The sequence below is a fragment of the Durio zibethinus genome, chromosome 4 (genome assembly GCF_047325235.1).
Source record: "Durio zibethinus cultivar Kanyao isolate XHJ-2024 chromosome 4, ASM4732523v1, whole genome shotgun sequence".
NCBI classification, from domain to species: domain Eukaryota; kingdom Viridiplantae; phylum Streptophyta; class Magnoliopsida; order Malvales; family Malvaceae; genus Durio; species Durio zibethinus.
In genome coordinates this window covers 2,681,041-2,969,398 of record NC_143165.1, presented here as the reverse complement: position 1 = coordinate 2,969,398, position 288,358 = coordinate 2,681,041, and the positions used below count along the sequence as shown (strand labels likewise).

The window sequence follows — 288,358 nt, the reverse complement described above, 5'->3', positions numbered from 1 at the left end:
GGATCCCAAAACTATACCATCGCTATGATAAGTGAGTAGTCAAACCTCTACTAACAGGAGATATGCTATATGTCTAAACTTCTCACAAAAAGCCTCACGTCTTGAAGAGGTCATACCATTCCATGTGTCTGATAAGCTTTTCAAGTTATTGTGCTTGAGGAGTAAATGGAATTCTCATGATAGTGTAAGGACATGACCAAGTGGTAAACAATCTCTTTCTTCCAGCTGCCTCTTTCCTAATTCAATCTTCACTTATATGGAAGAATCACATTTGAACAACATAGATGAGGTGCAAACCTAACATTCTATGGAATCCATGAGGACTTTTGTTGAAATAGTTTTGGGGTAAAAATACTATGCAATCTATAAACAAGTTTATGAATGTGTGCAAAAATAAAAGAAGATAAAAAAATTAGTTAGTCATTTCAATATAGGGAAAACATAACAGTTAAGATAACAATATAACCTAGAATTTTAAATTATCTACAGAGGGTGGGAAATAAAGCTCTACTACGGTTGGGCTTTTAGAGTCAACTATATATGGTTTGGGTCATTTCTAAAAAGTTCCCAAATTGTTCCCTACATCACAATTCATTATAGACTAGTGAGGCACCCAAATACTTACCCACATAAATTTTAAGTGGAAAGGGTTAAATCTGAGTAGAAGTGTTTTCTAAGCCCATGCGAAGACATGAAATCTAACGAGGGCATAGGTACTTCACTCCCTCCTAAAGGTAGAGCCCGAGTGGAGAGCTTATATTATGCACATGTAAATGAATAATAGATATAATAAGCAGATATTTATACAAATATAAATACTGAATAATAGGGTAGATAAATAAACAGTAATAAAGTAGATATAAGAAATGGAAATAGGTAATTTTAAAATTGTTAAACAAGGCTTGAATAATAAGAAATCTTTTACTGGCTTAACTTTCTAATAGATCCCCAGTAGAGTCACCAAGTTGTCATAACGTATATATCCGTAGACCTAACACTAGACTTATAATAAAAAGAAGTCGCCACAAATCTTTTTTTGTTAGGTGTAATTGGCCACCTGATTGAAGTTGATCTGCAAAACAGAGGTTAGGTTTGGAAGTCGATTGCACATGAGGAAGGTTGTAGCACCCCCAAAATGTATATTTAAAGAATGGTACCAGTTTGATTTTGAATTATCCAAGCCTTGCTCATTTTTATAATTTACCAGATAACTTATGAATTTTATTAGAACAGTAAACCTTTTCAAAATTTTTGTTCATTTATTTATTATTTTGAAAACATTATTTTCAATTTTTTTTTCTTTTTTGAAGTATAATTTTCAGGAAAAAGATATCAATGGAAAAAGTAATCTTTTTGTTTTTTTTATTCATTTGTTTAAAAAAATAAAAAATAATAAAATAAGAAATGGGTTAGAAATAAAATAAAATCAAATCAAAAATAAAAGAAAAATGAAAAAAAAAACCTATAATCGGGTTGGGTCAAGATGCAGGTCAGCGCGCAGGTCTTCAGGTTAACGCGAGGATCCTGACTTACCAAAACTGTGTCATTTCAAGCAACTATATAAGCCAATTCTAACGCCTTTGCTTTAGAATTCCTTTTGCTCTCTCTCTCTCTAGGTCGAGAAGCTCTGCCTTCTTTCTAGAAATCTCCATCGAAACTTTCAATCATGATTGAAAAACCTATCAATTTTTGAAAAAGGTGCCAAAAAATCCAATCAAAAATTGAAAAACCATTGATTTCTAGGAAGTTGGTTGGAATGTGATAAAAAAATTCAATTGGTCGTCGAAAATTTCATCGAAAAATTCATACTTCAGCAAAAAATTCAACCAAACCCAAAAAAATTTTAGAAAAATCCAAAAAAAAATTTTAGATGGTTCTAAATCTTCCCTAAACCTTCTAGAACCCTGAACTCACCCCAAAAACCTGAATTCACTCCCAGAGTCACAAATTAACCCCAAAATCTTAAGATCAAATTCTAGAACCCTTTCTGCTTGAAATTTTCTCAAACTTCTTTCAATGATTTTCTCTCTGTTTTTTTGTCTATCTTTTATGTGTTTTTGCTCTACAGAATAGGTCCAATTTATAGGCAACCTAAGATCAATTCAGGAAACGGACAGAATCAATCTCAGGCTTGATTTCTAGGATTGCATTATGTCTAGACGAGATTTTAGGTACAAAATTTCAGTAGTATTAATTTGATTCTGTGTTCACCCAAAATTATTGTGATCCTGATCTTCATTCACGTGCGAATTGAGTAAAAAAGGAAACAAATAATAATAATAATAATAATAATAATAACAATAAAAACCTAATTGGACAAGAATGGGATGTAATGGGCCCAAACCTAATATTGGTGTGATTAAAGCTCTCAGAGTCTCAACCTTGTATGCCATCTTACCTACTTGGATCATGACCTTGCCTATCTAAGCAGTGAGGTGTTCTATGACCCTTCTCTCTTGCTTCACCATACCTAATAGGATAATTTTTTATGTCTTTCTGTAAGGAACCTAATACGATTTTTTGTTCACTTAACTTTGATGTCAGAGTCAGAATGTGGTATGAAAGCCATTGGTTTTTCTGCTCAACCTCTATGAAAACACTTTCTATATGGTCATGCTCTTCTTTTAACTCTTCATTTTCATGAGCCAACTCAGTATTGTTTATTTTTTTTACTTGTACCTGTATGCACAATCTCTTATGCTCATGTTGTAACTCCTTTAGCTCTTTTAGGGCATTGTCCCATTTTCTAACAATTTTTTCAACCTTAATGTATTCTTTGAAAATTCTGTGGGCTTGGACCTCTAGTTTCTCTGCTTTGTTTTGACATTGGTCTTTTTTTTCTTGTAGCTTCAAAACCTTTTATCTCAGTTTCTCCTTCTCCATCTCATGCTTTAATTCTGAAAGCTTTTTATCAGACTCTTAACACACTGGTAAATGACGATCCTGAGGCCCAAGTGTAATCTTTTGACCTCTTATTTTTTCAAACCAAATACCCCTAAGTAACTCGATCAGTGAATAGCTTTGGGCTTACCTTTTTGGGTTTCTTCTAGGCTTTAATCATATTATTAATCTTTTAAAAGGTTTTGGGTTCCCCATATGAGCAGTCAAACTGGCCAAGTTTACGGGTCATAGGAATAAACTATTCAGTTCCATGCTACCTCTTTACCATTAATGGGGCATAAATTGTTAACCCCTATAGGCCTAGAAGTGTGACCTCTATCTCATATTCACATTGGTATAGCATAGGTTCTTTGCCTATCCATGGAGCCAACCATCTTACCTGACTAGCTGTGAGTCCTTATAGCAAATATTTTCACTCTTTTAGAGTTTTTACCTCTCGTTAAGTACTCTGATAGAATTCTCTAATCGAACTCTGAGTATGGAGATAAAGTTTGGTAAAGGCACTTTTTTTGCATCTAAAATTGCTTTTTATCCATACATATAATAATGGTATGCAACCCATGAAACATGTTTTATCCATATGCCTATAAAAACTTAAAGATCTTATAGTTTTTGTCAAGATAATTGGTGAAGGGTTACAACCTCTTTCAATTTGCTCAAATAGATCCACCACTTCTATCTCAATGTATCCTAAGATCTTGGGAAAAATGACCAACCCATATATGGCTAGAGTAAATGCATTCATTCATCGATCATCATCTGGATGCTTGATAATGAAATCCCAGAGGACTTCTCATAAAATACCTTTGTGATTACCTTTCTTTCGAATGTATGAATCTATAGTCTCTTTTCCCACCCCTAACATCTAACTTAATTTCCTATGACTCCTTGATTTGTGTTTCTTCGTGTATATTCTGTTTGGATACAATAGATGCATACCCATCAGAGTTGAGTGCTCCTTAATTATTGGTACTAGATCGACCTCATTAAAGATGAAACATTAGTAGGAGGGATCCCAAAACTATACCATCGTTATGATAAGTGAGTAGTCAAACCTCTACTAACAAGAGATATGCTATATGTCTAAACTTCTCACAAAAAGCCTCATGCCTTGAAAGAGTCATACCATTCCATGTGTCTGATAAGCTTTTCAAATTATTATGCTTGAAGAGTAGATGGACTTCTCATGATAGTGTAAGGACATGACCAAGTGGCAAACAATCTCTTTCTTCCAGCTGCCTCTTTCCTGATTCAATCTTCATTTCTATGGGAGAATCACACTTAAACAACATAGATGAGGCGTAAACCTAACATTCTATAGATCCATGAAGACTTTTGTTGAAATAGTTTTGGGGCAAGAATACTATGCAATCTATGAACATGTTTATGAATATGTGCAAAAATAAAAGAAGATAAAGAAATTAGTTAGTCATTTCAATATAAGGGAAATATAACAGTTAAGATAACAATATAACCTAGAATTTTAAATTATCTACAGAGGGTGAGAAATAAAGCTCTACTACGGTTGGGCTTCTAGAGTCAACTATATATGGTTTGGGCCATTTCTAAAAAGTTCTCAAATTGTTCCCTATATCACGATCCATTATAGACTAGTAAGGCATCCAAATATTTACCCATTATAGATTTCAAGTGAAAAGGGTTAAATATGAGTAGAAGTGTTTTATAAGCCTATGCGAAACATGAAATCTCACGAAGGAATAGGTACTTCACTCTCTCCTAAAGGTAGAGCCCGAGTGAGACCTTATGTTATGTACATGTAAATGAATAATATATATAATAAACAGATATTTAGGCAAATATACATACTGAATAATAGGGCAGATAAATAAACAGTAATATAACAGATATAAGAAATGGAAATAGGTAATTTCAAAATTGTTAGACAAGGCCTGAATAATGAAAACTCTTTTACTGGCTTAACTTTCTAATAGATCCCCAGTAGAGTCACCAAGTTGTCATAACGTATATATCAGTAGACCTAATACTAGACTTAAAATAAAAAGAAGTCGCCACAAATCTTTTTTTTTTAGGTGTAATTGGCCACCTGATTGAAGTTGATCTGCAAAACAGAGGTTAGGTTTGGAAGTCGATTGCACATGAGAAAGGTTGTAGTACCCCCAAAATGTATATCCAAAGAATGGTAGTAGTTTGATTTTGAATTATCCAAGCCTTGCTCATTTTTATAATTTACCAAATAACTTATGAATTTTATTAGAACAGTAAACCCTTTCAAAATTTTTTGTTCATTTATTTATTATTTTGAAAACATTATTTTCAAAAATTTTTTTCTTTTTTGAAGTATATTTTTCAAGAAAAGGATATCAATGGAAAAAGTAATCTTTTCATTTGTTTTATTCATTTGTTTAAAAAAATAGAAAATAATAAAATAAGAAATGGGTTAGAAATAAAATAAAATCAAATCAAAAAATAAATGAAAAATGAAAAAAGAAAAACCTATGATCGGGTTGGGTCAAGATGCAGGTTAGCACGCAGGTCTTCAGGTCAACGCGCAGATCCTGACTTACCAAAATGGTGTCATTCCAAGCAACTATATAAGCCAATTCTAACGCCTTTGCTTCAAAATTCCTTCTGCTCTCTCTCTCTCTATGTTGAGAAGCTTTGCCTTTTTTCTAGAAATCTCTGTCGAAACCTTTAATCAGGATCAAAAAACCTATCGATTTTTGAAAAAGGTAACAAAAAATTCAATCAAAAATTGAAAAACCATCGATTTCTGGGAAGTTAGCTGGAATGTGATAAAAAAATTCAACTGGTCATCGAAAATTTCATCGAAAAATTCATACTTTAGCAAAAAATTCAACCAGACCCAGAAAAATTCAAAAAAATTTTAGAAAAATCCCAAAAAAATTTTTAGATGGTTCTAAATCTTCTATAAACCTTCTACAACCCTAAACTCATCCCAGAAACCTGAATTCACTCTCAAAATGACAAATTAACCCCAAAATCTTAAAATCAAATTCTAGAACCCTTTTTGCTTGAAACTTTCCCAAACTTCTTTCAATGATTTTCTCTCTGTTTTTCTATCTATCTTTTATGTGTTTTTGCTCTGCATAATAGGTCCAATTTATAGGCAACCTAAGATAAATTCAGGAAACAGACAGAATTAATCTCAGGCTTGATTCCTAGGATTGCATTATGTCTAGACGAGATTTTAGGTGCAAAATTTCAATAGTATTAATTTGATTTTGTGTTGACCCAAAATTATTGTGATCCTGATCTTCATTCATGTGCAAATTGAATAAAAAAGGAAACAAATAGTAATAATAATAATAATAATAATAATAAAAACCTAATTGGACAAGAATGGGATGTAATGGGCCTAGTTGGGTTTAACCAAAATGGGCTCAATTAGGCCTGAATAAAAATGGATGTTTATAACAATTTTGATAATTTCACCTACATATATGATGCTTGATCTTAAACTAAGCACATACTTCTTGCATTATCTTGCTATTCAAATTTTTTGCATTATCAGATATGATTATTTTTGAAAGCCTATATCTGTAAATTATTTCATTTTTGATGAATTTACAGATGACCGATCTAGTCGTCATTATGAAAGAGTCAGCCTCGATCTATTTGGTGAAGTAATCAATCATCACAAAAATGAATCTATTCTTATTTGAAGTCTTTGGTGTGATGGGGTCAATGACATCCATGCCCTATATAGAAAATGTCCAAGGTGGTGCTATGACATACAAAGCATTGGGTGGAGTATGAATGTTGTTAGCATAAATCTGGCATTTATGGCACTTTCGAGCATAATTGATGCAATCTTTTTTCATTGTCAACTAGTAATATCTAGCCTATATAACTTGTCTTACCATTATGTATCCATTTGCATGTGCTCCACATACGCCACTATGCACCTCTTCAACAATTCTTTTAGCTTTAGATGCATTTACACAACGTAGTAACACTTGGTCCTTACTTTTTTTGTACAAAATTTTCCCGTCTAAAAAGAATCTCATGGCCAATCTTTTCAAGATTCTTTTATCATTTTCTGTGGCTAGGTCTGGGTACTGTTGGTTCTTTAGATATCTCATAATATCATGATACCGGGGATGACCATCTTTCTCTTCCTCCAAGTTGGCATAATGTATTGGTATTTCTTTGATATCTAATTTGATAGGTTGAATCTCTACAGTGTCACCAATATGTACCATTACGGTCAAGGTAGCCAAGGCATCTGTAATTTGATTTTTTTTCAAGGTAAGTGTTCAAACTAAATTGTTTTAAACTATTTGCTCAACTCTAAAATGTACTTATGATAAGGGATAAGTTTAGAATCTCTTGTCTCCCATTCACCTTTCAATTGATAAATGACTAGAGTTGAATCCCCAAACACCTTTAGTATTTCAATTTTTCTATCCAAAGCCACGTGTAACCCCATGACACAAGCTTCATATTCAATGATATTATTGGTGCAGTTGAAATTCAATATTGCTATAATAGGATAGTAGTGCTTCATTAAAGATATCAAAACTACTATAATCTTATACCCCATGGCATCAGTGGCCCTATCGAAATACATCTGCCATGTTTCTCCTTCATCGTCATCTTTTTCTAGTTTTGAGATGGTCATTAATTTCTTATTTGGGAAATCAAGCTTTATGGGCTCATAATCATCAGTGGCCCTATCTGCTAAGAATTTAGCAATAACACTTTGATTACTTTTTCATTCACATATACTTTGTCATATTAAAAAAACATCACTTGCCATATTGTGATTTTTTCTGATAGTGAAAGCTTCTCGAAGATATATTTGATGGGATCCAGTTTAACTATGAGCAAAGTTATATGGTATAGCATGTACTACCTGAGTCTTTTAGCTATCCAAGCTAAAGCACAACACATTTCTCTAGTGATGAATACTTGAACTCATACTCTGTGAATTTCTTACTCAGATAATAAATAACTTTTTCTTTCTTGCCATATTCATCTTATTGGCTGAGCACATATCCTATCGAGCCCTCATGTACCATTAGGTATAAAACTAATGGTTTTTTAATGACAGAAGAAGCTAATATTAAAGGTTTTGATAAGTACTACTTAATTTTATTGAGGGTTTTTTGGCATTATTCATTCCACTCTCTGGGATTATTCTTCTGAAGGAGTTTAAAAAGAGGGTTGCATCTAAGGGTGAGCTGAGAAATGAACCAAAAAATATAATTTAATCTGCCCAAAAAATTGGAAACCTCTTTTTATGTACTTGGTGGAGACAAATTATGGATTGCCTGGATTTTATCTGGATCCACTTTTATTCTTTTTTCGCTGACTATAAATCCTAGTAATTTTTTTTGACCTGGCTCCAAATGTACATTTAGCCAAATTCAATTTAAGCTGAAACTTTTGTAACCTTTCAAAAAACTTTTTGAGGTTAACTACATGATACTCTCTTTTTTTGGGACTTGTTAATCATGTCATCATATATACTTCAATCTCTTTATGCATTTTATCATAGAAAAGTGTTACCATAACCTTTTGATAAGTTGTCTCAACATTTTTAATCCAAAGGGCATAACTTTATAGCAAAAAGTTTTCCACATGGTGATAAAAGTAGTCTTTTCCATGTCGTCTTGGGCCATTTTTATTTGATTATAGCCAAAGAATCCATATATGAAAAATAATACTAAATGTAAAGCTGTATTATCCACCAAAGTATCAATGTAAGGAAAAGAAAAATTATCTTTAGGGCTAGCTCTGTTCAGATTTCTATAGTCTACATACATATGCACCTTACCATCTTTTTTAAGAACAGGTATGATATTAGCCACCAATTCAGGATATTTGGTCACTTATAAAAAACCTGTATCGAATTGCTTTTTAACCTCCTATTTGATTTTCAACAACATCTCCCATTTCATTCTTCTTAGTTTTTGCTATTCTAATCTATATTATGGCTTCAAAGGTAACTTATGCTTTACTATTTCGATGCTAAGTCTAGGCATATCTTGGAAGGACCAAGCAAATACATCTATAATTTTTGAAGCAAATCATCTAATAGCTATCGATCAACAATCGAAAGTGAAGCACCAATCTTAACTTCTTTTTTATTTTTGACATCACTCAAATCGACTAATTCAACCACTTCTTGATGAGGTTCAATGGATTTATCTTCCTATTCAACTAGTCTTTTTAAATCTAAAGATAAAGTATATTCCTCATAATCTTTTTCAGTATCGAGTTCATTGGTATTAATCAAATTTTTAAAGTTAAACCCTACATTTTTGTCATGATTACCTTTGCATTCATTTAAGGATCTGAAAGTTAATAGAATAGGAAATATTAGTAAGAAATTTTGATGGTGAAATGAATGGAATGGAAAAAATGAACAAAATGTATGCTCCTATTTTTTATTAAAATAATGAAAAATAAAATGTCCAAACATAAGATTTCAACCTAATGCTTTGGACATAAGTGATCAGGAGATGTAATTATGTTAAAAGAAAATGAAAAATAGTAGGCATTTAGGTGACCCTCTAATTTTTTAATTCATATCCTGATCGACAAGGATAAACCAGGCCTTTCTCATTTTGGCTTCCATCATCCACCATGTGAATGAATAATTTGACAAAAGCTTTTTCTCATTTTGGTTCTTCTTTTGTATCCTCTTCAGCTTTTGAAAGCATGTATCTTCCAGGAATGAAAGTTTTATTTAAGTGAGGAACAACCGTCAACTCATTCCTTACCCTTCTGCTAAGGCTTGGTACTTCTTCCATCTCATAACCTAATCCTACTCTACCGCTATTATCTTCAAGCTTTGGGAATTCTCTCATCCTTTGAAGGTTCTTACCCTGATCGAACCCAATACTCTAACCCTTGTTAACCATCTAATTAATCATAATCTAACTAAATTTAAGCCCTCCACCCACTGTATTAATAGGTTTAAAAGATTTGTATGAGCGTTCCAATGATTCTTCTGTTACTTCTACATATAGGGCATTTATGGTTTGGGTTACCAACAAATCTTCCTCCCAAGCCATAATCACCAATTGTCCTTCTATAATGAATTTGATTGTTTAGTGCAATGAAGAAGGAACAACACCTGTCATGTGAATCCATGATTTTCTTAATAGGCAGTTGTATGATGAAAATATATCTATAACTTGAAATTTTATATTGAAAATACATGGACCAATCTATATCGATAGCTCAACATCTTTCAATACTTTTTGCTTAGTTCCATCAAATGCTTAGACCACCATTTAACTATCTTGGATATGAGACATATCAAAGGGTAACTTCGCCAAAGTGGACATAAACATAACATTAATGGCTAACCCATTATCAATAAGGACCTTAGCTACTATATGGCCCTTACATTTAATAGTGATATACAATGCCTTGGTGTTTCTTTTGCCTTCCTATAAAATCTCATCATCACTGAAAAAGATATGATGTGGCACCATTAAATTACCTATCAAATGATTCACATACTCTATGAAGACATTATGAGCCACATAAGCTTGATTTAATACCGTTAACAAGGTATTATGATACGATTTAGAGTTTAAAAGAAGCAATAATAGAAAAATTCTAACTGATATCTTATTCAATTGCTCCATCATATAATACTTACTATGCTTGATTAGTTTCAAAAACTTACAGATCTCTTTTTTATGTACAGATTTTAATGTATCTTTCTCTGGGAACTCTGGTTCAGTTTACTTCTCTTTTTTATTTATTTATTCAAAGTCTCTAAAGTGTAACATCTCCCACATTTAATTATGCCCCCTACTTCTGTTATATGGACAGTTTCAGCTTTTAGCACATCTTTTTGTTGCCCTTGAATTGTTACCCCACATTCATAATTTTAGGGTATCACTTTGTTATCTTTATATGGAAATGGGCGTGAAACTTTAAAGGCTACTGGTTTGGGAACAAACTTATTTCTAATCAATTATGGCTTTTCTTTACAGCGTATAGTGACAGGTTTTGGCACTTATTTATCTGTCATAACCACTTTGGTGTTTTTCAAGGCTCTTAACTCTTCATATAGCTCTATTTGATAGGAGTTCATCAGTTTTTGGACTTCACCATGAAATTGTTTATGGACATCAATTTAATGACCTAGTGCCCTGCTATGATATTTATATGTTTGACTTGGGCTGTGTTTTCCCACATGAGTGATGGAGTCACTGGTTGTATCATTTTGGCTTTACATAAGGATTCATATAATTGGTCAAGTGGCATCTTAAGCTATTCTACCTTTTTTTTCACTTGTTTTTCACTCGTGTCCAAAACATTGATTGTATGATTGGGCAAAAGATTTCCATTGACATTAGGTGCAGAGCTTTCACTAGTATCAAAGCTTATCAGTCATTGCTTAATCAGACTTTATACCATATGTTTAAAGATAACGTAGTTTTCAATAGAATGTCCTACTACTCTAAAATGGTAGTTGCAATAGGCATTGAAATCATATCATTTAGGGTAAAGAGGTTTAAGTTATTTTACAAGGATAAGGGCTATTAAATGGGTTTTGTAGAGCTCTTGATACAGCTTCTTGTAACTTATGGGTATAGGGTCAAAGGTTGGTTTTTCTCTAGTTTATGATTTTTTGGTATTGCTTATGGTGGTAACTGGGTGTGCATGGGATCTTGGAGAAGATGGATAAGATGATCGAGTGGTTGATTAGTATGGAGATACAGAAGTTTGATTTACTATGTGGTTGTATGTAGGTAAGTAAGTCAAGTGTAACTTTTAAATTACTATCCTTCAAAACTCACAGCTTAAGTCTCGCTTTTCTTCTTCTTAAGTGCTTTTTTTGAAAGATTCACCTCTTTCAAGCTTATCATTCTTGATGACATTTTCAATGATCTATCTTAAAATCACTATGTCTGTAAAATTCTTAGTCGTATTTTCGATCATACTCTTATAATAAGGCGACTTTAGAGTGCTCACAAATAGCACGACAATTTTTTTATTTGTTAATAGGGGTTGTACTTAGATAGCCATATCTCGTCACCTTTGAACATATTGCTTGAAAAATTCAGACGCTTTCTTTTTTATTGTTTGTAGGGAGAGACGATTGGAAGCTATGTCAATGATATGCTAATACTAGTTAATAAAAGATCTGATCAGATCCTTTAATGTCTTAATATGAGTCTTATCTAATTAGATGTACCATCTTGTCATTAATCTAATCAAACTATTTTGAAACACATGCATAAGCAGTTTCTCATTACTGACATGTGCAGCCATTTTACAATAATACATAGTGATATGCGTAATAAGACACTTGGTATCATTGTACTTTTTAAACTTTGGTACTTTAAATTTTGGGGCATCACTACATCTGGTACTAGGTAAAGTCCCACTGTATCCATGAATCCATAAAAATCTATTCCCTCTACAACCTTTAGTATTTCTTCAAGCCTATTCATAGCCTGATCAATTTTAAAATTTTTCAAAGGTATATTGCCTGTGGCTATTCTTTCTCTTTTACCTCATCTGTAGTAGGGAATTGAATGGGCTTAGCTACTTTTTTAGCAAAAACAAGATTATCATAGCTTTGGACATTCTTATGACTTGGTGCATAGGTCATTCCTAGGTAGTTGTACTTAAAAAAAACTACCTTTTAAAGCTAGAAAAATGGTGTGATTTGATTTTATGGTGGGCTAAAACCTTAAGGATATGCCAAATTAGTAACTTCTTATGAAGTATCTTTTTCCACTAATTTCCCCCTATTTATCTTTTTCAGGTCCTCTAGAATTTTGCTTAGCTTTCTCTCTAATGCTTCTTAGGGTTTCTTTATCCTTTCAAAGCTACTTGTATTATCATGTTTCATCTTTCTAGCTCGAGCATGAGTATTGTATTGATGAGTAGCTATTCTTGCACTTTAGTGCCACGATTAAAGATTCAATAATAATGTTATGATAATGAATGCATAAGTGAATGTGATGCAAATGAAAGAAAACATAAAGTAAAGGGAAAAATTTATCCTTTGAAAAAGGTCCAATAAAAAAAAACTATCATTTATTTCACAGAAGTTCGTTTTACATTAAATCTAATATTGTTCCTTTATAGAAACATCTAACTTACTCATACTAGTTCTTAGCTTTCTCAATGAAGTTCAACAATTTCTGTCCATGCTCCCCTGTTGGTGTGATTAAAGCTCTCAGAGTCTCAACCTTGTCTACCATCTTACCTGCTTGGATTATGACTTTGCCTATCTGAGCAGTGAGGTGTTCTATGACCCTTCTCTTTTGCTTCACCACACCTAATAGGATAATTCTTTATGCCTTTCTGTAAGGAACCTAATATGATTTTTTTGTTCACTTAACTTTGATGTCAGAGTCAGAATGTGGTATGAAAGCCATTGGCTTTTCTACTTAACCTCTATGAAAGCACTTTTTATATGGTCATGTTCTTCTTTCAACTCTTCATTTTCATGAGCCAACTCAGTATTGTTTATTTCTTTGACTTGTACCTGTATGCACAATCTCTTATGCTCATGTTGTAACTCCTTTAGCTCTTTTAGGGCTTTGTCCCATTTTTTAACAATTTTTTTGGCCTTAATGTATTCTTTGAAAATTCTGTGGGCTTGGACCTCTAGTTTCTCTGCTTTGTTTTGGCATTGGTCTTTTTTTTCTTGCAGCTTTAAGACCTTTTATCTCAGTTTCTCCTTCTTCATCTCATGCTTTAATTCTAAAAGCTTTTTATCAGACTTTTGACACACTAGTAAGTGACGATCCTGAAGCCCAAGTGTAATCTCTTGACCTCTCTTATTTCTTCAAACCAAATACCCCTAAGTAACTCGATCAGTGAATAGCTCTCGGCTTACCTTTTTGGGTTTCTTCCAAGCTTTAATCATGTTATTAATCTTTTAAAAGGTTTTGGGTTCCCCATATGAGTAGTCAAACTGGCCAATCTTACGGGTCATAGGAATAAACTATTCAGTTCTATGCTACCTCTTTACCATTAATGGGGCATAAATTGTTAACCCCTATAGGCTTAGAAGTGTGACCCCTATCTCATCTCCACATTAGTATAGCATAGGTTCTTTGCCTATCCATGGAGCCAACCATCTTACCTGACTAGCTGTGAGTCCTTAGAGCAAATATTTTCACTTTTTTTGAGTTTTTACCTCTGGCTAAGTACTCTGATAGAATTCTCTAATTGAATTCTGAGTATAGAGATAAAGTTTGGTAAAGGCACTTTTTTTGCATCCAAAATGGCTTTTTATCCATACATATAATAATGGTATGCAACCCATGAAACATGTTTTATCCATCTGCCTATAAAAACTTAAAGATCTTATAGTTTCTGTCAAGATAAATGGTGAAGGGTTACAATCTCTTTCAATTTGCTCAAATAGATCCACCACTTCTATCTCAATGTATCCTAAGATCTTGAGGAAAATGACCAACCTATATATGGCTAGAGTAAATGTATTCATTCATCGATCATCATCTAGATGCTTGATAATGAAATCCCAAAGGACTTCTCATAAAATACCTTTGTGATTACCTTTCTTTCGAATGTATGAATGTATAGTCTCTTTTCCCACCCCTAACATCTAACTTAATTTCCTGTGACTCCCTGATTTGTGTTTCTTCATGTATATTCTGTTTGGATACAATAGATGCATACCCATCAGAGTTGAGTGCTCCTTAATTATTGGTACTAAATCGACCTCATTAAAGATGAAACATCAGTAGGAGGGATCCCAAAACTATACCATCGCTATGATAAGTGAGTAGTCAAACCTCTACTAACAAGAGATATGCTATATGTCTAAACTTATCACAAAAAGCCTCATGCCTTGAAGGAGTCATACCATTCCATGTGTCTGATAAGCTTTTCAAGTTATTATGCTTGAGGAGTAAATGGACATCTCATGATAGTGTAAGGACATGACCAAGTGGCAAACAATCTCTTTCTTCTAGCTGTCTCTTTCCTGATTCAATCTTCACTTCTATGGGAGAATCACACTTAAACAACATAGATGAGGCACAAACCTAACATTCTATGGAATCCACAAGGACTTTTGTTGAAATAGTTTTGGGGCAAGAATACTATGCAATCTATGAACATGTTTATGAATATGTGCAAAAATAAAAGAAGATAAAGAAATTAGTTAGTCATTTCAATATAAGGAAAACATAACAGTTAAGATAACAATATAACCTAGAATTTTAAATTATCTACAGAGGGTGGGAAATAAAGCTCTACTGCAGTTGGGCTTCTAGAGTCAACTATATATGGTTTGGGTCATTTCTAAAAAGTTTTCAAATTATTCCCTGCATCACGATCCATTATAGACTAGTAAGGCATCCAAATACTTACCCATCATAGATTTCAAGTGAAAAGGGTTAAATATGAGTAGAAGTATTTTATAAGCCCATGCGAAACATGAAATCTCACGAAGGAATAGGTACTTCACTCCCTTCTAAAGGTAGAGCCCGAGTGAGAGCTTATGTTATACACATGTAAATGAATAATATATATAATAAGCAGATATTTAGGCAAATATAAATACTGAATAATAGGGCAGATAAATAAACAGTAATATAACAGATATAAGAAATGGAAATAGGTAATTTTAAAATTGTTAGACAAGGCTCGAATAATAAGAAATCTTTTACTGGCTTAACTCTCTAATAGATTTCCAGTAGAGTCACCAAGTTGTTATAACATATATATCCGTAGACCTAAAACTAGACTTAGAATAAAAAGAAGTCGTCACAAATCTTTTTTTTTAGGTGTAATTGACCACCTGATTGAAGCTTATCTGCAAAACAGAGGTTAGGTTTGGAAGTCGATTGCACATGAGGAAGGTTGTAGCACCCAAAAAATGTATATCCAAAAAATGATAGCAGTTTGATTTTGAATTATCCAAGCCTTGCTCATTTTTATAATTTACCAGATAACTTATGAATTTTATTAGAACAGTAAACCCTTTCAAAATTTTTGTTCATTTATTTATTATTTTGAAAACATTATTTTCAAAATTTTTTTTCTTTTTTGAAGTATATTTTTCAAGAAAAGGATATCAATGGAAAAAGTAATCTTTTCATTTTTTTATTCATTTGTTTAAAAAAAATAGAAAATAATAAAATAAGAAATGGGTTAGAAATAAAATCAAATCAAATCAAAAAATAAAAGAAAAATGAAAAAAGAAAAACCTATGAACAGGTTAGGTCAAGATGCAGGTCAGCGCGCGGGTCTTCAGGTCAGCGCGCGGATCTTGACTTACCAAAACAGTGTCATTCCAAGCAACTATATAAGCCAATTCTAACGCCTTTGCTTCAGAATTCCTTCTGCTTTCTCTCTCTCTAAGTCGAGAAGCTTTGCCCTTTTTTTAGAAATCTCTGTCGAAACCTTCAATCAGGATCGAAAAACCTATCGATTTTTGAAAAAGGTGCCAAAGAATTCAATCAAAAATTGAAAAACCATCGATTTCTAGGAAGTTGGCTGGAATGTGATAAAAAAATTCAATTGGTCACCGAAAATTTATCGAAAAATTCATACTTCAGCAAAAAATTCAACCAGACCTAGAAAAATTCAAAAAAATTTTAAAAAAATCCCAAAAAAATTTTTAGATGGTTCTAAATCTTCTATAAACCTTCTATAACCCTAAACTCATCCTAGAAACCTAAATTCACTCCCAAAATCACAAATTAACCTCAAAATCTTAAGATCAAATTCTAAAACCCTTTCTACTTGAAACTTTCCCAAACTTCTTTCAATGATTTTCTCTCTATTTTTTTATCTATCGTTTATGTGTTTTTGCTCTGCATAATAGGTCCAATTTATAGGCAACCTAAGATCAATTCAAGAAACAGATAGAATTAATCTCAAGCTTGATTCCAAGGATTGCATTATGTCTAAACGAGATTTTAGGTGCAAAATTTCAATAGTATTAATTTGATTCTGTGTTGACCTAAAATTATTGTGATCCTGATCTTCATTCATGTGCAAATTGAGTGAAAAAAGAAACAAATATTAATAATAATAATAATAATAATAATAATAACAATAAAAACCTAATTGGACAAGAATGGGATGTAATGGGCCTAGTTGGGTTTAACCAAAATGGGCTCAATTAGGCCTGAATAAAAATGGATGTTTATAATAATTAAAAAATAAAAGTTGCATAAAAAAAGAAACATAGTAAATATTGACTTTCTTACTATAAAACAAAAAATTTTTACAAATTTCACCTACATTGGTGAAATTTGAAAAGAGAATTTGAGTACTCTAAAATTCTTCATTTAAATTTCAACAATTTTGATAATTTCAATTTTTATTTTGTCAAATAAAATCCTTTCTTGAAATTGCTCGTCCAAATATTATAGAATTTTACCTTGTTTTATTATAAGATAAATTTTGTTTTACATATTAAAATATTTATTTTTACATATCTTAATATATGTTTATATCATTATAATCACATTTTGTTTATAACACTAATTATAAGAAAAAATTAAATTAAAAAATGGACACATATAAACTCTTTATGAAGTTCAAACAACTCTACTACTGCTAGCATGTTGAGTAATAGTCCTACATTTGTTCATATTTTTGTGAGTTTTTCATAGTATCAACCGCGAAACAAATAAGTTAAGAGGGTAAAGGATATAAAATTTAAAAGTGATATTTTTTACCAAATATATGATTTTTAATCTTAATTCTGTTCTTTTTAAATAAATACGATATTCCATAAAAAATTAATACAATATTTAATTTACCTTTGGACACTAACTTTTAACTTTTGACAAACATATCCCTTGATCTATTAAAATTAAATATTAAAAAAATATAAAATCTTTTGATGTAAGTTGATTTCTCTCTCTCTCTCTCTCTCTCTCTCTCTCTCTCTCTCTCTCTCTCTCTCTCTCTCTCTCTCTCTCTCTCTATAAATATATATATATATATATATATGATTAAACCTCTTTTCCTTCTTTCACTTGTCCCTCTCATCTTTTTAATTTATTAAAACCATTATTAAAAAAAAAAGTATAGAACTTTTTTGTATTAGTTAATCACTCTCTCTATATATAAGGGAACGATAAATTTATATCAGTTTAAAACTAAAAATTTTTACATTTTTTTAACTAATAAATTTAAGAGATGAGAAGTAAACTGAAAAATTAAAAAAATGAATTAATGTCATCTATTGGATTTATTAAAATCAATTGTTAAAAAATATGTTAAATGTTTTTGTGTAAATTGATCCATCTCTCTCTCTCTCTATATATATAATATAAAAAAGAGAAATCAACTTATTTACAAATAAAAATTCTAAATTATATTTAACTGTCCAAATTATTGTAATATTTTACTCTATTTATTTTTATAAAATTTAAAATATCAGCTGATTAAATTTCATACAAAATTTTAAGGCAGCCATCAAACACGACATCAAATCAAATTAATAAAATTGATCCAAGCTTTTCTCTATCTTTGTCTTCTTTGTTGAATTTTTATTTATCATAAAACGCAAATAGATACCCTCGTATTATTGGCTTCAGCTCTGAACAACAACAACAACAACTTGACTACATTATTTGAGACGGACAAAACCAAGGCGAATAAATCAAAAGCTGTATATGTCACCCAAAGATTCCATAAGTAGTAACATCATGATTTGGCAAATAGCAGATGGTGTTTTTCTCTTGCAATAATGTGAGAATTCTGGAAGAATTCTCATTTCAAACAAAAAAAAAATCAAAAATTTGAATTTACGTTTAGAAAAATTTTAAATAAAAAATATGAATTGTAATATATTTGTATAAAGGTGTTATATTCGAGTGCACATTATCTTATACATGTAAAATTCTGCTTTCCAAACATTTCTTACAAAAATCAATTCCTAATTGATAAAGAGAGAGTTATTTTTCTTATTAAATCGACTAATCCTTATGGTTATAATTAATTTTAATTGGAATATAACACTTATATATTTGATTTGGTTTTGTAGTTTGTTTCCTATGGTTGATTTTTATCGTTTGATTTGTAATTCTTTTTCATTTTGTACAAGGGTTTCCAACTTATTTTTGTATAAATAAATAAAGGTTAATTATCCTAAAAAAGTCAATGCATCTTTAACATCAAAATACTAAAAAAATTCACTCTAAAAAAATTAATTAAAGCACAAATAAATTTACTTTAAGAGGGTAGGGTGCCTATCAAGAATTCAGCTCATCTATACTATTTTATTGATTCTACTTCATAATTAAAACGCAAATAATTGATCAAAAGTATGATTTTTCTAAATGATTTCGTCTGACTATTTTTTTTAATAGGTTCGTGTAACTATTTTATTTATATATATATATATTATATTATGTATACAATATAATAAAATGTTAAACCTAGAAGATTAATTATATTTTCATTTATTAATTTCCTTGTCATGCTAATCGAGTATTAACTTTAATGGTATTATACAGATGAACATAAACAAATATTTTCGATGAAACAACTTAAAAAAAATTGTTCGCGGCAGCTCGGATATGCGAATATTCATCATAACACCTATACAGTATTTCCGTATGAACGGCAGAGGACAAAATAGTGTAAATGAAAGTATTGATGCTTCCAAAGTTAGCCATTCACATTTTGAAGCACAGGTAGCAATCAGCCATCAGATAAAAAATTATTGTTGGTTTTAGCCGTGACTGTTTTTTTCAGATATGGTCCATTCATCTTCTGGCCTTATCTTTTTTTATGAATTCTAGCATTTATTGTATTTAAGAAGAGAAGACAACCACAAAATCTGAAAAGAAAATAAATTGAAATCCTATAAGATTTTGGCCGGATGGATTAGATGTGTCTCACCCATAAAATTTAAATTTGATTGACTATTTTATTCAGAGATGGTACATCCATCTTCTGGCATTATCTTTTTTTTTTTTTTTTATTTATAAGATTTTGGCTGGATGGATAAGGTATATGTCTCACCCACAAAATTTAAATTAGATTTTTGAAATAAATTGTAATTTTATTTATGTCTATGATTTAAATTTATTATTATATTTTTAAATAAATTTATCATTAAATTTTTAATTTTGAGTAAGTTTTGTTAAGATGTAATATTTGAAACATATTTTGTAAAAATGTTGTTAAAAATTTTTATAATTAAGAAAAAAATAAAAAATGACATGACGAGAAAAAAAAAAAAGAAAATTAGTACTAGATAAGATTATGAATATCTACATTAATGTATATGTTTAAATGTTTGATATATGAACATTCTTTAAGATTAGAGAAAAATTACAATATAATCAAAATGTTAAACTAGAAGATTAATTATATTTTCATTTATTAATTTTCTTGTCATGCTAATCTAATATTAACTTTATTGGTATTATACAGATGAACGTAAACAAATATTTTCGATGAAACAACTTTAAAAAAATTGTTCGCGGCAGCTCGGATATGCGAATATTCATCATAACACCTATACAGTATTTCCGTATGGACGGCAGAGGACAAAATAGTATAAATGAAAGTATTGATGCTTCCAAAGTTAGCCATTCACATTTTGAAGCACAGGTAGCAATCAGCCCATCAGATCAAAAATTATTGTTGGTTTTAGCCGTGACTGTTTTTTTCAGATATGGTCCATTCATCTTCTGGCCTTATATTTTTTTATGAATTTTAGCATTTATTGCATTTAAGAAGAGAAGACAACCACAAAATCTGAAAAGAAAATAAATTGAAATCCTATAAGATTTTGGCCGGATGGATTAGATGTGTCTCACCCATAAAATTTAAATTTGATTGACTATTTTATTCGCAGATGGTACATCCATCTTCTAGCATTGTCTTTCTTTATGAATTCTAGCATTTACTGTAATTAAGAAGAGAGGACAACTACAAAATATGAAAGGAAAATAAATTCAAATTTTATAAGATTTTGGCTGGATGGATAAGAAATATGTCTCACCCACGAAATTTGAATTAGATTTTTGAAATAAATTGTAGTTTTATTTACGTCTATGATTTAAATTTATTATTATATTTTTAAATAAATTTATCATTAAATTTTTAATTTTGAGTAAGTTTTGTTAAGATGTAATATTTGAAACATATTTCGTAAAAATGTTGTTAAAAATTTTTATAATTAAGAAAAAAATAAAAAATGATATGATGAGAAAAAAATAAGAAAACTAGGATTAGATAAGTTTATGAATATCTATGTATGTTTAAATGTTTGATATGCAAACACTCTATGAGCTACAAAACCGACAGCAAAAATCAACCAAAGAAAACAAGCTACCCAATTATATGATTCTGATAGTCCAATTCTTTTATCTTGAGCTACGATCTTTTTTATAAGAGTATATATTAATTATAACCTTTTTTCATAAATATCATATTAACTTCATTAACATCTTTCCTTTTAAAATCCTAATTTTAATATAATATTTTTTAAAAATAATACAAGCAGTAAAGGTATAAGTATTTGTCCTAACAAATGTTTATGCTTAAACCAAATTTATATATAGCAAAAGACATATAGATTTAAATGTAATTAATTTCAAATTGTAAATAAAAAATTTCCTAAATGAAAATTCAGAGTTTTATTTTTTATTGTTTGCCGTGAGAATTCTTGTAGAATATTCCTCACATTATTGCACGAGAAAAACACCATGTGGTATTATTGCCAAATCAGTTTGTTACCTATAAAAGCTTTGGGTGACGTGTACAGCTTTGGGTTTATTCACCTCTTTTGTCAAATTTGGTTTTGTCCGTCTCAAATAATGTAGTCACGTTATTGTTGTTGTTGTTTAGACTGCATTGGATCAAGGCATCTACTTTTGCTAATGAAAAATTCAAGGAAGAAGACAAAGAAAAAGAAAAGCTTGGATCAACGTTATTTAATTTGATTTTATGTGATAAATTGATATGCTAGATGTGAAATAAAATTTGAGTATATCAGTCTCCACAATTATTGCCTCAATTATTATTCAAAATTATATAAAATTCATGAAAAATTTTATGATATTTATATTTATAAATAATGTATCTTTATTCTTTAAATAATTTTTTATAACAAAAAGAATTAAAAATTTATGTCTTCTACAAAATCATGCATAAGCTGCTTGTCTCGGTAAGAGACCAAGTGCACCCCGAGTTGCCGTGAGCAAATATTTTACAACTCGACCAAACATCTTGAGTTGCCCAATATTCTTACGGATCCGTCTCAAGATTTTATAATTATGATTTTAATATGCATCAAGAGGGATTCATCAAGAATACAAAAATTTTATGATTTGATAAGTATTAAATTTAAAATTAATTGACAATAAGTGAATGAATCTAATCTAAATATAAAATTATAAAAAATTATATATTTATTGGATATAAGATAATATTATTTTAGCAGACTCTTATTATATATAGATAAAAATAAAAGAAGCTTATTACGTAATAGATTTAAAAAAAATAATAGAAAAAAATTTTGATTTTGATATTATATTAAATATCAAATTTAAAACCAATTAACAGTAAGTGAATAGATCTAATTTGAATATAAAATTATAAAAAATTATATATTTATTAAATATAGAATAACGTCACTTAAACAATTTCTATTAAATTTTCGATGTTTAATTAGCAAATATATAGATAATTGTACAATATTTTAAAGCTATAGATGATAAACACTAGTTTTTTTTTTTTTTCATTTTCAAATCACGGTTGAAATTAAAATTTCCTTAAAATTTTATGGATCACATGTTAGTTTTATTTTTCTTAAAGGATGTTTAACAAAATAGCTTGTTTCTTTCACTCTGTAATAAAAAGAAATATCCCTTGTTGACGATAAGGAAAAAAAAATGAAAAATCTTGCACCTATGTTACTTGATGTGATAAATTGATAGCTATTTGTGAGGAGAAAATATTTTGATAATTATCGAGCATTTATATGCACTTTAAATCTAAATGAATATATTGCCAATTGATTTTTAGATCAATTTGTATGATATTGAAGTTGACATTTAAAGGTTATAAATTCAAGAACTTTATGTATGTAATATTTTCTTTAATCAGATAAATATAAAACAATAATAAATTATGCCTTATATCCCATAACTTTATGATTGGTTGTATGAAAAGCCAAAAAAAAAAAATCATGTTAGACCATAGTTTTGAATTTTCTTGTGCCACTTATTTTTATAAAAAACAATTTTTTCATTTTTTTCTTTAATTGTATCCATGTTTTTCATAATTTATCTTTAGAAGTTTTGGTCACTCATAAATCTAAAAGCTCATTACTTTTAACTAATACACAAATAGGCTTACATTAATTCCACATGTCCAAAATATTTCAAACTGTCCTTTTTCATCTTTTCCTTAATTCAAATTATCTTTTTTTTTTTTAAATATCTTCATTTATGATTTTATCTCTTCTAATTTTATCACACATCTATCTAAACATCCTTATCTCAATTACACTCATTGTCTTCTCGTATTATTTCTTAACGACTTAACACTCAATCCCATAAAAAATAAAAAATTTACATTTACGTTTTGAAAATTTTTATTTAAAAATTTTGAATTGTAATATATTTGTATGAAGGTGTTATATTTAAGTGCACATTATCTTGTATATTTAAAATTTTACTTCCCGAACATTTCTCACAAAAATCAATTCCTAATTGATAAAGAGAGAGTTATTTTTCTTATTAAATCACTAATCCTTATGGTTATAATTATTTTTAATTGGAATATAACACTTATATATTTGATTTGGTTTTGTAGTTTGTTTCCTACGGTTCATTTTTATGGTTTGATTTGTAATTCTTTTTCATTTTGTAGTAGGGTTTCCAACTTATTTTTGTATAAATAAATAAAGGTTAATTATCCTAAAAAAGTCAATGTATCTTTAACTTCAAAATACTAAAAAAATTCACTCTAAAAAGAATTAATTAAAGCACAAATAAATTTACTTTAAGAGGGTAGGGTGCCTATCAAGAATTCAGCTCATCTATACTATTTTATTGATTCTCCTTCATAATTAAAACGCAAATAATTGATCAAAAGTATGATTTTTCTAAATGATTTCGTCTGACTATTTTTTTAATAGGTTCGTGTAACTATTTTATTTTTATATATATTATATTATGTATACAATATAATAAAATGTTAAACCTAGAAGATTAATTATATTTTCATTTATTAATTTCCTTGTCATGCTAATCGAATATTAACTTTAATGGTATTACACAGATGAACATAAACAAATATTTTCGATGAAACAACTTAAAAAAAAATTGTTCGCGGCAGCTCGGATATGCGAATATCCATCATAACACCTATACAGTATTTCCGTATGGACGGCTGAGGACAAAATAGTATAAACGAAAGTATTGATGCTTCCAAAGTTAGCCATTCACATTTTGAAGCACAGGTAGCAATCAGCCATCAGATAAAAAATTATTGTTGGTTTTAGCCGTGACTGTTTTTTTCAGATATGGTCCATTCATCTTCTGGCCTTATCTTTTTTTATGAATTCTAGCATTTATTGTATTTAAGAAGAGAAGACAACCACAAAATCTGAAAAGAAACTAAATTCAAATCCTATAAGATTCTGGCCGGATGGATAAGATGTGTCTCACCCACAAAATTTAAATTTGATTGACTATTTTATTCAGAGATGGTACATCGATCTTCTGGCATTATCTTTTTATATATATATATAAGATTTTGGCTGGATGGATAAGGTATATGTCTCACCCACAAAATTTAAATTAGAGTTTTGAAATAAATTGTAGTTTTATTTACGTCTATGATTTAAATTTATTATTATATTTTAAAATAAATTTATCATTAAATTTTTAATTTTAAGTAAGTTTTGTTAAGATGTAATATTTGAAACATATTTTGTAAAAATGTTGTTAAAAATTTTTATAATTAAGAAAAAAATAAAAAATGACAAGACGAGAAAAAAAAAAAAAAGAAAATTAGTACTAGATAAGATTACGAATATCTACATTAATGCATACGTTTAAATGTTTGATATATGAACACTCTTTAAGATTAGAGAAAAGTAAAAAGGTACATATATACGATAAGTGTTTATTTGAATTGAAATTGATTTGTATGTTAGAGATTGAATTGTGGGTAATTGTTTATAATTTTTTATAACTAATGAATTTTTTTTATTTGTAAATATAGGTTAGTAAAATGTCGAATTATATTAAATTATTATATTTATATGAATGATTTATGGTTTAATTATATTTTTATTTATTTCAATGATTAATTGATTTAGAGCTTTTTTACGTAATAATTTTATCATCATGCATCTAATTTTGTAACAAAATTAATTAAAATCTAACAATTGGAAAATATTTTGATAGAAGTTATTTTAAATTCAAAATTAATTTTTAAAATATAATTTTGTCATTGTTCTACTAATTTTAAATAAAAATTATGATTTTGCATTATATTTAGTAAAAATGTCATGACATGTTTCGTGATTGTTTTTCTTGTCATGTCATTTTTAGTTTTTATTATAAAAATATTTTTACATGATTTTAAAATTATATGTTTCAGATATTACATTTTGATTAAATTTGTTTTAAATTAAAACATTATTGAATATTTTAAAGAAAAATATAATTTATGATTATAAAAAATAAATTTAAATTATTTGCGTAAATAATACAATAACTGTACATTTTATAAAAAAATTTTAATTTAAATTTTGTGTCTGAGTATATCCGTCCGACCATCCAAAATCTTTGCGGATTTGAATTTATTTGCTCGTCAGACTCTGTGTCTGTCTTCTTTATATAGAAAATGTAAGGTGTTCACGTTGTTGACAGCGAAAACCAAATAATGGTGTCGTTTGATATGGTGGGTTGGTTGCTACGTGTGCTTTGAAATGTGAATGAGTCATTGTGACTGTGCAAAGCATAAATGACTCATTTGGACTGTTTTATCTTCTGCCTTCCGTACGATAATATTGTTTATAGGCATTCCGATGAATATTCGCATATGCGTGCTGTCGCGAACAAATTTTTTAATGTTGTTTAATCGAAAATATTTGTTTTTTTTTTTTTCACATAAAATAAATTTTCGTACGTATTAAAGCTAATATTCGATTAGCATGGAAAGGAAATTAATAAACGAAAATATAATTAATTTGCTTAGTTTAAAATTTTGATTATATTGTATATATATCAATGAATAAAATTGTTACACCAATCCATCTAAAAAAAATTAGTTATAAACCAAATCGTTTTAAAAATCATCAATTATTTGTGTTTTAATTATAAAAATAGAATCAATGAAATGGTATTTTAATGAGCCAAACTCTTGATATGCACTCTACCCCCATAAAATTATAAATTATTTGTGTTTTATTAATTAATTTTTTTAGAGAGAAGTTTTAAATATTTGAAATTAATGATATATTGATTTTTTAGGATAATTATCTTTTATTTATTCATTTAACCAAAAATAAGTTGGGAATTGTTGTACGAGCTAAAAAAGAGCTACAAAACCGACAGCAAAAATCAACCAAAGAAAACAAGCTACCCAATTATATGATTCTAATAGTTCAGTTAAGAAACAATTGTAACCATAAGGATTCAATTATTTGGTAAGAAAAATATTTTTTTTATCAATTGCCAAATCATTTTGTTTCTATGAAGGCTTTGGGTGACATGAACAGCTTTGGATTTATTCACCTCTTTTGTCAGATTTGGTTTCGTGGGTCTTAAATAATGTGGTCATATTATTGTTGTTGTTTAGAGCTGCGGACCAAGGTTTCTACTTTTGCTTTATTATAATGAAAAATTCAAGGACGAAGACAAAGAAAAAGCAAAAAGATCGGATCAACGTTATTAATTTGATTTAATGTGATACGTTGATTTGCTGGATGTGAAATAAAATTTCAGTATATTATTCTCCACAATTATTACATCAATTATTATTCAAAATTATATAAAATTCATGAAAATTTTTATGAAATTTATATTTATAAATAATGTATCTTTATTCTTTAAATATTTTTTTATAACAAAAAGAATTAAAAATAACATGTTTCTACAAAATCATGCATAAGCTGCTTTGTCTCGGTAAGAGACCAAGCATACCTCGAGTTGCCGCGAGCAGATATTTTACGACTCGACCAAACATCTTGAGTTGCCCAATATTCCTACGGATATGTCTCAAAATTTAATAATTCTGATTTTAATATGCATCAAGAGGGATAAAATTCATCAAGAATACAAAAATTTTATAATTTGATAAATATCAAATTTAAAATTAATTGATAGTAAGTAAAGAGATCTAGCTTAAATATAAAATTATAAAAATTATATATTTATTAAATGTAAGATTAACAATTTCTATTAAATTTTCAATGTTTAATTAGTAATATATAGATAATTGTACAATATTTTTAAAGCTATAGATGATAAACATTAGTTTTTTTTTTTCCTTTTCAAATCACAGATGAAATTAAAATTTCCTTAAAATTTTATGGATTACATGTTAGTTTTATTTTTTTGAAAGGATGTTTAACAAAATGGCTTGTTTCTTTCACTTTGTAATGAAAAGTATTATCCCTTATTGACGATAAAGAAAAAAAAAAGAAAAATCTTGCACCTATGTTATTTGATGAGATAAATTGATAACTATTTGTGTGGAGAAAATCTTCTAATAATTATCGAGCATTAATATACACGTTAAATCTATATAAATATATTGCCAATTGATTTTTAGATCAATTTGTATGATATTGAAGTTGACACTTAAAGATTGTGAGTTCAAGGGGTTTATGTGTGTAATATTTTCTTTAATTAGATAAATATACAACAACAATAAACTAAGCCTTTTCTCTCATAACTTTAGAATTGGTTGTATGAAAAGTAAAAAAAAAAAAAAATCATGTTAGAACATAATTTTGAATTTTCTTGCATCGCTTATTTTTTTTATAAAAAACAACATTTTTATTTTTTTTAATATTCATATCATTTTTTATTACTTATATCCACATTTTTCATAATTTATCTCTAAAAGTTTTGGTCTTTCCTAAATCTAAAAGCTCATTACGTTTAACTAATACACAGATAGACCCACATTAATTTCACATGTTCAAACTATTTCAAACAGTTTTTTTTCATCTTTTTCTCAATTCAAATTACCCTTACTTTTTCTCAAATCTCTTTATTTTTTATTTTGTCTCTTTTAATTTTATCATACATCCATCTAAGCATCCTTGTCTCAGCTACACTTATTTTCTTCTCATATTATTTCTTAACGACTTAATACTTAATCCCATATAATAATATAGGTCTTATAGTTATTTTATATAACTTCGCCTTAACTTTAAAAGTATGTTGTGATCACACAATACAATTAACATACTTTGCTACCTCATCCATCCTACTTGAATCTTATGATTTACCTCATTTTCTATCTCAGCATCGCTCTAAATAATTGATCATAAGTATTGAAAATGACTACTTTTTGGTACTACCTCACTATCCAACTTAATCATATTAGCATTCACTTCCTAATGACTATTAAACTTACATTTTATATATTCAATTTTAGATCTACTTAATTTAAAATTTAGAGACTCTAGCGTATGCCTCCATAATTTTAATTTTTTAATAGATTAAATTTAAAAAAATTCTATATGAATACATTAATGAGTCTCATTGCTTCCATAGGTAAAGTAAGAAACCTTTTTATGCTAGTACATGTCTACGCAAATTATTTAATTGGTTTCTTAAGATTTATATATGAATATGGTATTCAATAATATTTATGCTCGTTTAATTTATAGAAAAATTGGAAAACAAAAAATGAAAATTTTGTTTTTGGTGTTTGGTAATAATGAAAAATGTGAAGAAAATTTAGTTATGGAAATTATAAGGAGAATTTTAAATTAAAGAATTTTTTCATATTCCTTCAAAAAAGCTGAGGAATCGAAGGAAAAACTTTCAAGTTGTGAAAAGCAATGGTTGGCTTTTGTTATCGTGTCTCGTTAAGCTTATCTCCTTCATGACATATTGAAGTTGTGATAATTTTTATCTTCCACCATAACGTCCAAGTAGATGTTTAAGCTGTGATAATATCTTTTCTTTGGTTTACTTTTTAGGCAATTACATAGATTTTAATTAAAGAATTTCTTTGAAGCTCTACTTGAGCTCAAAATCATAAAAAAATTGATATGAAGGTACCATTGATAAGAAGTTAGAAGACCCTAGAATTTGAGGACAAAGACAAACAAGGGAGTGTTTGTCAAACCAAGAAACTAAATTAGACCTCTCTATTTTGAGTTTGATGAAAAATAAGCTATCTTTCTTGATTTCCTCCCTTTAAAATGAGAAAACAAGTTACAAATTAAAAATAATAAAAAAAATTCACATTTTCAAAATTAATGAAAATTGACATGTATATTTTAAAAAAAAACAACGAAGATGACACAAATGAGTATACCTATATATGTCCAAGAGCAATTATTTTATACTTCTACTCTTGCATTAATTTGCTATTATATATTATGGATAATAAGACAAAAAGTAATAAATCAACAATGGTCAATTGCATTAAAACCCAAATAAAAATAAAAAAGAATCTTGCTAGAATATAAAAGAATGGTAAATTTGGTTAAAAATGGTCAAAATGGTAAATTTGATTAAAAACTGGTTATACTATACCTTGCTAAAATAGAAAAAGATATCATGTATGGAATTAAAAGAATATACAGGCAACTTAATTATTAAAAAAAAAAACCACTAGCAACTTAATTACAATAAAACCCAAATAAAGTTAAAAAATAAAATCTCGAACCTCACATATCTAATTATAGAACAAAATAGTGTTCAATAATGATGTAGTTTAATTAGATAGAAGCTGAGTTTTATTGTTAAAAGGAAAGTGCCTAAATTTCAAATCTAGAACATTTCTTACGACATGTATATGATTATATTAATTAGATCTGTTAGGGGAATTTTTAGGTTCAAAGGGTAAAATAGTTTTTTTCTCTATTAGAAACTATCAACAGATATCCAAGAGGATTTTTTATTTTTGGGTCAAGTTGATGTGTTAGATCGACTTGATTCTATGGGCCTATATCAACTTGACCACCTAACTAGTCTACCCAATAGGCTCCTTAAATGTTGACTTGTCATTCTCAGAGTGGACGATTAACGTCTAGGTTAGCACGGTCCGCTAGGTCATCTTGGGTCCTAGGGCTGACCTCAAGTAGCCTAAGCTGCCTATGTCCCACTCTTTACAGGTATAAATAGGACCATCCATGTATCATTTCACCATCTTACTTTTTTTTACTTTTCTTGTAATCTCCTTCCTATTATCATGTTCTATCGATCTCTAACTTGAGTGTTGAGTACAAATGCTGGGATCACTCTTAGCCTTTGTCTTTAATTGCTCTCTTTCATTTTTTTCTTGATTTTAGAGTTTTACCCCTCGAAAAATAACTTGGCCTAAACATTTGGCGCACTAGGTAAGGGATTTTTTTTTCTAGCTGAGCTAAAACACTATGCCATTGAGAAAGAAAATTACCAAGAAAAGAGATCTAGTTGTTGTAATTGGGATAAAACCCTAACTGGCCAACTTACAAACTGACCTTCACTAGCAAGATCGACAATGGAGCAATTTTAGCTTTAAATTAACAACTATAGTCCCTCAAAGAGATGACCCAAAACTCACTCCACCATAAATGTCAAAAGCACTTGATTTGATCACCTCAAAAAAGCTACACCAAGAAAAGCTACCAAGCTACAATGACACTGAAGCTTTCTTAACTTTAATAAAAGAACACACTACTTTAATTAGCTATTACCATACCCATATTTTGACACAAACCACTACCCAAAAATCTAAAAAATCATCCTTGAACATCAACCAAACCAAGATCTGCAAACTTGAATGCAAGCCATAGAGAAAGAATTAAAAGAAAAAGTCACTATATTTGATAACTAGTTGAAATTTTTAGAAACCTCACCCTTCACCAAGGAAATAGTTCGGACCATTCCCCAAAAAAGCTTTAAAATATTGACTTTGGAAACATATAATGGTACTGTTGACCCTTTTGATCATTTATATCTTTATCAAACTAATATGATAATGTAAGGCGTTGATGAAGCTTTAATGTGCAAAAGATTAGCCACTACACTCAATGAGGTAGCTCGATTCTAGCATTAGAGTTTAAAACTAAAGTCTATAACCACATTCAAATAGCTTAGCCACTTTTTCCTATTCCGATTTGTCTGCAGTTGATGAACAAAGAAAACTACACTCAGTTTGATGTCAATCTACCAAGGTAGAAATGAGTTTTCGAAAGACTATGTCATGCATTTTAATGCAAAAGCCCTTTAAGTGAATGACTTGGAACAAGTAACTGCTATTATTGCTCTGACTAGTGGGCTCATTGATAGAAAGTTAAGTGAATGACTTTTAACAAGTAACTGCTATTACTGCTCTGACTAGTAGGCTCATTGATAGAGAGTATCACTTTAAAGTTACCTTTTCCTTAGAGTTGCAAAAAACATTGGTCAATGTGTTACTCATTATAGAGAAGTACATCAATGCTGAAGCTATAATGAAAAATAGGTAAGGTGAAAGAGGCTCATCCCTCCTCATCGATGGTTAAGGTGAAAGAAGCTTTTTCCTTTTTTCTGCTAAAGAAAAGGAAAAAAAAGCTATAATTCCTTAAGAAGGAAAAGATTAGAGTACCCAATGGCTAGGTGTCCAAGTCGATGAAAAGATTACACTAAACTAAATGCCTCTCGAAAGAGTATTTTGATTCACATTAAAAGGAATCTCAAGCTCAAATAGCTGAAGCCACTAAGGCATAACACAAGAAAAAACCTTACAAAGATATGTATTCTCTATAAAGACATCGTTCATAACAATAAAGATTGTATCAATTTGAAGAATTAAATAAAGTCTCTGATCATAAGAGATCGATTGGGTAGGTTTGTTGATTGAACAAGACAAGATTAGGGTAAGTAGATTTCATAATAGGGAATTAGAAAAAAAAGATAAGAAAAAATCAAACAGATAGAGAAAAAAGAAATAAATGTGGTGAAAACACAAAAAACAAGTAGAAAAAGGAAAAATTAGCTATAATTAATAAGCCTATGACGTGCATTATCAATGTGATAATTGGGGAGAGCTTTACCTCAACCAAAAAGAAATTTGATCAAGGAATGGTGATAGCAATAGGGTTTTCAGCCAAGAAAAAAAGAGTTGAAAAGACAAATGGATCTTTTTCACCTTAAAAGACATGGAAATGATCCAATTTTCATATAATAATGCCATTGTAATCATTATTGTTGTGTATAATCATGTAGTAAGGAGGATTTTATTTAATAATAGGAGTTTGGTAAACTTCTTAAACTATGCCACGATGTTAAGAATAGGTAGAAAGAAAGAGATGTTGAAATTGTACACCATCACATTGATCAACTTTAAAAATGAGTAGGTACCAGTGAAAGAAACTATTGAACTATTGATCTCGTCAAGTACTAAACCAAAAAGAATCACTTTAGTTATTAACTTCATAATGGTGGACATACCTTCAGTTTACAACATAATTTTAGGTGAACCTAGGTAATTTGTTATGAGAATGATTAGCTTAACTCCTTATCTAAATATCAAGTTTTCAACACTAAACGAGGTTGGAAAAGTCAAAGAAGAGTAGTTCACATTGCAATAATGTTTTGTGATGATGGTGAAAAATAAGATTAAGAAGCAGGTTGACAATTTGACTAGAGTTGAAGAATCACAAAGTGCTAAAGTAGTAGTGGTAAAAGTCAAAGAAATTGAAGAAGTAAGGCAAGAAAGTCAAGGTAAGAAAGAAAAGAGTTATGCTTTTAAACTATTTTGAGCTTTTAAGCTCGACATTTATACATACTACAAATTTTTGAAAATTTTAAGTAAATTTACTGAAGCCAAGCTTTTAAGCTAGCACATATATGTAAACAAAACCAAGCTCTTAAGTTAGTTAAAAAAATGTAATAACTACATTTTAATAAGTTTTACATTTCTACAATGTGCCATTCTACTAAGAAATCAACTAGCTATCACGTTAGGATTCATCATTCTCGTAGGAAATGGTCTTGACCTAATCAAGCAAAATGAGATCATTGATTAAATACTTGAGGTTAATAATAACCAACCAAAATCGTTAGAAGATCTTATTTTTATGTCGTTCTATGAGAATAATTCCAAGAAACACACGTAAATTAAGGCAAAGATCAACCACTAAGAATAGTTAATTCAACTTTTGAGAAATAATGCGAACCTATTTGCCTAGACTCTATTTGACATACTTAGGATAGAAAGTAGTAATGGTCCATTGGCTACTTATTTATTCGAGCATGAAATTGGTTTTTACAAAAGAATAGGACTTTAGCCCTAAAGAGGTAAAAGGCAACAGTAAAAGAGGTTGGCAAGCTGTTAAAGGTAGGTTTTATCAAGAAAGCATATTACCCCAACTAGATTGCCAACATTGTAATGGTAAAGAAACATAGTAAAAAATGGAGAATGTGTGTAGACTTTACCAACATCAACAAAAATTATCCAAAAGACAGTTTTCTTTTGTCCATCATAGATAGATGATAGTGTCAAGCACGATTTACTCAGCTTTATGGATGCTTATTTTGGCTACAATTAGATCAAAATATTGATGGAGAAAAAAGAGATAACATCTTTCATAATAAAAAAAAAGGTCATATTATTATAAAGTAATGCCCTTTGGCCTAAAAAATGTTAGGATGACATACCAAAGACTAGTTAATAAAGTATTTAAAGATCAGATTAGTTAAAATATTGAAGTGTATGTAGACAATATGATTATGAAGAGAAAAAGCTTGATTAAACACTTGAAAGATCTAGAAGAGACTTTCAATACTCTCAGGAGATATAATATGAGGTTTAATTTGAGCAAATATGCCTTCAGGGTAACATTGGAAAAATTCTTCAGTTACATGATCAACAAAAGAGGCATAGAGGCAAACTTAAAAAAGGTTCAGGCCATCATGACTTGAAAATACCAACCTTAGTAAATGAGGTGCAGAAGTTAACTAGGAGAATTATTACTTTGAACAGATTCATGGATGAATCGATAGATTGGTACCTACCTTTATTCAAAACTTTCAAAATATCTTAGATTTTAGATAGACACCTCAATGTTAGAAAGTATTTGAAAAACTCAAAGAGTTCTTGTCATCTCCACCTATTTTTTTTTAAATTAAAAACTAATGAGGTACTATATTTGTATATTGCTATGACTAATTAGGCTATTAGTTTGGCCTTGATCAAAGAAGAAGAAAAAAGATAGAGACTAGTATATTTTGTAAGTAAAGCACTGACAAGGTCTGAGAGAAACTACTCTAAAATAGAAAAGTTAGCTTATGTCATTATCACATCAGTCAAAAAGCTCAAGCTATATGTTCAAGCTCACACAATCAATGTTTTTACAAATAAGCCACTTAGGTTAATTCTATAAAAGCCTGAGCTATTAGGAAGATTGATCAAATGGACAGTTGAGCTCAGTGAATATGACCTGTATATTCTAACCAAGTCAATTCTAATATCATAGGTGCTAGCAAATTTTATCACTAAATGTACCTTGACTAGTACCAATGAACAACCTAGAGAGGGTAATGAAATAAAAAAAAAGAAAAAACATGGAAACTTTTCATAGATCGATTAGCTACTAATCAAAGAAGTGGAGATGGCTTAATTTTAATTAGTTTGGACAACATGCAATTCCAATATGCCTTGAAGGTCAAGTTTAAATCTTCAAATAACAAAGCTAAATATGAATCACTAATTGCTAGTCTAAGATTACATGTTGAGGTAAATGTGAAGAATATCATTATGTATAATGGCTCTCAACTAGTTGTCAGTCAAATAAATGGAGAACTTAGAGCTTGAGAATAAGGGATAAGAAAGTATTTGGACAAAGTATTGGCTCACTTGGCCACTTTCACTTTTCTAAGGCTGATATTAGAAAAATATTGAGATCAAAAAATACCTTAGTTGACTCATTGTCTAAGTTGGCATCAGCAATAGTAACCAATAACTTAACTTATGTTTTGGAGGAAGAGATGATAGAGAAAAACAATAATGAAAAATTGGTCAGTGAAATTGTAGAAAAGAAGTCATGGATAACCTTAATTAGAGCTTACTTGATTTTTTATAAATTACCTGAGGATAAAGTTTGAGCTAAGGCCTTAGTGAGAAATGCTCCTCTATACATCATAATCAATAAAAAATTATATAGAAGATCTTTCAGTTTGCTCTACCTTATATGTGTAGACAAATATGAGGCAAACTATATACTTAAGGAAATCCATGAGGGAATATGTGGTAATCACCTCGAACCTCTGCCATTAGCCTATAAAGTAGTTAGACAAGGTTACTAAATGTGACTAAATTTGTCTTAGTTACTCTTTGGGACATAATAGAAAAAGGGCACACCATAAAAAAGATATGATTGACCTAGTAAAAAAATATGATAAGTGCCAGATATTCTAACATGTATAACACCTTTCATAAATCGAATTGACTCTTATTTTAACCCTTGGCTTTTCATGCAGTAGGGGATGGACATTTTTAACCCTTTCACCCCAATCATAAGGTAAAAGAGATTTGTGTTATAACAATTGACTATCTTTATTAAATGGCTTGAAGTCAAGGCACTAACTAACATAAATGAATCTTAGGTTGAAAAGTTTGTTTGAAATAATATAGTTTGTCAATTTGGTTTACCTTAAGCCATAATAATAGACAATAGGAAATAGTTTGACAATCAAAAGTTCAAAGAGTGGTGCTCTAAACTTAACATTACCTAAGGTTCACCTCGGTTGCTCATCAGTCTAATGGTCAAGGCAAGGTGGCTAATAAGACCATATTAGAAGCCCTTAAGAAGCGACAAGATGAAACAAAAGGTAAGTAGGTTAACGAGCTACCTAGAGTACTATGGGCTATCAAAAAAATCATAAAGGTTCCTATAAGAGAAACCTTTTTCAATTTGGTCTTTGGGATAGAGTTTGTCATGCCTGTAAAGATTGACCTCCTAAGTCTTCAAGTTATGCTTAGAACCAAACTGAAGAGGGGAACAAGAAGGCCCTTAGGGCTAATATAGATTTGATAAAAAAATAAAGAGATATAGTTCTGATCAGAATAGTAACCTACTAGAAAGTGTCCATTTTTTACAATAAAAAGGTTCAACAAAAAACATAAAAAAGGGTAATCTAGTGTTTAAGAAAGAGTAAGCCTCAAGAGTTAATGACTGAGGTGCAAAATTGGCCCTGAACTGAGAAGGCCCCTACATTTTCAAAAGGGTCATCTATGATGCAGCTTGCAAGTTGCAAGACATGAATGGTAATCTCATTTTAAGGACATAAAATGTGGACAACCTAAAAGTTTACTAGTCGTAAAGGCCACAAAGCTAAGCTAACACTTGTAACTCTGAAAAATGTTTGTACTTCTTATTTTTTAAGCTGAATAAAAGCTTCAACCTTATTCAAAACATACAATACTAGATTTAATGTTATGCATGAAATCTAATACTTAAGCATGAACCATGCTAACTCTTGTACATTCAAGTCAATAATAAAATTTTAATTAACAATGAAGTTTGAAGTTCAAAGTCTATTGATCTAATCAACAAAATAAATTGATCGATCTTACATTGAAAAACTGAACTTAATAAACAGATTTACGATTCGAGTAGTTACCTCAATAATAATCTTATACCAAGTTGGCACTTATGCAATTTAGATTTTTAAGTAAATTCAACTTATGTAATTATTTTGTGAAGTAATGAGCTAAGACTTGATTATTGGAATTACAGAAAGATAAGCTACAAAGTAAAAAAAGAATAAATTTAGACCTAAAACTTGTGCAAAAAATGTATTTTTCCATTTCAGCAAAAATTATTTACAACATCTTGTTAGTTTGAACAAAAATTACAAAAGTTATTAAAAAAGAAAATGAAAATCTATCTTAAGCATCCTTCTCCTCAAGATCCCCTTATTCTCTTTAAGAACTATCATTAGAGGTGACTAGCTTCGATTTTAGCCTCAGCTCTAAAGGCAGCATCAATAGCAATTTCTATTTTTGTGTCCTCCTCATTCTCAACAACATTAGTTGGTATAAAGAGCTTACTTGGACTTCAGGCTATTAAGGCTGATCCCAAACAAGTCAAAGTAAGCATAGAGAAACTTCACCTTTTCTAATGCTAAGTTGAAAAAGACAAAGATATGTTCCCGAACAAAGTTTAATTGCATATAGTAGAACTCGTCAGACATTAGGAAATATTTCAATACTTGCTGTCTAGCTCTTTTTTCAGCTTTAAACACTAACCTTAACCTCTTTACCTCGACCAAAGCCTCATTGAGCTTGAGATCGGTCTATTGTTATAGTGACTCAACTATTGCTTTTTGGACTGACATGTCATTAAGCTTAGGAGTCATGTCTTTGAGCTTCTTATTAAGCTCTTCATTAGATTTTTTCACCTCAACATAGTGGGGCTTTAAGTTTCTTGTTTGCCATTGTGGTAGCATTAAGTTCTCGAGCGTAAGCCTTGAGGTCATGCTTGGTTTTGTGGTAGTGCATAAGAGTTTGGTAGGCACTCAATAGGCCCTACTTTGCAATTTATAAGACAAAGGTTGAGAGCTACTTAGAGATTACAAAAGATAAAAACCAAGCTTAGATTTGGAAAAATCGAGTTTAGACTTAGGAAATAAAACAAATTATAAAATAAGAATAAACTGAGCTAAAAAAACATACTAACCTTTCTACAAGAAGGTAAACCATCTGATCTTTTTGACCACCTCAGGATCTTCGAATGTATCTTTCATGGTGTTGAACTTCACATTTATTACAACTTGTTTTAATGTGGGCTGCAGTCTGATAGTTAGCTTAAAAAGGAAAGCCTTATTTTTTGCTTTTTTTGAGGCCTCTACACCCTATTTTTTTACTTTTTTTGAGGTGTAGTAGAGCTAGATCAAGGTTTAAAATGAGGTGGATTAATTATTTTGATGCCCATTAAAGAAGCACTAAGCGGGATAGGGGTTACCCTTTGCCTTTTACCTTTGAGGCATGTACAAAATGGGTTTAACTGAAAGGTCTACCATGGATTGACATGTCTGTAAAGAAAAAATGAGCTGATTAACAAAAATAAATAGCATATGAAATTACCTTACACCTACCCTAACACTAAACATTTTTTACAATATTAAGGGAAGTCAACTTGTAAATATCAATAGCCAACTCTCTCTTCTTGAAGAAGTCAATTATTTTTTCTCAAGCTTCAAGTTTGTTATTGGTGAGAGGGCCATCTTGGACATTTTAAACAATGATAGGCTTATTATTTACCTCTTATACCCCTTTATTTTTTTTCTCTATGTAGAGAAAGAGTAGCTTTCAACTTTTTATTGAGCATAAGTAATCTATAATATTTTTTTTAGTGAGTTAAGTTGTCTCATTGAACCAATTCTTATCATGTGGATGCTTTTTAACTACAAAAAAATTTCCTAAATAGAAAGGTAGTAAGAACTAAGTTCAACTTTCTATAAAAAATAATAAAACCTATAATGTATCGAAAAAAATTTAAGGACGAACTGAGTGATAGTTAAATCATAAGAAAGAAGAAAGTCCACAATAAAAAAATATAATAAAAATCTTAAACCAGCAATTATGGACTCTCAATACACTTAAATTTTATCAGTGTCTAAGAAAGTAGTAACTTAATCATCAATGATCAGTGCTATGTGCTATATACCTTTTTTAAAAAGTCAAATTTAACCTTTAAAGCATTGAAATGATGCACCAAACATATGTTACAGTAGTCTTTAAGGTTAGCCTTACCCTTTAAGCTCTATATCACATCTTTTGGGGTTATACCTAAGCTACAAGGGATAAAAAATGCGGTAAGATCTTCTACATTATTGCCTTGGGTGACTTCTTCCTTTTTTTCATCTTCATCCTCATCTTCAGCTTGGTCAGACCTCATTGCCTATTATTTGCCCAAAGCTTGCTCATTTTCAAAAGTTTCATCATTGGATGACTTAATTTTTAAGAAAGAAATAAAGCCTTGCACTCGAGTAAAAGTTAAGACCTCCACTTCATCAAAAAAAGAAGAAGAAGGTAAAAAGGAGCTAGAATACCTCTTAGGCTTAGATTGCAAGTTAGAGTTAGACAATGAGCTTAGCTTAAAGGGTTTTTCAGAAATAGTAAAAATGTAAGAAGGGTGAGGACGAAAATTAGGGAGGTCTAAAAAAAAAAAAGATCAATTGGAGGAGCTGAACTAATCTCAGGCATTAAGGTTAGAGGATTTTGGATCTTGAAATCTATGCAGCAAGAATCTTACCCATCCCATGATAATCTCCCTCTCTCATTATGCAAACATTATCTTTAATTTGTTTCTGGCCCTCAATAAACATCAGATTTAACTAAAAAATAGTTTGGTTATAGTCCCTTCATGTAATAATAGAGGAGACTTCATCATTTGAGGAAAAATATTGACAGTCAAGCTAACTTCCCTTTATTTTTACCCTAAAATTTCCAAACATGATAGAATTAAAAGACATAAGGAAAAAGGATAAAAGACGTATTAAAGAGTTGGAAAAAGGAGAAGGTCAGTTGAAAGAAGGTTAAAAGTATTAGAAGTCGGTTAAATTAGGTCGGCTCGAGAGCTAAAAGGCTGTAATATAAGAAATGGAGGCCTAGAGGACCCTTTATACAACAAACATAGAAATTAGATAAATGCTCCAAATTGTGCCACATGACTAAAATGGTTATCAAGGATGACCTTTTACATTCTTAGCTTTAATTCATTTTATAGCCTAATTTTCTCTCTCTTAATTAAATACAAAAAGGGCACACCGATTATTTCAGCAAAGACAATTCACATCAACCAAACACTTGCAACATGTTAGATTAGCCATGTGTTACTACAAAAAAAAATTCAAAAACAACAAAAAGCATAAGTCTCACGTTAGTCATCATAATAACGTGTCAACAAATTACAACTAAAGTGACATCAAATGTACAAAATACATCAGCAACCGCCTATAGGCTTGCCTAATCCAACCTTCATTCACATTGGCACTCTTGGTCATTCACCTCATTGAATTTAAATTAGATTAATTGAATAAAGCTCTTAAACTACATGTTTAAGAATTTAAACTTGAAATCATTGACTACATATCAAATCGGTTCAACTAATGCTTGTCATTCTGATATTTAGACCACTCGATGAGGGATAGAATATTACGAGCATTTTAAGGTTCAAATGGTAAAATAATCTTTTTTTCCCATTAGAAACTATCAATAGATAGCTAAGGGTATTGTTGACTTTTGGGCCAAGCTGATGTGTCAGATCAATTTGATTCTATAAGGCCATATCAGCTCAACCACCTCACAATCTACCCATTAGGTCCTTTTAAATGTTGACTTGTCATTCCTAAATCAAGAAATTAACGTCAAGATCAGCTTGGTCTGCCAAGTCATCTTAGGTCCTAGAGTTGATATCAGGTAGCCTAGTTTACCCATGTCCCTTCTTTTTACAAGTATAAATAGGGCCATCTAGATATCATTTCACCATCTTGCTTTCTTTTATTTTCCTTAAATTCACATTCTTATTAACCTCCTTTGTCAATCTCTGACTTGAATGTCAAAGCACAAATGTTGGGACCACTCTTAGTATTTGTCTTTAACCACTCACTTTCTCTTTTTTCTTGATTTAGGGTTTTGCCCTTTTAAAAGTAGCTCGACACAAATAGGATCATTCTATCATGAAAGGTATCAAGGTTTTAGGCTTTCTCATATTCTTTTATTATGGCATAATTTTGTATTCCTATGGTTTCAAATTGTTTAGGAGTCTTTAATTTTTATAGAATTTAAGAAAAAAAATTTTTGACTTTAATATATTTAATATAAAAATTTAAATTTTTTAATAATTAAATTTTTATGATTTATAATATTAAAATAAAAAATATGAAAATAATTTTAAAATATATAAAAATAAGAGTTTTGGGTATTAAAAAAGGAAAGTAATAGTTTTAGGACACCTAAAAAATAAAAATGGATAAATAAAAGTGATAGAAAGAGTATATATTTATGCATTCCCCAATTTTTATTGGTTTATGATCTTAATGTATTTCAATCATTAATATTTATCAATTAATAAAACCTTAGTACTTTTATAACAAAAATAATAGTAATTAACACAACTAAATCTATATGTTGGTACATTGCATGAATTTAAGGATAAGACTTAAATGAAATTTCTTAATTAGGAAATATTCTTAAAGTTTTTTTTATTAAAAACCATCACATTATAAAATTAAAATTGAAAATCAAAACGATAAATTGAAAATTTTTGTTATATATATTAAGCGTACTAAATTTGAAAAAAATTAATAAATTTAAATATATTTTTTAGATTGTATTTTTAATAAAATTTTTGATAAAATTTTTATTACTAAATAAGTATTGATTAAATTTTGATTGTAAATAATATTTATAATAATTATTTATAATATTATTAATCTTTTTATCAAACTCTATCAATCAATAAATTCTGTAAATGATCGTTTTTAATAAAAAAAACTTCACAAACTTTATTTAAAGAATTTCATCAAAACCTAATCCTAAATTTAATGACATTTTGTGGTCGGATGTGCTATGCAATACATAATTCCTTCGTTAAAAAAAAAAAAGAAGGAAAGAAATTACAACTCAAAAATCACCAAAATAACACATATAGCAATTCTACAAATAATTAAAGCTCCATTTGATTAGTACTTTTGTTTTTTTTTTTTTTCTATTTTTCTCTTGTTTTTTATTTAATTTTTATTTTTATTCTTTCACTTTCTATTAGAAAAATAAAAAATAAAAAAAGCTCTAATAAAAAGTTCAAGAATTTAAACAATAATTTTCCCTTTTAATTATTTTTACTTTCACTTCCTTACTTTATAGATTTGATAATTCATATATTCGTATCATATAAAACTTTGATAATTTATGTATTAATATAGTGTTTTGCATAAAAATTATATGTTATAATTCATATTGATATAAAAAACACATAATATATATTTTAGTTTTTGTTAAACCCATATATTATTTTTACTAAAATTTTAAACATATTACTTTCATTTTTTTTTTTTGTATCATATTCATATTATAAAATTATATTGCATTTTAAATTATTAGATTTATTTAACAAAAAACTACTAATTCTCGATAGCCCATAGTGTTGAAAGCTTATGATGTGTGGTCACGGTCTGGTTTAATTTTTTCTGATGTCATGATTTACGTATGTCTATCAAGGTAGTCATTGCTCAAGAGACGTTTTCACAAGGGTAGTACTCTATTTGAAGTTCCTTGGAGTTTTTCCTCGAATTCCCCATTAACTCCCCTCTAACTTTTTCTGTTTTTTTATTTGTTTGTTCTTCGTTTGATCTTTGTTATTTACTGTATACACCCAAAGAATTAAAAAAGATGTGCTTGAAAAAGATTGCTTTGGGGGAGTTTTATCTTTTTTCTCTTTGTTAGTGGAATCAATAAGTTAAACATCTTAATTTGTAACAGCGGTGCTAATTAACTTTTTAGATCTATAATTATGTTATAATTCCTTCACCACAAAAGCATCAATCTTTAGAATTACTTGTAAGAAATTGTGTAATACAAACTATAAATTTTTAAACTTTCTCTATTTAGTATCTTTTTTCAGTCTAGTAGTTGATCAATCTATTATTTTATCATCATGATTTGTAGTGATATAAATAGTATGCTTTGCAATTATTATAATAATAAATCTTCTGTATTAAAAAACTTATAAAATTGTTAACAGACTATTCATTCAAAAAAAAGTTAATATAATAAGATTTATTAAAATAAGTTACTAAAATTAGACAACTTACTCTATGTTTATACCAAAAAGACTACCTTTATACCAAAAAAAAAAACATATGGGTCTTGAGTATTATCTAAATACCTTAATTTAAGCTTGAGTTATGACGAGTAGTTTAAATTCAGATTCCATTCCAAGCATGTCTAGAAAAGTTGCCGCTAAATTTTTACCAGATATATCACTTCACCTATATATTATATTATATATATATATACACAAAAGAAAATATAAGAAGAATGGGGGCCTAGGAGCCGTCCGATTTTTTCTCTTTATCTCATAAAGTAAGATAAAAAGAAAACGGTCCCACAATTGAGTATTTGATTAATTCTCACATGTATTCTTGAACCTTTTCCACTCAAATAACCGTGGTCCCAAAGTCCATTTTTGAAACGTGTTATTTGAAAGTTTGTGGCGTTCATGGATTATGATGTAGTAATAGATGGCCTCTAATCGAGGTTTCGAATCCTTTCCAGCCTCTATAAATTGAAGTAGCAAACCGAGCAACCGGCATAAAAAACAACACACATTGATCAACGTATTAACCATGAAGACCACAACTGTTTTAGTTTTGTTTCTCTTTGCCTTCACAACAAAATCATATTTCTTTGGGGTAGCCAACGCTAAAAATGAGCCTGTGCTTGACACTGATGGTGACGAGCTCCGAGCAGGGGAGCAATATTACGTCGTATCCGCAATATGGGGTGGTGGTGGTGGTGGGTTAGCTCTTGGCAGGCTTACAAATCAACAGTGCCCAGAAATTGTTGTTCAAAGACGATCCGACTTGGACAATGGTATTCCAGTAGTATTTTATAATTTGGACAGCAATGATGATACCGTCCGCGTATCTACTGATTTAAACGTAGAGTTCGTTCCCATCAGAGACAGATTGTGCCTAACATCAACCGTGTGGAAGGTTGACAATTATGACACTTCCACTGGGAAATGGTGGGTGACAACTGATGGAGTTATAGGGAACCCCGGTCCTCACACTTTGCAAAGTTGGTTTAAAATTGAGTCGGGTAATTTGGGTTACAAATTTAATTTCTGTCCTTCAGTCTGTGAGTCATGCATAACTTTATGCAGCGATATTGGAAGATACGGAAATGATGGACAAATGCGTTTGGCTCTCGCCGAGAGTGGATGGCCATTCGTGTTTAAGAAAGCAAGTTCCAATATCAAACAAGTTGTTAATGCGAAGCACTAAGTACAGTAGTTTTTATATGAACTACTGTACTGCCAAAATAGCACCGCTAGCCGGCTTTTAATTTCCACTAAATAAATGGTTGTCTATGCTTGCCAGAAAGTCGGTAAATGTACTGCTATTGTTATGTAGTAAATTAGCTTTTGCTTTGTTCGAGGGTGTATGGGACTGGGTCGCAGCCCAGTTTTGTGCTCTTTCATCCTTATGAATAAATGTTTTTTTTTTCTTTTTTTTTCTAAGCCAAACAAAGTTTATTTAGCAGCCAGATGGTTGCAAAGCTAGAACTACTAGCAACATGAACGGAAACAACTTTCAAAAAATAGATCGAATTCATGAACCCAAAATTATCCGCATACCAAAAACTCTATATGATTGAAAAAAAATGGAGATAACAAACACAGAAAATCATCCCATCAAATATCTATTGTCCTTGTCCATAAAGTAACCTCAAACATATGTCCAACAAGCCTCCAGGTCTTCAACCAAATTGTTATAGCATCTGCTAAATTTCTGTCCACGCCCACATTGGCCAAAGTATCATCCAGCCAAAAACATATTGTCCATATATTTCTTAAACAAATCCAAAAACATAAACTCTTCCATATACCATATCATAGCTAGCATTCCATCCGAAATTAGACGACCGTTACCAAATAAATCACCATACTGAAGAACTTAATGCAAGAATTACTCCAAAACGGCCATGTAACTTTACCTAGATATAAAACAAAAGCATATTTGGCCCAAATTCATGACAAAAGCACTTACAAGTGTTTTAGATCTAGAAGCTACGTTTCTTTCAATTTTTCAATAATAAGATTATCTTCATAATTCATAGATGAAAAGGCAAGACTAAAGATATAATGTACTTCACTATTTACTTAACGTAATAGCTATAAATTTATACAAAGTATAGGATAAGTTTCTAGCTTAAAATAATTCAAAATACAAGAGATAAATTCAACATATTATTTGATGTTTGACTTAAGAGAGTTAGACTTGGCTTCTATGTTCTTATCAAGAGGCTTGGCTTCTTTGTTCTTATCATTATCTTGACCCCTTGCTTGCATTTGCCCCCTCAAGATGGAGGATCCATTAGTGACTCCAATCTTGTTCAATAGATACTAAAAACATGGCTTAGGCAATGCTTTTGTTAAGCAATCAGCTAACAACTTAGAACTGGAGATATGAACAACTTTAAGAAAATTCGTAGGCATCTTATTTCGAACAAATGAAGGTCAATAGCAATGTGTTTCATCTTAGAAAGCATAATTGCATTAACACTCAAGTGGGTAACCCCAATATTGTTGTAAAAAATTATTGGAGGAGCAGTCAATTCAAAACAAAGTTCTGTATGTAAGTTTTATATCTAGGACATTTCAACTGATGTTGAGGCTAATGCCTTGTACTGAGCTTCAGTGGATAATCTCGCCACTGATTTTTGTTTGCATGATCGCCAATAAATAGGATTGTGACTTAGATAAACAAGATAAGCTAACGTGGAAGTGAATATATCTTTATCATCAGCCTAGTCAGAATTTGAGTATGAATGCAAATAAGTAGACACCTAATTTTGTTTAAGCAGAATCTAACCAGTTGTGAGATCTTTAAAAATCTATTCCAATTTAAATCCAATATTCCTTTAATTTTGACAAAATTTTCAAAATCGAATTTTTGATCAAGTTGACTTAAATACTCCATGGTCAACTTAGTCAAATAAAATCAAATATGGTCAAAATTGGATCGAACTTGGGTCATTTTTCAAAATTCACAACTAAATGGGATGAACAAGGCTTTTGATTGGAATTTGTAATTTTAATGCACTAAAAACTCCTATCACACTTTAGGAAATGTAAAATCACCGAAATGCCTTTCAACAATATTATTGTAATTTGACTTTCTTGAAGTTGATTTTCATGAAAATTTTCATACCATATTTAAAAATTTTTTGATGATTATTGGTGTACTAAAAACTTTGATCTTTGATTGAGAATCTGCAAGTGTACTACATTGTATCAAAGAATAAAGTAATAAGTTCATTCTTATGGAGACTTGTTACGAGCTCCGACTTAAGACTTAGAATCCGTGTGACCTTAGGCTTGAAATCACCTCTTTTTAATTTAAGTTAGCCTAATACGCAAGCATGTGGGGCTATAGTACCTAGAAAGGCAGAAAACACAAGTTTGAGAAAGCAAAAGAATTGTTAGAATATGCATTATATATTACTGAACCAAAATGTCTGTTGATGTACAAATGAGAGTGAGGCGACCCTCTATTTATAGTTGAGGCCCTTAGCTCTACTTATGGCTAGCTCTTAAAATTAAAGGATTATAAGATCACCTAAAAATCAAGCATTATATATTATTACACAGATTACATGAAGCTCCTCCTGATTTTCAAAGTCAATCAGATCCTTCTGAAGGCTCTTATTGATCCTAGCTGCTTTTAGAAGATTCTGGATTAGTCCTACTCCCTTAAGCCCTCCTAGGTGCTGTGCAAGCATCAAAACCAAAAATTAAATTATGCAATAACTTGAATTAAATTAAATAAACCCAAACATGCATACTGGCAAATAACTGAAATCAAATAGGAAACCAAAAATTTACTTTTAAAATAGAAAACAAAACTAACAAGCATAATTTATACCAAAATAATGGTAAAAATAGAAACTAGTCATGCGTTCATATGTAAGTCGAAACTAAAGAAAACTTTGCTAAACATAATTTAATTATAATGCAGTAACTTAAAACCTGTAAGTTAAACAGCATGCTGGAAATTTTCAAAAGCTAAAAATTGAAAATTAAAACCTAAACTCATGAAGCAAACAGAATTTTAAAAACATGCAGTAAATTAACCCTAAACTAAGAACATAAAAACTGAAAACATAATGCTGGAATTGTAGATATACAGAAATTGGAAAAAAAATAAGAACCGAAAAAATAGAATCTAACCTTAATTCCTAATGGTTTCTGAATCCTCTTTGTTAAGACGTGGTGCAGTTTTAACTTCTTCAATTAACCAAAAAAAATCTGGAATATGCAATAAACTCTTTTCTTTATTCGGTGTGAATTTCTTGGGTGGAAACAGAATACTATTATGTTTTGGTCTTCTTTCTTCTTGCCGAGATAGGACTCCACATCAACCAAGACCTCAAACAAAACTAGGATTTAGGATTTCAATCAAGAAACAGTTTTGCTGTAATCCTCCAAGTCAGCCACGTTTTTCTCCCATGCAATCTTCTCATCCCTTATCACACCACCTCCTTGTGCAACTTCAGGTCAGCTTGCTTTCCATCAGGTTTCGAGCCTTTAAAACCTCAACTTTCAAGCAAGCTATGATATCTAATTCAGTCCCAATCAATTGCCAAATCATCCCACATAATTCTATGCGTGTGCACATGTGTAAAATTACATGGAATTGCATCAAAATTGAACTTGAAAATCTGCTAGAATTGACTTCAAATCTGCCCATAAAATTTAGCCTTGATTTTTTCTTAAATTTTAGTTTCAAAACATCTTCATCAAATCTCCAATTCAGCTCATTAATGCTAGACATAATCATCGTTGCATTTTAACTCCAAAATAAAGCCAAATTGCTTTAAAATTCATCTTTTTCCAATTTTTCAAAATTTTGCTTTAAAATTCATCTTTTTCCAATTTTTCAAAATTTTTCCTACACATGCATAAATTAAACAAACTAGAGAGGGAAATTTACTTATTTTACCATGAACTAAACAAAATTAATAAAATTAAGGACTAAAAATAACTCTATTTTATAGAGTTATCAATCATACCTTAAGAAATGTGAAATTACTAAGACATCTTTTAGGGATATTTTTGTAATTTGACCTTTTTCGAGGTCTTTTTTCATGAAAAACTCATATCATTTTATGATTGCTAGTGTATTAAAAACCTTAATCACACCTCAAAAAATGTGAAATTACTAAAATACCCTTTAGGGGTATTTTAGTAATTTGACCTTCACAAGGTTGGTTTTTTGTGAAACACTCTAGATCATGTTTTGAAATTATTTTATGATTTTTGATGCATTAAAAACCTCAACCATACCTCAGAAGGTGTAAAATTACTAAAATACCTTTTAGGGGTATTTTTGTAATTTGACATTCTTATGTTAGTTTTTCACGAAAACTTTCAAATCATATTTTTATATTATTTTAGATGTTTTGTACATTGAAATCACAAAATGAAGAAGATATCATGGTTTTCTAAGAAAATCTCATAGAAAACTTTAAAAATGGCAAAATGGTCTTTTTACATTGTTCTAGCTACACCAAAAGCCTCATTTTGCGTTCGATCATCTTGAACCACTAATCGTTCAAAGGCCTTGATCTAATGATGAAAGGTGATTGCTTGAAAAATAAACAAGGAGGAGAGCTAGTGGCCTTTGGATGTATTTTGTTTTTTTTATCAAAGACTTCATGCATTTGCATGGCTTTATATTCATCATTTGGGGCTAGAAAAAGGGAAGGAGGCACCTAAGAGGAAGTGGTGTGAAAAAGAGGAAAAAGGAGAGAGATAAAAACAAAAAATTTAGGAATCTTTTCAGAGGTATAATTTATATTGTATTCTTAATACATTTGCATATCTAATTTCATACTTTTCACATTATTTTTCTTTCATTTTTTCTGTTTTTTAAGAGTAAACAACTTCTTCCATAGTTATTTGCCTTCATAACTCCAAGCTTGATAAAACATTCAATCAACTAATCAATAGTTTTTAGTTTGAAACAAAAAGAGATAAGTAAAAGTACAAGTCCATCATTGAATGTCCATTTGGAGGTTTGGACAAACCTCCATTCTCCATGGCCAAACCTCTTTTTGGTTTCCTTTATATGTTTTCCTTGCTTTGAATGATGTATATCAATAAGCTTAATGTTATAGTATATATTATTTGCATGATTGTTGATTATTTTAGTAATTTGCATGATGCGTTTAGCTAATATTTATGTTTTTATGGTTTACTCTTTTAGCAGTTTACTAATATAGATACATAATTTTGTCTGAGTATAATTTGGCCAATTGTGAAGCTCTTAAAATCTAATTGGATTCAAATTTGACATTTCTTAATTTTGACAAGTTTTTAAAGTCAAAATTGGCACTAATTTGATCAAAATACCCCAAGGTCAAACTTGATCAAAACTAGTCAAAATTGGTCAAATTGATTGAACTTGGGTCAATTTTTCAAAATTGAAAACTAATTGGATTCAATATGGCCTAGAATTGAGATTTGTGATTTTCAAGCATTGAAAAACCTGATTACATTTTGGCAATGGTAAATTAACAAAATTCCTTTTAGAGGTATTTTTATAATTTGATCTTCATGAGGTCAATTTTTCGTAAAACAGTTCATATCATATTTTTAAATTATTTGATGATTTTTTGTGTATTAAAACCTTAGTTGCACATCAAAAGGTCAAAATTACCAAAATACCCTTTAAAGGTAATTTCGTAATTTAACCTTTTCAAATTCAGATTTTCACGAAAGCTTTCAGATCATGATTTCATAATATTTTAAGATTTTTTATGCTTTAAAATCATAAAAATAAAGAAAGGATCATGATTCTCTGAGAAAATTGCATAAAAACGAAAAACTTTCCAATAATGGGTATTTGGTCTTTTTACATGATTCCAATAGTATTAAAAATGTAATCTTTGGCCATAAGGATTTTATGCTATGAAATGATCTAGGGAGCCTTGATCCAATGGAGAAAGTTGACTCATTGCAAAGAAAATAAGGAAGAAAGGATAACCATTAGATGGAAAATCAATCCAATGGCTATCATTCACTTGCACATGATTTTTTTTTCACCATTTAGAGCTAAAAAGAATGGGGAGAGCAGCTAAGAATTGGCATGAAAGTGGGAGGAAAAAGAGAAAAAATTTGAAAAAAAAAATAGAGCTCCATTGAAGGTATAATTTCTTGCACATTTTCCATTGCATTTCAAACCATTAACATAATTTTTCTATAGTTTTCATATTGTTTATCCTTTAATTTTTCTGTTTTCTTATGAGAATACAACTTTCTCCATAGTTGTTTGTCTCCATAACTCCAAGCTTGGTCTAAAAATTCAACCAACTAATTCATAATTTGGATTGAAGTAAAAGAGATCAAGATACATAAAAAGTCCACCATGAACGCTCATTTGGAAGCTCAGCTAAGCTTGTGATCCTTCATGAACGAACCTCCTATGGGTTTTTTCCTATGTTTTCCTTGCTTTATATAATATGTATGGATGTTTTGAGTGTTATACTACTTGTTGTTTGCATGATTTTTTATTATGTAAGTAGTTTATGTGATGTGTTGGGTTAGTTTTCTTGTTTTTATGATTTCCTCTTTAGTTAGTTGCCACATGCTTGATGAAATTTCTTTTATAATAAAAATGCCTCCATATCATAGTTTTCTATGTGTTTGATGAGATTTTCAATGAACAAAAGTGTTAGGTTAGTAAGCATTTAGGTGATTTTAGTTTGTTTGCATGAATTTAAAAACAAATGGTGGAACATGTCTTTAAATTTTTAAAACCCTTGATTTTGATCCATTTTTACATCCTTGTTACATGTATGTAAAGTTTGTAATATATTTGCAAATATGCCTTAGTTTGTAATATATTTGTTTCCATACATGGTCCATGCATTTAAGTTTACATTTTATTAATGGTAGTTTGGTAATTTTTGTCACCTTACATCCATACATCAATATTTACATTTTTACTAGTGCCATTTTTGTTATTTATTTTGGTCACATGCATTTTCGATAAAACCCTAAATCACTATCCAAACCAAAATCCTAAATACTAAACCCTAAATCCTAAAACCAAATACTAAACCCTAAGCCTAAACCATAAAACCAAACCATAACCCCAAATCATAAACCCCAAACCCTAAACCCTAACCTAATCCCTAAACCACAACTTAAACCCTAAACCAAATCCAAATCCTAACCAAGATCTCAAATCGTAACCGTAAACCAAAACCATAAAACCTTAACCTTAAAATCTAAACCAAACCTCAAACCCTAACCTAGACTTCAACCCAACCTAAACTCAAAACCCTAACCTAAACCATAAAACTATCCCAAATCTTAAAAAACCCAAATCAATTTTCCAAACCTTAAATCCAAACTTTGACCATATTCATGCATTTACATCTTATTTTACTTTACTGTTACATGCATTCTTAAATTTTCATGCATCACATCTTGTCATTCATGTTTAACCATCATGCATTCATCATTGTTATTATGTTTATGCATATCATGCATATAGTTTTTTAAAAATGAGTTTCCATAAAAAAATGTTATAAAAAAATAAGATGACATCTCAAATAAATACAATCTTTGAGATCTATCCTAAATATTAAGGACTCTCAATGATTATTATTTATGCAATGTGTCATTTCGATTTTGTGAAGTATTTTGAAAATTCTTAAGTTAGAGATATTTTTAAAGCTCTACCTAAATATGTGAGAGTGAAAAGAGTGTGTTGATACTTAAGATATTTTCATCTTGATCCAAAAATAAATTGTTTTGCTTTTTTTCAAAAAAAATTTATTTACTTAAAAAAATAAAAAATTTAGTTTTTAAAATAAATAAATGAAAAAAAATTAGTTAATTTTTAACTATTAGAATAGGACCTTTTTTTACCTAAATCAAAGGATAATATGCAATCAATTGATACTATCTTCGATGGACGTTATGGGGGTACTAATCATTTCCCATAAATAACCGACTATTTGACTCAATTTTATTTTCCTTAGCCATAAAAATTTTCTTTTATAAAACTTTAAACTTGTTTTAAATGTTTATCAAAAGGGCTAAATTTTTAATTAGCCAATCATACCTCAAAAAGGATTGGTGTTGATTCTTTAGTTTTATTTTTTTTATTTTTTATTTAGAAATGCTTTTTAGCACCCCATTTAATTTCCATTCTCCAAGTCTAGTATTTGGATTCCTTGAGATCGCATATCGCAACAACTACATATTTGATGAAAATTTTTTTATGATAAAATGGCTTCATATGATAGTTTTCTAAGTGTTTGATGCATGTTCTAGCTAAATAAATGAATGTGTGCTTGAGAATGGCTATGAGGAGCATTCGACCAAGCCTTTTAATTCTTGGCCGAACCTTCCATTTCTATTAATGGCTAAAGATTAACAAATTCATGTTTGTTTGCTTGTGTTCTTGGTTATTTCTCTATGTTTTTCATGTGTTTGATGAATTCCTCAAAGAATAAAAATGTTAAGTTAGTAAGCATTTTAGTGAATTTTACTCTGTTTGCATGTGTTTGAGTTAAAACAAAAATAGAGACATTTCTTTAGTGTTTGGCCAAAACAATTTTGCATGAAAATGGCCATCAAAGTTTCAGCCAAGCCTTTTGTCATGGTAGGGTAAAATCTTTCTAAGTCTTCAAACCTTTGGTGTTTGATCCATTTTTACTTTGTTGTTGCATCAGTGTTTAGTTTGTGAGTGTTTGTAAATATGCCTAAGTCTTTGTTTCCATATTCATTCATATTTCATGCATTTAAGGTTGCATTTTTATCAATCCCATTATGGTTATTTTATTACTTGCATTCTCCATGCAAACTCTAAACCACCATCCTAACCCCAAACCAAACCTAAACCCTAAACTTGACCTTAAACTAAACCTAAACCAAAACCCTAAACTTTAAACCTTAAACCTAGCCATAAACCTTAAACCAAGACCCAAAACCCAAAATCTAAAACCTAACCCTAAACCAATCCCAAACCCTAAACTAAACTGAACTAACCCCAAAATTGAATCGAACCAACTTTAAACCTAAGTCCAAACCCATTTTAAACCCTAAAAACCCCAACCAATTCCCAAACCTTAAACCAACACTTGATCCCATTCATGCATTTGCATCTCATTTTACTTTATTGTTAGATACATTCTTGAATTGTCATGCATTTATATTTTGTCGTTCATGTTTAATTATCATGAATACATTATATATTATTATTATGTTTATGCAAGCCATTCATATGTTTTATAAAGAAGTTTTTTGTTAAGAAAAACCTTTTTTAAAATAAGATAATATCTAAAGTAAAAATAACCTTTGAGATCATGCCTAAATATTGGGGGACTCTCAACTGTTACCATTTATGCAAGGTATGATCTTAGTTTTTGTGGGGCAATTGAAAACTTCTAAGCTAAAGGCATTTTTTAAAGTTTGCCTAAATATAAGAAAGTGGAAGAAAGATCTCGATACTTAAGATTTTTTCATCTTGATCCAAAAATTAATTTTTTAAAAAAATTAATTAAAATGATTTACTTTAAAAAAAAATTAAAAAGAAAAAAGATTCAACTTTTAGGATTAACAAGTGAAAGTAAGGAATTAACCTATAAATATTAAAATATGACCATTTTACCAAAATTCAAGGATAACATGCAATCAATTAGTACCATTTTCAATTAGTGCTATAGGGATACTAATCATTCCCCACGCGTAACCAACTTTGGACCCAACTTTGATTTTCATAAACTAAAATATTCTTTTAGTAAATGTTTTAAATATTTTATTAAAAGGATAAAATTTTTTGTTGGTCAATCACACCCTAAAAAATAGTAATGGTGACCCTTCAATTTTGATTTTTTTGAAAATGCTATTTACCTATTTTTCCCACATCCAACAATCTGGTTGCCAAACCTATACATTATGACAAAATATAAAGAAGAAGATTTTTGGAGAAGAGAATCATGATTCATGGTACCTTTAAGATAGCATACGAATCTCTTAACTGTTTGTCAATGAATTGTAATGGGATTATGCAAAAACTAAGTTTGCTTATTGACAAAAAAATTCATGTCTGATCTAGTGAAAGCCAAGTATTGTAAACAACCAATTGCTCTCCTATATTTTATTGCATCAGTCAACAAACTCCTATCATTGAGTTTGAGGTTATAATTTAATGATATAGGTGTAGAGATAGGTTTGGCAATATGTATTTAATGATACTCAAGTATTTCTCTAATGTACTTGTGTTGAGATAAAAGTAAGTTTGTTGATGTTGGAATTACCTTTAAAACCAAGGAAAAAGTGTAGCGTGCCAAAATTTTTATAGAAAATTAAAAAGATAATACTACAATAATTTAATTCACTATTGTTATAGAGTTGCCATTAACAATGGGATCATCCACATAAATCAAGAAATATATTCACTCCATTACGAAAATAAATTAAGAAGGATGAGTTTGAGTTGGATTGATTAAAATTGAGTGATAGCAGAAAATTTATCAAAAAATGTAATCAAGCCTTTGGTGCCTACTTAAGGCCATATAGGGATTTGCAAAGCCGATAAACATGATTAGGATAATTTTTGTCCACAAAACCAGAAGGTTACTTTATGAATATTTCTTCTTTAAGATGACTATGAAGAAAAGCATTATTGATGTCAACTTATGCTACATTGTAATTGAAACAACAAGTCGGATTGTTATGGGCTTAATCATTAGACTGTGTGTGTTTTATATTCAATAGTTGGACTTTGATGAAATCTTTTAGTAACAAGCTTGCCTTGTAGCAATCAATGCTTTCATCCGATTTCCTATTAATACAAAAAATGCATTTAGAACCAATTACATGGAGATTTGGAGTTGTTGAAACTAGCTCTCGTATATTTTGAGATGATATTGTATTAAATTCACTTTGCATGGTTGATTTTCAATGGGGATACTTCATGGCATATATTGCACATGTTGGTTTAAGAGGTTCAACAAAGGTATGCTTGGTTATAAAAAAATAAATGTTTAGGTTTGAATATGTTGTTTTAAAAGCATGTAGTCATTGGATGAGTTCTTATTGGTGGGTTTACTTATGGTAAAGGTTGGGCAAGAGATGGAGATATAATGGTTGGTGATGAATAATCAATAGTTAGGGAGAAGTTTGTTGCACAAACATGTGGCAAACTTGTAGAATAAGTATTTGGCCTATTTGGCACCCCTAAAAAATCCATGAAATTTTCAAACTTATGTTGAGGAATATCCTGCAACGAAATCTAATAAGCAGTGTTGTCATTATCAATTGAACTTATAGGTAAAGAGTTATTTGAGGCAAAAGGAAAAACTTGCTTATCATATTAAACATGTCAAGGGATAAAAATTTTATTGGAATAAGTATAAAAACATTTATAAGCACTTTGTTGTGAAAAGTATTTGAGAAACACATATGGCCTTGACATTAATTCCATTTTATTTTTGGTCTGGGATTTAGCCATGGATAACATAAACACCCAAATGTTTAAAACTTTTTGTAATTAGGGAATTAGTTGAAAAGTTTTTGACATGGAGAGATGTGATTTAAAGTTAGAGATGGTAGTCTATTTATGAGATAGATGGCATGGCAAAGGCATGAACCTATAATGTAAGTGGCATAGAGGCATGATGTAATAGTGTAAGGCCTATTTGTACTATGTGTTTGTGTCTTTTTTTATGGTGCCATTGTGTTTTTGGTGTAGGATGGTGTCAACAAATGTGCAATGCCATGATTACCAAAAAAAGTCATGAGTTTTTCATACTCACCTTCACCATTAGAGAAAATGGATACAAATTTTGTTTTTAAAACAGTTTTTAGTTAACAACTTAAATTTAGTGAATATTAAGAAAATATCATATTTTCATTGCATAAGCATTAACTTAAATAGATAGCGAATAAATCAACAAAAATGATGAAATAACGAAAACCTTCTATGAAGTAACTAGAGAAGCCCTCCCAAACATTTATGTACAAGACTCCTAAAGAATTGTGACTTTTAATAGAAAATACACTAAAAATAAGTGATGACTCTTGCAACACTGACAGGATTGACACAACTGATTACTAAAATAAATTATAGATATGGGTAGAGAAGATGTCTTAAGAATGAAATTAAGAATTCTTGGAGAAAGATGACCCAATTTAGAATGCTAATCAGTATTTGATGTTCTTTCTCTAATAAAAGCCATTGGTCACATCTGAAGTGATTTTGACAAAAAATATATGCCATATTTATTTTGTCTACACAACATAATTACCCTCATGTATCAATGTTTCACCAAAAAATGAAATGGGTGAAATTCAAGAAAACCATTATTATTAAAGCAAAACTTTGATACTGATACCAAATTGTTAGAAGTTTTTGAAACATATTAAATATTTGAAAAATCAATAGATATATTAAAGGTAGGAATTATGGTTTTTCTAACATGTGTTATATGTAAACCTAAGCCATCACCAATTTATAATTCATCTAGTCTAGTGTATTCTAAGTATAGATAAGTTGATCAAATCATTAGTAACATGATTTGATTAGCCTAAATCAAGTACCCAATCCTTGTTGATAGAAGTAGTAGACACAGCATAATTTGCAACTAGTTCTATGTCATTGAGATTTAAAAACTAAGAACAATTTCTTCCAAAATGGCCATGTTGATTACAGATTTTGCATGTAATTGATGATATATTTCTTTTGATAAAATTATTTCTTCTTTGTCCTTGAAAATTTTAACCACCATGAAGAGCACCATCTTTTGGCATGACATAGTTAGAGTGATTCTGACTCTAACTATTTCTTGAATTGTTGAATTAGTGATAATCATTGAAATTGCATTGAGAATTATAGTTATTCCTCATGGTAAAATTTGCTGTAACAAGAGTTATATTGTTGATTGTCGCTTCTCTTTCCAAATATTCTTTATAGGCAACAAGTTTGTCATGCATTTCTTCAAAAGTGAGAGAAGTATCTCTAGCACGAATAAAGGCACCAATTTCTTTAATTTTTGTCTTTAGTCCATTAAGCACATGGATTGTAATGTCTTCCAAAGCTATTGGCCTATCAATAAGTGTAAGTTCATCGATAGTAGACTTAAGTAGCTGCATTTATTCAGAGATAGACCTAGATTCTTAGGTTGTTTCATGAGGTATTTCTTTTAGGGTGATGACATGTGATTTGGATCTTATGGCATAAAGTTTCACAAGTGCATCCCAAGCTTCTTTTAAAGTTTCAATTGCCATTGAAATTATTGATTCTAATACATAAATGATGATTGGTTATCGTAATAGCTAGTCTTGTCTTTTCTAATGGAAGTAGGCTTGATTTGGTTCATTTTTGCCACCTTGCTAGTAAAAAGTGAAAGCTGTGGGAAAGTTTCATCCATGTAGCCAAGGAGACTATATCCCGCCAAAAGAGACATAAATTGAAATCACTATGTTGAGTAATTTAAAGGCTTAAGTTTGAGAAGTAGTTGGGCAACAAAGTTAATAGCAAATAGATCTGTGCTATTCACATCAAATGAAAAAGAAAAAAATGCCTAAATCATTACTAGCCATGGTGGATAGTTATTGGACTTGATATTGGATTTGTTGGTAGCCATAGATCATCTAACTCGTAAGAGCTTATCACTGCTTTGATACAATGAAAATACAAAACTAAAGAAAAAATGTACTCCACTATTTACTCAACGTAATAGCTAAAAATTTACACAAAGTATAGGATAAGTTTCTAGCTTAAGATAATACAATATACAAGTTATAAATTCAACACATTATCTTATGCTTGACTTATGAGAGTTGGAATTGGCTTTTATGTTCTTATCAAGAGCCTTGACTTTTTTTTTCTTATCATAATCCTTATTTTGGCCCATTGCTTCTATAGTAGAGACCTAACATCTTTCCTAACGTCCAAGTGTTTTGAGCTTCTTTTGTTATAACCTATAATTAATTGGTGATTTCTGCAAAGGCATAGATCGTTCAAGTAATAATAATGATTTAAGTCAAGATATTGTTCCTTCAAGGATTAGCTAAGAAGTTCTAGCTAAATACCTATTATCTTTAAACTCAATCTAAAGTAAATTCAGCCGATTAAAGGGAGCATTACTAAGCTAGTCTTAACAAGAAAGTGAAAACGAAGAATAGAAATACATATAACCTAAAACATAGTCATTAAGTGCAAGATAAGCATACTTGAAAATCTAATAAAAATAATAGCTAAATTGCATTGAATGAAATCTAACATGATTGAAAAGTAAATCTAATCTATGAAACATGAATCAGAAAGCTAAAGTAATAATCAAACTATAAATGACAATTTGAAACAAAAAGTTGAAGTGCAACAGAATATAATTACCTCAACCGAATTTAACTAACTTCTAACTTTAAAGTAAAATGTGATATTAATGTTACCTAAAATTGATCCAAACAAAATCATAAATGTGAAAACAGTAAGTAAACATGAATCATAGCACAATTGAAATGCAATTACTAAAGAAAAATCGTGAGAAGAAGTTGAAACTACACAAACTGCAACTAACTTCTAAATCTAGAAATGCAACAACATTGAAAGGAAAACTTAGATCTACAATCCTACAAAGCAAATGAACTAAATTTGAGCTAAAATATCTTAGATCTACAAGATCACTACAAGATCAAACAAAGAAATCAATCAAAACAATGCATTAACAAGCTCAATCAACTTACACAAAAATCAAGTGCACAAAACGTAAAAATAAAGCATTCAAGAGAAAATTAACCAAACAACCCTAAAAAACTTTAAATTCAAAGCAAGGAATTGAATTACAGCAAGTAAACAAGTAAAATAACAAGTGTAAAAGAGATTAAGAATCAACTAGCCTCCTAGCATAGAGAAAAGCTACCACAAATGCTGTCACCACCTGCTACCCCCTCTATTACAAGATTTTCATTCAAGATTTTGATTATTTTTAGAAAAAAAAAATTAGAAGGAATTTGATAACGAAAATTTTCAGATTTGTAATACCATAAATTAAGAGTTTTCAGAAAAAAATTTGAAGAAAAAAAAGTAAGAAATCATGGAAATCTAATTGAAAAACATAGGTAGTGTAGTGTTAAAAATAGCCAAATAACTTTGAGTAATCAATGAAAAAGCTTGAAATTATGCAAGAAAACTTAAACAAAATTAAATTACATTTCTTGAATCTTAAAATGCATGAAAAGTAAATGCAAAAAATGTAAATTTTGTTGAAAATTTCAAGGAATTTTCTTCAAAACATCCCTTTAAAAGAATAAGGAGAAAATTGCTTTAAAGAAAATGAATAAGAAAAGTAAATGCAAGGAATGTAAATCCTAAAATCTACTTTAATCTAACTTTTCCTCTTTGGCTGGTAACTACCTATTTATAGGCCAAGGATAATGTGTTCCAATTACTAAAATTACAAGAAATAGCCAGGTAGGATGCGACATGTGCTAGATATTTCCATGTCATCAAAGCTTACTTCATAAGTTTTCTAGTTTGCTTCTCTTCACTTCACTGCTTTTTAAGCTCTCTTCCTTTGATATTATGAGCTTTAAAAAGTCAAAATTCTAACCAATTAGACGCTTTTAAAATGCCACATCAGCTACTGGCTATTGGTTTCCTATTTAAATGTAAGAAAAGGACCAACTCCTTTGATTTTCATTTGACTGCATCTAGCAGTTGAGCTTGAAGGCTTCCTTTCCATTTAGGTGCCAAATGTAGTAGTTTCCCTTTTCAAAATTCAGCCAACAAATAGCCACCACCCAAATGCATAAAAAGAATATGCCAACACAAATTATATACCAACATCTACTATGACTTAAGGTAAAAATAAATATTACAAAAAAATCACTCACTTAAATCAATGTTCTATTTATGAGTCTAGGCATAAAAATTTCTAATATCAAGTCAAACTAAATAATATTTATCATATAAGCATACACATGATAAGAACAATAGATGAAGTAAGAATATATTTCATTTAAGATCAAGTAGTTCATCATACATCAATTTTAAAAGTATAAATCAAGAAATAAATCAATTAAGCAAAAAAATAAGTATATTTCAAAAATATTTTGCAAAGCCAAGACATAAATAATTTAACATTTCGAATCATATGCATTAAGGTCAAGTTGAATCCATGATCATATAAGTATATATCTTGACCAAGATTAAAGATGAACCATAAATCAATACGTTTCTTTTAAGCTTAAAAAGGTTCATCAATTTACAAACATAAAGCATATTTCAAAATTATTTCAATACATAATAATATTTAAATAAATATGGCTTAATTTTGAAATATGGCTTAATTTTGAAATAAATTGATCGATCTTAAAATGGAATTAATTAATCCTTTTGAGGATTTTAGCCTATTTTATATCTTGAAACAAATATGGATCGACCTTTTAATTTAGGAGATTGATCCCTTTTAAGGTTCCTAGTCAATTTTGTATTTTGTAGCAAAATGGATTGATCATGTAATTTAGGGTATTGATCCCTTTATCTACTGCAACAATAGAACAGTGAAAAAATTATAGCTTTTTTATTCCAAATTTGTATTTTGTTGTTTTTAGCCAAAATAAAATTTTAAACAAGTTAAAAATAACATTTTAGACTTTTGGAAATAAAACATTTCGATAAAAAATAATTTATAAACAAATTTGGCATAATTTTATAAATGTTTTAACTTTATCCCTTTTGCAACTCAAGTATGTAAATATGTTATAACAATATTTATGCATTGAAACCACTTCAAACAAGTTTGAAATAATCAAATAAATATAATCAAGCATAAATTTTCAGCAAATACATATATTTTAAATTTTCAATAATCCAAACCCTATTTATGTAATGAATAGTTCCATAAACACACTTAAAGCATTAAACCTTTATGGCTTTCATTCAAAAGACTTTGTCAAGAGTTTGTAAATATCTTTCACATAAGAAAATTTGTTTAAGTCATAAATCATATGCAATATAAACAAATTTCTCAAGCAAACTTTTTAAGCCTGATACTTATCAAATATCAATACACACACACAAAATGTATGAAGTTCATAAAAATCATATTCATGAAAACTTAAACTTACTCATTCAAACTTATTTATGCAAAACAAAGTAAGATAAACCATTCAAAGCTTAATATTTCCAAGATTTTGACTTTTAACATTTTAAAACTCATTTTTGCTTGAAAAGGATCTTAAAAAATCTCAAAACTTGTCAAGCTTATTTTTAACAATTTTGAACTACTCCAACAAATTTAAAATGGTAAAACAAATTTGTTAAAGTGATCATTTAGTCTTAATCACAGAAATAAAAAAGTCAATTCTTAAAAACTCATATTTCCTTAAAAAACTACTATAATGGGCAAATATATTGAAACTCATATTTAAGCTCATTAAAACTTTTGAAAAAGTTTGATATCACAATTTTAAGTTATCCAAATGGTTTTTTTGCCAACATTTCCTTAAAAAAAAAAAGACTTAGCTTTATAGATTCTAAACTTCTTAAAAACTTACTTGTAATACTTTAAAAATTAAAATCATTGCAAGTTATCAAATTTTTTTATTTCAGCAAGTTTGAATCATTGAACTTAAGATATTCAAATTCATTTTGCACTTAAAAACTTACTAAAACAAAATATTCCATTTTAAAACTTGACTTCTGTAAAAGTATTTTCAAAGCAAAACATAGAATCTCAAAATCATTAAGATTTGCATGCTTTCACTAAGTTTGTGTATAAATATAACTCAATCAAACAAATACAAAAACTCAATTAGATGAAGTATATCAAGCATGTGTCAAGCATTCATGTGCAAAGCCATGCTCATTCTAATGTTGACAAATTAAAGAATAAATATATTTCAATAATCTAGTAAGCACCAATAACAATTTTTAAAAAAATGATAATAACAAATATTTAAATGCAAAATCATGCTTAAGCACAGGTTTTCAAAATAAAAACATATCTTCAAGAATTAAGTAAAACATTTTCACCAATCATGAAGACATATTTTTACCAAAATCACCAATCATTCAACAATAATAGCAATTCTTATACACATATGCTCCTTAAATTTAAGTATAAATATATCTCAAACAATTAGCTATCAAAATCAAGTTTAAAAAGCATGATAATATATTTATATCTCAATCATGTACTCAAAAGCATAGACAATTACATACTTAACCCATAGTTTTTCAAGATTCTGCAAGTTATTGTTAGAAAAAATTATAAGGTTAAAAACACCAAACAATACAAACTTGATGGAATCTTCTTGTAGTCTTCTAATAACCCTCTTATAATGCAATGGAACCTTCAATCACAAACAAAAATGGCTTCAAGGTGTGTTGCAATTGTCATTTTTTTAAAGCTTATTTCACCCTCACCAATTATGGTGTGCAAAAGAGATTGAATCAAATAGCCTAAGTTTGGTTTACTTTGTATTAGAAAAACCAAACCACTAAACACTCATTAGTGAGAAATGAGAGTAACTTGTCTTTGACAAGGTTTTTTTGTAGCAAATAATGCTAAAGCAACTAGCTTTCTAAGAGAAAGTTGGGAGAAGGAATGTAATTAAGAATTAAATTGTATTTCAAATGAACCCATATCAATCTCTATTTATAGAGATTTAATCTAAAGTTGTGACTTTTTTATTTTGTTGTTTTAATCAAAGATCACTTCTTTTGTGTTAAATATGTCTTTTTGAAAGATTACAAATATATTTGTTTATTTGAATTGTTAAACTTTTCATACAAAGAGAATCACTATTCGCGTTTTTAAAAATTACAATTCTTCATAAAAAATAGTCTTTCGATTTAATTTTTTCTATTATAGAATCATGTTAATTTGACCATAAGAATTTTTCTTAAGCTATATTTTAGCTCAACATAATTTCTCTTTGATTAAGTTTCTTACTTAATCATATTTTCCTTATTTTGAAAATATTTCTAACATTTCTCAACCTATTTTCAAAACAGGGCTAAGTTTCAATACTTTCAAAAATCTAATGCATAAGTAAAGACATCTTATAATATGATTTAAAATATTTACTTTAGTGATTAATGTTGTTGAGTTAGTCAAATTGAAATTGGTAGATCTTAGATCTTTGAACTAACCAACTTAAACAACTAGCCATGCACGATACCACACTCTAAACTTCAAATCTTTACTAAAGCATAATTTAGTAATGCTTTGACACCATTTCAATTGCTATGTGTTTTGTATATTCATGAGTGTTTTCAAAATCAAGCCTTTACCCCTAAAAACAGCACCACTTTCTTATGCAGGTGAATTTCATTAAGAATGCAATCATATAAGCATTCCAATATTAATTTGTCATGTTATGGATTCTTAAAAGATAATTCTCAACCTTTCTTAAACATATGGTTCAAGTAATTATTTTCCTTAGGATTGTTTTAATAATTTATATACTTGAAACACATTCAAATGGTGTACTTTGACTTACTAAAACTCAAGACTTAATGTGCAATTAAACATTAAATTGAGATTCTATCATATATGAGTTATTTTAAAGGCTTGAGTCCATCCTTTTTGAAGTCTTAGACATATCTAGATAAACTTTTTATCAGTGGATTTGTCAATTTTTCACTTGACTTAATGAAATCTAGATCATCTCATCTAAAATTAGTTGTCTAGCATAACTATGTCTTAAACCAATGTGTCTTGACATTCCATTATGTGCTTGGCTATAAGCCCTTGTCAATGTAGCTTGACTATCACAATGGACAAAAATGGGTGACATTGGTTTTGGTTATAAAAGAATTTCAAATAACAAGTTCCTTAATTGTCTCACTTCTTTACAAGTAAAAGCTAATGCCATAAATTTTAAGATCATAGTAGAATTAATTATACATGTTTGTTTCTTAAAACTTTAAGAAATCACACCCCACCAAACATGAATATCCCTTCATTTATGGATAAATGATCTTTCATGTTTGAAATCCAATTTGCATCTGTTGTAACATTCTAAAACTGAAGGTTCACCATAATATGTAATTACATAATTCATAGATTTTTTTTTAAATATCTAAGAACTCATGAAACTACATAAGCTATATATCGTCTTGTACATGTCATTGCATACATAAAAGAATATATTACCTTTGCATATTGTAGTTGTGCAATCAAGATTCCATTATTTAAAGTTAATTTCAAACTATGATCAAAAGGTGTTGAAACTATTACACCACCTAGATAACTAAATTTTTTTATAATTTTCTCAATGTAATGTGATTTTGTTAAGCTTATAATAGAATTGTTTCTAATAATCTTAATTTCCAAAATCACATCTGCAACATTTATGTCTTTTATAGCAAAATTGTTTCAAAGAAATCTTTTAGTACTTTCAACTCATTCAAAGCTAGAACCAAAGAGTAACATGTCATCTACATACAAGCAACAGATGATATCTTCTCATTTGTTAAACTTATTATAGACACATTTATCAAATTCATTTATCTTGAATCCATTTGCTAGTATTATGTCATTAAATTTTTAATGTTATTGTTTAGGAGCTTGTTTAAGTCCGTATAATGACTTAATCAAATTGCATACTTTCTTTTCTTGACTTGAAAGTATACCTTTCAATTGTTCCATATAAACTTCTTCATCCAATTCACCATTTAGAAATGTTATTTTAACATTCATTTGGTGAATTTTAAATTTCTATATGAAAGCCAATGCTATAAGCATTTAACAGTAACGATTCTTGTTACCAATGCTAGGTGTCAAAATATCAATACCATGCTTTGTGTAAATCCCTTAGCAAAATGTCTAGCCTTGAACTTATCATAGTTTCATCGACTATCATTTTTTTTTTTGAAAATCCACTTGCAAGCAATTGTATTGCAACCAGTAAGAAGATCAACTAAGATTCACGTATTGTTTTCCATGATGGAATCATTTATTTATAGCTTTTTTGTAAAAAGCTACATCTTGAGACTTCATAGCCTCTTCAAATGTCTTAAATTTAATTCTACATTAAAGTTATATTCAATGTGCTTGTTAACATTTTCTCTTATCCCTTCAACTAGGTATATTGGAAAATCTAAGCCAAAAGTTTTAACCTTTCTTACTCTTTTACTTATTTTAGGTACAATGTTATTTTCTTTACCTATGTAAGTTTTTTTCCTTTGCTCTTGTGAGTCTTTTTAGAGTGTTTTCCTTAGATTTATATTCTAATTTGAATCTATATTCATGAAACATGACATATCTAGATTCAATCACTGTATTAATAGGTATTGAATCATTAGGTTCTATTTTTATAAACCTATATGCATTGCTATCGTACGCATATCCAATGAATATACATTTGATTCCCTTTTCACCTTTTTTTTTTTAAAGTTCAGGAACACTTAGAATAACTTTATAACCCCATACCTTAAAATAATTTAGGTTAGGCTTTTTTTTTTCCATAATTCATATGAGGATAACAATTCTTTTTGTTAGGAACCCTAATTTGGATATGACATACTGTTAACAATGCTTCTCCCCAAAAACTTTGTCCTAAACTGGAGTAGGACAATAAGGTATTAACCATTTCAGTTAAAGACCTATTCTTCTATTTCGCACCACCATTTGATTATAGACTATGAGAAAAAAGGTGGTGTAACTTCATGAACAATTCCATTATAAACAAAAAAGTTACACTACCAAAAAATAGGTTATTATTGACGAAAATTTTCATTGGTAAAATAATTACTTATGAATTTACAAATGAAACTTTGCATCGATAGCAAACATGTTGGTAATAGTATTCCATTGATAATTTTAAAATTATGTTGATAATTATCAATGCATAATTCAATCAGTAAATATTCTGTCAATAAATATTTCATCATTAATTGCGTTGGTAATTTATTGGTAAATATTTCATCAATAATTGTGTCTATAATCCGTCATTAAAATTCATTAATAATTTGTCAATAACCTATCAATAATAGTTGATAATCGGTTAGTATAAGCTGATTTTCATCAGTAATCTGTCAAGAATCCTTCACTAACCTATCAATAATCCATTGGTAAATTCATCGATATTTGGTCAATATTTTGTTGGTAATCCATTAGTAAAATGTAAATTTTCATCATTAAAAGGGGGAATTTTGTTGGTAAAATCTAAATTTCACCAGTAATTTGATTAATTCCATACGTAATTATTTAAGAAATCTTTACATTAAAAATAAAATATGTATGATTCTTTTAAAAGTTTATTTTTTGTTTATTATTTATAAAAGCATAAAAGATTGTTATCACATTTCAGAACTCGAGGGTGAGTGATCCAAAAGTTTGATGTATAGGAAAAATATTGAAAAATGATGGGATTAAAAATATTTTCGATAAAAAACAAAATCAAAGGAGTTGGCACCAATTTTTTTAAGGTGTGATTGGCTACCAAAAAATTTTTATTCCTTTAATAAAATATTTTAAAACATGTTTAAAAAGTTTTAAAAAAAGAAAAAATTTGTGGTCTACGAAATCATAAGTCTAAGAGTCGATTAAGCATGGGAAATGATTAATACTCCCATAGCGCCCATCGAAGACTGTACCAATTGATTATATGTTATCTTTTAATTTTGATTAAAATGATCTTATTTTGCTTAATGTTTAAAATTAATTCCCTTTCTTTTTTTCTCTTCTTTTTATTTTTTTATTTTTTGAAACAAAAATAATTTAAAACAAAACTCTTTTTTCATTTTTTTATTTTTATTTATTTTTTTGTAACAAAAACAAATCAAGTTTAAAACAAAACTTTGTTAATTTTTTTTATTTTTAGATAAAAAAGAAAGCACTTTAAATATTGAAACACTTCTTTCACTCTCTTATAACTAGGTGAGCTTTAAAAATATTCCTAATTTAAAGGTTTTCAATTGCCCCACAAAAACTGAGATAACATTTCTCATAAATAATAATCGCCAATAGTCCTCTTATAGTTAGGCAAGATCCCAATGACTATATTTTCTTGAGATATTATCTTATTTTAAAATATTTTACTTTGAAAACCTATTTTCGAAAATAAATATATGAGGTGCATAACCATAATAACATGTGATGAATGCATGATAATATAATATAGATGACAAAGTATGAATATATGATAATATGAAAATGCATGTAATAACAAAACAAAATGAAATGCTATGTTGGTCGAGCTATCTTTAAACCTTGATTTACTATAATTAGGGTGCATGTTTAGAATGATGTTCATGAAACCATCCAATTATGGATGGGAATAAATGCATGAATGCATGAATGCAATAAGAAGAATTTACCACATACCAATTATTAACAAAGAAATCTTTATTGAATTAAAAGTTATTTCTAATTAAATTCAATATTACATCCATGAAAAATCTAAAATTTATAAAGGAAAGAAATCCCTAATTTGTCGATATTGGCTTTGCACTTCATTGGCTTTGCACTTCATTAAGAAAATCTATTAGTTCTTGGCCATGTACTCCCACCAGCGGCAACTTTGTCTTTCATTCTTCAACTTTTTTCTATCATGTTTTATAAGCAGCCATAGTGATTTGGTTAAGCAGGGACTCCAACTAGTCATACTTTCTTGCATATGCTTCCTTTAATTGCTCACATTCTTCACTAACAGCTCTCATTTGTGTTTCAATTTTAACCACCACTCCATTTAGCATTGGGATGTGCCTTTGCACCTCAGAGAATGCCTCTTTACTTTCTTATAGCTCCATTTGTAGCTGTCCATTTTCTTTCAAAAATTGGGCTAGTTTTTGATTAGTGGATGACCATGTTGTGTTAAGGTCAATGAATAAACTTTTCCATCCATCCTTTTCTTATTCAAGTGCTTGAACTTCACTTTTTATCCTTTTGTTTACAAATTTCAACTCTTTGGACTCCCTTTCAGGGTAGTAGAGGACTTTGCTAAACTCTCCACTAATGTGACTAAGATTTTTCTTATTAAAATTATTTTGTAGCAATTACTCCTTATAATAAATCTAATGATGTAGATACATGCATAATAAAAAAAAAGATTAGTATACACATAATATAGAAAAAAAATAATAAATACAAAGAATAACATAAAAGGTTAGTATGCAAATAATATATATATATAAACAATACATAAATTTACAAGTAAAATAAATATCCCATCATATGTCCTATTTAGGATTTTCTAAAACAAGGAAAGGCATCGCTCTATCTTAGGTTCGGACCCTTAGGGTTTATTTACATACTAGGTTCAAAGGTTTGACAGTCAAAAGGTTCTTAAATTGTTCCTTACATCATCATCTATTATGGACTAGTAAGGCACCCTAATCCTCACACATTATAGGTTACAGGTGAAAATGCTTCAATTTAAGTAGGAGTATTTCGCTAGCCTATGTGAAGACATGAAGTCTCACGAAAGTATAGGTACTTTACTCCCTCTTAAGGGATGAAACTCGAGTGTATAACTCGTGTTATGCATATGCAAATGAATGACATCTATGAAATAAATAATAAATAAATAAAATACAAACAAGGAAAAAAATTTAAATTAAGTTGGGCTTGGATAACAAGAAATCATTTATTGGCTTGACTCTTGATATCCCCAGTGGAGTTGTTAAATTGTCATAACATATAGATCCGTAGACCTATCGCTAGACATAGACTTAAGAGTCGTCACCAATTTTTTTTATTTAAGTGTGTTTGGTCACCTAACTAAATCTATCCCATTTTAAGGAGGAGTTTCGAGCTTGATTCGAGTATCTTTCAAAGGTAGACTCTAGTCTACGAAACTAGATTTAGATTCGATAGTACGATTATGTGTTAAGAAGGTTATAGCACTCTCACAACACCCATCTAAATGATGCTACCAATTTGATTTCAAGTTATCCAAACCTTAAAATATTTTTATAATTTTACCAAATAATTAATTATTGAAAATTAATCCTAAAATTACTCCAATAGTTTGGCAGTAATTTAAGATAAATTTCTCACATCAAGAGTATTCATGAAGATTAGTGTCCCACTCTAAAAAAGCTTAATCGTTGGATTCATTTAATTTTTTTACAAAAAACTTTTATATGTGAAATAATTTATTTTTAAAAATATCCTTCAATATGTTTGGTAAAATTTTCTATCAAAGATTATCCTATAATATATTGGTAGGATTGTAAAATTATTTGTTTCAGAAAAACTCATTAAGTCCTTCAATAGTTTGATAAGAATTAATTCAATATTTAAATCTTTCAATAGTTTGGTAAGATTAAAATTTTTTTAAAAATTTTAAATTAAAAAAATCAATTAATATAGACAAAAATTATCATGCAAATAATATCATACAATAATAATATAATATATCATGCAATAATATTAATTATTAAGCAATTAAATATAATCATGTAATTATGCAAAATATATTTAATAGATCAGATGAAACATATATAAAATAAGCATGCAATTAAATATCATGCAATTATGCAAAATGTCATACAATTAAATAAATATAAAAATACAAATATAAAAATAATATATATAAAAAAACAAAATAGAAAAATAAAATAAAAAATAAAAATCAAACAAAAATAATCAAAGTAGAAAATAATAAAAAAAAGGGAAAATATGTACGCAAGTTGGGTTGAAGCGCGTGTCTGCATAAGGGTCAACAGGTCACATATAGGTCAGGCCCCTCCAAAATAGCATTGTTTTGCCTTGATATAAAAGGCACTTCTCAACCATTTTTCTTCAGACTTCAAACTTCCTTCATCTCTCTCTCTAAATTTGTTTTCTCTCCCTTCTCTCTAAAACCCCAACCGAAAATTCAACTTTCTCCTAAAATCGACCACCAAATATAGATTCCAGTATTAGAAAATTCAATCGATTGTTGGAAAGTTTAAATTTTCTAGAAAATCCAATAAACCTAGAAACTGACCACCATTAACCACCATGGATTCAATTGGAAAATCCAAAACTCATCGAAAAACTCAACATAAAAACCCAAAAATTCAAATAAATTCCTAAAAAATTCTTATAAAAGAAAAAAATTCCAAAAACCCCATATTAAAAAGACAAGCTCCACAATCAAAACCCTAGAATCAAACCAATCTCAGAACATCCAAACAAAACCCAAAACCCAGAAATCAATTAGAACCTTAAAAATTTCTTAATTTTGAATTTCTATGACAAACTCAAAAATCATTTAGAACCTAATAAACTTTAACACTGAATTCCCAAGTTTTGAACAAAATAACAAAATCTCAGAAAAATTAAAAACTCAAAACCTAGAAAACTCTAATTGCTCTCCTTCTTAACTTTCTATCTGATTTTTCTTGTGATTTTTTTATGTTTGGTTCTTTATGGGGATTCAATCCCTTTTTCATTTGAAAAAAAAATCAACCTAATCTGTATTTAACGTGATTTAATTTAGTTTGATTTTCTTATGAATTAATTTTGGGATTTGATTTTGCATGATTCTCAAAATCAAATTCAAGATAATAATTCCCATTTTTCCATTTATTTGATTTTCCTTTTTTTTTTTACTTTTTTTATAAGACTTTTGACCTTTTTTTTTATTTTTGACCAAATTAGATCAAAAACAAAATCAAATTAAAATAAAATCAAAGCCAAAATTAAATTAAAATTTTGGGCTTTTATCTTGTTGGGCCCAAAGTTTCCCAATCTGGCCTACTTTACGGTCAAAGGCTCATTCTCAATTTTAGAAAAAATTTTGGACAAAATAGGATGTCTACACATAATGCAAAAATACCATGTAAACAGTTAGAAGATTTTAATTTTTCGTATCAAAGTCTTTACTTTATTGTTTTAGAATTTAATTTATTTAAAAAATATATTTTTGTGATTTTTTTCACTTTAATACTTTAAATATTAAATATGATAAAATAATGTGTTAATATTGTAAAAAAAATAATGATTTCATTTTTATAAAGAATATTGTTAGTGATTTATTACTATAAATCATAAGACCAATTGTTTAATATAATAAATTTGTTACATATATATTACATATATATATATACACACATAATAACACACTTATAATTGTAAGTTTTGTTATTATATGTTTGCATCTATTTTTTATTGTTAATAAATTTGATATATTTAAAAAACTTATTATAAAATATTACTTTAGTCCCCTCAAAATTAAAGGTCAAGATCCATCATTGGAAGAAAGGTGGTTAAGCAAAGTCCTTTAATAGCTTGGTACAATTTTTCAAGTATGGTTCTTGGTGATGAGAAAAAGCTTCATTTCCTAAAGAAAACCATTCTTGCCTAAAATTTCAAGGGAGCCAAATGGCTTTATAGCAAAAAAACTACTTTCATAGAACTCAACTAAATGCTCAATTTAGAATTAAACATTTGCATGGTTGCTCAATTCAAGACTAAACATTTTAATTTATACAAATAAGGATAAAACATTGTTAACTTGTAACAGTGTAGGATTTTTTTCAACAAAAATTGTGCTATGAAATATAAGCACAATAATAATGCATAAAAAGATTAAAGCTAGTTGATCTGGCACTTTAATGCTAGTTTGGATTTTTTTAAGCATTTGATAAAAAAAATTATAAAAATAAAAAGTTATTAAAAAAAACCAAAAAAAACCCAGAGCAAACATGCTCTTTCCTAAATCACCTAGACAATATTTGGGTTTAAGGTTCATTTTTAACCCTAAATATATTTTCTATTTCAATTGTTGGTTCTGTTTTAATTGTTGATTTCAATCATTGATTCTGTTCAAAGAGTTGCATTGTTCAAACTTTGCATCTGTTTACAAATTTTTTAGTTCTGTTCTTCATATTAGGCATTTTGTAATTCTGTTGTTCTATTGTTTTTCATTGCTCGAATTTATGTTAATTATTCATTTGAATATTATAATATCCATTTTAACAAGTTTATGATGGATTAGTAGTTTTGATTACTGTATTCTAGAATTTCACTATGCCGAAGCTTATGTTGGTGATGGTCCTAACTTATGTATATAAATGAGATAGTAGAAGACTTGACAATTGATCTTGATAAGATACCTTACATTGAATTATTAGACATTTGTAATGAGGCTGGCTATAAGAATATTAGTAAACTATTGTATTTGAAACATGAAAAACCTCTAACTAATGGGTTGATGGTAGTAAATCATGATAAAAGCACTTTTGATATGATTAGGTATATCATAGATCTTGGTGTAGTTAATATAGTACATGGTATAGATGAAGTTATTTTAGCTCTTAAGCTATTAATAGGACCTAAAATAGAAGATGTAGCTGAGATAGTAAGGAATGAAAGGGTAAAAAATCAAGATGTAGTTGAGACAGTAGGGAATGAAAGAATAGGAATTGAAGATGTAGTTAAAGAAGCAAGGGTAAGAAATAAAGATGTGCATAGGGTAACAAGGGTAGAAAATGAAATGTGCAGCAAGGGTAAAAAATAAAGATGTGGCTGGGGTAAAAGTTGAAAATGTAAGTGATAGAAAGGGAAAATCATACTTACTCTGTACAAATTTAGTATTTAAGTGGTAATGATGATAAAGAAATAGTTCCTGCTAGATCTAAATTGAAAGTTATGTTAGAAAAGGGTAAAGGTAGGAAAAATGAAGTGGATGAAATAGTACAAAATAGTGTGAATATGATTAGGGATGGACTTGGTAATAATAAAATAATGGAACCAGATTCAACCTCAATAGTTGAAGGCAATATTAATGACATTGATAAGGGATATTAGAGTGAGTACTATAACTCTTATGAGTACGTAAGCCAGTTAGTAATAATAAGGAAATGGTTAGGGTTACTGGGATTATAAGTAAATTTTCAGTGCATGATCCTAATGCAAAAACCCTTATGATCCTAATGTAAAAACCCCTTATATTGAGTTAGGCATGTTGTTTGAGAATTTAAAACAATTTATCTATGATATGTCCTTAATTTTTATTAGAACAAATAGGGGTATCATTTGGGCTAAGAACCATAAAAATTTTGTTAAAGGTAAGTGCATTGTAAACAATGTCCATAAGTAATTTATGTAGCTTATGATAAAAAGTTACAGTCATTTCAAATGAAGACTTACAATAACATTGATTAATGCAACAAGGTTTTAAAAACCCAAGGATGAGTCAAGCTATTTTGGTTGAGTTGTACACAAATAGATTTATGAAGAATCATTTTATTAAGAATGCAGAAATGCAAGAGTTACTTAAGAAAAAATTTGATACAAAGGTGAATATTAGCATGATAAAAAAGGCTAAAAAAGATATGGCTAATAAAGTGACTTGTAATTATAAAGATGAGTTTGAACTTTATGGGATTATGCTAATGTAATCAAAGAAACTAATAAAGACAGCATAATGAAGATGCAAGTTCATAGGCCATTACAAACATTTCCATTTGTATTTTAAAAGTATTATATATGTTTTAGGGTACTTCAGCCCATGGCATACAACTAGTTAATTTCTTTGTCTTCTTATCATAAGCCATCATCTCATTACAATGAAATGGCATATCAGACTGTGAATGTTTTTTGGATTGGGTCTAAAAGGAATGAGCACATGGATATATAGTAGCAGTTTACCAATATTGCCAACAACTCTCTATTGATCTCTCATAATCTTTTCATTCTTATCGATGTTTAGATGATAAACTTGACCATAGCATCAACTCCATAATCAACATAAATCAATACATTGATAACTAGAAGGGAAAAGAGTTGATCATTAGAGACATGACATGTAATATTAATATGGGAATGTTATTGCACAAATTAGTAGAATTAATGCTTGAAACAAGACATATTATTAAAATTTGGCTTGGAAGGTTTGAAAGGGTACTTATTAGGGATATATCTCAATGGAGACAAACAAGACCTCACCTTCAAAAGAAATATCAGAAGGCCTACATGATGGCACCTTACCACCTAAAATGTCATCACCAACCATTCCAAACTGCATTGAGTTAAAGGCTCTTTGTTAATGCATTTGAGCTCCTTTTGAATCTTACATTTAAAAGCATTTTGGTTGTTGTTTTGCTATACATTTATTGATTTCTTTATAAGACTAGAAGATGGTGATGGTAAACCTTCTTCTGGAAATGACTTGATCTATGAACAACTGTATATACACCAACCCTTAAAGAATGGAATGAGGGAATGCAAACTCTCAAGTAGTGACTTTAAATTTTAGAACTCATAAAACCAAAACCATGTCAAATTCGAAGAAGATAATCCTCCTTGAGGACTAGATAAAAGATTTAAGTAATAGAATATATGCATAGAGTTAAAAGATGTGAAATCCTGATTAAGTCGAATTAACCTAGTAGAGGAATTGAGATCTTGGCATTAAAAGATACAGATAGTACATAGCTTGTGGAATAATCCAAATGGTAATGATTAGGGTGAATGACAAAAACCATTTAGAGATAACATCTACAGGGATTTGTATAAGGGAATTGTAGAAAACTCTTAGCCTAAAGAGCTACGAATTCAAAGTTTTTTTTTGGTACATAAGAGCTATGACTTGTGGACAGAGGAAAAAGCAGTAGGTGTTATGATTTGAATGCATGAACCAATTGAGCTAAATTTTCAAATTCAGTGCTATGATTTTTTAGCATAACTGGTAAACAGCCTTAAGATAGGGACTCGAGACAAGAATATTTAGAAAAAAACTTCTCTTCAAGACAAGTGTGGATTTGCATCATCAATGTAAGTAATCTGGCATATTAGATCATTTAATTTTCAGTTTTCTTAATATATGAGGCAATGTCTGGATCTGTACTACATCAGAATTGATTAACTCACTGTTCATTGATACTCTGAGCTTTCAGAAGTGAGTTGCCAAGCCTTTCATGATCTTGAATCCGAAGTATTGTTAAGGAAGAAGGTTAGGCAAGGTCTTTAATAGCTTAGGATGGTCTTTTCTAGTATAGTTCTTGGAGATGAAAGAAAGTTCTTTTCGTTGAAAAAAAACCATTCTTGACATTCTAGCATATTCCTAAAACTCAAAATTTCAAGGTAGCCAAATGGTTTTACAATAGAAAAACTACTCCCTTAGAATTCAGAACCGACTGTCACTAGTCTAACAAATACTTTAACATAAGGTCTTTCATTTCAATTATGATAATTACCCAAAATTAAGTCGTTCGGATTTGATTAGGTTAGATAAAATTATAATATTAAATAATATTTTTTTTCATTTTTTATATATATTATGATTTTGTCCAAGGACTCGATCATTAGATGATTTTAAAAGTACATAAAATGAGTCATCATTAATCTTTTTTTATTAAGAGTAATTAATCACCTAAAAAAAACTTATAATTTTAATATAATCTTAACATTAATTAAATTTTACCAAAAAGATAGTTTTTTTTGTTTGTAAAAATAGTTTAGATTCGAGAATACTATTATGTGTGAAAAAAAAAATTAACACCTTATAATGCATGTTTTAAAATGATATCAATCAAATACATATTATCCTTTTAATCTTGATTAAGCACTATAAGAAAAAAGGCATTAGCAATGGAATTTTCTGTCACTAATGCTCTTACTTTCTTCAATAATACTCATTAATGATGGAATTAAAAAATATAATTTGGTATACTTATTACCGAGAGTACCAATTTGTAGCTAATATTCTGTTGGTGAAAGCCTATTTTCTTGTAATGAAAATGGTTTTAAATTTGATATTTAAAATAATTTTTTAATTAAATTTTTTGCAACCAAGACATTATTTTTTTAATCTTATTTTAATTTTTTTATTTTTTATATGAAAAATAAATAAAAACATCGTATATTGATAAAATCTTGAAACACTCAACATTAAGAGAAGTTTTCTCAATTAGAGATTTATTAAAAATCATTACTCGGACTTCTTAAAATCTCATTACCAGAAACTCATGCTTATTTTCTTATTTAATATATGTTCATAATATGCAAATAATAGAACATGAAATTTATGTGTTAATTTTATTATTTCTAAAAATATATTTTTATAGTTAAATTGAAAATAAACATATGCCTTTTGTATTAAATATTTGTCTAAATATTTCAATATATTGGTGGCTTTTTAAAAAAATCTTCTCGCTCAAAGATTTCATTTCAATAATGATAACTACCCAAAATTAAGCCTTTTGGATTTGATTAGGCTAGATAAAATTATAATATTTATACTAAATAATATATTTTTGTCATTTATTTCTATATATTGTCTTAAATATTATGTCTAAAAACTTGATTGCTAGAAAATTTTAAAAACACAAAAGGGAGTTGCCACTATTTTTTTTGTTTAGTGTAATTGGTCACAAAAAAATTTTATTTTTTTAATAAAATTTTAAAATGAATTAAAATTTATCAAAAAATAAATTTTCTGTTTGCAAAAGCAATTTAGATTTGAGAATATAATTACGTGTGAAAAAAGTTTAACACCTCACAATGCCCATTTTAAAATGATACCAATTAAATATGTTTTGTCCTTTCAATCTTGTTTAAAATGATCTTAAATTTGATATTTAAAATAATTTTCTTCATTAAATTTTTTGCAACCAAGACATTATTTTGTGCTGTTTTTTAAAATCTTATTTCAATTTTATTACTTTTATTTTTTTAAAAGGAATTTTTTTATATGAAAAATAAATAAAAACCTTGTATATTTATAAATTCTCAAAATACTCTAATACTCTGATAATATTAGAAGAGGTTTTCTTATTTAGGGATTTCATAGAATCACTACTCAAATTTCCTTATCATCCAATCATCATAAGCTTATTTCATTTTCTTATTTAATATATGTTCATGATATGCAAAAAATGGAACATGGAATTTATGTATTAATTTTATTATTTTAAAAAATATATATTGTCATAGTTAAATTGAAAACAAATGGAAGCCTTTTGTATTGAATATTTCCCTAAATACCTCAATATATTGAAGATATTTTAAAAAAATTTATCACTCAGATATTTTTTATAAATAACTGTTTGAACTTTTACACAATCTCATTATCGAAAACTTACATTTTTTTATTTATTAATATTTCATAAAATCTTTATCAAAAAATCTATATCCAACGTATTCATTTTCATAAGTATCATATATTTTCAAACAAAAAAAAAAACAATTTTGACATGAACTAAAACAAATAAGCAAATAAAAAAGGTTAAAAAACAAAAGGAATTTTACCCACTTGATTTTAGCTAGAGGTTCAAGGAGAAATCCAACAGGCTAAGACTGAACGAATCTAAGAACTCATTTCTTTCAAAAGCAAGAGATAAGCCCAAATGTATGATGGGCTGGGGCTGAATCCTTGTCCAATGAGCAGCCATATTGGATCTGGCAAATCTGGTTTAGGTCAAACAGTTTGAGTTGGGTCGACCAACCAAGTCCAATTTAGTAGCAACTTTCTTTTTCTTTTTTTTTCTTTCCTTGCACTCAAATGGTGCCTTTAGCTCCCTTATTAAAACCCAAATTTTTATTTTCATTCTTCTCTCTCTCTAAAAATAATTTCTCGTTCAAAACTTTTCGCTTCCTTAAAGAGAAACTAGCAGCCACCTCTTTTGCCTAATTATCGACAAGTTTGCTGCTGGAGCCACAGCTATATCCGCCTCCAACCACCAAAGAAAAAAATTTCTTTCAACAAGCTCTTTCACGTTCTCTAGATGGATTTTTGTAAAAATCAACCAAACTCCCTATATCAATCTAAAAGCCGACGGCTTCAAACCCAAGAAAACACCAACCTTTGTTGCCCTAAATTTTTTGAAATTTTCAGTATGTTCTTCCCCTTTGTTTATTCTTCTGTCTTATCCTTTCTGATCTCCTAAAATCTCCCATTGCCATCAGCTTCTGAGGCCACCACCTCTATTGCCACTGCTAAGCCCTGAAAACGAACCATTCTCTTCCTTTTCACTTTTCAAAATACGTAAAATCACCCTAAAATCTTCTAAACCGAAAGCCTTCCTCACTTTTTTGTTTTCGGCTTTTTTGGGGTTTTTGGTGCTTTGTGTTACCATTTTTTGAATCTTGGGTGTGATTTTTTTGTTTCAAAAAAGAGAAGGGGGGGTTTTGTTTTGCTTTCAGTTTGGGTTTATTGGGTAACTAAGCTATCGGATGTGATGTTTGGTGAATGTGGCTAAGGTGGTGGTTTATGTTGGGGAATGTCATTGGTGGTAATGTGAGTTGCCAATAGGTTTGGGTTGTAATTAATAGCGGTGTGACCGTTTAGGATGCAGTGGTTGATCTATTGGGAAGTTGATTGACAATGGGGTTGGTGGTGGTAGATCTGGGTTTTGAGTGTGAGAGTGGTAGTGGCTTGGGTTTTTTTTTTTTTTTCTAATGTGAAAATTGCCTTTGACTGAAAGAAGAAAGTTGGGGAATAGGTGAAAGGGTTTTCAGGAGTTGTGTGTGTATATATATATATATATATATTGCTCTCTGAAAAAATGGATCCCCCCTCTGTTTGTGAATTTTTTCTAGTCTTTTAGAATTCAAACTCTGATAGTAAAAAGCTTGGGAACTAGTTTTTGAAAAGGTTGCAGCAACAACGACTGTTACATATTTAGGTTGTGAAGCTTTAGATGAAATTATGTTAATTGCCAAAGGTGAAAATTGGAGGTAAAAAAAAAAAAAAAAGAAGGAGCTGAAAATGGTGGTATTTAGTTGGGAGAAGAAAATAGAAATATTCATTTAATTGGATCAGCTAATTTTCAATTAAATTATTTAAAATTGAATTAATCAAAATAAAATTAACTAAAATATCTTATTTTATTTTATTAATTTGATCAGAATTTTTATTTTTAAAAATTAATTGACTAAATTAATTTATAAAAATTTAAACATTATTCTCGATAAAAATACGTGTGACTACAAGTTTCTAAACTTACAAAGAATAGAAGATATCTTTATTCAAACTATGTTACTTTTAAAATAAAGCACATTCAACATATCAGACTATCATCATTTAAAACAATTAACTTTTATATCACAAAATTTTGTAGACATCCATCTTGCGTGGCCCAACCGTTTATTATTATTATTATTTTTTTAATTTGTGTTGTAACAAGAAAATCAATCTATATAATCAAATGATTTTTAATTCAAAATCGAATCAAATTAGGCATACTTGCAAAACCTAGGCCTAAATTACATTGAATTAAATTCAATCTCCATATTCAAACCTGAATTAATTCTATTCGAATCCTAAAATCTCTATTAAGAATCGGTTATAATTGAACACAAAATCGCAAAAAAGAGTAAGGTTTAGTTTCAGAGGAAATCTCTTTAGGACTAAAATTTTTGGGTTTGAAGTTTCTAGGATTCTAGGTTTAGGTTTAAAGTTTTTAGTTTAGGTTTGAATTCTAGGTTTGGAGTTGAATTTCTAGGAAATCTGGAAAAAATCTAAGTTTGGGTTTGAATGTTTGATTTTTTTAGTTGAATTTTTCGATAAAGTTTGAATTTTTCGGTTAGATTCTGATAATATTTTTCAGAAATCAGCGAGTTACCCAATTTTCAGTTATTGGTTTGGAAGATTTCTAGAGATAAGCTAGAGAAAATTTTGGCTAGATAAAGAAGAGACTAAAAGCTTTTGAAGAAAAGCTGAAAAGTTTAGCTTTAATACTTGCACCAAACGACATTGTTTCAATCAGCCCAAGATCCATGTGAACCCATTTAGGATTCGCGCATCGCCTATGGAGCAATCTGACTCTATCGTAAATTTTTTTTCTTTTTTATTTTCATTTTCTAATTTTATTTTTTACAATTTTCATTTTTTAAGCTTTTTCTTATTTTATTTTTACTTTTATTTTTATTTTATTTATCATTATTATTTTACAAATTTTGAAAAAAGCCATTTATTACTTTTTGCAAAATTCTTTTTTTATTATTTTATTTTTGGGAAATAACCCAAAAGAAAACTCTTTTTTCAAATAAATTCATAAATCCTACCAAATTATCAAAGGATTTTTCATGAATTTAAATTTTATGGATTCTACCAAACTATTAGAAAATTTCATAAATCAATTTTTTTTAAAAATAATAATTTTTAATACAAATTTTGTATTTTATCCTACCAAACTATTGGAGGATTGCATCTTAAGTTAAATCTTGTCAAATTATTGGAAGATTTAATGAATTTTCTCAAAAATAAAATTTTATAAATATTTTACAATAAAATCTCACCAAACTATTGGGAGATCTACATCAAAATAAATCTTACTAAACTATTAGAGGACTTTACTAATTATTTTTTTATGTAAAATACATTAATAAATCCAATAATGGAGCATCTTAAAGGTGAAACACTAGTTTCCATAAATACTTCAAAGGTAAAAAAATTATCTTAAATTGCTATTAATTATCGGAGTTATATTAAGGTCATTTTTCAATAGTAAGTATTTTGGTAAATTATAAACATGTTTAAGGTTTGGATAATTTGAAATCAAGTTGGTACCATCTTTTGATGGACACTGTAAGTGTGCTATAACCTTCGTCACGTGTAACTATACTTTCGAATCTAAAATCTGATTTCATAAATCAGAATCTACTATTTAAATATACTTAAATCATCTTGGGATTCCTATTTAAATAGGATAGATTTGATTAGGTGGCCAATCACACTTTAACAAAAAAATATTCGTGATGTCTCTTTTAATCTATGTTTAGTGATATGTCTATGGATTCATACGTTATGATAATTTGGTGACTTTGCTGGAGATATCGAAAGTTAGGCCAATAAATGATTTCTTGTTATCCAAGCCTAACCTAATAAACTTACAATTTTTTTTCTTTCCTTGCTTGTATTTTTTAATTATTTATTCATTTTTCATATATATGTTATTCATTTGCATATGCATAATATGAGCTCTACACTCGAGTTCTATCCTTTATGAGGAAGTAAAGTATTTACGTCTTCATGAGATTTTGTCTCTGCATGGACTAGCGAAATACTCTCACTCATATTAAACTCTTTTCACTTGTAGCTTATAATGGGCAAAGATTGAGGTGCCTTACTAGTCTGTGATGGACAATGATATTGAAACAATTTGGGAACCTTTTAAAAATGATCAAAGCTACATATAGTTAACCTTAAGAACTTAACCCATAGGTAAAGCCATGTCCTTTTGCCCTTTATAGTTAATCTGAAATTTAGAGTCATGTTGTTATGTTACTTACTTTATAATGTTTATTCTTTATTTTATATAAAGGTGACTAACTGATTTTCTTGTTTTTGCTTTTTCTTTTTTTTTGTGTATATTCATAAACATACATGTAGATTACATATTATTCATACCCTAAAGATATTTTTAACAAAAGCTTTCATGGAACCCACAGAATGTCAAATTTGCATCTCGTCTACATTATTCAAATGTGATCCACCTATGAATGTAAAGATAAAGTTAGAAAAAAGGCAGCAAGAATAAGGGGATTGTTTACTACTTGATTATGTCTCTACTTATTAAACAAAATGACCTGAAAAACAAAATGACCTGAAAAACCTAGTAGACATATGGAATAACATGGTTCATTCAAGGTAGCAAGCTTTTTGTTGAAAGTTTAGGCATGTTGCATATCTCTTGTTAGTGAGGGTTGAAAATTCACTCATTAAAGCTATGTTACAATTTTGGGATCCTTTCTATCATTGTTTCATCTTTAATAAAGTCGATTTGATACCAACAATAAAGGAGTATTTGATTCTGGTGGGTATGCATTTTCAATATCCAAACAGAGTATACATGAAGAAACAAAAATTGGGATATCGTAAAAAGTTGGCTTACATTCTAGGGATAGAAAAGGAACTCACAGATTAACATATCCAAGAAAAGGGAGAGCATAATGGTATTTCATGGGAGTTTTTTTGAGATTTCATTATCAGACACCTTGATGATGATCAAGGAATCAATGTGTTTGCTTTAGCAATATACAGGATGGTAATTTTCCCTAAGGTCTTAGGCTATATTGAGATAGAAGTAGTGGATTTATTTAAATAGATTGAAAGAGGATGCAATCCTTCACTGATGATATTGGTAAAAACTATTAGATCTCTGAATTTTTATAGATAGAATGATAAAGCAGATTTTTTGAGTTGCATACCACTATTGTATTTATGGATGAAAAGTCATTTTAAATGTAAGAAGAGCGCTTTCTCCAAACTCTATCTTTGCAATTGAAATCCAATTAAGAATTTTTGTGAGAGTGAATGGCCAAAAGCAAAGACCCGAAAAGAGTAGAAATGTCTATTGCAGAAGCTCACAGTTTTGTCAAGTGAAATGTTTAGCTCCATGGATGAACCAAGAACCTATGTTGTATCAATGTAAAAATGAAATAGAGGTTTCGTTTTTAAGCTTTTAGGGGTCAACAAGTTATGCACCATTAATGGTAAGAAGATAATATGGAGCTTAACAGCTCATTCCTATGACACACTGGCTTAACCAATTTGATTGTTTATATAAAAAACCTAAAACATTTCAAAAAATTGATGGCATAATCAAGGCCTGAAAGAAGCCTAGAGTGTGTGCCTTATACTATTTATCAATAAAGTCATTCAAGGATTTTTTATTTAAAGAGCCAAAAGAAGCAAGAAAATTGTGTCTATGTTTTAAGGCCTTCACTAGTCAATGAATCAAGAGTTGGAAAATGTGTTCTCAAAGTTAAAACTTGCAGAGAATAAGTTTGAAGTCGAAAGAGATAAAATGAAACAAGAAATTCTAAAGCTTCAGGAAGGAAAGAGATAATGAAAAGACAAAGCAAAAAAGTTAAAAGTTCAAGTCCATAAAATTTCCAAGAAGTGCGACATTAAAGTTAAGTATCAACAACATAAGAGATTAGAGACTAAAAACAAGACTTGAAAAGTTGTAAGAGAACGTGATAATGCCCTTAAAGAGCTAATGGAGCTACGACAAGAACATAAGAGATTGTGTATACAAATGTAGGCCAAAGAAATAAATAATAGAGATTTGACTTGTGAAAATGAAAAGCTGAAAAAAAATGTTCCTAAATAAAATATGATTATGTCAAAGCTTAGCAAGAAATGAAATGTTTAAAAAGTACACTAGATGCAAAAGCAAAAATTGAATGAGCAGAGAAGTCATATCATGGCACTCATAGAAAGGCACAAGAAATTATCCTATCAGGTATGGTTTGACAAAAGAAAAGGATTGGAAAGACAAAGATATATAGAGCATCTTATAACTAAGATAGGCAGGGCAATGATTAAGGCATGAAAAATGACAAAAAAGATTGAGATATTGAGAACTATGGTCATACCAGTAAGAGAGCATGGGTAATGACTATTAAACTTTATTAAGAAAACTAAGGATCAGTACGAGCAAATTAAGAACTTTTGCAATAGAAGAATATTAGACTTAATGTAAAATAGACTTCTGTGGGATAAATGAAAGCTCACTTTTTTTGAAATCTTTAAAAACGCAAAAAAAAAAATTTTCTTTCTTTCTTTTTCATGCATTGAGTTACATTCATTCATGACCATTTCTTAATCATGTCAAAGCATATCAAGATCACTAATTCTAGATTGTGGTACTAAAGTGCAGGAATAGTTCAACATCTGTATAACACTCGAGGTTAAGCTAAGAAAATGGAATAAGATAATACGAACAATTTTGAAATGTTGGAAAAGGCTCAGAAAAAAATTGAGGGAAAATTAAGCAAGATCCTTGAAGCTCTGGAAAAGATAAATAAAGGAAAAACAGTGAAAAAAGATATTTCACATGAAGTCACTGAGCCACTATATCTTTTAGGTTATGGTCCATATTAAACCCAAGCCACTCAAAGCTTTTAACCATAACAAATCGCATTTCCAAGTTACAGCTACTTGGGAATACCTTATACACCTAGTCAAGAAAATGTTCAAAGCTACACTAATCCCATCTTCATTGAAAAAGTAATCAAGCCAGTCCAAATTTTCAATCCAAATGAGGCAAAAGAAAAATTGAAGTTAAAAACAATTGCATCTTTAGATGACTCTAAGACTAATAACATAATGAACATGATTGAGGAGAGATTGCAACCTGTAGAAGGCATTGAATTTTATGGATCTATAGATGCTGTGGGGCTTTGTCTGGTGCCAGATGTAATGATACCCCCAAAGTTCAAAATGCTAAAATTTGAGAAGTACAACAGTACTAAGTGTCTTATTACACACATTACGATATATTGTCATAAAATGGTAGTATACGCTAGTAATGAAAAACTGCTAAGTCTAACTAGATCTATTGCAAGATGGTACATTTAGTTGGATAGAGCTCGTATACGATCTTAAAAAGATCTGACTCAATCTTTTATCAACCAATACCGTTATATTATAGATATGGCTCCTGATCATCTTTCATTATAAGGTATTGAGAAAAAAGTAACTGAATCTTTTAAGAAATATGCCCAAAGATGGTGGGATATTATCGTTTAGGAGTAGCCACCATTAATAAAGAAAAAAATAACAGTGTTGTTTGTAAACACTCTAAAGTCACCATATTATGAGAAGATAATAGGGAACTCAACTAAAAATTTTGCCAATATGGTGATTTTAGGTTAGATCATTGAAAATATTTTAAAAAATGGCAAACTTGAAGAGAAAGAGCACTCTATTGCTAAAAAGATGCCTAAGAAGAAAGAAAGTGAAATCAAGCTACAAGTTTTGAAGGGTAGCAATTTAAAACTATCATCGGCTGGTCTATTATTCCATTTCTCTCTACTAATCAACTACATGACCTCCTTATTCATCTACAACAAGGCTTTTTATTTGTCCAATTAACCCAACAAATTGTGAAATAACTAAGAAAAACCTACATTTGATCTTATTCTTATAAGCTACATAAAATTGTACCAAAAGCTTTACAAAAATCACTTGATTGCTCCTATCCCTGTAAAATAACTTGAACCTTTCTATCCCAAATAGTATGATTTTATTGCCCATTGTGATTATCATTATGGGGTGGCTAGCCATTCTATCAAAGATTGCACCTGTTTGAAACATAGGGTGCAAAGTCTAATTAAAAAAGGGTTGATAAGTTTCGACACTAATGGAAACTCAGCACCCAATGTCAATGGTAACCTATTACCCAATCATGTAGTTAATGTCTTGAATGAGGACAAAAGATATAGGAAAAGAAGAGTAAAGAAAATCAAAATACCATTCAATCAATTATATGAGGCTTTTATATAAGGCTGTAATGATACAACTAGTGGATCTATATACCTATCATGAAAAATGTGTCCCTAATCAAAGATGCAAGTATCACAGCAAGGCTTCAAGGCACTCTATTGAAACATGCAAATAGTTTCATGATGAGGTACAAAAGTTAATAGATTCCTACTAGATAGAGTTACACAAAGAGAAAGAAGCCTAAAAAAATACCGAGTGGCTATGACATACAAATGGGTGCCGAAGTTAATCCCCATATGTTATGATGAGAAGTCAAAATCAGTTAAGGATAAATTTATTCCCAAGCCAATGATCTTTAAAGTCCCAAGTCCATTCCTCTACAAGGATGAAAAGGTTGTACTATAGAAGTATGATTATAATGTAACAGTCTAAGGGCAAGAAGAAGTTTTGTCTAAATTTGAAACCACAAACATAACTGGTATAAGTGGCATGATAAAAAATGGGAGATGCTATATGCCAAGAGCGTTAGAAAAAATGAAGAAGAAAAATATAAAGGTGATGAAAAACAAACAAAGCCAGAATTAATTCCAGAAAAAAGACATCCCAAAGTTTGTACTAAAAAAAGAAGCTTACAAGTTTTTGAAATTGGTGAAACATAGTGAATATTCTGTGGTGGAGCAACTAAACAAGATATGAGCCAGAATCTTTTTGTTTTCACAACTATTAAATTTAGAACCTCATTGTAACACCTTGTTAAAGGTGTTAAATCAAGCTTATATGGCACATAATATGTCTATAAAATATGTAAACCACTTAGTAAGGAACTTGATGGTACCACATTATTATATCCTTTAGTAATGATGAGATTTCTCTTTAAAGTAGAAGAAGTACAAAGGCTTTGCATATCATTATTAAATGCAAAAGCCACGTAATAGCCAAAGTCTTTATTGATAATGGTTTGGCTATTAATATTATGCCCATGTCTACTCTGACAAGTGTCTTAAATCAAAGGTAGTCTTATAGTGGTCCAAGCATTTGACGGGACCAAATGTGAAGAGACATGAGATGCCCATTCAAATTGGACTATGTGTTTTCAATATAAAATTTTAGGTTATAGATATTTTTTCATCTTATAGCTGCCTATTAGGGAGACTATGGATTCACACGGTAGGTGTTATTCCTTCTTCCTTATGTCGAAAGGTCAAATTCAATATGAAAGATCAATTGATGATCATGGCTAGAAAAGAAGACTTATTGGTGACTTAGACTATAAATGCCCTATACATAGAAGCTGCAAAAGAGCCTCTACAATATTTTTATCCATCTTTCAAACTTGATAATGCCACGGACGAAAGAATTAAGATGCACTAACCAAATTTTAATAAAAGCATAATTAGTCAAATGATTAATAAAGGTTGGAATATTGGATTTGGTTTAGGCAAAAGTCTATAAGGGATAAAAAAAACCACCAATGATTAAAAATAATAATAGAAGACTGGGCCGAGATGTGAAATGAAATGAATGCGAGATAACAGGAGAAGGGTAAGAAATATGCCAATGGTTATCCCTTACTTATATGAAACATTTAGTCTTGAAGGATATTTATACCGAAAGAGAACTAAGCTAGGAAGAAGCTTTCATTGAACTGTCCATCCAAATGGTAGATAAGGATAGTCGAAAGGAAGAAATGTTGGTTTACCCATGCCTATCAAACTTTGAACTAAAGAATTGAAATGTTATCTGGATACCTACTATCGTTGATACTCTTTTAATGTAATTTCAACTCCTAATTGCTTATGCCCAAAAGTATTAGAATGTTCTCTTATGTATAGGACTTTTATTATCCATTATTTCAATAAAAGATAGGAGGATGCATTTTATTCATTTCTTTTATTCAATCAACTTTCTCATTAAAGCATTTTACCAATATTTTTATTTTATTTAATTTCAGGTCTCCAAATGAATATGAAAATAGTCATGATAATGATCAAATATTTAACTTTAAAAATCCAACTAATACTAATGAACTTGACACTGAAAAAGACTTTGAAGAATACACTTTACCTCTAGATTTAATGAGATTAATTGAGTAAAAGAATAAATCTATTAAACCTTATCAAGAATTTATTGAGATGATTAATTTAGGTGATGTCGAGAACAAAAAAAAAAGTTAAGATCGGTACTTCGCTCCTAGTGGTGGATGGACAATGATTAGAAGATCTACTTCAAGAATTTATAGATGTTCACTTGATCTTATCAAGATATTTCTGGGCTCAACACTGAGACAATGAAACATAAGCTACCCCTAAAATTAGATGTAAGCTAGTTCAACAAGAGTTAAGAAGAATAAAACCTAAAATACTGTTAAAGATTCAAAAAAAAAGATAAAAAAATAATTTGATGCTGGCTTTCTGCAAGTGGTAAAATATCCTAAATGGGTGACCAATATAGTTCTTATCTCCAAAAAAGATGAAAAGGTACAAATACGCATAGACTATCATGATCTAAGTAAGGCTAACCTAAAAGATAACTTTCATTCACCTCATATTACTACATTGGTGGATAATATAACCCGACATACGATTTTATCTTTTATGGATGGATTTTCTGACTATAATCAAATAAAGATGGCTCAAGATGATATGGCAAAGATCATCTTCATAATTATGTAAGAAATTTTTGTTATAAGGTTATGCCCTTTAGATTGAAAAATGCTAGAGTAATTTATCAAAAGGCTATGGTGACACTCTTTTATGATATGATGCACAAAGAGATTAAGGTGTATGTGGATGATATGATCATAAAATCTCGAAAAAGAGAGGACCATGTAGCTAACCTCAGAAAACTGTTTGAGAAGTTAAGAAAATTTCAGCTCAAGTTAAATCCATCCAAATGTACATTCGAAGTCAAGTTAGAGAAACTATTAGGTTTTATAGTTAGTGAAAGAGGAATAGAAGTTGACTTATACAAGATTTGAGCCATTTAGAATTTATCCTCGCCAATTACACTAAAGGAAGTCTAAGGTTTCTTAAGTAGATTAAACTACATATCTCTTTTCATTTTTCAATTTACTTTTAAATGCAATCCCATCTTTAAACTCTTCCAAAAGAACAATTTTAATGAATGGGATACAAAATGTTAAGATGCTTTTGATAAAATTAAGTAATACTTATCAAATCTTCCAATATTAACACTACCTGTTTTGAAAAAACCATTAATTCTATATGTAGTGGTGCATAAGAAGTTAATGAGATGTGTGATGGGATAACAGGATAAATCTAGGAAAAAGGAAAGAGTTATTTACTACTTGAGTAAAAAGTTTATGGAGTACAAGTTCAAGTATTCATAATTAAAAAAGATGTGTTGTCTTTGGCTCAGATAACTAAAAGACTTAGGTTGTATATGCTTTATTACACAACTAGGCTTATAGCTAAACTAGACCCAACCAAGTATATCTTTGAGAAGTCATCATTATTAAGAAGAATTGCAAGATGGCAAGTAATGCTTTTGGAATATGACACAGTGTATATGAGCTAAAAGGCAATTAAAAGAAGTGCCATTGTCAAATTTCTTACAGATCGGGCTGCTGAAGATTATGAACCCATGAAACTTAATTTTTTAGATGAAAAATTAATGGCCATCTCGAGATTAGAAGAAGATAATGATGATGGAAAGTCATGGAAAATATATTTTGATAGGGTTGTCAATGCCATAAGACATGAAATTGAGGTAATTTTAATATCTCCAACAGAACATTATTATCCCGTTACATCAAGATTGAACTTCAGTTGCACTAATAATGTGGCTGAATATGAGGCCTATGTTATGAGATTATAAGTTGCTTTAGATAGAAATATCAAAGTATTAAAGATGTTTTGATATTCAACCTTGGTTATTTATCAACTAAAAGGTGAATAGAAAATGAGAGATTCAAAACTTGTCTCATATCATAAATACATTTTAGAGTTGTGCAAATAGTTTGAAACAATTTAGTTTGAACACTTGCCTCGATAAAAAAATCATATTGTAGATGTATTAGCCACTTTGGCTGTGATGATATGAATTAGGAATAATGCTGAAATATAGCCCATCAGTTAGATGTCAAATATGCGCCAATACATTGTGCTAATATAAAGAGAAAAGATATGGAAATCTTTGGTATTATAATATTATGCGATATCTAAGAAGTCAGCAATACCTGGATTAGGTAATGAAGAATGATAAGAAAGTCTTAAAAAGATTGGTTATGGGATTTTTCTTAGATGGTGAGGTTTTGTATAAGAAAAGCGAAAATCAGATGCTATTACACTATGTAAATATCTTTGAGACAGAAAAAATTATTGACGAGGTACACGATAGTGTATGTGGAGCACATGTTAATAGGCACATGCTGGCAAGATAGATTATGAAAGGTAGATATTATTGGTTGACAATAGAGAAAGACTATATTGATTATGCTCAAAAGTGTCACAAATGCCAGATTTATGTTGACACATTCATGCTCTGCCTATTGCATTATATGTTTTGGCACCACCTTAGTCATTTTCTATGTAGGGGATAGATGTTATTGGTCTTATTACCCCAAAAGCATTAAACGGGAATAGATTCATTTTTATAATGATTGATTGCTTCACTAAATGGGTCAAAACAGCTTCCTTTACAAATGTAACTTGATCAGTAGTCTGTAAGTTCATTAAAAGAGAAATAATATACAGATACAGACTTTCAAAAAGGATCATCTCAAATAATACAAAGAACTTGAACAACAAAATGACGTAAGAAATATGTGCTCAGTTCAAGATTAAACACCATAATTTAGCTCCATACCATTCAAAGATGAATGGAGCAATAGAGGTTGCAAATAAGAATGTCAAAAGGATTTTGGAAAATATGACTAAAATATATAAAGATTGGCATGAAAAATTATCTTTTACTTTGCATGCCTATTGAATGTTAGCGCGCATCTCTACCAGGGCAACTTTGTTTACCTTGATTTATAGAATGGAAGTCATATTGCTAGTGAAAGTAAAAATTTCATCTTTAAAAGTCTTAAAATAAGTGAAGTTAGAAGAAACTAAATTGATCTAAGAGTGCTATGAACAATTAGACTTCATTGAAGAACAGAGATTAATGGCACTCTGTCATGGGCAATTATACCAAAAAAAAATGATAAAAGCTCATGATAAAAAGGTCTGACCTCATCAATTTTAAGAAAGAGAGTTGGTGTTGAAAAAAATTCTTTCAAGTTAACATGATGATAGGAGGAAATGAACTTCAAATTGGGAAAGACCATATGTTGTGAAAAGGACCTTTTCAAAAAAAGCCCTATTTTTGTCAAAGATGGATGGAGATGACATTCCTAATCCCATAAATTCTGATGCCGTGAAGAAATACTTTGTTTAAAAAAAAGAGTTTTAGTTGAAAACCCAAAAAGACGACTTGAACTAAAAAAAAAGAGTTTAAATTGAAAACTCAGAAGGGTAGCTTGAACTAAATGGAGGTTTATCTAAGTTGAAAACCTATAAAGGCAACTTGGATAAGAAAGATATGGCATCATTCGAGAGGCACACCAAAATCAATAAATTTCAAAGAACTTCAAAGTGGTAGGGGTATTATATGTTGATTTTTAGAATAAATCCAAGATTTGTTATTATGATTATTTGATTGTTTGTCTTAAGGCATCGCTATCCTAAATAGCTGTCCCTATACGCTTTTATTTTGTTCCTTTGCCTTTATTTGTAATTTACTTCTTCTCCAAATAAATGATATTCATTCCATCATATCTGTGTCTCAATTTCAATATTTGCCTTTCCTTTTTTATGTTTTGCCATGAATTAAAGAAATGCATAATTTGCATCTTATAGTTTGAAATTTGAATAATGATTAATAATTAAGTAATGTCATAAGGAATTGTGTCTTACTTTAAAAAAATTGAAAGGGACAAGGGCCAAAGATGAAACTATTAAAGTATGATAAAATCACTAATTTTGAAAACTCCCCTTAGGATGAAGATAAATGCTTACCTTGAGAAACGAATAATAGTTTGAAATCCTCTTACGAGAAGTATGCAAAGATGAGAATATGGAAGAAAACCATCATAACCTTAGTTCCATAATTGAAGTTTCATTTGCATCCTAGATAAGGCATGCACTTGTATCGTTGTATTATCATCTATCACATGTTTTGATCTCGGCTAGGTCTAAATCATCTTTGTAACTCGCAATTTGATCCTGGTCAATTGTTTTGATCTCCACTCAATCCAATCCATCCGTCTAACTCACAATTCAATCTCGATCACTTGTTTTATATCTCGATTCAGTTCAGATCATCTTTCAAACTCATGGTTCGATCCCAATCACTTATTTTGATCTCAAGTAGGTCTAGGTCATCAATCTGACTTGTAGTTTGATCTCAATCATCCATTTTCGATCTCAGATTAATTCAAATCATATTTTTGACTCACAGTTAAACCTAGGTCATTCATCTTCAACCTTGACTCAGTCCAGGTCGATTTAGTTTTTTAGACTTGCTATTTAATCCTGATTGTTTATTCTGATATTGGCTCGATCCAAATTATTTTTCTACCTACATTTTAACCCTAGTCATTTCTTCTGATCTTGGCTCGATCTCAATCATTTTTTTGACTAGCAATTCAATCTAGGTCACTCATTTTAATCTCGGCTTAGCCCAAATCATTTCAATTATCAGACTTGTAGCTCAATCTTGGTTATTTTCATTATTTTTAATTGTTTATTTGACTTTCAGGGTCGAATAGAATGGATATCTAAGTCTTTGCATCTTTTCTATCTAACAAGGATATGCAAAGAGGGACAGCTATAGATATCTATTTACGTTTGGGTCAACTATTTTATTATTATTATTATTATTATTATTATTATTATTATTATTATTATTATTATTTATTTTTATCTTTATTGCTATTATTTTTTTCTTTCCTTTTTCTTAATCAGTGTTGAAATAAGGAAATCAATCTACATAATCAAAAGATTTTTAATTTAGACCCAAATCAAATCAGGCATACTTGCAAAACCTAGGCTTAAATCACATTGGATAAAATCTAATCCCAGGATTCAAGCTTGGATTGGTTCTATTCAAATAGAATCCAATGTCAGGATTTAAGTCTAGATTGGTTCTATTGGTTCTATTTGAGCCCCAAAATCTTTACTAAAAACTGGCTATAAATTGGAAGCAATCACAAAGGGTAGAGTTTAGTTTTAGAGGAAATCTCGCTGAGGGTAAAATTTCTAGGTTTGAAGTTTCTAGGATTTGGGGTTTGAATTTTCTAGGTTTAGGTTTGAAGTTTTAAGTTTAGGTTTGAATTTCTAGGTTTTGGAGTTGAATTTTGAGGAAATCTGGAAAAAATCTAGGTTTAGGTTTGAATGTTTGATTTTTTCGATTGAATTTTTCAACAGAGTTTGAATTTTTCAACTGGATTCTAGTAATATTTTTCAGAAATCGATGAGTTACCCATTTTTTGATGATTAGTTTGGAAAATTTCTATAAAGAAGCTAGAAGAAATTCTGATTAGAAAGAAAAGGGATTAAAGGCTTCTAAAGAAAAGTTGAGAAGTTTGGCTTTTATACCTGCACCAAATGACGTTGTTTCAGCCAGCCCATGATTCACATGAACCCGTTTAGGATTCGTATGCCGCTCGTGGAGCAATTCGACCCGATCGTAGGTTTTTTTTTTATTTTACTTTCACTTTTTGATTTTATTTTTTATAATTTTCATTTTTAAGCTTTTTTATTTTTATTTTCATTTTATTTATCATTACTATTTTACTAATTTTGAAAAAAGCCATTTATTACTTTTAAAATACTTTTGTAAAATTCCTATTTTATTATTTTATTTATGGGAAATAATCTAAAAAAAAATTCTTTTCAAATAAATTTATGAATCCTACCAAACTATTAGAGGATTTTTCATGAATTTAAATTTTATGGATTCTATAAACTATTGAAGAATTTCATAAATCAATTTTCAAAAAAAAAATTTAATAAATTTTTTGTATTTTATCCTACCAAACTATTAAAGGATTGCACCTTAAGTTAAATCTTACCAAACTATTAGAAGATTTAATGAATTTTCTCAAAAATAAAATTTTATAAATATTTTATAATAAAATCTCACCAAACTATTGGGAGATTTGTATCAAAACAAATCTTACCAAACTATTACAGACTTTACTAATTACTTTCTTGGGGAAAATACATTAATAAATCCAATAACGAAGCCTCTTTAAGGTGAAACACTATTCTCCATGAATACTCATGAAGTGAGAAAATTATCTTAAATTGCTATCAAACTATTAGAGTAATATTAAGGTTAATTTTCAATAGTAAGTATTTTGATAAATTATAGATAATTTGAAATCAAACTAGTACCATCTTTTTATGGGTGCTGTGAGGGTGTTATAACCTTCCTTACGAGTAATCGTACTCTCGAACTTAAAGTTTGATTTTGTGGATCAGAATATACTATTTAAATATATCTAAGTCAATTTTGGAACTCTTTTTTAAATATGACCGATTTGATCAGGTAGCCAATCATACCTTAACAAAAAATATTAATGACGACTTCTTAAATCTATGTCTAGAGATAGGTTTACGAATCCATATGTTATGACAAATTTAATTCATTGTCATTGCTTATAGACATCAACAAAATGTAATATTGCTAAGGTAATGTACAATATATCCTTGCAAATAATATTCTTGACACAAATATCATCCATACTTCAAACATCATCCAAAGTTATGCAAAATAAATTAAAACATCATCCAAAATTAAGTAAAATAACTTAAAACATCATTGGTTATAAACATAAATAGAATTTAATATTGTATAGGTACAACACAATAAATCCTTGCTAACACTATTCTTGACACAAACATCAAACAAACTTCAAATATTAATCAGAGTTAAGCAAAATAATTTAAAATATCATCCCAAGTTCCAAACTTTAAAATGTAAAAGTTATCAAACTTAAAACAAAATCCAAAATTCCAAACTTATCAATCATCATCCAATGCTCCATCCATAAACTCATAACTCAAAGGGTAGGCTTGGCTTTACTGCATCCAAAGATATATCTAAAGACCAAAAAGAAGAACAAATTAAGATTAACATTCATTAACTATTTTCAGTTCATAAAGTGACAGAAAGATACAAAAAAAGAAAATATATTTATACCATTTTTTATTTTTTCAAGTTCTTATAGCTCTTTCACCATATCAGGTTGGTTTGATGGTTTTCGAATCCAATATTGAGTACACACAAGGACTGGCACTATTTTTAAAGTTAAAAAACTCTTAAATGAATCAAGAACATGTCCTTTAGTACTAAGTGCAGACTCAAAAGAAATTGTAAAAATAAGAATAGCTAACAAATTTTGAGTCAAGAGGATAGGGAAACTAAGGTTATTGATTTTCCACGACCTTAAAATATCAAAATCTTTAGTATCAATCTTAGCAAACTCATTTATATACCTATCCATCTTTGATTTTAGTTCCCAACACCAGATTCAATCATGTGTATCCTATATAAAATATGGTATATAAAGACTTCATATGTTTTTTTCAATCTATGTTGTGGTTCTCCTACATTACTTATATTCAATTGGACATTATCATTTGGAAGTGAAGGTTAATATACATGATATAATTCATAAGTAACTTCCTTCACCCTTTTCACCATTAACAAGCCAAGTTCACCATCATACATACTTTTAAGTACAAATTCCACATAATTTAATTTGCATCTAGGATTAAAAACAACTATAACAAATATAAGCATATTTATATTCTCAATGTTTCCACAATACCTATCATATTTATTTTTCATTCTAATAGCTATCACACCAAACTCAATATCATTACTAATGTAGGCATCTTGTAAAGGCATTTCATTTCAATAAGTTTATCAAATAAAATGTTGGATGTGACATATAAAGTGCTTGAAACATGTAATGTGAGTTCATAGAAGTGCCCTAGAAACTGTCCTAAATTTTTAGTAATTTTCCAATCATCCTTTGTTGGCAAACCTTCCCTTGACTCAAGTTTAACCCCAAAGTTGTTATTGAACTCTTTAAATCTGTTAGAAGTTTTTTCAAAATTTTAAGCACTATCCAACATTGAGTAGGTGGAGTTTTACCTAGTATAAACATCATGCATAACAAACTTTTGCTCTTTATAAGTTTAATCTCAACAAACTTTTTAAATTTTTGTAATCTAGAAAGAGATTGCCTCACATATCTCACTACACCCTAAAACAAGGAATCAATTTATTCATTTCTTTTAGGTCTTTAATCACAATTAAATTCACATTATGTGCAATGTAACTCATATGAATGTATTGTCCATTTAAAATGCAACCTTCTCGATTCCCAAATTTTTTTCTGAAGTACCTAAGAACATCATCATTTGTACTTGCTTATCAACTATTATAGTGAACACCTTGTCAATCTCCCAACCAAGCAAGCATTTCTTAATCATCTTACCAATTAGCTTTACCTTTTAGACTTTAATTTGATAAAAGTTTAAGATTTTTTTGTTCAATTTCCACTCATTATAAAAAAAAATGAGCTATAAGACAAATAATTCATTCAATGTAAAGACATCCATGTGCTTGTGGTTATATAAATTTTTTAACATAAATGTCTAAAAAATTGTTTCATTTTCTACTTTTCATCTAAATAAAGTTGATAAATATCCCTTGTAATTATAAATCGTGAAAAAACATCAAATCTAAGACATGCAGCAGATGTAAAGTCCTTCAAACCTTCACTTTCTACAAACTTAATCACAATCATACAAGCTAAACTCTTTCTAGTTATCTCTTGATCAAACTTTCAAGTGGTGATATTTTCTTCCCCTTCAATACCCTTACTTTGCAAAACTAATTGGGTTTATGTATTGTCAAAGTTATCAGGATTTTGCTTACATAAGTTCATATGATATGTTAGTAATCCAGTATCATTTTTCTTTCCATCACAACAAAATTTCTTACTACAATAATTGCATTTACCTTTTGTCTTACCCTCATTATTAACAAACTTAGTAAAGTTAGTCCAGACTTTTAACCTTGGCTTTATAGCTTTCCTTTTCCTCCCTTTTGAACTTTTAATATTGGTAAGAAAAGTGTTGGGATGACTTGATACTTCAAGCATTGAAACTTTCATATTCATTCATATTGTGAGAGCTAAGAGTAGCAGAATATTGCATATTGGACGTCTAAGACAAGTCTTCAGTTTGGATCACTTGAAACAAAAAAAAAAAAAAATGAACTTACATTTCATGAAAAGAATGTTGAAGTCATTGTTATTTGTAAAGAAATCAACCCTTCAAGTTTAAACCAATGGCCACTAAAGTTCAACCTAAAAAATAACCCAACTAAAACCCTAAATACAACAAAGAAATTAGAAAAAATTAGTATAAATTTGAATAATAAAAATGATAGCAAAGACAAGATGGACAAAATGCTCAAACAAACCTTAAGTGAAATCAAGCATAAGATATGTTTCCAATGGGGATGTAAGGGTCAAATGTAGTCGATTGTTGAGGGAGGTTGACGATTAAGGTGAGATTTGAACAATTTTGAGAGAATGAAGTTGAAAGAAGAGAGAGAGGACTCTTAATGTGTTTCACAGTTTTAGATTTCAAACTTCAGTTTATATTGATTATCAAAAAGCAAAATAGTATAAATGAAATGCAGTAGTGCTCAGTAGGTGCTAAGCAAAAATGAAATGAGGAGTTTTACTTTTAGGGTAATAATGAGTCACAAAATTAAAAATATATATATAAATAATAAGTCATGAAATGGTGCATTTTAGTTAAAATAAATTTTGGTTAACTATTCGGTCAATTAGGTTAATTCAATTTTCAAATCGAATTAATCGAAAACCAAATTTTATCTAAAGTTATTTTAAAAAATTGAATCAATTTAATTCAGTGACCGATCAATTAATCGAATTAAATTGATTTAATTGACTAATTCAGTTAAAATTGAAATTTGAACACCTCTAAAAGAGAAAGTTGGTTTCAAGAGATAGGAAAGTGAGAAAGCCTATAAACCTCCCACCCAAATTTTTATTTTTGATTTTCAATTTTTTGATTGTAAATTTTTCTAATTTTTTTTAATTTTTAATTAATTAATTGAAAATCTAACATAATGGACATTTGCCAAATTATTTAATTAGAATTTTCATTAGGCTTTCAAATTCACATGATTGAACTTTAAATTGATCTAAATTGAATTGGACTAAACTTTGATCCATGCAAAATAACTTAAGAACAATTAATCTAACATAAAATTAAATGAGCCCAACAAAATAAATCCAGTTAAAATGCTAAATTGACCCAACTCAAGATGTTCAATTAAAAACAAAAATTGATTATAATCGATTTGTCCAAAACAAAAATACGTGTCTAAATATGTTAAAAAAATAAAAATTCAATTAAATTCAATTAAGGTCACCAATTTCTCAAATCGAGTATTAAACTACTTTAACTTAGCTTAATTCGTCACTTAAGTAACTAGAGTTCAGCTTGACAATAAATGAGTCATGCTCAAATTTATTTCAAATTGAACTCAAATAAGTCATAAATAATATAACTTGCTTACACTTCTAAATACACTAACTCACAAGAAAAACTAAATTTTTATTTTAAAAATATAATTGAAATCATTTATCCTTTCTAAAAAATAGTATAAATTTATCATTCCAATGATCCAAAATTTTAACTAATTTTTCAATTGGTGTGATTTTATGATCATATTTTTAATTTGGAACAATAAAAAAATTCAATAAAATACTATGTTAGAAATTGTTTTACAATTAAAAAATAATTTTAAAAATCATATGGTCAAAAAAAACAATAGTGAACCTAAAATTTGAATCTTTTATTTTATTTTTTATCAAATTTCTTTCAAAATAAAAAATATAGTTATAAATTTTTAAAAAAATTAAAGTATAATGATAAAATTAATATAAATTAAAAACTTAATGATAAATTTAAAACACCCAAATTAATAAAGCAATAAATTTGTGTTTTATAAAAAAAAATCAAAATTTGCCTTTTTAAGGTCGTTTGGAATTGTTTTTTATTTTATTTTCTCTATTTTTAAAATTTTTGTTTTTATTTTTTCTGTTTTCTAAATTTTGAAAACATAATTGTTTTACATTGAAAACAAATTTTATTGTTTCAAATATAATATCATTTAAATAATATTATAATTAAATAAAAATTAAATAATATAATTAAAAATATTAATTCAATTAATTTATAAAATATTAATTATATAAATAAATAACTATAATTATTTAACATTAAATTTTGTTACATAATACTAGGAATTAATATAATTTTGAATTATATTAAATAATATATGTCATAATATAATATTAAATATTATATAATATTTAACTAAATATTTGATATTATACAAATATTTAGTATTTACCTAAATATTATATTTAATAGTATTTCACAATATTTAAATAAATATTATATTTAATGTTATTTAATTAATATTATATAAATATATATTGGTTATTGATATTCAATTAAATATTATATTTAATAATATCAATATCGAATATTTAGTAATATATAACAACATTTTGTTAAATATTTATAACATTTAATAATATTTTATTAAATATTTAATAATTTTAATAGTATTTAATAATATCTAAAAATAATAATAGTATTTAATAATAATTAAAAATATTAAATTAATATTATATAAATATTTGATATTTAATAATATTTAATTAAATATTATATTTAATACTTTTTCATAATACTTAATCACATATTTAATATTTAATAAAATTTAGTATAATATTTAATACTTAATCACATGTTTAAATTTATATAATTAGGAATATTATATATCTTAATATTTAATATTATATAATATTAAATATTTAATTAAATATGAAATATGAAATAATATTTAATTAAATAGGATATAATATTTATTATTATATAATATTTAATTAAATATTATAATTTCAATATTACATAATAATAAAATATTTATTTTAATATTAAGTTAGTTAGTAAGACTAGTTATATAATATTAAATATTACCTAAATTATAATTTAAGAATGATTTAAGTTTATAATATTTTATTACAATTAATCAAATATTTTATTTTCTATATCAATTAAATTGAATCTTTAAATAGATAAAATTTAGTCAAGTGGTAAATTTTAATCAATCAACCTTCAACTTATAGTCAATGGAATCGTTAGAGGTATTTTAGAGAAAGAGAGGAGAGAAAATAAGGAAGAAAAGCAAAAAAACAAATTATTTTATTTAATTTTCATATATATTAATTGTGTTATATGATAAATTTAAATTTATTTTATTAATGTCAAATAAAATTTTATCTTAATTAAAAAAATTATTTTTTTCAAATAAGAATTTAATTGAATGTAAATAAATGTTAAAAATTAATTAATTAAGATAAAAAAAGGATTTTGATGATTTTTTTAATTATAGTTTATGATTTTTTAACCCTTTAGTCTAAATATTATATGCTAATTTTGATTTAATAAAATATTTTTTAATTTATTATGATTTTTATTTAATTTAATATTATTTTATTTTTAAATTAATTAATTATATTTATAATTTTTTTTATGAAAATAAATATAGTATTAGATTGGCTTAAAGATACTATTACTTAATAATAGTATCTGAAACAAAAACATATCTTCTAAAATAATTAAAACAATAAATTCTAGCTGCCACTAATTTTTAAAATTTTTATCTTTGTTTTGAATTTTTGAAAACGAAAAATATTACCAAACATATTTTATGGTATCATTTCAAAAAAAAAAATTGAAAACGAAAATAGAAACAGAAAACAAAAAGACACAAAACATCCCCTTGATATTCACTTCCAAGAAAAATGTTGTTTTATGGTAGTGTTTTTTTCAACTTCGAGGATGTGCCAGCCAAACCCCTTATAATGCCCACGGCACTCTTTCATCATCTTCTTCTTCCTCATTCCTGGCTTAGAACCTTAGTCTCCAAAAACCCCTTTTTTTGTATCATTACTTTTTCACTTTTCCCTATGTAAACAAGCCCTTTCCAGATTTTCAGGTAAAGTTTCTTTCATATTTATCTTTTTCTCTATTCTTTGTTTTTCGATCATGGATTTTTCAATAGTTTACACACTTTTTCTTGGCTTTCTTTTCCTATCCTGTTTTTTCCTTAATACTAGTTTTGAAGCTTCTGTTTGCACTTATCAGTCCATATCACCGTCTGGGTCATCTCCTAAATTTGCATTATTATTGTTTTTTCAATCTCTGCTTTTGCTTGGTAGGTATTTACTTTGGGTTCTTGCATGGATACTGATCTTCTTCCTATATGTACATGAAAGTAGATAGTTTGGGTTGCTTCTGTGATTTTTTTATATTGCTATGAGAGTTTAAGGTTTTTATGGTTATTTGGAATTGGTTTTTCAGGAACTGATAATGGGGAAAAGGGTTAAGAGGAATCGACGATTACGTCCCAAGGAGAAAAGGGTTGTGGCTGCCCAATCTCCAACGTTATAGCCCAGGAGAAAAATGCTAGTATTGAAAATGTTGATGATGGAGTTACAGTTGTAAAAGAGAGGAAACCATCCCACCATTTCGATAAATGTATTGACCTGGATAAAGTGTGGACTAAACTTAGGTCCTCGGAACCTATTAGATGTGAAGATTGCAGGGAAGGTGGAAATGGTAAGAGAGGAAGGGAAAGGGTAGACATGGGAAGAACAAGGAAAATATTTCAGTTGGTTCATATCTGAGTCAAAAGCCATTTGGGTTTGTTTGGAATGTGGACCTTATGTGTGTGCTGGAGTTGGTTTACCAACTGCTACCACAAATATTATTTGTCATCTTTGACAAACCTGTCACCACTTGATGATTCAGTGGGATAATCCTCAATTGAGGTGGCCTTTAGCATGCAGCGTGTTCATTCCAGTTGAGAAAACAGAAGAAAATGGTTAAAGTAAAGATGTGTTATATGAGGTTGTAAAATTGATTAAGGAACGATCATCTGAATCCTCAGCAGTTGATGTTGAGTATGTTTGGTTTGGAAGTGGCAGTTTTATAAGTGCTATCAAATCAGAAGGAACTATATCCAATTCTTTAGATGAAAAAAGTGGCTATGTGGTTCAGGGTTTGGTTAATCTTGGGAATACATGCTTCTTTAATTCTTTAATGCAGAATCTTCTGGCTCTGGATAGGCTAAGGGAGTACTTCTTGAATCTGGATCAATCCATGTGGCAGCTAACTATTTCTTTGAAAAAGCTTGTTGCTGAAACAAAACTGGAGATGGGTTTGAAAAATGTTATCAATCCAAAACCCTTTTTTGGGTGCATTTGCGCTAAGGCTTCCCAGTTTAGGGGCTATCAGTAACATGACAGTCATGAATTGCTACGTTGTTTGCTTGATGGGCTTTATATGACAGAGTTGGCTCTAAAAAAACAAGTACTGCTTCTAAAAATGTAGTTAGGGCAAATGAGGATCTTACTTTTGTCAATGCTGTATTTGGTGGTCAAATTTCTAGTACTCTCTGTTGTGAAGAATGTGGGCACTCCTCAAGATGCAGATCAGGCGCCAACTCAAGGTGTTATGACCCCATTGCCTATCAGTGAATTTCCAGGCCTATAGCTGTGCCTCTAACAGAAACCATGGTGGCATCTTCTAGTGATTATTCACTATCAGGTGCTGTTGGCCCAAGCACCGAGGCCAATGAAATCAGTTCTGCTTCACAGAATCTCTTAGATATTGCGGAGTCTCAGAAAGAGCAAGAACTGGAGAATACAGTGAAGGAAAACGCATCTGGGGCAGATGATTTTGCTTGTATGGATTACCTCAGAATGGAGAATACACTCCAGGAAAATGCCCCTGGGACAGATGATTTTACTTGGATGGATTACCTTCAACCAGGAATCATTTATTCAATATCAGGTGCTGTTGGCCCAAGCACCGAGGCCAATGAAATCAATTTCGCTTCACTGAATCTCTCAGATGTCGCAGAGTCTCAAAATGAGCAAGTAATGGAGAATATAGTGAAGGAAAATGCATCTGGGACAGATGATTTTGCTTGGATGGATTACCTCGGAATGGAGAATACAGTCCAGGAAAATGCCTCTGGGACTGATGATTTTACTTGGATGGATTACCTTCAACCAAGAACCATTTATTCAACATCAGGTGCTGTTGGCCCAAGCACCGAGGCCAATGAAATCAGTTCTGATTTACTGAATCTCTTAGATATTGCAGAGTCTCAGAACGAGCAAGTAATGGAGAATATAGTGAAGGAAAATGCACCTAGGGCAGATGATTTTGCTTGGATGGATTACCTAGGAATGGAGAATACACTCCAGGAAAATTCCTCTGGAACAGATGATTTTACTTGGATGGATTGCCTTCAACCAGGAATCATTTATTCAACATCAGGTGTTGTTGGCCCAAACACCAAGGCCACTGAAATCAGTTCTGCTTCACTGAATCTCTTAGATGTTGCAGAGTCTCAGAATGAGCAAGTAATGGAGAATATAGCAAAGGAAAATGCATCTGGGCCAGATGATTTTGCTTGGATGGATTACCTTCAACCAGGAGTCATTTATTCTACATCAGATGCTGTTGGCGCAAGCACCAAGGCCAATGAAATCAGTTCTGCTTCACTGAATCTCTTAGATGTTGCAGAGTCTCAGAATGAGCAAGTAATGGAGAATACAGCGAAGGAAAATGCATCTGGGGCAGATGATTTTGCGTGGATGGATTGCCTTGGAATGGGGAATATACTCCAGGAAAATGCCTCTGGGACAGATGATTTTACTTGGATGCATTACCTTCAACCAGGAATCATTTATTCAATACCAGGTGCTGTTGACCAAAGCACCGAGGCCAATGGAATCAGGTCAGCTTCACTGAATCTCTTAGCTGTTGAAGAGTCTCAAAATGAGCAAGTAATGAAGAATACAGTGAAGGAAAATGCATCTGGGACAGATGATTTGACTTGGATGGATTACCTTCAACCAAGAACCATTTATTCAAAATCAGGTGCTGTTGGCCCAAGCACTGAGGCCAATGAAATCAGTTCTGCTTCACTGAATCTCTTAGATGTCGCAGAGTCTCAGAATGAACAAGTAATGGTGAACATAGTGAAGGAAAATGCATCTGGGGCAGATGATTTTGCTTGGATGGATTACCTTGGAATGGAAAATACACTCCAGGAAAATGCCTCTGGGACAGATGATTTTACTTGGATGGATTATCTTCTACCAGGAATCATTTATTCAATAGCAGGTGCTGTTGGCCTAAGCATTGAGACCAATGAAATTAGTTCTGCTTCACTGAATCTCTTAGATGTCGCTGAGTCTCAAAATGAGCAAGTAATGGAGAATATAGTGAAGGAAAATGCATCTGAGGCAGATGGTTTTGCTAGGATGGATTACCTCAGAATGGAGAATACAGTCCAGGAAAATGCCTCTGGGACAGATGATTTTACTTGGATGTATTACCTTCAACGGGGAATCATTTATTCTATAGAAGGTGCTGTTGACCCAAGCACTGAGGCCAATGAAATCAGTTCTGCTTCATTGAATCTCTCAGATGTCACTGAGAGTCAGAATGAGCTAGTAATGGAGAATACAGTGAAGGAAAATGCTTCTGGGACAGATGATTTTGCTTGGATGGAATGGAGAATACACTCCAGGAAAATGCCTCTGGGACAGATGATTTTACTTGGATGGATTACCTTCAACCTGGAATCATTTATTCAATATCAGGCTGTTGCCTCAATCACTGAGGCCAATGAAATCAGTTCTGCTTCACATTATCTCTTAGATGTCACAGAGAGTCAGAATGAGCAAGTAATGGAGAATACAGTGAAGGAAAATGCATATGGGGCAGATGATTTTGCTTGGATGGATTAGCTTAGTATGGAGAATACACTCCAGGAAAATGCCTCTGGGACAGATGATTTTACTTGGATGGATTACCTTCAACCTGGACTCATTTATTCAAATATCAGGTGCTGTTGGCCCAAGCTCTGAGGCCAATGAAAGCAGTTCTGCTTCACAGAATCTCTTAGATGTTGCAGAGTCTCAGAATGAGCAAGTAATGGAGAATACAGTGAAGGAAAATGCATCTGGGGCAGATGGTTTTGCTTGGATGATTTACCTTGGAATGGAGAGTACACTCCTTCAACCAGGAATCATAGCTGATTAGAATTATTTGATTTCTCAAAATAACAATGTTTCATTTTTTCAAGATTCTGAGGACAAGGATCTGGTTCTGAATTAAGCCTTAGCAAGAAGTTGTCAGGCTTCTTTACTCGAGGGGGAGCCAAGTAAAAAATCACATGAAACTTCTGGAAACCTTGATGAAGAGGAGCTTCCCTTATTGGTTCAAGATTCTGAGGTTCTGTTGCTTCGTTGCAAAGAAGAAAGTATTGGTACTGAGGAGGGTGTGAGAGAAATTGAGGCCTCCTCATCAAATGCAGGTCATGGGCAAGAGGAAGTAGAGTTTGATGGCTTTGGTGATATGTTTAATGAGCGTGAAATTGCTGCAGGGCCCAGTATTGGGCGCTCTTTGTCAGATGAAGCTGAAACTGGTTTTTTGGCTGGGAATTCAGCGATTCTGATCCTGATGAGGTTGATGATATGATTCTCCAGTATCTGTAAAAAGCTGTTTGGCTCACTTGATGATGCTTGGAACTGTGAGAATTGTGCTAAAATTCTGCAGTGTTCGAAGTTGAAAGCAAAGAAGAAGCAGACTAAGATGTCAAAGAATTCAATCGATGTAGGTGAGACTCAAAGTCAATGTGAACCACCAAGTCTAGATAAGGAACTTTCCTGTCCTAATGGAGTTAGAACCATTGTTAATGGCAATATCAGTAGTTCTGGTGAAAGCTTGGTTTTAAATAATAATGAGATAACTGATTCTTTGAATCAAAATTGTATAAAAGTTGAAAATTGTCAAACAGGTGAGCTAAATTCAGTTTTATCTAAATGTGAAGAAGGGAAATCTCAGATAGAAGATTCAAGTCTGTTGAAATCAAATTCTTCAGTCTCCTCTAATTCTTGTTGTCAGGAAAATTTGGGGGGGGTATCTGACCTGTTGATTCTTGCAATGTTGAAAATCTTAATGTTAATTATAAATTTCAGTAGAGCAATTCTCAGACGGCCGAAAACTGTCAATCAGGTGAAAGTGATGATGAAGAGATAGACTCCGAAAATGTGAAGGTGAAGAGAAAAGCAACAAAGCGGTCATTATAAACAAGGCACCATCTATTCGGACTATTCACTTGTGGTCACTTAAGTAAATTGAATGGCCACGTCAATTTCAGATAAACATCGATCTTAGACCATATGTGGATCTCAGGTAGCTTTCCATATGTCTTAAAGTTCATAGACTTGCTTCTTGTCAAGTTGTTTTCTTTTGCTTGCTTTTTTTGCCCAACTTCCCTAATAGCTAAATTCTTATATTTCAGTGATCTCTTTTATTCTTTTGGTTCCCTCATTCTGTTTTGATTTGCAGATAGCTGGTAGTATTTACTTTTATTTGCTTCAGTCTTATACTCTTGGTCAATGTATTTCGTGTTTGTTAATACATGATTTTCTGGAAATTACATGAAACTGCCCCTTTGTAGCAGAGTTTATTTTATAGGAATGATGAACCATCTGATGTTTAAGATGGCGAGAAACATTTCTGCTTCAATACAAATGCAATATTTGGCTTGTTTAAATTACCTCTTCCCCTGTAGTGTGATGTCATTATTTTTTTGCATTTGTCCTTTTATTTAAAATGCTTTGTATGCAGGAAGTTAAAAGAGTGAGTTCAGAAAATAGAATAGGATAGTTCTGCCAAGAAAAGGATAAACCTAGCAATATCCTATTTTGACCTTATTACCTGAATGGGATGGTTTATTTCATTAAAGAAATAAGCTTTTGTTAGAAAACACTGATATCTTTTCCTCTCATAGCTTATTTTGGTCTTTAGAGTTTTATCGTATGGAGCTGTAACTTTATGCACTTATGTTCCTTTTGAAAGTGAAAGGTTGGCTATTGATCCATTCCATTTATTTTGTTGAGATTGTAAGAATGCCAACACAAGCCCATAGCAGTATCATAACTTAGCTGGGGATATAAGAACTATTGGTCCATGGATGCCTGCCTCTCTCTTGAGCTTGTAAGCATTCCCCGTAATATTACAAGGTTTCTGCTTAATAATCATTATATAACATACAAAATGACAATTGGACATTTATAGTGAGGATTATAGGTTTTTAATTGAGTTGGACAAATTTTCGAGATGCTCCTGATAAAGTAAACTTTAATTCTAATATGTTTCACCTTGAAGAGCTATCCTTTTATTATTGAACATTATCTGTAGTAATTGCACTAGTAAGCTGTCTTATGGATGGGAGAAATAATGATTTAGCCGCAAATTGGGTGAGTAGCTGAGATGGTCTAAACTCTTATAAAAGTTAGTGATCTGAAACAGTGGCCAGAGATTTTGTTTTTAGATGAAGTTCCAAAGAGGAAATCAGGAGACTTATCCTAGCTAACCCCTGCATATTTATCTTAATATGTTTTAGTTCGAAAACAACAATTCATTATATTATCTTTCTAAGTTAATTAGTTGAAGATATGCATAGGCTTCTTTGGATGCAAGCCAAAGCATCCTTTGGAAAACAGTTGCATAGGCTTCTTTGGATGCAAGCCAAAGCATCCTTTGGAAAACAGTTGTTTTTAGAGCAATAGCTCAGACAATACAGAAGCCGTAATATCCATAGGGAATCCAGGGATCGTTTTCTATGTGCATGACGTACCAAGTTTTGTTGGAGAGTTTACTTGATATAACTAGTACACTATACTGGATTGCTTATGCATCCAGTTCTTCTCAGTGCCTTTTCCATAAAGCAGCTAGACCTCCTGCGAAGTGATTTAAGGGAAAGAAATGGTGTATTCTTGGATAAAGCAGCCGGACGTCTTTTGTATGCCATGAAATAGTTGAACTCTTAATGTTGTTCATAGCAAGGATTATTTGGTTGTATTTTGAATGCAGACCAGAATGTCTCGTGCGAATATTGAAATATAGTTCTGATTAGTTCTTTAAGTTCTGTCAATTTTGATAGCAGAGTGAATTGATATAAACACATATTGTCTATTAAATCTGTTAGTCCAACTATGAGGCTATGCTAATAAAATACATTATGAATAACAAGCAAAACAAGAACATTGCTTTATATGATTTACAAACATGTTAAAAAATTGCAGGTGCGAAGACAGATAATAGTATTTACCATCTGATGGGGATTTTGGAGCATTCGGGAACAATGAGGAGGGGACGCTACATTGCATATGTGAGAGGAGGTGTGAAGAGGAAAAGGAAGGCAGAGACTAGACATGAGAGTTCTCCATAGTATTATGTCAGTGATCATTACGTGCGTCAAGTGTCACTTGAAGAAGTTCTTCGCTGTAAAGCATACATCTTATTCTATGAAACAATTTAAGAGAAGGGTTTTATTCCGAACTGGTTCTGTTTCTTAATGACACCATAGAGTAAAGTTAGTATTGAACCTGCAGACGAGAGAGACAGAAATACATGAAAGGAAGAGGTGATATACAACAACAATTACCGTATAATGATACCCAATTTTGACATGTAATAAGTTCTATGATTTATACCATGAAATTATATCCTCATCACGTGGAAGTAGCTTTACCATCCTTGTCCATTAGCCATTACGAGTGTGAGTAGGATTTGCTGGGAAAAGCTTGGAATCGGGAGAGGAGACTCATGAGACAAACAAGACGTGATCCTCAACTGTCAGTACAAAAAGGCGGACATCTATCCTAAAAGTGGGGTTGCCCCTCAGCAGCAGAATAACTCGGTAGTTGGAATTGGCAACTACCCCTGGTGATTGGAAGAAAACATGGACAGAGAACGCAGGATTGAGGAGGTGGCTACATACTGGAAACTGAGACTGGGAAGGTCGGGTTTTTGGTTTTGTGGATTTGAAGAGCGGCTCGAAATCAAGCACTGAACGAATTTTTTGTAGGAATTTACTTGTCAAATTATTACATTATTGATTGTTTTCTGTATGAATATTTTAAGTCATCCATCTTATTCGCATTCTGTGAAGGGTTTGGTCCCCTATTTATGATGAAGCTGGGGCTAAAGTTTTGGAGTATCGTTGGACGGTGACACCAACCTCAGTTTTTTGAATGGACAAATCCTCTCCACTGTGTTCAAAAGATCCGCTGATTTCTCCTGCAGAAGATTCACTGTGAAAGAGAATCCAGTTCCAAAGGAATTCGGAGCTCTAAATTATAATCTACCAAGGACAACTAAGAATCCAATAACACTTTAAAAAGAAACGGGTCATTTTGTTAATCCATTCATTAAAAATAAGATCCAAAACAGGAATAATACAATATTTTATATCTTTCGTTTCTCTTTTCCTTTTTCGCCAGCAAGGCCAATAATCAACCCATCAAAATCCCTCATACACCATCGTATAAAAAAGAAAAGTAGAAAAGAAAATAAAAGAACAGAAGTGCTCTTCCCCACCCCCTCTCTTTACTCTTCCTTCTCCTGCTTTACCAACTTAACTCTTCTCCATGGCAGTACCAGTCTTAAAGCTGGTATTGTTCTCGCTCTCCTTGCTAGTAAACAGCTTCCTGGTTGTTCAAGGAACAAGCTGGTGTGTGGTCAGGAGTGATGCATCTAACCAAGCCCTGCAAACTGCTCTCGACTATGCATGCGGCACTGGTGCTGACTGCAGCCCTCTTCAGTCAAGTGGGCTTTGTTTTCTTCCCAACACAATCCAGGCTCATGCTTCTTATGCTTTCAATAGCTACTACCAACGTAGGGCCATGGCACCTGGTTCCTGTGACTTCGCTGGCACTGCCACTGTTGCTAAAACTGATCCCAGTTTGTTTTCTTTCCCTTCAACTCTCATTTTTCGTTTTTTGGTTGGTTTTTACAACTGGTTTTTTGCTTATTCATGTTTTTCTGGTTTTGTTTTGTAGGTTATGGATCTTGTGTGTACCCATCTTCTCAAAGGTATGCATGTTTTATTCTCTTACATTATTAAAAAAACTGGTTTGTTTTACTTGTTATGTGCAAAATTAACCTGGGTTTCCACCATTTTCAGTAGTACATTGCCAACTTTTCTTTTTTCCTGTTTTTTTTTTTTACAAGGTAGTTTTAGAAAGATTTTGGTCTATTTTCTTCAGCTTCACGCATTCTTTTGATTTTCTTTTCTTAAGAGTTCAATCTTTGTATAAGCAATGCCTGTGATATTTGAAGGAAAGGGAGTCTCTAGTAATGCTGTAATTTATTAGATGTACGACACGTGTCTGTATGCATGGCATCTTGATCTCTAACCGTCCATTTTTTCCTGATTGTGCATGTCAGTTTTGCATTACTAGGCTCATGTTTCTCGGTCTCTTTTTTCAATGCCTTGGGTTTCTCACTTTGCTTGTACTGTTTTACTATTGTCATATTTTGCCCGCTCATGCTTTTTAACCGTTGGATGTAATTTCTTGTCCAAGGACATCCAATGATCGAGAAACTCTAGGTCTGGAAAACCAGAGTTGCTGGTGATAGAGCCGGAATCAGAAATTTCATTTAATATTTAATGTGATTAGTTTAAATATATTAAATTAAAAAGAAATAAACATTCATTTCTATGACAAAATCATTGGACTAAATTTGTTATGAAACTATAGATACATAGGATCAAATTAAAAAAATTTGTTACCAATAACGACAAAATCTTGACATAATTTAACTTCCAATAAAATTTTATCTATTGTTAGCTGAAATGAATTGGTAATTTTTTTTAGACAGACATGAAAGACAAAAGAAAAGTAAAGTAGTGTAAGTTAAGCTCCAACATATTGTCTTTTTCCATTAATGCTTTTATGTCTTGAAATTTAGCACAGTATATAATCACACACACACACACACACACACATATATATATATATATATATGTGCATAACTAACTTCAAAGGAGCTTGAAATTCTATCAAAGTTTGCTTGGTATAAATCACTTTTCGATTCAAGCACATGATATCTAGATAGAAGTTATAGAATGGACAAGAAGGCTATAAGGAGATATCTGCAACACTGAGATTTCTTTGGGTTTTATTTCAGAGACACATGATTTAAATTGTTTTTGTCCACTAAGCTAAAACCCACTTTTTACCTATACTCAAACTAGGATAAAGAAAAGAATCCCATGATTTGCACACCTGGTTTGTCCGCTTACCTCAAACATATCATCAGGTTTGCATGCACAAGTTGGAACCTTTTCCCTAGTTTTTCTCTATAATTTTGATTTATTTGACTTGTGCATGTTAGCCTAGATGCTTGAGACAGGCTAGTCGAGTATGCAAATAATTTTTTTTTTTTTTAAAGAAAATGTTAATGCACATTTTGAACCCATAAGAGTCTATTAGCCAAATGGGGAGGCACAGTTAGGAGGGATTTTCTTCATTTCATTGCATGTTTAATTTTTCATTAGATTTGAATTTCATTAGATCTAGTGAAAAATTAGAAATGCAATGTAGTGAGAAACTCTCCCCCACCATACTGTCTTATTGTACCAAATGGATCTTAATGATATTTAGATTGTTCAATCTCAGATATCCATGTAATATGCACATACTATAAACTGCCGTTATTAATGCATGTATTGCATGGAAGGTTGAGATTGGACAAGTTATTGGTTGCATCTTTGAGCTTTAGGTTGCAATATTCTTTTTTAAGTAAAAACAGTAATAATTGTTATAAAATTCCAAGTAAATGTTAAAGACTAATTAATCTTATCTATCCTTGCAGTACTGTACTAACATTTAGTCATGTATTGCTCAGATGGTTAGGATTGCAATAGTCAGTAGACAACAGTCCTTAACAACTTTCTTGGAGCTCTAGCAATATATATTAAAAAAAATGAAACTAATGTTTTTAACTTTTGAAAGTGCATCACACTTCAATGAAGAAAATAGGCATTTTAGAACACATGACATTAATCTTATAGGATTTATAATTTTTTATGGTTGGGATATACATGGTAATTGTAAACATGACATGAAACACAATATAAAACAAAAGCGATATAATTTAAAATTTTAACAAAAAGCATATATGGGTTTGACAAAATTGGAAAATGTGTTTTGTGTTTCTCGCCTTGACACGAATTGTAACACAGTAAATTTCTACACATATTAGACATGAAATGTTAAACAGACACCAAACATGAATTGTCATGTCTAAGTTAGGTTGGAATGGCTAACAGGAGGGAAAAAGGTTAAAAGAAAAATACTAACACTATAGTGTTTTCTTTTTCTAATAAAACTGTCATGCTGTACTTAGACAAAATGATTCGTCCATAACATAGTTCAACATGGATATCTTTTCACTTTATCAAAAGTAAATGAATGGTACAAGAATAGATAAAAATAACAGCACTTTATTTGGTCTTTGTTTTGAAAAAGCAACTAAAGTAATGCAATATAATGATTTTACGCTGTGTTCTATTTGATATACTTACTACAGCTCTAGACAGTAAAAGTTTGTCTCCTGAACATAATTTACCTCAGAGTTAGAAAAATGTTTGCATAAATAGTTTTTGTTTCATGTTCCAGTATTTACTTTTTCTTCAACTTAAGCTAGCAAGGGAAGCTTTTATTAACTTGTCAGCTTAAATGACTAGAGGGGAAGATCCTTTCTATTATTAAAAAGTAAAGGGAGATTTCCACTACTTTTACCACGAATCGACACAAATTATAAAAGTAGTGAAGATTTTCTCTAATTTTTAGTAGCGGAGAGGATTCTTCCGTGACTCATCTAAGATGGCCATACTTGGCTAATTATCCAATTTGAGTACTTCATCATTTATTACTTTAACTCATAGTCCTATGGTTAGATACTTGGTTTAAGGTGACTGCATTTGCTCTCTGGATGATTGGGCCATCAATGAGGCCAAGCTTAGGTTCATAAACTTTTCCTCACAAATCTAAGTTATCTCTGTGTGGTTTAGGAATAATAATCAAGTAAATGTTAGGTGCTCTTTGATATAAGGCTGCTAGCCAAGGGACTTTAAGGCAGATGGGAATATGGTAAAGCGTGGCATCAGGAATCCAGATGCCATACTGTAACATTTGCCTGTGCCACTTGGCTTAAAGCATGTCCACTAATGGCTTGAAATAGAATAGCTTTACAAAGAAGTTGATGGTAATTTTGATGTGTGGAAATAATATATATTAAGTATTCTAATAATCAAATCAAACAAAGTGGATTGCCCATGGGATTTTATGTTTCAATTCTCGTATTTCTAGCAGTTGCTTCATTTTTGAAGCATGTTTTTCATTATTTATGGGAAATTTGGAAGGATATACCAATGGAAAATGGGGAATTTGGAAAACTTTTCTTAAGATGCTATTGGTGGTCACTCCAAGGTATCTACTTTTGGACTAGTTTTTCTATTTATTCCCCCTCTTTATGGTCGGTTAAATAAAGCAGAAACATTCTACAATTCTTTTTCCCCCAAGCATGTTCCTACTCCCATCTTAGGTCCATTAGTTGCTTTTAGTTTTAACTACTGAAGTTCTTAGACTAACCGAAGCTAATAGTATTTGTGTTTGTTTATTTCATGTCAAACACATACAAAACATAAAAATTATTATGTCATAATTTGTTGGACACGTCAAATACAAAACATATTTTTTGTTTCTACTAAATTTATATATAATTTTTGCTAAAATTTTAAAACATGTCGCTTTCATTTTTTTTTTTTTTTGGGTATCATTTTGATATTATATCACTACATGGTGTTCAAAATTACCAGATTTATATAGTTCCTGAGCATCCTGATCCATTATAATTTTGGTTGAACTAGTCCTTTTTGTTGTTTACTGTAACTTTGCTTGGGGTAATCCATCATGCTAGGCAAAGCTCACTTGTCTAGACTCTAAATTGGTCTTTCAATGGTTTCTGATTTTCGGTAAATACCAATTAAGTTGGTTTAATGTTAGTTTGACTGGATTTATCTGATGATTCTTACGAATGTTAGAACAATTTATGTGTTGCCCTATTGTTATTTGTAGTTGTTGTCTCTGCTAGTTGTTCGATTTAACAGCTTGAGTTATGAAATTTCCAGCACAGCTGGAGGGATAGCTACACCAACAACACCAACAACAGTGATAAACAACCCGAATGTGCCGACAACTACACCAATCAATGGCGGTGGAAGTGCTGGTGTAAATAACCCTGGACTGACCCCTCCAATACCCACAACAAATGACTCAAAGGCTTCATTGGATTGTATGGTCGCCACAAGCTCAATGTCTGTCATGATCTTACTTGTTCTATCATTTATTTTGCACCCAATATGGATCTTTTAAACCCAGATGCATGACCCAATGACGGGAAGAGGCGTTTTTGTTAGAAGTCGGAGCCTTCTTTCTAGCTTTGTGGAACAACAACCAATGATTTCAATCATTTAGTTGTCTGCTTTTTTGCAAATTTTTTGGCTTCACATTGGTTAATCTAGAGATCTCAACTGGCATTATGAGCAGCAATGAGCTAGAGCTAGCACAAGGATCTCTTATTAGAAACCAACCTAGCACAAACAAATTCAATTCAATATTTAAATATTATTCTTGTATGTTTCTGGCGTATACATAAGAAGTGTAAACAAACAGCTATGCATCTATGAATTCTCTTTTGATGAATCAGATCTTTTCTGTGTTTGATAACCACATGTTTATTGGCAATCGTAGATCTGCAGAGTAACAAATCAAGCCAAATTCAAATATTAAACTTTTTTGTAATATATATAAATAAATGAAATAAAATAATAAATGATAAAATTATAATATTTAATATCAATATTAATAATTTTATCCCATCTAATTGAATCAAATTTAAATCAAACTTCGAGTTTCAAATTTTCAAATTAATTTTGAGCTTTACAATATATGGATTCGACATTACACCTTTAATACCACATCAAAAGGTAAATTTAGCCGAGGGTAGAAATCAAAATGCTCAAAAAGAGTCAAAGTGGGAGAAAAAGTAAAATGCTGAAACTGTAGCAAAACCATTAGAATACTAAACATCATGTGGACCCACTTTCATTAGATGGAAATGCAAATCGAGAACTGTACGAAATGAACATATGATTATCATCATGTTTTTCAATATCATGAATCAAGATTCCCACTCCCCCACCCTTCTATCACCATTGTTGGAACACTGGCTGTTAGAATCTGCATAAACCTGCCAACATATATCCCACCTTCATTGCTGATTATATCTCTAATACTATAGAGAAGCTTTAGAAAATAAATTGGCAAGAGCATCATACTCCTAGGTATACTCCTAGGTTTAGGACAAATGCAAAGGTAAAGAGTAAAAATTTACCATTAGTTCACGATCTTTTATACATGTATTATTTATCATTTTATAATTTAAAAATTTTAAATTTATCATCCATTAATTTTTAAAATTTTCACCTTTTATTTGAATAAAAATTAACAAAAACATCCATACAAGTACCATCACAAATGTGCGATTTGATTCACTAACATGTATAATAAATGTAGATAGAAAAAATCGTACCCAAAAATCAATCCACCTCATGTGAGCAACATGTTTTAGATTTATTGACTATGATTTTTAAATCAACACTTATCACGTATGTTAGGATTATGTCACCTCTATATCACATCATGAGTTTCAAAAGAGAAGGTAAAATATTTCAATCTCATATCGAATAAGAAAAAATTATTGTTGGACATATAAACATTGACATTGCACACACTAATAAACTAATTTTACTAAAAAAAAAATAATAATCACATGACAAGTGATATTAAAATTAATTCTTGACTCAATCAGCTTCATACTAAACATTCTAATATGGTAGATGTTAAAAATCTTTCAATATAATGAAAATATTAATTAAGTAAATGGACTCAAATCACAAGAGAAATCATATTAAATTACTTAACTTAGTAATGGTTCCAATATATAATTTTAAAGATTTAAAAGAATTATATTAAGAATGCTTTACATGAAAGTAGCTAACTTCCATGCTTGGAAGAGTCGACTGCCTTAAGATTACAGGAAGAGCAGTCGACTACGTACTTTGACAAACAGAAAGTAAACAAAAGTTTTTGTGTAAGATAGCAACCAACTGCCTTCATAGAACAATCAATTGGTTTGGTTGAAAATGAGTTGAACCGATTCCAGGAATCAACTGCCAATATATAAAAGTCTTCTGGAAGTTGATCAAAGACAATGGCAGCTGACTTCTCTTAAATAGCAATCATTTGGTTAAAAAAGGCCGAATGTGGAACTTCCTCAAGAAATTAAGAGGAGTCGACTGCTTATGCATACGATGCATTCGAACATGCGAAATGAGTCAACTGCTTTGACCCTAAAAGCATTTTCTGTATTTTCAAAGGGGCAGTCTCCTGCCTACTTTGAGCAGTCTACTTTTCAATGTGAAAGATTATAATTTCAAAAAACGTGAAAAATGATCTCTCTTTGTTTAATTAGTTTGATTATTCAAATGAATAAATATATTTGTAATATTTTGAAGAAACATATTTATAACTAAAAAAATGATCTTTGATTGAATCAACAAAATTAAAAAGTCACAACTTTAGGATTTATTCTATATAAATAAATATTTATAGGAATTCATTGGAACATACAATTCAATTCTGAATTACTCTCTTCTTTCTCCTATTTGTTTTTCACAAAAAGGCAAGTTATACTTAAGCATTATTTGTTGTATAAAACCTTGCACAGATAAGATATTTTCATTCCTATTATGGTGTATTTAGTGGTTTTTTATACTAGTGCAAAATATAAATAAACAAAGTTTTATTATGTTTTGAAGGAGTTTCGATTAACTCTTTTGCATATTATAACTAATTTAGGTAAAATAATCTTTAAAAAAAAATGACATTTATAGCACATCTTAAAACTATTTCGATCATGATTGAAGTTCTATAATTGCTCAACTCCAACCATCTACAAGTTTACAAAAGTTGCCAAGACATTCAAGTATCTACAAGTTGTGTCTTCTAACCTTGTATTACATTATTTTTCAAACAGTAGATGGGGTAAGCCAGTCGGTTCTAAGCCAAGCACCCCAAAAAAGGATAGACAAGGTGAGCCAATTCATGCCAAGCGTCCAAGAGATAGACAGGGTGTACCATATAACAATAAGCCAAACATTCCAAATGAAAGTAGATATGGTGGGTCAATTGTGATAAAGACGTCACAAGCCGCGATGAAAAACGCTTCCAAATGAGAGTAGATATGATGGGTCACTCTTGACGAGGATGTGACGAGGTTAGGTAAGAGATGCCAAGTGTCCAGAGGGTAGGTGGTAGGGTGGACCATGACACCACGTCAAACGTTCGAAGTAGATTAGGTGGTTAATCGTGATGAGATCGTCACTAAACTGGCAGAGAGAATGTCACGTGCATACGAGCATACTGTCGTATGCAAGGTGCTTCAATCTTATACATATAGGAAAAGAAGGTCCACATGAAATCTGCATCAAGCCACATTAATTGACATGTGCGCCTGTGAACATTTTCATTTTCATCTACCATATATTTGACCATTAACTAACGAAACGATGAGATTTTTTTTAAAATGCCACAAAAGATAAACATAATTCTTTTAGATCATAGATGAAAATGACACGTCAACATAGATTTAGATACGGTAGGATGTGGGTGGATACTCTTGGTATATTTGGTACTCCTATAAACCAAGCTTCAGGTATTGTATTGAATGGGTGATTTTGGATGGTACTGTAATAGCAGATGGATGCTACATTGTGAATGCTTTCTCACATTTCATGAATAAAATTTTGGCTTGGAAAAAAAATGAAAATGATATGTTTGTAAAAGTTTATGAACTATATATCAACGAATTTTATACCAGTAAAGTAGTAAAAGGTGAAAAAGAGTGCATGCAATAAAAATAAAAAAGATCTTCAAATTCTTAAGAGGTTTCTGTGACTAAAACTAATGTATCATGCAAGACAATATAATGTAACCTTACAACAAGAAAATGAAAGGGCGCTCCCTGTTTGCTAGAAAACTAATCTGAAAACAGGTCAATTAGATCATGAAGGGATGAAAACCCAGGAAGCTTCTGCATGCACTAGAATATCTTGCAAGAGCTCTTCTTCAAGGTCTCAGACCAGTAAACTGATTTTCTTGATATTCCAGCATATAATTTTATCCTCATCCTGTAGTCATGCAATATCTCTAGTCCTGGTAATTTTTAAATACGATATAAAAATATATAAAAGTGACACAATTTAAAATTTTAATAAAAGCAATATTTCAATTTGATAAAAATAAAAAAATGTGTTTTGTAATTAACGTTTCAATACAAATTATAACATAACAATTTTCATATTTTAAATATATTAGACATAAAATAGACAATCAAGTACGCAAATTGCCGGTTTTAAATATCTCAATGAACATTAATAAGAGAAAACTACGGCTATGTTTCACTGATTTAACATGAAGTACTCTATATAACCCATATATAATCAAATTAATATTAAAGTATTAACGTTGATAATAGGTAGTGTTTTTACCTGTCAGTTCCTTCATAGCAATTTAGGTGAGACCAGAGTCTGAGTGTATGTTATTTCATGGAACCAAGGCCTTAAACCATGAACTTTAAGTTTTCTAAATATGCGTTTCATCGGATTGTAAGCTTGAAATACAGATTTTGATGCTGATTCCTCCTTTTTGGTACAAGTCATCAGGACTTCACCATTCCTCATAAAGCATACAGGTATCAAATCTTTCGAATCTGGCACAGATTGCAGTTCCATAATACGCATGAGCTTTATCCAACTTTGTTTCATGCCATCATTCTTCAATGCCCATATGTGAATCATAGTCCCAAAATAACATTGAATCGCTCCAAGGCATCCTCTAAATATCCCCAACTCAAGTTCAGGGTCCTCATCAAAGTTTACATGATCATCTGGTAGTTGCACAATCTCCAATTTCTCATCTTTTAGATCCAACCCCAAAACAGCATCATCGTATTCCAAGTTATCGCGTCGAAAACTACAAGAATTTGCTTTCAAATATAGGACTCCATCAACAAAAACCACTTTCTTTGAATTGTGATCGGAAAAGGTTATTCGAGGATCAGAAAAATATCGACGGATAACTTTCTGAGTATTGCTTTTCATTGAATGGATCTCAAAAACCAGATGACTTCCCAAAGTTTCATCGAAAGTACACCGTACAACCTTGTAATCATTAGCGGATTGATCATAGCCGAATCCGATTGAAACCTTTAAATTTTCAGCCAAAGGAAAACGGAGGGGTAGTTTCTTGAATTCTCTAATGCATGGATTCCAGAGAATAAAAGAATGGTATGAATTTTCCTCATCAGCTACACATATCAAGCCATTACATGAGCCTACAATCTTGAAACGATCTGAGTTTGCTACTGCAATAATATCTATCTGATTAATGGCACTTACCTCGGATGCTTCATAATCGATTGATTGAATAGAATTTAAAGATGATGAGACCATAAGTCGCTGGCTACGAATGGAAGATATAGCTTGGTTGAGGTGCAACTTGATGAAACTAGGGCTTGAAATTAAAGTGTTCCAAGGTTTTGAAACGCACTTAAAACGAACAAGAGAGTTTGGTGGAAGTCTAGTGATTATGGCCATGATTAGCTCTTCTGGTACTCCTTCCAGTGTTCTCTTTTGTTTCTTCTTTGCTTCCATTCTCTTCTGCTCCTGCTGCTTCTTCTTCTTCTCCATTTTTACTCTGGGATCTGTGATTTCGGCTTGCAAGTCTAGGGCTTTTTTTATTATTTGTATGACTCTAGGGTTTTTATTATTATTTATATGATTAGACTTAAAAAGAAGATTTTTTAGAGGAAATTTGTAAGGTTTGTTATTAAAAACATAAAATAAAATTAATTTTAAAAAATTAAAACATATAAATTAATTAAATTTAATGAGGGATCAATAGCATATTTTTTAAAATATTATTATTTCTTTAATTAGAAGATCTTGTGAAAAATTTATTAAAAATATTATCTATCTCAAATTTAATAACGATGAAAAATACTGTTATAGTTTTTCCTAAAAAAATATATGTAAAATATTATCAAAACATATTAAAAATTTGCCTATAAGTTTTTATTTTTAAAATTATATTTTATTTACTTAATTTTAATAAAAAACCTTGAAAACTTAAGCCAAGAACCTTACCTAAGTTTTTGTATTTGTTTTTTCAAAAAAAAAAAAAAAAACTGTTTGCATTGCTATTTATACTATATTTGGCCCTCACTTTGCCGAGGCTTTTTTTTTTTCATATTTATAATTTTTTTATAGAATTAAGCTCAAAATAAAATTTAAAGAATAATATAATTTATTGAATGTAATTATATTTTATTAAATAGTTTTTTGTACATCTTTAATGTATTCATATTTTGTTGATTATGATAATTAAATATTTACAAATTAATCATTTATAAATTATATAATACAAAGCATTTGAAAAGTTTAATTTATATTAAATAGCTTAATATACATTTTTAAATTGATAATATGAAAATATATTAATTGTTCATATTATCATCTTTTACAATAAAGAGTTTTCTTAAGTAGTTTTTTATTCTAATATTTTAACTAATTACCAAGATAGCTCATGATTAGTGTTTGTTAGGCATATGCTTATGTCACGGGTCGAGATTTAAGTTTCAAACCCGCGTGACTATGAGACCCGGGTATTTACCTTTCCAACGTCTCAAATTAGCTTGATTGTCACGGTTCACACATTTGTGAAGTATTGTCTGCTTTGGCCCCCTGGTTTCACGGTTTTGTCCTACAAAAGGCGCTTCACAAGGAAGAGGTAGTGTGAACCTTTTTATACCCCAGTGACCCTCCTATTATATTCGATGTGGGATTCAGGACTCTTCTTTAGATCCATGACATTCTCCCCCACCCAACCTCATGACGCCCTTGTCATTGAGGCTGGCCACCCTACCTACCTCCCTAGAGGCGCTTGGCGTGGATCGAACGATTTAAGACTGGCTCTGATACCACTTGTCACGGGTCCAGACTTAAGCTCTGAACCCGCGTGGCTTCAGGACCTGGGCATTTACCTTTTCGGCGTCCCAGATTAGCCTGACTCCCACGATTCACACCTTTGTGAGGTATTGTCCACTGTAACCCCCTGACCTCACAGTTTTATCCTACAAAAGGTGCCTCACAAGAAAGAGGTGGTGTGAACCCTTTTATATCCCAGTGACCCTCCTATTATGTTCGATGTGAGATTCAGGACTCTTCCTTAGGTCCGTGACATTTGGACTGGGTTTACTAAACATATTGGTTACAGCTATTATGAAAACTTCAATAGATGACTTAAAATCCTAGAACTGCAATTATTAAAGTCATCTTGAACTTTTAGAATGTTATTTTTTGTATTTGTCGTATTTAAAATGAAATAAATTTTGTCTAACCATTTTTTAGTAGAATTTGAAATTTCAAATGTATGCTAACTTAGAGATAATTAAATATTTACAAATGAAGTTTGGTAGGGTCATGAATTTTTTGATAATTATAAAAATAAATTACATTAATTAATGGTTATAAGAACAATTCATGATTATATAAAATAATTTTGAAGAGGCCAAGCTGAAAGTATATAATTAGGAATATTTTCATTTTGTGGTTCCATGCATGGTGAAAGAAAAACAAAATGGCAATTCTATTTACATTAGTTGAATACCCACATTGAAATGTAAATAGCTAATTTATTCATTGAAAAGCCCAAATATAAATGGAATCTTGTTTAAAGAATTTGAAATAACTGTGGAACACAATTATAATTTTTATAGTTATCATAGCCAGACCAAATATTAAACTGTTTAAGGTTTTGGGTCATAGAATTAATGATTTAACCACCAAATTAATCGGGTCAATTATCGATTTAATAAAAAATATTATAAAAAATATAAATATTTTAAAAATTCAAAATTCAATCTTTTAACTCAAGTTATAATTTAATAATTCAACCATAAAACTATAAATTTTAAAATATATCATAAACTACAAATTTTAAAATATAAAATTCATAGAACAATTAATTACTAGTTAGAAATGAAATTATTTAACATTTTATTAAAATTATATTTTATATTTTAATAGTTAAAAATAATATTTATATTTTACTAATATATAATAAATAATAACTAATAAATATTTATAATAATTATTATTGATATTTATTTATATTTTTTAAAATATAAATATTATTTATTAATATATAATAATTAATCTTTATATAATAAAAAAGAAATATCTATATACTAAATTAATAAAAAGAAAATATTTATATTTATGAAAATTAGTAAAAAGGAAATTAGAATTATTTTTATATTTTTATGTGAATGTAGATTTTTTTTATTAATTTTACATATATACATTTTCTTATTAATTATTTTCTATCATGGTCAAATAATTAATCATTTTTATTAACAATTTATTTTTTATTAACTTTATATTTTATTATTTTTATAATTATTTTTAATTATGGTATCAATGAATAATATTTTTTATTAGATCATCTTTTTTTAAGAATTGCTTATTTTTACATATGTGTAAGTTTTTTTACAATGTCATTATCCATATATCTCAAAATATGCCAACATATCATTAATATAAAGATACAAAGGCTTTGATAATAAGAATTGAAGGGCATGTTTAGATGAAATAGTAATGTACATGCTTAATTATATTATTTTTAATACTTGAAGGGCTTTTTTCATATTTTACCTAAATTTATTAGTTGATATTAAACAAATCCGATTAAAAAAAACTATCTGGTTTACTGGTTTATTATATAAATTATCGGTTCACAATGGTTTAAAATGATTTTATTATAAAATTGATCTAATTACAGAACCGGATCAGTTTCAACATCGATTTATCGGTTCAATCGATCGGATCAACAATTCGATTCGGTTCTGATAATTATGATATTTTCAACCCTTTATCCCATAAAGGTTTTAATATTATAGTTACTTTGATAGTTATGTTTGAATGTTTACATTCGTTGATCTCAATGATAATGAGATATCAAACTTATGAAAGAACAGTTTTTTGTCATCATTATTTGATTAAAAAAAAAGTCAAGACTTGATGTATAGCAAGTGACATTTATAACACAAAAAGATAACACTACTTGCAACTCAACAGAGAGTAAAACCTAAAATCTATATTAGCTTTCCATTAGCAAGTGACAACAAAAATATAGTTATACTTGCAACACAACAGAGAAAAACCTAAAATCTGAACACAACAAGAAATGTCCACCATTTTTAAACACCAAGTAACACAAAAGAATAATTGGTCTTCACTGTTTCATGATAAGTGTAATAAAAAATTAGCAACTTATAGAGTTGTAGTGGCATATGTTCAGCTTTGCATTTTTCTTCCCTGGATAAAGCAATCAAAAGTTATGCTACGAAAAATTTCATATTTTGTGTTAAAAGCATAAAGAGACAAAAGTTTCCTAACCTGTACCTTGGTTATTTGTAAAAGATTCTTTAAAGACTATGTCTTGTGGAATTGGAGCTATTGATGGTGAGCTTAGGGTTTGTGGTTGCTCTATAGTGTTAGGTTGGTTTGGATGGTAAATGGGTGAAAGTATTTTGAGTGGTGATTTGACATTTTTTTGTTACTGTGATGGCTGGTTTGATGTTTTGGCTACTTGTTATGTTCCAAGAATTGCAATTACTGTAGTTTCCGTTTCTTTTGTTTTTTCAAAGTTAAATGAATAGCTTGTAGTCAAGCATGTTATTTTTAATACCTCTCTATGTTAATCTGATTTCAAGAGTGTTTTCTTTGTCAAGTAGTTCAATGATAGTTGTAGGAAGAGTGAATATGTTAATTTTTACCTTTTAAGTTATCTAAGTTTTTCCTTTGATGCTACTTTTTTTTTATTGTTACCAATGTTAACAAAAAGAACACAACCTTAGTAGAAAAAAAAAACTAAAATACTTGATCACCAACAACACAATTAAATAGATGTAAAAAATATGCTATTAATTAGCTTTCCTTAAAACAATGTTGTGCACATGATTAAATCCTCTTCTATCTTATCCTATTTGATCTAACTATATTTAATCTTTTAAGCCTATCAACAAAAGCAACAAAACTCATGTGTCCACTGACTTAACTCTTAATTAGTTTTTTATAAGTCAAAGCAATTAACATCTAGACATTTCATGTATTAAAAAAAAAAAAAACAATAGCAAAATTTGTTTATTAATTGTAACAAAACAAAAAAGCTCATATTAAAAACAATAAACATGCACTCAAATGCAAGACTAAAGTTAAATAAATAATATTCAAAATTGACACAATAATGATGGACATCAATTAAACTTATTCAAACTTAGTTTAAGTTTGAAATTCCATCATGGTTAGATTAAGTTTAAACCATTTTTTTCAAATATTATTACATAATACAATTAATTTTTAATAATGTAAATGTGATAGACATCAAACTATTCATATAAAAAGCAAAGAATTGTTGGAGACATACTAGTAAGATTCTTTCTTCAGATTTAATTTTTAACGAAATTGTTGCTAATGTCAAAATAAAAACCAATGCACTACTTATTGCATAAGAAAATCCCAATCCAACTTAGTAATAAACAATCCTCCATACTATCTTATAAAAAACCAAAAGTTAATTTAGTTGGATTTAAGTTTGTCATCCAAAAGGATTTAGGCATCAAAAAAATTATCTAATAGGAATAAAGTTTACTTGGTTAGAACCTATGCACCAAAAAGCACTAAATATTTAATTTTATTGAATTGAATTGTTAAAAAAAAACTTTTTTTTCTTTTTCTTTGTTACTAAAAACTTGTTATTTAGTTTTTTAAAAATTATTGGCAATTAATGCTTGCTATATTGCAAATTCAATAACTTTATTTGATATTTTAGAACATACTGATTTCAAATATTTCACACATATTTAACTCCTCTAATTTTGAAGCCAATGTTCTTATAGATGTATGCTTTGTATAAGTGTTAGCCTTGAATTGATCATTATTTTGAAATAACAAAATATTAAGCTAAATAAGCTTAATCAAGATTTTGAAAATGATTTATTTAGTATATGTTCTTAAGTTTTATATTTCGGTACTAAATAAATAATATGTTTTTCATAGTGTAAACAAACCTTTATTTGTTTTCATATTTTTTAAACCAAATCTATCCTTAAACATTATTTATTTAAGCTTAAATGAAAGTCAATTGTTGTTTTTAAAATGAATTTATTTATTTTGGACTTAATACAATTTTAATAATATTGGTTATGAGAAATAGATTAACTTAAAAAAGTTGTTTTACAAGAACAAAGTTTTTTAATATTGAATTTATTTTATTTTTCTATATTGATTCACAAAGCTTTAATATTTGAATTTTATATGGTTCGAAAGCTTTTTGAATGTACTTTTTAATGGATCAAACAAAATCAAAATCAAAATTTTCTAAGAAAAGATTTTAAATTTTTACTGGACACTTTACAATTGTCTAAAAACTACACAAATGGTAGTTTTGAAAATTCACTATAATTCATACAAATGAATTATGTTATGAATTTTATATGGATAAAAAGGCCTTTTAAGTCTAGTTTCTAAATCTTTAAACGATTTTTTATTTTGATTTGTATTACTTAAGATGCGATCAAATTAGTGAGTAGAGTACAAAACAGAAGATAATCATTTAGCTTTGACAGGATCGATCCCCTCAAGGAAGGGATCAATTAATTTTTTATTTAGAAGTAAATTTTGTTTTGAAATGGAAATAAGAGATCGATCACCTTATATAGGGGATCGATCATCTCTTTGAACCAATCGATCCCCTCATGAAAGGGATCGATTAGGTATGCGATGAAACAACTCCAACGGCTAGTTTATCCAGCTTCAACGATTATTTTCTTCTCTCAAGCATTTCCAATGGTCCTTTCTTCATTTTCTCTATAAATTGAGTACTCTAATACACCAAAAAGATTTTATAAGCAAGAAAGCAAGATCCAACAAGTTATATTTTCATTCTCTCAAAGAATCAAGAGTTGTTAGAGCTTAAAATTCATATCTTTTGTATTTATTGTATCCAAGTTATATTATTGTTCATTCATCAAATTTTTTTATACTTTATTAGGTAAACACTTAGCCTTTGAGAGGTATTCTAAGTTTGCAATTTTATTAAGTGATTTTGTAATCAAGAGGTAAGGTATCCTTTTGAATTTGTGAGATTGCTATTTAGCTTAGAAAGTAAAGAATGTAAAGTTTCTATCTTAAGCCTTAGAAAGAAAAAGATAAGGTTATATTTTCAATTAGTGGATTAAAATCTTAGTGTGCACAACCAATAAGAGAGGACATAGGTGCTCTGTGGAAAAGGATCGAACCTCTATAAATCATTGTATTTGATTTCTCTATCCATATCTTCTTACATCTATTGTTATTTATATTTGATTTCAGGTTCATTAATTGTTACTACTTGCATCATATTTTCATCAAAAGTGCTTATTGTTTTAATTCTTTATTCAATTATTTTGAAATCATTATTTAAAAAGAATTTAGAAAAATCCAATTCACCCCCTATTGGATCACCATCTCACCTAAAAAGCTAACAATAAGTTTTGTACAAAAAGTCATGTTAACCTTTATTTGAAAAACAAAAACTTCATATCAAGCAATTACTTCTAAATTTCTTGCATAAAATGCAAGAAAGCTTTATCTTTCATTCTTTTTTCTATTGTACATGTTAATATTATACTTTTAATGAAAGGTAGTTCAAATTAGAGACTTTCAAAGTACAATTTTAAACTTTTAACTATTAGAGATTCCAATGGTAAAATGTTTGTATATATCATTATAATTAAATGATTTGAAATTTACTTGTGAAATAAATGTATTCTATGTAAAAGTTTTGTAGAAAAAGTCATATAAAAGTTTATTTCAAAAAGAAAAATTCCATCTTAGGCAATAAGTTCTAAATTTTTTGTATAAAGATGCTTGAAAGCTTTATCTTTTATTCTCTTTTTTTATTATACATGTTGATATTAGACTTACAATAAAATGTAGTTTGAATTAGAGATTTTAAAAATAGAATTTTATGCTTTAAACCATTAAAGTGTTCCAATGGAAAACTATTTATATATATCCATCTAATTAAATGACTTGAAATTAAATTGTGAAATAAGCTAAGGTGAATGACAAAATTACTAAGAGTGAGTGAGCAACTATAATAGACAATCGGGTAAAAGATTGAACTCATTAAACAGAACATTAAATAGATTTTTTTTCTAAACAAAAATGTATGAACTTTATGTCACAATGGCACTTAAAAGATTAAATATAATTTAATTCACTTTTAGAGGGAAATAGAAAGATAGCTTTTTAAGAATTCTTGATATGAATATTAGACCAAAAGCACTAATATGTTTAAAATATTGATTTGTAAAAACAAATCCAAAAAATATTTCATAGGATAAAAGGATTCACAAATTTTGCATGTTACAGAAATAAATGGCCATTAACATGATGGCACTGAAAAAGGCATCAACAAAATTGTCCTATCCATTCCTGAATTTGCCTAAGAGATTTAACACCTAAACTCATCCTAAAGCCTGTTTGAATAAAGGTACCTAATTTTATGTCTGCTAAAACTAATCTAGCCTTGAATTTACATCCTAAAAGTAAGAATAAAAAGAATCCTAAACAATAAAGAGGGGGATAAGATATTAACAAATAACTTCAGTAGCCAACCTTTATTAACAATAAAGAGAAGAATAAGACTCGATCTTCAATAACAAGCAAACTTTTAAGTAAGTAGATTCACTGCCCAAAAGGAGAAGGAAACAAAAGACTTGATAATAGGTAAAGATTCTAAGTATACGAATTATACAACCCAAAAGACGAAGGAAACAAAGGACATAGTAATTGGGAAAGGTGTTGAGTACAAAGATTATGCAAAGCATAAGGCTAATGAGACGAAAGACTCTAATGCCCATAAGGTGAAAAAAGCAAAGAACAAAGTAACAAGAAAAGCCACTGAATGTAAAGACTAAAGGCTAATTTTTTTTCAAACACATGTAAAAAAATCTATAGATGAAAATAGAAAAAACTTATAACACAAACCCAAACCAAATTCACACCAAAACACACCTCTATCCACATGAAACCAAAAAAAAAAAAAACACAATTAGACAAACAAATCAAACATATTCAAACCCAGAACACATCTTTATACACGTGTTTTTTGTATGTGCGAAATCAAATTAGGCAAATGAAACAAAATTGTAAAGAACAAACAAAATCAAATATCTAGTGTTGGATATTAAAAAAAAAGAAAAAAAAAACAAATGCTCACTTTAGAAAGGCGCCAAAATATTAAAAAAAATAGAGAAAAAAAATTTCAAAATACTAAAAAAGAGCAAGTCGAGAAATCAAATCTTTAGCGACTCAATTAAATGATAAAAACAAATAAATAATCACCAGAGAAAGTCTTTTTGTCGAAACAAAAGAGAAGACAAATCTAAGAAAACACTAAAGAGAGATAAATGATGAGAGATAAATCACAAATAAAACACCAAAGTCATTTTTCTCATTCTTGTTCTCCATTCTCATCTTTCTTTTTCTTATTATTATTATGAAGTTTGCAAGAACTTTCTAAGACTCTAGAACATTCTATCTTTTTTTAATTTTTAAATGATTTTTTTCAAAAATATCTAAAATGTTAAAAGATGATTTTATCCTTAAACAAATTTTGTTTTCAAAATCACCCATTATTATTATTATTATTATTGACATTAATGATCTGTCTTTTTAATATAGTATGGGGATAGCTTTTATAGTAAGTATAGATATTGTGAGGCAAAACAACTAGCGGTAGAGCTCAAGCAATGAAATAGGAACTTAATAACATATTACATAATTAAATAAAAACAATATAGTAAAGTAGTATTTATTATTTAATATTATTAGGATATGTTTGGTATACAATATTATAATATAATAAGATAAGATAATATTATGAATATGATTGATTAAATAATATCATCTTATCTTCAGTTTGATGTGTGCCAAGATTATAATGGGATAATTTATTTATTGATCAAAATTATCTTTCCTCAAAGTTTGTACAATTAAAATTATTGATGTAATTTTTAATGGTACAACATGACATATAAATTCAATTTATAAATTAAAAATAATCCTATTCATTTTGAGAGGATTGAATCATCTTATACGAAAATGATAATTAATCATGCTTATAATCTTATTCTTTTCTTTAAATACAAATAAAATATAATATAAGATGATTATCATTATGCGCATTAAATATGGCCTTATATAATTATAACTATTAACATAATATTTTGTAATATTATGTAATTATGAAGTCAAATATAATATTAAAAATTATGATATTATAATTAAAATAATACCTAAGATTACGATATGATTATGCTAAAATAATAAAAATGCTTTTAAATTTTATAATTCTATTTCGATAGACTATTATATTTTTATTGCATTCAAATAAGATTTTAATATTTAATTTTTACTCAAATAAGCTTTTAGCCTTTGATTTGTATCCAAATAAGTACTTAAACTTTTAATTTGTATTTAAATAAACCCTTAATATACATTATTCTTTTATTTTAAATAAGAGTTTATTTAAATATAAATAAAAAATGGGTTTATTTGAATAAAACAAAAATATAGAAATTTATTTAAGAAAAATAAAACAACCTAAGTATTTTTTTAATATTTTAACCATACAACAATGAAATGATACTTTTCCTTTTTTGATTATTTGCTTTTTCGATCTTTCTTTATACTTGTAGGCTGTGTTTGGAAGCCTGAGCTCATCCTTTAAGAAAATCTTGTAGTTAACCAGCAAAATGAAAAGAAAAAAAAAAAAAAAAAAGGGGGGGGGGGGGTGGGGGAAGATGTAAGCAATTGTCCATATCTGTGATCAAATTCCAGTAAAGCAACATCATAGACTTTGACAATGACAAAATTTCTTTTAACTTGAATGACTTAAAAGCATCTTATATTTCCATTGTAAACGATCCATTTGTGCTTAATCAGTTTGTTGATTTTGGTAGGATGTATAAATTTGTAAGGGTTGGAAATACATAAGGTTTTTGCTGATTATTCTTTTGTTTGTTCCCCGGTTCTTGTTTTTGCTTTTATTTTTAAGAAGGGTTGTTTGTGAGTGTGTATTTCGAAAGAATATTATCTATAATTATTATATTATAATTAATTAATTAATTAATTATATTCGGAATTGTGTGAGTCTAACAAAATTTTATATGAAATGCATAGTTTATAAATGATGAATTTTTACATAATTTTTAAATATAATTAAATAATCATAAAATTATAATAAAAAGAATTATAAGTAAAAGCTACTCTACATATATACCACTTTCATTTAAATTATATCACATAATTACATTTTTTAAAAAATTAACTATTTAATTACAATTTACAATAATCATTAATTAGTTTGTTAAAATAGATAGTCACTATTTAATTATAACATGTTATTTTAATAAATAATTGAATTTTTAAAAAATATGATTATATGATACAATTTGAATGAAAATGATATATACTAACCTAAAGTAACCGTTTCATATAATTTTTTCTCTTACTAATTTTACGAAAATTTTTCATTAAAATTTTGCTTCCATATCTATTTCTCTTTACCAGTTACATAAAATTCAACAGTTATATTTTCGACCAAGCTCAATCTTTGTCTCGATTGATTCATGTATTTCAACTTAATTAGTAATCTAGTATTTGCATAATCATTTTAAGGATAACACATTTATTATTGGAACTATAATTAAATTCTTGACTAATTGCAGTTAATTACTCAATTTTTTTTTTTGTCCATTAGTTTGTTGTTTGCACACGAGATTAATGGGTGACATCCAAAGATAGTCACTCAATTTCCGTGCATTAATTTGATGTTTTAGGAATGTCATTCATTTAATTAATTATATTAATTTTTTGAAACTAAATTTTAATTCAATTAATTTATATAATTATATTTCATAAATTTATAATTTTAATTTTAATCCTTTTTTTATTTTTAAATTATGATATTTTATAAACTATAATAAATTAAAAAAATTCAATTTATATAAAAAATTTAAATAATATATCAAAATAATTGACATCGTATATAATTTAAAAAAAAAAAAACAAAAACTTTATATTAATCAAATACCAAATCAAAATTTTAATTTTACTTTGAGAAATCCTAGTCTTAGTGCAGGCCCAAATCTATGTCTCATTCTGGAATTAGTCTTCTTTAAGTCTTAACCCAAACAAAGGCCCATCTACGAATTCTTTTTCTTTCTTTTTCCTTCGTTCTCGGAAAGGAAAGGAAGGGAATAAACAATTCCCTGAAAACCGACGAAAAGAAAAGAAAGAAAACTTAAAAAGGGCAAAAAAAAAAAAAAAACTTTTGGATCAATTCGAGATCTTCTAAATATTTCGTCTCATTAGGAAACTTTCTCGGTTGATACTCACACTGAGAAAAGAAGAAAAAAATATAACAAATTACATTTTTTATTTTTCTTTAATTTCCACAATTTGATAAATTTTGAGAAGAGAGAAAAGAGAAAATGAATATATTCAGATTAGCAGGTGATATGACCCATTTGTTTAGTGTTCTTGTTTTGCTTCTCAAGATCCACACCATCAAATCTTGTGCTGGTATGTCCATTTTTCAAGTATTTACTTTATTTTCTTCTGGGTTCATTTCATTTTATTTTATTTTGTATTTTATCAATAATTTGCTGCTTAAGATTAAAAAATAAATGAACTTTTAAGTTATATTTGAATGTGGGTTTTTGATAATTTATTGTTTTGTTTGAGTTGTTGTACAGTTTATTGACTACCCAATGTGGAATCTTGTGAAATTTATTTAAAAGGGCAATTTTTCTTTAATATTGTCGGATGTGAATTCATGTATTTTTTTGAATGAGCTTTTAGTAATTTGAATGTATATGTATGTATATTTGAAGTTTAGAAGAACGGAGGTATGATAAGTTAGGACTTTATGTAATGCTTCTATTTTGGGTTAAGGTTTCGTTAGTTGTTGGATTTAGTGACAATGTTGAGATCAAGAGGTTTGTATTAAGTGGATTTTGGAGGTTCATGGTTTGTTAACTCGGAGCTTGCGAAATGGTGTCTTATTTTGCAATTTTTCCTTCTTTGTAGCAATAAATCTATAGGGATTTATGAACAGGAGATTTGTGGAAATCAAAAGGCTGATTACATTTTGTTGGATTATACTGTAGGTTAGTGGTTTTTATGTCTTGCTGGCCGATGATTTCAAGACGAACATTATAAACTCTGTTTATGATGAGGACCTAAAACTATAACTGTAGCTGAGGTGGTGTTTGGTTTTTTCTAACTCTATAAGGAGTTGATTAAGGGTGGCAATGCCACCTAAATTTAGGCTTTGCTTGGTATGAAGGATGGAAAGAGGTGAGGATGGAAAATTTGTTAATCTAACGGTTAAAATTCATAACCACTTTCCTACTTTATAGCTTAACCATTAAATTAATAAGTTTTCCATCTGCATCCTTTTTGATCCTCCCTACCAAGCAAAGCCTTAGAGTTGCTTGATCAGGTTGATCTGTTTTGCACAACTTGCTTATGAGAAAATTTTCTTTGGTGAGATGACTGAAGGATTCATAGGCGGCTAAAGCCATTTACTCATTGGAAGTTAAGGCAGTCGGTATGAGAAGTTAGAGATGCTATCAATTGAGGATATAGTGAGCAAAAGCTTGCTAAGATTGAGTGACCTTATGCTTACATGATTGAGGTTCTATCACATTATGCTGCAGTATCTGGAGCTTTTTCTTCATAATTTACATACACATGTGTATGCTTATATAGCATCTTGGCCATGATTACTGTTATGGGAAAAAAATATAGCATGTAATGGAACTGAAAGAGTAGGAATTGTTGATCCTTACTTGTATTCATAGGCATGCTATGGCCTTTGATTTAACCCAGGCAAGATAACCCTTTGTGCCTTGTCTCCACTGTGCCATTGTGTCTCAGCATTCTACATTCAGTTCTGTCCCACACTCCCTGAAATGTCTTATGAGCTGTTTTATGGTTCTGAATCTTTTATCTATGATATAACTTCCTATATTATCGTGCAGGCATTTCCCTAAAGACTCAGGAACTCTATGCTATTGTCTTTGCTACTCGTTACTTGGATATATTCACTGGTTACATCTCGCTTTATAACACAATCATGAAACTAATATTCCTGGGAAGCTCTTTCTCAATTGTGTGGTACATTCGACATCACAAGATAGTTCGCAGATCTTATGATAAGGACCGGGATACATTTCGCCATTATTTGCTTATGCTGCCTTGCCTATTTCTTGCCCTTCTTATAAATGAGAAGTTCACCTTCAGTGAGGTATCAACATCTTTCTTCGCATTTGTTGGAATTTAACAGCATTTTATTTCCATGTAGTCATTACAATCTTGATTCTGTATGTTAAATTTATTCCGCTTAACTTAGAAGCTAGTTACTTTGTTAATGTGTTTATATTAATTATTCTTTAAGAAATTATCAGGTTCTAATATCTTTCAGACTATATATTTTCATATATTGATATTTGTCTGAAAAAATTGGTTGAGCAGGTCATGTGGACATTTTCCTTATATTTGGAAGCTGTCGCCATACTTCCTCAGCTTGTATTGTTGCAAAGGACGAGAAATATTGACAACTTGACTGGACAATATGTGTTTCTCCTTGGGTAAAATTTTCCTAATCAGTTTCAAGTTTGCTATAATTTTATTACGTTGCATGAAGAACCCTTAATTCCTGGCTTTCATTTCCATATAATGTTGCCTCCTTTTGGATTAATTTGGTGGGGAAGGGAGGGAGAGAAAATCTCTAACCAGAGTGTTTCCACTTGATTGCCACTGATTTTCTTTTTGTTGAAAACTTGATATGATTTTGTGTTGGACCAAAAGTTTTGTCTTGAAACATGATTAACTACACTTGATATTTTGCAAGTGCAACTGTTTTTCATCTATAACATTTGTTTTGTGTTTTCATGTTGCTTTTATTCTTGTACATTTTTTCCTGTTGGACTATATTGCTATTACCATAAGTTAGGAGATGAGGCAGGATTAAACCATTATAAGATTTTGAGCAGCTTCATTAAGTTGTTAAGAAAGACAAATGAAAAGTGAGGAGTTCCCTTATTCTGTAGGAGATTGATTTGATTTTGACCTCCCGCTGCAGTAAGCAAGAATGGGAGTAAACAAGAGTTCAAGAAAGCAGTTTGTTCAACATCTTGAATTACAAAAGAGATGTTTCATGGAATTGTTTAAACTAAAATGGCTATAATCTGTAACCATAGGCTCCATTAAATTATAGGAGAATTGCAAAATGAGTTGAGTAGAATACATATTGTTGGGGCTATCACAGATGAGGCTGGCATGAGAATAAGTTTGTCATGAAATGTTAGGATCAATGTAGATCTCAAAATTAATATCCCTTTAGCCTTTAGTTCTTCTAGTTGTTTTTTTTTTTTTGGGTTTTTGGAAGGCCTAGGGGGGGGGGGGGAGATATCCAGCATTTTATAAGCTTTTGCACTCAGCATTTCACGACATTTTTGCAATATTATCTTTGACACGCCATGAACCAAACTACCTTTGGTTTCATCTCTTTTCACAACCATGTTACATCTTGACTTGAAAGATACCTTAAACTTCAAGACAATAGTGCAGAATTAATCCCTTGGAGAATTTTCATATTGACTCCACTTAGCACCATGATATGTATGCATTTTTTTCTTCTTCATACATCACTAATCTCTGAATGCTAATTCTTGGTTAGGGACTGATATAATCTTTTTATTGTAGTGCATACCGAGCATTCTATATATTGAACTGGATTTATCGGTACTTTACTGAAGAGCACTTTGTCCACTGGATAAGTATGATTCTTCTCACTTTCTCCCTTTTTGTCACCCCTTCTCACTGACCTCGTGTCAGTGCCTAAGGCCATGGTGTATGAAGAATGTTTGTAGCAATGTATCTCTGTGCGTGTGTTTGGGATAATTTATTTTATATTTCTTATTTCCATCACCTTGTTTATATGATTGCTCCCTTCCAGCTTGGATTTCAGGGCTTGTCCAGACGTTGCTTTATGCTGATTTCTTCTACTATTACTTCCAAAGGTAATCACCTCAACCACTCTGAAAAGTACTTCTAACTTATGTTGATGATTGTCATAAATCTGATTATCTTTCTATGGCTGCAGCTGGAAGCACAATGTAAAGCTCCAATTACCAGCTTGAGACTTTAGTGGTGGAAATTTGTAATTAGCATACATAGATGTAATCTGATCTGATTTGATTACCGGTGCTTGGCATTCTTTTGATTTGCCTCTTTGTTTGGGGGTTCTTTTTGCAAGCTTGTAAGCAACATGGCTTGGTTTAATACCCTAAATACCGTTACCAAATACCTTGAGAAATTGTAGTGCATATTCTTTATATAAAAGCTAATCGGATGGGGAATTTTGACTGACAGTTGCCATACCGTGGATTCTTTGTAACGTTACTAGTGGTATAATCAAATCAAATTGAGTTGATAAACTGCTAAATTCAGAGGTTGACTCAACTCGAAAACTTGAAATCGAAATTTAATTTGAGCTCGATCGAGTTACATTTTTTATGCTCGAGCTTAACTCAATAGGTTTGGTAAAATAGAATTTATTATTTAAATATATTTAATACAATTTTAGGATTCTTCTTTAAATTAAATAGATTTTATTAAATCGTCAATTACATCTAAACAAAAAATATTGATAGTAATTTCAAAAAATTATGTCTAACTGTAAATCTACAAATCTATAACTTATGACAGTAACATTATGATTACAGGAGTAATTTTAGGCTATAGTTGTGTTTTTTTTTTCTTTTTTGAATATTATTTGTGTTTTTTTTTTTTTTTTTTGAATATAATTTGTGGGTCTTATCTTATTACCAAAGAAAAAAAATTAATATTGTAAAGTGAAATAGGTGATTATTAATTAGTAATTTTAAATACGGCAAATAACATCATATGAAAAAATTTTAGTAAAAAATTAGTTTGATAAAAATTAAAATATATATTTTACATTTTATATATCAATATGAATTTTGATATTATAATTTTGATATTTTATATATATTAGACACAGTTAGTTACTTGACGGATATAAAATTGTCTAGGAGATAGACTTAGGTATAACCAATAAAGAAGCATAGATTGGTATTGGTCCAAAATAATCCAAACTGATGCATGCTGTTTATGGATTAAACTTCAGCATGCATAAATCTGAACAAAGATAATTTGATTTAACTATCTTCTGCTATTTATTGCTAAGGAGAGGTTTTTACACCTTTGTGGTTTTAACATCCATACAATGAATTTTGTAGAGAATAAAGATTTGTGAAGTGCTCCATGTCATAAGCTGTATTTTTTTATTTTCATTTTTTTCTCACTTTATCAAATTTTTTTCTTTTTTTTTTTTCTAGGATAAAAGTTTTTTAAAGTTTAGGGCCTGCAGTAGAAAACAAACTTTTTTATCTTTTATGATCATTTTAAAGATAAAAGTTGGTAAGAAATTGCTTTTCTCGTATAGATTGATGACAGAAGTTAACGAGAGATTGATCTGTACATATAAAAAAAGTTAATGAAAAAAAGATGAATATGATGGAAATTGGTGGAAAGTTGAAAAGAGTTGGCGAATAAAAAATAAAGAAATTTGACAAAAGAATGAGTGAGTGAGAATGATTAGAGGAATTAGGGTACACTTACACACGTGGGAGACATCTTTTACTAATTTTCCCTTCTTTTACTTTTTTTTTTTTTTGGTTATTTCATTTCATTTTTCTCATTCATTCCCTCTCTATCCTCTTCTCTCTCTAAAAGAAATTTGAGTCAGAAACCATCATCTTCTATTGCTAGACATCATTGTTTATAGTTGCCCTAGCGGCGATTTCACTCCATAATTTAGCGATTTCTTCTTTTCACTTCTTTTATCACTTTTTCATTTTAAGTTTTATAAAAAAAAAAAAATCCTTAAAGCTCTAAATCTAAACACAAAAAATTAACATGTCGTTCATCTTATTTGTCATTGCCATCGTTCCGTTACCAAAAAACTAACTTCCTTCCTCCAGTCTTTCTTATTTACATTTTAATCTAATTAATTTTCTCAAAATCCCATTTTATCATGACTCACCATTATTGTCACAATGATCCAACTTACTACTATTCTTCGTGGCTAGCAAGATAATATGTTCGATGTTCGATTATGTGATTCTTTTATATCTTATTTTAAAGTTTTACTTTGGTCATGATAACTTTTTTAACTATAAGGTTAAAAAAAATTCTAAAAAAGTAAAGAATTAGATATTTCTCATTAAACTTTTCCTTTTTTTTTTTTTGAAAGATCATGTTATAGGTGAAGCAATTTTTATAATCAGTGTAATTTTTTTTTAATGAATTTATCTTCTTAGTGCTTATTTTGATTTTTTATTCTCATGCAACATTTTTTGTAAGGATATATTTTTGAATTTCAAGATTCTTTGCATTTTTTGGTAAGCCTTTTCTCTTTCTATAATTAGTTGTCTTTTAAATTGTTGATAATGATGGTTTTTCAGCCTTTTTTGGGCAAAAAAAGGATGGATTTCTAGCTTCATTTTTATTATCCTCTATAGAAATTCGATTCTCCTACATTAGTGCAGTTATTTCGTAATTTTTTTTATTTAGTCAACTATTTGATTGTCAAGTTTTTTAGAGATTTATTTCTATTTTAGAATATAACAATTTTCTTTTCATTTATCATTTTTTTTTGTTTTATTTAAGTAGTTTCCTAATAACGAACATTACTCTTCCTATTTTATTTTGATGTATTCTTTCATTCTAAAATAAGAAAAGAAAAAGATAGTTGTTTTCTAAGTTTTCTATATGCTATTAGAGCTAATTAACCTGAACCATTAGACTGTAGCCATTTGAGTTTCTATCATGGTTAGTAGAAGTGAGAACTCTTATTCAGAGGTCACGTTGACACCTGAAGGAACAACTTCTGTTGTTGTTCCTAATGTTCCCAAAAGACCAATTCTTCTTATTATTGGATACACTAAAGACATTTGTTGGTGGATTCATGGGAAACCTCCTTATAGAAGACTTGCATGAGAAAGAGATGGACGAGGAAAATTGGCAGCCATCAATCCTAACCACATATAGAACTGAGTTTCTTCAGCAAGGAACAACTTGAAATCTTGTAAAAAATACGCCAACAAAACCTTCAAAACAACTCTATAACCTTTGAAACTAGTTTCTTAGCATAAAAAAGTAATTTCCTAAACGCCTTAAATGTTCAATAGGGAAATACAAAATCTTGGATTATTGATTCAAGAGCATCAGATCACATGATTAAATATGCATTATTATTGACACCTATAGATCTTGTTATGATAGTTTTATTGTGAAAATTGATTATGGTTCTCTCTCATTGGTGTCAAGAATAGGTCCTATTCTAGTTTTAAAAGATATAACACTTAACTCTATTCTCCATATCCTTAATTTAAGTTATAACCTACTTACCATTAATAAGCTTATGAAGGATAGATGTTACATCACCAAATTTTTTTCAACTTATGTGAATTTAAGGAATTAGGCTCGAAGAGGATGATTGGTAGTGCTAGAATGCATGTAGGGCTCTACCTTCTTCAAGATAATGCAATTAAGAGACCACAAAACTCTTGTATAGCCTTAGCTTCTAGTACTATTAAGGATAACCTTATCATGTTATGACATTATAGACTAAGACATTCAAATATTTTGTACTTAAAAAGGTTGTTTCCCTTATTATTCAATAAAGTCCCTAAAAGTTTTTAATGTGTAATTTATCAACTATCCAAGCACACTCAAAATACCTACCCTAGTGTTTCTTATAAACCATGTCAACTATTCTTAATGATTCATAATGATATTTAGAAATCTTCAAGAATTAATAATATTACAAGTTTTAGGTGATTTGTTACATTCGTTGATGATCATACTCGACTCTCTTAAGTATTCTTTATGAAAAAAAAATTCAAAATTAGCCAAATCTTTCAAAACTTCAATGGCATGGTGCAAACTCAATTCCAAGCCAAAATTCAAGTCCTAAAAACAAATAATGGACTGAAAATACTACAACTCCATTCTCAACCCTTATCTTACCAATCATGATATTATCCATCAAAGCTTTTATGTTGACATTTTACAATAAAATAAAATGGTCAAATGCGAAAACAGATATTTAATAGAAGTAACCAGATCTCTCTTGTTGACTTTCAATGTGTCTAAATATTTTTAAGAAAAAGCTATCCTCACTACAACTTATTTAATTAATCGAATGTCTTCTCGAGTTTTTTACTTTAAAACATCTTGTCAAACTCTCCTTACTTTTTACCTGTAAACTCGATCGATCTCTTTCATTCCCATTAAACTCTTTAGCTATATTGCCTTTATTCATATCAACCTACAATACTACAACAAGCTTGATCCTAAAACCTTAAAATACATCTTTATTGGTTATTCCAAAACTAAAAAGGCTATAAGTGTTACTCACCTATCACAAAAAAGTTTTATAACCTTATAGATGTCACCTTCTTTGAGAATTATTCATATTACAGCAAGAGGAGAATACCACTCAAGAAAGTCAATTCTTAGCTAATAACTTGCCAATTTCCTAACCAACCCTTTTCTTAGCTATTGACTTATTAATTTCCCATCCAGCCCCTTTAAAACCAAATTAAAAAATTCAACATGTTCAAACAACTTTTGACTTTTCAAAACCCTAAAGTTATGCAAGAGAAAACAAAAGAACTTATAGTCTACTTAAGGAAGCAAAAAACACAAGAAGAAGTAGACAACTATACACAGCTAAATACTAAAATCAACCTGATATAAATCTGTAAGAACGTAAAACTAACACAAGTAATGTACCTGTTGAATTTGAAATTAAAACTTGTGAGCCAGTTGGTGTCCTTGACACTCTTATTGTATTAAGAAAAGGTGTGAGATCATGCACCTGGCTCCTTATCTGTACATACTCTCATATGAAAGGTTAAATCCAAACTTTCGGGCCTTTGCTACAAACTTTGACAATGTGCAAATTCTAAAAAATATTCAAAAAGCCCTTACTGAACCAGATTGAAATGCAGCGATTTTTAAGAAAATCAAGGCATTAAAAAAGAATTGGATATAAAAAATTTTAAATTGCTAAAAAAAAAAAAACTCAGTTTGATATAAATGTTCACAATAAAGCACAATGCAAATGAAAGTATAAATAGGTTCAAAGCTAGACTTGTTGCAAAAAGATTCACTTAATCCTATAGGATAGACTATGAAAAAACATTTGCTCCAATAGCCAATCTCAATTCAGTCAGAGTTTTTTTTATCACTAACAGCTAATTTGGATTAGCCTCTCCACCAACTTAACATAAAAAATGCATTCTTAAATGGTGACTTGGATAAAGATGTCTACATGAAAATTTTTCTTGGTTTCGAAGGGCAAGACAACATAGGCAAAGAATGCAAACTTCAAAAATCTTTGTATGGATTTAAACAATATCCTTGAGCTTGGTTTGAACGGCTGACCAAGGTAATGAAGATGTATGGATTCCTTCATGTCAATCTAACCATACTATATTTGTTAAATTCACTATTGCAAGACAAAAAGTCATTTTTATTGTTTATATGAATGATATCATAATCACCGGAGACCACAAGAAAAAAAATAAATGATTTGAAGAAACTCCTTGCAAAGGAGTTTGAAATAAAGAACTTAGGGTTCCTTAAATATTTTTTTAAGATTAAAATGGCTAAGTCAAGAATAGAATAATAGTATCTCAACATAAATATGTACTTAATCTACTTAAAGAAACTAACATGATTGGATGCAAATCTACTTATACACTCATGGACTTAACTATTAAAATTGAAAGCGAAGATGGAAGCTCTCTCATAAATAAAAAATAATACCAAAGACTAGTTGAGAAGCTTATTTATCTCTTTCACACACGATCTGACATAAGGTTTGCAATGGGATGGTGAGTAGATACATCAATAATCCAATTAAAGAACACCTCAAGGCCATTCATCTCATCACATCCTAAAGTACTTAAAGAATGTTACAACAGTTTTGAGACTGCTAAATGAAAAGAATTTTAAAATAAAAAAAATGACATGAGTTGCCACCAATCTTTTTTAGAATGTGTTGACCACCTAAAAGTTTATCTTTTTAATAAAACTAGAAAAGTAGATTTAAAGTTTATAAAAAAGATAAATTTTGATCTAGAAAACTAAATTGAGTCCGGGAGTCGATTACGTATAATGAAGGATTAGTAACCCACAACACCTATAAAGTAGTACCACTTAATCATGCACTATTTTTGATGTGGATGAAATGGTTTTGTTTTAAAATTTAATACTAATTCCCTTAATTTAAAAAATAAATTTTTGTTAAAACTCTTTATTTAGGAATATTGAGAAAATCTTTAAGCTAAAGAATTATCTTAAAATTTTTTTTCATCTAGGTAAAATTTAAAATAACTCTTTTAGCTTAAGATTTAATACAATATTTCTTAAAATAAAAATAACACTCTTTGTAGAAGATAATTACTGGTGACTCTTCAATATCTAAGTAGAGTACCTTCGAAATATTTTCTTCAAATATTATTTTTGTTTTATTTTATAATATCACAACTTTAAAAAAATATTTTTTTTTTGTTTTGTAAAACATTTTATATAAGAAAGTAAATAATGGTATTATCAGGTAACAAATAAAAATTAAAGACAAAGAAATGTGAAATGAGTGTCAACAATAATATAATAATGCATGTATACCAATGGATATTATGCAAGATGATGAAATGCAATTTGAAAAAAAATGAATTCTTAAATATAATGAGATCACTTTGACTCTCCCACATTTAGGCAAAACTTAGATGCGACTATTTATATTTAAGATATCATTTTATTAGTATACTTTTATTATTAATTAGTTATTAAACCTATTGTTGAAATGAATTAAGGACTCGCATGAAAAACTTAATAGAATAAAGTTTCTTAAATACCCATGTCTAGGTGGCATTCAAAAACAAATTATTCCAGTCAAGATTTTCACACATATCCTTACAGTTTCAGAATAGTTTTAAGTATAATTTTAGGGTCATAGGGGTTTAAAAGTTTTAAAAATTTTTGGGGTTCAAGGCTTTAAGGTTTTAATTTAAGGGTTTAAAGTTTTAGGGTTTTCGGTTTTTAGGGTTTTGATTTTAGAGTTTGAAGTTTAGGATTTTGATTTTAATGTTTGAAGAGTTTAGGGTTTTAGTGTTTGGGGTTTAAAGAGTTTAGAGTTTTAATGTTTGAGGTTTAAAGAGTTTAGGGTTTTAATGTTTGAGGTTTAAAGGGTTTAGGGTATTGATTTTAGGATTTTGAGGGTTTAGGTTTAAGTTTTTTTTAATTTTAAAAAAACACGAACATCTATAAAAATCTTCAACATCTAGATAAACTTTCAGAGCAAATTTGATTTTTATGACTTTAAAAAACTATTTAAAATTTTTTTTAATTTCATGAAAACTTATTATTAATAATATAATTAATTTATTCAGTGATTTTTTTAATAATAATTATCCAACATCTAGTTAGAATTATCATTATTTAAAATATGATTGTATTCCCTCGAACGTTTAGGTAGAGAAAATTTTCTTATTACTCGTTAATTTTATGATTATTTTCTACATATTTTATTATTATTATTTAACACTTAGATTATTATTCTTAAAAAAAATTAAAAAGAACCAAAAGTTTTACAAATTAATTTTTTATTATTGGTGTTATTATTATTATTATTACTATTATTATTACTTATTGTAAAACAATAAATTCTAAAAGTCTTAAACATACATAAATAGCCATAATGAAGTAAAAAGATATATATAATATATATAATAGTAAATATAAAAATAATTACCTGAACCGGACTGGTCAACGGTCTGATCAACGCCGGTTCAATCAATTCAATTGGTTTGACGAATTGAAAGTTTAGTCTAATCTAATTGAACTGGTTCAAGGCTATTGAAAAAAGTGAATCAGCATGTTGATTTTCATAGATCCTTGGTTAGGTCGTAGGCACGCGCGGATCCTCTTCTCTTTAAACGGCCTCATTTTGCTTCTTTGTCGCCAGTGGTCGCCAGTGACCAAAAAATTCAAAAAAAAATTTTCAAAAACTCTCATCAATATCTTTTTTCCAGATCTGATCTCCTTTTTGCTAGAAACAACCTCAATAAGAGCAAATTGGGCTTTAAAATTTTTTGTTTCTTTTTTTTTTGTAAAACCAAAATTGATATATTTTTTTATTCTTTGCAAGTAACTCAGCGCTGTTGGTTCTCTGCCTAATCGGCGAGGACTGTATTGTTTTTTTTTTTTGGTTTTTCTAGTGTTTTTTGGTTTTTTGATAGGTGAGGGGTTTTTGGCTCAGTCGATGTTTGGGTTAGAGTGTAAGTACTCGTGGGGCTTAGATGTGGCTGGGCAAAGTGTTAGGTAAGAGTGGAGCCTCGGATTCATGGGCGTGTGCTAGGGATTTCTAGGCTTGGGAGACTCAAGGTTTCTAGGTATTGAAAAGCTTGGGTGCCTGTGTCTGTGTGTCTAAGAGACCTTGAAAGAGGAAAAGGCTAGATGTTTTATAGGGTTGGGAATGGTGTTGGCAGGTAGAGTATGCGCCTAGCAAGGCATGGGTGCCATGGCAAAGTAAGGTCGGTGGTTTTAGGGAGTTGGGGCAAGTGAGGTGCTAGGGCTCTAATGGGGTTGGGAATGGTAGTGGCATGGGTAAGTGAACAGGCTGGTGCTGTGCATGGCACCATGCCTGTCCTTGTTCTAACTCTTTTTTTTTTTAAGAAACTTTTTTTTAACTTTTTTTAATTAATTAAACCATTATTATTATTATTATTATTATTAAAAACTAAAAAAAAAAGATTTTATCTGATGGCCTAGACAAAATTCAATGTCTACAAAGAAGAGTCTCAGTAAAAGTCTACACTTTAAAAAATCAACGAACAGGGCAATCAAGGTGTACATGGATGCTAACTATGTTGGATCAGTAATAGATAAAAGGTTCACTATAGGATATTGCACTTATGTATTGGTGAAGTAAAAAGCAAGTTGTTGTAGCTATGAGCAGTGCTAAGGCTGAGTTTAGAGTAATGTTCCATAGTATTTGTGAAGGAATTTGGTTGATGAAGTTACTTGGAGAATACTTTAAGAAGTCAACGGACATGGTAGTTAAGGTGTACATGGATGCTAACTGGGCTAGATCAGTAATAGATAAAAAGTCCACTACAGGATAATGCACTTATGTATTGGCGACATAAAAGGCAAGCTGTTGTAGCTAGGAACAGTACTAAGGCTGAGTTTAGAGCAATACATTATGGTATTTGTGAAGAATTTGGTTGATGAGGTTACTTGAAGAATTAAAAGTTTAGATTGTGACATCTATGACTCTATTTTGTGACAACAAGGCTACTATAAGTATTACCAAAAATCTTGTTTATCATGACAAAACCAAACACATAGAACTGAACTGACATTTTATAAAAGAAAAGATAGAATAGAAAATGGGTTGGCCAAACTAGCCTATATCCCCACAAATTGACTAAAACTCTTCCTAATAGTATATTTGACAGATTAAAATCCAAGCCAAGTATGATTAACACTCACAACCCAATGATTAACACTCACAACCCAATTTGAAAGGGAGTGTAGAAATTCGATTCTCCCACATTAGTGTAATTATTTCCTAATTCTTCTTATTTAATCAACTATTCTTATTGTTAAGTTTTTTAAGAATTTGTTTCTATTTTAGAATATTATAATTCGTTTTCTGTCATTATTTCTCATGTTTCATGTAAGTTGTTTTCTAATAAAGAACATCAATGTTCCTATTTACTTTGATTTACTTCTTCATTTTAAAATAATAAAAGAAAAATATAATTGTTCTCTAAGTTTTTTACATCTACTTTAATCATGTTTAGGTTCATATTATTATAGATCAACATGCCTATGTCAATGCCTTTTTTTTTTTTTTTATATTGGTGATTGTACATGCTTGCTTTTCTAATGTATCAGTATTGTAAGCATTTTATACCAAGTAGGAATATAACTTTACATGAAGCATGTTATAGGAGGCATAATGTTGTTTGTCAACATGTTGTTTGTGGAATTATTTTTAGGATTAAAAAGGCTAAAAATTATGTGTGTTGCGACAGATATGAAAAAGATGAAGAAGACGTCTTAGGTATCCTTTTGTAGTAGTCCTTAAGAAGAAAGACATGGTAGACCACACTCCTTTCTACATAAAATTTATTTCAATTTACTTTATTTCAATTAATTTGGTCATTATTACTGTCAATTTTAGTTAGTTGATTTCAAACATGGAACATGAGTTAATTCAAGAATCTGACAACTATTTAAGAGGGAACGCTTCATATGTTATTTTCATGTTGGTGAATTTGATCTTCAATGTAAGGTGTTGACAAAGTTTTCTGTGTATATATGTATATGCTTTTGAGTTCTTGGATTGCCATATAATGTTCATGTATTTATTTGTTAATAAACCTGTAAACTTTGTGATACTGTATAGTTTTATTCATTTACAAGATGTGCCATTTGAGTAGAATTTTTGTTTACTATTTCTCAGTATGCACGTATGTTTCATGGTTGACAAGAGTTTGACACATTAAGTTTTGTTAAGTTAAATGCCCTTTGAATTGGATGAATATGTAATTGAATAATTGGATTAATTATGTTTAAGAATAAAATTACATCATATTAATTATAATATCAAAAACATGTGTTCTATTTGTTACTAGCAACATTACATATGTGCATATATTTTTAATTATGATTTTCAAATTTATAGGTTGAAAATATTTCTCAATGATAAATGAAATATTCAGTAATTATTCGTTGAAAAGATCAAAATAACATCAACATCGATAGTGAAAATGGTATTATTTTTTTTATCGAAAGCTTTTGAATTATTATTTTTTATCGATTTGAATTTTATTTTGTGAAATTGAAACTCCATTTGATTATTTTAGAGATTTTTATTCCACATTTGATTTTGAGATACATTATTTCTTAGTATGATTTTATAAATTCTAAACCTAAGGTAAGAAAATTGAACTCTTTTTATTAATTGAAATTTTGTTTTATCCATTAAATACTTGGGATAAAACTAAATTATTAATTTTAGACAAAAAACTAAAATCATTATGCAAAAGCAGCTTTTTACTTTAGATTCTATCCCTTTTCATTTGTTATAAACTTTTTTATTATTGATTATATATGTGCTTTGCATATTGAGCATTGTGGTAATAAATGATGGTGGTTGTAGGTTTCTTTGATTGTATATTTGGTGCAAAAATAGTTTTTTTTTTTTTTGTTTTTAATTTTCTTTTTATTTAGGGTTAAGAAAACATAAAGATTGAAAGCTAATAAATGTAGAAGACATTCAAGTCATGTTTTGAATATGAATATTAATTTTATTATTAATAAAGCTGGTGGTAGAATGAGACATGTTGATATTTTACATATAATGTGAGTGGCAGGAGAGGAATAGCATTAGATAAATTAGATTACAATTTAAACAATGGTAAGGGTGGTGTTGTAATTCTTTCGATTTAAAGTAATCCTATTGAGTTTCATACAATTTCTATTGAAGATACCATACCTCTTGATCCTTAATTTTCATTGGATGTTGCACCAAATTAAGAAGCCAATGTCTGATTTTTTGTGTGACGATTCTCTATATTCTTTGCATGCTGATTGTTGTTTGTGACTTTTTAATTTGCAATGAAAAATACTTGAAGCAAAGTGAATCTAGATGCAGTAAAAGAATGTTTTAATACTTTTTTTTGTTCATGTTTTTCTTTCCTTGTGTTGGTGAAATTTCATTGTTCTTTACTTCTTTGATATAATATTTAGTAAGTGTGATTTTCTCATGTAATATTTCTCTCGGGACTGTCTATTGTACAAGCAGCATTGCCTCCAAAGAATTGTCCCTTTTGTTTTTGCCGGGGAGTGTAATTTGCATCCTGATGTATGATAGTACTATGCTACATTTCTGATGCAGAACATGAGGAATTCTGCAGTCTTGTTCACTTATGAAAGAAGAGAAGCACCTTACAATCAAGGTTCATTCAGAGAGCTAGCTCCAAGATAAGGGTCAATCACAATTCACCTGTTCAAATATTGAAGCTTTATCTTGAGTTGATGTTTAGTTTTGCTCAGGCATGAAGCAGCAATGGTTTCTGACTCCCAGTAAACAAAAATACCACCCTGTGCCTAATCTGTTCAGGTACATTATCATACATTTCAAGTTCATATATCCTGTTTCCAGACATATAAATCTAGGTATACGTATTTGGGCATGATCACATCAAAATTATTGTGTCAAAGATGGCGATTCGTATGGTAGACACATAAGAGTATCTGTATCAGGTGATAAATGAATACTAAGTTGCCTATATCTGTATCAGAATAAGCCAAATTACTAATTGTCTGGACTACATTAATTCTATAACTTTTTGCAGAAAATTATATCAAGTTTACTTTAGGCTCAAATAATTCTTGTCAATACATGGCGCTTAATACGTACATAAACTTCAATCAGCATAGGCAACTTAGTTGATAGAGATTTCTTGCTCAGAAAAAACAAACCAGCAGAGCAACAAAACTTAAATGCTACTTGTTGAAAACCTGAAGGAGGGGAGGGACAGGCATGTCTGGGCCATTACAAGACATGTTTCAAATGCCTCAGCATAAGCATCTGCATTATGGCTCATGATTTTGGAATGATCAACAAGCAGGCACATTTATATGCAAAATATAATGTCTTTATAATTAAAGTCCAAGTGATTGAACAAAGATGCACAGAAGTTCAACAACCCTGATATAGTTTACCTTTCAATAAGCCATAGTGTTTAGCAACATAAGTTCATGATTACTATGTAAACCAAAATGGAACAACATTGATCATTACAAATTCAACATAGTAAAACTATTTAGATTTCCTTCAAATATTGGTGGTCCGTCAGATACCGTTACATTAAAGAGGTCCAGCTGGTATAGGAAGATGAAAACCTAAGCAGTTTTTGGCATAAAATAGAAGCCAGCTCCCATTTGGTGAAACATGCAACAAATTTCAGCTCCATCCTCCAATTTCAGCTACAGAATAAGATTGACAGTTAAAGCCATAATCACCATGTTGAAATTGCTGTAATATCATAAAGTAACAGCAAAATGCTTGGGTAATGGTGAATAATAGTAACGCACTTGACAAACGGCACCAAAAGTTGTTCATATATGAGCATAACAAAAATTCAAGGTGAAAAAAGCTAAGCTCAAATTCTTTAGACATCTTATGTTATTCTCAGGAAATGGTTTCTACGACTATGGTTGTCTGTGTTTGTCATCAAAAGGAGTATTATTCTTCTTTCCAGGCAGGGAGAGAGTTCAACATAATTTACCACCTAAGGCACAAAGTTATGTGAAATAGGAAACGGTTTCCGCATGCATGCCTAAAAAGAAAGTAGCTAAAATAATCAAGAACACAATCAATGGAAAATCTGTTCTCATGATGCAGAAGATTAGAACTGGATAGAAATACTTGATAGGACACGGAAATTGAAGAGAAAACGAGATTTTGTATGCAGAACATAATTATTCAGCTGGACTTTCTAATTGTTCATTGTTGATTCCCTGCATTTAAGAAGAGTAAACCTAAAGTTTCTAAGGTAGCAAACCATTCATTTCCAAGAACCTTTATCCACTAGATTCATAGGATTGAGGGTTACCCTACACATTTTATTGTAATTCAGAAAAAGCCAACATGGATCTATAGAGAGACTACCTAGGAAGCTCTTGATCTGATCAGAAATTCCAAAGAAATAATATACTGAATAAACAGTTCAGTGAACAGTTTTTCTAGTTGTTACGTGATGTTGAAAGAAATCTCCATTTAAAGCACATTTAACATATTGGGGGATGGAAAAGAAGAAATAAGGCACCTTATCTGCTGTGTATTTCCCTGGAACACGATGACCTTCGTGAATAAATCGGACGGTCCGAAAATCCAATTGCTTCTTTCTGCAGTAAGCATGCATGAGTTTGCTTAACTTGAGATTGCGCACAATCTTATAGACAACTGTACTCCCATCCTACACAACACACACACAAAGAGAGAGAATTAAATGCAGAATATCATGCTAAGGGATGTCTAAGAATGAGTAAGAGTCAGTTGAATTGTAATATCAACAAAAACACTGGAGAAAAGAATCAGCTTCTTGATCTTCTAACAGTAGGAATAGTAGTCCCTAAATTACTTAGTCTTCAAGCAGTCTTAATAAAGCTTTCTATTGCTAACCATTGAAGCCACTTACGAATCAAAACAGGAAATCATGTGCTTCTGCTATCATGAGGACATCCATTCCTATGTCCCTCAAAAAAATATGCAATTGCAAGCTCTCCATATTTTAATCATAGTAAGTCATTAAGTGATTTTCCGCAACCAGTATCCCATTGTGAAGTCACCTGTTTTTCATAACATCAAGTTTTTGTATTCCAGCCACCAAAGTTGTTCATCATATCCCACATTTTCCCTTGTTGGAGCAATGTAAGCTGTTATTATCGTATTCCCATGAAACTCACTTCATTCAACTCCTTCAAATTATGTGATTACAGGGACTTGATGCCTGGGTTCAGATATGTTTAGCTAGAACCCCATATGTCAATGATCACTAAACTACCTGTTGAAAATTTTCATCTTCTTTAAGAAATAAACCACTCAGGTTTATGTCTAACAAGGTGTACGTCTTAGTCATTCTTTTCGGTTTTTTGTCCTCTTCTCCTAGGAATCTTCAGAGAACTTCTTTTGAACAATGTGGGATGGGTTCTGAGCATGAGGGAAATGCCGGGGTTATAAACCCACGGAGAAACCCATAGCAGGGAACAGCTTTGATGATCTATTGCATGACCCAACAGAGCACCCATGCACTCATTACAGGACAAATTTTCATCAAATAGGTAAAAACCCAGAGAGGAAATAAGTTGGTTCCATTTCTACACTCTAAACATCTCAAGAATCACTTGAAAGTAGATGATAGAAACAAGGTATTCGAATACAAAGATTCACAAAGTTTTTAGCTAACGAGAAAAGAATCCTAGTTCCTAAAAGAAAAGAAAATACGAAAACAAGAAAGGGAGCAAGAAGTGCACCTGACTTTTCACGCTAACTTTGATTGTCTCAGGTTGACCATCAGCATTGCTCTTGGCTCGACCACCACCACCACTACCACTGGGCTGAGACATTTTCCTTCAGGAATCCAGGAGGGCAAAAACCTTTTTTAACAATGCAGAAAAAGAGAGGGAAAAAAAAAAAAAAGAGATAGGTGATGATGGTGACAAGAAGCAAGTAAATAAAAGTGGACAGCAATTGCTTTTTCTTTTTTGTGTGTTTGAAGAAACCGAGGATAAAAAAGGGAAGATCGTAGAGAAAAGATTTCGATACTGTCTGTGTCAGCCTGTCACATTGATTCTGTGACATGCAAAGATCAAAGTGAATCAATTTCATTTCAGAAGACTTTTCCAAATAAACTGAGAGTCTGTCACTTTCAAACTCCTGGGGACCAGGGTCTGGACAGAATCACCCATTGGTTTTGGGAAAAAAAAAAATGCTTGAAGTTGCCAGCCATTAAAATCAAATATCTTTTATTAAAAAAAATTGCTTAAAAATTATATTCAGTAGTTAATTTTTGACAGTGTCCGTACTAAACAATTTTCATTTGTTACAATACTTAAAAATAATATTATTATTACTAAAATTCGATGTTTAATTTATTAATTAATATTGAGTTTTTCACCTAAGTTGAAACTCGACTGAATTTTTTTTTTAGGACTAATAAGTTGAATTGGACACCAAGGAAATCCAAGTTGTGGTAGGACAAGGAAATCCTAATCGTTGTTGGGGATTTCTAGGTTTCTACAGAGCCGGCATGTGAACCTATAAATAGTGCTCACATATTGAAACTGTCCCCTTGAAAAGAAAAATCACAAAAAGCTGAAAATCCTGGCCAAAGTCTCCGCAAGTCGTGATTGCAGCCTGTTCAGAGATCAGAAGCAGATAATGGTGCCGATGATGAAGAAGCAAATGGGAATGGTACAACTTCCTGATGATCTAATCATTGAGATAATGGCTAGACTTCCACCCAAATCTGCATTGCGTTTTCGATGCCTTTCAAAATCCTGGAAAGCTTTTCTTTCAAGTCCTAACTTCATCAGGATGCACCTAAACCATGTTACAGAAAACAAATACAAGTATATGCAGCAGCTTGTTCTGTCTTCTACTTATTCTCTTCAATTGATGAACTACACAGCATATAAAAAAACAGCTTCCACACTTGATTTTCCGATGGAATATCCAAACTGGAAGCGTTTTCCCACTCTTTTTGTCATGGTTTTGGGTTCTTGTAATGGCTTGTTATGCGCAGCTGTGCCAACGAAAACTCTTATCATATGGAATCCAAGTATCAGAGAGTTCAAGAAACTACCCCTCTCTTGTCCTTTGAATGACAGCAAGCTGGACGGCTTCGGGTTTGGTTATGATCACTCTACTGATGATTACAAAGTCATAAGATTTCTTTATTCCATCGGTAGGGTAGTTTTAGCTGAAATCTATTCACTAAAATCTAACACCTGGAAAACAATCCAACGCTACCATGTTTTTATGCACTTTGACAATTCAATGCCAGGGACTCTTGTTGATGGGGTCCTTTATTGGACTTGTGATATGTTTAGATAACCCTCAACAAGGCCAAGAAGGTGGTCCCTGTTCGGATACTGCCCATTGGATTCTTGGATTTGATCTAACATTTGACAAATTTGAGGCTTTTCCACCACCAAAAGATCTAAAAGAGGAAAGTAAGTTCACATTGGGGGTGATCGGAGGATGCCTAAGTCTGGCTCAAAATCTTTATGGGGATAGAATAGAGATGTGGAAATTGGACAAGGGTGACACAAAAAAGGGTTGGATAAAGGTAATGACAATTATGAATCCGCAAAGACTGCCATGTCCGTATGGTTTGGTGCCAATATGCATTATGAAAAATGGTGAAGTCCTCCTTTCTTATGATGAAATTATGCTTTTCTCTAGAAGTGTAACAAAGCCAAGAAGATTTGTGTTGTATGATACGGTAAAAGGCACATTCAGGAAACTAAAAATTGATGGAATAGGGCAATGGTCTCGAGCAATACCATACATTGAAAGTTTGGTTTCACCCAACTTAATTTGATGGATGGCATCAGAGCATGCAATTCATGAAGCTTCATATTGCAGTTCAAGTTTAAGGTATGATTCATAGATCAATGATATATTTCAGCACTCATGGCTTTAATTTTTTTTTTTACTGTTAGTATTTTTCAAAGTGAATATTTATGTAATTTGCAGTGCAAGATGAGGATAAGTAACACTTATGTTAGATTTTTCTTTTAATGGTTTTTTTGTTAGATTTATTATTCACTTTTTCATTCTATTTTCTTTGTTTATATTTTAATTTTTAAATGCCTATAAAACTATGTCTTTTAATTTAAAATCTATGTATAAAAAATTGATTTTAATGTTAAATGCACTAAAATCAATTTTTTTCTTAAATTTCATAAAAATTAATCAAAAATATATACTTTAAAATGGAAAGAAAAATTAAGAACAATTTTAATTTATTTCATTACATAAAAAAAAAAAAAACAATATTTACTCCAATGATCAAAGCTATAGGAATACTTCTTTTACCAACATGAAGAGAATCATGTAATTAATCATATGGGAAAACTTGTTTTATAAATAAAAATCAAACTTAATGGATGTATGAATTATTTTTATTTTCCATAAAGATATCATTAGAAAAAAATATTTATTGTATTGCTTTTTCTTTTTGAACTTTTAAAACTTGTTACATGTTAAAAAAAAATTCCTATTAAATTTAAAGCCTTTTGGCAACATGGGTGGGAGTCCATTTTACACATTCGGGGATGCAAAATTTAAAAATAAGGTGTTCATGGATGTTTTAAAGATTTGGAAATAAAAAAATTTGAAAGAAAATTTTTTATGGACACCTATAAAATTTTCTCTTTTACACCATTTTCATGAAGAAAATTAATAAATTCGTCGATAGTTATTAATTGTTTAGTTCCTTAAATTAAAATGATTGTATTTGATAAATTAATAATGATGTCACTATTTTTTTTTTGAAATATAAAAATTTATTTATGGATAATTGTAATAATAAAGTAATATACAATTGTGAATTTAATCATTAAAATTAGGATACAATAAAAAAGATTTCTATTGCCAAAGGATAATCAAATTCTCAAATTTATTTATTTATTTCAACAAAAACACATAATTTAAGCTTATTTTATTTATTTCATTAAAATGATTAAATCATTTTGTTGGTTTAATTTTTTTTTTCAAATGGTGTTAAGAGCATATTTTTTATATTAATGTGATTTATTTTATTTTGTGTTTTTTACAAAAAAATTTATTTTACCACCATAAACACGCTAACACGCTATCGTGGGTTGAATTTTTTTATTTGTACTGAACAATATTTATGATTAATTTAATAAATCATTGAGCACAGTTTCGTTTATAATTTTTAATAAAAATAATAATTAGTGAAAATTTATCAATTACTTTATATATAATGTGTTCATTTCGTTCTTACACTTTATATAATAAATCAAATTCAAATAAATTATTTCAAGTTTATCTTTTAAATAATAACTTATTAATATAATATAATATATATGAATATAAAATTAAATAAGTAATTAAATATATAAATTTAGGAGAAAAATATCTTAAATCCGCTTCTAAACCAATCAAGTTTCTCTTTAAAAAATCTAACTTGTACTAATTTGATTTTGATTCAAAAAAATTATATCTATTGAATTAAAACAGATTAAAATTCATTAGATATAAACAATTTTATTATTTTTATTTATCGATTTTTTAATTACAAAATTAATTTAATTAAAAAATGTAAAAAAGATAAAAGTAAAAAAAAAATGGTGATGTCACGTCGAGATATCCATTCACCGTGTTTCTTTGTAAAATTACTATATAAATTTTTTTTAAAAAAATAGTGTGCTACTTTAACACTTTAACACTGCCATCTATATACCTTTTTGGAAAATTATCTAATTTAAAAAAGACCAAATGGAAAAGAAAAAAATTTAATTAATAATATTAAATAGGTCCACATCATTTTAAAAAAATTAATTAATTAAATATGTAAATATGAGAAAAAATTAAAATAAAAATAAAAAAGATAAAAAAGCAAAAAGGTTGTCTCTTGGCAAGCCTTACAAAAAGTCAAATAAAATCAAAGTTACCAAAATTTTTATTATGAATAATAATTATATTTAATTTGGCATTAAATTACAATAATTTTATTGGCAAAAAATTATTGATGAATCAATTTTTTTTTAATTTTTAACAATTTTTTTAATTTTCTTCATTTATATTCATATCTAAATTATATTATTATTAGGTGGGTGTACGCATTTTCATGGGTTAAAATTTTTTTGTTAAAAATTTTACCTATTTAAAAATGACTTATAGGATGTTAATTTTTTTTATTAAACAAAAATATTTTGGGTTAAATGAAGATTTTTTTTCTTGAAAAATTTATATAATGAATTTTAAAAAACAAAAACTAAAATAAAAAAAAATTAAATTTGAATGCTGACATTCACTCCTTTGCTAATATTTTTTTCTTTAGAGTTATCAAATTAAAAAAATGAGAAAAAGAAATCATATTTTAGATAATCTAATGAAATGAGTCCTATATTAAAGAAATTTTAAAATATTTTTAAACAAAAAAGAAAAAAGTAAATTAAAAATAAAAAATAAAAAAAATCAAATAATTTGACATGTGACATATTTTTTAGATGAAGTGAGTCTTTAAAAAAACAAAAAAAACTATTAAATATATAAAAAATGAATAAAGAAAAAAGTAAAAAAAATACATGAAATGTTATTTGTATTACGTGAATCTTAAAAAAGTAAAATCTAAAATATATTTATTAAATATTTAAAAAATAAAAAAAAGCAAAAAAAGAAAGTTCCATATAAAAGAATTTCACACATGATAAAATAAAAGCTTTTAAAAAGAGAAGTTAAAAAAAAAAAAAAAACGAATATATGCATTGACAGCTAAAAATAAACTGTGTTCCATATATTATCAAAATTTAATGTTTAAAATATAAATTTTTTTTAATAAAAAATCCAGAAGAGATTCGAAGAATGTTTAGATTTTTAATTTTTAATAAAAAAATCCAGTAGTAGAAGAAGGGATTACAAAAAAATTAAAGAAAGAGAAGATTCATAATAAAAACACCGACGACACCGAATAATCAAATCCCCTCAACAAAAATTTTGCCCCAAAAAAATCCGTCTCCTTTCCTTTCTTTCTTTTGCTTGCTCGTCTCCTCCACCGTCTCGATATTCTCTTTTTCTCTTCTCCAATTTGAGCAACAAAGCGTTTTCTTCTTCACTTCTTTTTTCCTTTCTCTCTCTCTCGATGCCCTAGCCACCGTCCGTCGCCGGAATTCCCCAGGGCGCATCGTCGCCGCCGGCGATACTGTGGCACCAAACTAGCAATCTCTCTCTTTCTCTCTCTAGGGTTTGGTTTTTTTATTGGATTCTGGAATTATATTTGAATTTGGATTCGATTACGCAGAAAGGAATAACAACGACGACGAAAACGACCGCGTAGGATCTGTTAGGGTTTTAATCTTGATGGCTGGGAGTCGTAAAAGGGGAGGGAACAAAGCAAAAGTTAAGAATCTAAGTCTAGGCGATCTTGTTCTTGCCAAAGTCAAGGGTTTCCCTGCCTGGCCTGCCAAGGTCACTTCCTTTTTCCCTTTTTCCCTTCTTCTCTTTTTTTTTTTTTTTGAATCTTATTATTGTTACTGTTTATTTTATCCTGAATTCTGGGACTTCTATACTCTGATGGTTATATTACTATATTTGTTCGTTTTATACTCAATTTGTTTCTTTTAGTAGTTTTTTTATTTAGTGAAAGGCCTAATTTTGGAATTCAATGTCCTGCCATGCGTATGTTAGCAGATTGTGATTTCAGTATTTCAGGTTTGGTACTTTGCCTGTTTCTGAATTGGGTTACTTAATGGAAATATGCAAGTTCTCTATTTTGGGACTGAAAAATAGGAAAAATATCTGTTTTTTTTTTTGTTGTATCCTAGATTGGTTTGATCTTCGCAAATGCATTAGAAATTTAGTGAGGGATTTTGATTTATTTTGTTACTTAGAACTCAGTTTTTTTTTCTTTTTAATTTTGGTTTACGGTTGGTTTTTGAGGTCGATTCCATGGGTTATGAATTTCAGATTAGCCGGCCTGAAGATTGGGAACGAGAACCTGATCCTAGGAAATATTTTGTCCAATTCTTTGGAACACAAGAAATGTAAGTATTTCATTCGTTCGATTTGTATATATTTGGTGAATGAAGGAGATGGCAACATGATGGATAAAGATAGGTGATGTGTCTGTTATAGGTTTTGCATCTGATTTCTGTTAGGAGGGAAAACGCATTTTACGTAAGATGGAACGTGAGATAAATACATGAAAGGTCTTAATGCATAATTTCCTTGAAAAAAAATTAATATTGTTGTATTCCAAATAATGTGTCACATATGCAGATCCAAGCAGACAAACCTTGATGTGGTCTTTACTTTGCTAATTGAAGTCTTGTCTTTACTTTGCTAATTGAAGTCTTTTTTTTTCCCTTTCAAAGTTGTTCTCGTAAGTTGCTTGCTGACTAGAGGATACATTGAAACTCGCTTCACTTATTCTATCTCCTGTGCTGTCTACATACATTGCTGCTTTTCTTTCCATCCATCTCCTTTGGTCAGGGGATTATAGGATGCACACTGTAATAACAACAGGTAAAAATTGGTAATATGAAGGGTCTATGCTGAGTCCTCTATGTGTTACAATACTGACTGTAGGCAGCTCAGTCATTTAGCTTGAGGTTGCATAATATAAACTTCTGGAGCACACCATTCTAACGATGGGGGAATACTATTTTGGCAGATGTGATAAGTCATGCAGATTATCTGGGAATTTTACATCTTATGGTTTCTTGATATGATAATTTGGGAAATCATGAGATGTGCTTTAGGTAACCAAGTTTTTCATCCTAGGATGGAGAAAATCAAGCACTGATACAATGACAAATGATGTAATATTTTTCTACTTCTACAGGTTCTTAGTATAGCATATTTAATATTTGAGTTAATTGTTTGTTTTGGGGTAGTGGAAGATATCTTTCTACCATTTTGTGGTGGTTGTTAGCTCTGAAGCTGATGTTGGTTGACGAAGCTTTCTTGGACTTGTGTTCTTCTCAGGAATATTAGTATAGCATATGCGGGTTAGTTAGGATTGGAGGTTATTCCTAATCTCCAATATGTTACAAAAGGAGTTATGATACCATGTAGTTGTTGAATTGGATAATTGTTAATGGTAATAAAAAAATTTAAAATCTGTTTAATGGTTTCATTCTGTGACCATTTGGCAACCATTTCTCATAATTTAAGCAATTTAATGTTTGTGTCAACTTATATGGGAAATCATGGTGCTTTACGATTGTCTGGTTTAGCTTCTGAAATATCTTCTCTACTTTAGAAAACTGAAGTAGGTGAAACATGGATTTCAAAATTTTTATCTTTTATAGCCAATGGAATGAGCTTGTAAGAGCTAACAGTGAAGCTCTGAATTGAAATATCTGCTTGTAGAAGGTGATAGGTCTACATAACAAAAATTACTTAACAGACCAAAGCACCTATTTTAAATAATTTTATATGTTATTATTATTTTCTTAATACTCTATTTCAGCAATGCTTAGGCTCTTAATATCGATGTATTTATGGGTTGTAGTGAATGTTGAAGTCATATTGTTCAAGAAAGCAAAGGTGTTTAGCTTTATTATTAATCATGATCATTTCTTTATTACTAAATTGTAACAGTGCTGAATTTGAATGTTGGTGTAGCTTTTTTTGGTGTTTGAATTGAATGTCATTGCAATTTTCCAATTATTATTTATTGTTGGTGTTAAATGGATTTGTGGTTTAGGTATTTTTGTGTGCTATCTTAGATTTTATTCTCATATTTATATTAATGTAGAATTTTAGAATTATTCTTTTAATTTCTTGTAGAGAATGACCAAACTTGATGGAGGATTTATTCATAATGTATGGCTGTAGCACATTTAGGTTACAACAATGGATCTTTATTTTGTACAATGGAACTTTTATGTTTGGCTGATAACATTTATTTGTCTGCTTTTCATCTTGAATGTTGAATGGACAGTCTTTGTAGCTACAAGTATCTCAAAAAGAAATACAGTTCAAACCGATCTTGTATATATTTGGAAACTGTTTGGACATAAGGTTTTCAGTTTTACTGTCATGTTAAGGTTTGTCTTTAACATATTACCTAAGTTGTATCCAAATAGCTTCCCAAATTCTAACCATGGATTAAAGGAGCATTTATGGTTCTGGTTATATTCAATATGTTATAGTTTAGCATTTTGAGATTTTAGCTGAAGTTTGTTAGGCGTCAGTGTGTGGTGGTTTACATATGGTATGCGTGGAAGCCTTCAAGTAATGTTATTTTAAATGCCCTGAAAACAAGCACAGCTGGAGTTGTCCTTAGAAAGCTTTGCGTAAGTGGTTTATTTGTGGAAAGACTGAAGTGGTTATGGGAATATGGGTAATTTGGTATTTTGGTTTTTGGAAATGTTCATCTGTTCAGGGCTTCTATTGGGATTTTTTTTTTCTTGTTGACTTTGTTGTTGCTTTCATATTTGCATATCTATAATCATGGTTAAGCTGTGAGGCTTAAATCTTAAACTTGAATGGAAGACTTTATTCCTTTTTGGTTCCTTATGATTGGATGACGATGCTTCTGCTTCTGAATTATGCAAAAGACATCTTTACGTTTGTTGAAAATCCAAATCTGTTCTTCCTGCCTTTTGTTTATTTTATAACACTTGGTGTATTTTCTTATATTCCTTCAGCACATCATGTTGATGCACATGTGAGTTAGTTGATAACTTTATATAACTGCATCTTTTTTTTCTTAAAGCTAGTATTTTTGCTATTGGGATTTTCATATTTCATTATTGAAGTTTTTGACTCTGCATTTTTAGTGTAAAAAGGAGCAATGCTTTTCACTCCTGGCCAATAGATGCATGCTTGTATCATTATTTTCTCTTAGACCTACTCTTTGAATTTCAGTTCATTTGTGTTCTAGTTGCTTAATGTTCCCCTATGTTTTTCTTGTTTTACAGAGCTTTTGTTGCCCCTGCTGATATTCAAGCATTTACTAGTGAGACAAAGAGTAAATTGTCTGCTAAGTGTCAAGTTAAAACTAAGCACTTTGTCCAAGCTGTTAAGGAAATCTGTGTGGCATTTGATGAATTAAATGAAGAGAAGTCCAGTGGTTTGAGAGATGAAACTAATAGATCAACACCTGGCTGTGAGGCTTCATCTGTTGATGGGGTTGGGGATGATAGTGCAGAGGCTGACTTAAAGAACGGAATAGGTGCACTAGCACCTGGAAGAGAAGCCACTAGCGAGGGAAAAGGTGATCTTGTTTCCAATTTGGGGTGCTGTTCACGCAGAGGTGAGAATAATAGTGAAGATATAAAGCCGTCAATTTCGGGTCATGTGGATGATAGCTCATCTCCGCATATGTCTTCTGAGGGGAAACATAAAATGTCAAATGGTGAACAATCTAAAAAGGTGTTGTCTCCATCATCTTTAGATGAGCCTTCTCATATGAAGGAAGAATTCTCTGATGATAAAATTGCTACTGTCAATTGTACTAAGAAAACATTGAGGGATGATTCGAAGTCAAAGAAGATGGCCCCTGGGCCGGAGAAAAGAACTGAGGAAGGACACAAACGCAGCAGCTCAGCTGCAACATTATCGAGGGATGATAAATCTGGTGGTTATCTTGATCGGCCTGATTCTAGGGAGCAATTGAAAGATAGAGTAAAAGGCAAAGTCTCTGGAAGTGGTGTAAGAAATTTCTCACCAGATGCTATCAAATCAGATTCTGATTACACTGGTAGTAAAAGAGCAAAGGAATTGCTGAAAACCAAAAGCAACTTCAAGGCTACTGATGACATATGGGACAATGTGGCCAATTCCAAAGGTGAAACTACTGGCAAGAAAATAAGGGGTGAACCTGGACTTGGAAAGCCAAAACTGGGAACAGATGAAATTTTACATCCTGCAAAAAAATCTAAGTTTGCAGATATGAAAAATGATTCTTCAAAAGGATCTATTGTCAAAAACATGAAAAGTAATTCTCCAAGTTCTAAAAGTGTCAATGACAAAGCACCTAAACAATCAGAGTTGAAAAGACCCACATCTCATGTGTTAGCATTGAGAGCCCAAACAGTCATTAGATCTGATGTTTCTGGTGATGAAGCTGTGCTGCCCTTACCAAAGCGCCGTCGGTGGGCTTTGGAGGCTATGTCTGATTCTGCCTCTCTTAATTCTGATGATAAAATTGTAAAAAATCCTGTTGAATTGAAGAATGATACTTCAAGTTCTAGTAATGTGAAAATTCCAGCTACCCAATTGTCCAAAAGGCGGAGAGCTGTTTGTCTTTATGAGGATGATGAAGACGATCCCAAAACTCCTGTTCATGGAGGATCTGCCAGGAATGTTAAGGTAACTTCTGTTGTTTCTGATGGTTCAAAGAGCATTGATGTAAATCACGTGAGTGCTATCAATGCTCAACATAGTGTTGGAGATTCCACCCGACATGAGAATACTGGTCCCAAGGAGGCTTCTTCACAATTAGCAAATGATTTTGTGTCACCTCTTCGACCACAAACTGTCGAACGGAGGCCTTCTAGTCATGCCTCTGTCACTCCTGAAAGATCAAAACTGGAGCAGTTGTCTTCCAAGGAGGCGAAACCAGTCTTGATTTCCCCAAGGAAGTCTCCTCATCTGGTTTCCGCCACCAAACAAGTCGTTGAACAACATATAACTACTAAAGCTACTGTTAAGGTTTCCAATAATGGAACTCAGAAAAGGGCTCCATCTGGCTCTGTTAAGGGATTGGGTGTGGTTTCTGATGGTTCAAAGTCTTCTCAGAATCAGGCTTTGAATCAAAGATATGGGCCAGCTTCTTCTGTAGAAAGACTGAAATCTACTCCCAAAGCAAGTTCACGTGTAAACGACACAACTTTTGACACAACTTATGTTACCGAAACTTCAACGGAGTATGGCTCTGCATTATCCTTCTTCTTCTTCTTCTTCTTCTTCTTCTTGTTAATATATTTAGTTAATCCTTTTTTAAAGGTATTATATTAATCTTCATTGCATATTGTAGAATAATCTTTTTCTGTACAGATTTGATGTCTTTAGGGAAGATAGAAGCGGTTCATTTAATGATTCCAAGACTCCAGATTCTGCTTTGTCTATGAAGCATCTTATTGCCGCTGCTCAGGCAAAAAGGAAACAAGCTCACTCTCAACAATATTCTCTTGGAAATCCTAGTTCCATTTTTGTGTCAATGTCTGATGTTCAGGGGGTGAGCCCCAGTCCTGCAGTTCAGCATTTTCCATCTGCTATCAACAATGTAATGCCAGCTGATGTGCAGGGAGTTGTGCATCAAACTAATCTAGTTTCTCCATCAACTCTTGGTCACCAGTCAGGATCGCAAAATCAACAGGATACCGAAGAGACCGAAGAGAGAAGAGCTAGTTCAGGACACATGGCAGCCGGAGGTTCTCTCAGTGGTGGTACTGAGGCAGCTGTTGCACGAGATGCTTTTGAAGGAATGATAGAGACTTTATCAAGGACTAAAGAAAGTATTGGACGTGCAACTCGCCTTGCTATTGATTGTGCTAAATATGGCATTGCAAATGAAGTAAGTTACATGATATGCTTATTTATGTTTGGTGTTGGTTTAACAATGTCAATGAGCGTGTTCATTCCCAAATTTATATATTATGATTTATAATTGTATTTTAAACAGAATGGTAATTATTGCATTTGATGTTCATGATGTCAAAATTCTTTTGAAGACTACTTTTTGGAGGAAGTTTAGAATACATAATTTGTATGCAGGTTGTTGAACTTCTTATCCGGAAGTTGGAAAGCGAGCCCAGTTTTCATCGTAAAGTTGACCTGTTCTTTCTTGTTGATTCAATAACCCAGTGTTCACATAATCTGAAAGGTTGGTTCTGCGATCTTGATTTTGAATGTGCTAAGTTACTTTCAAATACTGAATGTTCTTTCTTGTTGGTTCAATAACCCAGTGTTCACATAATCATAAAGGTTGGTTCTGCTATCTTGATTTTGAATGTATTCAATTACTCTCAAATACTGAATTTATTTGGTGCTGGCAATTAAGAAAAAATGTTTAGTTTATCTTATTTCTTGCTGGTTTAGCATTATTTCCTAACTTCTTATTTGTTCTGAAACAGAATTCGTACTGGGTCACATCGCTTTTAGACTTTTGAATGAGTGCATGTTTATTTTAACAAGAACACTCTTTTAATTGCTCTTCAACTTGCATGCCCACACACGCTGAAATAGTTACATGTGATCTATTAATGCAGAAATTCATGTAAATGGTTATGGTTAATGTTTATTTAGGCATTGCTGGTGCTTCATATGTCCCTACGGTTCAAACAGCATTGCCCCGTCTCCTTGGTGCAGCTGCTCCACCTGGAGCAAGTGCTCGTGAAAATCGTCGTCAATGTCTCAAGGTATGCTATCGTTTTTCAATTATAAGAAATTATTCTTCTGTTTCTTCCTTTTCCCTCCTCTCTCTGAAGGATAAAGGGATCTATCGTCTATACCAGGTTTTACGGTTGTGGCTTGAGAGGAAAATTTTACCTGAATCTATTCTGCGGCCTTATATGGACGACATTGGAGTTTCAAATGATGATACAATTTCAGGATTTTCTCAAAGGCGCCCGTCTCGAGCTGAACGTGCTATCGATGATCCTATAAGAGAAATGGAAGGCATGCTTGTTGATGAGTATGGCAGGTCTGAAAACTCTTTCAACCATCTAAACCAAATGATTATAATGACAATGAATATAATATCTACTACATTACTCTTAAAGTTTGGTTTTGTTTAGGTTTGCTTTCAGATATGTTTGAAATCAAACTAAGAACAAATTTACTTATCAGTTTGATTTTCAGACCAAATTAAAACTTTTGCTTTTCAAACCAAGCCAAATCAGTCACTTTAATCTGATTTTCAGCTTAGATCAAATTCTGAATATTCCATTTCACTAATTTGCCTCTGTTGTGTGCTCTGATTAGAATATACAACTACTAAATTTTGAGTTTTCTTACAAAATAGTTTTCTTAAATCACTAAATTTGAAGTTATTTCCTGTGTTTGTTATAGCAATTGTGTCGGATCCTCTATTTCTAGTATTTGTCACTTGAGAGGAAAATCAACTTTCTGACATCAATTTTGTTGGTTCTTGTAACCAGTAATGCTACATTTCAGCTGCCTGGCTTTTTGTCTTCTAATGCATTTGAAGATGAAGAGGAAGAAGATCTTTCAAACAGTTCTTGCAGAGAAGCTGCTGATGCATCAGCATTAGAACAAGGTCAGGCTTCAGGAGAGTTAGAAACATGTACAGTTACTCCAAGTGATAGGCGTCATTGCATCTTAGAAGACGTGGATGGTGAGCTTGAAATGGAAGATGTTTCTGGACACCTGAAGGAGGGCCGACTATCATTCACGAATGATAGTCTTGAAATGGAGTTGCAGCAGCAGGGCACTGATAAAATTATTGAACCAGGTTCAAATAGCTCCAATGAATTCCCTCCTCTACCAGAGGGTTCCCCGCCTTTGCCCCCAGATTCTCCTCCACCCCCACCACCTTTGCCACCTTCACCACCTCCACTTCCGCCTCCACCTCCACCTCCATCATCTCCATCACCACCTCCACCTCCACCTCCTCCACCTCTACCAACGCTACCACCCCCTCCTCCTGTGCTGTCTTCATGCCCTCCGCCAGCCTTTATACCTCAACCTCCATTGCTATCTCAACCAATGCTACCACCCCAGTCATCAATACAGTCTTCACCACAGTTGACATATCAACCGCCTGTACCTCATGAATTCCGGGGCACACCAAATGTAAGACTCCTAAATGTATCCTTTGCTTGTTATGGATTATGTTTATAGTTTTTCATTTATTAAGCATATGTATTTGTATGCAGTGTAATCAGATAGTTCAAATGGCTGGAAATACTCCTCATGGGGGCCATATTGATGCTGCTGTGAAAAGCGAATTGTTTCCGCAGAAATCACCTTGCTTTCCAACGGGAGTCTGCAATTCTAGAGAGCCTTCTGGATATAGTTCTTCAAGGCAATTGGAATATGGAAATAATGAAATGTACTTAAATCCCCAATCATCTCAACCAAGTCAACAGTTTCAACCTGGTAATACAGCCTTTGTGCAGAGACCTTTACCCCCTAGTCTGCCACAAACCTCATCTAGCCATTTCTCATTCACAAAGCCTGCCATGCCACCGCATCCTCAGCATCCATATCCTCAATACCCACTGCCATCACAACATGATGGCCGGAGGCCATTTGTTGCTGATGAACAGTGGAGAATGCCTGCAGGAGAATATAACACTGATAATCAGCGTGGTGGGTGGATAGCAGGAAGAAATCCATCACCTTCTGGCCCTTTGTTTGTCCAGGAAGGTATGCATTAGCCCATCCTTCAATCAAATTTTAAGCTTGACTCATCATAAATTTACTCATAATCCTCATGAAGCTTGCATGATAAAAAGATGGATGTTTAGGGCATTATTTATCTGTTTTTGATATGATCATGTTGTTTGTACTTGCAAATTAAACATATGCCCTTCTGAACTAAAGGATATAAACCCAAAATATATATAGAACATGTTGACGGTATAAATATGCAAAAGCATGCCTTATGCGGTATCTAAATTTTTTCATTGCAATTTGAATACACTCTGATAGGATTAGTTTATTAACTTGCTTTGAACTGTTGTCATGACTAAGTTTCTACCTTTCTTACGAGTCTTTGTCCGTAAGGAAATGCTATTAAGAGCTCACAGCCTTGAGTCTATGAATAAGTATATGAGATGCTCTGTTGTTTTTACTTCTTCATTCATATCTATGTGCACAGCTTCCTCTTTCTTGTGTAGAGGCCTTAAAGTGTTTATAAGATGTATCTATGGTCCTATTCTCTTTCCTTTATTGAAAAATTGAGCTCAACCTTTTGATGGCACTTATGTTAATTATTTGACAGGTTATTTTAGACCAACTGTTGAAAGACCACCCTCAAGTAATATGGGTTTTCCAATTGCTTCTACTAATCATTTACCAGCTGGAGCTCCAAATTCAGGTACTGCAATTTTTAATTGCTTTCTCGGTTTGCTTGTAATTCCTTCTTTTGCCAGTTAAACAATCAAGTACCTATTAAACCAGAGAATGACTTCATGGTTTTATCCTGCAGGTCATGGTGTTTCGCAAATGTTGCCATGTCGACCAGACATGTCTGCCATTAATTGTTGGAGGCCAGCTTGAGAATGAGGAAATAGTCTTATTAGGTACTCATTTTATTTTCATACTAATTTGTAATGAATTTCAGATTTAACAATTTCATCTTTTTTTTTTTAATTATAAATAGAACATTTCATCTTTGTTATTGAAGTGAAAGTGAAAATTTCTGCTATAGAATTTGCTCATCTTTTTGCTGATTTTGCTGTTAAACTACCATTTAATATAATCTGAAGTTGAAATTTGTGCCCCTTTTGTTGCAAAAATAGAGATTTTTTTTTTTTTTGTGTTTGTTTGCTCACATGTAATCTTCTTGCTTAAGTTTACAATTTGTTTCATTGCCATTTTCTGCTTTAAAAATAGGGCGAGTTTGTTCTCCCAGGATAGAAGAAAGATGCTAAACTCGAGATCCTCTGACTGTCCTTTCCACTTGTTGATCAATTCTTGCTTTGTTGTTCTGATGAATTATTTATTATTTATTATTATTAGTATTTTATTTTATTTTTTTGTAGTTGGCTGCAAGACAAGTTACATAAAAGGGTGGGTTCAATTTGTGGACAAAATACAACTACCACATGAAGGCGGTGTTAACTTGTGGAGACTCTTGGCAGGATTGTGTATAGTGTAATTTTTCCTGACATATGTATCCCAGGAACATTTGCTTCTGAGTGTAGGCCCATATTTCTGACTTGGTTAGTTCATCTGTTTCTTGGCTTCTGTAATTATACTGAGTATAAAGTTAAAAGAAATTTATTTCTTGTTACAAATTTGAACTCTGAACTTAGTTGTTTTTAGAGGCTTTTTTTTTTATTCTTATTCAAAAATTGTTTGTGTTCAGTTAATTGCATGTGATGCAGGCTTTCCCTTTATTTTGGTGCCACGTTCACATAAATGCTTTTTTACATTCAATTGAGCTGCATTTTTAGTGATTATCTTCTGGTGTTTTATAGGAAGCACAGTTGTATCTAAACATAGCTTTGACATTGCTAATTTATTGTTTAGATACAATTGTGCTTCACTGCTACACACGTCAATCATTGAAGTTTATGTTCTTTTGGAAGAAGGATGAACTTGTTTAGGCACTGAATCCATTTCCATATTCCCCTCTCCTCCTTTATTTACTTAAGAGAAGCAGATATGCTTTAAGAAACAGTTAAGCAGAGACAACTTAAGCGGAGATTGTGAAAGGCCATTAGCTGGGATGGTTTAGGCATTCTCCTTATAACTTGTGGTGATGCTAAAGGCTGATAACTTGGGTATCAGCTTATAAACTGTCTACTTTATGTTGTTAGTGGTGGTAGCATAATTTTGTTCTTTTTGTTTCTCTTATATTTCGGGTTCCTTAATCATCAAATATTATTTTGGGACTCTGGAATTGATATAGTTTAGGGAATATTTCTACACCATCTTATTTTCTTTGATCATGTTTGACTTGGCATGGAGATTAAAAAAGACTTTTGACCCTAAGTGTATTTTTGGTAATATTCTTGTTCAATGATTTTTAATGCCAAAAAGGTTAGGGTTAATATAAAAAGTAGAAAAAGTAAATTTTATTAGGTGCTCAAGAATGAAAAGAGGATATAGTTTGGGAAATCTAAAAAGGGAAAGAGGGGCAAATAGAATGCAACAGAGGGAGTAACACATTCCTAGTTCTTGCTGAGGTTCATACATCTTCAATGTCTTCACATTTGTAGATGGAGATCAGATGGGACATTTTCTTATTTTATGGGACTTGGGATTTATACCTTTTAAGTCTAGAGACTTTGACAGCTGCATTTAGGGACTTGGAATCTATGCATTCCAAGTCTAGAGACTGTGACAGCTGCATTTAGCAGGAGTGCTTATTTGGATTCTTGCAGGAAATGGAATAGTAAACCTTATGCTATCTGTTCCTACATTGCCATTGAGATGTGTAAACTTGTACATGTAGTTGCTGTCTGAATTGGTGGTTGCTTCATCAGTGATGCTTGTTTGGATGGGCAAGGTTTAGATATATAGATACTGAATGACATGTATCTTTGCATGGTTTTTTGAAAGTACTTGAGCTTTCTCTGCAATTCATCAACCAAGTCCTTTCTTGCTAAGATTCAGGTCTTGTTATGTGAGCCAGTTTTTAACAATATGGCTTTCTTTAGGGTGCAGCCATAGGAAGCTATTTAATGCTGAATCCTAATTTTTGACCATTCATTTATTTATTTTTATAATGGAATTGGGTAAGAAAGAAGACTTAAGATGCTTATCCTGTTTCTATTTTTGAAAATATTATTAATATTGCAGCTGCTTTGTGTTGCAATTGATTTACGGAGCAATTTCTAGATACTGAAACAGCAGTAGTTTGTTGGCTGTAACTAATTAAAAAATACGAGACAATTATTGTTTCTGTTTTTTCCATTGCAGCAAATTTTTTTCTTCTCTCTTCTTCTTCAAAGGACTCTTGTACAGAAAATATTCAAAGGAATCAGAATTTGAGAATTGCTACTAATAAATTTTCCTATTGATCTTTTTCTCATTTTCTTTCTTTTTTCTATCTGCAACTAGTATCATTTTTGGGTTTGGTGGACTGGCAGTGGGGGGGGAGTAAGGGCTTACATAGGGCATATTAGCAGGTGCAACTGGAAGGGTGATTTCGGTTGTTTATCCTGCATATTTAACTGTATGATTATCTTAGCAGCTTGAGATCCTTGAGGTTTTGCAGCTTGTGTAAGCATAACAGTTTATCTTTAGTCTTTTTGAACAATGTAGCATTGATCTTTCATATAGAACTGTTGAGGGAATTGATGACAAAATATTTTACATTTATTACATTTTCTGGACTTTCATGTTATGCAAAATTTTAAACAGATATATCCAATAGTGATAACATGCTAATGCATGGAAATTGGTCTAATTTGATCAAACCAAGCCTGAGCTCAGTGATTTGATCGAACCAAGTCCGAGCTCAGTGATACTTTTGGTGCTAAAGAAGAATTTGATGAAGTGGGGGTGTTACTCCCTTTCAAAGATAAAATGCCTCACTTCTGTTAGGGATTTAAATGGGAAATTGTGGTGTAATAAATCTGAGGATTAGGTGGGGGTAATACTGGTGAATGAATCTTTGCAATACTGCTTATGCATTCCTTAAAATTTTATCCAAGATTTTCAACTCAGATACATCATATAGTATGTTTGCTGCACATGATAGTTCTAAAATTATAGACAAGGGGACATTCAATGTTGGAATGTACAGCAACATGATCCATTTTAGTCAGGGAGGAACACATAGAGGTCAAAAGTTTGGAGTTAACTATGTGTGAAAGGGTAGGGAACCATGGGGCTTTAATATGTGCAAAGAAGCATGGTGAATTAGATTTGGATCATATAAAAAGTTGCAGATATTCCTTGGTACTATGATTATTGCTGGTGATGAGTAACATGAACAGTGAATTTGATCTTCAGCTAGAAATTGAATTTTTGATTAGTGTCTCAAAGAAGATCTTGTGAGGTTTAAGCAAGCAAATCCAGGGTAGTTATATGTTCTGAATTTTCTAATTATCTGATATACTAAATAGGAACCTGATAACATGAAAGACCTAAATTAGCTTGATTTCTTGGAATTTCAGTAAACCTGGAAACTGGTAAATCACCCTTAACCAATATGATTCTAAAGTTGATTTTCCTTTTGATTGCTATGAAGGGGAAACTCAATTCAAACCTCCTTTTGGGATAAGCTGCTGATAGCAGTCATACTACTGGCTGAACTACAAAACTACAAGAATTAAATAAAATAAAATCCGCTATATCTCGGTGCAAACAAACATAAACTTAATAATGATTCCCATAATAGGTATTTGAATCACTTATTATACTTTCTAAATTCAGTTAACTGTTCTTTTTTTTTTTTTGGCTAAATGTTAAGAAATAAAACTGAAACAGATTTGTTAGCTAGTAATCATTGTGTGCTGATTGTTGATATTTGTTGTTTTTTCATGTAGCTTCTCTCAGTGGCTCTACCTGCACTCTATTTGGAGGTCAGTGTCCTCCCTCTATCTTTATATTAAATTGTCCACCTTATAGCTATGAGTAAATGATTGTTGATAAGCTTGCTGGCATTTATCTTGATCTCTCCAGTGTTTAGCTTGGGGTAATTGGACTTTGTAAGAATTATTAATTTTTAATTATATACTAGTTGAAAAGTAGGTGGTATGAACTTTACTGACATGGTATGCTATCCTAGTATTCTATGAACTTTAAAATGGCTTGAAGCATAACCCATGTCCTACGTTCTTTTTCCTGCTAGTTAAAGAAAAGTAAAAGCCGAAAAGCCATTTATGTGATTGATATTCTTTTTATGTTTGCTGGTTGGTAAAAGAAAATTCAGTTGAGAATAGTATGGTCATTATATGTATGTTACAGGTTTTGGAAATCATTTGATCCTGAAATGTCAACATTTATGGTATTGCGACTTGGGAATCCACCAATGTTGACAGGTCCTAAGCAGAGCAAACTACTGCAAAATGTTGAGGTAAATATTTGACATGGATTCTTGAACCAAGACTGCTTGGAATTTTTAAATTCGTCAGATAGGAATACTTCTCACGAGGATGTTTCTTTCAAAGTGTAGGTAGTTAGAAAATGCTTCAAAATTTTTTGTTAAACTTCCATGTTTATAAGGTATCATGTACTATTATGTATATTACATGTAAATGTTGCATACTTTTGTTTTCTGAGATAACTGATATATAGTAGATATTATACACTGCTATTAGCTTATGTCTTCTTTCTTTTCAATTCATTTTCTTCTTTCTCGTTCGTTGGTTGCTGGAACCATAGCCTTTTGACCTGAAGTTGCACCATAAATTAAGGTCCTTAGATAATACTGCTGTTATTTGTGTCTCCTTTGCCTTTAGTTTTCTGGGCTGTCATAAAGTGAGAAAGTTTTGCAGGACTTCTCAGTTACTGCATTCATGTGACCTGTTATCAATGTACCTATTGGACTTCATGCACATGCTTCAGTTTTGTGCACTTCTGGTCTTGGATATCTAATTTAAAAAGTTAAGGACACAACTGCTTCTGTCTATTCCCTCAACACGTTCATCTTTTTCCATGCCAACACATACCCATTAATGTTCTTTTTCTAATAAATACCAAGGACATATTGAGAAAAAAAAATGTTGGGGGGGTGGTTAATCTCAAATGTGATTAATGGTCAATAATATTTTTTTGGTATGAAGGAGGCGTCAGCTTATAAGTATTGGAATTTGAATTCTAACTTTTTGAATATCATTTTTTAATGATGATTGTATCGACTCACTAAATTAAACCTTTAAGTTAATAATATTTTCTTGTGCTTGTTATGCATCAATCTGTGTATAGTGATGGTTGCGTGGGGAATGGTCATTTGTTGTTTTCTATATATCGACGTTGGAAGGATTACAATATTAGTTGAGAATAATGATGGATCTCTCTCTCTGAATATTTGATGAAAGGAGTAGCCATTAAAATGATAGATTTGCATTTCCATCAACCACAAAAGATGCAGTCTCTTTACAGCCTATGACAATTTCATGCACAGAGCTGCCTGCCGATATGAACAATGGACAATTAAGGTTTTATTGGATTGTGGATTTTTTTTTTTTCCTCCCGGATGTTATATTCTATTACAAAAACCAACGTTTCATAGATATTATAAGTGGATCTTTTTAATATTTTTTGTGAATATTTATTTCTTGTAATAATTACTGAATGAATGGGCTTGTAAATTTTTTATTTTATATGTATAATAGATAAACGAGATTTTGTATGAAATTATTTCCCAAAAGATTTTGGTTTTACAAACTCTGATATGTTAACAAAAACAAGGAATAGACTTTTATCGATTCATGAATAAATCAATCCATTTATAAATTAAATATTATAATCAAACAACACTGCAAAATTTTAGAGGAATGGGGGACGATCAATCGTCCCCAGAAGCTAACATTCGTCCCCAAAATTTGATTTATGCCGTAATGAAGGACAACATTCGTCCCCAATGCTTGAGTAACGAGCGTCACAAAAGCTCATAAAACATGTCAGAATTGTTCCATATGAGGTAACAAAAATGACGAAATTAGGCCGCCATGTCTTTGAAAAAATTTTTCTTTTAAGGACGATTGACGTTCCCAAATTATAAATGGCACATTAACTGAAATAATGTTGTTGCTTAATCATCTATTGTGGCAGTCCAAAATCAGATAAAAGCATTTCCCAGCTGCCATTAATCTCACCAAATAGTATTCTTTTATAAAGCAAACAAATAAAAGACATCAAGGGGAAGAGGGGATTGGCGATTTTGCTTCTCTCAAAGTCTCAGTAGCCAGGGTTTTTCAAGGATAAGAAATGGGGAAATACTTTATTTATTTACAATCTGAATCTAAGAGCTGAGAAATAGCAGCAAAGGGTTGAAACCCGCTAGACTTTGGGATTTTTTTGGTTTAAATAAAATTTAAATTTTAAAATGATAGATTTAAAATTTTTTTCTAAATAAATCAAATGTATAAAATTTTAAAAAATTTTAATAAATTTGGATACGTATTTTTATGAAAACTTTTAACAAAAATTTTACAGTTAAATAAATATTTATAAAAATTGAATTATAAATAATATTTTCAATATTTTCTATACATTATTGTTTTTTATTGAACTATAATAATTCATCCATAAGTTTATAGTGAAATTTTTATTGAATAATTTTTAAAGAATATGTAAAAAATTTCATCTAAGTCTTGTTATCAAAACTAATTTATTTTGTGGTGGTCGGACAAAAAGTGTTAAAACTACTCAATCTGGTTCTGTACTTTCCTAGATTCCTCTCAAAATTTGGCATCTCACCTCTGACCCTTTATTTTGGAATTAATACATTTATTTTACTATTTTTTTCCTACAAAATGGAGATTTTTTTTTTTAACAAAGAAAGTCAAGAGATAAGAAATGGATTGTAAGTATTGAGATATGAATTTTAAATTTATTAAATATTTTCTTAAAGATAATTGCATAAATTGATTGAATTAAGTTTCGATGTCAAAATAAAAAATTTAATCAAGAGAAATTATATGGAAACAGGCTCATGTACATTGATTCATTAATCTATATATGTAATTTCATGGTGTTTGATAACAAACTTCATGGATAACAGTTGCTGGTACACTCAAAACTTGAACGTTTTAACAGAGAATTCACTCCAATCCTACCCTTCAATATGCTAAAATCTACAAAAAAAAAAAAAAAAGAAACACCATGAAACATTTGAACAAAGAACATATTGTATGCAGATATTTACTTTGCATGAAAAGAAGAAGATATGAGGCTTGTTTCCAGATCATATCATGCTTTGTTGAACTGTAGCTGTCATCAATGTGAGGATATTTCTTCCATATCCATGCTGAAGACGGTTAAGATGTTGCTGAAGTTTCACAACAAGACTTTCATGAAGTGGACTACAAGTTTTCTTTGTCTCTCTCAAAGCCGTTTGGAGCACATAGTTTCCATACTGATCCTTGGCAACTTGGAAAAGTTGATTGCTCTGAAGAAATTCAGTTACCACATGATCCATCCCTGCTGATCTCAAGCACTTCTCTACTACATGACTTCCTCCTTTCTGAATTGATAGTTTTACATAGTAACCTTTCAGGTTGGAGCAAATTTTGTCGATAATGGCAGGATTATGGAGTTCCAGAACGCACTGCACAACAAAGTTCCCTGCAGGATCTTGTGCCAGGTACACCACATGATCAGATATCAAGTTCAGGAGTTCATCTCTTCGGGGACCTTTGATGCGGGAGATGAAACTGTTCAAGGATGCACATCCTCTCTCATGTGTGGCTAGTTGGAGACAGTTATTGATGGCTTCAATGTATAGAAAATCATTCTTCTGAGAATCAACAATGTCTAGGCACTCCATTATAACATTTTGTCCTGTTTGATTGACCATCAGTTCCCAGAATTTGTTGCACAAAGCTTTCACAACCTCAGTAACCAATGGTGATTTCTCTAGCACTTTGATCAGCTTCTTCATTGAATAACTGCCATATTTATCAATTGATGCATCGAAGATGGCTCCACAAGAGGATGCTAGTTTCTCCACAATCATCCCCAACTGGTTTTGATCTTCTAACTCAATCAGCTTTTGAAATAGATAGCGTCCATATTGGTTGGTCATCAGCTGGAATATGTACTCAATAACCCCTTCAAATATCAGTTTCCTGATACTCGAGTCCTTCAAAAACAAATCCTGCAAATATTTTGAGCCATCTTCAGTCATGGCCAGTGTAATAATCCTACTAACTCGCGGGCGCACATTGCCATTGATCCTCTGTTGAGTCCAGAAAACATTAGAAATTGCTTCAGGATGAGAAGGAAGGCCGGGGTTTCCATTAGAAAAACCACCGATCAAGTTAACATTATTGAACATGGAATCCTTCCGTTCCGGTGATGCCAAACTATACGGGTATGGTGCACCAAAACCATGGCCGACATTCAATATTTTTGAAGAATCCAGAATGCTTTCTCTGTTGCTCAATAGACCAGGCAAGACGCCTGTTAAAGAACCATTCAGAGGCAAAGATGAAGAAACCCTTTTGCCCTGAGCCTGAGGAGCAATAGCCAAGCCATTCTTCACATGAAGATTCCCAAAAGAACGCTGAAGGGTTTCAAGAGAAGTACAACCCATGAAAGCCGTTGTGTTGAGGGTACTTTTAGGATCAGCAGCAGAGTTCTCCATGGAACTTGCAGAACAAGAAACAAGAAGAACAAGAGGAAACAAGAAGCAGAGAGAAGGAAACCAATAAATGAGATATGAAGCAAATTTTCCTACTTATAATACTCGAAATTGTTCAAGTTTGTGTAGGATGATGAATTGAAGGGTTAGCTCAAGATTACAAGTTGGTTTAGAACTAGGAATTCAAGTATTGTACAAAGAGAGAGCTAAATACTTGTTTAGCAAGGAATCTCACCAGGCTAAAAAAAATTATTGTTTTCAAAATCAAAGTATATAACAAGGCAAATATTAAAAAAAAAAAAAAAAAAAGGAAAATTTGGGTTTTAAATCCTTCCTTATCCACTATTTTTAAAAATAAAAAATAAAAAACTTATCAAAATTCATTAACTCTTTGTATATGCATTTCTAGTTTTGATTTCTTTTTTCTTAACATTCATTAATAATTTATATACACATTTTTATATAATAGGTATCTATGAAGTCTCGGTAAATTTTTTTTTTTATACTTTGAATATAAAATTTTTATGCAAAGTTCTAATTAAGCTTATGAGTCCCAAACCCTTGCTTGAAAGCTCACATGACAAATAATTATGTATTATTATTAAAGCAAATAGTTTATCAATGAAATTTTATCTTAATGGTAAGAAGAGCTTTTCGAACCTTAAAATCTCAAATTAAGTTTCATTACATGTTAATTTAATCTAATTTTGTGTTGAATTTATTTAATTACGTGCTTCTTAAACGATTGATTTGTTTACGTGATTGAATTAAATAATTTCTTAATTTTTTATATGAATAGATGTAATCCTTTATTATAATTATAATATGTGATAAATATGATCAAAATATTCAAGTGATCACAAAAAATCTGCTTTTCACATGCCATAAATTATGTGTGATTACACTTGATTATTACCATTACAAGAGACCTAAATTAGAACAGCTAGAAAATTTATCTAGTTACACCCAAGGCTCAATTTTTTATTTTAAAATAATATAATTATTTGAATTTAATTTTACTTATTTCTTTATTTATGTATGAAAATATAAAAATTTGTAAATTACAGCATTTTCATAATTTTCATTTTAAGAGTTTTAAGAGATTTTCTAAAAAACGTGTTTGGTTTGAGAAATTTTTTTTTGTATTTTTTATTTTCATTTTCTAAAAAATAGTTTTTTTTTCTTTTTTTGTTTTCTAAAAAATGTATTTGATAAATGAAAATAAAAATTGTTTCTTAAAAATGTAAAAATAAGAAAATAATAAAATATTCAATGATATTATTATTAATAGCATTTAATTATAAATATTAAAATATTTATTAATTAATGACATTTAAAAGTATTTAAATATAGTAACCTACAAAATATAAGAAAATAATTAATATATATCTCTTGTTTTCACAATTGAAAATATTTTTTTTGGCTTTCATATTTCAATCCATTTTTATTTTTGTTTTCCAAAAATTTGTTTTCATTTTCAATTACCAAACACATTTTCACTTATGTTTTTCATTTCGAAAAAAAATGAAAACAGAACATGACTATTTTTTTGAAACCAAACACCACCTAAGATTTTCTTTTTTTTGTTGGAATTTTTTTTTTTTGGTTTTTTTTTAATTTACGAAAAAATTGAGGGTCTCATTCAATTAAACCTTCATTTAACCTGAAATACGATTTTGAAAACTATTTTTATATATACAAAAACATTGTTTTATTCCTTAACTAAATAAAAAAAAAATTATGAAGGCCTAATTGTTTGACAAATTTCAAAGAATGAGGCCCTCAATTAAGGTTAACTAGGTTACATACCCACGTTTTACCGTGAAAATAAAATAAAGTTATATACTTATAATTTAATTTTAAAATTAAAATAAGTTGGGAGCATCTTCTGTTTTGGAACATCAAATCAAATCCTAAATATTGTGAGTTACAATCAGTGAATCAATAATTAACTTAACAACTACGTTACAAATTTCATTAACAATTTTCAAGTTAGAAGTAAGCAACGGGAATAAAAAATGCTCACAAAAATTTCGTTGATCTATTTCGATTTTTTTTAAAAATTTTCCTTTTATTTTATCATCATATTGCTTAACCAATTAAATGCTTGTAAAATTAAGCAACCAAAATGAAGTTGTCACCACACATCAAATTTGCATTCTGCATAGAGCTTTTCTGCTTTGAAAGCTTAAGGTTTCCCTCAGCAGCAGAGTATCATCAAATAGAATAATAAATAAACAATTGAAGGCAAACTTTGAAGAATCTAAAAGAAAATTGGAAAAAGAAAGAAAAAAAATAAAAGAACTCTTCGGCATTGAAAATTCTCTTAGTCTCTCACAGCAATTTCATAGTGATTTACTAGCAGAGTCTTTTTCATAGTCAATTTTTTTTTTAACATTTGGAAACCAAATAAATTTGTGAGTATAACTTTGCAAACACTAATCTACAAACTATAAGAAAACAAAACTCAATATCTCGTTAAAAACCCGAGTAAGAAAGCATCTGCCGTTGTATCTTTGAGCCAAGTAGCTACATCACATCTGATTTCAAGTGCCTTAAGATTAATGGCCACAAAATGGGTTCAGACGATCAATCAACTCCTTATCTTTTGCATTTAGTAGCTTCTTCAAGTCTACATCCTTAGCGGCAAAAAGGTCAGGCATCATCAACTCTAGCAATGACCACAGCTCCTACAATAAAATCCTATCCACCCAACAACAATAAAATAACATGTAGAAGACTCAGAAGCATATTCAACAAAAATAATTTCTAATGCTTTTGATACCACTAGCATTTTATTGTGACAAAAGAAAACTTATCAGAAGCTTTTATGGTAACAGGACATGTATTTTTTACAAAAATTGAGATTCAATTAACAACAAAAAGAATATATGAAAGATTAAGGCACAAAAAACCTTCTTTTATCTAAATTAGAAATTCAATGCATGATCCATTGTTGGTCCAAGTGTACTCTTGCTCAATCCCAAACCTAAATAGAAAGATAAAATCACAGAAGGGCATTTCCATTTTTAACCAACATCAGAATCAGTGATGTAAAGAATGGTTTCACCTTGCATGGCAAGCCACATATGTAACATTTAATTGAGTGCTTACACCTTCAGACTTGCGAGATTGAACTAGGTTACACACACATTATGTGATAAGGATAGGATGATCAATCTGTTTTGCCTTCAAATAAAAAACAAATCGAGAAAGAATAAATTAAAATTGAAATGTCATATATAGATAGTCTTAACAACGACTATGGAAACCAATAATACAATACAGCATGAAGAAAAATGTCAAACCAAGTTCAAATCCTATGAAAACTAATACCTAAAGACAATTTACATATTGCTAAAGTATTCCTAATTACCAACACAAGCAGTTGTACATTAGATCATTTAAGAGATGGTTACAAAAGAAGTAAACTTATTGTTGCACCCGAGATCCATTTGCACCCAACTGATCAAAGCCAAAGTCGAGAATCTGTAATGACAAAAACTGAACGTGTAAAGTTAGCATTCACATGGTACTCTTAGCAAATAAGTAAAGCATAAAAGCACTTAAACAGCTGAGCCATGCCCAAATCTCTAAACTTTCATATCTACATTCACTCATACACCAATCTTATCCAACATTCTTGACCTACTAAAGCCATTTCTATTTCTCATTCCAAATCAAATTTCATTTCACTACCAAAGGTAGTATCATGGTCACCAATAATTGCCTTTGAATTTTTTATATGAATGCATTTTTAAAGGTTTTTCTTTCTTTTCGAGGCTTTTTTTCGTTGAATGAGGAATGATATACCAGACTGTTGGAGCTAAAGTGGGGATAGCTCAGTTGGGAGAGCATCAGAGTGAAGACCATTGGAACTGAAGCGGGGATAGCTCGGTGGCACAAAAGGTATGATCCATGAAAGCCTTGCATTTCCTTTATTTGTCTCTATCCAAACATAGAACAAAGGAAATGTTAAAAAAAAAAAATGTTTCCATTTTAGCCTCTAAAAATGAAATAAAATTCAAACTTGAAAACTTCAGATATTGCAAGCATTAATTAGAATCAATGTTTAGAAAGCTAAAATTACAGACAGCTAACCTCAAACTCAACTTCACGCTCTTTCTTTTCATTTCCTTTCAACATCGATTAGAGAGGAGCAAAGAAGTAAATAGAAAAAAATAAAATATGTGGGAAAACATTTATTTACAGCTGGTTGTAATCTTGTAATCTGTATATTTATATTTATATCTATAGAATTAAGTATTTGTATCCCTAGAATTAAGGAAGATTTAGTTTCCTAGTTTAACCCCTAGTTAGTTGTATATAAACCTAAGATTCTTGTATAATTCATATAAGCAGTTTTTCAATATACATTCAATTTCCACATGGTATCAGAGCTTTAGGCTCTTCTTGGGAAGCAAAATTTTCAGCCTTCATTGCCGACTTTTTTAGGCCTTCATTGCCGAATCCTGTTTAGGCCTTCATTGCCGAATCCTGTTTAGGCCTTCATTGCCGAACCATTTCAAAGAAAGATATCACTACCACTCAATTTGAGAAAATGTTAACTGAGAAAATCACTAGAGTACTACAGATGTCTCAGAAACAAGGAGAGTTCAACAGGGAAGAGATTGAAAAGCTGAGAAACTTATTGAAAATCTTTGAAAAGCCTACTATGGTATGTTCTTTGGGTAAAGTTTATAGTTCAGGTAAAGCTTCTGGTTCTCATGGATTAAATGTCTCGGTTAAGCCTATTACGAGTTCTTGGGTCATTGACTCAGGAGCCACAGATCACATGACACATTCTTCACAAAAGTTTAGTACATATAACCTGTGTCCTAGTAATAAGAAAATTGTTGTTGCTGATGGTTCACTTACCACAGTGGCAGGATTAGGAGATGTTCAAGTTAATCCCTCGTTTGTTCTACAAAATGTTCTTCATGTTCCTAGATTATCTATTAATCTTATATCTATACAAAAACTTACCAGAGATATGAATTGCAAAGTAACTTTTTATCCTTCTTATTGTGAATTTCAGGACCAGAGTTCGGGGAAGATGATTGGACTTGCTAAGGAGAAGGATGGACTATACTATCTTGAGACATCAAATAGCACAAATAGTATCAAAAATAGTTTACCTTTGTCATTTCTTTCTGAAAAATCTTCCAATAAAGACAAAATTTGGCTTTATCATTTTCGTCTTGGACATCCTTCTTTTGGAACCTTGAAAAACATGTTTCCTTCTTTGTTCAAAGGATTAAATGTTGAAGATTTTCATTGTGATATTTGTGAATTTGCAAAACATAGACGTGTGTCTTTTTCAATCAGTAACAAAAGAAGTTCTACTCCCTTTTACTTGATTCATAGTAACATTTGGGGTCCCTCTACAATTCTTAATATTTTTGGTGCGAGATGATTTGTTTTATTCATAGATGATTGTACTAGGGTCTCTTGAATTTTTTTACTTAAATCTAAATCAGATGTGAATAGTATGTTTTTAAGCTTCCAAAACATGATCCAAAATCAATTTGGAGTGAGAATCAAGAGATTTAGGTCTGATAATGCAAGAGACTACTTCAACCATAGTCTATCCACCTATTTTCAAAAAGAAGAGATTATCCATGAGTCATCTTGTGTTAATACTCCACAGCAGAATGGAGTGATAGAGAAGAAAAACAGTCATTTACTAGCCACAACCCGAGCCTTTTTTTTTCAAGCAAATGTACTTAAATCTTATTGGGGAGAAGCTGTTCTCACTGCCACATACATTATAAATAGGTTACCTTCAAGAGTTTTGGGATTTAAAACTCCTATGGAACTACTCTCACAATTTTATCCCAACCTCATACCACAAACAATCTCACACCTAGGATATTTGGTTGTACATCATTTGTTCATGTTCACAGTCATAACAGGGGAAAGTTGGATCCAAGAGCGATTAAGTATATTTTTGTGGGGTATTCTTCAACTCAAAAAGGATATAAGTGCTATCATCCTCCTATCAAAAAATTTTATGTGTCTGCAGATGTCACTTTTGAAGAAAATAAACCATTTTTTACTCAACCTTATCTTCAGGGGGAGACTTCATTCATGGAAGATAAGGATAAAGACTTCTTTTGCTTGATTTACCCCCTTCTTCAACATTTACACTAATTAATTCTTCTGAGTCGAAACCTGTTTCTGCTGAGCCCAAGTCAAACACTGAATTTGAGTCTGAACCCATTCCAAATACAGAAGATGTGACAAAGGATAATATTATTCTTGATTCTATGAAGGAATTACAGGTGTACTCAAAAAGAAAAGTTTCAGATCCTGAACCAATGCCAGTCCAAGAACCTGATCCTAACTCTGGAAATGAGGTAACTACAGTTTTTTACTCTGTTTCTCAAAATGAGCATGAATCTCCTAAAACTATAATTAGTGATTATGATTTGCCTATTGTCATTAGAAAAGGAACCAGAGAATGTACCAAGCATCCATTATACCCAATATCTAATTTTGTGTCATTTGAAAAATTTTCACCATCCCACAAAAATTTTCTTGTGAGCTTAAACACTATTTCTGTTCCAACTACATTATCCGAGGCATTATCCAATGAGAAATGGAGGCAAGCCATGAAAATAAAAATGGAGGCCTTAAAGAAAAATCAGACATGGAAACTGGTAGAGTTACCTAAAGGAAAAAATTCAGTGGGGTGTAAATGGGTTTTCACCGTAAAATACAAGGCAGATGGTACTGTTGAAAGGTATAAAGCCAGGTTAGTGGCTAAGGGCTACACTCAAACCTATGGAGTGGATTACCAGGAAACCTTTGCTCCAGTTGCCAAGATGAATATAGTTAGGATTTTGTTATCATTGGCTGCAAATTACAATTGGCAGCTTCAACAATTTGATGTAAAGAATGTTTTTCTACATGGTGATTTGGAAGAAGAAATATATATGAAGGTTCCACCGGGATTTGGAGGTCATCTAGAAGTAAACAAAGTATGCAGGCTAAAAAAGGCTTTATATGGCCTTAAACAGTCTCCTAGAGCTTGGTTCGGGAGATTTGCCAAAGTGATGCTAACAATGGGATATAAACAGAGTCAAGAAGATCACACATTGTTTATCAAGCACTCTGATTCAGGGAGAGTCACAGTTTTATTAGTGTATGTTGATGATATAATTGTAACTGGAGATGATAAAAAAGAGAGAGAATCTCTAAAACAGTGTTTGGCTAGAGAATTTGAGATAAAAGAGCTAGGAAGATTGAAGTACTTTCTAGGAATTGAAATAGCTCACTCACGGCATGATATTTTTATCTCACAACAGAAATATGTGATGGATCTTTTGAAGAAAACTAAGAAGCTTGCATGTAAACCTGCAAATACCCCTATGGATCCTAATCATAAAATTGGAAAAACTAATGAAGATGTTGCTGTAAATAGAGAGATGTATCAAAGATTAGTTGGAATACTCATTTATCTCTCACATACTAGACCTGATATAGCATATGCTATGAGTGTGGTAAGTCAATTTATGCATAGTCCTAAAGAAGTGCACCTACAGGCTGTTTACCGTATATTACACTATTTAAAGGCCAATCCTGGGAGAGGTATCTTATTCAAAAGAAATTCAGGGTTAGTTCTAGAAGCATATACAGATGCTGATTATGCAGGTTCAGTAACTGATAGAAGATCCATCTCAGGCTACTGTACTTTCTTAAGTGGTAATCTTGTGACTTGGAGGAGTAAAAAACAGAATGTGATGGCAAGATCAAGTGCTGAAGCAGAGTTCAGAGCAATGGCTCAAGGGATTTGTGAACTACTATGGTTAAAGATTATCTTAGAAGACTTGAAGATCAAGTGGGATGGACCAATGAGACTCTGCTGTGATAACAAGTCTGCAATAAGCATTGCACACAATCCTGTACAACATGACAGAACAAAACACATTGAAGTAGACCGACATTTCATAAAGGAGAAACTAGACAGTGGGTTGATTTGTACACCTTATGTATCAACCAAGGGTCAACTTGCAGATGTGTTGACTAAAGGTCTCAGCAGTGCAACATTTCAAGGAATTATTTCCAAGCTGGGAATGGAAAACACCTATTCACCAGCTTGAGGGGGAGTGTGGGAAAACACTTATTTACAGTTGGTTGTAATCTTGTAATCTGTATATTTATATTTGTATCTCTAGAATTAAGTATTTGTATCCCTAGAATTAAGGAAGATTTAGTTTCCTAGTTTAACCCCTAGTTAGTTGTATATAAACCTAAGATTCTTGTATAATTCATATAAGCAGTTTTTCAATATACATTCAATTTCCACAAAATAGATTAAAATAAATCTATTTTAAACAACAAAAATACCAAATTAAGTTGGCCTTGGCATTGTTATATTGGAAACAACCTCTCAATCTCATTCATTTTCCTTTTTTCCCAACTCTTATTTTTCTTCTTTCCCTTCTTTCTCTCACTGGTGCCTCTTATTCCCTTTCCCATTTTCATTTTTTTTCCTTCTAAATTCTTCTTTTATCCCTTCTTACAAAATATCCTTGCATACATTACCATCTATTCCTAAATTGTCCCTGTAATAACTTTTTATGACATAGCTAAAATGGCCATCAGCTAAGAGGGCCATCAAATTGAAACAAGGGGTAACTTTCATATAATGTTATAGACATGTTGATACCAAATTTAAAAGGTCATATCCTCAAGCTACGCATTGAAAAATTATTACTTTAGGTGTCATGCAATTGTTATTGTAGTTCGCTTACAAATATTGAGACTAACTGTAAGTTCACTATTGGTTATCATATGGTAATACCTCCATTAAGTGAGGTGTTATATTCAAGTGAGGTGTTATATACAATGGGTACATCCATACCTTTGATTGATGAAAATGGTAATCATGCTCCTAAGAAGTTAGTATAAAAAATATTAAACAAATGCTGAGGAAAAACACAGAAAAATATAATGATACTGTGATAAAATAAGTCTTCATTATAATGTATCATGTTTATGAGTATTCCCTAGCATTTAAAGAGTGGCTTAAGATCTCAAACATGGATCTTTTTACCTAAATTATTAAAGATATGGAATCAAATATAGGAAGTGTAAAAATACCCGAAGCCAAAGCTGTTACACATAGACAAAATCATTATTCCAATCAAATATCTTTGGTTTTTTTTTAGTAGATTCTTTAGGAAAGAGGTCATATGGAACTTCTATTGTTGATGGTGATGTGGGGATTTGGTCCCTATCTAGCTGGTAGTTTATATTTTTGAGCTTCAAGTTTGAGAATTTAGCATATTATTTTTCTTTTTTAGAATCTTGGCCCAATTATTGTCCCCATTTCCATCTATTGACAATCACATTTGCTTCAATCCCTTACGAACTATAGATCCTCTTTGAGCTTTTAAACTTGAACACTTTTCCAATTAGCTTCACCTGCAGAATAGAAGAAAAACAATAGGTCTTTTGTTGTTTGTTCTAAGCTCTTAATAGCGATGATAAGGCATGTGCTTTAGTAGTGGTTCTTTCACAAATCAAAATGACGAAATAGGTTTAAGTAATTGGCATTTGACAGTTGTACACATTTGATCCTATAATGTATAGATATAGAAAATGCACAATTGTTCTTGTAATGTAATGACAGCAGTGCACATTTGTTATTGTAATGTAATGTAATCAATTCCTATCAGTTATCAAAAAAGTAAACTTCTTTTTCTGTGTAGGTCATGATCAATGAGTTATCAATTCCTATCTACATTGTCACAAATCTAGCACATTTGATCAATCTAGTCACACATTTTGTTAAGGTAAGGAAAGTCAGTTCTTATACAGTCATTTCACATTGACATTTATTCAAACAGGTTTAAACCAATAAATAAAATATTATCAAAACTAATTATAAGAAACACTTTCATAATTAAAATATTCAAATCAGTAAAAAAATAATAATAACAAAAAATAAAACTGCAAAAATTCAAACTTACCAAGAAAATTTTGGAGCGAACAACCAAAAATGAAAGTTGCTCTTAAAGTGGGAGGATTTTGTTTGTGGACATCAAACAGAAAATTCAGCTTGTTTTTAGATTTGGAAGAGTGTGCTCTTAATAAACCTAACACACAAATGTGAAAAACTTCATAATCGAAATCCTCGTAGCTTAAAATAAAGTCAATGAAAAAAATATTAAACAAACCTACAACAAAAAAAAAAAAGAGAATTTGAATTAAAAAAATTGTGAGTAATAAAAAGTCATTGAAATTTCAACTCACAGGTTCTTTGTTAGAAGTTGGGAAATTGATGAAAGATTGGTTGAAGGAAATCCATCTATTGAAAGACCGAAAATTGATGGTTAAACCTTTGGGAGAGGTAGGAAAGACTCTTAAAGTAGACAATCTTAGCTGTAAAGACGACGATAAACATAGTACCATTGGAGAAGCAGAAGCATGAGAAGAGGTGAAATATTCAGCAAAGATAGCAAGGTGCAACAACAGTTTCACAATTTTTTAGCTTTGAATTATTGAATTTTTATCATTAGAGACAAATGATAACAAGGGACGAAAGAGAAGACGTGAAATATTGTTATCCTTCGTGGTTTTGCTCGGGAAATAGACCGGTTTCAAGTTTCGAAGTTTTTTTTTTTTTGGTTAGATAAATTCGAAATAAATAGATTGTTAAATTTTTAGGCTAAGATAAGGAATATCAAAAGAATTTAAAATAAATAATTATAAATTATGTATTTAAAATGATTCTAATAAATAATCGGCGATAAGATTCAAACATAAAATATTTTTATCAAAAAAAATAAATTTAACTTATTAAATCAATGAAATATTTAAGTTAGAGAAAATTATCCACTAACGAGTAGGGTGAGTAACATAATCAGTCCTCGACAAGTTTCGATTTGATCCGAGCCTATAGAGTTGGATTTTTTTTTTAAATTGAATTTCGGATCAAATTGAGTAGTGCTAAAAAGATGTCGGGGTCGATTCGAATTCGAATTTTAAACAAACTCGATTCGATCCGATATTATATAAAAATAATTTTTTAAATTAATTTTTTATTTATATATATTTATATAATTATATATTTAAATATTTATATTTTAAAAAATAATATTTTATATTTAAAAAATAATATTTTATTAATTTCAGATTAAATCGAATACAATTTATATATTATCAGATCAAATCGGATCGAGTTCGAATATAAAAAAATTAAAAAAATTTAAATTAGATCAAATTTAACGAATATAAATCAAATCAAATTTAAAACGAATAAAAATTCATTTTGATCCGACTTATTGTCAACCCTACCAACGAGTATATTAAATAAAAAAATTAGCTATTTAGAAAAAAAGAACTGTAAAAGAGTCGAAAGACCCATCTTTAATAAATGCATGCATACGGCTATAAAGAATTTTTCAATGCCCTCATATGTCCTTCAATTCTTTTTTAAGACATCAATGAGTTGTACACTACATCAAAGGAGATTACTTTTATTATATGTATAGAGTGGTAGTAAAGATTAGGAGGCTACTTTTAATTATAGTACATAATAATAGATGATGTATTCATATTTATGTAAAGATATATGTTTAATTGATTATTGATTAATGATATTGTATAATTTTTTTGTATTTTTTCATAAAAATATTTATCAAAAAATATTTTATTAGATTTTTTGGGTATTTTTTCATAACATTTTTTTAATAAAATTTTTTATAAAATAATAAAATAATAGTATCCTAAGGGGACTCATTAAATTAGGAGACGATTTTTAATTATAGTATATAGTAATAAAGATATGTATTTGTATGTATGTTTATTTGTGTGTATATATATATTTTTAATTGATTATTAATATTTTATAATTTTTTGTCATTTTTTTCATAAAAATATGTATTGAGAAATATTTTTATTAAAAAATTACAATTTTTTATAACATTTTTTTTTAAATAAATTTTTTTATAAAAAATATAAAAAAAATCTCATAAGGGACTAATTGTTTTGACGCTTAAGAGTCTACTATTATATATATATATATATATGTATGTATAAAGAGTCAACTATTATAGATAACTAGTATTGTAACCGTGCTTCACTTGGGATTGGTTAAGGTCAATAATTTTTCTAAAATATATTATAAAGATAGAATTAAAGATATTTAAATGCATTATATTTGCATATCAAATAAAAATTGGAAGTTCCACATAAAATAATACAATTTAGTGAGAGATTAAAAGCTAATATTACAATTTTGTTTTATTGTACCAAATAAAACAAAAACATGTAAAACAAAATTCATAGACAAAAACAAACTTAAACAAAATTCAACTCATAAAACAAGTCCCATTTCATCACACCCATAAACCCATTAAACCTAAAAAATTGGATAACTATTATGTGTAAAAGACTTATACAATAACAAACTCTTTAAAAATCCAACCTATAGAACAACCCATTTTCCCTCACAACTCAAAACTTGTTAAACCCAAAAAAAATAATAATTGTCATGTGTAGAAGGCTTATCCATATTCCTTCATATCTCAAAAGCCCACTAAACCCAAATAATAATAATAATAATAACAATAATAATAACTATCATGTATAAAAGGTTTAAGAGACCCTTTCAATAGATAATAGTATAGATTATAGATTTAATTATATCTGAAATAATTAACTTGTTATCGGATTATTTTTATTTATTTAAATGTGTTTAGATATTTAAATTAATATTATTTATTCATTTAGATATTCAATATATATATAAACTACAAATAATATAATTAATATATCAAAACATAATAAAGTAAAATTTTTTAATTAAAAATTTCAAAACATATAATAATATTTGAGAAAAATAAAATATCCAAAAAATTTATATATAAATAGTATTATTGAGTACATTAACAAAATATTAAATTAAAAACTAAAAGTTTCATCACTTAAAGTTAACTTTCTTCAATTTGTGTCATTTTCATCTTATCAATCATTTTTATATACTTGTAAGTTTATATAATTTTAAGACAAGTTTTATTTATTTGAAAAAATAATGATTTTAAATGTTTAAATAACATACGTGATAGTTTACTCACATATATATATATATATATATTTATAGGTTTTAGTAATATCTTAATTTTCAACATTTATAAGATTTGCTAAATTAATTTACATACTTGTTTTAAACTTTACATTTGATGCAAAATTAGGTTATTGTCAAAGTTTAAATGAATTAGTTTTAAATTTTAAACAATTATTTAAAAATTTGTTGTAAAAAGGTTTTAATGATAATATTTTAATTCCTATTCATAGGATTTTATAATCAATATCAAAGGTCAAAAAATTTGCTTTTTGCTTTTACTACTTACGTTTCGCTTTTAGGAAAAAAAACCAATAATATTATAAAATAATTAAATTATAAAAAAATTAATTTCAAATAAATAAATATGATTTTACTTTTATATAAAGCAATTATTTTAGAATTAGTATTGCATTTTAGTCATTTAGTTTTATTTATAATTTAAAAATAAATAAATAAAAGAAAAATATAACAAAATCAATAATTAAAAGTAAGCCTATACAATCTTTTCTAAATAAATAAATAAATAAAACCAACAAATAATGCATAACAATTAAATAAATATTTTTTATCTTCAATTGTCAAAATATTTTAGAAGAGTCATTATTATACTAAACCAATTTTTTTCTTCCACTCCAACATCCATGAATTATAAAAAATTTTCTATAAGATCTACGCATACACTCTTGTACAAACAAAATATTCAAAGTTTAAATAAAAATTTTAAAAACAAAAAAAGTATTAATTTCAACTTTTTAACACATTGATGTATAGATTATTAAAAATATATAATAAAAATGTGCATCTCATATATTAAAAAGTTATAAAAATATAATAAAAATTTTTGTGCATTTCACAAGTTAAGAAACCATTTTTATTTACATGCATGAAGGTTAAAAAAAATACTAAAATTAATATTAAGAGTATCATTAAATAATAAATAATGATCTTCTAATGTATGTGATATTTGATCATTTTAAAGTTAAAAATAATCAAATAATAAATGATTATTATGAAATCTCTAAAAATAAAAATTATATTTCAAATTTTTAAATTTAAAATGACATATATTTAAATTATTAAGAAATGCACTTTATAATATCACTACATTTGAGATTTTTAGGTTTAACCATAAGTAACTAATTAAAGTTGACTCTAATAATATTTCATTTGGATGATCGATGAAGAAAGATTCTCACTGATTATCTAAATGAAGCTTAAATCAAAATTCATATATCTATATATTATGAAGATTGAGCAGTCCTCAAAGATCATTCAAATTTGCTAGTACATGCTATGGTCCTAAACTTTTGATACCTATGAAATTCAAAAGTTGTTCTATATCTTACAAACATAAGGAAGACTTTGAGATTAATTTCAAAATGAACATTTTGCCAAAAGGAACATTAACTAAAACTTAAAAAATTAGTACAACAAACCCAAAACTCTTGGATACATATGTATATGAATTTGCTTATATCAAAATTTGGATCCACTTTCACTATGTTGGCCTTCTATGCTTATAGTAAATAATAAGTCACCTCTAAAGATGTAAATGAGCTTATATGCTTGTAAGCTACTTGAGTTTAGCTTGAAAGAAATTGAAACTTAACTCAATTATTGTTGAGTCAAGTTTGAACTCAAGTAGCTTGAGTTATTAAATAAGTCAAATTCAAAGAGTTTAATGTCTAGCTTGAGTGGTTCGTAAGTCTAAGTAGTTTATAATCTTATATCTAACATTTAAGAATAAAGACTAAGCAAATTAACATGCATGACTTGCCAAGTATTAGATTATTAGATCCAATAGTGAACTTACTAAAAGATAACCCAAATCAAAAGTTAGTGTAAACTAATTACAATAATGTAAGTGGATTAGAAGAGAGCATTTCTTCTTAAGTAATTTGTAGCTAAGGCATTTTTCATATTTAAAAATAAAGATTTCATGAGACAACCTAATATGGCTGGGAAGTTCATAAATAGTCTTAAAAGCCTATCCCATGAAAGTGGATGAAAGTTGTTAAGCATCTAACTTACTACCAATTGGCTTTAAGTGAAATGCTTAATATGGTATCAGAATCAATATTTCTTTCTATTATTATTTTCAAATTTGTCATGTGGAAAGCTTTTTTCATTTTTGCTTACACATGATGGGGGTCTATTAAAGTGAGTTATCTCACATCTAATAAATATTTAATTTTTTATAGTCTTATATTTAGATGGATCATTCCATTTATTGTCAATTAATTTTAAGTTGGATGCTTAACAAAAATAAATCCAATATCTACTGAATATTTCAATTATGATGAACACGATGATGGTGAAGCATGAATAGCCACTACCAACGACATAATATGAGTTGTAAAGGTCGAAAGAACAAATAAGCAAACGTTGTTTGAATCCAATAAAATATATAAACGATGCAAAAGGAGAATAATTCATAAAATAATTTTTAAAATTTTAGATAATTAAATAATTATTAAAATATATTTTTGATAAATAATTTAAAATTAAAAAATATATTACGTGTCATTATAAAAAAATTAAAAAATTTTCTTACATATTAAAAAAAGAATCAATATGTATAAATGTTTACATTAATGAATTTTATTTGGTAATTGTGAATCATATAATATAATATTATTTATAATTATTAATTTATTATCAAACTAATATTATTAAAAATTAATATCACGTAATAAAGATAATTTTAATTTAAAATAATTTTAAATTTATAAATAAAATTGGCAACAACAATTTACTAATATAATAATCATAAATTAAAATTTAATTAAAATCAAAAGAGCATAAAAGTTTTGCAAATAAATCACTTAAATAAACATAATAAATAGATAAAGTAAACTATAATAAATTTTAAATTAACACATCAAATAAACAAAAATATAAAGTATAAAATTATATTCAAAATAAAAAATGATAATAAAAGCTCAGACACAAAAATCTCCTCAGCCGGAGCATAAACAATCTTATCTCAATTAGGATCCAGATAATCCGCATTGCCAATCACTTCCTTGAATAAATTATTTTCACCTTCCTTTGCCAACAAGGCGCAACAAAAACATCCCAAACATTCTGCTTTTGTTTTATTGGCCAAAAGAAAAAAAAAAACCTTCTGCTTTTGCTTTTGTTTTTCCTTTTTCCTATCTACAGATTCAGAGAAAAGTCAAGAATCTGAAGAGCTTTGATCAATCAATCCATCAATGGCGGGGGTGTCTTTGAAGTGTGGGGATTGCGGGGCATTGTTGAAGTCGGTGGAGGAAGCCCAAGAGCATGCCGAGCTCACCTCCCATTCAAACTTCTCTGAGTCAACTGAGGCTGTTCTCAATCTTGTTTGCACTGCTTGTGGCAAGCCATGCCGATCCAAAACAGTATACCGTCGCTTTCACTTTACTCTCATTTGGGTTTTATTTCAAAGTCTCTTATTATTATTTTTTACTGAATTGGGTTTAAATTGAAAGTTTTGATTTTTATTGAATTGGGTTTGATTTGAAAGCTTTTCTTTTTGCTAAATTGGGGTTAATTTGAAAGTGTTGCTTTTCTACTGAGTTGAGTTGGAATTGAAAGTTTTGCTTTTGCATTAATTGAAATTTTACTTTTTAATTGAATTGTGTCTAACTTGAAAGTCGTGCTTTTGTGCTGGATTGATTTTAATTTAAAAAATTTTCTTTTTGTGCTGAATTGCGTTTTGTTTGAAAACTTTGCTTTTGCATTGAATTGGGTTTTTAAGGACTTGGCATTTGTTGGATTAGGGAGGAAAGTTGAAGGTTTGTTATTAGAATGTGGTTGTTTAGATTAAAGTCTCTGGTAAATTTTGGGGGCTTGAGTTGCGTGGGAAGCTGCCATCATTGTATGGTATTTGGGCATCTATTTGTTTATAAACTTGAAAAGTTGCTATTGCATGAACTGGATTGCGTGGGATTTGATGTTGAATCTACGTGTCGATCTTTTGAGATCAATTTTTATGTTTTGAAAGCAAAATCTCAAATGGCTTACAACTCTATGATACTATTTTTCTGGCAACTAAAATAGAGCAATTGCGTTTGCATTTAGTGATTGGTGGTGCTTTGCTTCTGTTTCATCTTAAAGGAAAGTGATTTGCATACAAAAAGAACAGGGCATACTGAGTTTGTGGATAAGACTTTGGAGGCAGCAAAACCAATCGGTTTGGAGGTTCCCAAGGTAGCTACAGACGCAGAGGAGGCTGTTGGTGCAGGTAGCACCAGCCAGTCTGAAGGTACATTTTGGAGTTATTTAGAATGTTAAGGAGCAGTAGTTTTGTGTCAATTTTCTCATTTAAGAAAGGTTCGTTTACAATAAAGTTAACTTTAGAGTGTAAAGAGCGGTTGTTTTGAATAGATTGTCTTCTTCTACAGAACATTTTTTGGGTTTAATAGTTTGGGGGATCTTTGTTTTGTTACATATGGCTTTATAGCTTTGGGGATGAGTTTTTTATGTGCTCCCTCCATTTCATGCATTTTGTTGATTTATTATTACAATTTGATATTCCTTTGTAGTAGCTATGATAGCTACAGTATTATTTGCTCAGCTCTGTTATGATGACAATTCTTTGTTTGTGGGATAATTGATGAAGAGGTTATTCTTAATTCTACTATCTGGGAGATATTACTGTAACTTTTGCTGCCAATGCTGCTGGGTGTTAGGACTTGAAATAAGTCACGGTTTTAGATGACTCTATGTTTTCTTTGTGAAGGTTTTCCCTTCTCATAACCCATCAAAGTTTTCTGGACAATAGCTGCTTTCTTTGCTCTTTTATGTAATATATATTATCATTATGATTATTTATTCTATTATTATTTTTTCTTTATAGAGATGGTTGTGCCAGAGGTCGACAAAAAACTTCTTGAAGAACTGGAAGCAATGGGTTTCCCTACAGCACGAGCAACCCGTGCACTCCATTTTACTGGTAAGGCCATTTAACATTCTTCTTAAAGTACTATAATTTACTTTTTTTTTTCTTTTCTCAGTTTGCTGCCAGGTTGTAAATCTTAATACTTTTGTGTTGGAATGTAAATGTTGGGTTGTGAATTTTAGCCATCTAATACTGTGTTTGCTCAATGCTTATCTCCATGCTGAAATGCTTTAACTCTGCAATCAGACTTGTTCTCTTTGCATGTCTTAAAAAAATGAATTATTTTCAAATTGCAAAAAGTGAAAGTGAATTGTTTCAGTATTCTGTTATAAAATCTATTATACTAATAAGGCCAACTAAAACTTTTTTGCAACTAACTTTCTTGATTTTGATACTACATACACAAATAAGTAAGTAATAATGTGTTCATCTCAAGTTTCAGATGGTACCGATAATGGTGCCAGCTTATGACATTGCTGTTGTGTAATTGTTGGCTTTCTATCCTGCAGGTAATACAAGCCTTGAGGCTGCCGTGAACTGGGTAGTAGAACATGAGGCAGACCCAGACATAGATCAGCTGCCCATGGTATGAAATCTTTGCACCCTATAGGGTAGATTGGGATTTGTATCTAAAACCTGTACCTATCCCAAATCCCATAAGTATTGATAAACAAGTCTGTAGAAAAACTAAGAAATAAAACTAAATGTATATTGAAAAACTGCTCATAAAGAATTATTCAAGCACCTTAGGTTTATATACAATTAACTAGTGGGTAAACTACGAAACTAAATAATTCTAAAATTGATCCAATAATTGAGGGATTGTCTATCCTAATTTTTTGTCCTTAATTCTAAGGATACAAATACTTAATTTTAGAGATACAAATATAAATATATAGATTACAAGATTACAAGATTACAACCAGCTGTAAATAAGTGTTTTTCCACGCTCCCCTTCAAGCTGGTGAATAGTTGTTTTTCTTTCCTAGCTTGGAAATAATTTCTTGAAATGTTGCACCGTTGAGACTTTTAGTCAACACATCTACAAGATGATCCCTGGTTGATACATATAGCGTGCAAATTAACCCACTGTCTAGTTTCCTCCTTTATGAAATGCCGGTCTACTTCAATATATTTTATTCTGTTATGTTGCACAGGATTGTGTGCAATGCTTATTGCAGAGTTTTTATTACAGTAAAGTCTCATTGTTCCATCTCACTTGATCTTCAAGTCTCCTAGGATAATCTTTAACATAGTAGTTCACAAATTCCTTGAGCCATTGCTTTGAACTCTACTTTAGCACTTGATCTTGCCACCACATTCTATTTTTTACTCCTCAAAGTAACAAGATTACCACCTAGGAAAGTGCAGTAGCCTGAGGTGGATCTTCTATTAGTTACTGAATTTGCATAATCAACATCTTTATATGCCTCTAAAACCAGTCCTAAATTTCTATTTTGAATAAGATACCTCTCTTGGGATTGGCCTTCAAATAGTGCAATACACGGTAGACACCCTGTAGGTGCACTTCTTTAGGACTATGCATAAATTGACTTATCACACTCACAGCATATGTCATATCAAGTCTAGTATGTGAGAGATAAAAGAGTCTTCCAACTAATCTTTGGTACATCTCTAGCTACAGCAACATCTTCATTAGCTTCTCCAAGTTTATGATTAGGATCTATAGGGGTATTTGCAGGTTTACATGCAAGCTTTTCAGTTTCCTTCAAAAGATTCATCACATATTTCTATTGTGAGATGAAAATACCATGCTATAGTGAGCTACTTCAATTCCTAGGAAATACTTCAATCTCCCTAGCTCTTTTATCTCAAATTCTCTAGCCAAACAATGTTTTAGAGATTCCTTCTCTTTTTCATCATCTCTGATTACAATTATATCATCAACATACACTAATACAACTGTGACTCTCCCTGAATTAGAGTACTTGATAAACAATGTGTGATCTCCTTGGCTCTGCTTATATTCCATTGCTAGTATCACTTTGGCAAATCTCTCGAACCAAGCCCTAAGAGACTGTTTAAGGCCATATAAAGCCTTTTTCAGCTTGCATACTTTTTTTGCTTCTAAATGTCCTCTAAATCCCGGTGGAACCTTCATATATATTTCTTTTTCCAAATCACCATGTATAAATGCATTCTTTACATCAAATTGTTGAAGCTACCAATTGTAATTTGTAGCCAATGATAACAAAATCCTAACTGTATTCATCTTGGCAATTGGAGCAAAAGTTTCTTGATAATCCGCTCCATAAGTTTGAGTGTAGCCCTTAGCCACTAGCTTGGCTTTATACCTTTCAATGGTACCATCCATTTTGTATTTTACAGTGAAAACTCATTTACATCGAACTGGATTTTTTTGTTTAGGCAACTCTACCAATCCCATGTCTTATTTTTTCTCTAAGGCCTACATTTATATTTTCATGGCTTGCCTCCATTTCTCACTAGATAATGTCTCAGATAATGTAGTTGGAATAGAAATAGTGTTTAGGCTCACAAGGAAATTTTCGTGGGATGGTGAGACTTTTTCAAATGACACAAACTTAGCGATTAGGCATAGTGAATGCTTAGTTTATTCTCTGGTTCCTTTCCTAATGGCAATGGGTAGATCATAATCACTAGCTATAGTTTTAAGAGATTCATGTTCATTTTGAGAAACAGAGTCAAAGACTGTAGTTACCTCATTTCCAGAGTTAGGATTAGGTTCTTGGACTTGCATTGGTTCAAGATTTGAAACTTTCCTTCTTGAGTACACCTGTAATTCCTTCATAGAATCAAGAACAAGATTATCCTTTGTCACATCTTTTGTGTTTGGAATGGGTTTAGACTCAAATTCAGTATTTGACTTAGACTTAGAAGAAATAGATTTTGACTCAGAAGAATTAATGGGTGAAAATGTTGAAGAGGAGGACAAATCAAGCAAAAAGAAATCTTTATTCTTACCTTCTGTGAATGAAGTCTCCCCCTGAAGATAAGGTTGAGTAAAAAATGGTTTACTTTCTTCAAAAGTGACATCTGCAGACACATAATTTTTTGGTAGGAGGATGATAGCACTTATGCCCTTTCTGAGTTGATGAATACTTGACAAAAATGCACATAATTGCTTTAGGATCCAACTTCCCCCTATTATGACTGTGAACATGAACAAATGATGTACAACCAAATATCTTAGGTGTGAGGTTGTTTGCGGTGTTAAAGTTGAGATAGAATTGTAAGAGTAGTTTCATAGGAGTATTAAATCCCAAAACTCTTAAAGGTAACCTATTTATAATATGTGTGGCAGTGAGAACAGCTTTCCCCCAATAGGATTTGGGTATGTTTGCTTGAAAAAGTAAAACTCAGGTTGTGGCTAGTAAATGATTGTTTTTCCTCTTTGCCACTCCATTATGTTATGGAGTATTAACACAAAATGACTCATGGATAATCCCCTCATTTTGGAAATAGGTAGGTAAACTCTGGTTGAAAAAGTCTCTTGCATTATCAGACCTAAATCTCTTGATTTTCACTCCAAATTGATTTTGGATCATGTTTTGGAAGTTTAAAAATGCACTATTCACATCTGATTTGGATTTAAGTAAAAATATTCAAGAGACCCTGGTGCAATCATTTATGAAAGAAACAAACCACTTTCTATCAAAAATATTAGAAATTGTGGAAGGACCCCATATGTCACTATGAATCAAGTAAAGAGGAGTAGAACTTGTTTTATTACTAACTGGAAAAGACACGTCTATGTTTTGCAAGTTCACAAACATCACAATGAAAATTTTTGGCATTTAATCCTTTGAACAAAGAAGGAAAGATGTTTTCATAGTTCCAAAAGAAGGATGTCCAAGACGAAAATGATAAAGCTAGATTTTGTTGTTGTTGGGAGATTTTTCAGAAAGAAATGACAAAGGTAAACTATTCTTGATATTACTTGTGTTGTTTGATATCTTAAGATAGTATAGTCCATTCTTCTCCTTGGCAAGTCCAATCCTTTTCCCCAAACTCTGGTTTTGAAATTCACAATAAGAGGGATAAAAAGTCATTTTGCAATTTATGGATTTGATAAGTTTTTGTATAGATATTAGATTAGTAGACAATCCAAGAACATGAAGAATATTTTTAAGAACAAACGAGGGATTAATTTGAACATCCCCTAATCCTGCCACTGTAGTAAGTGAACCATCTGTAACAACAATTTTCTTTTTACTAGGACACAGGGTATATATACTAAACTTCTGTGAAGAATGCGTCATATGGTCTGTGACTTCTGAGTCAGTGACCTAAGAACTCGTAATAGGCTTAACTGAGACATTTAATCCATAAGAACTAGAAGCTTTACTTGAACTACAGACCTTACCCAAAGCACATACCCCAGTAGGCTTTTCAAGAGTTTTCAATAGGCTTCTGAGTTTCTCAATCTCTTCTTTGTCCAACTTTCTTTGTTCTTGAGATTTCTGTACTACTCCGGTAGTTTTACCAGTTGTCACTTCTGCAAATTAGGTAGTAGTGGCAGATTTTGCAATATTTGGCATGGTTGTCTTTTTCAGGATTGAAACGAGTCTTGATAGTAGAGGTTTAACTAGAGATGATTTTAGGCAATGAAGGCTAAAGAAGGAAAAAATAAGACTAAAATATTTAACAAGATTTGGCTACGAAGGCCAGAAATAGAATTCAACAATGAAGATTGAAAAAATTTTCTTCCCAAGAAGAGCCTAAAATTTTGATACCATATAGAAAAATTAAGAAATAAAAATGAATGTATATTGAAAAACAGCTCATAAAGAATTATACAAACACCTTAGGTTCATATACAACTAACTAGTGGATAAACTAGGAAACTAAATATTTCTAAAACTGATCCTATAATCGAGGGATTGTCTATCCTAATTTTTTGTCCTTAATTCTAGGGATACAAATACTTAATTCTAGAGATACAAGTATAAATATACAGATTACAAAATTACAACCAGCTGTAAATAAGTGTTTTCCCACAAAGTTCTACTAGGGTAGGGTGGGTTGGTATCACCCTAAAACCTACCTATCGTCATCCCTAGTTGGATAAGACATTCCCTTCCGCTATGTGGATTTTTCACCTGCATTTGTCTTTTCAGGTCCCTGTCAACAAAAATGTTGAGGCGCCTAAACCTTCTCTTACACCAGAAGAGATGAAGCTCAAAGCACAAGAGCTAAGGTATGGTTTATAAATTTGCATTCTTCCATGTCATAACATAGAATGCATAGTTCAGTCGCTGGTTATGAAATCTTTTGTCAGTGCTCTTTTCTTTATTGGTATAAACCTTGAGCGTTCTCCTAAGCTGCAGATTTTAGGCGTCCAATCACTTCCTCTTTTTATGTTGTGAAAAGTTTGAAAGTTCTGGCCTGTCTTTCATTGAATGACTATGACACATTTCAGATGTGTTTGAAGATGTAATTGAAGACTTGTATGTCTGTGGAACATTATTCTCCTGTTTCATATTTATCATTCTTGTAAATAATAGGGAGCGGGCTCGGAAAAAGAAAGAAGAAGACGACAAGAGAATGGAAAGAGAAAGGGAAAAGGTGCTTCTTCATCTCTTGTTATATCAATCTGCAGTCTAATAGTTGTGATGAATGTATTTATAGTTCTATAACTAGTTCTTAAAGCTGTTTCCTATAGCAACAAGCGCTTATTATGTTTGTGCACTAAAAATGTATTGGAAAGTCATAGAAATATGTCAATATTTCTTTTGACCAAATTTCTATTGAGAAATACATTAATGCATAGTGGGATATTTTGGTGTCATAGATGCAGTTATAGTTTTTTTCTCATAATTTTCTATTGGTTCTCATTTTGGAAAAATTCTATCACTCTGATGTCTGCCAACTCTGTATATCATGAGTCTGGATGGGTCAAATTTTGTTGTGTTGTCATTGTCCTGTTGATAGAATCGTCCGCTCAGCTAACTTAAGCGGCATTTATTCTTCTGAACTAGAACAGGGCAGCAATTGAACTATGATGGTAAGCCTTTCCCACCAAAAAGGATTTCTGACCAAAAAAAAAAAAAGGAAAAACCATATAGAATTAGTTATATGGATCACATTGCACTATCCTGCTCTATTTAATACCATTTCCTTATTAAACTCATGTAAAAAGTAAAGTTTTTTCTATATTTTTCATTCATGTATTCTTTGGTCTTCCTTTCACTCTGTTGACATAGGTAATCTCCATCAAATCACATTTTGCAGAGGAGGCATTTGTAGGTCTCTTTTTTGTGTCTATACCACCCTAAACATGTTTCTGTGATTTGTCTTGTGCAACCTTTACCTTTTCTCTTCTTTGCTTATTCATAATCTTATCTATTCTATATGCCCACACATATTGTAGCGTTTTATTTCAGTCATACTCTCTTTATGTGCTTACATGTTGATACTTGGTTGTCCAAGGTTCAGTCCCGTAAAGTGTTACTGTTCTTATCTGTCTTGTAAAATTTTCCCTTAATTATCAGATAACATCTTTGAGAATAACGGTAAAACAAATTTTAAAAAAGAATCCCTCTGTCTCTTATTCATGCATTAGTAATTTCTGGCATAATCCATTTTTTCTCTGTTTCAAAGAATTAAATTATTTATGCTTTTAACAGAGTGGTACTTGTGGGATGAAGCTTTGTCTTTTATTCTGTATAATTATTTTCTCCACAAGTATGTTTCCTGAAATTGCATCGACTGACTGTAAAGATTTCTTGGTTATCATTTTTTATTTATCCTTGTTCACCTTTATCTTTCTTCTTAACTGCCTTTTTGGTCTCTTAGTGCTAGATTTTTCACTCTCTCATCTTTTTGTGAAGCATGCTATATCAAGATACCAGCATTATAAATCATTTTCATTGTGTCAGTGACAGAATTCTCTATTGTGTCAGGAGAGGATTCGAGCTGGCAAGGAGTTGTTGGAAGCAAAACGTATCGAAGAAGAAAATGAAAGAAAACGGTTTGTCTTCTAGTCTATGTTTTGTGCCTTCTAAAATTTTCGGTTTGCAACAATTTAATCTAACTTTGATTGGTTGATTATTGTTCTTTTGTTCATTTTTTGCATTCTCAGTTTGTTGGCCCTGCGGAAAGCAGAAAAGGAGGAAGAGAAACGAGCTAGGGAAAAGATTCGTGAGAAATTGGAAGAAGACAAGGTTCCATTTATTTCTTTTCAAATTTCCTCTTTGTCCAACACTATTAATCGAGTATCCAACAGTTTTAACAACTTGATCTCATTTAGCCGCTGACAGAAAATTGTCTATGTGGAAATTTTTACATAAATTTGTCATAATTACTACCTGTTGTTTTAAAGAGGCTATTAATTGTTACTTAATTCCTTATTGTGGTGTCCGCTAAACAAATTTATATATGTCTCACAGGCAGAGAGAAGGCGGAGGCTTGGGCTGCCACCAGAGGAGCCTGCAGCTGTGAAACCTTCTGCACCTGTTGTGGAGGAGAGAAAGGTAATAACCTTTCTGAATAACTATGTGCCCATTGCTGTAATTCAAGATTTTGTTGAAAGTATTCTTCAGAATGTGTCTTTATTTAAACGTTATTCAACTATAAAACTCCTTGTTTCTGTTTGCAGAGCTCATTGCCAGTTAGGCCTGCCACAAAGGCAGAGCAAATGCGAGAGTGTTTGCGATCTCTTAAGCAAAATCACAAGGTAGATCAAATTTTTAATCTTGAGCATGGTTTATTGGCATCTTACGATATCCTTGTTAATGTTATCTTTTAGATTGATGACTTTCAAGCACTTGGCATCATTCAGTCTTTGTACGTATATTGCTTAATGTTGTTTAGGTTGGTAGTAGAATACATGGTGGCTCCCTATTAGGGCAAAATTCCTGGTAGAAGTGCATATGGATTTTGTTGATGTAGAATATTTGATTGAAAACTATGTAAAGAAAAACGGGAAAACTTTCAATTGTACTGTTCTAGATTGTAAATGATTTCGACTCAATGAAGCCTTGATGTCAAAACAAGTATAACTCACCTTCTGTCAAAGAGTAAAGTCATAAGATGGAGAATAATGGTACATTTGTTCAAGTCTTCCAGCCTAACTTAACTTTGGGTAGTAATAAAAGGCGGAAGGAAAGAAAATTTTTTGATCTAATAGTTAGGCTCCACCTTCCTCTTTTCTACATTGCAGGCTAGCCATTTGATAAGACAAACTCTGATTCTTACACTTTTCCTTCCCACTAAACATAGCCTTCTTTACTTTCTTGATGGAGCTTTCAATCCTGTATTATATACTTTGAACATCAACTTATGTTATTATTATCTTATATAGATCTAAGTTGATGTAGATGATATTGGGTTGCAAATAGTACATAAAATGTTCTTGATCAACTGTGTGGAAGTATCATCTGCCTTATTTCCTACATCTATTCCAGGGTTTTTTTTTTCCATGCCATAAGATCATGTCAGTTAAATTAAAAGGTTATAGCACCTTTGTGCTGGAGATCATTATCTTGGCCTAACGATTTCTTTCTTTCTGTTTGGACTAGGATGATGATGCCAAAGTGAAGAGAGCATTCCAGACTCTTCTTACATATGTAGGAAATGTGGCCAGGAATCCTGATGAGGAGAAATTTAGAAAAATTAGACTGAATAATCAAACTTTCCAGGTACTGAATTTAACCTATAATCATATCACATATGGATTTCGACATCGAAATCAAGTACATGCATATGCTTATTCATATATATATATATATATATATATATATTTAAACTTCCATTTTCTGTTATGTTCCTGGTTGTTTTGGAAGGGAAAACCAGCCGGGCACTTATTTTCGGAATCCCTTGCAATTAAATTCTGTACAGTTCTACCGTTTAGATTTAAATGCTCACATGTCGTCATTATATTTGTAAACTAATTGTGATTCTGGTCTATTATTTTTTTCACTCTGCTATATTATTAACAGGATAGAGTTGGTTCTTTAAGAGGAGGTGTCGAGTTCTTTGAGATCTGCGGGTTTGAGAAAGTTGAAGGAGATCAGTTCCTGTTTCTATCAAGGGACAAGGTTGACATGCAAGTGCTGAACTCAGCTGGATCTGAGCTGAACTCTGCAATAAATAATCCCTTTTTTGGGGTACTTTAAGTTGAAAATAAATTCATAAACTGTAGAATGTTCTTTCAATCTAAAAAAATAGGATATGTATTTCTATCTTTTTGGCTTGTTTTCCTTTTTTTTTTTTTTTTCTTTGGTTTACTGTAAGATATGTTATTATCTATGAATTCAACTACAGACATGCTGAGCTTTTCTCCACTTATAACATACTGCATGTAGCAGGCTTTGGGTAATGGTTGCTGAACCTCGTTTAACTATAGAATTAATTAATAATTCGTATATTTATTATGTGTAAAATATTAGTAATTCGAATATTCATATAATATTTTATACAAAAATTATATATCATAATTCATGTCAATAAAAAAATGAAATATAAGATTTTTTTTTGGTTTTTGTTAAACTTATATATGATTTTTATTAAAATTTTAAATTTTAATATTTTTGTATTATTTTTATTTTATATTATTGAATCGTATTTTAAATTATTATATTTATTTAATTGCTTTATAATATGTGATTATTTCTTAGAGAGGGTGGAAAAAATGGGTTTCCAAGTTCATAGTTTAGTGGCCATAAAAGCATAATACATGAGCAAAATGGAAAATTCTGCAGTATAAAACCTTTCAACATAAAATTTTATTCGCTAACCCTATTCTTTTTCTACCAGAAACTTAAGGTCCAATCCAAAAATGCAACTTTATCTCTGTAAATTAAAAATATATACATAAAAAAGGAAATATTAACAAGGGCTTTTTGTCTCTTGAAAGAAAGAGTTTATAGTAAATTTGGTAATATTAGAAATGATATGAAAATATAATGAAAAAAATATATGAAAATGATATTATTTAAAATTTTAGTAAAAAAATATATATGAAATTTATAAAAATAAAAAAATATACATATATTTTATATTTGATTTGTGTATGAAATTTAAAAAAATACATATATTTTATACATGAAATTTTAGTAAAAAACTTTTATACATATATTTTAGTAAAAAAATTTTATACATACTAAAAAAAAATTTAGTAAAAAAATATATATGAAATTTTAAAAAATACATATATTTTATACATAAAAAAATATACATAATTTTTATATTTTATATATATTTAGTACAAATAAATATGAAACACGAATCAACAATAGTATTTTGTGTGTTAGTTGTTACCGTTACCATTTCTTTCAAAACTGATGCAAGTAATCAGCCAAGTAGCTAACCCGCTTCCTAGTCTCTGGCCTATTAACAACACTTTCAAATGAAAAATCTTGGTTTTCTCTTTGAACGGAGCTGTTCTCCCACCAAAACCAACTCTTCCTCCTCCTTATTGAAGAAACCAAAACCTCCCATCTCTCATGGCTCATCATCATCATCATCATCCCAAGATTCCCTCAAAACCCAATTCGCCTTTCTCGTCCAACCTTCCAAAACTACCCTCCACCTCCGCCGCAATCTCTCTTCCGGCACCAACCTTTCGACCCTCTTAATCTCCGCCTCTTTTTTCCCCCAATTCCATCCCTTACGCCATGTCCCTTTTCAACCATTTCCATCACTAAATTATATTCCTTCTTGACGCCCTGATCCGTAGCTTAACTGAGAATTTCCATTTCCAATCCTCAATTTCCCATTTTCTCCTCATGTTGAGCCGTAAAGTTCGCCCTAATAAGCTTACTTACCCTTCTGTGCTCAAATCTTGCTTTGGGTCTTCGTTGCCTTGGTCTGATCCTTCATGGAAGGATAATCAAATCTGGGGTGGAGTTTGATTCATTCGTTCGGTTTTCATTAGTGGGAATGTATGTAAAACTGGAGGAATGAGTTTCTTGTTGCAAGTGTTTGATGAAAGTCCTGAGAGAAAGAAGAGTGGGAGTATATTGTTGTGGAATTGTGTTGATTAATGGGTACTGTAAAAAGGGGAATTTGGGGAAAGCTATAGAGCTTTTCGAGGCTATGCCTGAGAGGAATAGTGGGTATTGGAATAGTTTGATAAATGGGTTTACAAGAAACGGAGATTTGGATAAAGCAATGCGGCTTTTTGATAACATGAAGGAGTAGGATGCGGTTTCTTGGACTACAATTGTTAATGGTTTTTCGAAGAATGGAAATCATCAGAATGCATTATCAATGTTTTTTAAGATGTTGGAGGCTGGTTTGAGGGCTAATGATGTTACTCTTGTTTCTGCTCGTTCTTCTTGTGCTAAAATTAGTGCGCTTGAAGCCGGACTGCATATCCATGATTATGTTTTGGTAAATGGTTTTTGGTTGAATAAGGCAATTGGTGCTGCTTTGGTTGATATGTCTGCAAAGTGTGGAAGTATCCTATCTGCTAGTAAGGTTTTTGATGAGATGAAAGAGAAGGACATTCTTACCTGAAATGTCATGATATGGGGTTGGGCATTCCATGGATACTATGGGCAAGCTATCCAATGCTTCAAAAAGATGATGTTTTAAGGTGTAGACTTAGTAGTTTCTATTGAGCTTAATTCTGTATTCTAATCTTTCTTAATAAACACAAACTTGTCATGTTTGCAGGAATAAAACCTGATGGGGTGTTCTCTCTTGCCCTCCTGACTGCATGCTGACATTCTGGGCAAGTAAATCTTGGGCTTAACTTCTTTGAAAGCACGAGGCTTGACTACTCCATTGAGCCAACCATGAAGCATTATACATTGGTTGTTGATTTGTTAGGCAGGGCAGGCAGGCTGGACGAAGCAATGAAGTTCATCGAAAGCATGCTTGTAAGTCCTGATTTTGTGACATGGGGAGCACTTTTTTGTGCTTGCAGGGCTCACAAAAATATTAAAATGGCAGAACTAGTGTCAACAGAAACTCCTTCAGCTTGAACCTAAACATCCTGGGAGCTATGTTTTCTTGTCAAATGTTTATGCTGCAGTTGGGAGATGGGAAGATGTGGAGAGAGTAAGAATGTTGATGCAGAACTGGGCTGTTGACAAAGTTCCACTGTGGAGTTATATTGAAGTTCAAGGACAAGTGCATAGTTTTGTAGCTGGTGATCATGCTCATAAGCATGCAAGAGAGACATACTTGAAATTAGAGGAAATAGTGGCTGGTGCAAGAGAACAAGGATACATGCCTGAAACTGGGTGTGTACTTCATAACATTGAGGAAGAAGAGAAGGAAGATGCATTGCAAAGTCACAGTGAGAAGTTGGCCCTTGCGTTTGCCTTAATCGACACTTCTCAGGGGGCATCCATCAGGATAATGAATAACTTAAGAGTATGTGGGGATTGCCATTCTCTGATGAAATACGCTAGTAAGATGAACCAAAAAGAGATAGTATCGAGAGATATTAAGCGCTTCCATCATTTCAATGTTGGGGCCTGCTTGTATGGAGATTATTAGTGAAATGGTAAGTAACATCAGCATTAAACTGTTTTGCCGTTAATAACACACTAGTGTTTCTACTTGGTTTATTTCGAATAATCTTTTTATGGAAAATCTGTATGTAGACCTGTTTTAGAATGCATTATAGCTGATCTGGTGCCAACTTAGTAATTTATGGACCTTTCTGCACCACATGTTTTTTATCCCTTCTGTTGTGGGAAGAATTGAAGAAACTGGTGGTCAGTGGATTGTCATGACATGTAGCCCATAGGTAATAGGTTAATGGCTTTCTTGACTGGTATCTTCCATTCCTCAATGCCCAAAAAGTGTTCCTTCTGCTTGTCGAAAGTCTAAACCTAAAAGCAACATTAATGGACTTTTAGAACTTTGCACATTTCATCACATGAATGATTGGATGTTTCATGCGTACATAGTTAATGTCAATAGTATAAAGCACATCTGTTTCTCCAGATCCAGTTACTCTTTTCGGTTGTCATCATCTTTCTCTATACTGGCTTCTGAGGTGGTTAGGTGGCTGCATCTCCCAATATCTTGTCAGATTGCAGAACTTTTGTTTTTCATTTTACCTAAATGGTTGAAATTAAAGGCCCTCCATATACCATCAATGCCTTTGCTTCTATATCGTAGCTATTCTTCAATGTCTGTACCTAATTATTTCGTTCCAGTTTCTTTTATGATCTAATGGGGATAGAAGATAGTTTGAATCTTCAGCCTCTCATCCATTTCACTTGGCACTGCTGATGAAGGCTTTATCTTACTTCGAAGCATGAGATTGACCTTCTATAATGCAGGTACTTCAGGATGAGTCAAATTGTATGCTAGTAAATTTCAAGAAAATAAAGTTCAAGGCTTGAATTGGGAAGGGACAGGCCCTTGATCATGTCATAAACGTTCCTTCAAAAGGACTAAACGTTAAGAAGAAGGTTCAACCATGAGTGGCTGACCAAAACGTGCTTGGCCAAACACATTGCAATTGCCAAGTACATGTCAAATTCCACAACTGTGAATGTAAACTGGGGTAAATCCTATATCTAACTCTGCTTAGAAAAAATATCATCTATCTAGATTGGTTGCTAATCTTTTAACTGAAGAATAAGGGGATATTTTGGGTTAAATGCTCTGGTTAATCTGTTCTTAGAATAAATAACACCAGTTCTTAAGATAACATGGTCCATCTAAGAGCTACTAATGGTTGTTTGATGCATATTTGAATCTGTTTATTGAATGGCTAAAATAAATTGTACAATTCTCTTGTTTGCAGATGACCTTATCCTCTAGTATGCCTTGTGGAAACTGGAAATTGCAACTTAATCAGCTGTATCTTAGTCTACCAATGAGTAACTTAATCAACAGTAACTTGTCCTCTGCATTTCATATCTTGCTATGGTGAAATTCAGGCAAATCACCTATTATGCCAATCCTCTTACTCACTTTCCAAGGGGTTAACGCACTAAGAAAGCAGAAATAATGGATTTGACATGAAATAAGGAAGATTGTGAGAAACTGCTTACCAAAAAGTGAAACCACAGTATTATCCTGTGAGCTGATTTTTTTTTCTTTCATTTTTAACTCATTTATTGCGGTATTTGCATCTATAATTTTTAATTTATTACAAAAAATCACTTATCAATTGAGTTAAATTTCAAATTTATATCGTTAACTGTTCATTTATTTTAAAGTATTTATATCCTACACATAATCATTATGATTAAATCATAGAGGTTTGATCTTTTAAATATATGAATAAATTAAAATTAAAAAAAAAAAAGGATTGTACTCGTGTTGGATATAAATGACATACCTAGTATTGGATACATATTCGTATCTAACACTAACCCGTGTCCAAATAACATAGGATATGATAATCCCAAGCCTGTCAACGTACTAGAGCTTGAAAAATGGACTTGTTCAATTATGTTCCAGACCAACAAGATTGTATGAATCTTATTGAAGCTGATGGCAATCATTCATATGGAACAAGACCAGAACCAAAGTCCAAACCAATGAGTAAAATCTTTTGCATAACCAAAGGAATCAAAACTTAACCAAAAGAACATAGATTCACTTGAAAATTTTTTGATGCATATCCAATCAAGTGTCCCACTTCTTCTTTAAGCAATGTAATAATGTAGAACACGATGACTAAAAAGATTGCATCGTCCAAAACTACAATCCGAAGAATCATGGGCCCATGTTTCTGTGCCAGCTGCTGCAAACATAAACCAACTTGATAATTTCAAAAGCAACAGCTAATATGAGGATTGGATGTCTTACTTTTTGCTTGTGAAACTGTTTCTTACTAGATTCTTCATATGGCTTAGATATTATATTTATCTGTCTATGGATTTAGTAATGCGTGTTATTATATAATGTAAAATTATATTTGTATAATATTTTATATAAAAATCGTATATTATAGTTTATGTCGATGCTTAAATATAAAATAAAATATTTTAATTTTATTAAATTTATTTGTGGTTGTTTTTTAAATTTTAAGTCGTATTATCTCTTTATCTTTTATTTGTAACGTTTTTATATCGTATCATCATATTATATTGTATTTAAATTTTTTTAAAATTTAAATAATTTTTAAATTAAATTATTTTAAGTTTAAATTAAAATAAAATTAAAATTAACTTTTATATTTTTTATATTAAGTTCAGGTCATTACAAATTGTGATAAAGTTTATATCTTTTTATATTCAAAGTTTTTTTTTTTTTATTTTTGATAAATTTAAAGCCTAAATAGATTCAAATTCATTTTTTTATGTGCAAATTTTTGGGTTTGAATTCATTTTACCATCTATAAACTTAATAATTAGTCTAGCTCAATTCCATCAAATGAAAAATTCCAACTCGGCTCAATTACAAATAATTTTGAAGTAAGATTATTTTAACAATGATATTATAAATATAAATTATAAATTTTATATTATAAATAGTAGATTTGATAACATTTCTAACTATTTTCCATTTGGCAATTAAAAAAATATTAAAAATGAAATTAGATTCTCTCTTTGATGTCACTAATCAACTCGTTAATTAATTTGATATAGAAAATAATTAATGTTGCATTTTTTCCCATTTATATTGATATAAATTGAAAATTGAAAACTACTAAAAATGTCTTTTTAATATTAAAAATTTCATAAATGTCATTGGTCCTTGACGTCCTTGTCGTCACCGTCCTGTCACTTCATCTTTTATTTCACGTCCTCTCTCTCTACGAGGAGAAGAAGAGAAGAACAGATAGAGGAAACGGGGATAAAAGGAAATTACACGTCGTCGACTCCGAAATCAGTCCCTCAGTCCCTCAAACGGTCTTCGACTTCACACATTCAATCTTCGTAACCTAATTTTAAAATTTTATTAATTAATTTTCTTTATTTCTAAAAAGAGCAAATCTCGATTCCAATCTTGAAATGGCGATGAAGCGAGTACCTGATTGGCTCAACAGTTCGCTCTGGTCCACAACCCCCAGCGACGATCGCCTCCACCGCTACTCCCCTTCTCCTACCACCACTACTACAACCTCCGCCGCCGTATCCGAGCCAACTGTTCGGCCTCCAGTTCCAGTGCCTCCTCCCGCCCCGGCCTCAATACCTCAGTCCACTCCTACTCCTCCGAAATCCGAAATCAGAGATCCAGTTAATAAAAATATTAACAACAATAGCAATGATAACGATCAAAACGGCGACTCTTCTGCCGTTTCTCCCGATGATATCTCTCGCCAGGCTCAGCTCTTGGCCGAGGTTTTCAATTGATTCTCCTTTTCTTAGCTGATTTTCTTCTTTTTCTTTTTTTTTTTTTAGTTCTAGATTTTTCCTTGTCAGTTGTCAAAGAAGGTGATAAATATGCGGGAATTACGGAGGATTGCGTCGCAGGGGATTCCTGATGGTGCAGGAATCAAGTCCACTGTGTGGAAGGTAATTATTCTTTTTTTGTTTTTTTGCCGTTTGATTGCTGAGAAATTAGAAAATTGTGGAAATTCCCGGTATTTCTGGTCTTTGGATCGAATGAACCTTTAGTTTTGATGTATTTAAAGTGAGTTTTTTATTTTTATTTTTTGGATTAATACTGAGATAGGGGTTTTTTTGGGTGATGTGGCAGTTGTTATTAGGGTATTTACCACCTGATCGTGGGCAATGGTCGTCTGAATTAGCTAAGAAAAGGTCTCAGTACAGGCATTTTAAGGAGGAGCTCTTGATGAATCCTGTAAGTCTTTTTCTTTACCTTTTGCATGTTAAAATAGTGAATGACTGACTCTGATTACATTACTATATCTTTATATATTATGATGTGATTAATTTCTTTGGTATGGAAATGTAAAATTTGAACAGTATTTTTAAAAGCATGAAGTGGATAAGAACTGAAACAAAACTGAGATTGGCAGATAGCTAGAACATGGAACTGACCATGTTAATAGGGGAAAAAGTGAAGTTTAGCCCTGTCTTGGTGGCTGCACAGTACTGCAATTACTTTCACTCGTTCAGTTTATTGTTTTTCCTCCTAACAACAAAATGATGCTTGATTATTACTTATTTTATTTAACTTTCCTCATTTTTAGCATTATCAGCCTGAAAAGTAGTGTTATCTTGTGTGGTTGCTCTCTTTCTCTCTGTTTCTATAAGAGTTTTGGATTTCTGAATGTTTCTGTGGCTAGTCAGACAGAAATCACCAGGAGGCTGGAGAAGTCCGGGGTTTGTGACAATGATAAGTCAAAATCTGAAAGCAGTGGTTTGCTGTCTAGATCACATATAACTCATGGAGAGCATCCTTTGAGCCTTGGGAAAAGCAGCATCTGGAATCAATTCTTCCAGGTATCTTGTTAGGCTTGTTTGAAAATCAATTTTTGGAAGCCATACTTCATATCATGTGTTCTTTTATGTTTAATGCTTTAAATAAAGATTTTAAACACTTTGTTGAGCCATTTTCCATTAAATTAGTTCATTTGTTTTCATCAGAGCCTGACTTCTAGTGCTTAGTTGACATTAGGGAAAGAAAAAAAGAGATTGAGGGATAGCAATTATATACACAGAAGTGAAAAAACAATGAAGGGGTATTACAGTTTAATGTAAAATACTACTGGGTTGCGTAATTGAAGGATTCAATAGTGTCTTGCATGATGGAAATATTCTTTGCAATTGGCAAAAATAGTCCTCACGCTGTCATGCATCCCAGTTGGAAAAGCATCATTGCTGTTTGAAGTAACTAAGTTTTAAAAATGTGGGTCACCCCATTAGTCTTCATACTGGTTATTTCTGGGGCAGTTTGTACTACCATGCAGCTTTTAGAATGTTAGCATCACAGTATCTATCCTGTACATTAGCTTTAGCTTTAATTTACGAAGAATAGTCAAGTCTTTTTTGCATTGGATTGTCTCTATTATTATTAGAGGCTGGTATTTGGTATTTATGGTTGTTAATGTTGTTTAACATTGTAGTAGGAAAGACAAGAGCATCTAATCTTCTTATTGATTGCATGTCCTAACCAAAGTAAAATAAGGAAAAAAGAAAAAAAAAATGCAGTTCAGCCAACTCGTTTTTGGTCAATGCTTAGTTGAGAGTGCAGGAGCTGAGTATTATTTCTGTGTTTTTATACCAGTGTATACAAGAGGGGAATATTGGGAGTATTGATTTCCAATTATTAATAGAATCTGTCAATGATTTTTGTATTCTCAAGCACTTATAGAGTTTTCCTGATTTAGCATAATTCAGAAAAGAGAGTTTTTTCCCCTTACATTGCTTGGCCTTCTTGGAATGTTTGTCATATTGTTGTTGATGAGCCCAATTATTTGAAACTTCTTTTTTTTAAAGTTCAAGACAGAGGACTTGAGTGAGTGGATTTTAATAAGCATTGTACTTTTAACTTATGAATGGAGTGTATTGATTTCAAACTTTTTTTTTGGGGTTATCCTAGGACTCAGAAATCATAGAGCAGATTGACCGAGATGTGAAGCGCACCCACCCAGACATGCACTTCTTCTCTGGGGACTCACAGCTTGCAAAGTTTAATCAGGTATTCTTTCATGTGATTTTATTGTTTTACTCTTTTTGACTTGAGTTTTGATATGAATTGAAGTCATTTCTGACTTATATGTACCTTGCTTACTCAGGATGCATTGAAAAATATATTGATTGTATTTGCCAAGTTAAATCCGGGTATAAGATATGTTCAAGGGATGAATGAAATCTTGGCACCTCTATTTTATGTATTCAGAAATGACCCTGATGAGGAAATGGCGGTAAGATCTCTTTATCCTACATATCTAGTTTTTTAGATTAAAATCTCTAACATGCTTGCCTTTATACTTTAACAATATCTCATGTTTTTGGAAACGTTATCTAAAAAGAATAATCTATTAAATTGTAAAGAACATAATTCAGTGTCTGTTTGGTCTCATTGCCATTTCTACCTTTGTGTTTGTATGTGTTGTTCATGTGGGTGCCGCATTTTTTTGGCAATAAATAAATAAATAAATAAAATAAAAAAAAGAAACACATATAAAAGCAGTGATTGTTTTGATTTTCATGCATTGAATATGGAAGCAAGTTTCAGAAAAGGTTATGAACAAGAAAATATTTTAAAAAATAAAAGACTGAGAAAATGAACCTCTAGATGTGCAATGAACAGTCTTTACTGCTAAGGATGTCCAAGCCTCCATGCAATGGCGGACCGTAATGTATGCTTGAGGGGGCCTTGGCCCCCCCTCCCCCTCCCAACATCCCCCCCCCCCAAAAAAAAAAAAATAATAAAGGAAATCCTTTGATATGTATATATATTTGGTTAAATAAATTTAAATTGGTTCCCCTACACTAAAAGTACTAATTTTTTATTTTTTGATGGTTTCATAATTTAATTTTGTGCACTACAATTCAAAGGGTTAAAATCACATTATCTTTTTATGGTATCAAGAATTTTATAATTTATTTTAAATCACAATCATGTGGTTTTAGCTTTCTAGCTTTTTCAACAATATTAAGTCTCTAACCAAGTATTATATATGTTTTTCTCCCAGCACATGAATGTTGATTTTTTTTTTCCTTTTTTTTAGCTAATTACAAATTTTCTCTTCCTTGTCATATTTCACTTTTCATTACTCTAGATCTTTAACTAATATTGTCTTGCAATATTTTTCAACATAAAAATCATATTAGAACAACTTTAAAAAGTTAGAAAAACGCCATTGATTTTCAATCTTGAAATTTTCTTCATTTTTGAAAAATGTTTTTTTTTTGTTTGTATAATTTTTTAACAATCATTCCATAGATTTATGCCAATAAAAAATATTGATTTGTTTGCTTTTTTATTACAGATTTAAACTATCAAAAAAATAAAGAAGATTTCATATTTCATTGAAAGATTGTGTAATTGATAATTCGACTACTAAGTTAAAAGTTATTTTATTTTTAAACGTTTGTTATAATAATAATTTTCTTTTATAATATTATATACTCATTTTTTATTAATATATTTTTTATATCTATATATATTGATACTAATAAGTATAATAAAACAGTCTCATAAAAAATTATATTAGTTGGCCTCCTCAAAATCAAATGTCAAGATTTACCATTGCCTCCCTGGTTTGAATCCTTGAAGTAAAATATTCTGGGTTTTGTGTATTTGCATTAATGTTTTTCTCAGTGTCCACCTTGTTGGTGCTACCAAAAAGGGTGTTTTGCATTTGGAACCTTCCACCTCTTTGTACTGCTTTGCGACCCACATCCCTTCATCCATGGAAGCTCTCAGCAACTTAGCTTGCCAGTTTATTTTTTGTTATTTTTGTCTGTGATTCCATTGCTGCCACTCCATCCCTTTTCTTGTCCAAGCAACCAAAAAGGATAGGTTGAGGGAAATTTTCAAATGGATACTTGTGGAAAAAAAAATGTTGATGTCCTGTTATCATTATTGACTTAGCTGACACATATAAGTAAGATTTTTATATGCTTCTAAAGGTATGGAATTATATGAAAGCAGATAGTCATAGACCAATTACATTGCCAATAACCATTTTAAAAATAACATAGTTCCTTTGTTATTATGATCAAGTATGGTTAAGAGTAATGTTATGCTATGCTTTATTATTTTCTTCATCATTTTCCCTATTTAAGTCTTGCAGGCCGCTGCTGAAGCTGACTCATTCTTTTGTTTTGTTGAGCTACTGAGTGGATTCCGTGATCATTTCTGCCAGCAACTTGACAACAGCAGTGTGGGAATTCGTTCCACAATTACTAGGTTGTCACGGCTTCTGAAGGAACATGATGAAGAGCTTTGGCGTCATCTAGAGGTCACAACTAAAGTAAGATATCATTGCAAAATTTAAATGTCTTCCTGCAGTGTATTGGTGCTATCCTTGTCCTTGTCATATTTTATTTCTTTACTCATGCTTGCCTCTTACCACCAATTGCACCTCCTGTAAAACACCACCCATGTTCCTCCTTGTCATTTCTTCCCTCCCTGCCAAGGCAATTAGTTCAGCTTATCGCTAACTGCTGTGTATATATATATCACAGGTCAACCCCCAGTTTTACGCATTTAGGTGGATTACTCTGCTATTGACACAGGAATTCAATTTTGCTGACAGCCTTCACATCTGGGACACGCTTCTAAGTGACCCTGAAGGTCCTTTGGTATGATTGCAACTTTTAGCTCTCCCCCACTAGATTTTTGCTTGGAGATTGTTAGCTTGCTAGACCAGTTATTATTATTATTATTGAACTCATTAGGGAATTAGGGGAGGAGATGGGTGATGCCTGGCTTTGAACCTAAGATTTGGTTTGTGCCATAAGTTGCAAGTTACTGCCATGTAAAGAGGTGGTTGGCCGTATCTTTAGGTTTACTTTGGGGATAGAGCCACTAAGATATGAGCTTTTGTGATGTGATTTATTACGTGATCTAACTTATGCAGTGATATTACGCATTTGTATGGTTAATTGAATTAGGATACATTTTTCAGCTCTGTATTTGTGATGACAATTGTAAATTGAAGTGTTGGTGCTGGTAAATGGTTATAGTCATTTTGGATGAGTTTATAAACTTTTTTTACTCATCTTTTTTGAAATTTGTTTGAACGTGGTTGGGTTGATGGCTTTCCGAATTGCACCTAATTTGGTTATCGGATTGTTGACTTTTCACATGATACCTCTGGTTTACATTGATTTTAAGTTACATTAATCAAATACACATGATTACAGAAGCTAGGGGATGGGTAATAGTTCTTCTAAAGCAAGTATACATGTGTTTGCAGGAGACATTGCTTCGGGTATGCTGTGCGATGCTGATTCTCATTCGAAGGCGCCTGCTAGCTGGGGATTTTACTTGTAATCTTAAGCTACTCCAAAACTATCCCTCAGCAAATATCAGCCATTTGCTCTATGTTGCAAATAAGTTGCGCACACAAGCCTCGGGCTAAAGCTTATTTAACCAAGCATGTCTCTTTTTGTACGTTCCCACTCAACCCTTTTTCCTTGCTTTCAGAATATATATGTATATATATACATAGAGAAGGGATTTAACTTACACAAAAAAATTTTATATTTTTTTAATCATTGATTTTAATAGATCCAAGTAATGGGATTAAACAAAATTTTATCTTTTTTTACTTTTCTCTTATCTCTTAAATCTATTAAAATTAATGGTTAAAAAATATAAAATTTTTTAATTTTACACATTAATGTAAGTTGATGCCTCTTAGAGGGTGTATATTTATGTGTGTGTGTGTGTATATATATATATATATATATATATATATTGGTGGGTGTATATTGGTTGGGGGTACGAGCTAACATGCAGGGAGAACGTTTCCCTCTATTTCCGTTTCGGTAAATTGTTATCTTGAAGTAAAGATATGCAGGATTTGTTTTATGAGTTCTTTTTTTATATATTGGTAATATAATTTTTTTATTTCATAAGCAAAATTAAAAAGTTATTACATTTTTTTATTAATTAATTAATTATTTTAAATTATGTGTCATTTTATTAATTTTTAATTTTGATAGTGAAATTTAAAAATTTTACTCTCTGGATGTGGTGTGTTAATTGCTTACATTTGTAAGAAACAAAGCTTGCAAAACGAATCTTGTTGTAGATGTTTTCGCATAAAAGGAACGTCCTTCTGTGCTTGTCCAGACATGCTGAGCTTAACATATTTTCGTAGGAGATCGATTCCATAAAAGATGAGATCAATAAACTGAAATTTATTAAAATTCAAGATTCAAAAGCTGAAATTTCACTCTGACCATCAATAGATTTAGCCAGGGCATTTATAACATAACCCAAACAAAATTTACTCACTAATATCTGAGAAATTTTTCTTCTTGTTTATACAGAATTTTCTTTTTGTATCAGCAAACCGTCACCATGCTTATTGTACCCTCTTCAAATCCGTTGCAGTAAACACTCGTCAAAAAGTGTTTGTGGCTAGGCGATTTTGGTTTATTATTAAGAATATTAGGTTTTTATTGGATAACAGAAAGTTTCGAATTTTAAGAATTGTTCAAAATATTTAATAATTTGATTTATATACATCGGAAAAGGCGCTCCACCGAATCGGTTATGGCTCCCGTTGGTATATTAACCGTTGTGGTATATTTTCGGTGTTCTCGTTGGGACACGCGAGCATACTCCTTGCTTCAGGGGACATTGATACGAAGCTCGAGTGCCGTCCATGCACTGTTTTTCTTCTCTACCATGACAGATCAATTGATTTAATGTAGGCATCGTTCATTCCTTTGTCCTTTACCCCACTTTTCCTGAAAAATCAAATAGTTTGAATCGAAGCCTTTTTATTTTTATATAAAAAATAGACTTACGAAATTGTTCCAACTTATTGATCTGTTGAATAGGAGGATACGAGGGTAGGACTTTGATAGCGATAAAAGCCTCTTATTTGGCTTTAGAGCTACTGGTAGTAAAAGAGCTGAAGGGAGTGGTGTGGTTCCACCCCCGGAACGTCTTCGGAAGCCTAAAAGCGGACGACCAATAAATGTGAAGGCTTGAAAGCACTGAGGAGATGAGCTCTATTCATGATAGCAGTCTTCTTTTCCAATTGTTAATTTTTCCATTTTTCCTGTCCAAGACAAGAGGGGAAGACAATTGTAGTGTCTCAATCTGGTAGACACTATTTCTATCTTAACTTCCTCCAGTTATCCAGTTCGACCCCATGGGCAGGACTCTCTTCAGAGACGAGGTTTCTAGGCACAAAGCTACACCCGGAAACAGTCGACACCAGGGATTTCGGACATCACTTTACGCTAATTCAAACCAGACCCCTCAAATGGATCTTGAATTGAGTTTAAGGAAATGCCTTCCTTGTTCCTGAGCCTTTCACCTAAACATTCGACTGACGAAGGAGGGAAAGTGAATTGTAGCACTCCCAAAGCAAAACATTTTCCACTCACAAGAATTGCTTCAGGTCCAGAAAGCAAAGGAAAAAAGGGAAGAAATTTAAGTAGTCTTCCCAAATAGAAGCCCTCGGCAGGAAATTCTCCATTTGGTCGAGTTTTATATGTATACGACCTTCAGGATAGAGTCAATAAAAGTGAAGTAAATACTTATAATTCAACCATGAGACGTATAATTTATATATTCTACGACAAAGATTCAAACGATTAGGTCATTTTTTTAGTTTATAAACTTCACGACAAGGATTCGAACAATTAGGTTGTTTTTTCAACTTCAAGAGGAGATCCAATTCAAGGTTTTAGGAGTCTCATAGCTAACCTCTATCACTAAGCAAGAGCTTTGAGTAGCCTAGCTTTCACACTAAAAAGCTAAAGAGGGGAACTCCATTCAATAAGCTAAAGATCGAGCTTTGAGTTTTCAGAAAGATGGTTTGGTATACGTACAAACAATTTTGATTGAATCTGACAGCCTTGATTAGCAATGTAAGTTTGCTGCGACTTGCAAATGCACCCCAACTGAGCAACATATTTGGCTAGTAATCTCCAAATTATTTCGCTGTGGGCATCCTGGCGAAGATGATTTACAATTCAGTTTGCCTGGCTGGTTTTCATGGCCACTATAATCAACTTAAACAGATGTTCGTCATTGTCAGCACAACACAAAGTGTCCAGACAGCAATGCAACTTGTGAACCAAAATTGAAAACCCATTTGAAGTCTAAGAAGAGCTGTAAGATTCCCAATGGAATGCTTTGCACTATAAGGTTTGCAAAACTGCAGTTGAATATCACTTTCTGCTGTAAAGATTCTACTAAAAGATCAATAAAATTTTGCTGCTAAGTCCTCTCTGTTTTCACACCAAATGCAGAGAGAAGCTACATGTTGCATCCAAATTTTACTTTTATTTCAACTCAAGCACCTTATCACTATTGAAGTTAATTCATTCCATTAAGATAAACCAGTATCATTTGCCTTTTTTTTTTCCCTAATCTGTAATTATGTATCCGTGTCTTGTCTATTTCATGTTGACATATTGAACAAGAAACTCATGTTGAACATGAAAATCGTTATACCACAATTCGTGTTAACATGCTAAACATGAAACATAATTTTTAATTTTTGCCAAATTCATGTTAAAGTTTTTGTTAAAATTTTAAACCATATCACTTTTGTATATATTTTTGTATCATAGCATTGTACCGAGTTTAAAATTATCAAGTCTACTTTTTGTCATTTGCAACAAGATTGATCATCTATAAAAAATCTAAGATAGCATGTTGGTCATATACAACTCAAATATACTGGCATTCAAGGAAAACACATAAATAAGAAGCTTCATCTTTGTTCTCAAGATAATTTAGGTCAATCAGATATCACACAAAAACTTAGTTTTTTTTTTTTTTTTTAACTCATTTTCCTTTTTTGGTGGAAAAATACAGCGGTAAAGTTTAATAGTAAAACAAAACAATCTCGGTTGTGGTAAATACCTTCTCAATTACCAACTTGGTTTCATGTGCTCTAACCAATTTGCTCCAAACTGCAAGTAAAAAACCTGCATAACCAAATGATTTTTTAGCATCTCCTAGAAAAAGTTCAGAAATTAATTATTACATGTTCTATATATTCAAAGTGGTTTAAGTTGAAAAACTTTCATTTTTAGCTTCTCTGCTCACTATAATTTTCCCTGAATGTTTTGTCAAAACAGATACAACATGATAAAATACATGTTCCAATACTCTAGGAATTACTTATGGTCTTAAAATTCCTTCAATGCAGCACTAAGAAACGGATATTAGTTTTGAAGATTACCTGAAAAGATCAACAAGGCCAGACAAACCAGTTCCTTTTTCTCAGGTTTCTAGGAGGATATAAACTGTAGCAAATCTGAAAAAAATTTCTCATCTTTCAGTACCACTTGTGGAATTTGTTTCCTCCAAGGTTTCTGGATCATTAGTCACTTCATTCTCCAACCGGCTGTCTAAAATTTCCAAAACATTATCCGGTGGGCATTTGTCAGCAGGATTTTTAGGTGACACTTGACAAAAGCATTCTGGCCAAGAATTTGTATAAAAAGATTCATGTGGCACCCGCTTGTGAGGTCCACCAAAGTTTGTTTTAAGCATGACACGCCTAACAGCTTGTTCAAAACCAGCTGTCCATCCATTCTCTCGATCAATGAATATTGGAGCAAGACCTTTTCTGTTGGGTCTAATTGTAGTCCGAAAACCATAATAAAGTCGGTGGCCTAGTAGATTGTTGGCAAAGTTGCTTGGTCCATCATATGTTGGCATAAAAATGTCAGAAAGAAGACAGACCATGTAATCAACAGCAGAACCTAATAACCCCTGGGTGTTTGTAACTAGTTCCTCTGAAGAGTCTACAGAACTGTGATTCTCAAGGCGAGGGAACAGAGCACGAAATGGTTTCATAAAACGCTCTCCACCAAATAGTTCACCAGCTGCTAGGTATATCCGGGTAGAATTGTCGAATCCCATAGCACGCAAGACAAGACCAACCTGCAGTTTGAACACTCATTATATGCAGAGAGAGAGAGAGAGAGAGAGAAACTATTGGAGGAGTAATTAACAAGATAGGCTACCTCCTCTGGAGTTAGAGGGCATTTCCCAATGGCCCTTCTTTCTTTATAAACAAGTCTTTTCTCGGCAAAATTTTCCTTTCTATACTTCTTCAATATACTTTGCTCTTCTGGGTTAAATATATCAAAGCACCTGTAAAACATTCAAGCCCATCAGCCAATCAAGGTCTTCATGCATATCATGACACTTATTATGTCAACCTATGTGTTTTTAGTCAATATAATATGGATTCACATAATAGATAAGAAATGCCACAAAGGATCCAAAAATACTAAAAAATGGATGTATATGTATTACTCTCAAGTGTCAGTAAAAGCACTGAACAAGATATTGGATATTTCTTCTTGCCTCTAGCAAAATGCATCAGCCTGGAAAGGACCGAGAGGGAATGGATGGACAGCATTCACAACAGAAAATATGACTTTATAGATTCATTGACCAACATTTCTTCATCCTTAGCATCAAACTTAACAGATTGTACATTATTATAGAACAAAGATCCCAAATTTATCTTTAAAGCAACAATAATCATTTCAATTTACAGTATCTTATGTTTGAAAAACAGATGATATGTATGTGTGCACTGTCCTTTTGGTCTCATGTACTAAAAAAAAAAACTAAAAAAACTTATCTTACATCTATCTTATGGCTAATGCTATTCAGGCTCAAAGCCCAAGCAAAAATGATGTGCATAACCTCAAATTATGGCAGCTATGTATGAAATGATATAGATACAATAAGAAGGAAAAGAACATACCCAGCGAAAGCCAGCATATCCATCTCAAAACGAAGATGTATTGACATGAAATGACCTTGTGCACGGAGTTTATCAACTATTGACTCACTTAGCTTCATAATATTTGGCTTGAACCTTAAAGCATGATAGTTAACTCTACACCTCAAACGTTGATACTCAGGATTGTCAATTTCTTCAGCCAGACGATGAGAAAAGGGAGTTAGATAAATAGCACCATGTTCCTGCATTTTCTTGAGAGCAACAGTTGTATACCAACTGATAGAAGCATCCCTAGGGGGGCGAATCTAGATGAATAAAGAAAGAAGCAAGAACAGAAAAACACAAAATTTCAACAACTTCTAAAGATAAAAATTATTTTCATAATTAATAATTAATGGCAACAATATTTCACCTGATAAGATTTTATCTTCTTGGTTTTGCCATTCTTTTGAATTTCAGGTATGCTTTCCACAATTCGTACATCATACTTCAGTGTCTGGATAAAATGCTCAACATCATAGATACCTTGGAAACCACTGAAGAAATAAAGATGGTATCAGTATTTTTAACTGCAAAAGATCTGCAAGAAACATAGACAACTGGCCTCAATAAAGAGCTGGGAAACACATTCCATGTAATATACATGCATCTCTTTCTAATTCTTTGTTAGGCAGGCAAACAATTAATGCTCTACGACCAAAGTAACAACAACAACACACTGTGCCTTATGTCCCAAACTTTGGGGTCGGCTGTATGAAAAACCAACTAAGAGAATAAAGTTAGGTTGTAGTTTGAATCTTCTTGCACCACTCATTTCTATCAACAATCACCTTTTCATCTAATTCTTTAACCATCATATCATTTTTTATTACTTGCATCCATATCTTTCGTGGTTTACCTCTAGATGTTTTGATCTCTCCTAGATCTAGAGACTTTATTCTCCTAACCGGTGCACAGCTAGGCCTAAGTTTCACATGTCCAAACCATCGCAAACGGCTCTCTCTCATCTTCCCTTCAATTCGGACTACCCCTAATTTTTCTCAAATTTGTTCATTTCTGATTTTGTCTCTTCTAGTCTTACTACACATCCATCTAAGCATCCTCATCTCCACTACGTTCATTTTCTTTTTTGTTGTTTCTTAACAGCCCATCACTCAGTTCCATATAGTAATGCAGGCCTTACAGTTGTTTTATACAACTTCAATTTTAACTTTAAAGGTATGTTGCGATCACACAAAACACCCAAAGCACTTTACCACCTCGCCCATCCTGCTTGAATCCTATGTTTGACATTTGTTTCTATCTCAATATCACTCTGAATAATTAATCCCAAATATCGAAACTGGCTACTCTTTGGTACTCCCTTACCATCCAACTTAATCAGACTAGTACCCACTTCCTTGTGACTTATAAACTTGCATTCCATATATTCAGTTTTAGATCTACTCAGTTTAAAACCTTGAAACTCCAATGTACTCCATAATTCTAATTTCGTATTAAGGGCATCACAAGTTTCAGCAACTAAGACTATATCATCGGCAAATAACATACGCCATGGCACCTTATCTTGGATACATCTAGTGAGTTCGTCCATAACTCATGCAAAAAGGAAAGGACTTAGTGCTGAGTCTTGATGTAATCCTGAGATCTGTCATGCCCCCAACTGTCCTCACATTCATTACCAATCCTTCGTACAAAAATTATGGTGCTAGCAATTATGGTGTTTCAAGTTTTAGGAGAAGCAATAGTGAAAATCATCCTACAATAAGTAAAAAGGAAATTAATTAAAGAACTAATTCAAAACATTAGCCAGTGAAAATTTCTGATATGCAAAAGAAAAAAAATGATGGCCTAAGTAAATCATTCATTACTATAGAACAGTGAATTCAATCACAGTGCAGTGAGCAAGCTCCTAAAATGTAAAGACTCATTGCCAACTGATGGTTAGATCAGAAAATATGGAAATAAATTTAGAAGTTAATGATTCAAGTCATCTAAGAAAATAGTAATTTCATGGGAAAGCACATATTCTTGCTGGATCTTCCAAAACTATTAGTTGTTCTATTCCTAATGCTTGAAATTATGAGTCTAGGTGCCACTTCACCAATAAAATAAGAGATGATAAATACAAAAAATTCTGAGTATCTTCCATTCAACCACAGCCAACTTGAACTATAACAAATTTAAATGATAATGACTCAACTTAAGTTGACCAAGCAAATAAACACAAACTTGCTGCAAACATAGTAAGTTCATTTAGAAGAGTACCAAAGGGAGGAAGTCACCTATGCCCCAGAGAACAGATTACAAAAGCTAAAGCCATGGGGCAACCAAACATATATTAATCTTCACAACCATGCAGAAGAAAATATCACAATCATTCACAATATTTTAATAATCTTCTATTAGCCTTGCTGAGCTACCAAATGCAAGAAATTAGAATTGCACTCACTAAATATGGCTTCCAAACCATGGAAGGAAAATGCCTATGACAAATTAATATGCTAGCACTCTACTCTAGAATTTCCAGCCCAATTAAGCAGGTGTTTGTACTGTTTATTATAAAAGTTTTAAGCTAGTATCTGAAAATTTCCATCTAAAATCTTAGTGTTCATCATAATGAAATTACTCTGCCCTCATTAAAAAGTAGAAACCAGCTAATATCAAATAAATGGAAAAAAAAAAAAAAAGACAAGACTACCTGTCATCATGCCAAAAAGAGTTTGCATCCAACTCAGGCAATACGAGTGTCGCATTCATAATTCGTGCGGCAAGAACTGCATTACAGATCTAGAACACCAAAAGAGGTCAACTTACTATTTTATTTCAAATACATCATTGAAGCAGTATCACCACAATCTAACTCTAGTTTAAACTTAGGTAATGATTCATAAGCCTTTTTAGGTAAACTAAGAATCTAAAACAAAGCATTAAGATAAAAACTCAAGCTGGCTTGCACCAAATTTAATTTTCATTGAAGAAGCCAATTAACAGAATAGGTCAGACTTGAGATTTTGGCAAAAAGTTAAGACAAACCGCACTGCGTTGCTGATTCAGACCGCCATTGCAACGAACTCGAAGATAGCCATTAGTTTCCCTTGGAGGAGCTGCCAGACTATAACAATCAGAATTCCAAGAAACATACATCTTTAGCAAAATTTAATTCAAATAGATTTGTTTCTCTCTGAGAAAGTTATTAGTAGTTACGAGGCCAATCAGATCGTGGAGCAGATGATGGCCTCCAGCCACCAGACTTGGCACTTTCCCAAAGTTCTTCTGCATTGATCTGAAGAAACATATGAGATGAAATAATGATCAAAGGCTGGATTGATCAATAATGATAAGCAAACACTAAAAGTGGAAAAGGATGAGAATAAATCCTAATCACTGAATCAATTCACACATGCATAGGGTTCAAATTAATATAACAACCAGTCTCATGGACCATTATCTGAGTACAGAGCACCTGTTATATTAAGCTTGTTTTAAAACATTCCCTATAAAGGTAATAAAAACCTATCAACAAATCTGGTTACAGGAACCGGGCATAAAAACACATTAAGTCTTTGAAAACTGACAAATGATCTGCTTGGAGTTGAGCCACATGATCCTCTCATCCTAGCAAATTAGCATAATGCCTGACTAAAGCAATTGATAAAACATTTCTACTTTGATGAATTTTCATGTAATTAATAGGTCAATGCATGAGTCAAATGGAGATTACAAAAACCAAATAAGAGATCATCCACTAACAACCAAATGAAGGTTTTCACGGGCATCAACCAAGAGATTCTCCTATAGCATCTATTGAGTGCGTTACATAATAAAAAAAAATTCTCTGATTGTATTAGGACCCAACTTTCTAATAAATCTATGATCTTGACTGGGACCATAACAAGAGATGGAATAATTATTGTTTACAAAATAACTATATAAAAGATGAAATTGAGGGGTGGGGGTAAAAGAAATTAAGACATTATCTAAAAATTAAAAGCATGGATACTAGTCAAACATCATACATCCCAAGCTTTCTACCATCTGTTTGGCATTTCAATATGACATTAGCATTACAAAATTCATCCAGTACATCTACCCACCAATTACAACAAACTAGTCACCTTAATAGGATTGCGACCTTTTAAGTTTTACCAACCCAATAACAAACACAATATCTCAACACACGCAAATTTAATCACTGAGCCACAGGTCAAATCAAAAGAAAAATTTTTTTCCAATTTAATACGACAATTTAACTCATTAGATTTCTAAATAATAATAATAATAACAATAATAATAATAATAATAATAATAATAATAATAATAATAATAATAAACTAATGAATCACAGTCATTATTATAGTTCAAATTCTCTTATCTTTCTCCTAGCATTTTCTCATAAATCAAACAAACACCAAAATCCATAACCTAAAAATCAAGCAGATCAGATCCTAACTATAATTCCTAACCTCAGAAGGCTGGAGAGATCCGCGATTTCCACCAATTGTAGCCGAAAACAAAAGCGAGAGTGTGCAGATCAAAAGTACCACAACAACAATCGCTAGCTTGGCGTAAATTCCCTTTAGTCCTCCTCCTCCTCCTTGCCTCCCATGCTGCCTATGCGGCCCCGACCTACAAAAAAAAAAAAAGAGTTCAACAAAATACCTGTTTGATTGAATAGAAAACGAAAACTTTCCAGGAAAATTAATCAACTAGTGCGTTTACCTCCGCATGGTTAGGAAAGGAAAACGTGCTTCCAGATCTGAAGATTTTAGAGATTTTGCTGTTTGGAGTTGCAGTGCATGTGAGAGTGTGAAATTAGGAAAAAAAAAAGGTGAAAACTTTTAAATTTAAAAAATAAAAAAATAATAATAAGATTGTAAGCTGGAACGTAGATTTGGAGAAAGGATGAGATGGGAACGGTGGCGCTACCGACTTTCAGTTTCAGACGTAACGATTGGATTTGGCGGTTGTTTGTTGGTAATAGCGATTGTTACTTGGGTTGGGCCTGGCTTTTTTGGTCTGTGTGTTATTCTTTTTAGAATTATAATGTCAATGATTTATTTTTACGAATGAAATTAAAATTTTAATATTTTATTAATGATCATATAATTATTTTTAAACATTGAACTGGTATTTATCCAAGTTTTTTAATTATTTCAATTTATTAAAAATTTACATAAATATATAATGTGATTTATGAGATAATATAGTAATATATTGGTTTGATTAATTCAATTTTAATTAATCGATTAATTCGTTTGCTAGTTAATTTAAAGAAAAATTGAATAAATCAATTAAAAGAGTGAAAATTAAAATAGCCAAATCAAAATAAATCAGTCAATTTTTTTGGATCTTTTAATTTTTTTATTTAAATAAGCATAGAGGTAATTTACAAAATAGATTAATTCATTTTAAAAAAAAATTGATCTTTTTACAAAATAGATCGGTTCGATTTAAAAAAAAATCAATTTATTTTAAAAAATATCTAATTTTCAATTTTTTTAATTAACTCATTCATGATTTTCAAAATTACAAATTAACTGATTACACCATCCAAGTCAATTACTCAATTGAAAAAATTGTTAAACTCAAAAAAAAAAAAATCCTAATTTAATTAAATTTTAATTTTTTTATCAATCTACTTGGTTAAAACCAATGAATACTCACCCTTGGATAATAGAAAAGAATAAAGTGTTTAAACTTTTAAAATTATTAACCTGTAAGTGTAATATAAGAATAAGAAATCGAATTAATAAAATATTTAAACATGTGAGTCATTTATTAAATATTTTTTAAAGAATATGTGTAAAAAAATTATATCCAATTAATAGGTTTTGTCAAATTTTTAGAAAATTAGTACAAAAATTTGTGATATATATATATTTTTTCATACTTGCTGTAATATTAATAATTAATACATGAAAATTATGTTAGTCTTTAAAATGTTAAAATTTTAATTTCAGTAATTAAAATTTAATAATTTTAAATAAAAAAATATGCTAATTTTCTTAATGCATTCAAGAAAAATAATTATTTGAGCAAAAAATTTTATTTTAATTATTATAAAATAAAACAATAATAATAATAATAATATATCAATGTCAACAATAGAAGCCGTGTTACTTTTTTCCTTAGTTAACACGCTTTCTCCTATCAATGAAAGAGAAATTTAAAAAGCATGAAAAAGTCGATGCCGCAGTTAACCACCAAATATCTCTGTTTCATTAATCAATCAATGTTCAGTGAGGTGAAACTCAGAACTTGTCAAAGGAATCGAACAATTCATACAGGTTTTTGCTCATGATAGGATGAAAGAAACGTTCTATATTGTGATGAATGGAGCAGAAACCAAGTCGGAAAAAACTAGTGGAATTGGCATCCCAGACACACCGGCTACGCCGCCTCCGCCACCACCTGCTTTGCCTTTAAAAGGATCAGTTCCGCCACCTATGGCAGTTAAAAAGGGTGGTGCACCCCCACCACCGCCACCTTCACTTGGTGCTGGAAAATTGTTGAATCGAAAGCAAGCCACCAGCAAATTGAAGAGGTCTAGCCAGATGAGCAATCTGTTCAGAGATCTGAAAACAAAGATGGAAGGGTCTAGTCTACAACTTAAGCCATCTAGTCGAACCAAGAAGCAGTTGGGGGGTTCTGCTGGTGGAAAAGAAGGATTGGCTGCTTCTTTAGCTGAGTTGACAAAAAGGTTTGGTTTCCTGCTTTCCATGACCTGATCTTCAATTGTTCAATTTTCCATGTATGGTAAAATTCAAGCACTTTGATGATCATTTGTTTTGTCTTAGATCACCATACTTTCAACAAATTGAACAAGATGCTCAAAAGCATGAGAAAACCATCCTGGAACTGAAAGTAGCCATCAATTCTTTGCAAACAAAGGACATGTTTAAGCTGATTAAGTTCCGACAAGATGCAGAAGCCTTTCTTGAAGTCCTAACTGATGAAAGTCAGGTCAGTTTATATGGCAAAATCCTAACATTAATTCAATATTCATAACTCACTATTTAATCTGGGCTGTAAACAAACATAATGTTTGACATAATAATTCATCAACAGATTCGATTATTATTGTTGTTCATTTATTAAATTAAACAAATGATCATGATCATGGTAAAAATCATTCATAATTGATTTGTTTATACTGATGATCAAACTGAATTTCTGTTTATTTATTAAACTTAACAAATCATCATAAATATAATAAAATTCATTCATGTTTGATTCGATCACACCCGTGCATTTAATTGTTATTTTATCCTCTATTGGCTTAACTTCCTTAATCATCATGATCCTTGATGCTTTAAGGTGTAGGTTCTAGCAAAGTTTGAAGATTTCCCTACAAAGAAATTGGAAACAATAAGGACAGCTGCAGCATTATACTCAAAATCAAACCTGATAGTTTCAAACTTGAAGAAATGGGATCTAACACCACCTGCAGGACAACTGTTGCACAAATTCGATTGCTATTTCAGCAAGGTGACATTCAATCTCAAATATACAGAGTTTAACAACTTTTGAATTCATTACAGATAATTTTTTTTTTCCATTTTGGTTATCCATTTTTAGCTTTTTTTTTTTTTTTTCTGGCTGGTGAAGGTTAAAGAAGAATTAGATGCATTTGACAGGATCAAGGATGAGGAATCCAGGAAATTCAAGAGCCATGGTATTGATTTCGACTTCAACATCTTTACAATGATCAAAGAACTGATGGTGGATGTTTCCTCCAGTTGCATGGAGCTTGCACTTAAGGTATTCTTGAGCAGTAATTTATTTTCTTAACCAAAAAGCTTAATCAGAAGCATTAATATATAATTCGGTTCATTGAAATATACTGCTTTTAACGATTTAATACCTACAAAAAAAAATTTCAAAATTCGATATCCGAAATTTATTTTCATCAAGCATTTTACACCATTAATTAAGATACTAATTTAACAAATATTAATCAATAAAATATATCACATGTCATGATATTATTGATTTTTTTATCGCATCAACTTACTATTAACGGAATTTAATTGTGAATATTAAATCGTGGAAGTGATATGATTTAGGGGTTAAATCAGACATTAAACCTGATAAGAACAATTATCCAAAGTCCAAACAATTGTCTGTTGGGTTTCATTATTTTATCCTGGTTCTGGTTTTTTATGCTTTTAGGAATGGAGGGAAACAAAGGGTGCCGCGGCGGATAAAAACAATGGATTCAAGATTGATGTACAAACAAAAGGAAATGGTATTAAATTGCTTTGGAAAGCTTTTCAATTGGCATTCAGGGTATATTCCTTTGCTGGTGGAAACGATGATCGTGCTGACAAGTTAGCCAAAGAATTGGCTGATGAAATTTTGTGTGATTCTTCGAATGAGACCAACCCCCCTCCCCCAAAACCAATAATCTAAGCCTCAATTTTGATAATTATGTGGTTATAGCTTCATCACATTGGCCTTTCTTGAAAATATTGAATCATTAAATTTTCATAAAGAAAAAAAAATGTTATGCTCTTATCTATGAAATGAAAACTCATTTTATTTTAAAATTTTAATATGAATAATCTTACACATTAGCATTTAACTCAATAATAAATGCATATATGTTAAAAAATTAAGTTAAATTATAATCTCCTTCTTTCAATAAAAAATAAAATAATTTTATTTTTTATTAAATTTCTCTGTGCAATTTTTTTGAGGAAAAAGTTGTACTAGTCATACATAAAAAAAAGAAAATTTGTAAATAATAATGTGAAATCCTAATAATCTAATAATATTATATTATGATTTGAATTGAAACACCCAAGACAACAATTGCAACGGGATCTAGATTAATTGCATAAGAAAAGAGGAAGAACAAATTATTGAGAAGATATTTTTTAGATAAATAATTTAAAATAGATAATGTTCAAATTTCAAATTTATGCTTCATTAACATGTGATTTGTTGTTTTTTTAACATAATTTTAATAAGAATAAAAAATATCTCATCGACATTTCGAAACAACCGCACCGACCTTAGCTCAGTTGGTAGAGCGGAGGACTGTAGTTGGTCAAAACCCACAGCCTATCCTTAGGTCGCTGGTTCGAATCCGGCAGGTCGGATTTTTTTCTTTCTTTTTTTTTTGTCTTTTTCCTTTTTGGTTTTATTGTTTTCTGAAAAGAAAACGAGAATTCATTAATTTTTTCATTTTCATTAAAGCAGTAAAGCAAGTATTCAGGCAAAGAAACAACGCCAAATCCAAATTCAACACAAGTGGTTAAAAAAATCGTTTCGTTTTACCATCAGTTGCTTAAATCCACGAAGAAAAAATGGTAAGGACACCGAATTTTACCTTTCTCTGCTTCACTCTGTTTGGTTGCTTAGAAAGTAAACAAAAATCAATATCTAAGTTACGGATCTCAGTAACTAATAGCTCAATTGCATTACGTTTTTCTTTTCTTATAGAAGAAAACGAAATCAGGTTCTCTGTCTTTTTTCCCCCTCTGTTTTCCTTCAATTTCATCTTTTTTTTTTTTTTGGGATCTAGTGCTTGATTTGTAGCTTGTTTTTATCTTGTTTAATATAATTAACTGATTATTTGAATAGATTATTTATTTTATTTCATAAGTTTAATGCATCCTTTTAGTAATTCTTCTCGTTGATTGTAAACAACATTTAGGCAAACACATTGAGGCTTTATTTGACTTGCATAAGGAACACTCTCGAGGCTGCCATGTGTCTCCAGGTATGTACATCAAATTTATAAGCTTACTGTGAAGTGATTGCTACTGAGTACCGATAGAGATATAATAATGGCTGAAATTTATGTTCTGAATGTGTATGAATAGATTTTGTGACTGTTATCTGATTGAATTTGAAGAGTCACTTGATTTTCGTGTTAGATTTTGTATTTGTGGTGGTCAGAATGGCTTGGAAGAGGAGATGCAATCATCGGCTTTTTGTTTGACATAATGCTTTGTGATTAAGAGCTTAGGATTAATGTAATTAGATTTGGAAATGGTTAAAAATGTATTCGATGTTTGCCATGTTTCAGAGTCTTAGTTTAGAAAATGATGGATAAATTGGTTGCTGCCAATGACTAATATGGTTTATTTGGAGCACTATTTGTTCACAACTATAGGATCTTTGAAGTCCTTCTGAGGGTGGATAACGGATAGAGGAGGTTTGTCCTATGATTTTCAGTGCATCTGTGCAGTTTCTACATCTTCACAAAATTTAAAGCTATGCCAACTTTGTGTTTTCTAGATTATTTTTGTTTAAAAATTTGAAGATCTTCTAGTTGTTAAGATGCTTTTGGATATGTTGTTCATGTCTATGCTGATAATTTGTCTTGACTTTAGTTGCTTGGCATTATTATTTTACAAACTTTGGTGTTCCTTTGAACAACTATATTTACCATGAAAGATGTATTTCTATCATATGTGTTGGCCTGGGAAAGACCTTTGTTGTCAATTTTTTTACGTGATATATTTATTATGTGCCCATAAAAATCTTACTCTCTTATTAACATGTTTTTGGCAGAATTTTCCTTGTCAAGAAGTTGAGAGGCATAATAAGCCAGAAGTTGAACTAAAGTATGTATATCCATTTCAGTTTCATCTTTAATTTCTTATTTAAGAATTTGACATATTCTGACTGGATAAGCTATATGAAAAGAAAATGATCCAAGTGCTAACAAGTTGTGGAAAAATTAATAAGAAACATAAATAAACATTGCTTCCTGCATTGCCTTGTTGGTATGGAATTAAATTATTATTCTATAATTAGCATGCTACTTATCTTATGCTGATTATTGGCCAAAAAGAAAAACTTATGCTGATCGTAGACCAGCCTTAACTGATTTGGATTTTTAGTTATGCACTTAGATTGCAAGTTATTCCTTGAATTCAAAAGGTATCGTTTAAATTTTCTATGCATAAATTCTTTTAAAAAAAACAAAAAAGTACTAATGTCATGGTGTAGGATCTCCAGTTAATTTTTTATTCATACAAGCTATATAAGCTCTTTGGTGCTTTCAAAATGATTTTCAGATTCTGAGATGCCGGCATTGCCTTAAATCTTTGAGGCCATTCATGTAGAAAAGTGTTTTATCATGTTGTTTTGTTCTTGCAACTCTCCTATCTCATATTTTTCTTTAGATTGCATTCTTCCCTCCCCTACCTAAGAAACTGGCCTATTCTGGGAATTCTAGTTTCTTCTTAGCTGCAACAAGATTTTCAGCAAGGGGGCTACATAGACTTTTATCCAGCATTTTAATAGTTTCCACACCTCATCTTTGTTTCTTTATTTATTTTACAAGATATTTTAACCATTTGAAGCTCTTGTTCTGCTAATTTATGCATGTTTGGTAGTAACTCATGATACTATCTCCATTTTGATGATCAATTCTCAAGTATAATGAATGATACCTGCCAAAAGAAATTTAGTGAAGAACTTTATCAGTTGATTGAAATATTTTAAACTCAAGTAGGTTTATACTTATAGCAACAATCAAAGCGGAAAAATTAATTCGGTTATCTACCTGTGAAAACTTTCTTGTCCTGCAGCACTGCATTCTACGCTTCTGGACAAACTTTTTAATATTTTTCTTTTTCATATGTTGCAGGACAAGCCCAGAACTTCTGCTAAATCCCGTAAGAACTATCTTATTGACTCAAGAGACATAATCACATTATTCCTTGTTTCATTTTTTTAAATATATATATATATTTTTGAAGAATTACAAAATTCAAAAAATTAATCTGACAACAAAACATATGCTTTTACTTTTATCTGAAATAATAACTACATCTTATTTGGTGTTTCATTTTAATTCGTTGATTATCTTTAGTCCAAGATTATCCTCTTTTTTACCATTTGCTTTGGCTTTGTAGCAAATTAACAATTTTAAGGAAGCTAAAGGAAACAGTGTCAGTCAGGAAGCAAAAACAAATAATATAAAGCAAGCAGCAAAAGCAACGATGAAGTGGAGCCTTATTTTGTGTTTTCTGCATTTTTTTGTTTTTAATTTTTTATGCTACTTTGCATGCAGAAGCTGTGATAGATGAATCCACCTAGTATGAAATTTGTGTTTTTTTTTCTATCAATCACTTAATTTATTTAGGTACTTTAACAAATTGTTTTTGAGTTTGGAGGATTGAAAAATGTAACATGAACAAACTAAGCCTGGATTTTACTTTTTCGTTTTTTTGAAATAATGAAGCCATAGGAGTTTTACATTACTTAATCAAACGGTATGCGCAAGTCATCCTCCACACTTGACATTTGCCACCTCTCAACCATCCATGTCATACACCTTTCATCATGCAATCCAACGATGGGATATATCATCAAGATACATGCATATGTGCCAGCAAACATGTCATTTGATGGTTTCCGACATAAATGATTTTATGTGATTTAATTTGTATAATTAGAAAATGGCTAGTTAGTTATTCAGTTCTACCGTGTTAAAACATTTTTATGTTGCTGGTTATGGATCTTCTTAATATGACCATTTGCCATTGCAGGTTTTGATATGTCGAAATGAGGCTGAAAAATGCTTAATAGAAACATCTATCAATTCACTACGGATAAGCCTCAAGGTGAATTTAAATAATCTTTCACTGGGTGTTTCTTTTGTCTGGCAGACATAATTGCTGCAAAGAGGATCTCTTTAGTTTGAATTTTTTTCCTTTCTTTTAGATTAAATAAACAGCATCACATGCATGGTGCTGATGGCTGTTTTCTATTTAAACTGATGGTAGAGAATTTTTTCTATCGTCTTTTCATGGGTGCTTGCCTGAGTTAATGAAAGAATGTGTGTTTTAATAGTTTGGTTTTAGTGTTTCGTTACTGATATCAATCTCAGCTTATAGGCAACAGCACTAATTGCTCTGGAATAGTGTAGCATTTTATATCATTTTCACTTGATTTTTTTGGTCAGGCATTTTCACTTGATTTTATTTCTTTTAAAGCTTACATTTAACCTATCTTTTTGACAGAAGTTTGTTCTTAACTTAGATGAGGATAAATTTTCCAATCTTTCTCCCATTTTGTCCTTATATGTATACTCTTTTCTTCTTGTATAGGTAAAACAGGCAGATGAACTTGAAAACATACTAACTAAAAAGTTCCTTAGATTTTTGTCAATGAGGGCAGAAGCATTTCAAGTTTTGAGAAGAAAACCAGTACAGGTATATACATTTTAATCTCATAGTTGACACTTGATTTACCTTCTAAATTCATGGGTGCTTGACAAACTCACGTGATTACCAATCAACTTGCCTTGAGGAATGATTATTTGTACAACATTTTGCAAAAGTGGTCATAACAACCACTATATTTTTGCCACTTGTAGGTAAAAACTTTTAAATTTTTCCTTTTTCTATGCACTATAACCTTTTAAATCTGATTAGCATATTTGCCTCTTTCTTTTTCCTATAAGTTTACCTGATTATTTTACTGTATTATCTGTCTCAGTAATGAAATACATTTACTGTATTATCTGTCTCAGTAATGAAATAGATTACACACGGCTCTTAAATTTTGAAATCGTTCATGAATTGAGGCTACCTTTATGTATTAGTTGATTTCGCCATTTTTTTATTTTGATACTTATTCTGGAAACAAGTTCTATATTTGATTATATTTAGCTTTTACTAATTGACTGAGTAGCTAGCATAGAAAGCATTATCTTGATGACATTGGTTTTGTCTGTCATTATCTACTTCATTCTTTCCCCTTTGTTCAAGTCATTAAATATTAGGTTGATAAAGTATGTTTTTGGATTATGATATAGATTATTGTAACTGTAATCCAGAAATTACTTTTGTTTCTTCATTATGCTAGTGAATTTTCTAGATTATCCTAGACTATGGTTTTTATTTCCATTTGCTGCGTCTTTAAGCAGGGTTATGACATCAGTTTTCTTATCACAAACTACCACTGTGAAGAGATGCAGAAACAGAAGCTCATTGATTTTATTGTGCAATTCATGGAGGCAAGAATTGTCTTAACCCTATCAATTATATTTGTCTTCAAATTATAGATTGTGGATCTCATCTTACATAATCAAAGATAAAATTATTGATAAACTCATGAATTTTCAAATAGTTTTACCGATTAAGGTTTTTATTCCAGAGTGTGCAACTACAGTATCAGTTGTGCATGTATATATGCATTCTATGAAAATTTGGTAGCATGAAAAATGAAAAAGGATTTAAGAGCAATAGATTCAAGGGATATGTGAACTTATTCCAATGCCTTAGATTTGAGTATGTTCGCATCTGCCATCTACCATGCATTCTACTTCCTCCACTCATTTTGATTCTGGAATTTACATATTTAGTGTTCCTAAAATTGTAGCTGAATATTTCTTTGTATGTTCCTTACAAATTTATCAATGTTTTCTTCCTTCCTCTGTGTTACCGCTGTTTCTAAAGATATGATAATTAGATCCGATTTCCCATCCCTTATTCTAAAACTCACTTTCGGCGAAACTGTATTCATACTAAACCCTCTATAACCACCCCCCTTACATCTTCTCTTAAAAAACAAACTCGTGTGACTTATCTTCTGACTTATGCAAACTATTTTGCCATCCAAAACTGAATTTAACCATAATTACCGGCTTTCCTCTTGTTAGAACCTACCTTAGAACCGAATGCTTGTCAATGGTTTCATCATTCATGAATCTTCTATTGCCATTCAGCTCTGTGCAGGGCCGGATTTTGCTGGATTTTGCTGGATTGGTTTTAAATAAATTGATTCTTGGCCTATCACTATTCACAGTCAATGTCTTCAATCTTTCTCTTATGGCATCTACAGTCCCAGCGTTTCCCTTAAAATTCAACTCAATAATTTCTAACTACTATCCTTTGTTTGTGACACATCCTTGTTCTTCCATCTAGCATGTTTTGAAACAATTTCTTCTCAAAATCTCAGGACATTGATAAAGAGATAAGTGAATTGAAAATGTCTGTGAATACACGAGGGAGGCTGGTGGCGACGGAGTTTTTGAAGCAGTTTATCTAACATCATGAAGATGATGATATCTGAATGAATTTGGCTCCGGCAAATCTGTTAGAACACGTAGATGCATATGTCCATGATTTGGCCATGAGCCGTGTTCAGATGTCTAGCCAAGATTGTGATCCTTCACAGATCAGTCGTCATTGTCAATTATATTGATCAAACAAGAGAAATCTCTTCACTGTTTATGTTTATGCACTTCTATGTTCATATATGTGTACTCTGTTAATGAACCAGGAGTATAACATCGTTATAATTTTTTGAAGCACAAAAGCAGCTGACTGGAACCTTTTTTAAGTTTTGAATTGAAAACAGGATATGATCCTTGTTTTAAATTCAGAAAGTTGAAAAACACAACATGTTTGTCTAGCATGGACAAAAATGAACTCTTCGTGTATCTGTATTAGGGTTGGCAGCTCAATTCGAGTCCGATGAATTTTGACTCGACCTGATTACAAAAGATCGGTTTTTTTTTTTAAATTTAAATATCGGATCAGATTATATCGGATATTATTAAGGGAAAATTAGGTTCGGATTTTAAGCAAATGTAATCCGATCCGATATTATATTAAAATTTATTTTTAAAATTATTTTTAATTTTTTATTTATATATAATTATATAATTATATATTTAAAAAATAATATTTTATTAATTTTGGATTGAATCGAGTTAGGTACTATTTATATAATATTATATAAGATTGAATTCAGATATAAAAAAATAAAAAAAAAATTCAAATCAGTTTCGAATTTTAATTTTTTATTATGAAATCGAGAAATAAACAAAAATTTATTTCGATTTGTTATCATCTCGAATCTGTATCGTATTCATATCCCCTTACTTTGCCGCTTGTAGCATGTCAGAATATGTATAGAACTTTGACCAGATACGACAAAAGAAAAAAACAATTATTCCGTTGGTGATGGCACTCTATACCCTTTTATTTTCGTGTTTATTATTAATTTTTCTTCAAAAAAGTAATTGTTTTTAAAAATTAATCAAATGTTTATTATATATTCTTAAATGATACTTATAGTATATAAAAATAATTTTTTATTGTTATGTACAAGTTTTTTTTTTTTAAATTATCGTATTATTGTGTTATCTTATACGTGTTAGGTATCCATACTTTATAAAAGATAAAAAAAAATTCATATTTTCTACTTGTTGCCAAAAATATTAAAGAGATTAAACATTTAAATAAAAATTTATATTTTAATGAGATATTTCAACTGTTAGAATTTAAAACTTCGAGTCCAAATATTAAAAAAAAAAAAAAACACAAAATGTTAGAATTCATAAAATACAAGCGTTATTCTCTATTTTTATCTTGAACAATAAATAAGGAAACGAAGCTATCTGATACACCTGTAATTAGATCTAATAATTTATATTTTTGTATTGTATTTTATATCATATTTAACACAGGTAATGATATAAATTATTAAAACACAAACACGATACGAATTATAAAATATATTTATATCTTAAATATAATCACAATACATTTAATATACGCATTACACATGACATTATACGATTAATACGAATAATAAATTCATTTAAACGCGATACTAATAACACAAATAATACGAATATATACGAATAAACATGATTAATACAAATATAAATGAATAAACATGATTAACACAAATATATACAAAAATAAGATTAAAATAATAAATAACTATAAATTATCCATCGTTTAAAATTTAATAAATTTGATATATTAATAATATAAAAAAGTATTTATATATTAAATAAATTTAATACTCATTTAATATGTATTTAATATATATATTTAAATTTTAATTTATATTACAACTATATTAGTTTTTAATATCAAATTCAAAATAATAAACTATTAAAGATTAAAGAATAAAATAATAATGTATGAGATTAATATTAATGTTTATATTGTATTTATATTATTAATATAAAAAATAATGTTATACTAATTATTAAATGTTTAAAATAATTTTTATATAATATTAAATAACTAATTAAGTATCATAATTAAAAAATTAAAAATTAAAATAAATTTTATATGTTTATATTAAATTAAAATAAATATAAAAATATATTAAATATATACTTATATGATAATATTAAATTAAACTTGTTATTCATATTATCTCATGTATTTAGACAATCAATTTATACATAACCCAAATTATATTATGTCAAAATTCGTATCAATACGAATAAATATGAAATATATTTCTTTTGAAACACATATAATTTTTTTCGTATTATTTATATATAATTTTTTTATATTATTTTTATATGATATTACTCTGTCGTGTCAGAATTCATGTCCAGAATAAACAACTGTTGCTTTTGCAGCTTGTGTTATTGTGACATTCTTTCTTCCTCTCTCTCTCTCTCTCTCTCTCTCTCTCGTCCTGGTGTTTCTGCACAGACTGCTATAGTTTGGCTTGATTTACAGGCAAAGTAATGAGCTTATATGGGAAACGGGTCAACATTGGAATCTGGAGAGAGGAAGATGTATAGTGATCAGATGTTGACAAATAAATAGATTAGAGTGTAGTGTTGTTTGCCATTATGAGGGATAAAGGCTGATGATTTTTCTGTCAAGTAAGAAACTGAAGTTTCTGATTTCTTGGGAGCAAAGTTTGCTTATAATTCATTTCAGAAGTTGGCCTTCTTTTTTTTTTTTTTATCAACTCTAAAATCACTAATCAATGGAACTAAAATTCTTGTTGTGGTTATGGGTAGGTGAGTAATAAGTTGAGTCGATATAATGAAAATTTTATATTTAAATTTGAGTTAAAATTTGATTTGCGATTGATTAAGTTTTAAATTTTTAATTTGAATTCAATTCAAAATAAAAATTAAATTATTCGAACTCACTCAATTAAACTCGTTTACAAAATAAAAAATAAATTCAATTATCGTATTTGACTTTAAGCTGGATTATTATTGTTTGAACTTAAGTTAAAACTCGAATTGATAATATATATAGATATATGGTTAAAATAATAATTTTTAATTAAAAACAAAAAAATATATTAAAATATAAAAATTCGATTAGATTCGCGAACTAATCAAATCAAATATTAAAACATTCAAATTCGATTTGCTTAATACACCTATGCTCAAGTGTAAATATATCATTTACTTCCTTAGTTATGAGCATTTCTCAAAGTACCGGCAAAAAAAAAAAATCATCCCATTTTTTTGCCTTTTCTCTTCTATCTATATTTACTTTAACTCATCATGCTAAAATTCAACTGTCTAGTTTACAATTAATTCTGTTTTATATTTTTCATGAATGCCATTGTAATCTTGCTTGTATATATACAGATAGCTGGCGAGGTAAAGCACCACAAGTATAGCAGGAGGCGGCCCTCTGATGGTTGGAACTTCACAGTAGAGAAACTGGGACCAAAAGGAAAGCGTAGAGGTGGTGGCGGGTGGAAGTTTGTAAGTTTACCTGATGGATCAAGTCGACTACTGAATGAAATGGAGAAAATGTATGTAAGAAGAGAGACACCACGCCGCAGACGGAGGATTCTGCCGTGATGGTTAAAAGCCTCTGTTTTGCATCGTTTGCTTGCATGATTTAATTACACAAATTTTAATATTTTACATAATAAAAATACACGAATAATCAGATTAGTCGTCTGCTTAGACATGGAGCTGTAACATAATTTCCAAAAAAAAAAAACATGTAGCTATAACATAATAACGAAGGATTTGCTTAGATGATAACATCGTTTACTTTTCTTCTATTTGGATCGAGACATAAAATTTCCTTGTATACATTAGATTAACGGACGTTCAATGGCATTTTATGCATGAAACTAGTCTATGTTCAGTGGCCTTTTTAATTATTATTATTTTATTTTTTAAAAATAAAAAATTTATTTTTGTTTTTCACAAATATTATTTTTTACAGTTTTCATTTTTTAAATTTTCAAATAATAAAATTTAAATTTTGGAAAATGAAGGAAACATTTTAAAAGTTCTTAAAATTTTAATAGTTTTCAAAATAAAATTTTATTTTAAAAAATTATTATTTTTGAAAGATAAATTATTTTATAAAATTTATACTTATTTTTTAAAAATATCATATTTATTTTTAAAATTCTTTTCCTTCTATTTTTTTAATTTTTAAAAATAAAATTTTTTTAAAATTTTATCATATTTTTAAAAATTATGACAATTATTATAATACATAGCATCATTTGATTTATCGTTAATTATGTCATCATCTTCAACTAATGGTATCAACCATTGGATTACATTATACGCAAATTTCAGTACGGGGCCGGAATTTCAAGTTATGGGGCAAATTAAAATAAAATTTGTAATTTGAAAATTTTTATTTAGGATAAAATATGCTATTATTTATAAAAAATTATAAAAAAATATATAAATTATAACATTCCATATATATAACCATAAACCATACATAAAATATTCAACTATTGAAATAAAAAAGAATGTAACTATTTTTTTTTTATTTGTCTAAAGGATTTGGAAGAAGACAGTGAGATTGGCTTGGCCTCCTTCATGCCTTCTAAAGTATTTTTTGCGGTTAGGTTTAAATATGATAATTTAAAACATAATATGATAATATCATATAAAAAAGACAACAAGGTCATACAATTTAAAATTTTAATTAAAATTATTATGGGTTTAACAAATTAAAAAATATATATTTTATATTTTCATATCGACATGACTTATGATATATAATTTTCGTGTAAAACATAATATTTTTATTTAACTTAAGCACGAGGATCTTTTATTGAAAAAATTAGTTAAATTGAAAGTTTTGGCAAATTTTCTTTCAATGTAGAGAATAAGATTAACTTTTACCTTGTTTAATTGCAAAACTTTGTTTAAACAATTTTTATTGTTAAAAATTATTTTTTTAAGTGGTGTAATAAAAATCGAAAGAGTCAACAAAAGATCAATCAGTTTATCAATAAGAAAATACAATTTAACATATATCTAATGCATAAAATATAAATCAATAAAATATATAAAATAATTTATAAAAAAAACTAAAATAACATAATTATTCCATTACATAAAACAATATGGATTTTTATTTTTTTTTTACTATGCCAAAAAAAAAATAGTTTTCACTCAAAATTTGCCCATTTTCATCGTAAATATTGATAATTTTATCAAATTTAATTTTTTAAAAAAATTTGTGATTCATTATTAATTTTGCATTGTTACTATGATAAGACTTTCTAAAAGAAATAAGAATATATATAGTGTCTTGGCGTTGTGTTTCGAAGAATAAGACTTGTGTCTCTTTCTATTTAATTTTTTTTTTTTCAATTTTTCTTATATTTTGAGAAATTTTGACTTTTTAACTGAGTAATGTTTAACAAAGCATTTTTTTTTTTTGTTTCTTTTAATGAAAACCAAACTATTAAATATTAATATTTTTGCAAATTTATAGATATTTTAAAATTAAATTTTTTATCTTAAAATTTAAATTTTTATAATCACAAAAGACAATTTTTGGGAACTTTTTTTTTTTTTTTGGGAAGAGGCCACTTATAAATTAAATATATATAAATAAAAATTTTCAAAATCTTAGGGTTTGGGCTTGAACATGGCTTCGCCATAGACAAATGCCATATTACACGTTTTAGAAATACATATATCACATTAAAAAAATTTATAATACAAAAACGAAATATAATATTTTCTCCAAGCAGTGATGGCCATTGGTTGAGGTAAGTTTTTGCTCGATCCGATCTTTTAATATTTATATTTGATTTTGATTTAATTTGATATTAAAATATTATTTTTTTACTTAATTTTTATATTTATAAATCATAATTGATCAAAAATTAATTTAATAATTTTAATTTAATATTATATTCATAAAATATTATTTTTTAATATAAATTACATCTTAATTATATATAAATATAGTATATTTATTAAGTTAATATCTTAGATAAAATATTGAATAATAATTTTATTAATATAATACTAATGATATAAAATTAAATAAATAATAAAAATATTTTATATATATATTTAGGTCAAGGTGGTGTAATCTAAAACCCAACTTCAACTCCATCCCCATTTTTTTTTTTTAAAAAAAAATCTAATCCAATATCCAATTTAAAAAAATAATCGACTTTATCAAATTAAAATGGGTCAATTATAAATTATTTTATCATCCTTATTCCAAAGCTCCAAAGGTATGACAAAAGTTTCAAATGATTTTTCAAAAAAACAAAATAAAAAATTTTCTTAAAAATTTAGAAATTTTGTAATTTTTCTTTTTAACACTAACATGGCAATTGATAATATAGCATTAATTTTTTTTGACACTTGTCGACATTTTATTGGATATTTATGCTACATCAACAAGTTAATTAGCACGTTAGTCTGAGTTATCAAAAGTGATAATGAAATAAAAATTAAAATACCAAATTAATAATTTTATTTTTTAAAATATCAAATTGACAAAAAAATATATAATACAAGAGACAAATAAATATTTAACCCTTAATATTACTTGTGCACAACTATTTTTCATTAACAAAAATCAAGTTAGTCGAAAATTTCAACAAATTTTCTCTCAATGTAAAAAACAAGATTAACTCTTCTTATATTTTGTTGTAAAACTTTGTTTTAACAATTTTTATTGTTGAAAAATATTTTTCAGTGGTGCAATAAAAAGATCAGTCAATTTATCAATAAGGAAATACACCTTTAACATTATCTAAATGCACAAAGTTAAATCAATAACAGATATAAAATAATTTAATAAAAAACTAAAAATCAAATAATTTATTCCATTACATAAAATAATATGGATTTTTATTTTTTACCTACTATGCCAAAAAAATTAAGTAATTTTCGCACCCTAGTTATACTTATACATCGAAATTTGTATGTGTTTCTTTTAATGAAAATTTAGCTAATAAATATTAATACTTGTTGTAAATAAATTGATTGAGATTTGAGAATGGAATTTTTAAAAAAGAATTTTTATTTTTATAATCGCAAAGAACACTTTTTATTTTCTAGGGGTGCCATTTTTATTTTTTGAAAAGGCCATTTATAAATTAAACATACATGTAAACGAAAAAATTTTCAAAAATCTTACGGGTTGGACTAAGAACAAATATCATATTACACTTTTTAGAAGTACATATATCACATTGAAAAAAAATCTAATACAACATCATGAAGTCATGATTAAATTTGATGATTCATGTATTTTATGTCATGTAAAATATTAAAATTTATATATTCGTATTATATTGTATACAAATTACGTATTACAATTTATATCAACATAAAAATATAATATATATATTTTATTTTGCTAAATTTATATATAATTATTATTAAAATTTTAAAATGTGTTATTTTCATATCATATTTGTGTCGTGTTTCAATTTTTCAAGTTTAGTCATGACAAATTTTTTTAATATATATATATATATATATATATATATCGGTTACAACCTAAGATCTTATTCACGTTGAGGAGGATCTGTGGCCAGTACTAATGTCCTGCACCAGCAATAAAGCAAGGCATTGCTTCATAAAGAGGCCAGGACACCCCTTTTCAAAAGGAAATCCTAAACCCAAAAAGGCAATCTTGCGGCCAATTACAACCTGATCAGCAAAGCAACGTTGTCGTAGCCCTTTAGGCTTTAGTCTTTCTTGTATATCCCCCCTATTACCCCCCCCCCCCCCCCCCCTTTCCGAATCTCCAACCCCCACAGCAAAAACATATATTTAATGATGCCAACAATCCCTTCATTTCTCTTGAATACAGAAACCCTAAGTTTATTTGTCAGAGTCATTGACCCATGTTTCCTAGTGTCTTGATCCTTATTTTCCTTGCATTGCTCTTTGGCAGCTCTCATTCTTGCACTTTCACAATATCAAACAACTGCCCTTACACAATATGGCCTGGAACACTTGCTGGTTCAGGGACTCCACAGCTTCCAACAACAGGGTTCCAGTTGGATTCAGGCCAAAGTGTTAGAATCCCAACGGTTCCGGGGTGGTCAGGTCGGATTTGGGGCAGGACAGGTTGCTCGTTTGATGCGTTAGGAGTTGGGTCTTGTCAGACTGGTGATTGTGGGGGAAGGCTAGAATGTGATGGCAATGGTGCTGCTCCACCTGCATCTCTTTTTGAAATAACTCTTGGTGCTGGAAACGACCAAGATTTCTATGATGTTAGCATTGTAGATGGCTACAATTTGCCTCTTGTTGCTGCACCTCGTGGAGTTTATGGTTCATGTAATGCCACCGGCTGCGCTTCAGATATCAATATGGGTAAGAACTATAAGACTCAATTATTTTCAAATGCTAAAAATAAAACAAGCAAAATAAAATTTTGATCTACTGACCCGCCATGCTAAGATTTTGAGAATAATTAAAGTTCAAATCTCAGGTTACATTGATAGTATATATTAAAAAAAAAAACCAAGAATCAATAAAATAATTACAATTTGATTATTATATCTTATATTAGTTTCGATTCTTCATTTCCTTCAAATATTCATGTTTATCATTTATTCCGTAAATACAAAATTTATATTCTTAAACTATATGAAAAACTTAAAAATTTTGAACACCTGCATCAGACACATATTCATATCCGATAATTATTCCAACTTCGAGTAACATAGATTACTATACCTTTTAATTTGGTATATTTGAAAACAGGTTGCCCTAAAGAACTTCAAGTGGTGGGAGGAGACGGAGAGGGGGGAGGGCAAGTAGTTGCATGCAAAAGCGCATGCGAAGCATTTGGGCTTGACCAATATTGCTGCAGTGGGGAATTTGCTAACCCAACAACATGCAGGCCTTCCTTCTATTCATCTATTTTCAAGCGGGCTTGCCCCAGGGCTTACAGCTATGCTTTTGATGATGGTACTAGCACTTTCACTTGCAAGGCCTATGACTATGTCATCATTTTCTGCCCTAATTCTCTAAGGTATTTCTCCCCCTTATTGCCATCAAAGTGATGGCCGAAGAATTCTGTGAAAAAATATAAAGGCTAATGTATAATTTAGCCTTTGAATCTATTTTTTATCACTTGGTATTTATAAAAAAAATTTATAATTATTTAAATTTTATTTTGTTTAAACATTTTACTTCACATATTAATTCTGTCAATGGTAAATTGACATGATAAAAAAAATCAATAATATCATCACAACTGACACATTTATTGATAAATATTTTCCATGTCAACATTTTGATTAATTATTTTAATCAATTGTATAAAATATTTAACCAAAATAAAGTTCGGATACTTAATTGTAAATTTTTTTCTATAGGTACCAAATAATTAAAAGTATTATAATTCAAGTGTCAAATTACATATTAATCCAAAAAACAACCATCAAAAAGCTTTATCTATTAGTTTAACTAAAATTTTATGCTTTCTTTCCATAAATTTGATGTTTTTAACATTAAGCTGAATGGAATTTCATTTTGTATGAATCCTAATCAGTTACAGCATTGATCACATGGGAAATGCAGGGCAAATAGATCAGATTCATTCGATGATGGGACTGAGGGGAAGGTTGTGCAGATAGTTTCCTCATCAAATATACTCTTACCCCTTCCAATGCTGATCTTTCTTCTTGCTGTCAATATGTTGTTCTGAACATGATATCTATAGGCTTTATTGCCATTTGCTGCTGTTAGATTCTCCTTAGGCATAATCCCATGCATACCTTTTATGGGTTAGAGAGCAGGAAAATAGTTGAAGCACTCATTTGCAAAGCATTGAAGGTTGAGAAATTTACCAGGGAATCTTCAGCCAATGCAACCAAGAGCATATCCTGTGGCTAATCAATGAGATTGGTTGTTTAGTCTAACCAGAAAATAATAATGTAATAAAACAAAATTTCCAATTAACGAGGAGCCCTAATTGATTGATAATAGGTTTACTTATTTGACATATATATATATATATATACCAATAATATTGCTCGAGTTGTATATATATATATATATATATATATATATATATATATATACCAATAATATTGCTCGAGTTGCCGTGAATTGGAAGAATTGACCAATGGAAACACAGCAAACAAGGCAGAACATTATGTATTATGTTTATCATTTGATGGCATTTCATAGTAAAATTCGGTTCTTGTGAGGAGCGCCTCGAGAATAATCAACTTCAAAACATTGAGAACAAATTTCTCTGTGTAGTTGACCATAAGAACTGCAACATCCCTTGATATTTCTACCTTGGTAATGGTTGAACAAGGTGACAACGGGCCCTTACAAGCTTTGGCTCATTAGGGCGTGCCTTTACAGCATCCAGAACCCACTGCAGCTTCTCATTCCTGGTGCCAAATTTAGAGTTCTTGTTTCCAGTAGCAACATATGGATGGACCTGAGGATCCACATATGGATTGATGCGAAGCAAAATATTAACCTTCCTTCCAAGTATTCTTGTAGTTGATACAATATGCTCCAGATCAAACTCACTATCAATGTTCACGAAAACACATTCTTGGGCCGCCAATATCAATTCCTCTAAAATCTTCCACTTCCATTAAATATATACTTAGTTGGATCGAAGTCGACACAAAGAGCCAACTTGAGTTTATTGTCACTAATAAGCAAAACAATCTTTGTATACTTTGAACACCAATTTTCTAGTCAAAGTTGTTTGTAGGTAGCTTGTCTAACTCTTGCGATGTATACAGAAAAATATCACCACTACTTGGCACAATACCCTCTTCTAACTTTCTTCTAGCTCATCAAGGATCCCATGCATCATTAGTCAAAACGATTAATGATAATTCCTTTCTCGCTTCCCACTTACATCAACTGCCCTCAACGCACAAGGTTTTGCTAGATTTTCAGAATATACTACCCCAACATACCGAACACTATTCCAAGCAACAAATATCTGCACATTTCTTACCATGAAAGCACTAGCATTTGAACATCTAACACATTTGATATCCACTTCACTAGATAATTCATCATATTTAAATTCATTAAAATTTTAAAGGCTACTAACACCTGTAAGTAAAGTACAAAGACTTACTTACCTCAGGTAAATCAGTATTTGAGGACAGGGAAGAGAAGGACATACTGGTGGTTGACTCTATGGATGGTTTTTGCTCCATTTGCTGGTTCTCCTCCATGTTTACCCCGCAGTCACTCACCATTTCATTAAAATCGTCCAGTCTAGCAGATAAATGGTTAAGATGAGAACTAAAACTTTTCAAGTTGGATCGAACACCTTCATGCAACCGTTCAAACATATATACTGTCCAACTTGAAACCCATGTGCTCCCTTTGTTCACATAGCGGTGTTGGGAATAATGACTCAAATCCCATAAGAGATTTGTTTGGGATTTGTTAGAGATTTATTTAGGATTTGTCAGATATTGCTTGATGGACAAGAATACTTATAAAAGAAGAATTCCAAGAGAAAGAGGATTCTTAATAGGTAAGTTTGACTTGCAATAGAAGAATTCTAAAAGGAAAGGGATTCTTAAAAGGCAAGTTTAACTTACAGGAGAAGAATTCTAAGAAGAGAGAGATTCAAGTTTGTTTGGTTATAAATAGGTGAAATCTCTACACGGTTAGGTATGAGAAAAAAATGTAAGAGAGTTGTAGGGTTTTATGGGATAGACACCCCATAAGAGTATTAGGGTTCTACGTCTTATGGGTGTGTATGTTTGTTTGTGAGTGGACTAAAGGAGATTGAGAGGGTCCACATAGGTATGATGTATGGGAGCATATGGGTATGTGTTTGGTTATGTTGAAAGGGTGTACAAGGGTTTGGGTTTGTGTTTGTTTGGGTTGAGAATACTCCATAAGACTAGAGAAGATTGTGAGTGTCTTATGAGTATTGATTGTTGAGTGAGGTTGATGATATGATGTATGTTTGTAATTCTCTATAACTAGTGGATCTTTTTTTTCATCCGTGGATGTAGGTCAGTTGGACCGAACCACGTTAAATTATTGTCTCTTGTGTGTTTGATTTATTATTTGATTTCGCTTTCGTTGGTGTGATTGGATTGGAGACTTTTAGCCCAACAAGCGGAGTGTTGTCAATGTAAAATCTGACCTTCGCACCCTCTTCCATGGCCAAAATAGAAGCTCTAATACTAATGTTTCGAACAAAAATTTACTTAATAGAAATAGAAGTCCCTACGGAAAAAATAAGGAAGAAATTAGAGAGGTAGGAGCAAAGACTGTTATAAAGAAAAGAAACAGAGAATGTTTGAACGATAAAGATAAGTGTATTTCAACATAACAGTGTTAGTAGTTTAGAATGCGGTGAATCTCACGTTAAATAAAAAGATCACTTATATATAATTTAAAAAAAATCACTTATGTTATTTAAATAATTAAGTATTGAATTAAGTTAAATCATTTAACTTGATTGGTGATTGTTCATTTATTATAAATAAATTTTTTTGTTTGACTAATTTTATTACTTTTGATATAGAGAATTTTAAGGCTTTATTATATCTTATAAGCAAAATTGTTTTCAAAATAATATTATTCATACCTCAAAGTCATATTTTTTTTTCTCTTGTTATTTCTGTTTCTATTAATTTTACTAACAAGCAGTATGAATATTACAATATTCCCTTAGCTCTCCTTTTATACTGGATGACTATTTTCCAGCTGAATTTTCGAAATTCTCGAATTCATCACACTTCCGGTTTCTTTTCTTTTTTTCCTTACAACAGCAACAATCAAACGAAAATGAAACAAAAGTAAAATGGCCTATAAGCCTACAATAATAAACAAGCCCAAATACAATTACAAAAACAATAGGTCAAATAGTAATTAAAGTATAATAAATCGCGCACGTAACAATTGCACCAAAGGGCAATTCTTGGATCGTCCTTTTTCAATCCAAAAGGCGACAAACCTTGAATAAAGTTTTGGTATGATTTTTCAAAGGTGCTGTTTACATGGTTAATCCTGATTAGAAAGACGGCTTAGTGAAGGGTTTTCTTTAATATTTTTATACTCTTCCAACAATGATTAGATTGGTAGAAATGTCCATTTGCTTCACAATCCCTTTGTTTATAACCAGATATCTATCTTGTCTTAAAAGGAGGATCAAGACATATCACGCGCTCGTTCTTTTTTTTTTTTTCTCAATGATGTCGACACCTAGATAAAGCATCTTCCAAAGTGCTTATCAAATTTTCAGTCTTAACAAAAATGTTAAAATGTTTATTATTTACCGTCGAATGGTAAGCTCAAGGGATAAAAAAAAATTGTTTCTTTTTTTATTGTCTAGTTTCGAATTTATTATTAGGTCGTTGTATAAAAATAATTTTTCATTAATTCGTTAAATTTGATACAAATAAATTTGTTTAAATCCATCTAAAAAAATGTATCGGATAAAATTCAATAATATTTTATTACTTAATAAAAAATAAATAAATAAAATATTAATTTGAAATGTATCTAATTTGAAATTATGATATTACAATTTAATTATCGTTGTGTTAGATCACTTCAAATTGTTATAATTTCCGAAATAAATACCATAACTTTAATTAAATCTCGTAAACTTTCCTCGATTGAACAGCAAAGTTAGCTTAAGCATATGAAAAAGAGAGAAAAAAAAAAAAGGTTAGCTTGTGCAATGGTAGCCACCAACAAAGCCACCACCACAACAAGTTCTAAATGCTTTTACGTTGATAATTTGATATGTTGAAAGCAAAAAGAAAAGTCGATTGTGGCAATAAATTTCAATGAGTTATAGTTCCACTTCTCTACCTCTCCCATTAGCCAACTCATACATAACAACAAAGTAAAGTAGTACATTTCAACCCCATTAACTTCCATTATTTTCCTTGTTTGAGTGTAATGAACTATTGGGAGCTAATGCGTTTCTTTCTCTGTCCTTTCAAAAGACTTTGGCTACTCAAAAGAGGGAGCATCCAATGCTTATACAGAATGGTGGAATGGAATATCCAAAATTCTAAACCCTGAGAAAAAGTTAAAAGAAGGGCATTTTTTTAATTTTCGATAAAACAAAAATTTAATATTAGAAATGTTTGTGTACTTTTTTTCCTAAAAAATTTAGGAGTAGAGATTATTTCATTCTGAAGTTAGGTTATAATATAGATTTGAATAAAAATTTATATTAAATTTACAAATTATACATAAAAGAAATTATTGATAACGAGAATCAAACTTAGATTTTATAAATGAAGCATTCAATTTGGAGCTGATAATTCATGTATTTGTGTTATATAAAATACTGATAATTTATATATTTGTATTATATTTTACACAAAAATTATATATTACAATTTATGTTTATATGAAAAATATAAAATATATTTGTTTATTTTTATTAAATTCACATATGAGTTTTTGCTAAAATTTTAAATCGTATTAATCTTGTATCTTTTTCGTATCATTTTTTAAATTATTATCTCTAATCCAATCCGTAATAGCTCAATCAATCCCTTTAACAAACAAATCTTATAGATATTGAAATCAATATATTTATATACTCTTTCTTATATGTTTTATCTTGGACTATTGAGTCAAACATCCAGATTAAAAATTAAGAGATAAATTTGATAATTATCTCCACCAACTTAACAATTATAACAATTTGCTCCAAAAATGATCAGTGAATATTGTTAATCTAATGAGCTAATCTGATCATCTAAACCTCAACCAACTCTATGCCGGATTTTTGGGTTACATCCCGTTTTCACGTCTATAATAATATTATATAGCATCTAAGACGAAAGAGTTATGGGTTAATGGATCTATTCACAGATTGACTAATTCGCTCAATTAGTATCTGGCTTTAGTCAAATCTTAGAAATTAGTTTTGAAGTTCAAATTTGATTTAATTCAAAATTTTATTTTATTAATATAATTTGTTTTTATTTCATTTTAATTTTGACAAATTTATTGATAAACTTAATTCCATCAAAACTAATCCAAATTATGAAGTTTTTATCTAATAAATAAAATGTTGAATCAAACTTTGGCAGACATTTTCCAATTAAGTTATACATGATGATTTTTTTTTTAACTTGGAACATAATATAGAGATGAAATTTTGGTATAAAAATTATTGAAATTTGAAAAATATCCTTTCTTTTTTCTTTTTTTTTTGGTGGTCCTCTATTTTATGTGAATCTTATTCCACCCAACAACACCCTTCACTTTAATCATCTTGAATAACTTTAAAACCAAGCAAGGAAAAAGCAGCCACAAATTAATATAAAAAAGAAAAAGAAAAAAAAATAACTCTCTCTACGCCCATGTATCCTCTTAAAATAGAAAACAAATTTATTTTGGGGGTTGTTTTCATCAATCTCTTAAATGTGATAGGAAGAGAAATAAAAACAAAAATGGTGCTAACCAGTCATTTTCTATTTATCATCATTTTAAATTGCATCCAATGCATGTGATTAACAATGGGTTTTGGTTTTAGATTTTGATAGTATAAGGATGTAGTGATTAATGGTCGACAAGAAAGCATCACAAATAAAACTTTTTCTTTATTTAACTAAAAAGTCACTTGAAAACAAAAACAATATCGATGATGCCAATAGATTCCAAAGGCTTGGAGAGAAGTACATTTGGCCAACTTACCATCTATTAATTAATAATAATAATAATAATTTATGCGCTATTGATATATCCTATATACTATCAATGCATAATATAATATCATTTCAATAGTTTATAAATTTAAAAAATTAAATTTATTAATTGAATAAAAGTAATTATTGAATTTTTTATTTTTTTTTTCGAAGGATTTTAAATTTTTAAAATTTATATATTAATGAAATGGCAATGTCTAATGCATTTATCGTGCATAGAATATATATATATATATATTAATAGTATATCACATATAAATTATTTATTGTGCATAGAATATATATATATATATATTAACAATATATTATTATTATTATTATTATTATTATTATTATTATTATTTACACTTGTGATTAGCTTATTATTAAGATTATCATAACTATTATTGCCATAATCATAAATTTAACATATCCCTTCATTTTTTTTCCCTTTTAAACAGTATTTGATTCTTGTTAATATTTGTTAAATTAGGTGGTAGATTATGTCAAAAATTTAAATTGATAAGAAATGATTCAGTTATTATATTTAAAATTTTAAAACATCTACTCAAATGCATGACAAATGAATGATGTAATTTAAAATAACAAATGAAAAAGGTTTTCATGAATCAAATTTGAGACTTTTTTACTCTCATATCTTATGAAATTAGTTGTCTACATTTAATTATCTCAAAAACTAAAATTAAAAAAAATATTTTTTTTTATAAAAGAAAACCAAAACTTAAGAAAAATCAAAAACAAAAATTTGTGTTGGAAATGAAACCCAAATCTTATTAAAATTCACCTTCTAAAAAATTAATGAATTATTTAATTAAATTCTAATTTTTATTTTAAAATTAAATATTATATTTAAATTTTAACTCCAAACCAGTTTTTTACATATATAAATAAAGGAAAGGTTATCTTTCATCTCTTGATCTAGTGATTAAAGAAATTTTATAAAAATATAAAAATTTTAATTTCGATCTAAGATCTCTTTTTTTTCTCGTGTAAGGGTTTAGGGGTTGCGAAAACATGTAGGGGGAGGAGGGGAGGCAGCTTGTTGTCTCATATGGGCCGTGAGTGAAGTCACCGATGGAGTTGGTAAATGAGTGATGGACCATCTTTCTCACTGCTTTTATTTCATAGAGTGGGGGTGGGGGAGGTGGCTCGGCCCGGCTCTGCTCCTCCTCGCATGTGCCTTGGACAAGCATAAAAAGCCATTGGTTTCCTAAATTTTGCATCTGCATGACTTAATTAGTGCCCCACAATCAGTCGCCTTTGCTGTTTTCTTTTGGTTTTTTTCTTCTTTTCAGGTGCTCTGGCAAGACCATGACCAACATAATTCAGCTCTTTATTTTATATGTATCAAATGTCCAAAACTAGGATTTATATACAATAAAAAAGAAAGGAAACTCCTTTCTTTATTTTTTTAATAAAAAAATTAAAACTTGTGGAAAATTATAAAAACTGAGTTTTTTTTTAATAATTAAATGAATTAATTAAATTAAATTCTGTTTTATTAAATAATATAATCAGAGAAATGTTTCCTCAATGGTTTTTTGAAAAGTAAAATAATAATGAGAGGGTTCATGTAATTAGTTGGAAAAATAAAAATAATTGAATTTAGTGTTAGCGTCCAAATATTTATTCAATAATTAGTATATAATAATAAAATTTGAATTTTTTTAAATAAAAAATGTATAATTGAGCTCAACAAGGCAAATATGAAGCATTACATGTCTTTTTTTTTTTTAATCGAACTTTATGAGGGTAACATCCATTTTGGTCATACCCATTTTGTACATTTTCAGCCTTAGATTTCTCTATCAAAAGCTTGGACAATTACGTGCATTTTTAGTTTTTCAATGATATGAAAAAATAATTTTTCATATTTAACATACATATACTTTTATCTTTTATTATCTAAAATTATGATACGTAGATTACTAACATATACAACCTTCATTTGCCATATAAGACATTAAGTTACTATATATTTATTTTAAATTGCCAAATCATTCAAGTTTAATCATCCCCTTTCTATGTTTTTCATCCCTTAGGGTTTAATATTTAGAATGCTTCATCTTCCATTCCTAGCCTATTACCTTCTCGATACATGTATTTTTCTTTCATTTATTTTAAAAAATAATTATTTTTTTCCTTATTCAAGAGATAATGAACCTTCGAAAGATTTTTTAGGGCTTAAGAGTAGATAAATTTGCTTTCAATTTTCTTTCTCCGAGAAAAACACATTCACTCGTTTTTTTTAAAATCATTCTTTATATTAAATTTAGGTTTTTTCCGTTTTAGGTTCAACCAATGATCTATTGAGTAACTTCTTCTTCAACAACATTTTTGCAAAGAATATTTCATCAAAGGTACAATAGTTCCAATTAAAATATTTTATCTTTCCCTTTTGGTTTTCATATCCCTTAACCCATAAACAACTCATTTAAAAAGATTATCACTGTATGATAAACTATAAAATCCATGATTATTTCAAGTTAAAAAAATAATATTAAAAATTTAATTTGAATCTGCATTTTTTTTATAGATTATATTTAAATAAATATTTTCTCTAACAAAACTCATTCATTTCGTTGATCGATTCTAATTATCAATCATTTTTTAATTGAATTTATTTTTTAAAAAATATTACATTTGTTATATCAGATTTAGATCTTTTGGCATTTTGGGTTTTTAAAAGGTTTGTAGGTACATTCATTCATACAAGTGATATCTTAAATGGATATTAATTGCCAAATTTTAGTTCATAATCCTTTATGTTCTTCTTATCTCAAATTCATTTCTGTTTCTTACATTTGTTTTTGAAAAAAAAAAAATTTCTCCCCTTCTATTGAAACTTGAAAACAAAATAATATTCTCTTGGTTTGAAGAATCCATATGAACAAAAAAAAAATCACTATCTTAGAAGAAATCATCAAATTTATAATTTATTTAATAATTAGCTGACAATCTATTTTTCATTGTCCAACGTAGGTATTTTTTTCTTTTCTCAATTATAAAAACTTTATTTTTATTTTATTATCATTATGTTATAATTTTAATTTAATAATAAAAATTTTAATGAAAAAATGTCAAATAAATCATAACAACTTATTAGTGACTTTGATTATTTTTTTTTCTTTGTTTTTTGAGAATGAAATGAGCAAGAAATTTTATTTTGGATTGTGGATTAGTTTATGACAAATGACCAATTGGGATTCATTTGCCTCTTACAAAGATGATATTTTTTTATTTCTATAACTATTTCAGTTTTAAAATTTATGAAATATTTGAAATATGTCAAAAGAGTACTTATGTTTATTTTACTTTTTGAAACATATTTTTTACTATTATAATATATATTAAATAAGAAAATGATAAACCACATCCTGCATGAATTATTATCTTTTATTTATTGAACTTAACATAAATAAATTTATTTAAATTAATAAAAAAAATAACGCTCAAAACTTAAAAATTCTTTGCCGTTAAATTAAAAAAAAAAAATTAAAAGGCAGGCGGGCCCGAACTTTGTCTGACTGCTGACCAAAATAAAGTAGTCACCAACTCACCTCACCCTGATGGTAGACAATTTCTAGGATATTGGCAGACAAGTTGCAACCAACAAATAAGAGTGAGAGAGTGACAACACAAAAATAATACTTTCGAGGTAGAGTGTTACACTTTGTACCAGAAAGAGAAAGTTATAGAAGAGGTGAGCTGAGAACACTGATGGTGCTGACGTTGATCATGTTTCTATTGGAAGAAACTCCAATATAAGCCCTTTTGACCAAAGTACATTCCAGAATTCGGATATCCCAATTGTCACGTAGTCTCTTCCAACTATGGACTAGTTCTTCTGCTCTTCTATTGTCTTTGGCCAACAGCATTGTGATGTTTAGCTGTTTTTTCTACTTTCACATCCTTTTGCTTTCCCCTTTTTTCTCTCTCTTCCATCCTCTCCTCTTCTTTTTCCCACTCTATAATGCCTGCCCATTTCAGCTTTCTTCATAAAAAATCACGGGTCGCTGCCAGTTAAAGCATTTTCTCTCTGCTCCTCTCTTTTTTCAGGTTGTCAAAAGATGCCACCACCAAGAAAAAGTCCTTGTTTTCTCTCTTATTACTACTATTATTATTTCCTATATCTCAGATTTTATTGAGCCTTTACTCTGTTTGTTTCTTTTTTAGCTTTCCCTTTGTTTTTTTTTATTGGTGGGAGGTTGAGCTAGCTTCTGAGATTGACTTAGAATTTCCCCAAAGAAAAAAAAAATCCGTCTATTGCTTTCCATTAGAATTTTCAAGAGAACTGATTTGGGTGTTTATAAAAAGCTTGGTTCTTGGTCTGTGTCCGTGGAAGAAGTGAGAAATTGGTTATTTCAAGTAGTTGGAAACATGGCATTCAAGGAGAGTTTTCTACTGAAAATGGCAAAAAGAAACTATTCAGTTTTATCAGGACTTCAATTCTGTTGCACAGAAATTGCACAGAAATAGTATAATTCTTTTTCTTTTTTAATTTTTTCCTGTGTGTTAGGAGTTTGGGGATCCAGCATTAGGCCATGCAAAGGCACAGAGGAGTATCAAGGCTTTGATCACTTGCCAAGTTGATGATTTTGCATGTTCATTGTTGATTGAAGAGTTGGGAAAGGAATGATTGAGGTGTCATCAATCTGTAATCTTGAAATGCGATTGATCTTTTCATTGAAGAGAAGGTCCAAGAAAAAAAAATCAAAATTCTGAGTGAATTATTGAGGAATTTGAGGAGCTAGCTAAGGCTTGTAGAGGCAAAAAGACAGCTTTGATACCTTGCCATCCAAAGAAAGCTTTGGCTTTGGACCTTGCAGTTTATGCTGCTTGGGGAAACTTGAGTTGTTGGAATTTGAATGTTGTTACTTTTACCTTTTATGGTAACACATCCAGCTACATTTTGACGGCTGTTTCCTCCTGAAACTCTTTTTTTCAGGTACATGCATTTCTTCAAATCAATCAGCTTTCTGACTTTGCAGCTCTTTTTCTTTTAATTTAAAGAGGATGAGATACTTGATTAGTTCACATGAAGCAAATCAAATTAGAAAAAACGAAAATAAGATTAGAGTTTATGTGACACTGTTGGGCTAGGATATAGGTGCTGCGTAAGGGAGATAAGAGCCATATTTAGCAATGTTTTAGGAAAATTACGAACTGATGAATCTAAAACCTGTTCTGTCAAAGGAAATGTCTGGTTCTGCATCATCAATGTCAAGAGTCTCTCATGAGTGATGACCATGTGAAATTTGGGCTGGTCAATCACTGATCCAATTTGAGTACCTCTACAGGATAGACCTCAACAGAAAACTGAAGCGTAACGGCAGCAAGTGATTGAGTTCAGTAGTTCCTCGTATAAAATTATTGACTCTAGAGATATAGTAATATGGAGAAGACAAAACTGTTTCAAGCACCGACAGAACCAACCAGAAGCGCCCCTTGTTTCAAAGAGAGGAGGACGGGTTATTCACATTTCATTTGATGGTCAGAGGCGTGTAGTCTGGTACTCTGGTTCCAGTTACTGGCTGACAGCCATGATTCTTTTCCACTTAGCTTGTTGTCTTGTTTGAAACATTTAGTTAAAGAGATTTTATCATAGGAAGTTCTGTAAAGAGCTGAGGCTAACAATTCAAGAGACACTTTTTGTTTATTTAATAAGTGTCTACCTGTTTTGCTTATTGTTCATCAGTTGTGAATCAGTGAATGTTAAATGTTTCTGCAATTACATGATTTCTCATAGTCTTTAATTTTTGGTCGAATCTGACACAAGTCTATTTGCACTTCTGGTATCAACATATCAGTGTCTTTTCTTTTTCTTCACAACAGTTCTTAGCAACACTATGATGAAGATGCCCTTTGTCTTCCCTATTCTTATCTTTTAATCTTTAAAAAATAGGTGAAGATTTGCCAACTTATAATTCTTTTTTATATCATTCTAACTGCTGATTCTATCTGTTTATCAGATTCCAAGTTCACCTTTCAACAAAAAGTTTCTATTACCAAAGCACCACATTTATCATGGGCAAAAGATCAAATAGACACCCTGTGCTATATGAAAAGGATCAGTTGAGCTGTATGCAGGGCTTGATTAGGATGTTTGACTTCCGCCATGGTCAATCGACTCAGAGACTGCTTTCCGATAGAAGGCACAGAAACAGAAATGCAGTTGGTAAGTTCTCTAAAAAATTTTGAAGCATTTGCATACAGGTGGATAGCATAGAACTCTGTTTAAAGTTGCAAAGTGATTATAAATGGTCTTTTGGATTGTCCTTTTAGCATTAAGAGATCATTTTGCCGGCTTGTTTTTGTCATTAAATATAAAATCTGTCTTTTCTTTGTAGTTAGAAATTCGGTTTGCTTATCTTTGGTCCACATTGTTCAAGTATTTAATGCTGCATTTTCTCTTTAACTTTGCAGATATGAGAAATTCAGGAAATAAATTTTACACATTGACTAGTTCTGGCGACGATTGTCTAGGAACTCTTGTAAGCTTTGGAAACTAAGTCAAATCCAAAATAATTTTGAAAATTGCGGTATACTCATTGGAAGGGTAGAGTTATTGTGAGCTGAAGATATTCATCAATGGAGTAAGCTTTTCATTTGTTATTTATATTACTATTTTTTTCAGGATGGTGAAGCGAAAACAACAGTGGCTGATGCATGTAAGCCAAGTGTGAAGAAACTCCTAGAAGAAGAAATGGCTGGAGAGCATGTTGCAAAGAAAAAGGTAAATAATACTGAAGTTGAAGCAAAACAGTTTGATTCTGGGAAAGGAGACAACAGAAGGAAGAATCGAAAAAGAAAAAACAGAACTGGCAAGAAAAGTTCTGATAAGAGTCTTGATATGGATGCTGCTGAGAACTTGGTACCAGAAGCATCTTGTCAGCAAATCCATCATAAACGAATCAATTGCGGGAATCACGACCAGCCTGCTGAACGTCATATGCAGCCAAACCGGGAGAATTCTGGTTTTGAAGAAAGATTAAGTGAGGCAATCAAGTTCTTAGTGAGTCAGAAGCTTATTAACAGGAATCAACTTACAGAAGATGGGGAACTTCAAGCCTCAAAAGAAGTCATGGATGCACTTAAAATTTTGAGTTTAGATGAGGAATTGTTTTTGAAACTTCTACGAGATCGAAACTCGTTGGTGAAATATGTTCAAAACTTGCCAGATGCTCAATTAAAGGTTGAAGAGTCTAAGCCTCTTGTCGATTCAAGACAATCCAATGAGCCTGTCAATACAAAACAGCACAATTTCTTTAGAAGAAAGTTCAAGTCTCAGGAAAGAGACCTATCAGACAGAAATAAGGTTTCGCAAGCTTCAAATAAAATTGTAATCTTGAAGCCTGAACCAACATGCTTGCTAACTACTGAAACTGGAAGCAGCCTTGGCTCATCACCAGAATCTCAGTGCATCAGACATAGGGAGCCGAATGAGAATGGCGGTTCCCACTTTTTTCTTGCTGAAATAAAAAGAAAGTTTCAACATGCTATGAGAAGGGAGAGACAAAGAATCCCCACTGATGTTATATCCAAAAGATTTCCTGGTGAGCGACAAAATTCAGGGGACGGTGGAGGAGTAAAGGAATATATTGGGATGAATTCTCCTACTAAAGACCAATTTTTTATTGAAAGAATTGCCAGACCTTCCATCAGTGTCAAAAAAGGAGAAAAGAAAAGCAAGGTAAAAGGCTCTGAACTAGGTACAGAATACGAGACTACTGATTTTTCCTGGCAAAGGGTTTCAAACATCCACATTGAGGCAAAGAAACATCTATCTGAGATGCTAACAAATGTGGATGAAAATGTGAATGTTTCAAGCAAACAGGTTCCAAAAACCTTAGGGAGGATTCTTTCTCTTCCTGAGTATAACTCATCCCCTGTTGGCGGCCCTGGGAGGAAATCTGAGTCTAGTTTTATAACTGCGCAGATGAGATTTGCTGGCTCTAAAAATTTTCAGGAGGTGAATGAAAGCAATCAACACACATATGTCAGCCATCTAAGTCAAGTAGCAGAGGACACAGAGAGCCAGCTTTGCATTTCTGATAACAAAACCAGTGATGAAATCCAAGGTGAAAATGCAGTTTCAAACAACCTTGACACTTGTATGAATGATGAAAAAGAGGATCAAAGATTTTCTTCTACTAAAGATGAATTGAGTTCCGAAGGTATTGTTTTGCAGTTGTTTATTTTGTGATGAGAATCATGAATATCCAGGTTTATTAACCTTCATAAAATTTATGCAGGTGCTATGCGTTTTGTTAAAACAACTGAAATGATTGTTCAGGACGAAAACAAGCTCTTCCATGCTTCTTCTGAGACAAGTGACTCTTCAATTACCAGAGATGACAAAAATGTTGATATATGTAAAGTTTGTGATGAAAAACAATATCCTCAGTGCTTGAAACAGGTACAGTGATGCCACTTGCTGTTATATATATTGTGATGTGATTAAGAAGAAGATCAGAACAATGAATACAGACTGCTCATGCCCTTAAATTAATCTCGCATCTTGCATCAAGAAGAAGGAAAAAGATATGGCACATTTGATATTGTCTAGATTTTTGTATTGTTATGTTGAAGACAGAGCTAAAACCCCATAAAAAAAATACAGGCTCTCTACATATTTTGCCATTATTCCATTTTGTTGTCTGCACTGTAAATGTTATTTATCATCCAACCAATTTTCCTTTTTTCTTTCTCCAGGATTCATCTGAAGGGGACCGACTGCCATTTTCTCCATTAGCATCTCCATCAAACTCATCATTCTCCAAAAAGGTTGAAGGTCTTGAGATTGGTAATAATATACAGGAGCAGCCAAGTCCCATATCTGTTCTTGAGCCAATATTTGCTGAGGATGTCATCAGCCCTGCAAGCATCAGATCTCATTCTGGTACTGGGAGAAGACTTTTGTTTGTTTCACATTCTACATTTGTTTTTAACTTCGTCGTACCACATTTTGTCTAATGCCAATTTGTTCACCAATCTTCAGGTGAAACATCCATACAACCCCTAAGAATTCAATTCGAAGAACATGGCTGTTTAGTCACAAATCACAGTAATCATATTAAAACATGTCTGGATGATAAGAAATCGACATTTGGGTACATAAAGGCAGTGCTGAAAGCCTCTAGTTTCAAATGGGATGAACTCTTCATCAGATCACTTTCTTCAGACCTCCTTGATCCATTATTGCTTGATGAGGTAGAATATTCACCCAACCAGCTTTGTCACGACCGGAAACTGCTCTTTGATTGCATTAATGAAGTTCTCATGGAGATTTGTGGGTACTATTTTGGTTCCCCTGGTGTGTCATTTGTTAAACCTAATATCCATCATATCCCAAACATGAAAAATACCATTCAAGAGGTCTGGCAAGGAGTTTATTGGCATTTGCTGCCGATGCCGCTGCCTCATACTTTGGACCAGATAGTCAGAAAAGACATGGCTAAGACAGGAACCTGGATGAACCTTCGACTTGACACTGAGTGTATTGGTGTTGAGATGGGTGAAGCCATCCTTGAAGATTTAGTGGAAGACATCATAATAAGGTACAAAAATGAAAGTCTTGAATGTGAATATCATGTGCTTCCAGCTTTGCTGAAGGGCTACGAGAGTGACATCAACTTGTAAAAGGCAACTGACTCTGTTTTGTTCATACTTCATACCAATAATGCACGTTATGTTGGGGTCAGAGTGGGACAAAAGCAAGCTAATCAAGTCTTCTGCATCGAAGGATGGGCAGACACAACCCATCAAGCAAAAAAGGGCTTCATTCAACTGTCCTTAAAGTGCTTTGTGCATGGGGAGATGGCTTTTCTTTCAAGTAGATACATAGAAATCTTTGCACATCAATTAACCATTAACCAGGTGACCTTTCATGTGTATTGGTTGTGTGTGGATGGTGTGTTCTTCACTCTGATTGATTTCACTCATTCTTGGGTTTGGTCACCGGTTTCCTTGTATATCTGCTTTTCGAGGCTTACAGTTTTGAGTGTTTATGAATGGAGTTATGACTACTTTGATAATGGAGCAGGACTTCATAAGCCTGAATCCTGATATATGTTCCTGTAGAAGCTATGCTTGTTGAAAATAATAATAACATTGTAAGAATGCAATAATGACTTATGATAGAGCAGAAATAATCTTTAAGTACAAAGTGATTATCAAAAAATTTGTTAACAGCTTTAATTTATGTTCGCTTATATTTGTTTATTAAATTTATCCAACGATTATAAATAATATTTTTACGTTCATTGATTAAACAAATAAATCAAGCACAGCAAAACTTAAACTTTAATTTAACAGTCTTCTATCGAAGACGAGCATTATCATCATCATGCCCACGTTGACATGACAAGTAAAATGCTAATTCTCCTCCACATGAAGAAAGGAGAAACAAGAAGACAAGCATAGTTTGTTTTCTCAAGTTTTAGGCTCACCTTTGTAAAGTTTTGTTTTGTTAATGTTTTGACTATAACAGATGATTAGAATACTCGTCTTCTCCTTTTCATCTAACTTAAAACTACCGTACACAATTTGCAAAGTCCAGAGAACGGTAAAAAAAAAAAGGAAAAAATTAAATCATTAATATAATTCAATTTCTAATAGGTTGAATACAACAAAAAGTCAAAATTGTTTTCCTATTTCCATCACAAATGCAGTAAATTCTGTAATGCTTGTTGTCAATACATACATGATTTAGAAAGAATGGTTGGGTTATTGAGAGGTGGGGATAGATGAGCAAATAAGAGGATGTGGTGCTCAAATAACTTTCCATTTCTCCTTTGCTATGCAAAAACTCTAGTTTTACTGTCAAAAATGGCCAATGTCCTACCATAGACATCAAAATTAAACTATCATTTACATCATCGTTTCTCCTTTACGACACAAGGTAAAAATGAATTGTGAATCCTATGTCTGTGACTGAGTAAAAAGGGGGAAGAGACAACAACTCGTGCAGCAAGCTTCCTCACTGGCTCTTTGGTTTTTGAATCTTGACATAAGGGAAAAAACCCAAGATGTGGACAACTTTAGGATCCCATCCTCGCTGCTGAGCGCGACAAAACATCAGGAATGTATTGGCAAAGTATGAATTGAAGCCCATGAAGACATGCCATAAAGCATGACCCTGGGGGTTAAAGTACCAACCAGATATCTCCTCACAGAACACCCTGTCAGAGAGCCAACAAATACTCCCCAGGAACAAAGTTGCTACGTATAACTTTGCAAGTCGCTTTGCAGAGACGTCTTTAGTGTAGATATAGTATTTGTACATGCGAGGGATGCAGAGAAGGCAGAGAATGACATAGTGCACCTTGAAGCCAATACCAAAGCAAAAGAGAGCATGGGCTACTGCAAATCCAGCTCCATAAAAGAACAGGAAAGTAGGCATTGTACTCCGATAGTGCCAGTCTGGTGAGTAGAGGATGTAAAAATATAGAAGCATTTCCCAGACCATTGGTGTTTCATCACCTTGCTGCTGCCTGAAAATAAATTGAAAATTTGTGCATTTCCGATCAACTTGGCAAATAAATAACTCATTAAAATTTTTTAAGTTCTTAATTCTTAAAGCTACAAACAAGAGCAATGTTTTCTTGAGTTCATTTTCCATAGGTGCCCATTTTCCCTCCAGAGTAAAAGGTTTTATGCAAAAAGGGAAGATACCAGAAGCAGAGAAGCATTATCAAATAACCCTCAATTTAGTCATTGTTTCTGCTAGGCCAAAAAAAAAACTCAATGAGGAAAAGAACAGAAAGTATTCTTTTGTTAACATATTGTCATGCTACATAAATATCTACCGGTCCAGCTGACTAGCAACAATAATCAACAAGCACAATGAACTTTAACAGACAACAATATATGATTCCTAGCAAAGGAAAAAGCTTAACATCGATAATGAACACCTTCCTTTGACTATATATACATTTTGCAAACCCATTCAAGTTATCAACACCTTCAAATGCCTTTTTTTTTTTTTTTTTGGTGCTAAACCTTCAAATGCCTTTATCTACATATCAAACTAATATGAGTATTGCAGCATCTTTCCTTTCTCTTTCTGTTTTAATGTTTCATTGTTCTCATTCTAGAGGAAAAACAGAGACACATGTTGACATCACCAAAGGAAGTTATAAGTTAACTACTGTACTGCAAAAGCAGAATAGAAGAAAAGCACGAAAAAGTCATCCAAGCATTAGAAACTAAGATCTAGTACATCAAAAATAGTCCCAAGACCAGAAAGTCTTTTACATGTATACACACACATACACACATACATACATATATATATTGGGGGACAGGGTGTAGAAAGTCCCAAGATCTAGTACATATAAAATAGTCCCAAGACCAAAAAGACTTTCTACACCCACGCAATTGATTCAATGGTTGGTTGAGCAAAGAGAAACATGCACCAACCATTGAACCAAATGCTCAGGTGTAGAAAGTCTTAAAGAGAACAAACAGTTTAAGTTCCTAAGACCGGAAATCAGCATCATGCACCAAAGCACAAGCAAAGCAGGAACACTTTTCAATAACGTAGTGTTTGATATCATTTACAAGATCACCATGGTAATTTAATCACTAAAGTGATTTTATTACTAAGGTGATCTTACAACTCATGATTTGAAATCAAATTGTTTAGTTAACAATCGTTAAAGATTATAAATTCAAGATCACTATATTTGATATTACTAAAAATCAAATATTATTTTTTTTGAAAGTACCAAAATAATCATGCATATTGTAATAGTTACACAAATTTCAATATTGTTTAAAGATAATAATTTATAAAATATTAGTAATATTTTATTTACTTTATAATAAAATATAGTTAAATTATTAAATTAACAAATATATTTATTGATAGATAAACTAATTTTTATAATATTACTTATGAAAAAATTTGAATTAGAAAATAAAACTACTCTGTTAAAATAAGAACAAAAGAAAATAAAAAATATTATATTATATATAAAAAAAAATTTTAAAAAGCGAAAATAGAGCTCACAAATTATTTATGAATTTGTTACAATAAATATTAGTTTGAAAATATAAAAATTATAATATAAAATAATTATAATTTATTATAATTTTGAGAGGAAGTAAGTTTTTAATTCACATAGTAAATGAGTTTTTAATTCACACAGTGAATGAATAATATTCACTATTGTTAAGTTTACATATAACTTCACCTCCGTGATAAAAGTTTCCTACCCTTTTAGATGGGGATTAGATCACCCTCCAAGGCAATGATTTAATAACTCTTAGTGATCGAAGTGCATCATCACGTAGGATCATCGAGTTCTTGCCAAACACAGTGATCTAACCACCATCTGTAGATTACCATGATTTTTTAAATGATCACCCCATATCAAGCACTACTTAATGGGAAAAAAAGTGAACTAAAGATGGCTGTAAGTCTTAAGTGAAAAGGCCAAAATAAAAGTCATAAAACCTCTTTTTCAAGTAATAAATGTATTTAAAATGTCACAAAGAAGGGTCCGAGTTCATAAAAAGTATTCAAAAGAGGCTTGATGAAATTTAAAGGAGATAAAGCCCAAATATTCAATACACTAGTGATGTAAAAGACAGAAGAAATATAGCGGAAGAGTAAGAGAAAAAGCTCCATGAGATATAGAAAATATTGTCTATGGAACCTTTCAAAGTTTCATGTCACCTTGAGCAGGAAAAAAAGAAAGAAAAAGGTCAAAATTAGATATTAGTCCAATACATCTCCTTGAAAAGATGTGATAAGGGAGCCATGGGACAAAGGGAGACATACACTGAGGTGCAAGACGATCAAAAAAGAGCTTTAGGCGTAACTTCTTTTACTTAATCCTCAGAAAAAGCTTTTGAATCTAAGCCAGAAGTGAAACATTTCTTCTGCCCAATTCCTGAAGTACTTATTTAAGTGTGATAACAGAAGGAATGTTCATTTTAGAAAGTGGGAATAAAAATAAAAACCTTCAGCTATCTCTAGTATTTGCTAGTTGTTGTGTCACTCTGCTGTTCAAGTAAAATAACAAACTCCTTAATCCAATCAAACAAGGAAAAAAAATATCTTCCAACTACATGTAGAAAGACAATATTTTCTAACATTAGATCTCTGTTGGTAAGACATTCGTCTAATATCTGAAGCATTTGGGGAAATAGCAATGCAAGTGTAAGACGTGAAAAGAACACTTACATACGCTGCAGTGTGGAATGGTATAGCATGCTCCCAATGGCAAGTATCATGTTAGATATGTGAAGGACACTAAACCTCTTCTCAAATCGTTGTCTTAAGGCATTAACGAGGCCAATGAGTGCCAAAAGAATGCCTGGAACATTGGATATTGTGTTGAAAAACTCTGCAATGTAAGATGAGTGAACATAGTTTTTCTCACACCACTCAGAGGATGTGACAGGACCCCAGAAACTTGACAATCCATTTTCCATTCTAAACTGAATATAACAAAAATGTGTGATTGTTCAACTGAGGCAGCTTTTGCTATAAAGTTGTAAATGTCATAAAACCTGCAAGTACCGTCCATAAAGAGTTGAGATTATATGATCACATAAAGAATGGCAACCAATTAAACAAAAGGTAACATGTTTAGCTGACTAAATATTCTTTTATCAGGAAGAGACAAATAAACAAACTAACAAGAAAACAAATGCCACAACACATTAAACTACAGCATATGTACACCAATTCAGACATGTACGTGAGACCCTTGTACTAATTGGCCAAATAACCAAGAGCAATTGAACTTAACATGAAAGAGAAAATCAACGCATTTGAAATTCTAGCATTTAGTTTCATGAGAGCAAAGTGTTCTCACATAACTCTCAATATAAGGTAAAAAATTTTAAACATCAGCTTCTATAGAAGTCCATTAAGGAACTTGTAAAATCTTTTGTGCCAGCAGCATTCAGGATTCCCTGCACCTATTTGATGCAAGTTTTAAGCTATTCTTGCCACTCAACCCCTTTTCCACTTATTGGCAATCTTCGTCTAATATTGAAACACAGTGATGTCATGCAGCAATAAGCTACATAGCACATCCCAAAGGATCTACAAATTCATCTCATACTCAGACTCAGACTCCTAAAGCCTGCAATGGCACCAATATTTTCAAATTCCAACAAACTTGTGACACTATAGCAGCAATTGCAATTGCCTCTTATTTTAGCTCTAGGGTTCCAACATGAATGCTGAGATCGAGGTACAAGTTAGTATGGGCACCCATTTGAATCTGTCTATTTTTTAAAAAAAATCCCAAAGAAGGCATTAAACCTCTTCTACATAACCAAAACACTTCAATGCACTTTGATTAACTAGTTCATCCAATTAACCACCAAAATCCCATTTTCGTAACCTTAAAACCTCCCCTAAACCCATTTTGCCGAAAGAATCTGACCGAAATTATCTTCTTAAGATCCAGCAAAGTAAAATTCCATCCAATCTTTAACCAAAGCCTTGAATCTAAGTTTCTACCTTAAAAACAGCCTCAGCACGCTAAAATGTCTCACGAGAAGGTCCCCAAATCCAAGCTGATCCCAGGAAAGATACACTACAACTATAGCACTTGAATCCCTCTTTAAACACCATAGCATTGCCAATCAATCAGATTTCTTTCTTTTTTTTCTTCTACCTTTAGAAAAATCAAAACTTGGGCAGCACATTAACACCAAATTTTGGAAATTGGAGGAAAGAAAATATATTTCAACTACACATAAATCATAATGCACTAACCTCCAAAACCTTCAAACCCGAAGATACATTGAATTGAAATTTGACCTTACCCATTAAAACCCATTCCTCAAAAAGGCAAAACAAGAGGCATTTTAATATCGAAATTGCCCACATATTTTACCAAAGAAAGAAGCAAAAAAAGTAGAAAAAATAATATAAAAGAGAAAATAACAGGAAAGTGAAATGGAAACTAACCCTTTAAAAAATCAGATCTGGTGTTGCAAAAAAAAAAAAATCTAAACTTCTTCCCTTCACAGGTTTTTTTTTTTCTTTTTTGATTCTCTTGGGCTTTTTTTTTTTTCTTTTGTTCTGTTTATCTTTCAAATGTGAAAAAGATCAGAAAGGTTCGTGAAAGGAAACTGAGAAAGAGTGGGGGTGGACGACAGGAGAGGGACGCGTGGGGAAGAATATTTATGGGGGAAGGCAATTGTGGACGTTGGATCAGGATATTTGACGGTTGAGATTATGTTTTGGAAATGAAATTGTACGGTCACTGCGTTTGATAAAAATAATAAATTGGTTGAGGTTTCCTAAGTTGGCTTTTTCGTACCTCTAGACAATGACAGTTTTAGATTCTTCTTATTTTTCCCCCCTTCTAAACACTACTGGTAAGTTAATAGTTTTGTACACGATCAAATCAAATTTAAAAATTAGAGAACGAAAAGTAAAATTTCGAATGAAACATTATAATTCGTAAATCAATTATCTCGTAAAATTAATAAAAATAATTTAAAATATAATATAATAACATAACATAAATATAATAATAAAATATTAATAAAATATAATTTAAAATTATAACAAAAATTATAAAAATATTTAACAATAAAAAATAAAAAATATATTTAAATTTTTTATATTAACATAAATTATGACATATAATTTTATATAAAATATGATATATAAATTATTAATATTTATATAATATAAACACATAAATTGTTAGATTTAGAGTCATGTTATTTTTTTTTTCTTATTAATGCTATATTTGGATTATCAAATCATTTTCTTTTGGATTTTTTTTTGAAAAAATATTGAATATTTAATTTTAGAGATAAAATTTTAATTTTAATAATTTTAAAAATCTAAAAAATTCGTATAGTAATCAAAATTTGACACATCTTGGGTGTTTTTTATTTTTTCATGAAATTTTAAGAAAAAGAACTTACTTGATATATACTTATTTATACAAAAATAAATAGTTTTTATTTTTTTTTTAAATAAAAGTATGCTTTTATTAAAATTTTGAGAAACGTAAATATATTTAATTTCATTCTTATTATGATATTATATTTTATTTTTATATAATTTTAAAAAACTGATCTCTCTTAATTCATAACATTAAATTCATTCAAAAGCTTTACATGAGAGTATAATTTCAAAATTAAAAAATCATTTTTACTTTTTTATTTATCTTTAAGAAGTCGTGTGATCAAATATAATACAATTTTGAAGTTTATGTTGATGTCCCAAAATTTTTTTAAGTACTAAAGTTTTTAGGAAAAACTGCATGCATGAAATGAAGAAGTAAACTCATATACATATTTCTTAAATTTAATATTTTAAAACACGATACAAAGACATAATATAAAAATTATATGAATAAAAAATAAAAAAATAAAACAACTTAAAATTTTAAAAAAACCATCAATAAATTTAATAAAATTAAAAATTATATTTTATATTTTCATGTTAATATGTGATTTTTATGTAAAATATTATACAAATATAATATTTTATACAATACAATAATACGAATTATTAAGTCTAATATGTCTCCCGTAAAAATGCAGTTTCATGATTTCTCCGTAGTTCAGTACTTCATATCCATGACAGAAAAACGTACACTACCAAAACATGAGGCAAATAAAAAGTAAAGCACAAAATATAAATAATAGTTATAACAACCAAAACAATTTTCCTTCTTTTTTTCCCGGGAGGGGGAGGGAAGTTTGATGCTGTTCAGTGATCTAAGCATTTATCTATCTAATTGATCCATTGCTAATGGAAGAAACTTTGCAAACTCCTGCGGATGTGGTCAAAGGAATATCTTTGTAGCAGGCCACCAGATCTGCGTCGCTGTGGAGATCCACCTGTAGTGTCTCCCAAACCTTCTTCTTCGGGTTTAAGACTTCATCTGGCTCGCCTGTGAAACCCGGAAAGGTAACTCGCTCTCCAACCGTGGCAGTCTTTGGTGGTTCAACCAATTCCACCTGAAAGCCCACAACAAAAATTAACAGCATAAACATGAAAGGTGTTGTTTAGAACCATCCTATAACTGTTACAAGCTTAGCACAATTAGTGAAACATGAGGGCATCAAAATTATGACGACATCTAGTCATTTTGTCGAATGAAAGTTCCCGTATACAAGCCTATAATGATATGTCATGCAACTGTTAAATCACTCGCTCGCGTTATTCAACAGTACAAAATTTTACATCTAGCAACCAATGATAGTATTATCACGAGAGAGAGAGAGAGAGAGAGAGAGAGAGAGAGAGAGAGAGAGAGAGAGAGAGAGAGCTTAAACAATGCACCGGTTGATGCTGATACTGAAAGGTATTTGCTTACCTTGGTGTGGTCACTGTTTGAAGCAGCAAGAACCATTGCTTGTGATTTTATACCCCGCATGGATGCTGGCTTCAAATTACAAAGAACACAAACCAGCCGATTCTGCCCAATATCAAATCCAGAGAAGAGATTAGTAGGAGAAAAACCTTGAATATAGAAATATAAAAGTTGTATTACCAAGCACCCCATCGCCACCAAAAGAAGATACACCAATATCTTGAATAATTTACAAGGCAGAAAACAAATACCTGCATCTCTTCCAGAGGAATATATTTGACAAGTCCACTAACAACTGTTCGAGGTTCGGATTCACCCACATCAATCTCTTCAACATACAATGAATCAGCATCAGGATGCTTCTGAGCTTTTATAATTCTGCCAACCCGGATATCAAGTCTTGTAATGGAAATTTCTGGTTCAGTAGTAGGCTTTGCTTTAGAGTCAACTGCAGATTTTGCGGGCTTTGGTTTCTTGCCATCTGTCATAAATAACAACTTACCTCCCTAAGCAACCACAGATTTATAATCTCCACATAATAGGTATAAACATATCTAACAAAAAGCAATGAATAACCAAGAATTTTTTGCCATCGCTTACAGAACAGACTTTAGCTTTAGATTAAATCTCAATGAGCTTCTAGAGACCAAAAGCTAAAGCTCCAAAAAAGAGTTCCGAAAGAACAGCAGTAATAAGCTGACATATAGATTTAATGAAAAGTTTGAATGTTCAAAACGCCTTTAGTTATTTCAACTAATTTCAATGTAAAATTATTTATTTATTTTTAAAATGTCCATCTTTCGCTTTTAAGACTTTCCTTCTGTGAACACCAAGCACTCACTTTTCTGGCATCCTTTTTCTTTTTTTTACTTTTTGGAATTAAAAACTTTTAAACATCAATATTATGACAAATATTTTAAAATAATCACATCAAATACACTAAAGTCAAAAACTTTTTTTCTTAAACCTCTGCGGCAAGTCAAAAGTCAATTTCAGACAGGAGCATGCATACAATATAATAAGGAAATAAGGACCTTGATCCTTGAAAACTTGCAAATGTAACAAACTCAAGGATCTAGGGAAGGCAAAAAAATCCGTACCCGACGGGTTTCGGTCCGACCCGATTTTTTAGGGTCGGTTTTTTTTTTTTGAAAATCGGGGGTCGGGTCGGGGTCGGGTCGGGTAGCATGAAGACAAAGTCGGGGTCGGGTCGGGGTCGGGTTTTAGGCAAACCCGACCCTACCCGACCCGATATATATATAAAAATAATTTTTTAAATTAATTTTTTAATTTTTTAATTATATATATATTTATATAATGATATTTTTAAATATTTATATTTAAAAAATAATATTTTATTAATTTCGGGTATGATCGGATCGGGTACGGTTTATATAGTGTCGGGTCGGGTTCGGGTTCGGGTATGAAAAAACAAAAAAATTTCGGGTAGGGTCGGGTTCGGGTTTTTTATGCATTAAGTCGGGTCGGGTTCGGGGCGAGCAAAACCCGCCCCGAACCCGACCCGATGCCAACCCTGCAAGGATCTCATTAAGCCTTAGTAGTTGGGCGCCTGAGCAAGCATGGACCCATTAGAAAAAGGAGAGATAATCCATTCACAAAGATTTGATATTGCCGAAACATTTGTAAATTACATTAATAACGGTTTAGAGTTAGATCTTTTTGTATCAGTATGAGAGGGAAATTTTCTTGGTTAGAATTTCAGAAAGAAAGGGAGGATTAATAGAGAAGAGAAAGAAACAATGGTGGAAAGATAAGCGGGAAAAGCGCTGGCAAAGAGAAAAAGACAAAAACAGAGAAGAAGAAAAATTCACCAGAGCCCAAGAGAGATTGGGGAGTCGGGTTCTCTCTCTCTCTCTCTCTCTCTCTCTCTCTCTCTCTCTATATATATATATATATATATATATATATATATATATATTCAAGTGAAGAAAAACAAAATTTCATGAAAGTTAAGCATAAAGTAAACACATTTCTCACATGCAATCCCTGAGAAAAAGACAAAAACAGAGAAGAAGAAAAATTCACCAGAGCCCAAGAGAGATTGGGGAGTCGGGTTCTCTCTCTCTCTCTCTCTCTCTCTCTCTCTCTCTCTCTCTCTATATATATATATATATATATATATATATATATATATTCAAGTGAAGAAAAACAAAATTTCATGAAAGTTAAGCATAAAGTAAACACATTTCTCACATGCAATCCCTGAGAAAAAGACAAAAACAGAGAAGAAGAAAAACTCACCAGAGCCCAGAGAGATTGGGGAGTCGGGTTCTCTCTCTCTCTCTCTCTCTCTCTCTCTCTCTCTCTCTCTCTATATATATATATATATATATATATATATATATATTCAAGTGAAGAAATACAAAATTTAATGAAAGTTAAGCATAAAGTAACTCACATGCGATCCCTCGATTAGTCATTCATAAAGTTAGAAAAATAACTATGAATGCTATATAACACGAGTGATGAGTCCACAAACAGATAGCTGATACAAGAAGCCATACAGTGCATCTATTCAGACGTCCACAAACATTAGTAAACAGAAAATAATTGAAAGAAGGAATCTGGAAGCATGACTTAAACAAAGGGAACATATTCAACCTGAAATTTTTGTTTTCTTCAGTTGCTCAGCAGTCTTCACAGCATCAGCTTCTGCCCTAGCATGCCTATCAGCTTGACTTCCAGCATATTGCTGCCTCAGTTCTTCAACTCTTTCAGTTTTCTGTTATTAATTAACTTTTACAGTATAAGCAACAAAAAAAGGAAAAAGTACCATGCCAATCGAACCCAAGCCACCAAAAAAATAAATAAATAAATAAAATAAAGGAGAAAATTAAATATTGACATATCACATGGAAGATACTTATACCAGTTCCTCAAACAAAGGTTTTGGAAATCCAATTTTATGCCCAGCAGGTATTATCTCCCACAGTCTTCTAGCCCTATCAACATCTCCTTTCTCATCACAAAGTGAAATTTGTGCTTGAGGAGGCAAATTAAGCTGCTTAAATACCTGTAAGTGCACCCAAAAAAATAGAACTCATAACATAAGAAATCAAGTTAAACAGCCAGCACTGCTATATGAAACAAAATTAGTTCCAATCACACCAGTTGAAAATCTCTGCACCTATTAGATTACCTCAACAGAAAAAGATGGAATAAAAGGTTCCAATAGACATGCGAGAATATGCACTAGCCCAACTGCACTTTTCATAACAATTGAACAAGAAGGTTGATCTTCTTTGTAAAGCTTCCAAAATTGACTTTCCTGAATGGTAATTATCAACAAAATACATCAGGGAAAGTGCCATTAGCCAGACCAAGTAACCTATAACAGAGTAACTCAACACATTAATTTCTAGAACTACAAGTTTTTCCAACTTACTTGCAGATATGCATTTCCTTCACTTGAGAGGCTCATTGCAGTTTTTAATCCTTGCTTTAGTTTCACCTGCACAAAGTTCAAACATTTGTAAGAGCAGTTACAACAGTATGAGGAAGCAAAGGGTGACAGGGTTCTAGTCATATGTGAAAATGCTGTCAAAGTTTTAACACCATTCACCTTCTCCATGGCTTCTATATATTGCTCCACAAGTTTACCAACTTTCTCACTCAAAGTCTTTGTCAAGGGATGTGACTCAGCAGTGGGTGCATCAGGAATAATGGAACCATATCCTTGACCTGTAGCAGCCAGCAAGCGTTAGTTAAATTCACTAGGCATATCGTTAATTAAGTGAATCAGAAAAAGGGGCTGCTAAATATGTATCCATTTCCCAAAACGAATGAAAAGGGAAACAAAATGTTGCAGTTACTCAATGAAGCACCAAGCTTATTGACCAATTCTCAATCATAAAGACTATTCCAAAAGTAACATCTAGTTATTTCACCACCAATGATACATAAAACAAAGTTTGATCGGTAATTTCTTATTGTCAAGATTAGGGGTATATTTTACCTACCCCTTTTTCAATCGTCACTGAACTAAAGCATAAGCAGAATTATGAAGAAAATTTCTGTCAATTATGAAATAAACCTCTAGATCATATCACACACCACATAATTCCTTTCCAACCAACTTGAATATATCAACAAATTTCGAACTCTCAAGGAAAGACCAGTAGGCAACTTCTTAAAACAAAAGGATTCAAGTCAACCAGCTGATTAACCTGGTGGTTTTGCAATAAAACTCAAAACTCGATTGATGAAGTTGCCCAAATTACTAAGCAACTCGTTGTTCAATTTTGCTTGCAAGTCATCCCATGTAAACAAGGTGTCAGAAACCTAGTTTTTCCAAAACAATAAAATCACAGAAAGCAGTAAGTATAATCCAAGACCAAATAAAACAGTCATAAATGATGTTAAATGAACAGGGATACCTCAGGTCTATTGGTTAACAAGTAATATCTCCAAACTTCTACAGGTATTTTAGTATCCTTTACATCATTGCCAAAAACTCCAATGCCTTTACTCTTGGAGAACTTCCCTACAGAACCAAAGCAAATAAAATATTATGTATTTCGGGCTGCTAAAATGAAAACTTCATGATTTTACTTCTCTAGCATTCACTAATCTCAACTCAAATCAATTCATTTCCCCACTGTGTATGGACCAAATTAATCAAATGGCTACCAACCAGCTTCATAATTTAAATACTCTGTAACACTGATGCTCTTCATCAAAGTCCAGTTTTCACCAGTCCCAAGAAGTGTTGATGGAAACATCACCTGAAATAGAAAAATATTTCATTTAAAACTTGAAGAATGCTTAAAACAACTCCATAGGTGAAAAAAGTTAACAAATTTAAACAATGTTTCTTTCACTACTTTCTACGGGAAGATAATGCATTTACTGGGAGTGTGGAACACACGGTACCACTCTGTAATGAATGGAAAATAATGCAAGCTATAATTGATTGACATGAAACACATGAATAGATATAGCACCCTCTGTTTGTCATTCAAAATAGTCAAGGTAATTTCAAACATGATACTTACAGTATGAAATGGTACATTATCTTTTCCCATGAACTGAAACAGCTCTACATTTTGAGGATTTTTCCACCATTTCTCCCAATCTGGAGTGTAGCATGCAGTAATTGAGACATATCCAATAGGTGCATCAAACCAGACATAGAAAACCTATCAACACATGGTTTGAATGAAGACTGAATATCAATAAACTCCAAACATATTTTTAATGAAAAAAATGCACTAAAAGCACCATCATTTATTGAAAATCCATATTACCTTGTCCTTGAAATTCTCATGTGGTACAGGAACCCCCCACTTCAAATCTCTAGTAATACACCGTGCTTTAAGTCCTTCAGTGAGCCATGCCTGTGTTGTATTAATAGCATTTTGGCTCCAAGAACCAGCAACTGACATATTGTTGATGTACTCAACTAATTTATCCTTTAGCAAAGGAAGCTCAAGAAATAAGTGTCTTGTGTCACGAATACGTGGAGTGTTTTGGCATGCCTGTAATTAAAGCTCAAATATCAACCTCATCACTTGCAATAATTTTCATTTCTTTACAATTTTCTTATCAAACTTCATCGTTAAAGGAAAAGGAAAAAAAAAGATGCAATACAGTGGCACTAAAAAATTCATATTTCATTCACTAGCCTTATCAAACAACAATCAAGTTCAGCCACAGGCTATATGCATATCTCCAGAAATAATATCCCTTCCACAATTCAAAAAGCAGTACTAACTACAATGCCTTGGGCAAAAAAAGTAACCACAAGAATCCCAACTATTGATAAAAAAGTCAATTTAGTTATTAGTCTAACTGTACCTTGCACCTAGGATCTTTTAGTTCAGTAGGATTCAAAAGCTTCCCACACTTTTCACATTGATCTCCACGAGCAGAATCATAGTTACACCCTTCATTTGGACAGGTGCCCTCCACAAGCCGATCAGCCAGGAATCGTTGGCATGTGTCACAGAAAAGCTAGATGCCAAGAGGAATTCAAGTCAAAAAAGAACAACTGAAAAACAGGATATTTAGCTCGGTGATGAATTGTGGCTCCAATTATTTGAACTTTTTCAATTTGCTTGTTACTCTCCTGCCACCCCCTCCCCGCAAAAAAAAAAAACGAAATTTTTTAAATGAAAAAATTCACTTTTTACATATACTCAAAATTATTATTTTACTTCAATGAACATTTATCATGTCTTGGTCCCATTTTTTGTCTTTTGATCACTCCATCTAAAACAAGATTTTATATTTTGTTACATTTGTTTTCACTTGTCAGAAACATGTAACAAGGCTGGTAACTAAAAAAATAAACTAGCAAAAAAACAAAGTCTAAGGCTCTAATCATATATCTTTTGTTGTATGACAAGATACATGATTTTACTCTTACATAAGGCATTTATGCTAGAATTAATATTACATTATAACAATCGCCTCATTTTCCATCAATTATGATTTGATATCCACATTTGCTTCTACTTTATTCAATTATGCTATCAACTTGTGAAGAATAGCAAAAAAGCAAGTAAAGAAAAGCAACAACCAATTAACCAAATGAAGTCTTTCGCGAAATATAGCCAACATACCTGTTGCATTGGTTTCTCCGAAAGCCAATTGCTATCCCATAGCTTCTTGAAAATTGCTTCACAAATTTCAGTTTGTTCCGGAGTCGATGTTCTTCCAAACTTATCAAAACTTATATCGAACCAATCATAAACTTCCTTATGAAGTGCATGATACCTAAAAATTCAAATAAATTCAGAAACTTAGATAATAAAAAACACATTTTCACCAGAATTTCTCAAAAAAATCTAAAAAAAAATTACTTGTCACAAATCTCTTGAGGAGTACAATTCTCTTCCATGGCTTTAGTCTCCGTCGTCGTTCCGTACTCATCAGTTCCGCAAATGTATACGGTATTATACCCTCGCAACCGGCAATAGCGAGCAAAAACATCGGCGCTTAAGACACCTTTAACAAACAAAAAAAAAAAAACTTCAAAATTATGGGAAACGCTAACAAAAACAATTGAAATCTAGATATTGAGACGATGATTAGTATACAGCCGATGATGTTGCCGAGATGCGGAACGTTGTTGACGTAAGGCAACGCGCTGGTGATGAGGACGTTGCGTTTCCCTGGGACTGGTAGCTTTGGAGCCGTCTGATTTAGGTCTCCCATTGGCTTTGATTGGTTTTTTTGGCGCACTTGAAAATAAAGTTCGAGCTTTTTCTGTTTCGCGTTTTGCGTTTAGCGTTTAGCGTTCAGCGTTCAGTGCCTGGAAATGTTTCAGAAAGGTGAGTATGGGAGCAGAGGAGGCGCTGGGATGGAGTTGAGGGTTTATTGCAGGGGATTAGAATCAGGTACTTCAGCTCCACGCAAAGAAAGACCTAGAGTTGAAAAAACGGTCAAAGTGAACGTGGCGATAGGATATTGGATGTGTATCAATTTGCTTTTTCACCAAGGTTTTTTACTTATGAATAAGATTTGATTAAGAAGATCAGTCTTATAACAAAATAATGGGTTAATAAAATCGATTCTTGTCTATTCGAGTGATAAAGAAATTAGTTTTTTTAAGTAAAATTTTGATATCAAATTTCATAAATAAAAAAAATAAATGCTGAAAATTTTTATCATACGATTCAATTCGATTTAATTTTAAAATAATTATCGAATATAAAATATCATGAATAAAAAAATAAAAAATTAATAGCACCGTCCTTAACCAGCATCTCAATGACAAACGAGAAATCAAAGTAAATTTTGAGATCAAGAATGTTACTATAACCAAATTTTTTATATTTTATATATATTTTATAAAATAATAAATTTATAATTAAATTTTTATATATTTATTGTAATATAATTTATTAGTTAATAATTTTGCATTTAATAGAAAATAAATTTACAAAATTAAAATTTAAAATCTATTTTGTACTAAAAATATTATTTTACCGATAAATTACTGTAAAAATATGATTTTCTATCAAACTACATTTTCTATTAAAATATTAAATATCTATTTTTTCCTTTTCAAATATATTTTATAAAGAATAATTCAAAATAATTTTTATTTTTTATAGTGATATGATTTATCAGTAAAATAATATTTTAAAATTAAAAATAAATTCAAAAAATAAAATTAAGTTAAAAAAATTAAAAATCATTTTAAAAAATTTCATATCATTTTAAAAATTAAGTAAAAATCTTTATATTAATTTAAAATATTAAATAAAAAAGTCCATATCATTTTAAAATATTACACAACAATTTTCATATTATTTAAACAATAGATTATTAATCTATCAAAAAATTTTCTATAAAAAAAAAATCTACATTGAAACTATTTTTATATTAAAACTTTTATATTTATATAGAATAAAAAACATTATTTGCGACAATTCGATTTTTCTCCTTAGTGGATCGAGGACATAAAAGTCATTTTAATTTTTTTATTATGTATAACTATAAAATTTTAATAAAATAAACTCAAAATAAATTTTTTCAATAAAAAATTATAAATCAATTAATTAATCAATTTTTAAAATGATGTGTAAATTTTACTTAATATTTTAAAATGATATAGAGTTTTTTATTTAACTTCTAAACCATTATAGAATTATTTAGTTAATTTTTTTAAAAGGGTTTTAAAATTTTTAACTTAATTTTGATTTTTGAAATTCCATTTTCTATAAAAAAATTTATTTAACTAATAAATTATATTATAATAAAAATATAAAAATATTTTTTAAATTTAATATTTTATAAAATATATCTAAAATAAAAAAAAAATCGAGATAATATCATCTTAGTCCCTAAACTTTGAGTGAAATTGTATGTTGGTTCATCTGTTTGCCATATGAGATATAATTAACACCATCCACGTGGTACCATCTTGTATTTACTATCAATTTAAATGTTTTTATAAACGAAAATATCAAAATATGACAATTTAGAGAAATTGGATCCAATTGAAATTTTTAAAAAATTAGTGACTAAAATAAAATTTAACTAAAAATTTAAAAACCACAAATATTATTAACCCCAAAATAAATATAATTAGGCTCAAATAAAAAATAACTCTTAAAAGTGGGATTTGGTTCACAAATTTTTATATTTCGAAAAGAAAAATGAGTTAAGGAAAAAGTAATATTAAAGGAGAATGTATGATTCTTAGGTTTTGTTAACTTACAAAATATAAGATTTTTGTGTTTGGTTCACAAAAATATAAATTTATCTAATAAAATATTTTATTATATTATCCTTGATAACATGTGATATTCATAATGTTAATATGTGAATAATATATTGTTTTTATTGAAACTAAATAATTTTGAAAAATAATTTTTTATATTTTCAACAAATATAATCTTACAATTATATTTACTATCCTAATGTTATTGTTCCTACACAAAGAAAATACGTAGACAAACTTTTACTTTTTTCAATAAATGTATGCGAAATAGTATTAAATATTTTTTCAACTTTTTTTATCTTAAAAGACTTATATTTTTGACAAAAATTATATTTTTATCTTAGAAATATTGTTTTTATTGAATTTTGAAAAAAATATTTTTCATGTTTTCAACAGATACTTCATTTTTATCTTAAAAATATTGTATTTTCAACAAAGATTACGTTTTTATTTTAGAAATATTGTCTTTATTGAATTCTAAAAATTATATATTTTTTCAACAAATACTATGTTTTCTATATTAGAAACGTTGTCTTTATAAAATCTTGATAAATATATTTTTTCATGTTTTTAACAAAGATTATATTTTTATTTTAGAAATATCATTTTTTTCAATAAAAATCATATTTTATATCTTAAAAACATTGTTTTTATTAAATTTTGAAAAATATTTTTTTCATGTTTATAACAAAAACTGTATTTTTATTTTGGAAATGTTGTCTTTTTAACAATGACTACGTTTTTACTTTAAAAAGTCGTTTTTATTAAATTTTTAAAAAATAAAATTTTCATATTTAAAACAAAAACCATGTTTTTTTTTATTTTAAAATCATCCTTTTTGTTGAATTATAAAAAATAAAATTTTCATCTTTTCAACAAAAATCGTATTTTTAATTATAACTTTTGTAAAGATTTCAATAACACACTATTAAAAATGTAATGTTTATTTAAAATATATTAAGAAAAAAATTACTTTATAATATTTTATAAAAAAATTTACTACGTTTCTAAAGTAAACAACATTATTTATATAATCTAAAAATAAGTGAGGGTAAATGGGGACAAATTTTCACTTTTCCTCCATAAACTTAAAAACCCTCGAGGAAAGGAGAATTTTCATTCCTTTCTACTTTCCTACTTCTTAATACTATTAGAAATCTTTAAAAACCCAGTAATGATATTCTTATGAACCAAACCAATTAATTAAATTATAAAAAGTAAGATTTTATGAAGGAAATTTATTTTCCCTGAACCAAACTACCTTTTATAGTATTAAAAGATATCCAATTAAACTTATATCTTTTTTATGGCATATAAACCCTAAACTAATATTATTTATCGCGATGTGAGAACCCAAGGCACATGATCATTAGTCTTGGGGAATGAAAAATGAACGAGTGCTAAAAAGCATTTTTCAACAAAAATAAGCTAAAGAGTTGCCACTAATCTTTTTTTTAAGTGTGATTAATCACTTAAAAATTTTATTATTTTAATAAAACATTTAAAATAAGTTTAAAGTTTTATAAAAAAACATTTTGCAGTTGTGAAAATAAAGTTTGGGTCTATGATTCGATTATGCGTGAGAAAAAATTAGCACCCCCATAACACCTACTAAAGATGGTACAAATTAATTCATGTTAGCTTTAGATTTTAGTAAAAATAATCATATTTTTAATGTTTAAAAATTAATTCTTTTGTTTATTCCAAAAATCAAATCTATTTTTTTCTTCTTTTGAAAAGCAAATAATTTTTAGTTTTTTTTCTTTTTTTGTGAAAGCAAAAATAATTTATTTTTGGATTAAGATGAAAATGTCCTAAATATTAACACACATTTTTCTCTATCATGTATTTAAGTAAAGTTTCAAAAATATCTCTAGTTTAAAAATCTTCAAATTGCCCTATAAAACTGAGATAATATCTGACATAAATAATAACTATTAAGATTCCCCTATTTTCATGCCAGATACTCCTAAGTTATATTTACTTAAGGTATTTTCTTATTTTAAAATGCTTTTCTTTTTAAAAAAAAAAACCTTATTTATAAAACTTATGCAATATGTATGAACATAATAATATATGATAAATGCATGACAATTAATTGAAATATGAATTGTCCAATTTCTATCTTGCGACAACAACATTTGAAGATTAAATTTTTCAATAGCATAGTGTTAAAAACATAATCTTTTATTTTAAATATGTTAAGAAAAAAATTATTTTATAATATTTTATAAAAAAAATTTACTACATTTCTAAGGTAAATAACATTATTTATATAATCTAAAAATAAGTGAGGGAAAATGAGAAAAAATGTTCACTTTTCCTTTGAAATATTAAAACACCTAAAGGAGAGGAAAATTTTCATTCATTTCTACTTTTCTACTTCTTAACACTATTAGAAATCTTAAAAAACCCATTAATCATATTTTTATGAACCAAACCAATGAATTAAATTATAAAAAGTAAGATTTTATGAAGGAAAATTACTTTTCTCCAAACCAAACGACCCCTTATAATATTAAAAGATATCCAATTAAACTTATATCTTTGTATGACATATAAATAAACTCTAAACTAATATTATTTATCACGACGTGCAAACTCAAGGAACCTGATCGCTAGATTTAGGGAATGAAAAGCGAACAAGTGTTAAAAAGCATTTTCAACAAAAAAAATCGAATAGTCATCACTAATATTTTTTTTTAAGTGTAATTGGTTACTTAAAAATTTTATCATTTAAAACAAATTTAAAATAGGTTTAAAGTTTTATAAAAAAACATTTTACAATTTGCAAAAATAAATTTTGAGTTTGGGAGTCGATTATGTGTGGAGAAAAATTAGTACCTCATAACGCTTGTTGAATATGGTATAAATTAATTGCATATTAGCCTTAGATTTTAGTAAAAATAGTCATATTTTTAATGTTTAAAAATTAATTCTTTTGTTTATTCAAAAAATCAAATCTTTTTTTTTTCTTCTTTGGAAAAGTAAATCATTTTTAGTTTTTTTTTTGTGAAAGCAAAAATAATTTATTTTTAGATCAAGATGAAAAAGTCCTAAGTATTAACACACATTTTCACTATCATGTATTTAGGTAAAGTTTAAAAAATATATCTAATTTAGAACTCTTTAAATTGTCCTATAAAATTGAGATAATATTTGACATAAATAATAATTATTAATAGTCCCTTATGTTCATGCCAGATTCTTATAGGTTATATTTACTTGAGGTATTTTTTTATTTTAAAATACTTTCTTTAAAAAAAAACCTTATTTCTAATAACTATGCAATATGTATGACCATAATAATATATGATGAATGCATAACAATTAATTGAAATATGAATTGTCCAATTTTTGTCTTCTGACGATAACATTTGAGGATTGAATTGCTTTAAAATTTTCACATGATAGTAACAAAAAATAGCTATCAAAGTTTAAAATTCTCACAACTGTAAATGAATAAATGTTCTATTTTTTAACATAATTTAGGCTAATTAATTAATCAAAGTGAAAGCAATTTGAGCTTAGGCTCTGTTTGTTTCATAGAAAATGATTTTCAAAAAATAATTTCCACAAAATATTTATATTTTTTGAATTGAAACAGATTTTCTATTGTTTGAATGAGTTAATGAAAAATATTTTTCATTGTTCGGTTGTTTTTCGCAAAATCTATTTTTTAAAATAATATTAATATAACTATTAAAATATTAAAAATTATTTATTATTAAAATAGATTGAAATTATTTATTATTAAAATTATTAATATAAAAAAATAATTATATTTTATAATAATATTTAAAATTAAAATATTATGTTAATATAAAAAATACTTAAAATAAAATTATTTATTAATATAATAATATTATTTATTGATATAATATATTAATAACATATTATTTATTAATATATTACAATAAAATATTAGTTATTTATTCATATAATATTATTTATAAGTAAAATTATATTTTAAAGTATTGATAAATAGTTCTACTTATAGATAGTTATTTTTTGAAAAATATCTTTTTTTTTTAAATTTGTAAGATAATTTTCAGAAAAATGATCTCATTTTTCATTAACCAGTAAGTTATACTCCATTGATTAGCCAAGTTTTTATCAAACAAACACCTGAAAATACAAAAATAATTTTTTAGAAGTCATTTTTCCTAACACAAATAGACTTTTAATTCAACTAATAAAATAAAAAGGTGACAAAAATTAAACAAAATTTAATAAATGATGGTATTGTGTACTCATAAATTTTTATTTTTTCCATTTCTTGCTTTTATATATTTATTAATGAATTTTTCATCAAATTATAAAGTTCCTAATTTTTTATATTATTTTTAATTAGGAAAAGAAGATTAAATTAGAATATTAAAGATAACATATGTATTTATTATTAGTAAATTCTTATATTTTTATTACATTTAAATAAATTATTAAATTTTAATTTATATTAAATACACCATTAACCTTTAATTTTTATATAAATAAAAATTTAACTTTTAATTTATATGTCAATAAGTTTTTTATATAAATCCATATTTCGGTTAAAATAAAGAATTATTTAGATAAATTAAAAAATAAAAATTTATTTGAGTATAATAAAAATATTAAAAATTATTTTAAAAATTAAAATAATTCATGTCTTTTTTTTAATATTTTAACCAAAATCAAAAGGATATTTGATTTTCTTTTTTGCAACTTTTTTACTTGAAAGTTGAAAATAATACTATATTTTTTTTCTCATGAACAACTCTTTAGTATTGTCGACCTGAAAAGAGGGCCCACTTCTTGATTCCAAAGTGGGCCCAACCCAGCATTTCCACCCGAAACAAATAAATATCCTCAACTTGCCCTTTTGAATTATAACATATTTCCTCCGCTGCCACCAATTCAACTACTCAACCAACCTTCAAACAGGCGGGAGATTAGATGCATTTAAACACACAAAAGCAATGGCAGAGCCCATGGAGATTTCTTCTTCATCACACCTCTCAATCTTCGCAGGTATTTTTCTCTCTTTTTAATACTGTGAAGTAATTTGCTACTTGCTATATAAACTCTTTTTTTTTTTAATTTAATTTTTTTCTCCTGTTTTTAGCCGAATAAAAGAGCTCTCGGAGATTCATAGTAGCAACAAAAATGAGGTTGAGAGTGAAGCTCTCTCTTCGGATTCCAAGAAGTTGCTCAAAGATTGCACTTCTCATTTTGAGGTGATTCTCAATATTATTTTTTAATATTTTGTTTCTTTTTTTTTTTTTTTTTTGAATTAAGACTTCGGATTGGGTTTATGCAGAGTCAAGTGAAGCAAATTGTTGAAGAGTATTCCGACGTGGGTTTCTTAGGCATTGAAGATTTAAGTATGTTTCCTTTAATATTTTAGATTTTTTTGGTTAATTTTTATTAAAATCAATTGCATATATACATGTACAATTGAACTTAAAAGAGGGTATTGTATTAAGTAAGTACCTCTTTTGCTTGTTTTAGTCTTTAATCGGATTGTACGTTTTGGTTACTGAGTTTTAGTAACAAAGTTGGATTTTTTTTTCTTTTTGGTGAAAAATCTCTGGGATTTGTGGAATGTGGAGTTTAAATGGGTTTTTAGATAATTAGAAGGTTTCTGATACGAAAAGGAATTGGATAGTTTAGGATCCATTCAAAGTTTTTGATGCTCCTTCGGATAACATGTCTACTGTGTTAATATTCTAATTTGCATGCCTGCAATGCAAGTATTTTATAAAGTAAGGCGAAAAGCAAAATCATAGGAAAACACAGAAACTAAAAGATGAATATCTAGCACACTTGAATGCCTAGCACATTAGAGGAAAACATCTGTCTGCCTGCAATGCAATGTTGTGCTGATTCTAGATTGGTGTTCTTTTAATTATTCATACAGATAAATACTTGGCACAGTTGAAAGAGGAACTTAATCAAGTAGAGGCTGAAAGTGCTAACATTTCTAACGAAATTGAGGATCTTTCAAGAAATCATATTGAAGGTGAGGCTTCATTGACTTATGTCTGATTTTCACATGCAATTGCTCTTAAATGCTTTTCCTTCTGCTGATTTACCTTTGACTTCTATTCTTACAGAATCAAATACACTGGAAGGCAATCTTGAAGGCTTGGAATGTGCATTGGATTCTATTGCATCTCAGGTTGGATCTCCTATGTTATTTCATTTTGTGAAGGAATCTTAAAGGGTTGAAAGGTATTCAGTTTGAAATCAATTTGGAAGTCAAATTTAACAGTTAGCATTTTTTGATGCAATCAAAATGGAAAAAGAAAAAAAAAATCAAAACTTGGTGTCAAAACTATTTTCACAAAAGTTACTATCATATATTTCTTTTTGGATGATAGTTTGTTCATTCATTAGTTTCATGCCATGTCTGTTATTTTTGGCTCAAGTTAAACAGGCATTAGAAAACCTGTACTTGCTCGCAAAAGAAGCATCATATTGGTTCATGTCTTTTTGTTTAATTGTTTTGAAATGCTTGTTCATGTATCATGTTGTCCAGATGTTCCCAAATGATGTTTGTATAGGTGATATAATTGATGCTGCAAAGTCTTTCAGGTCTGGTTTTTCAGTTTTTCCAACTTCAAGGTTGAATCCCAATTTATCGTATGTTTATATATGCATATGTGTGCATGTATAGTAGCAGAAGGCCACTAACGGGGATATAATTTCTCAGTTTTTATACAGAACAATAGATTGAACCCTAAGTGTGATTTCTTGAAAAAGAAGTCCTCTGAAGGACTATCCATTTTCTTCTTTCAATTTTGAATGTCTTAGGTGCTTTCAAACCTAAAATTACCTGCATCTCTTTTCTCAACCTTGCTGCTATCCGCCCTAAATAAAACCTTTCAACCCTCTTTTATACATCTATTTATCTGTCATTTTGAGGGTATTATCAAATTATAGTCCCATCATATTGATTCATCTATTAGAAACCAAAATTCTTCATTCAGGCTTTCAGTCTAAATTTTTATTGAAAGGTAGTTTTTTCAACTAGAACAGCAACCTGTTTGTCCTTCTTTTGGCTCATTTGAACCTTTAATTTCCTATCTTCTTTCCCTTCATAGCAGATCCTGTTTTCCCAGGCTGTCACCTTTAAGTATAAGCTTTAATTATCCTTGTGGTTTTTGTGTTAAAAGTACTGCTTATAGTGCGTAGTTTTTGCCACCTTTTGCTGAAATGTTTGCAGTAATTGTTCTATATACATTTATTATTTATATAAATGCACATTTTTCTTGGAACTTTATCAACCCAACATGTAGAGATGGCAAGTAGCTTAATTAAACCTGACAGTTGTCGTGAATCATTTTGTGTTATCCAGTTTGACAATGGTAGACCTTGATTTGAATTCCTTATTTAAGGTGTACAATCTATTGTAGTGTTGCAGGCAGCTAACTGAATGGCACAGGAGACATGGTCTTCACTGAAGTGGCTTGTGGGAAAAGTGCAGGACAGGATTATCTTAGGTACTTTGAGATGATTTATAGTGAAGAGTGCAAATAAATCAAGGTGAGACTCGTATAGGTAAAGTCTTCAGAGTGATGATATAATATTTTCAAAAGGTTTAAAGTAGCTGGTCAATTGTGCACTTCATTTCCTTTGTCATATAAAATTTTTTTAATTTCTGTTCACCCACCAAAATGGGGGAAAGTTGAAAGAAATTGCAAAAGGAGAAGCTTTTTACATTTGAATAGTACCTAATGCAGGCATTCCTTTGAGTACTCAGAGAGAGATGAGACCGTCATAGCTCACATGGTCGGGAGCATTGATGCATTTATAAAGGTGTCTCAAGGTTGGCCGCTATCAAAATCTGCATTGAAATTGTTATCTGTCAAGAGCTCAGATCATCATTCAAGGGGAATTTCATTGAGCTTACTTTGCAAGGTTGAGGTAAGTGGCATTTATTTCATATTATTATAGTTCAATCTTTTTTCATTTTGCTTTTTGCCTTAGAATTTTTATCTCCTCGAAACATTCCATTAGTTAAAACCAGAGTCTAACTTAAGTACATATTTCAGTAAAATTTCTTGTTTTTCTTTGCCTTTTCAGAGGCTGCTGCACAGAACAGTAAAAATGATTGATGTAGCAACTTCAATTAGTTTGAGATTTAGGCATGGCTATAAAAGAAGAAAAATAATCATTATTTGGCGTGAGAAAGGAGGTTTAGCTTGGGATTTTGATTAGGCTTAGAAGTTTTTGGTTTTCCATCATTGATAATTTCGTGCTTTGAGAGATATCTTGACAAAAATTTTCCACGATCGAATGTGAATGTCTTATATGGTTCTTAAAAATTCGTCAACTCCATTCAAAATTCCCAGGAAATTATTGGTAGAGATATTGCAGGGATCAAACCCCTCTACAAGATACAAATAGGCAACATCTATGGAGAAATGCTGGCTATCTTTATGTTGATACTCATTTGCCTTTTTTTTTTTTTTTTTTCTTAATTTCATTACTTTTCTGTGAATTATTATTATTATTGTTATTTTTTTTAACAAAAGATACCGTCGCCGGACAATAAAAAACAGGAGTTGCAAGTGAAATCTTAAACATGCTACATGTCACCTTTTAAAGGTAAGTTTTGGATTTTTTATAAATTAGTTTTTAATAAACTTATCGTAGGTTTTTTTTATGGTTGAAACTATCAACATTGAAATTTTATTCACTAAAACTAAAAATTTAATATTTTACTAATGGTGACATTTATTGTAATCATTTACACGTGTAAAACATGTAATAATTAGTGAATTTTATATCTACTAATCGTAATTAAAAATGTATTGAAACGTAATAGAAAGAAATGTGATGAAGAAGAATCGAATTCATTATTATTTGTATTTATTTTTAATTTTTTAATTTATAATGATAATTTTTATAAATTTAAGGTTTTGATATTTGGAGTTTTTATTTCTATGAAATAATCATCTCATCAATCTCTTACACTTCTCTTTTTGTTTGATGATTATTAACATTTTTTTCCTTTTACAAGCACATGTAGCAATATTTCTAATCTGTTGAAGTTTATGGTTAATATTATGTGAAGCTAATAAATTTTTATTTTAAAATATAAAATGGAAATAAAATTAATAACAAAAATTGATAAACTCATAGCACTCGTTGGATATAATGTGTATATATAAAAACTCAATAAACATTTTAAAAAAATTTAGTAGATGTTTGTTCAAACTTAAAGAGATTATTTAATGTAAAAACAGTGTTTGGCTCAAAATAATAGATTAAAGGATAAAAATGTCCTTGAATTATAATTAAAAAATTATTTAAATTTGTAATATTTTATTACAATCAATTGTGTCTTTAATTTTTTATCTTGACTTAATCGAACTTTTAATTAGATTAAATTTAATCATGTACCAAAATTGAATCAATCAATTTCTAAATTGCCATCAATTGAATCCTCAAAGGAATTTAAGAGAAAGAAGGGAAGAGAAAATAAATAAGAAAAGAAAAAAAATGAAGAAAAATTTATTTTATTTAATTTTTACGTATATTAATTACGTCATGTATCAAACTTTTATTTATTTTATATAAAAGTTGGTTATATAAAAAAGAGGTTTATATAAAATCCAAATGTAGTAAGTATTTATAGATCTTAAGAAATTATAAGAAAAACTGATAATTAAGTTAAAGTGTAGCTAAAATTTAATAGTGAAGTTGATAGAAAAAATAAAGGAATTTGAAATTGAAAAGAAAAATATGATTTAGAAAGTTGAACTGAAGTTCATCAGATTGTAAACGATTCCTCAATCCCCTAAACATTTATCTTCTCCATGCACACATGCATCTATGATAAAAAAATTTCATTTAATTAAAAAAAAAAAAAGGAATGATAAAAAAGGTTCAATTTAAAATTTTTATCACCATAATATAATAGAGTTTAGAGTAGTAGTAATAGAACTCATATATATTAATTATAATTACATGAAAATCAACAAATGTAAACCTTTTTAAAATTATATCACATACCTTAAGGAAACAAGAAAACACTACCTTTTTTTTTTTTTTTTTGAAAAGATCCATTATTTATTCTTATAGATCATATAAATCATTATAAAAAGAAAATAAGAATAGGAAAATTTAATGGAGGAAATAGTGTTATGAAAAAGAAATATGAATGAAAACTTTTAGATAAAGAATTTGAAGAAATCTTGAATGGAAGGAGTAAAGAAAATAGTTTTTGATAGAATAGAATAGCAATAATCTATTATGCTTTCAATTCTACATCAAGTATATTAAAATATAAATAATTGAACCTATTTTTATCCATTTATTTAAATGGATGTTTTTATTTGCTTATTTAACTAGAGATTTATAAAATGTATTAAGATGGATATTCTTAAGTTCTTAAACCAAAATTTTTAAATAGTAATTCATGTATATTTTTATCAATTTAAACAAATTTGAATATTTTAAATGGTAATATTAAATCAAGTAAATAATCATATATCTTTTTATCTGTTTTCAAATTAATATTTGAATATTTATTATTTTATGATTTAGTTTAAAAGTTTTTTTATTAGATTATTTTGATAATATAAATTACGATTATTTATTGTTATCCTATGTGTTATCCAAAAAAATTATCAACTTAAATGTCCACGTAAATAAATCTTAGTAGGTTTGTATGTATATTGTAATATAATATTATATATGGTTGTAATATATTTTATATTTATATAAATATTTATCAATTTTTAAAATTTAACTTTAGTACTATTTACATCTTTATTTTAAATTTGTTAAGCTCATTGACGATTATGTAAAAAAACAAATTTCATTATTATATTCAAATTTGCAAAAAAAATTAAATTTTATAAAATTCCAAAATGATCCAAAACTCATCCAAATCTCTCCGAACTTAAGATTGAACAAAAATTTAAATCTTGTACGGTCAAATCTGAAATTATCCAAACTAAAAAACCCAAATTTGAAAGTGTTTAGATTTAAGATAATCAATATCTGAAATAAAGTCAAATCCCAACTTATCTGAATACAAAAAATCCAATCTAATCCTACCTAAATTCGTCCATTTGCCACTTCTAGATTAATAAACTTTGAAAAGAAAAATTTTTTGAATTAGAATTAGTATTTTCTAAGAATAAAAAAGTCAGACAATATATATTATAGTTTATAAGACATCTTGAATATATTCATTAGCATGTCTCTGTCTCATTAATTCATCTTAATTTCAGTTGAATTAGATATGTTTTTCTTCAAGATGTTGTTCAAAAATTGTGTTGAAAGTTAAGAATTCCATAATGGCAATTGCTTTCTCATCTCTTATTCTTTCCATATCATGTCCATCAATTGATTTAAATATAAAACTAATTTTAATTGAATTATATCTTTGATAGCAACTGTTTTTTTTTATAATTTTTTTGGGACTTATTCCAAAACTATGAAATCAAAAGCATCAAAGAACATGGAAGATTGGAGAGTTTGTACGTAG

The 288,358-nt window shown here is 30.2% G+C and overlaps 17 protein-coding genes, 1 long non-coding RNA gene, 1 other non-coding gene and 3 pseudogenes across 43 annotated transcripts; 15 read left to right on the top strand and 7 right to left on the bottom strand.

The window, feature by feature from the left end:
* Positions 1 to 43,330: 43,330 nt before the first annotated feature.
* On the top strand, positions 43,331 to 44,255 carry LOC111287850 (21 kDa seed protein-like). Its single transcript, XM_022878523.2, has one exon. The coding sequence runs from the start codon at positions 43,368 to 43,370 to the stop codon at positions 44,025 to 44,027; it is 660 nt and encodes a 219-aa protein (XP_022734258.1). The 5' UTR covers positions 43,331 to 43,367; the 3' UTR covers positions 44,028 to 44,255.
* A 56,149-nt stretch (positions 44,256 to 100,404) lies between these two features.
* On the top strand, positions 100,405 to 107,466 carry LOC111287826 (ubiquitin carboxyl-terminal hydrolase 2-like; annotated as a pseudogene).
* A 969-nt stretch (positions 107,467 to 108,435) lies between these two features.
* LOC111287824 (PLASMODESMATA CALLOSE-BINDING PROTEIN 1-like) lies at positions 108,436 to 113,677 on the top strand. Its single transcript, XM_022878492.2, has 3 exons — positions 108,436 to 108,870; positions 108,969 to 109,002; positions 113,108 to 113,677. The coding sequence occupies exons 1-3, from the start codon at positions 108,558 to 108,560 to the stop codon at positions 113,349 to 113,351; spliced, it is 591 nt and encodes a 196-aa protein (XP_022734227.2). The 5' UTR covers positions 108,436 to 108,557; the 3' UTR covers positions 113,352 to 113,677.
* A 3,918-nt stretch (positions 113,678 to 117,595) lies between these two features.
* On the bottom strand, positions 117,596 to 118,789 carry LOC111287823 (F-box protein CPR1-like). The gene has a single exon (XM_022878491.2). It carries the CDS (start codon positions 118,787 to 118,789, stop codon positions 117,602 to 117,604), a length of 1,188 nt encoding a protein of 395 aa, XP_022734226.2. The 3' UTR covers positions 117,596 to 117,601.
* An 11,668-nt stretch (positions 118,790 to 130,457) lies between these two features.
* Positions 130,458 to 134,652, top strand: LOC111288613 (ER lumen protein-retaining receptor-like). The gene is made up of 6 exons (XM_022879572.2): positions 130,458 to 130,795; positions 132,259 to 132,524; positions 132,752 to 132,867; positions 133,985 to 134,058; positions 134,238 to 134,301; positions 134,385 to 134,652. Exons 1-6 carry the CDS (start codon positions 130,705 to 130,707, stop codon positions 134,419 to 134,421), a joined length of 648 nt encoding a protein of 215 aa, XP_022735307.2. The 5' UTR covers positions 130,458 to 130,704; the 3' UTR covers positions 134,422 to 134,652.
* Positions 134,653 to 147,089: 12,437 nt separating this feature from the next.
* On the bottom strand, positions 147,090 to 149,883 carry LOC111287822 (small ubiquitin-related modifier 2-like). Its single transcript, XM_022878490.2, has 3 exons — positions 149,435 to 149,883; positions 148,228 to 148,377; positions 147,090 to 147,385 (listed from the first exon to the last, which is right to left on the bottom strand). The coding sequence occupies exons 1-3, from the start codon at positions 149,525 to 149,527 to the stop codon at positions 147,302 to 147,304; spliced, it is 327 nt and encodes a 108-aa protein (XP_022734225.1). The 5' UTR covers positions 149,528 to 149,883; the 3' UTR covers positions 147,090 to 147,301.
* A 458-nt stretch (positions 149,884 to 150,341) lies between these two features.
* On the top strand, positions 150,342 to 151,506 carry LOC111287820 (F-box/kelch-repeat protein At3g06240-like). The gene is made up of 2 exons (XM_022878489.1): positions 150,342 to 150,872; positions 150,967 to 151,506. The coding sequence occupies exons 1-2, from the start codon at positions 150,342 to 150,344 to the stop codon at positions 151,504 to 151,506; spliced, it is 1,071 nt and encodes a 356-aa protein (XP_022734224.1).
* A 3,051-nt stretch (positions 151,507 to 154,557) lies between these two features.
* LOC111287426 (ENHANCER OF AG-4 protein 2-like) lies at positions 154,558 to 170,571 on the top strand. 8 transcript variants are annotated; one of them, XM_089759121.1, is made up of 17 exons: positions 154,558 to 155,123; positions 155,296 to 155,366; positions 155,622 to 155,698; positions 156,328 to 157,708; positions 158,585 to 160,534; positions 160,665 to 161,184; positions 161,385 to 161,493; positions 161,916 to 162,028; positions 162,125 to 162,312; positions 162,770 to 163,424; positions 163,508 to 164,000; positions 164,578 to 164,673; positions 164,785 to 164,878; positions 165,341 to 165,520; positions 168,800 to 168,835; positions 169,221 to 169,329; positions 170,181 to 170,571. In XM_089759121.1, the coding sequence occupies exons 4-13, from the start codon at positions 157,515 to 157,517 to the stop codon at positions 164,853 to 164,855; spliced, it is 4,389 nt and encodes a 1,462-aa protein (XP_089615247.1). In that variant the 5' UTR covers positions 154,558 to 155,123; positions 155,296 to 155,366; positions 155,622 to 155,698; positions 156,328 to 157,514; the 3' UTR covers positions 164,856 to 164,878; positions 165,341 to 165,520; positions 168,800 to 168,835; positions 169,221 to 169,329; positions 170,181 to 170,571. The 8 variants fall into 8 exon arrangements, with proteins under 8 accessions (XP_089615247.1, XP_089615245.1, XP_022733728.2 ...); XM_089759119.1 differs by lacking the exon at positions 156,328 to 157,708 and having other exon boundaries at positions 155,346 to 155,366; positions 170,300 to 170,571; XM_022877993.2 differs by lacking the exon at positions 156,328 to 157,708 and having other exon boundaries at positions 155,346 to 155,366; positions 170,294 to 170,571.
* A 1,343-nt stretch (positions 170,572 to 171,914) lies between these two features.
* LOC111287923 (pumilio homolog 12-like) lies at positions 171,915 to 173,865 on the bottom strand. The gene has a single exon (XM_022878623.2). The coding sequence runs from the start codon at positions 173,563 to 173,565 to the stop codon at positions 172,165 to 172,167; it is 1,401 nt and encodes a 466-aa protein (XP_022734358.2). The 5' UTR covers positions 173,566 to 173,865; the 3' UTR covers positions 171,915 to 172,164.
* Positions 173,866 to 176,021: 2,156 nt separating this feature from the next.
* On the bottom strand, positions 176,022 to 184,168 carry LOC111288117 (uncharacterized). 3 transcript variants are annotated; one of them, XR_002690058.2, is made up of 6 exons: positions 183,826 to 184,168; positions 183,543 to 183,668; positions 177,376 to 177,510; positions 176,633 to 177,051; positions 176,478 to 176,551; positions 176,022 to 176,265 (listed from the first exon to the last, which is right to left on the bottom strand). It is a non-coding gene; the product is annotated as an uncharacterized LOC111288117 (long non-coding RNA). The 3 variants fall into 3 exon arrangements; XR_016341363.1 differs by lacking the exon at positions 176,478 to 176,551 and having other exon boundaries at positions 183,826 to 184,167; XR_002690056.2 differs by lacking the exons at positions 176,022 to 176,265; positions 176,478 to 176,551 and having other exon boundaries at positions 176,781 to 177,066; positions 183,826 to 184,163.
* A 5,434-nt stretch (positions 184,169 to 189,602) lies between these two features.
* Positions 189,603 to 200,812, top strand: LOC111287971 (ubiquitin-associated (UBA)/TS-N domain-containing protein). 3 transcript variants are annotated; one of them, XM_022878669.2, is made up of 12 exons: positions 189,603 to 190,023; positions 190,742 to 190,889; positions 191,484 to 191,579; positions 192,035 to 192,111; positions 196,646 to 196,725; positions 197,033 to 197,093; positions 198,431 to 198,498; positions 198,610 to 198,691; positions 198,917 to 199,000; positions 199,126 to 199,203; positions 200,048 to 200,167; positions 200,468 to 200,812. In XM_022878669.2, the coding sequence occupies exons 1-12, from the start codon at positions 189,856 to 189,858 to the stop codon at positions 200,642 to 200,644; spliced, it is 1,239 nt and encodes a 412-aa protein (XP_022734404.1). In that variant the 5' UTR covers positions 189,603 to 189,855; the 3' UTR covers positions 200,645 to 200,812. The 3 variants fall into 3 exon arrangements, with proteins under 3 accessions (XP_022734404.1, XP_089615244.1, XP_089615243.1); XM_089759118.1 differs by having other exon boundaries at positions 189,700 to 190,023; positions 190,706 to 190,889; XM_089759117.1 differs by lacking the exons at positions 196,646 to 196,725; positions 197,033 to 197,093 and having other exon boundaries at positions 189,724 to 190,023.
* A 960-nt stretch (positions 200,813 to 201,772) lies between these two features.
* Positions 201,773 to 204,909, top strand: LOC111288354 (pentatricopeptide repeat-containing protein At1g04840-like; annotated as a pseudogene). Its single transcript, XR_016341362.1, has 3 exons — positions 201,773 to 203,067; positions 203,148 to 203,985; positions 204,773 to 204,909. The product of XR_016341362.1 is annotated as a pentatricopeptide repeat-containing protein At1g04840-like (transcript).
* A 2,248-nt stretch (positions 204,910 to 207,157) lies between these two features.
* On the top strand, positions 207,158 to 213,577 carry LOC111288123 (uncharacterized). 2 transcript variants are annotated; one of them, XM_022878890.2, is made up of 9 exons: positions 207,168 to 207,733; positions 207,815 to 207,907; positions 208,092 to 208,196; positions 208,649 to 208,801; positions 209,901 to 209,999; positions 210,097 to 210,225; positions 212,104 to 212,283; positions 212,498 to 212,614; positions 213,232 to 213,577. In XM_022878890.2, the coding sequence occupies exons 1-9, from the start codon at positions 207,404 to 207,406 to the stop codon at positions 213,394 to 213,396; spliced, it is 1,371 nt and encodes a 456-aa protein (XP_022734625.1). In that variant the 5' UTR covers positions 207,168 to 207,403; the 3' UTR covers positions 213,397 to 213,577. The 2 variants fall into 2 exon arrangements, with proteins under 2 accessions (XP_089615242.1, XP_022734625.1); XM_089759116.1 differs by lacking the exon at positions 212,498 to 212,614 and having other exon boundaries at positions 207,158 to 207,733.
* A 681-nt stretch (positions 213,578 to 214,258) lies between these two features.
* On the bottom strand, positions 214,259 to 223,665 carry LOC111287621 (O-fucosyltransferase 1-like). 8 transcript variants are annotated; one of them, XM_089759110.1, is made up of 12 exons: positions 223,441 to 223,665; positions 223,185 to 223,347; positions 221,926 to 222,004; positions 221,755 to 221,825; positions 221,420 to 221,508; positions 219,131 to 219,254; positions 218,740 to 219,023; positions 217,985 to 218,114; positions 217,195 to 217,901; positions 216,873 to 216,937; positions 215,831 to 216,003; positions 214,259 to 215,501 (listed from the first exon to the last, which is right to left on the bottom strand). In XM_089759110.1, the coding sequence occupies exons 1-9, from the start codon at positions 223,446 to 223,448 to the stop codon at positions 217,284 to 217,286; spliced, it is 1,566 nt and encodes a 521-aa protein (XP_089615236.1). In that variant the 5' UTR covers positions 223,449 to 223,665; the 3' UTR covers positions 214,259 to 215,501; positions 215,831 to 216,003; positions 216,873 to 216,937; positions 217,195 to 217,283. The 8 variants fall into 8 exon arrangements, with proteins under 8 accessions (XP_089615236.1, XP_089615237.1, XP_089615241.1 ...); XM_089759111.1 differs by having other exon boundaries at positions 214,260 to 215,501; positions 215,831 to 215,953; XM_089759115.1 differs by lacking the exon at positions 215,831 to 216,003 and having other exon boundaries at positions 214,262 to 215,501.
* A 1,214-nt stretch (positions 223,666 to 224,879) lies between these two features.
* On the top strand, positions 224,880 to 227,276 carry LOC111287463 (uncharacterized protein At4g04980-like). The gene is made up of 5 exons (XM_022878052.2): positions 224,880 to 225,421; positions 225,519 to 225,684; positions 226,045 to 226,209; positions 226,330 to 226,482; positions 226,894 to 227,276. Exons 1-5 carry the CDS (start codon positions 225,027 to 225,029, stop codon positions 227,131 to 227,133), a joined length of 1,119 nt encoding a protein of 372 aa, XP_022733787.2. The 5' UTR covers positions 224,880 to 225,026; the 3' UTR covers positions 227,134 to 227,276.
* Positions 227,277 to 227,665: 389 nt separating this feature from the next.
* LOC111287465 (actin-related protein 2/3 complex subunit 4) lies at positions 227,666 to 234,009 on the top strand. The gene is made up of 9 exons (XM_022878054.2): positions 227,666 to 227,819; positions 227,926 to 228,035; positions 228,383 to 228,448; positions 229,246 to 229,298; positions 230,330 to 230,357; positions 231,234 to 231,308; positions 231,795 to 231,899; positions 232,616 to 232,705; positions 233,650 to 234,009. The coding sequence occupies exons 2-9, from the start codon at positions 228,033 to 228,035 to the stop codon at positions 233,737 to 233,739; spliced, it is 510 nt and encodes a 169-aa protein (XP_022733789.1). The 5' UTR covers positions 227,666 to 227,819; positions 227,926 to 228,032; the 3' UTR covers positions 233,740 to 234,009.
* Positions 227,733 to 227,825, top strand: TRNAY-GUA (transfer RNA tyrosine (anticodon GUA)). Its single transcript has 2 exons — positions 227,733 to 227,769; positions 227,790 to 227,825. It is a non-coding gene; the product is annotated as a tRNA-Tyr (tRNA).
* Positions 234,010 to 241,488: 7,479 nt separating the features above from the next.
* On the top strand, positions 241,489 to 243,673 carry LOC111287805 (pathogenesis-related thaumatin-like protein 3.5). The gene is made up of 3 exons (XM_022878472.2): positions 241,489 to 242,041; positions 242,435 to 242,705; positions 243,257 to 243,673. The coding sequence occupies exons 1-3, from the start codon at positions 241,570 to 241,572 to the stop codon at positions 243,381 to 243,383; spliced, it is 870 nt and encodes a 289-aa protein (XP_022734207.1). The 5' UTR covers positions 241,489 to 241,569; the 3' UTR covers positions 243,384 to 243,673.
* A 9,420-nt stretch (positions 243,674 to 253,093) lies between these two features.
* On the top strand, positions 253,094 to 259,563 carry LOC111288649 (uncharacterized). 3 transcript variants are annotated; one of them, XM_022879620.2, is made up of 7 exons: positions 253,094 to 254,311; positions 255,336 to 255,541; positions 255,790 to 255,857; positions 256,001 to 257,540; positions 257,619 to 257,782; positions 258,079 to 258,265; positions 258,365 to 259,563. In XM_022879620.2, exons 2-7 carry the CDS (start codon positions 255,391 to 255,393, stop codon positions 259,003 to 259,005), a joined length of 2,751 nt encoding a protein of 916 aa, XP_022735355.2. In that variant the 5' UTR covers positions 253,094 to 254,311; positions 255,336 to 255,390; the 3' UTR covers positions 259,006 to 259,563. The 3 variants fall into 3 exon arrangements, with proteins under 3 accessions (XP_022735355.2, XP_089615232.1, XP_089615233.1); XM_089759106.1 differs by having other exon boundaries at positions 254,664 to 255,541; XM_089759107.1 differs by lacking the exon at positions 255,790 to 255,857 and having other exon boundaries at positions 253,095 to 254,311; positions 258,365 to 259,561.
* Positions 259,564 to 260,130: 567 nt separating this feature from the next.
* Positions 260,131 to 265,461, bottom strand: LOC111288484 (alkaline ceramidase-like). 2 transcript variants are annotated; one of them, XM_089759108.1, is made up of 4 exons: positions 265,304 to 265,461; positions 265,109 to 265,174; positions 263,558 to 263,886; positions 260,131 to 260,858 (listed from the first exon to the last, which is right to left on the bottom strand). In XM_089759108.1, exons 3-4 carry the CDS (start codon positions 263,806 to 263,808, stop codon positions 260,345 to 260,347), a joined length of 765 nt encoding a protein of 254 aa, XP_089615234.1. In that variant the 5' UTR covers positions 263,809 to 263,886; positions 265,109 to 265,174; positions 265,304 to 265,461; the 3' UTR covers positions 260,131 to 260,344. The 2 variants fall into 2 exon arrangements, with proteins under 2 accessions (XP_089615234.1, XP_022735125.1); XM_022879390.2 differs by lacking the exon at positions 265,109 to 265,174.
* Positions 265,462 to 266,881: 1,420 nt separating this feature from the next.
* On the bottom strand, positions 266,882 to 274,986 carry LOC111287399 (methionine--tRNA ligase, cytoplasmic-like). Its single transcript, XM_022877937.2, has 17 exons — positions 274,739 to 274,986; positions 274,502 to 274,646; positions 274,262 to 274,415; positions 273,495 to 273,650; positions 272,945 to 273,175; positions 272,693 to 272,836; positions 272,332 to 272,422; positions 272,075 to 272,181; positions 271,865 to 271,979; positions 271,261 to 271,379; positions 271,084 to 271,149; positions 270,838 to 270,966; positions 270,568 to 270,711; positions 270,300 to 270,420; positions 267,929 to 268,158; positions 267,681 to 267,782; positions 266,882 to 267,321 (listed from the first exon to the last, which is right to left on the bottom strand). The coding sequence occupies exons 1-17, from the start codon at positions 274,854 to 274,856 to the stop codon at positions 267,091 to 267,093; spliced, it is 2,403 nt and encodes an 800-aa protein (XP_022733672.2). The 5' UTR covers positions 274,857 to 274,986; the 3' UTR covers positions 266,882 to 267,090.
* A 6,830-nt stretch (positions 274,987 to 281,816) lies between these two features.
* LOC149519033 (uncharacterized) lies at positions 281,817 to 285,783 on the top strand (annotated as a pseudogene). Its single transcript, XR_016341907.1, has 6 exons — positions 281,817 to 281,883; positions 281,978 to 282,089; positions 282,173 to 282,236; positions 282,773 to 282,874; positions 282,969 to 284,781; positions 285,210 to 285,783. The product of XR_016341907.1 is annotated as an uncharacterized LOC149519033 (transcript).
* The last annotated feature ends 2,575 nt before the right edge of the window (positions 285,784 to 288,358 follow it).

What these genes read in the sequence shown, in the direction of transcription:
- LOC111287850 (XM_022878523.2), top strand. Translation starts at nt 43,368, where the DNA reads ATGAAGACCACAACTGTTTTAGTTTTGTTTCTCTTTGCCTTCACAACA.
- LOC111287824 (XM_022878492.2), top strand. Translation starts at nt 108,558, where the DNA reads ATGGCAGTACCAGTCTTAAAGCTGGTATTGTTCTCGCTCTCCTTGCTA. An exon ending in TGTTGCTAAAACTGATCCCA is followed by an intron (nt 108,871 to 108,968) that starts GTTTGTTTTCTT and finishes TTTGTTTTGTAG; the next exon opens with GTTATGGATCTTGTGTGTAC. An exon ending in GTGTACCCATCTTCTCAAAG is followed by an intron (nt 109,003 to 113,107) that starts GTATGCATGTTT and finishes TGAAATTTCCAG; the next exon opens with CACAGCTGGAGGGATAGCTA.
- LOC111287823 (XM_022878491.2), bottom strand. Translation starts at nt 118,789, where the DNA reads ATGGAGAAGAAGAAGAAGCAGCAGGAGCAGAAGAGAATGGAAGCAAAG.
- LOC111288613 (XM_022879572.2), top strand. Translation starts at nt 130,705, where the DNA reads ATGAATATATTCAGATTAGCAGGTGATATGACCCATTTGTTTAGTGTT. An exon ending in CAATATGTGTTTCTCCTTGG is followed by an intron (nt 132,868 to 133,984) that starts GTAAAATTTTCC and finishes TTTTTATTGTAG; the next exon opens with TGCATACCGAGCATTCTATA. An exon ending in TTCTACTATTACTTCCAAAG is followed by an intron (nt 134,302 to 134,384) that starts GTAATCACCTCA and finishes CTATGGCTGCAG; the next exon opens with CTGGAAGCACAATGTAAAGC.
- LOC111287822 (XM_022878490.2), bottom strand. Translation starts at nt 149,527, where the DNA reads ATGTCTCAGCCCAGTGGTAGTGGTGGTGGTGGTCGAGCCAAGAGCAAT. An exon ending in AAGTTAGCGTGAAAAGTCAG is followed by an intron (nt 148,378 to 149,434) that starts GTGCACTTCTTG and finishes TGTGTTGTGTAG; the next exon opens with GATGGGAGTACAGTTGTCTA. An exon ending in GGAAATACACAGCAGATAAG is followed by an intron (nt 147,386 to 148,227) that starts GTGCCTTATTTC and finishes CTTATTCTGTAG; the next exon opens with CTGAAATTGGAGGATGGAGC.
- LOC111287820 (XM_022878489.1), top strand. Translation starts at nt 150,342, where the DNA reads ATGGTGCCGATGATGAAGAAGCAAATGGGAATGGTACAACTTCCTGAT. An exon ending in TTCTTTATTCCATCGGTAGG is followed by an intron (nt 150,873 to 150,966) that starts GTAGTTTTAGCT and finishes ATTCAATGCCAG; the next exon opens with GGACTCTTGTTGATGGGGTC.
- LOC111287426 (XM_089759120.1), top strand. Translation starts at nt 155,016, where the DNA reads ATGGCTGGGAGTCGTAAAAGGGGAGGGAACAAAGCAAAAGTTAAGAAT. An exon ending in TTGTGATTTCAGTATTTCAG is followed by an intron (nt 155,367 to 155,621) that starts GTTTGGTACTTT and finishes TATGAATTTCAG; the next exon opens with ATTAGCCGGCCTGAAGATTG. An exon ending in TTCTTTGGAACACAAGAAAT is followed by an intron (nt 155,699 to 158,584) that starts GTAAGTATTTCA and finishes CTTGTTTTACAG; the next exon opens with AGCTTTTGTTGCCCCTGCTG.
- LOC111287923 (XM_022878623.2), bottom strand. Translation starts at nt 173,565, where the DNA reads ATGGAGAACTCTGCTGCTGATCCTAAAAGTACCCTCAACACAACGGCT.
- LOC111287971 (XM_022878669.2), top strand. Translation starts at nt 189,856, where the DNA reads ATGGCGGGGGTGTCTTTGAAGTGTGGGGATTGCGGGGCATTGTTGAAG. An exon ending in TAGCACCAGCCAGTCTGAAG is followed by an intron (nt 190,890 to 191,483) that starts GTACATTTTGGA and finishes TTTTCTTTATAG; the next exon opens with AGATGGTTGTGCCAGAGGTC. An exon ending in CTCTTAAGCAAAATCACAAG is followed by an intron (nt 199,204 to 200,047) that starts GTAGATCAAATT and finishes TGTTTGGACTAG; the next exon opens with GATGATGATGCCAAAGTGAA.
- LOC111288123 (XM_022878890.2), top strand. Translation starts at nt 207,404, where the DNA reads ATGGCGATGAAGCGAGTACCTGATTGGCTCAACAGTTCGCTCTGGTCC. An exon ending in ACCCTGATGAGGAAATGGCG is followed by an intron (nt 210,226 to 212,103) that starts GTAAGATCTCTT and finishes TAAGTCTTGCAG; the next exon opens with GCCGCTGCTGAAGCTGACTC. An exon ending in ATCTAGAGGTCACAACTAAA is followed by an intron (nt 212,284 to 212,497) that starts GTAAGATATCAT and finishes TATATATCACAG; the next exon opens with GTCAACCCCCAGTTTTACGC.
- LOC111287621 (XM_089759110.1), bottom strand. An exon ending in TCCACGATCTGATTGGCCTC is followed by an intron (nt 221,826 to 221,925) that starts GTAACTACTAAT and finishes ATAGTCTGGCAG; the next exon opens with CTCCTCCAAGGGAAACTAAT. An exon ending in AGAAGATAAAATCTTATCAG is followed by an intron (nt 219,024 to 219,130) that starts GTGAAATATTGT and finishes TTATTCATCTAG; the next exon opens with ATTCGCCCCCCTAGGGATGC.
- LOC111287463 (XM_022878052.2), top strand. Translation starts at nt 225,027, where the DNA reads ATGAAAGAAACGTTCTATATTGTGATGAATGGAGCAGAAACCAAGTCG. An exon ending in TTAGCTGAGTTGACAAAAAG is followed by an intron (nt 225,422 to 225,518) that starts GTTTGGTTTCCT and finishes GTTTTGTCTTAG; the next exon opens with ATCACCATACTTTCAACAAA. An exon ending in TCGATTGCTATTTCAGCAAG is followed by an intron (nt 226,210 to 226,329) that starts GTGACATTCAAT and finishes TGGCTGGTGAAG; the next exon opens with GTTAAAGAAGAATTAGATGC.
- LOC111287465 (XM_022878054.2), top strand. An exon ending in CAGAACTTCTGCTAAATCCC is followed by an intron (nt 230,358 to 231,233) that starts GTAAGAACTATC and finishes TTGCCATTGCAG; the next exon opens with GTTTTGATATGTCGAAATGA. An exon ending in TTATTGTGCAATTCATGGAG is followed by an intron (nt 232,706 to 233,649) that starts GCAAGAATTGTC and finishes TCAAAATCTCAG; the next exon opens with GACATTGATAAAGAGATAAG.
- LOC111287805 (XM_022878472.2), top strand. Translation starts at nt 241,570, where the DNA reads ATGTTTCCTAGTGTCTTGATCCTTATTTTCCTTGCATTGCTCTTTGGC. An exon ending in CGCTTCAGATATCAATATGG is followed by an intron (nt 242,042 to 242,434) that starts GTAAGAACTATA and finishes ATTTGAAAACAG; the next exon opens with GTTGCCCTAAAGAACTTCAA. An exon ending in TTCTGCCCTAATTCTCTAAG is followed by an intron (nt 242,706 to 243,256) that starts GTATTTCTCCCC and finishes TGGGAAATGCAG; the next exon opens with GGCAAATAGATCAGATTCAT.
- LOC111288649 (XM_022879620.2), top strand. Translation starts at nt 255,391, where the DNA reads ATGGGCAAAAGATCAAATAGACACCCTGTGCTATATGAAAAGGATCAG. An exon ending in CAGAAACAGAAATGCAGTTG is followed by an intron (nt 255,542 to 255,789) that starts GTAAGTTCTCTA and finishes TTAACTTTGCAG; the next exon opens with ATATGAGAAATTCAGGAAAT. An exon ending in AAGCATCAGATCTCATTCTG is followed by an intron (nt 258,266 to 258,364) that starts GTACTGGGAGAA and finishes ACCAATCTTCAG; the next exon opens with GTGAAACATCCATACAACCC.
- LOC111288484 (XM_089759108.1), bottom strand. Translation starts at nt 263,808, where the DNA reads ATGGAAAATGGATTGTCAAGTTTCTGGGGTCCTGTCACATCCTCTGAG. An exon ending in CATTCCACACTGCAGCGTAT is followed by an intron (nt 260,859 to 263,557) that starts GTAAGTGTTCTT and finishes ATTTATTTTCAG; the next exon opens with GCAGCAGCAAGGTGATGAAA.
- LOC111287399 (XM_022877937.2), bottom strand. Translation starts at nt 274,856, where the DNA reads ATGGGAGACCTAAATCAGACGGCTCCAAAGCTACCAGTCCCAGGGAAA. An exon ending in TTCCTCTGGAAGAGATGCAG is followed by an intron (nt 267,783 to 267,928) that starts GTATTTGTTTTC and finishes GATATTGGGCAG; the next exon opens with AATCGGCTGGTTTGTGTTCT. An exon ending in CAAACAGTGACCACACCAAG is followed by an intron (nt 267,322 to 267,680) that starts GTAAGCAAATAC and finishes GTGGGCTTTCAG; the next exon opens with GTGGAATTGGTTGAACCACC.